The sequence below is a fragment of the Triturus cristatus genome, chromosome 7 (assembly GCF_964204655.1).
Source record: "Triturus cristatus chromosome 7, aTriCri1.1, whole genome shotgun sequence".
Lineage (NCBI taxonomy): Eukaryota > Metazoa > Chordata > Amphibia > Caudata > Salamandridae > Triturus > Triturus cristatus.
In genome coordinates, this window is record NC_140590.1 from 1,215,880,663 (window position 1) to 1,216,102,544 (window position 221,882).

Below are 221,882 nucleotides of genomic sequence, written 5' to 3' on the forward strand. Positions count from 1 at the left end.
GCTCCTGCCGAGCGCTGCAGACGGCCGGAGCGCTCCCCCCATCGACTTGTGGTGACCCCGTCTGGCCCCCCACCCCTTCGCCTCGGACAGCCCGGAGGAAGTCTCGGATCCCTGCTGTGCGGGCCTCTCCCAGGTCCTCTGCACATTTCCGTGCGTGGAGTCTTGTGACGATGAGGCGCGGGGTGGCGGCTTCGGCGGATCTGAATGTCCCGCTGGAGCGGATGGCGATCGCTTGCTGACCTGTGAGTACCGGCGTGGGGGCTATTGGTGGAGCTCTGGTCCCTGTGGAGTACTATTTAGGCCATCTGCCGCCCTGGACCTTCATCTGGGCCGTGATACGACAGTCAAGTGCGTGAGGCGGCTGCCTGACAAGCCCTGGGCGACACAACCGTGTGGTTCCTATCGTGTGGGGCGTCCTAATACCTGTGTCTGTCCCTTGCATGTACGGCGACGAAGTGACCGCGGACTGCGGCGGTGACTGCTCTCTCGCTGTTGCAGAGCGTTGGGGACGGCGGCTGTCCGTTTCGGTGGCCTTGAGGTGCTATCTCCCTGCCGGGCCTTGCCTTAGCTGATCTGGCTGGGCCCTGTAACTGTGCAACAGTCGGCTGCTTATCGTGAGGTGTTTGCTGGCGGACTGTGACTGACCGGTGTCCTCCTTCTACATCGCCCCTGCCCGGAGGACCAGTAATGGGGAAACAGGACAGCAAACAACCTAAGCTCTCATTCGAGGCCCCGGGGGCCAAGAAGGGACTGCGGGGCGCGCCTGACTCTGGGGGCCCGGCCGACCCCCCAGCGACTGCCGCTGGGCCGGGCTCGCCGCCGCTGGACTTGCAGCAGCTGATGCAGGAGATGAGACAGGGCTTCGCTACTGTAGTCGACAAAGTAGATCGCATCTCTTCCCGAATGGATGCTTTTGCACAGAAACTGGACGTTCATGAAGAACGTATCACCGAGGCTGCGAGACGGATCTCCGACAATGATGATGCCGTTGCTTCACATACCTCACAACTCTCAAGAATGGATAATGTATTGAGAGTTATCGCAGCTAAAAACGAGGAGTTGGAGGCTCGCGGCCGACGTAATAACATTCGCGTGGTGGGGGTTCCGGAGTCCACCAACACAGGGCGCATGGAAGATTATGTGGAGAAGATTCTCCTGGCCTCCGTGGGTTCTGAGGCACTCTCCAAGCAGTTCATAGTCGAGAGAGCGCATCGTTCGCTTGGGCCACGTCCCAAACCTGGGGCTCCACCTCGGCCCATCATTGCAAGGCTGCTGAATTATAGGGACCGAGACGCGGCGCTGCGGGCTGCGCGCCAAAATCAGCACCTCACCTGTGATGGTGTCAACTTCACCCTCTATCCGGACTTCACTCCTGTCGTTCAGGAACAGCGGCGCAAGTTCATCGATGTGAAGAAGAAACTTAGGGCCCTTCAAATTGACTATGCGTTGCTGTACCCAGCGAATCTAAGAATCACCCATCAGGCGAAGCAACATTTCTTTACAAGCCCGAAGCAAGTGGACGATTTTCTGAGATCCCTGAAACATGCGCGTAATGGGCAGCGCGGAGAGGATAGTACTGAGCAAGATGACGAACAGTGACTGTCTTTCCCTCTGTCTTCTGGGGCTCGCAGCGGGGCCCAGGGAAGGGCTTTATGACGCTTTTCTGGAGATCCTCCACATATGCCCGCTTGGATGTTATCCTCAAGGTGGCACTGCGCTGTACTGGATGGCTGATGGCTGTCGGTTGGTAAGATATTCCAGGCACCACCCTCCCTCGTTCCTCTGTCTGTGCTGGGGAGCTTGGCGCACAGGGTGGCTACGCGTGGCCTCTGGATGTCCCCCGAAGGGTGTTCCCCTATGGATAAGCTGACTATGTTGCTCCTGTTGAGCTGTGTAGGGGCAATTTGGGGAGGGGGGTGGGATGTACTTTCTGGCAAGTTGGGGCTGCTTCAGTGGGTGGGGGGGGGGGTTACAGGGTATGTACCTGCTTGGATATACAGCGGCTCGTCTCTTTTTCTCACTTCTTCCCGATTCTTATACTATGTACTATCTACGTACATCTCGATAGCTGAGACCATAACTGTGACAGGTTACAGTTCCAAGGCTGGGCTGCGGGTTGGGAGGGGTGTGGGTGTAGTTCTTTTTTGTTATGTTGGTACGTTTTGGTGCGCAGATGATGTCAGGATGTTGCTATTCACGGAATGGTGGTGCTGTTACCTCCGAGGACTGCATTTAGGTGCATTTGTGCGGCATGAGGCATACTCCGCTGCTAGCGGTGCTGTGAGGTGTGAAATTGACATGTGTTCATTGGGTAGATGTCTGGGCTCTGGCTCCTTGGCCACTGCGCCTTGTTCCTTCTCCTCGTCCAACTTCTAATGGGGGACACTGACTTGAACATACTGACTTGGAACGTTAGAGGCTTGGGGGACCCGAGAAAACGTAGACAGATCCTCTCCTACCTAGACCGCCATACCGTCCACATGGCGTTCCTACAGGAGACTCACTTTAGCACCCAGACTGCTCCGACTTTCGCTTGCCGATGGGCTAAGTACGTGGCGTTTTCCTCCTACTCCTCCTACTCACGAGGCGTAGCGATATTAGTGAAAAAAGGTACCCCCTTCGTTCTGGCTGGCTGTAAGAATGACACCCAGGGCAGGTACAGTCTGATGTGGGGTAGGCTTGGCCAGCTGGCGGTGACCCTAGTCTGCTGTTATGGCCCCAATGTAGATGACCCGCAATTCTTCACAGACCTTGAGGCGTCCATAATAGGTGCCGGCCCGCAGCACCTCATATGGGGGGGGGGATTTCAACACCACTCTTGATCCGCAGATGGATAGATCCCACCCTGCTCCCCATCACTTCACCAAATCCCGCAGAGCGCTGCTGGAGATACTTGCAGAACACCACTTGATCGATGCATGGCGGCACCTCCACGCTACTTCACAGGAAGGTACGCACACCACGGCTCAGGCGAAATCGTGGGCGCGGCTCGACTACATCCTCTTGGCGCCGCGTTTTCTGGCAGCACTCGACCGGGCGGCTCACCTCCCTCGCACCTTCTCTGACCACGCGCCGGTCAGAGTCACTCTGCGGGCTCCTGACCTTGGCCCTCCGAAGACGGCCTGGCGTCTACAGCCCACGATGCTGTTGGACGAACCGTTTCAGGAAGAACTGCGCGAAGAATGTCTGGACTTTTTCCGTCGCAATAAAGATTCGGTGGCAGATGTCGCGACCATCTGGGATGCATTTAAGGTAACGCTACGGGGCATGTGCATAGCCAAAGGGTCGGGTGTACTGAAGAGTTTGCTGGCGCGTCTTCGCCTCTTGGAGGCGGACTTGGGGACGCTTGAGACATCGCTGGCTGCCAATCCCGCTGATGCCACGCTTGCCAGCATCCGCGAAAAGATTACTGAGTACACGGAGGAAGCCGCTAGAGAAGTGAAATTCAGAGGCAAGCACTGGGTTGCTCGCCGCTATGGCGAAGGTGAGAGGCCGGGTAAGGCCTTGGCGGCGACAGTGCGCCTGATGCGCCCTGCTAATACCATCGTGGAGCTCTTGGGGGAGGATGGCGTGCTGTACAGAGACACCACACAGATCCTTAATAGGTTCGTCGCGCACTACCACCGGCTTTACTCGTCTGCCCGAGCCGGAGCTCTCCACTTGCAGGACTACTTAGGTGATGTTTTGCTTGGCTGGCTTAGCCCTACGCAACAGGAGTTTCTTAGCACCCCTTTCCAGCTGGACGAGGTGCGGGAGGCTATCATGCACATGCGGTCGGGTAAGACTGCAAGGCTTGACGGTATACCCATTGAATTTTATAAGACCTATATCGACTTTATGGCGCCTGTCCTGAGAGAAGTTTATGAAGATGCTCTGGAGGTCGGCTCCCTGCCCCCATCCATGCGTATGGCCCTCATCACGTCCCTGCTTAAACCAGGTAAAGCAGCTAACGACGTTGATTCTTATCGGCCTCTCTCTCTGCTAAATTGTGATGTGAAAATATTAGCTAAGCTCATAGCAACTCGCATTAATCTCTTGCTCCCCAACTTGATCTTGCCTGACCAAGCTGGTTTTGTGCCCGGCCGGGCGACGTCCCATAACCTGCGCACGTTCTTTTCCATTCTGAACTCGGTGCATGATGACCTTCCTATGGCCGCGGTCTTCCTTGATGCCACCAAGGCCTTCGACTCCCTGGAATGGGATTATACGTTCCAAGTGCTAGAGCGAATGGGGTTCCCCAGTATATTCATTTCCTGGATTAAACTACTATACACTGGCCCTAGAGCCAAAGTGTTGGTGAATGGTCGGCTATCTGCTCCTTTTTCCATAACCAGAGGCACCAGGCAGGGGTGCCCACTATCGCCTCTGCTGTTTGCTCTTGCTATGGAGCCCCTTGCAGCGAGATTGCGGCAACATCATAAAGACAAGGGGTTACGATGCTTTCAGAGACAGATATTGGTGTCTATGTATGCGGACGATATCACCCTCTATATACGGGACCCTGTGGCCAATCTAAATACGATCCTCAGGGAGTTTATCCGTTTTGGTGAGATTTCTGGGGTCAAGATAAATTGGGGCAAGTCTTGTCTGTTCCCTTTAACGCCTTCAACCGAGCGTTTCGAAATGGATTTCCCCCTCACCTGGTGTGAGGGCAACTTTAAATACCTGGGCATACGCGTTGAAAAAAGCAGGGAGGAACTCATGCGGGCTAATTACGGTACGGCGATTATGCGCATTGCGGAGCATGTGACGCGCTGGAACTCCCTTCCTCTTTCTATGGCGGGCAGATCGTCCTTGATCAAAATGGTGATACTGCCACAATTACTGTATCTATTCCTGAATATTCCCTTCCATCCGGGCGCCTTTTTTTTTCGGCAGTTGCGCACTGAGCTTATTAGACTCGTGTGGGGTGGCAGGGCGCCTCGGCTGAGATGGGAGACTCTAATAAAGCCGTACAATCAGGGTGGTTTTGGCATCCCCGACTTTGAACTGTACTATTATGCAGCTCAGGCGCATTTCGCTTTCTTCTGGATAAGACAGCCCAGATATATGCCCCAACTTGCGGCTGAACATTGGCTGGCACATCCGGTCCCCGTAGAGGGCGCATTGTTTATCCCGGTGACAGGTAGAGATAAAACGCCCTCAGCTTTGCTCAGTACGGTGTCCGCGTGGACGCACTTGACTGCTAAGGTGGGCCTGGATTTCCTATACGCGCCACTCTTGCCCCTGGCTTATCACCCCAGTATGCCCTTACTACAGGAGGCGGGGTTCCACAAGTTACTGCACAACATTCACGTCTCGACATGGGGGGAGCTGTTCCATAATGGCACTTTTCGATCGATGGACGATTTGTATGCAGGCATGCAGCCCTCTCCACTCGATGTCTTCCTGTACCTCCGGCTCCGACAAGGGCTGAGGGCGCTTATGCCTGACTTTCCACAGGAACCTTCGCCCATGGAACCGTTGAACCGCATCCTGCGCGACGACGTCCCGACCAAACTCGTTTCTAAAATATACCGTTCGGTGCACTCCTCCATGCCGGCGCCTTCACTGGCAGCGCGTGTTAAATGGGACCAAGAGCTCCCTGTCCCGCTCACGGACAAACAGTGGGAATTCTGTCTGTTGCAGACGGAACGCATCTCCGCTAGCAGTCGATTCAGGATAATACATTACAAGTATGTCCACAGACTGTACTGTACCCCTGCGCGACTTTGCCGCTTTCAGCTTCGGGATAATGACCGATGTGACAGATGCCAGGCCCCCAGGGCGGATTTTTTGCACCTTGCATGGGAATGCGCAGCAGTACACCGTTTCTGGTGTCAAGTATGCGAAGCACTTTCCAAAATGGTCGACTCTGTAGTGGAGCCCTCTCCCGTTCTTGCTCTGCTGGGGTATGTAGAGCCCATACGCGCGGGGTACCGCAAGTTTGTCGCGCTTGCCTTCCTCATCGCTAAAAGACAGGTTGCTTGTCGATGGGGTAGGGGTAGAGCCCCGAAATTCAAGGACTGGATTCGTGACCTTGCCTACTGTCAAGAACAGATTAGCACTTATTCTGAACTGTTGCCAACAACGTCCCGTCCCGCGGACATATGGGCTCCGCTGCGGTGCTACCTAGCGGCTACATCGCCTGATGCCCCTGATGGGGCGCCGGAGTAGGATGGACTGCACGGTGCTGGCCACCGCCCCCCCCCCCCCCTCGCATTTGCCTACGGGGAAGCCCGCCGGGCTGCTGACTGCGGCGGATAGGTGTGTTCCCCCCCCCCCCCTTGCAAAGCGAGTCCTGTATGAATGAGAAAGAGAGTGGGGTGGACGGGCGGATGGAGAGCGAAGTGGTCCCGCTCGACGTGTACTTCCTTGATGCCTCGTTTTTTTTTTGAGCAACTGTTGCTTCACTTCTTTGATTGGTCCCTAATGTTCACGATGTCGGTGACGGCCTACCCATTTGTTTTTCTTTGCTCTTCCCTCCTCAGCTGCACAATGTACGTTGTGATAATGTTCCATTATAATGACCTCGCACACAACTAGGAAATGTAACACATATATACTATGACGCGGCCGGCCCTTTAGGGTTGTTGGCGAACCGCTGTGTATACCTACACTCTTCTGACTAACATACTACGCTGCCGGCCCGACGAGGTTGTAGGCACCAAGCCGTGTACCGACACTATCTGCTGAATAAAGGTTTTTGAAAACTTAAAAAAAAAAAAAAAACCTTTGACTTATTAGTTGGTTTACGTTTTGTGTATAACGAGGTAGTGCGGCTTTTAAATATCCCTTTCTGCCTTTGCTCTTGTTCTCTGTATACAACAATAGAGGCTGTTAAAGGGTTTGCTTTAAATTATTGTCAACGGCATTTCGAGCCTTGTAACAACAAGGGGTCTCATCAGGACATTTTGATGTAGGGACATCTAAAATTGAAAGAAGAAAGGGATAACATAAGTGTGAGAACTGGTACTCGCATGGGACCCAGCTGGGCGTCCAGTGAGGGGAACTGACAGGAGTGGGTCAGTGGTTGTAGTCCTCAGAATGGATGAGTAACTTGAAGGGCACAACAACGTGTGTTGTTGGATCGGAATCGAAATGAAAGCAAATGTTGCTCGTTGCGTCGGTGTCAACCACTCCGACCTGCAGGGGTAGGCATGTGGGTATTGTATATGTGACCAGTACACGTCGATCTGTGTTGACCTGAAAGGCGAGGAGATAGTTTATAAGGATTACACTCTGTTGTGGCGGTAAAGACCTTGTCACTATGAGTTGGAAAAGAAAACGGGAATACATTCCTTACCATATGGTGGAAACGGTGTTCCTGGTAACGGTTGAATGAACGCGTGCGTCCGCTACGCACGAAAAGGTAGAACCACACGAGTCCATCTACCCTGTACAATGATAGGGTGCTGGGGCTTGCTGGGTCCTAATGAGGAGGTTTGCCCGCCCAAACCGGACATCCTGGCTGGCAAAACTAGGGATAGCCACCTGACCGCGCGATCCGGTTTTCTGTATTCTATATACAGACTGGAAATGAAAGAAAGGCACGGTCTGCAGAGCCGGTTTAGAAGGCCTGACTTGTAAATTGAAAAAGAGAGACCTGGATGTATAAATAATTGTGGAGAAATTAGAGCGGGTGACAGAACACTGGAGGGGTAATAGTGTCACTGGGGGGGGGCAACGGAACCATGTACCAGGTAATGCAGGGGGTGCTCGACATTTATAGGCTGGAGGTTGCAACGTCATCTAACTAGAGCAGTGTTACTTAATCTACAATGATTATATTAACACACAATTTCTTGAACCCGTAGGCCATGATTGGTAGAAAATGCGCATAATGGTAATGCAGATGGTGAGATTGTAACAGTCACATTCTTTGGTGAATACAAATTGTAACAACATATATATAAATCATTCTTGGCATTTAACAATGAAATAGTACCAACATGTAAAAGAACACGTAAGGCAGTTTTGATGTACAGTTAGTTACATGATTAGGAGCTCTAGGAAAACGTTTATAAATCATTCTTGGCATTTAAAAATGAAATAGCACCAACATGTCAGAGAACACGTAGATCAATGAAGATGTACAGTTACATTATTTAGGAGCTCTAAGAAAACTCAATGTTGGCATTGGCCTATCAGTTTAATATTGTGGCTAAAAAACCACGCCATTCCTCAGCTGAATTAAAGCCTTGCACAATGGAGTTGGTCCTTTCTAGCCAACAGCACTCTAATCTTTGCAAGATTTGTGTAATATCACTGCCTCTTTCAGGGACGTGGCTTTGTCAATGACCTGCCATTTTATATCATCAACTTCTGTATGGTTTTTTTCAGCAAAATGAGTGACCAGTGGTGCATTGGTGACAGAACACCTAATGCAACTCCGATGCTGACTGATTAGTGCTTTGATTGGTTGCGATGTCTGGCCAACATACGGTAGATTGCAAGGACACCATATACAGTACACTACATTACATGTGTTATAATTAGAGAAAAAGTCTAGTTTCTGTTTCACATTGCCATGCTCAAATTTGTTAGGGTCAAACGTAAATGTACAAGAAACACAATTGCCACATTTAAAATGTCCTTTCAGTTCAGGAAGCCCCCATACTGATTCTAGGGTTCTAGTTTTACGTGCAGTGATATTTTCTGTGGAGGATTGTATCAGATGATCTTTTAACATTTTGCCCCATTTAAATGCAAACATGGGGGTTTCCATTCTGGAATCAATGTTTTTTAAGAGATCCCAGTTTTTTGTGATTAAATTGCGTACCTTATTGGTGTGCACGCCAAAGGTGGTTACACAGATAAGTCTGTCAATAGGACTATTTTCTTTGGTTGTCATTAGTTCCTCTCACGGGCAGAACCAGGCACGTTTGAGAGATTTTCTTATTAGTCTGTTGGGATAACCCCTAGTGAGTAGTTTGGATTTCAGTAACAGGGCCTCTTTCATGTAGTCATCCTTATGTGAACAATTTCTGCATAGCCGCAGAAACTGTCCAAAGGTTAAGACGTCTCTAAGAGCTTGGGGGTGGTGACTTTTGTAGGCCAAGAGCGTGTTCCTCTCTGTGGGTTTTCTATGTAGACTTGTATAAAGGGTGCCATTCTCATAGTTTATGTTTAGGCCTGGGAAGGCTATGGTTGACTTGTGTATAGTGGCTGTGAAAGTAAGATGTTTCTGGATGTTGTTTAGATGTGTTACAAATCATGAAATTCTATTTCTGGCCTGACCAGGTCAAAACAATATCATCAATGTACCGCTTCCAACATTTAATGTTGGAGCAGTACCTGTTTGTCATGTTCAGAGCAAAGGTCTGTTCCACATAGCCCATGAAAATGCTAGCTAAGTTTGGAGCGAAAACAGTTCCCATGCTGGTCCCCGAGTATTGTTGGTAATACACCCCTTCCAAGATAAAATAACTGAATTGCAGAGCAATCCTCAGTAGGGAAATAATGAAACTTGTGGGAACCTGTATTGGCCTTATTCTAGACTCCAGTAAGTTCTCAATTATCAATATACTCTCCTCTTGTGGTATGTTAGTGTATAGAGACAAGATATCTAGAGTTGTCAGCCAGTCTGTTTCAATGTCATAGGGCAGCCCATCTACCAAATTAATCATGTACATACTATCCTTCACGTAGGTTTCTTGTATAGGAACAAAATCTTTAATGAAAAAGTCAATGAACCTTCCAATTGGTTCTAGCACCGAACCACACCCAGATAGAATTGGGCGTCCAGGAGGATTAGAGGTGCTTTTGTGGATCTTTGGAAGGGTATATAGGACAGGGGTCCTTGAGTTTTCCACATTGAGGAACTAAAATTCTTTTTTGCTAATGTATCCCCGTTTTTTACATTATGTGGTGATTTTTAGAATCTCATTTCTAATGTCTGTCATGGGGTTTGTGCCCAGTTTCTTATAGTTTTTTTCTTCATTGATTTGTTTGCAGATTTCTAGATCATAGACTTTGCGATCTTGTTTCACAATCCCACCTCCCTTGTCCGCAGGTTTAAGAATTATTGCCTTATTGTTTTTGAGGGACAGTAAAGCTTGTCCCTCCTGTAGAGTGATATTGTAAGGTATGTAGCATTTGCTGGTTTTTAGGGTATCGAGACCTTCCAGTACACGTTTCTCAAACACTAATAGCTCGGGTGGCATTATAGAATTAGAAGGGTAAAAAGTGGACGGTAGTTTTAAACCTGTTACTGAATCTTGCTGTGGAAGTTCTAGATCACTGAAGAATAGGTGTAGTCGTATCTTAGGAAAAAATTGCAAAATTAAAGAAGTTAGTACATTCAGTAATTACATATGACAGACCTTTGCTTAATAAGGACACTTCAGCTGACGACCATATGTGTTGAGATAGATTTAAAGATTGGTATTATATTGCTCTGTGTTGCCCGGTGCAGCAGGGGTTCGGGTCCAAATGGGTCCCCCACGAGAATATTTAAATCTGCTCCGGGGAATTGGGCAGCACTGCTTAGCATGCTCTTCAAGAACTGCATGAGAGAGAATGCAGTACCAGACAGCTGAAGAGGTGCCATACTAACTCCAATCTACAAAAACGGTGCATGTAATAATCAAGCCAACTTCCGGTTCATTGCCCTCCTCGATGTGTAGGGGAAATGTTTTGCAAAAATCGTAAACAATTAGCTAGATGAATAGTCCAACACTAGGATCCTAATACTCATCACTCAATTGGGTTTCAGACGAGGGCACGGCACTGAAGAAAACCTGATAATTTTCTCCTCTCTGATCAAAACCGCTAACATAAAAAGGGCCCACTTTTTGCAGCATTCATCAATTTTATCACTGTGTTCAATAAAGTGGATAGACAGAGACTTTGGCAGAAGCTGTTCAACTGGGTCATTGTGGAAAACCTATTATGAGCTATCAGAAGCCTATTTACCAGGACTTAGGTAAAGGTAAAAATCACAGCCAATAGAGTCACAACCCATAAAATCTGGACCACCTCAAGTGTAAAACAAGGCTGCATCCTAGCACCTCTGTTGTTCAACCTTTACCTGGAGGACATAAATAAAGCCCTGACCTCTGCCTGCAATTTCCCTCCCAAATTCGTCGGGTCTCACATTCACTGCCTTCAGTATGCTGGCGATACTCTACTATTTGATCACACAGCAGTAGGGCTGCAACGATCCTTGGAGCCCCTCTCACTCTATTGTGCGGAAAACAAACTCGAAGTCAATCATGCCAAAACTAAAATCATGGTATGCGGCACCAGACACATTAGCCTCACTAAATTTAAATTCTCTATGAACAATGTGGTTCTGGAACAAGGGGCAAGCCTTAAATACCAGGGTATTTCCTTCAATCAGCACGGCTCACATGTTACACAATTTTCCAGCCTAAAGGAATCTGCCTTGTCCATGACAATGAGCTGTAAAAAACTGGCATTAAAGATGCATGGTCCAGCCCTCACTGGCATCTGCAAAGTAATTGATGCCACATTTATGCCAACACTCACATAGGGCTCACTTGTTTTTAAAAACTATATTTCCTCTTGGCTGGACAAAGCTCAAACAAGATTTTACAGAGGTCTACTCAATCTCCCTGACGCTGCACCATCCCACAAATATGGCTGGAATTTGGCCTTTATAAACAATCCCATTTGCTGAAAGCCTTATTTTTGGGATATTATGCGAAGCTCATGGATGACCTTCCATCCTTCCAGTGGGAGCCCAACGTGAGGTACGAAATTGAATCCCTTGGCGCACAGAACATCTTCAAACAAAATCTAATTTCGAAGCTCACTTCAAAGTTGTTGGCTAAAACTGCTAAAATTCAATTCTGGAATCAATGATAAACAAGAGCTTTCTCAAAAGGCCCATGCCAATTTATTTGAGACTTAGTACCAAGATCAGGGGAAAGCATTATTTCTTTCCAGCCCAATGAAACTGGCCTTTAAAAAGATCTAATAAGGCTGAGATGCAATTTAATTCCCTTAAAAAGCTACAAATGTGGGCGTTTAAATGGTTCTGCGGAGTAAAGCCTGACCCATGCAGTATGCGTTTGTCCTGCCTTAAAGGGCTTAAGGTGCTATTGGTTGAATTAATTGTTCCACAACCTGGGTAGAACACAATGCAGCATAGTAATTTCTTTATGTCGGACTGGTACGGATGTGCAGCTATTAGTCAGAGGTATGAAATTCTTTAGGGAATTACTCAAGCTACTGAACTTCCCTCCTGCGGGCTGCTAAGAAGGGAATTTCCAGACCCTCCTTCAACTCCAAGTAGCCCAATTCATGTCCATCTGGTGAAGCTGCAACGGGTGTGGTCCAATGTGGCATGACTATTGCAGGCCTACTCTATTCGTGCTTATTTACTACCATCTGTCCCTCATTTCAAAAGAATCAAACTTTTAGAGCAAAGCCAAAATTCACCTGTCTCATGCCATTGCATTTGCACTTTACCTTACCCAAATTGTAGTCTGCACTTTAGTTACTGGTTCCGCTGCGATAAAGCTTGCTGAAATCACTACGCCTGATGTCATTGCACCTTGTGCCAGGGCTTTAAGTGGGCCGAGTCTCACTGGTTCTGAGAACCGGCAGTTTTTAGGTCTCGCTGAGCCCGCGCATGCGCTGCGAGACATTTAGTAGGTGGGTTTCCAAAGTGCTACCCCACGCTTTGGCTGGCCTAGCGCTTGCGTTCACGCGAGCCTGCACGCGCGCAGCCGCCATCTGTCTTTCACGGGTCATTAAGTGCATCGCGATCACTTTCACCTTCGCTCACGTTCATATTAAGTGCTTTCTCTGACAGACTTACTGTGTAGCAATAAACATGCGCGAGTCCCTATTGTCCACTGCTCTAACCAGACTGTAGTTATGTAGCTGTCTGATTACGCACACAGACTACTGCAGTGCATTAACTAATAGAGGTGTCATACTGTGTTTCTTTTTAACTAAAGCGTTAATGCTTGAAAACGTATTTTTTTAACTTCCTGCTTAACCATGGCTCACTCAAGGCCAGGTGGCATCCAACCTCCTTTCCTACAGAACATTCTTGCCATTGGGTGTCTCCAAATGTTGGCAAGCATACTTCAGGTCCGTGCATGCTAGTAACACTCAAACGCAACAGCTGTGTTTCATGGGGAACATGCGGTAACCTACATGCACAAAGGGGGGTTTTCTTTTGGCTGTGTGTAGAATTGGCACGTGCTCACCGCATGTTGTTTATTTTTTTTTTATTTTTTTGAGGTTTTAAGTTCTTTATTAGATCTCTCCAGCAAGTTTCATGATAAAACAGTTATAATATTAACACTGGCACTGTACCATTTCAATCCACAACAAAGTGCATGTATTCAAAAAGACAAAGGGACTGTTTACGAATTGTGTCAGTTTTTAGGAAACGGTTACTAGAATTGTAAAGAGCCAGCATACAGCAGCCATTAATATCCAAGGACAATTCAATAAAAATATGAAACTATGTAAACTGGACATTGTTAGTCGATTATATTCATGTTACACTCCTTCTGGGAGAGGTAGGATGGAAAAACTAGACCCTCGACTTAGCAAAACTTGGGACATACAAATTCTTGTAAAATATAGCAACCAAGTGTTTGAATATCATGAGAACGATGCACAATATTCATATTCAGGTTCTCAGAAGTATTATGAAGCGTGACTTGAATTTCTCCTCACTCCAAACAGTGGTTAGAGTCTGCACACCCCACAATTATTGCCGTTTTGTGGTGTATGTCTCCATAAGTTACATACTGTGGGATTCATACATAAGGAAACACTGAAGAAAACAAATGAACTCCAATGTACCTCTTTAATGCTATGATCTAGAACAGGTCCCAGTCCTCAGTGATACAATCGTTTCATAAATAAAGTCAAGATGGATGAATGTTCCCTGCAGTGCTTCACAGTAGAAAGTAGGTTTCTCTGCCAGATGCTAATGCTTCCTAGCACAATACGTCCAGCCATTTGTACTTGGCCTCAATTACCAGAAACAGCTATGCCATTGGGATATTATAAATTGATTGTATTTGTCACGTATTTGACTTCCACAGCAACTCATTTACTGTAATATTTTAAACATAAAACAGCTATTTTTGCTGCAAACTGACTGGATGGTACCCCAACGTAGATAAACAGTGAACAGTTTTAATTCGTCGGGGGTCGTCTTTACAGCACCTGTGTACATTCGATTGCTTTTAGTTGAGCTATATTGAAAGTCTGGTATTTGTAATATGGTCCTAAAGCCACTCTATGAAAACCCCTATTTAAAAAACGTTTACATACAAACATTTGTTCTGAAGATATTACAAATATGTTGACAACCAGTGTGTTTCTTTGTGGGCATCAGTACAGAGTTATGAATAAATCTTGAAATGAAAGGGATGAAAAGATGAAATGAATTATTGCTGGTATGGGGGTGTAAAGGACTAGAGCTAACACAGTTAGAACGTGTTTATGCGCCGTCAGGAGCTTGGGCACTTGAAACGCCTCAACATTTCTATAACACAAATCTTCGCCGAGGTGGTTCTCGTAAACCGTAATACCCCGATATTCGACATATTTATAACTGTACAGTTCACTGCTTCGGTAAAACTACCTGATCTTTTCAACAGCAACATATTAAACCATGATTAAGTATCCCTACGACGGTGGACGTTATTTCTCTTTCAAACTAAGGAAGACTATAGCAAGTCCATATTTTGTTTGTCAGTCTCCGCCCTCCTTGCTTTAGTTGATATCTACGTTTTCCCTTCACATGTTCTTTTGTAAAATGTCTTCAAGAACGAAGTTGCATCTTCTGTTGTGAATACTGGCCACGGTGAAATGGCTTGTGCAAACGGCAGCTTTTAGCCAAGCAAGGATTCTCGCACTTTGGCCTGCAGGGCATCGCAGGTCTTCTTGGCGTCTCCTAACAACATGGCGGTGTTGGGCTTGTAAAAGATGGGATTGTCCACAGCAGCATAGCCAACGCCCAGCGACCTTTTCATCACGATGACCTGTTTAGATTTCCAGACCTCCAAGACTGGCATTCCAGCAATGATTGAGTTCGGATCTTCTTGAGCTGCTGAATTAACGGTATCATTTGCACCAATTACCAGGACCAAATCAGTTTCTGGGAAATCTTCGTTAATCTCATCCATTTCTAGCACGATGTCGTAGGGCACACCAGCCTCAGCCAAAAGAACATTCAGCTGGCCAGGCATGCGACCCGCGACTGGATGAATCCCAAACCTCACATTTTTGCCATTTTCTCCAAGCATCTTCACCAAGTCTGCAATGGGGTACTGAGCTTTAGCCGCACACAGACCATACCCTGGAGTAATGATAATATCATTGGCCTCCTTTATCATTTCAACAGCATTGTCCAGGTTGATTTCAGTGTGAGTGCCAGTGATCTCCATTGGTTTCCCTCCAGCAGTCGATGTAGTTCCATAGCCTCCTAGGATCACATTGGCAAGTGAACGGTTCATGGCCACACACATGATGTAAGAGAGGATGGCTCCCGATGAACCAATCAAAGCGCCAACAATGGTCAGCAAATTGTTGTTAAGCAGAAAGCCCTCTGCACAAAGAGCCCATCCAGAGTAACTGTTCAATACAGTGATCACTACAGGCATGTCCGCTCCACCGATGGCAGCAGTTAAAGTCACACCCATGACAGCAGAAAGCGCAGACACTGAACCTAGACAGGTGAGACCTGTAGTGTAGCTTGGATCCATCATGTATGGAATCATTCCACCAATACTGGCTGCTAAGAGGCCTGCATTCAGATAATGTCTGCCTGGCAACAGGAGGGCCGCAGAATTCAGTACACCTTGCAATTTTCCATAAGCGACAAGCGAACCACTGAAAGTTACACCACCAATGTAGGTACCCAGATAGGCCACAATTTTAGTAAGATTTGCTGCCGGATCCGTCGCGAAATGTGGGTACTCAATCATGTACTCTGCGACACAGGTGAAGACAGCTGCCAAACCAACCAGGCTGTGGAAAGCAGCTACGAGCTGTGGCAGGTCAGAAATCTGAATGCGCTTAGCAATGGTCAGCCCAATTGTTCCACCAAGTGCCATCGCACCAGACATCTGAGCCAACAGTTCAGGGTTGGGCTTCAGAGCTCCAAATGTGGCTGCAACACCTCCAGCAACACCGATCATACCCAAAACATTACCAAGACGAGCAGTTTTCTGCGTGGATAGGCCAGCCAGGGCACCAACACAACAAAGACCTGAGCCAAGGTACACCATCTGTTCAATATTATAACCACTGGTGAAAGCCGCTCCGTATCCTCCTACAAAGGCGCCAGCAGGAAGAAGGTAGAGGTAGTTATATTCTGGGGGATCAGTGGGACGCTTGAACATGTCAAGCATTCTCTGGGTAACTAGGAAACCTCCTGCAATGTTGATTGAAGACACAAAAGCAGCAAGCACAGCCAGAGATTCAGCTACATTTGAGGGCAAGTAGCCTCCTCCCATCAATGCCAATCCACCAACAGCAGTCAAACCTGATATTGCATTAGTCACAGACATGAGCGGAGAGTGGAGTGCTGGAGTCACTCCCCACACCGTATGGTATCCTACGATCCCAGCTAGACCAAAAGTTGTCACCATCTGTGTGAAGGCAGAATGAGGAGAAGCAATGCCCAGGCCCAACAAGGTGCTCAAACCAGCAGTGTAGGCAGAGGCAGTCGTCATGGTCTTCCGAAATGGGGTCACTACAGCTGCCTTCTCTGCTGCCAGCTCAGCCACGGACTTCGGTTTCACTGGGACACCCTGCGGGATGTTATTTGGCGGCGGTGCTGGAAAAATCACTTTACCATCCTTCATCACCACAGTTCCTCGGACCACATGGTCCATGGTGCCATAATCAAACTGATCCTTCAGGTCCAGGTAAAAGTTGTCTTTATCCGGACTTATGGCCTTCAGAAGTTTGGTAATGTTGTTGGAGTACAATGTACTTGCTTGTGTAGCCATTCTGCTTGGAAGATCCGTATAACCGATATGCGTGATACCCTTATGCACATACAACTCTCCTGGCTTGGTAGTTTCAATGTTTCCTCCAGCTTCAGAAGCAAGATCAACAACAACAGAGCCTTCCTTCATCAATTCAATCATATCTTTACGGAACAAAATGGGGGCCCTCCTGCCAGGAATAAGAGCTGTGGTGATGATAATGTCAACTTCTTTGCACTGTTTAGCGAAGAGCTGCATCTCTGCTTCAATGAATTCCTTGGACATTTCCTTGGCGTACCCTCCTTGTCCTTCCCCAGATTCTTTTAGATCCACCTCCAATGGCTCAGCACCAAGAGACTTGAACTGCTCCAAAGCAGCTGCTCTGGTGTCAAAACCACGCACAACTGCTCCCATCGACCTAGCCGCTCCTGCTGCAGCTAACCCAGCAACTCCACCACCAATGATGAGAACCTTAGCTGGAGGGACCTTGCCAGCAGCTGTGATCTGACCAGTGAAAAATCGACCAAAGTTATTTGCTGCAAGCACCACCGCCTTGTAACCTGAAATGTTGGCCATGGAGCTAAGTGCATCATATCCTTGAGCGATGGTGACCCGGGGTACCTGGTCCATGGCCAGGACAGTGCTTCGATGTTCAGCCAGTTTATTCAGAAGCTCCGGGTTCTGAGCTGGATAGATGAAACTAATAAGCGTAGCTGCAGGTTTCAAAAGGTCTGCCTCATGAGCACCTAGTGCAGGGTTCAATATGGGCGCTCTCACTTTGAGAACGAGGTCTGATGCCAGCACTTCTTTGGTCCCTAGGATCTTTGCACCCGCCTCCTTGTAGTGGTCATCGGAAAATTTTGAGTTTTCACCCGCTCCACTTTCAACCACAACATTAAAGCCCTGTTTAATCAGTGCCTGGACCCCAGCTGGTGACAAAGCCACCCTCTTCTCATTCTGGAAAATTTCTTTTGGAACACCAACAGTCAGTTGTTTATATGGAACACCAGGTTGAATAGTCTGTTGGCACCAAAGCACTTGATGGGTTCGAAGCGCACGCAAACATGGTATTTTTACAGTCTGCAACTTAAGTGAAGTCACACCGCTGAAAAGAAGACTTGAGCAGCTTGTGGCTACTGTGTGCAGAAGGCCTGCCATGGTGGTTACTAGATCTTGCGGAGGTCTGCCACTTCTTGTTCTTCAGTTGTTCACCTCCCGCCACCCGACAGCAGATCTCCCACCTCTGCAGAACTGCCGGCTCTCACCGACTTCCAAGGATGAAGGCGTTGTTTATTTTTTTGACAGCGCTGCTGGACAGGACGCGGTGCAGCCCAGGCTCTCCGGAAGGGGGAGTGGGGAGTAAGGGGCAGGAAAATTTGAAGTACGTCTTGGGAAATACATGACGCACCTACATTTTTTCCCTCTATGCGGACGCCAGGTACATGGAAGGTGCAGTGGGTTCACGTTAGCTTTTTAAATTGACAGTTCTGGCAAATTCGTCAAGGCGCCTATAACATCAGCGGGTAAAATAGTCCACATCAGAGCGACGACAGTATATGAGTTGGGCAGCATGATGGACAGTCAAGAGTGCTTCAGATGGGGCAAGACAGGGAGACATGAGGCAGCAGTAAATTTTAATGGTCCTTTGCATGGTCCATGCCATCGCTGACTGGTTCTGTAGCGGTGTTCCTAACTATTTAGGGCCTCGGAGCAATTCCTTTTATTTTCGTGGGCCCAATATAAACAGCCATTATGAAGCGTGGTCTGCAATTAATTGGGCAGTACATGGTGCTGGTGAGGCCATATGGGGGGGGTGTAAGCAGTGTTTATAAGTATGCATTTTGTAATGCCAAACTTAAAACCGACATGTAGCCATTTCTGTGTGATGCGCCACTCTCGACATGTTATTGCCTAGTGGGAAGATTTGACTATCCGGCCCACCCATGTTTCTCCCACCAGGCTGTCAGCTATGTTTTGTTCCCCCAGAGTTTTATATAGGGTATCGGGTTTCAGAGCGCTTTACATGAGCACCAGTTGTGTTTCATAAGGACACGTTCATATTTTTTAAGCACCGGAAGATTAAGTGATTTGCCCAGAATCACAGGAGTTGAGCGTTGTTGCCGAGACTCAAACCCAGTTCCCGAGATTTGAGGTCGACCACCCTAGCTGTTAGGCCACACCCTCTCCATAGACTCCATGTTTAAATTATGGCGTTTCATCACATATGCTTTTGGTCTTGCTCTTATGTGTGTGGTTTAAAAAAATCAGCGTTGATATTTTTTGTTTTTTTCTACGCCAGGTGAAGTAACTCCTTAATAAAAAATAAAAAAAACATTTTTATCAAAATAATGTGCTCTAAGAGATCTTTCTTTTTTACATAGTTTGACTCCTTTGAAAAAGGGGCTGATTTGCAGGCCTAGAATTAATGTCATGAAGAGTGCACCAGATATTATTTTGCCCCGGTTTGTTTTACAGTGGATTCAAACTCCACTCCCCCAGCTCGAGTGGATTCAAAGACAATTCGTATTTCTCTGTTCAGTCTGTTCCTTAATATAGTCTTTCTGACACGTTTTGTTTCTGAGGCATGATGTATTTTCTTCTGGTAATGAAAGCTTACCACGAGAGCCCTGGAGGCGGTTTTACATTTAATCGTTTCTTAAAATCAGATACAAACAACTATTTGTTAAGCTGGTGGGTCTCAGCTTTGGGACCTGCTGGGTTTACCAGGAGTTTTCCGCAATGCTGTGCAGCAGTCCCGATGCTGTGCAGCACGGCTAAAGAGTAACCAAAACAAGCATTGGCATAGCCAATAGGTCTCGCCTTTGGGACCTTATAAGTGTTTACTTATCCAGCACAACATCCTTGGTGCAACAACATCAACTGTTGCATGGCTAACCACTGATAAGGTCCGAAAGGCAAGACCTATTGGCTATGCCAATGCTTTTTTAAAGGAGGCCTCGAAACGGGTCTGTATCGGGCTCTGTTTTGTGCCCTGGCACACACGTTCCGTTGTTTTCCAGACTGCAGTAAAAGCAGGCACATCGATGTGCGCGTGCTCACACTGCTCACTTCTCACTAGTGGAGAAGTTACGGCATGACGTCATGCCAGGTGAGCGTTGTAGGGGAACGGAAATCCTTTAAAGAGTGTTAATTTCTCTCTGCATTTCCCTTCTCTTTTTGAAACTCAAGAGCAGCGACACTGTCGTAGTGTCATCAGGTCTTTAAGTGGAAGCTTTTTCAATATTATATACAAGCCATAGTTGCTGCTTATTTATCTCATGCAACTAACAACCATTGACAAAGCCAATAGTCCTGATGTGTTGTAGGTATGATGTTACTTGTTCTATCATATATCTGGATTCAATGGCAGAAACAGAAAAATACAAGTTGGTGGGCACACTGTGCTAAGCACAGATTTTTAGCTTATGTGTTTTAAGCCACGCCCTTAAACTCATTGGCTACGCCCCTTTGAGAGACCTCCCAGTTTTTTCATCCCACTTAAAGCCCTGCCTTGCGCCTTATCAAATCCAATCAGAATGCTGCCCACACTTGCTCTACAGGTCGTTCCAGCATAAAATAAACTTGCTGATCAAAGAAGAATCATTTGGGTCTCCGAAGCCTAATAAACTTGTCTTGCACATGATAATCGCTGCCTGCACTTTCTTTACTGGTTATTCCAGCACAACGATCCTTGAGGACAAAATTGGACTCGTCCGTGTTGCCAAAGATCAATATAATTGCTTTGTACAGTGCACTAATTAACCTCACATGATCGGCCAGTCCTGGCTTAGGTCATTGCATCCTCTCGTTACCAGAACCAAATGCAGCACAAACTGAAATCCAGCTCTCGCCAGTCCTGGATTAGACGCACGCTTAAACCATCCCGTTATACAACTTTGCACCATGCACTTTATTGGACCTTGGCTTTTATTCAGTTTACTGGTCTTTTTAGTATAACAGACACCAGATGACCAAATAAGAATAAGCCTGCAGCTGTAAAGCTAAACAAACCAGTTTTGCTCCTGCTGTTTGTGGCTTCACTGCACTTCCTTGCTTCATTATAAAAGATCCTTTTTGACCATCTAGGATTCGGCTATGCTTGTGATACCAAACAAAGGCGCCTTGCATATGGCTCCAGCCGACCCCTCATGAATGCCCGGATCCAGGACTGCAGGGACTGTTGCTCCCTATATCTGACAAGGCACATAAGATGGCAAAAAGCACATTAGGTCAATCAATCCGATTTTATCCTGCATTCTTCTCATCGACCAACATTTTGGGGCGACAAAGCCACAGGAAACGTCTTCTGCAGGGTGGCAAATGGCTCAAGAATAGGCAGCTATTGGCGAGCTTGGATTTGCGCAAGTTAAATTCTACCGGATATTAGACTCTGCAACAGGCACTTAATTGAACTCCCTTTCCTGATTGTAGCCGCTGCCTTACATCAGGGCCTCTGTCCCTAAATGCCTGGAGGGTCTACCATTAGCCTTTGCCCCTGAATGATTCCCATGTCACTCTGGTCACTGGTAATCCTCTTGAATAATTAAGATTTTTCCATTCTATGTATTAGATTTGGACTTTAAAGACTTAAAAGGTGCTGAATGTACAGAAGTAAGCTTTATCTCTTCTTGCTGTTTGTACTGTTTTACTATTGCCGTCTTTTATATTGTGATGGCTCTATATAACTGGAAACAATAAAAATGTGTCTATGTAGCCATGCATTATAGTTTTAGTTGACTTATTTTAAAGATGGCCTGAAGTGAAGTGGGTTAGTGACTTTAGTGCAATGAGTGTCATAAAGTTTCTAGAAGCGAAGTTTGGTAGGGATGCTTTAACCCAACTTAATTTTTACTGATAACGCAGTTTAATTCTGTTCAAATGAGATGCCCATTTTCCGTAAACAGAAAGGAACTAAGCATTCCTGATCTGATTTGTACTATCCAGAAACTAATGGTGTTGTAGAAAGTTTAAAAAGACACTTAAGGAAAGCATTCAGCTGCCTAGGAGAAACTTGTGGCTGTGGAAGTATAACATTACTAAAAGAATTGTGGCTTATAAACTAACCCCTCACCAAGTTACTGGTGAACACCTATTTCAATTGTTCAAGTGCAGGAAACCTTATTCAGAATTAAGTCCTGGTTGGATGATGAAATGGCAGAAAGGATCGGTGAGAGTGAGTGTTGATTTTTCTTTCTTTATTTTTAAATCGGTTTTTGTTATATTTCATTTTTTATTCTTCATGTTAAGGTTTGGTCTATATTTATTCCGTACATTTTCTGTAAGGTTTAATGTTTTGCTTTAGGCGAGGGAGATGTGTGGTATCCTACACAGACAATTGTTGAGCTGGCCCCAGCCAGCACTCCCATTCTTAAACTCACAGCTATGAATATTCCATTCTCCATTCAAGAATGTATTCTCGATTTATCGTAAGCACAAGTCTGTTTGAATTAGAAGTCTGCTGGACTAGCTTTGGCGGAGCTGTTTGTTCAATAAATCATCTTCGTCGTACCACTTGGGTGTGTGGACTGCTTTGGGTTGTATCTCATTTCACACTTACACCCTAGCTAATAGATGAAGGCCGTTTGAGTGAGAGAAAAAAAGGAAAGTGGAAGACACCCCACAAAAATCAGTAAAAATCATTTCACTAAAACAAAAAAGTTAGCTGATATTTGAAAACATCAAGAAAAACAAAGACGTGTGCGTTTGTCAAAATTAACATCTATCATTTAAAAAAAAGGATAAATGTTTTGGGGATCTTCCTCACTTTGTAACTGGCTACCTGTTAGCTATGACAGGAATATGCAGTCTGCAAGATTCGTAAAGGGGAGAGGGACAGTTTTCACCGTTTTATTGTGTTTGTATTAGCACACCATTTCCTGCTTTCTTTTTTCCTTTTAAAATGGTAAACAAAAGTGGCATTTTTAGCCATATGCATTGTTATGTTTAATTTGCTGATTGGTAAAGAAATAAAAACTGCCGGCCATATTTACAACCCAATTGGCTTTGCTCTGCACCATGCAAAGTGGGGAGAGCAGTTGGCCTAACGGCTAGGGCGGTCGACCCCAATCAGGGGAACCGGGTTCGAGTCTCGGCAATGACGCTGAACATCCTGTGATTCTTGGCAAATCACTTAATCTCCCCGGGCCTAACAAAAATGATGAATGTGTCCTCATGTAACGCAACTGGTGCTATGTAAAGTGCTCTGATACCTCGGTAAAGAAAAAAAAAAAGGTGTGACGCAAATTATAAAACAGATTTTTGAAGTCACGCAAAGCCACTCTGCGCGGCTCCATAAATCTGGAGTAAAGCAACGCAGCGCAAATTGCTGGGTTGCGTTACTCTGCCCTGGGAAGGCGTTCCATGGGTGTTGCGTGGGTGTCCCACGCAACTCCTATTATTTTTTAAAGCATTTCCAGATTTTCAAGAACTTGTAAACCTGGGAATGCGCCAAAATCTTACACCTTCCTAGGGGAGGCGTAACGGGTAGAAATATCTCTATCTCTCCTTCTTTCTTCCTCTTTCTATGTGTGCTGCAGAATATGCCTCTCAGGATTGTTTTTGTGCAAGTGTGTGCCATTTCCTACACAAAAACAATTGCGCATGCAATGCAGGCACCCTTGCAGTATGGTGCAAGGGTGCCTGTGTTAGCACTAGGCAGCCAAAAGGGTGCCAGCGCAGGGAAAAGGACAGGACAGTATTCTCTGTCCTTTCCCTGTCACACAGTGCAGCACAGCAAGGTGACTTTCTGCCCTACACTGTGTGCATTGGCCATACATATGGCCCTAAATATGTTGCCTATTTAGGCAAGTTTTCGAATTATGCATGTTACTATTTCAAAAAAAAGTTCCATAATCTCACACATGCAAGTAGATTAGTTTTTATGAATATTATAGATAATTCCATAGTGAGGAGTCTCTGCTGCACCAGAAAAGTGTCAGGATCAGCATTCCCATTGTTGCTGTGTCCCTCAAGGATACAACCAACCCAAAGAATCTGAAGATGCAATGTGGCCTGAGAACTGCTCTAGAAGAAGGTGAGCTCTCCTACCAGGCGTGCATGTATATGAAGAGTCTCCATACTCGAAGGACAAGGTCCATTAGGCTAAAGCCAGTTTAGGCCATTTCTGGATGAAGATAGCGTTACAAGGAGACTGCGGTCCAGCTTACTAGAACTGAGAGACCTCTACATAGCAAGAGGATCCAAGACCTATAAGAGACATTCCTGGTCTGGAAGTGTGGCGAGCCAGCTTCACTTCAGCTTGACCTGTGGCATTCCCAGAGCTTTTGGTCAACTGTATCCTACCATTTCTAGCCATGGTAGTACACCTGTGCTTAGCCCTCTCAAACTAGATCTTAAGACATTGTCACATCAGTAAAAGGGGGGGAGGGAGGCCTTATTTTGGAACCATTGGAATTATCACACTAACTATTGCTCTGAAACAATGAGGTTCAAAAATGGTGGCAGGATACCTAACTACAAATCCTAGTTCTCCTTTTCTGGCTATAAAACAGCACCACCAGTGGGTGTTCGTTCCCCAACCAAAACACTTTACCTGCCTTTTTTGAGGTAAAAGCTTTTAAAGTTTAGAACCCCTGTGACATCTCCTTTGGTCCAGATCACTTCCAAATCCGAATTAGGCACACTGACTCTGAGATCACTTTTAGTCACTAATTGGTCTCTCCTGGACTTCAATAGAGTGAAGAATTCAATACTAAGGACTTATGGGAGTGTGTACCGGTTACCCCAGCCAATTAGCTGTAAGCTCCCATTCAACTGTAGGAGTTGGATCATGGGACGAGGGCGTTTGAATTTTTTTTGCCAAGATACTGTTCAATTTGGTTCAATCCATCTCAATTGCCTGACCTGATCAAAGGGCGCTCAGAAATTATGGTAAAAAAGGGCCACATTGTAGCATCAGAGATATTTTATATTGTTCTGTCCACCCTATTTTGCTGACTGACTCGAGACTGTAATCAAAGCCATTATTTGAAAAACAGACACTTGAAGGTGCCTACGACTTTTCGAAATTCCCAGAGAACCTACAGTGGTGAGCACTCGAGTCATGAGAAAGGCTTCACAATTTTTACTGTTTTGAAGAGTACTCTGAACCGTATAAATGGTCATAGGTATCATTTTCTGAGAATACACAACATGATAACACATTTAGCATATTTTCGGACTATGGTGAAAAACAAATCCTAGGGTATTTAATGCAATCAACAACCTGTAGGGCAAAAGAACGAAAGGTTGGCCCTAGTACATGTTTTAAAGAAAAAACTATGGAGGGTGTAGTACACACCCCAATATAACTCGGCCCCAGGACTGCGGAGTGGAAATCCTTGAACATTAAAGAGATTAAATTAAGTCTTAAGCCAAAACAGCAACAACTGGAATCTGCTGTTTTCGACTAGTGTAAGGTGAAGGAATTCAGACTGCATAAAATCTCGAAACATACAGGCGCGTCGCAAATCTTTGCACTGCGCGGATGTCTCTTGCAATCTGTTTACTTGATTACCTCAGTAACATCTTACTTTTCTCTGGGACATAAATGGTTTGTAAATAGTGGTTCCCAAAAGCTGACAATTGGCAACAGAGACCTTGTGAAATATATGAATTGATAATTTATTTGTAACATTTATATGGGACAACAATGCTACACAATGTCAGAACGCTCAACACATTCAGAGAAATATTAGAATAAATGTCTTCTTAAATTTCATACAAACCCAAAAATGAAAACAACTTCCACAAATCTGTTCTTTTCACGTCCAGCAAAATCATGCATCCTTCTTTCTTTTCGGGATGGTGGCTTTTGAATGATTATGCAATAAAGCAGCAAAGATAAAATACTTAAAATAAATACATTTAGGAAGAAAGCTAGGTAAAAAGAGAATTTTGTGCGTGATTGGGGGATTTAAGGTCAATATCAATGGTCCTAGTCCCGAAAAGTGCGGTTTTCCTCTAGAGTCCTCCTCACATGTATAGGAAGCTACAAAGCGCAAGTCGGCTGGATTTTCCTAGAAATACCTCTTGTGTTGTCTTTGACTCTCACGTCTATCATTCAATAAAGGCAATTGCGGGAATTCTAGTTCCTGTTCCCTCAAGGCTACTCACCAGCCTTCTGTGTGTAGTAGGACTGTCCCTAAACAAAGTTTCCAAATAAACTGAAACACAAGCGGGTATGGCATTAGGCAAGGGTGTTCTCATCTGGAAGTGGGTCTTCCTTTTTGCTTTCATGATGAAAGGTTTTAACTATAACCCCTGCCGAGTCAGATTTTGGTTGTGGCTCAGCCAGAGGCACCATAGGCAGCGACGCTGAAGAAAGGGTAGGAGCCTGGATGGTTTTCTTTGTCGGCTCCTCCGTCGTTGTTTCTGGTGGAGAGGATGCTGGTGGTACCGTAGCTGCAAGAGATGTGAAAATGAATGTTGCTGCTTTCAGAACAACTGGCCGGGAATGGACAACAGGTGCCTTCAATTCTTTATCCATGTTCTTGTTCAGATTATTTTTTGTATGCATTTCAGCATGAATTCGTCCCCAAGGGGGAAGTTTTCTCTTCCTCTGATCCCAGTTGATAGATCTCACCCTCTCTAAAAGATCATAGTCTTCTTCGTTTTCACTGTCGGTTTGTTCATTTTCCGGTAGTAACGGTTTCCTGTACAAGCTTCCTGTGTGGAATCTCCCTCTCTGTGAGTCATTATCTCTGTGCTGGATCTGGCAAAAGTCTTTTCTTTGGTGTTTTATGAGATTAGATAATCGACTGAAGCGTTTTTCACACACTTTGCAAGAGTAGGGTCTGGCTTGAGCTCTCTGGTGCCCTACAAAACCTCTCTGAAAATTATGTATACGGGAAAAGCGCTTCTGTGCTAGAGCTTTCAAGCGCCTCTTGTAGTTTGTATCCCTAAGCTGGGCTTTGTTAGGATGCCTCTCGAGGTTAAAGTCTTCAAATCTCTTAGCATGAATTCTTCTCTGATGCGTTCGAAGATTTCCATTCTGACTGAAACACCTTCCACACTGAGGGCATGAAAATGGCCTCTCTCCAGTGTGCATTCTCCGATGCCGCAACAGAAACGCCATCTGACTGAAAATCTTCCCACACTCAGTGCAGGTAAATGGCGTCTTTTCTCTGTGAATTCTCTGATGGTGTAAAAAACTCACCTTTGTACCAAACCTATTATGATCCATTGTGCTGGACATGGGCTTATCCACCATGTGGATTCTCTCATGTAAAACAAGATGACCCCGATGAGGAAAGCTCTTTCCACACTGTGCACAAGAAAATATTTTCTCTCCTGTGTGGATTTTCTGATGCAACATAAGCTGTGTCTTTAGGGGAAAGCTCATTTCACACTCTGTGCAAGAAAATGATCTAGTAGCAGCATGGAATCTATGATGTACAACAAGATGTGATTTTCGAGAGAAGCTCATTTGACACTCTGTGCAAGAAAATGATCTCTCTCTAAAGTGGGTTCTCTGATGTAGCACAAGTAGTGATTTACGAGGAAAGTTTCTTTCACAATGGGTGCAGGAAAAAGATCTGGCTACATTGTGGATTCTTCGATGTACAACTAGAAGTGCCTTCAGAGGAAAGCTCATTTCACATATTGTGCAAGAATATGATCTCTCTCTAGTGTGGGTTTTTAGATGTAACACAAGTTGTGCCTTGCGTTGGAAGCTCCTTTCACACTGTGTGCAGGTAAATGATATGTCAGCATTGTGGATTCTTTGATGTACCACAAGAAGTCTCTTTCGTGGAAAGGTCATTTCACACTCTGGACAAGAAAATGTTCTCTCTACGGTGTGGACTTTCTGATGTATCATAAGGTGCGACTTTCGGGGAAAGACCATTTCACATTCTGTGCATGGAAATGAGCCTACCACCACATGGGTCCTTTGATGTAGCACAAGATGTCCCTTGTGTGGAAAGCTCTTTTCACACTGTGTGCAGGAAAACAGTTTCTTTTCTGTAAGTGTTGCTGTCGAAACACTATTGTCCTTTGAGGTATTGATTTTCTCACGGTTGGTGCAAGCATCAGCATCAGTCTCCTCCATATTTTAAGTCGTATTCCCCTCCGAAATGAAAAGAAAAACACATCAAAATATTAAATGGTAAGTCAAGGCATAAAACAACTTTTCAGAAGAACATTATGAAGAAAGCATACATTAAACTTTAATTACAGAATAATCCCTGGTACCGGTTTAAGAACATTTCTATGGCTACAGTTAGCTGCATGTAAAAGTTGCAAACCTGATGTCGCATCGGAGCTATTAAGCAAGGCATCAACTGCACCGCACCAACAAGGCAGGAGGAAGGACAGTCGTCATCCACAAAGAGACCATACCTTGTACCATCACCCACAATCCAGCCGAACATCTCAACTTCAAGCTCCATACAGACAAAACAACCATCAGAGGCACTCTTGCATACCAACTTCCAGGCCCACACTCCAGCTTCTGCAACACCATCGCAGACTTTATTGCACCCCTAGCCTTAGACTCCAAGGTCTACATCTTCCTTGGTGACTTAAATTTCCACATCGACGATCCCAATGACAAAAATGCCACACACCTCTTCTACAGTATGAGCAGCCTCAGATTGACCCAGATCGTCCACGGCCCAACACACACTGTAGGACACACACTGGACTCAATTTTCACCTTGAGCAACCACGTCAAATACAGTCATGTCACAACTCACATGGACCGATCATTCCATCGTCCACTTCAGCATTCCCAGCTCCCACACCGCCACCCACAAGATGGCCAACACCCCCATCAGAGGTGGAACAAAATCTCAGAGACCAACTGGGCAAATGCCCTCAACACCTCCAACCCTGCTACAGCCACCAATCGCGAACAGGGAGTGAAAAACTTCAATGCCTGGATCACCAACTGCACAGACAGCATCGTCCCCAGCAAGAGCAACATCCAGAGAAAACCTTCCAAAAAGGCCAGCTAGTACACACAAGAACTCAGAACAGCAAAACGAAACAGCATACAGTTGGAGAGGAGATGGCACACTAGCAAGGACACCTCTGACAGGGCAGCCTTCAAGACCTCCCTCAACCTCTACCACCGCCTGCTGAGGGCAATAAAGAAGACAGCCCTTGTTGCACGCATCGAAACCAGCAGCAACAACACCAAGGAACTTTTCAACATTGTTAAGGGAAGGGGAGGAGCCAAGATGGCGACCGGAGCAGTCGCTTGAGCGCCCGGCTCCGTCGGCCCTTGGCCTCGGACTATCATCCTGATTCCTATCCTTGCCGATTTTCGAGGTGCAACGCGTGCGACGACGCGCTGACTGCGCCGTCGCTTTCCCGAAGTCTTAGCCCGCCCGGATGCCGGAGTTCTTGGTGCCTTTGCTCCCCGCACTGGACCCCTGCTCTACTGTGGCCTCGGCCGGCCCCCTGGAAGCGCCGCAGTCACCGGACCCGCTGGTGCAAATCTGAGCCCCGAGGTCCCGATCCCGCCTCACGCCACGGACTGTCGCCAGAAGAGCCGGGGGAGAGAAGCCCGGACACCTCCTGCACCCTACACCTGACGAGCTGGAGCTAGAGGGTAAGCCCCGGCGTGGCGGGTCTCCTACCCCGTTCTGTGGACCACGCTGTGGAAGGCTGCAGACCCCCTTCTTCTATGGTCTAGTCGGCTGCAAAGAGAGCCCGAGGGAGGGGAAGCGATCGTTGGCTTTCACCTGTTGCGGCGCAGACCTGTTGGGAGTTGCCTCCTTGTCGCGATCCTCCCCCTGGCCACGGTACCGTTCGCAGTAAACCATGGCGCTGGCTGCCTGCACGATGCTGGGGGGTGATGCTCTGGTCTCGCCCACTGCCCGCTTCGCCCTCCCTCTACCAGACTCTAGCTCCCCAGTGCCGTCCCGGATTGCTGCCGCTGTGGGGGCGCAGCCTCCGCTTACATACGGCTCCGTTCTGGCTGCCCTGCGGGACTTACGTCTGCAATTATGTGTCGGCTTGCAAACGCTGAGTGAGCGGTTCGACTCTACACTGTCTGCTGCGGGTCGTGAGCGCCCCGTTTGTGATCAACAAGACGTGAGTCTGCCAGTGCTGTGGTCCTCCTGCGGGGAAGCAACGACTGGGTGTAACGGTGCTACACTGGTGTCTGCATCTGGCTTTCCCGGTGCTCAGGATCAATCGCTCTCCTGCTCAATGGCGGATACTTTGTTTCCCCGGTCATTGCTGCCTGCTTTGTTGTTGCCTGCTTCACCGTGCCCACAGGAGTTTCCAGCTGAACTACACCTGACGACCTCGAGGAACCGTTCACGGTGGCCTACGGCTCCTTTTATGTGGAACTCATGTACTTTACAAGCCAGGTCGAGATTTTATATGGTGTGCAAGGGGACCTCACTAGATGATTGGCGGCCATTTTGTGACTCTACTTCTCCATCTTCTTCCAAGCGGCCATATTATCTTTGTCTGTTCGGGATGCGGGGCATTTACGAGGGGGCGGGTCTAATCGTAAGCCCGCGATCGGGCCAGGGCTAGATTACTTTCTATCATCATGGTTTCACGGACGGGCTGGACTGGGACTGGAATTGTTTGCAGATGTAGTGCGTACTCGTCGCGATCGATCTGCCTTCATTTCCCTGTTGTTATATGCTATCTTCACACGACCGCCTTCGGGTGTAGTGGGGTTTCAGGGTGTGGAGGCTTGGTTGGCCGGTGGTGTCGGGCGCTCCGAGGATACGTGGGCTCCTCCCCGCCTCCATTCTTCTCTCTTCTCTTAGTTTCTTTACTCTCTTCCTACTTTCTCTCTCGTCTATATTTCGGGTTCATTGGGCGACAGGCACTATGCTGGGGGGGGGGCAGGCCATAGCCTCCGCATTGGTGTAGGGTGGGGGGGTAATTTACTGTTTCTTTTTAGTTCTATGGGCCTCTTTCTTTCATGTCTCTGCGCTATACCCTTTTTTCGAATCGGGGTCCGGGTGTGGGGTGGATTGAGTGGGGGCGGCTATTAGGGGGTGCGTATTTACTACTGTGATGATCCTGTTATCCAACTGCTTCGCCTTACTGTATGCGATTTTCTATGGCTGTTCTGATGATGCTGCTGCTCTCCAGTGTATGAAGCCGACTCGCGGACTCGAATCTCCTTGTTTCTATCCTTTACTGACTTCTTTCTCGATGAAAAATTTTTTTGAAAACCTTAAAACTAACCTTCACTTCTCCTTCCCCTGGTGTCAAGGCTCCCTCCAGTGTATGAATCCTGAATCGTTGCTAATCTTGACCTTGACGCACGAGGGATGTACTGTTTGTCTCTGTGCTCAACCGTATTGTGGCCGGCCTGATGGTTGTAGGCCCATATTTGTTCTTTTACCATGCACAAATAAAGGTTTTTAAAAAAAAAAAAAAAAAACATTGTTAAGGGATTTTCCAACCCGGCTGCCACCAAAAACAACATCACACCCTCACAGGAGCTGTGCGACAAACTCGCCCACTTCTTCCACGACAAGTCCGCGCCATATACAGAAACTTCTAACCCCAACCCATACCTAAGGACTTCCTTGACAGATACGCCACAACCATACCTGACACTAACCGCACACTGACCACCTGGAACATCCTCTCCACCCAGGACACCTTCTCCACCATGAAATTCATCCACTTGAGAGCTCCCACAGACCCATGCCTGCACCTCATCTTCAACCTCGAGAGCCAAAGGATCAGTCAGGAACTCCTCACCCTACTCAACACCTCTATCACCACTGCAACAATTCTTAATGCCTGGAAACACAGCAAAGTCAGACCACTACTCAAAAAACCCTCCGCTGACCCTAACAAACTAAAAAACTACCGGCAAATCTCCCTGCTCCCATTTGCAATGAAGGTACTGGAAAAGATCATCAACAATCAACTCATGACACACCTGGAGCAGAAACGGCTACTCAACGCCTCCCAATCCGGCTTCCGCAGCAATCACAGCACCTAAACCGCCCTAATTGCAGCCACCGACGACATCCGAACCCACTTCGACTGAGAAACAGCAGCTTTGATCCTCCTCGACCTCTTGGCAGCCTTCCACACCGTATCCCATCACACACTGATAGAAAGACTCCGCCATATCAGCATCTAAGGGAACGCACTCAAAAGGATCACCTCCTTCCTCACCGGACGAACCCATGGGATCCACCTTCCACCTTTTAACCCAAGGAGATCAACTGCAGTGTCCCACAGGGCTTATTCCTCAGCCCTAGGCTCTTCAACGCATATATGACCCCGCTGGCCAACATCGTCCCACGGTCTCAACATAATAATCTACACAGAGGGCACCCAACTCATCTTCTCACTGGCTGACAATCTCCCAACCACCAGAATCAACTTCCACAGATGCATGACAAACGTCACCGACTGGATGAAGAACAACTGCCTGCAGCTGAACACAGACAAGATGGAAGTACTGATCTTTGGCAACAGCAGCAACACACGGAATGACTCCTGGTGGCCATCAGACCTGGGACCTGTACGCACTCCCTACAACCACGCCAGAAACCCCAGTATCATCCCTGACAACAAGCTCACCATGAAATCACAGATCAACACCGTCTCCTCCGCCTGCTTCCTCACTCTGCACAGGCTACGTAAGATCTTCAAGTGGCTACCCCTACAAATAAGACACAACCTGACACAAGCCTACATCACCAGCTGACTGGACTATAGCAATGCCCTCTACGTAGTAATCACTGCACAGCTTCTACAGAGACTTCAGACCATACAGAACGCTGCAGCCAGACTCATTCTCTGCCTTCCTGATGAATCCACATCACACCCCACCTCAGAAAACTCCACTGGCTCCCCCTACAGAAAATATGCCAATTCAAGCTGCTGACCCACGCACACAAGGCTCCACACAACCAAGGACCCGCCTACACTAACCACTGTGTGAACTTCCACCAACCATTGAGAAGACTACGGTCCACCTCCCTTTCACTTGCCCATTCTCCCGGCATCTACCGAAGCAGAAGTTGAGGACGCTCCTTCTCTCACACCACAACAAAGACCTGGAACAGCCTCCCCACGCACCTCTAGACCATCAACTCACATCTGGAATTATGGACCTCAAGACCTAACTGTTTGAATAATCCTCCAAGGCCTGCAATCGCCTGGATATCCTATCAGGTGATTAGCGTGCTTCATAAATCCTGATTGATTGACAAAGCCAAAGGCTCCAGTATCCAGCTTTACCAAATAAAATATTTTTGCAGTTATTCAAAGTACATTTTCCTCTAGTTGTAACAGGCTTCTATCCTCCTGCACACCACGATACATTTTTCTACCTTTAATAATCTTTGGTGAAAGCAGGGTCAATTTATGAAGAGAAAAAAGCTCCTGCACTTTTTAGTATTTTTGTGGTATCTATCATGTCACAGAATTAAACCCAGAGAACATGTATTCCATTGAAATCCATCTGTACAAAAATATAGAAATTGAGTTAATGTCTATTGGTCCACCATAAGGGCTAAGGTCAGGGCATAGTTATCCACCTACCTGGCTCCCCACTCCCTGTCTCACTTCACCGAACTGTTTAAAGGACTCAGACCAGCTCAGCTGATCTTCTGTTTATAGAGACAAACTGCCAAAAGGGGAGTTTCTTTATTCTATAATAAACAAATGGCCCTGACATGTAGGGAGTTTTCTCCATGAGTGTGGGAGTTTGGCTTTCTGAAAAATAGGAGCAGTTTCACCAATAGGGAAGGTTTCGGTATAAACATTGGAAAGGAGAGGAGTCTGATATCAATTCATAAAAGGTCATGCTGGTTCTTGTTCACTCATCCTGTATTCTGTAGTATAGAGAAGAGGAAATTACTAGATATGGGTGATAGTCAGGAGCTTAGTTTAGGTGAGGTCGGAACCTCTGGTTTAGGGGAGAAAGGAAAGATGAGATAAAGTTTCCGTTCAAGCATGATAAGAAGAGATTTTACTACATAAGGAAAAGACCAGGAGAGACGTGCAAGGGTAGGGAGGTCAGAGAAAGAGTCCAGGATTTAGTAAGAGGTTAATACTGGATGAAAGAGACGTGGGGCGTGAGAGAGTTGGGTACAGAGCTGACGAGTAGAGCAGGAAAGCAATAAAGATAGGACTGGGGTAGATGGGAAGCATGGATAGAATATGAGCAGCAAGAGAGGTAGTAGGAGATTTAGGGTCAGTAACACAAAAAAGGTGTGGTATGAGTCGATGGAGGAAGGTACGTTTGAGGAAACAAATGAGTTACGAGCAAGAATAGAATTAATGCTTGGTGTAACTGTGTAGTGTGAAGAGGACATGCCCATGGGGAAAACATCAACAGTGTATGTCGATCAGTCTCCTCAAATATGTCTAGAAACTCCATTAGTTGGTGCAAATTTAGAAAACACACATAGAAAAAGGAAAACTGCTCACATTTTATCAAGCCACTGAGGCCAGAGAAGTAACCAAAAGATGGAGGGATAGTGTTTTATTATGGCCAGTGTCAGAATATCTGAGGCTAAAAAACTAGGACAGTTGGCATCTTATAACAGTGGCAGTCTATGAACATGCTGCTGCTTCCTTAAACACACAACCTATTTGCACTATCCAGCAAAACCTCAGTGACTTAGAAATTTGCTAAAAAAATCTGCTTAACCTTCCATCCTTCTGAAATCTATAAAAGGAGTTTCCTTCAGTGGTAATAGCAAAACTTTCCTTTCTAGTGCTAAGATACTGCACACTGCAAAATCCATTGCAATATAAAATTAATTACCATATTCTTATACCAGAAGTGCAACCCCAGGTCAACCATGAAGCCATTGTGGTTCTCATAACTGAGTTGATCCATTAATTATATTTTATAGTGGGAATGTAAGTTGCCTTTGCCCTCCTTCAAAGTACACACAATGGCAGGAAAGGCTGCTAGAGAAGATTACCCAACTACCACTGATGTCACCAGGAGGCTGAAAACCGCTGAATGCCGTCACTGCTCGTGTCTGCCCCACTTTTTAGGTCTCGCATTCGCAGCGCGCATGCGCTGCATAGGAGGACCTTTAGCCGTCGCTTTACTCTTTTTGGAAGCACACACTCGCGCTTGTGGCGGCATCCACCTTGCGTGAGCGCGCAGGAGCGTGCCACAAGCACCAGTATGTGCTTCCAAAAAGTGCAAAGTGTGCGCGCACCACTCCCACTGTTGGTGCCCTGCCTGTCTCTAAACCCCTCCCGCTTAACGTGGAATAAAGAAGATACTGATGGTGGGTGTGTGCGCACATTTTCAATACTGTGCGTGCAACTGGCAGCACTTTCTGTGGACGCAGGAATCACCGCGCGATGTATTTATGGCAATTTGCTTTTGAGCAGGACTGTTCCTGTGCTTGTACAATGCGCAAGAATGTATACTCGGTCCAAAGCATATACTCAACACACGACACACAGCACTGAACACTGGAAAGCAAGTCAGCTGTATCACCACATCAGGAATCTATCCAATGATCGTTTCAATTCCTTATCATCAACTCCTCATTCCAGAAAAGTTGTGAAGGTGAGAAAGTTTTGGTTCCACACTCAGTCTCAACCTCAGCTGTTTCTTGCATCAACTCGTGGCGACAGACTTTCTGTCGCTATGTACCTTAGAGACGACCCACAAAGCTTTCAGGGCAGGCAGTAATTTTGGGAGCCATTTTGAATGTTAGGCCGTCTTGTTTTCGACATTTCAGAACTGCACTACAAGTCGTAGTAGCTGACTTTTTCTGTAAACAGACATAAATATGTATTCGAAATAAGCAAACACGTCTCTAATAGTAAGCAAAAAAACTATTTTCCATTAAAAAAAAGAAAACCTGGTCATAAGGCATGGTGCTCTCTGATGTTAATAATTTCTATTTAATGTACTGACATAATATAGTGTTTGTATCTGTGCCGTGCATTCATACTCTCTCCTAATCAGACATTATATTTTCATTTAATAAGGGAAACTGATGGCTGGTACATCTCGTGTACACTTCCTAGTCCTGTTTTTATTTCACGTAGTATGCTGCGCCCACCATTGTCGCGCAGTGACGCTCCACACAAGCCCCGCCCTCGCCGGCCAGTTTTCCCTGTGTAGCTTTTTTCACTGCAAGAAGCTGAGGAGGTGGGAGGTGAGAGGAACAGTGGTAGCATCTTGGTGTTCTAGGAGGTGAGTAGAGCCCACCTCGTAGGTGTTTCAGGGAGGTGGGGTTTGTTTATTTCGATAAATGACTAACGGTCTCTCGCGGTGGTGCGGGGAAGTGGATGGCATTTTCCGAAACTCCTGCTCTACCCATTTAGGACCATCCACTTCAAGACACTTCTCGTATGCGTGTCTCCAACCTATAGCCAGCCTTGTTTAGAATCCCCGCGATATGGTCATATTGTCAGATTGACTCGTGCTTATTTGTGTTCCTGAGAGTAAGTATTTTATCTGGGGGTTCAAATTGCTTCTTTTACGAGGTGCTGAAAATACATATTCACCTTGATTGAGTTTCTAGAAAAATAATTCTCTTTATTTTCCTCAGAGGGCCCCCTAATTGTGTGGGTTCACCACATTCATTTACTATAGAAGTCACTTAAATGTCCACCTTTTTGTAGGTCTCGCCTACGCAGCGTGCATGCGATGCATGGGAGGACCTTTAGCCTTCGCTCTGGTCATTTTCAAGCACACACTCGTGCTTGTGGCTGCATCCACCTTGCGGGAGCAAACAGGGGCGCGCCACAAGCATGAATGCAGTGCTTGAAAATGAGCAGACTGCGCGCACACGCACGCAGCACTCCCGGAGGACCTTTAGCCGTCGCTCTGGTCATTTTCAAGCACACACTCGTGCTTGTGGCGGCATCCACCTTGCGTGAGCGAGCAGGGGTGCGCCACAAGCAGGAGTGCAGTGCTTGCAAATGAGCAGACTGCACGCACATAGCACTCCCGGGCTCTCTCTCTCTCTCGTGCTTTCTCTCTCTCTCTCTCGCTCTCTCTCCTCTCGCTTTCTCTCTCTTTCTCTCTGTGTCTCCCGCTCTCTTATTTCCATCTTAAATGAGAACATGTTATAAAGTCCAAATCTTGGCAGAAAACGCATGCTTCCAAGAGCTCAGAACACGTCTGCCCACACCCTCAAGCTCAACATCTGCAGTTACTAATAGCGCAAGTCCAAAACTTGGTGTGCCTTTTTTTTTTTTACAGTATTATGTATGTGCCCCTTGGTAGACATTTACGCAAACACATTACAAGCCGGCTTTCAGCTAAACTCGGTTATAAATACAAATATAAGTTTGTTCTATTCATTGGCAGCTGCCAGAAAGCGCGTGGACGAATAACTCTGTCCGCTTGACCCGCCTAATTTTAAAAAAGCATCTTCTCGCTACCTCTCTCTACCTCCCTACCTCTCTCTCTACCTCTCTCTAACTACCTCTGTCTACCTCTCTCTACCCCTCTCAACACCTCTCTACCTCTCAACCAGTTGGAAGCCCAAACTATCAGTATTTCAAATCTGCACGTGAAACGTGGGTAGGATGAACCGTGCAGCTAAGAAAGGGATGTTCTTTTCACATAATTTGTATTTAATAGAATTGGGAAGCAGGAGAACAGTCTCACAGTTTAGATAGGGATTCACATACACTAGTGACCACTTTTGAACTGGCTTTAAAACTATTCAAAGATGGCTGCAGCGTCTATGTGGGATGAGGTGGACTAAGTGGCAGCCGGAGCCTGATAGCACTGCTTGTCCTTTAATTTAAAAAAAAAGCATTGGCATAGCCAATAGGTCTCTCCTTTGGAACCTTATAAGTGTTTAGTTATCCAGTACAGTTATCCAGTACAATATCCTTGGTGCAATAACATAAGTGTTGCATGGTTAAACACTTATAAGGTCCCAAAGGCAAGACCTATTGGCTATGCCAATGCTTGTTTCCTTGGCAGCCATGTGAAGGAAAGGCCCCTGGGATAAGCTAGGCCCAAGCATTTCTGCGTCTACCACACCCTCTATTGAAAGGTTTGGAATACACAATCATATAATGAATAATATGACAGCATTCCCTCATCTGAATGTACATCTTTTGATGGCGTGTCAACCTCAGGCAAACATTTAAAGCTCATCATCAGGACTAAAGTTTTGAGAGCACATTTTTGTCTTTTGAAAAAGAATGAATAGAAATGCAATAATTACAATGAGTATTATCACTATTGGCTGTAGGACTGTGGGACACATCTAAAAGTTTACGGCAAAAGAAGTGATGTCAGGCGAAATGCATGCCAGCTCACTGTTTTACTTCTTTGCTGCGATCACCTGTAAGCACATATTCATTGATGATAAGAGATATGTATATGCACATATAATTGTGCATAAAAGTCTTTCAGTTGGGCAATAAGGGCTATGTTGTTCTGTTTTTCATGCTACATTAACTGAGGTTTGGGAAATTGTCTTGACCGTTAAATGCAGATATCAATTTAAATGAGTTTATATTGATGCATTGTACTTGTATATGCTATATTTATACAAAAGTTAATATTTGGCATAATGCGTTGCCCTTGTGTTTCTTTAATTGCTGCATATGTGTCAGACAGGCATGGTAATGCTTGTAGTTCAACACGTAATTAGCAATGCTGGGGCTTGTCTTGTGTCATGTATGTGCGGGCACATGTGAGTATGCGTTTAATGTACACAAACACTGTTCTTGCTTTGCTTGTTCTTTGTGTGTAAGTGTGTGCTTATGCTGCTCCGGTTATGTTTTTATGAGGGAAGTTTGCTCTGCTACTATCCATGATACACCTATACTGTGCGTTTGTGCGTGTAAGTGAAGGTGGTATTTCTCCTGCATGCGTGTCCTACTTCTGCCTATACTACAGAGCCGAGCTGAATGTCAGACAGTTTTTCTCTGGGCTGTCTATGGGCCTACAGTATTTTGGACTGCTGTTGTCCATGCTGGACTTGTCTATGTGTGAGACTGCACAGATGCTGCAATACTGTACATTTTTATGTATGGAAGAATCCCTGGTCACTGCTGCCCCCACTGTACCCGTACGGCGTTTGTGAAGACGCTTGTACTGCTGTCTCTGCCCTTATCAAACCTGTGCTTTGCTCGAGTATCGTGCAATATAATTTGCTTACTTACTAGAGAGCCCCACCTTCCTAAGTCAATTTCATATCATAGAGAGGCCTCGATCTGGTTACATTTTCGTATCTGCATCAAGAGTTGCAAGTGCAAGCATGGCTCTTTATTTGTAAAATGAATAGCATATTTTATCTGTTCTTCTGCACATAATTTGGAAGCACTTCATCATTACTATTTGCTGTGAATATTAAAAAATTTTAGTTCCACCATTGCAGCAATTTGTGGCTGTGCCCAGTCATTCTACCTAAACACAGTTTACTATCCATCCTTAAAGATTTGGTAACATTTCCGCCAAGTGTATTTTAACCTTTACCTGACCTTACCCAAATCCCTCATCTTAGTCTAATAACCAGCTTGTAGGCGTGGCTGAACCACGAATATGGCCTATGTGTTTTCGGGGTGCTCTGATAGGAAGTATAGGAAAGTGCCTCTTTATTTAGGATTCCAACACCCCAAAAATATTTTGGGGACTGATGCTGCTGGGTTTTTTTTTTACTCCGAAATGCACTGGGTCCTGCTGACCGAGCCACGGTGCATGTGCTCTGACCCCTCAAATGTGTATGTGCAACTGGCTAATTCCTGATTGGTATGTTTAACTTACCTATAACTTATCTATATGTCCCTAGTATATGGTACCAAGTGTACCCAGGGCTTGTAAGTTAAATGTCACTAGTGCACTGAAGCACATATTGTGCCACCACTGCAGTGACAAAGTGAAAACATGGTTCTATCAGCCCAGTCGAGTAGTTTTCAATCCGCAATCCCGAAATAGCAAAATAAACCCTTTTGTCAAGTTAAAACATTCCTTTTTATTATTTATAAGTTACCCATTGTATGAAGCTGGCTCTGTATATACTATACCAAAGTAAGGTATAGTGTGCACAGAGTCCAGTAAAACCCCTAAGGTAGGCAGAGGCTAAAGCAGATAATACCTTACTCTCTATTTGTGGTAGTGTGGGCGAGCAGTAAGGCTTTATCAAAGGGTAGTGCTAAGCATTTATTGTACACACTCAGGCAAAAAAATGATGTCAGACACTCAAAGACTGAACTAAGAACAATTTGTATAAAAATATTATTTTGTTATATTTTATCACTAGAACCAAATCATAGGTAGTATCGTACTCTCAAATGCAAGGTATCATAAATATGCATTCAATATTAACTTGGCTTTTGTTACAGATGTGTAAACGTTAATCATAAACAGTTGAACTTACTTTACAGTTACTTTTCTTACTCAGTGAGGTATCTCTAGATACCACGCTGGTACATTTCCTAAAAGGAGTGAAGGAAATGAATGCATTTTGTTATACAATTACAGTTTTGCAGGGTTACTCACAAGACACTCCTAGTCCTGAAAGAACAAGATAATGGAGTTACGGTGCGTATGTAGGACTTGGTCAGATAGACACTCAGTTCGCACTGCCAGCAAATCAGGGGGTGGCCGGGTGAAGAATCTAGGGACCGTACGTTAGACAACAGGCTAAGTAAGGTCAAAGGTTTGGGGATTGCGGACGAACAGTTGAGGGAACAAAAAGCTCCTGGTGTCGAGGTTAGCACTGAAGGGCCCAATGGCTAACACAAGATCTAGACCGCCAGAGGCACAGAGACAGCCGGGTGTAGGATGCGGTCATCGGGCTTCCCAGTGTTTCTCAGTGGAGACCTTCGGTCTTGGTCTAATCATCAGATTCGGTCGGAGATTCCGGGAAGGCGATCAACGATAGGGTCGGCGAATGGGGACTTTGGGAACTGCAACCTTGTGACCGCATGGGCTCACAGATGAAGTCGGTCAGTTGGGCGTGATGGTGCTCTTTGCATCGCTTTGGTAAGAGAGACGGTCGGGTGTCGCCTTCGGTCGCGGTTGGAGGGGACCTCCCTGATAATGGTTTCTGAGCACACAGTACGAGGCTCATAGACTACTGCTACTTGATTTAGGTAGCCTCAAACACCGCCAAGGCTTTCACCGGACTTCTGCATTTCACAAATCCATAGATGTCAATCAAAGCCATTCTCAAGGTGAAGAGGACTCCGCCAACCTCTGAAGAGATGAAGAACCTAAAAGGTTTCTAAGTGCAAACGTAAAAACTTCACCGGAAACAACCCAGCGGTCGCATCAGACCCGACTTCCATTGCGGTCAGCCTAAAACTTTGACCTTGCCCCGGACCCTTGCGTTCAAGGCTCACATACTACCTCTAAGAGTAACCAGACATGGGGCACCTGGGAATTGAATGAATCTAATTCAGTGGGGACAGCAAACAGTTTAACAATGATTTGGCTGTACGTCTTTTTAAATGAGCAGGTTTACGAGATCGCTGCTGCTCCCATCTGACACGTCCGTTGGCACCCGTTAGGCAAAGGGGAAGTTCCATCGAAGCCCCGTCGAGGCCTGCAGAGGACCCTGCGATCTCCGTGGTGTCCGTGGCCCTCGTTGCCACAGGGCTTCCAGCAGCAGCTGCGAGTTAAGAGCAAGGAGGAAGGAGCCGAGGAGCGGGGCTACCTTACCCTACAAACAGCCTGCAGCAAGCTGTGAGCATACCGTGGGTGACAACGCAGAGAGACAACGGGACAACGCCTGTGGGACCACCAGGACGCTGAGGACTCTGAGGGCAGCAGCAGCAGAGGGTAAGCACGAGGGAGCACAACCGCCATTGGCAGAGGTCTTGCCCAGCGGCTTCCAGTGTGCACTGCACCCTGTCCTCCGGTGTGGTCCTTGCGGGCTGAGAACTGCGGATTACATTGGGGACCGTGCCTAAGTGGGCACTTGTGGTGTATCCGGACCACGGAGGCGGGAAGGCACAGTGAGGCTGTCTTCTGTCTGCCTCCCGGACCTCCCGGACCGTGGACGCAGTCGCCGACCCCTGCCGCTCGCCTGGGTTCTTCTGACAGGTGGGGGGCCTAGTGGCAACCTGGAAGCAAGCACTACCAGCAACATCGGCAATCACCTCCCGCGGAGGCAGTGGGGAGAGAGAGTTTCAGCAGTGATAGGGGCAGGTGCCTGGAAGCGCCGATTCTCTTAGTGATCCCCACCGTAGGGAGCAAGGAGTTACGTGGACCGTGAGCGGCGAAGGGTCAAGAGAGCCACCCAGGGATCGTGGTGAGGTTCTGGGGTGCAGCGGTGTAAGCAGTCTGAGCTTTTGAAAACGCCGACCGGGCATTCCAATTTAATTTAATCTTCAATCTCTTGAGGGCCTCGAAGTTGGCTGAGTTCCGAGTTCTGTCCTCTGAGCAGCGAACACCCTGATCCACCATACCTGCCTCTGTGTTACTGGGGTCCCTGTGGCGCTTCTGGCGTGTTTGCCTTGCTGCACTCCACAGCTGTGGGGCGGCCGGTTTACTGCGTTTTCACTGAACCGGTTTCAGAGGCTGGGAGGCGGCAGGCTGCCTTGGATCACTGCGGGATCTACACTAGCCGTCTGTCCACACTGTTTGTCTCTGGCTGATTGTTCTTTGGCCTGCTGCCTGCCGCCGGATTGATGGACGTGATTGACAGACGTGATTCCATCGCGTCCCTCGCCATCTGGATTTCCTTTCCACTTCTTTCGGTAGCAGCTGAGCACCCTCTGCAAGAGCCAGCGAGAGTCAGATAAGTGCTTGGTGCATGGAGCATGGGTTTGGTGTTCCTGATTTTAATTTAAATCACTTTTAATATTCTGATCTGACTCTTGACTCTGACACAGTCAACTTGATTGCTTGAATCAACTTTCAGCTTGAAAATTGTGAAATTATGACTCTTTAGAGTATTCATACACTTCTACTGCTCTGTAAGTGCCTAGCGAATAGCCAGCCAGCCAGCCGAAATGTGAGGAGAGCCGATAATTGTAGCAACACCCGAGCCAGAAAGTAGCCCTAAAGTAAAGGAAGATGGCCCCGAAAAGAAAGCAAAAATTACGCAAGGAAGCTCTTGAAGACAGTCCAGGGAGGAACGAGCTAATGGAGGGATCACGGACATTGGAAGAGAGCCAGGAAAGCCAGGCCTCCCCCGAGGACAATAGTAAGGGACAACAAAAGAAGAGGAAAGTTAAAAGAGCCACCAAACAAGCCCCGCAAGCCAAAAAGGGTTGCACCTTAACATCTATTCCGAAAGATCGTACTGCAGCCTCTAAATCCATAAAGGACTTTGTAGGGAAACACTATAAAATTACAGAGCCGCCTGCAATAAACTTGGAAATTGAGGAGGAGCACCGGACTGAGAACGAAAAAAACTTGGAAACTGATGAGGAGTACAAGACGGAGAAAGGCATGGGAGTGCCCCCAGAAGAAGAAATAGAAGAAGAATTGGGGGATCCCCTGCTAATAAACCTCTCACTCCTGAGCCAAAATCTACAGATAGCAGCACCACGTCTTTCATCATCCCCAAAACTTTTTTCTTTGCAAACTTTGGAGAATGCAGGGCAACTGGGAAATGAAAGTCAGGGCTCAAGTTTTGTTTGGGGGGCTTCACCCAACCAAGTACTGCAATACTTAAATGGGCAAAAAAACATAAACAAGCAGGACGCTTCAAGAACAGGAAGTCAAGCTACCCCCGAGAGAAACAATCCCCAGGACCCGGACCTATCAGTATCACCCACATCCTCCATGATGGACTTTCTATTGATGTTACAGAAAACCCTTCAGGGAATTCTAGAAGTAACAATGTTGAATAATCGAGTTTTAAATTCACAAAAGTCGTTTTTAAAAAAGATTGAAGAGGAGCTGGTAGGAATTAAGGGTCAAATGCCGCACATGTTAAGATCATTAGTTACTCCCCAGCCCACAGAACAAAGTATTACGAGTGAAAAGGCAGATGCATTAGATAACGTATATATATCCAAACGCCCAATGCTGATAAAAAGGCGATGTGAATACGTAAGGGTTCTCACTAAAAGTAGGGCAAGCAAGAAGTGGGCCCCTAAAACAACAATAAAGGGAAAAAGGAAGGAACTGGAGGCTGAGGAACAACTAAGCCTAAATGCCTCCACCCTGACTTACGTACCCACTAGATCCCCGCTATCAGAGAGCAAAAGAAACACCCCAAATGTACAAAGGAAGAACCAGAGTAGTAAGGGTTTACATGAGAAATTATCAAAAATTAAATTTGCAAATCAGAGAGTAAACCCATCCTCAGGGGGACAAACCCAAAACCACCAGAGGTATGGTAACCCAGATGAAACACCACAACTTCAAGATCTAGTAGAAGTGGAAAGTAAAATGAGGCCCCCAGGGTCGGGCAAAGGGTAGACAGCTAAATCCAGAAACCCCCAAGAAAGTATTAGAGGTGGATAATAACAAATGGGTGTACCTTGAACCGGCGCAATCAGGTCAAAGGGGAAAGAAATTGAGGAAAATGAACCCACTAAATAGGGCACAAATTCTGACTTCCTTTTCTAAATGCACAAGTCTGAGTGGGATTGGCTCAAAAGACCTGAGACAGGTGGGCTTCATAGAAAATACAAATGGCAAGGAAATAACTAGAGTATTACTTTACTCGGACCTGGTAAAAATGGCAATTGTAAAAGCAGCCAGTGAGATAATCCATGTGGGAATAAGGTTAATCCCAGAGAGGGAAGTAAAGAGAAAAGTACACTCAGGAAGCAGTTTCCTAAAGTGCCATGCAGGTCTAGGGAGGAGACAGGTGAAGCTACTAAGAGATAATGAAGAAGAGGGTAGCCGCCTGAACATAGTGGTAAATAACATAGTAAAGGAAGACTCATGGGGTAATTGAAGCAAAAGAAGCTACCTGGGAGAACCCTCCGAGAGGTACATGGAGGGAATGGCTGAAGATGGTGGTCTAAGTGAGGTAGAATAGGATGGGGGGGTTGTCGCACAGTCTAAGTCTCTTATCATGGAACGTAAATGGCTTAGGCAATGAGATAAAACAAGAGCATATAAAGAAATTAGTAAATAAAGTGAAAATTGCCTGCCTACAAGAGACTTGGGTATGCGACGAATTCCCTAACATCGAGGGTTACCTTCAACTAAACCGACCAGCCAAGAGAAAAAGATTTGGTCGCCCATCGGGGGGAATCATGACTCTCGTATCAACAAAAGTATTAAGAGACGTAACCCTGTTAAAAGTGACATGTAAATGGCTATTGGCTTGTAGATTAGACCTACTGACCCTGGATAAGAAATACGAAATGGTGACTGTTATAAATGTATATATGCAGTGGGATAACGTGGCAGAGTATGTAATTGTGATGGGGAACTTCAAAGAGGACATAGACTCCTTATTAGAAAAGTATGCTTCAGATGTATTGCTAATTTTGGGGGATTTCAACCATAAGCTGCACCCAAAGAAGACCGACCTCTGGAATAGAGAACTGTTGGATGCTTATGGAATTAACTATGCCAGCTTCCCAGTATGTGATCCCTCGAAACAGGATATGGAATTGGTAAATTATTTAGGGGGAGGGGTCTCTTCTGCCTAAATGGCAGAGTTAAAACAGACTGCCTGGCACAGAAGACCTTCAACATAGGTTCACAAAACGGTCCAATTGATTACGTTTTTATGTTAGCCTGGAACTTCCCTCTAGTGCGGGAATTTAAGTTACACCAAAGCGAAAGCAGCGACCTCAAACCTTTGCAATTAACGATATATGGGGGCAGGATGGAACCCATAGAGATAGTGATCCCACAAGAAGTTGACTACCCCAAACGTGTGACGACAAGATTAACAGAGGAGTATCAGGAAAAATTAAAGTCTTTTCAACTTAAGGTCGAACTAGGAGACCTCGGGAGTAAAAACTTGGGATGGTTTGTGGAGAAGATAGCCCAAGTAGTTCAGTGCCTTAGGATAGAACTAAAAAAGTATAAAAGAAAGGGTACAATAATCCCGGTTAGCCGACTGAAATGGTTCTCCATTGACTGTCAAACCAAAAAAAGGGAGATTAGGACAGTATTAAGAAGCCAAAGGAAAAAGTTCAACCAAGAGAGACAAAAATATCTTAATAAGCTGAAAACTGAGTTTAAAAAGATGGTTACTGATGCAAAAAGGTCGTACAAAGAGAAATGTTGGGTAAATTTGCTAGAATCTATTGAAGCTAAAAACCTAAGACAATTTTGGAAACTGGTAAAAGCAGCATCCGCCCCTACAGACGGAGAAATGAATTGTGTCGTTAGTGAGACAGCCTGGAAGAAGTACTTAAGGGAATTGTATGGGGCTCGAGAACTCCAAGGAGACATAGAGGCCCAACATTGGCAGGAAATATCGGAAGAACTCAAATTAGATTTTAACGAACAGCAAGTAGAAAACATAATAAGGAAGCTGAAGTTAACCCGTGCCGCAGGGCCTGATAACCTCCCTGCAATAATATTAAAGCCACAGATAAAGTGGTGGGCAAGATTCCTCTCCCAGATGATTCAAATAATTCTAGTAGAAGGCATAATGCCATTGAATTGGAAGGGCGCGGCAATCAGGCCAATCCATAAAAAAGGTAGCATGGACGCACCACAAAATTATAGATTGATTAACCTTCTAGATATAGGAGAAAAGGTATTCTCAAAAATTGTGTTAAATAGACTAAATGCTTGGGTCGACGAGTTCTCAATCGTACCCATTGAACAGGGAGGATTCAGAGAGGGGCATTCCACGATAGACCACTGCTTTGCATTATGGGCCATGGCGAGAAAGTCAACGGAACAAAATGGTAAGCTTTGCTGCTGTTTCGCTGACTTTCGAGCAGCGTTCGATTCAGTAGACCGGGACTGCCTCTGGGAAACTCTTATTAAGAAAAATATACCAAAAGACCTGCTGGCTATAATAAAAGAATTACACCAAGGTAATTGGGCACAAATAATTAGGGATACAGAGGGGTCATTAATGCCAAAAATACCTATTGCAAATGGCCTGAGACAGGGCTGCGTTCTGGCCCCACAGTTATTCTCTATATTTCTGTCTGATTTACCCGCCTGTCTAGAGGTTGAGGGTAGTGCAAGCCCAAGATTGGATGGAAAAAAGGTGCCTTGCCTTCTATACGCGGACGATCTGGTAATAGTAGACCAGACTGAATTAGGCCTCCAAAGAAAGTTGAAATCTTTTAGTGAATACTGTGTAAGGAAATTTTTAACAGTCAACTTAGACAAGACAAAAATGTTATGCTTTGGGGAAAAGGCAATTAAGTTTAATTGGTTCTTAGGCGATCTTAAACTGGAATCGGTTAACGAATATCGATACCTAGGGATGTGGTTTGATAAGACACTAAACTGGCATACACACCTGGAAGCCCAAAAAGCGAAAGCACACACATCAATCTCTGGTTTGAAAATGTGTAATCTGGATTACGGGGATATGTCTCACCGTCCATTACTAAAGGCTTTCAGTGCAATGTTACCCCCGCAAGTACTCTATGGCGCAGAAATCCTTTATTTGAGCGGAAGGGAGTCTGGGACCTGGAGGAAGGGAAATGCCTGAAAACCCTTTTGTCCTTGCCCCCATCATTAATGGTCCAAGCAATAAGAACAGAATTAGAAACAACGACCTGGGGGGTACAAGCACAAATAGCAGTAATTAGATTTTGGAAACGCTTGGAAAATGAAAGAGGCCAAAAAGTTGCACAATGGTGTAGAAAAGAGATCCAATTTAGTAACTTAAAATGGGCAAAAACTTGTAGGAAAAAAATGGTGCAGGCCTGTGAGGGTTTAAAGGTGGTCATGTGCCAAGAATCCCAACGAATAGACTGTACTAAAAGTGATCTGAAGTTTAACGGGCAAGAAGTCTCTAGAAGAACCGATATGGAATATCTGGCTAAGAAAAAATCCGTAGAGTTCATGATGAACTCTTGGTCAAAGGAAAACTGGTTCCCATATTTGGATAACTTACCAAATCGTTGGTATAGACAGGAGATACTAAGGATGCGAATTGGGATTAATCCGTGACTGATAAACAAAGAAACTAAATCGAAAATGTTAGATCACAAAGGGTGTTGCAAATGTAGGCTGGGCACAAGAGGGGATCTAGTGCACATCCTGCTGGATTGCTTAACTATATTAAAACAGAGTAAATTATGTCTGCGCCCAATATTTTTAAAATATGATATAAGAACACGGGCACAGGCGGTCAACTTTCTCACGGAAATGCCTTCTATCGAAATTGCAATTGCTCTAGGGAATTATATAAAGGTAGTACAGAGATCCCTAATAAGTTAGGAGTAAAAATTTTAGAAATGTTATAATAAATGTATTATATAGCTTGTCTAAGAGAAAAGGCTGTTTTTAATGTAACAATAATTCTCAAAGGGTAAGGACTATCCTAAGAAAGTGTTTTTATTGGTATCTGCTTTTAAGACATGTATCTGGGTGTGGAAGTTTTATAAATTTGCTGTAGAATATTTTAACCTGTAACTATTTTCTCTGTTTTTCTGTAGAATATTTTAAATCAGTAATTATTCCTTTCTACCTGTTTAAAGATTATGATCTAAATAAACATATTTTTTGACTGACTGACTAAAAAGTAGTGATTTCCAAAACTTTTGAAAACTTTAAAAAACTTTCTAAGAGTGAAAAGCAGTTATTTATTAAAATCTTCCCTTTATCTGAATATTGTAATTTTTGTGTCTATGTAAAGATAAAAATATATATACTATTTTTATGAATTTGAGTGGGATTTTTATTGTGTTGTGTTTCTACTTATTAAGTGTTTGGTACTGATAAATGCTTTACACTTCTTTCATTTTGAGCTAAGCCTGACTACTCTGTGCAACAGCTAATCAGCACTCAGCTAAGATTTGATTTAAATAACTTCAACTGGACCGGACATGGAATAGTGGCATTATTAGTTGGTGAGGCCTCACAGTCACCCTAACTAATAATCCCTTTATATCACAGGAAAACAACCTGACAATTTAATTGCAAGAGAATAGACCATCCTTGTCAGACGACGACTGTAAACACAGTGGTAAGTGAAAAAGGATCGAACCCCCACTGCATACAAGGACTCAGAACAGTCCTTTAGATGCGAGAGAAACCCTGAGTCCCTGATACCCTTCCAATATTCCGAAAGGGAACAGCATGGAGACGATGGTCACCTTTGAGCTTTGAGGAGGGGCTGGCACAACTGCTTCTAAGCTGGGTCCATGGAAGGGGGAGATCGAAAGCTTCAGCTTCCCTGGTCCCATTTGGGGTCCCATTGCTTGCCGGACTGTAACTCAGCAACTGATAACAAGAGTCGTCCGCAGTTGAAACAGGGAAGCAGACAGCCAGGTAGCTCTCACTCCTGGAGGAGGGAACAGACCAGCAGCACCTTAAATTGAAACAATTGGATTTTGGGTGGTAAAGTGTTGTACAGGGAGGAAGAGTGGACATATATCAGACCTGGTGGAGGTCTCTCATTCCATGTTTCTGTGGTAACTTCTACATCAAAAATGCATACCAGTAGCTCCACCCCAAACCCAGGTGCTAGTTTTTAGGTCTCGCCTGACCCAGCGCATGCGCTGGTCTGGCGAGACTTATTGAGAGGGCTCCAAAAAGTGCTACCAGGCCAGCCTGGAGCTACAGTGCATGTGCGCGGGCGCGCGGGCCGCGCTTTACCGTGACTACTCTCACTTTAGCGGCCGCACGGCCGCTTTGATGTTTGATCGTGATCACTTTTACTTTCGCGGCCGCACGGCCACTTTGCATAGCCAATAGGTCTCGCTTTTGGGACCTTATAAGTATTTAGTTATGCAACTGTTGCATGGCTAAACACTTATAAGATCCCAAAGGCGAGACCTATTGGCTATGCCAATGCTTGTTTGGAGTAGTAACACAGCTTTTTCATTGGCTTTGCTGGTCAAGCTTAGAGATTCTGCAATGGCTCCCTTTACTGTTTCTCAAATCCCTTCCATGCCGCCAAGTCTCCAGAAATACATCTACCTCAGCATTTGTAACAATTTTCCATTTTGAAAGCACACGTCCAAAATTGCCTCTCAGAGAAAAGTCAGATACGGACTGGACCGCTGTAGGAGCACCTCCCAGAGAGTGTCTAGGATATATTTGCTCCAAGCAGTAGAAAGAACTGAGAGGTGTCCATTTTCCAACCTCGCAGACCAATAATCCAGGGAGGCCATTCAGGTAATTTCCCTAGTAAGACTGCAGAAACCTAACATAAGCACTCGAGAAAAAATGTCATCTGTTATGTGTTCTGAACGTTTCAGCTCCACTTTTATATGCTGAGCAGTCTAAAGCAAAAAAGTTTCATTAGTGATTTCTGTACAGTTAGTCACAGATAGGTAAGCACAGTCTGTTAAATTATAAAGCTAATGGTTATTATAAATTTTATTATAATGGTTTATAATTGGGTATTTACCTAAAGGATGGGAAGCAATTGAGTACCTTAAAATAGAAAACTGTCAGAGTTAAGGAGGAAAGGGTTTGTCCTGTGTATCTTTAAGTGGTTTCTATATATGGGTGACCATGCTCTAATGCGGAATGTGCGATGAATAAGGGTTCCAGGGCAGCTGCATGTTCTGATGCTGACAGACAGGTCAGTTGATCACAAAGGCTTGGGCATAGGGGTTATCATTGCTGCAATGTATGCCATGTATAGTTGACTATAACGTTAGAGTAATTGTAGTGCAGGAATTAAAATTAAACATGGCCACGCCCAGCCTCTTTTTAAGTGCGCATCTATGACTAGTACAAGAGTATTGCGGCTGTGCCTCCCTTCAAATCTGGCATATGAAATTAGTATTATGCTGTTAGGTTGGAGCCCAATAAAAAAAGGACAGGTTGCCTGTGATGCACAAGTTTGGTGTTGCTCTTTCTAAATGATACTCTGTCTAACCAAAGATTCCTCCCCTAAGATACTCTCCATTCGCCAAGGTAGTAGAACTTCATGAAGGTATGAAATGACACCCATGTCGCAGTCTGACAGATGTCATAGATAGGCATTCCATGACTAACGCAGTAGTAGTAGCCTTAGCACTGGAAGAATGGACTCTCACACCTTCCGGAGCTGCTTCTTGGCCAGTGTGTAACAGATCATGATGCAGATGGCTACCCATCTCAACCAACAGGGTCCTCTTCTCCACATCCTCTGCTTTCTTTGCCCTCACACAACCCCAGAAAAAAAGGATTGTCCATTTAGTGTTCCCTGGTATGGTCAATATAAAAGGTCAAAACCGTTTTGGCATCCAGCCACTGGAGCTTCTCCTCCACCGAAGGGTGAGACAGGAGCAAAAACCGTTGGCAGAGTGATGTACGGACCCACAATCCAATGAGCTGGTGGTGTAGCCATTAGACCGTCCCTTGGGGAGGGGAAAGAGTTGTTTCTATGGGTAGGGAATACACTATTTAATATTAGAACTCTAATGGTTAACCCACACCCTGAGATACTGTAAAAGACGGATGTCTTATGAGTATCACCCTACCTTCTGGAAAAACAAGTACTTTGTTTTGTTAGACTCTCGCCTACTTTATTTGCAGCATGGTTCATCACTGGGTCTCATCCTGGTCCCTAAAAACCAAGATGGGCTTGATCATATTCCAGGGACTACTTTAGATATGATTCGGAGGAAGGCCCTGCCCTGTTGCCATGACACAAGATTCCTGCAGAGTGAAAGCCTGACAGCAGGGCAGATCCTTATGAACAGAGGTTCTGGGTACCAGACTCTCCTGGCCCAAACCTCAGCCACTAGGATGACATTGCCCCAGAGGTCTTCATCTTTTTTAGGTGTAGGACTCGGTGCAGGAAAGATAGGGGTGGAAATGCATACAGAAGTCCCAAGTTACATTCCAGCCCGAATGTATTTCCTAACAAGCGTTCTTGCGGAGATTCCAACATGCAAAACCTTTGGTACTGCACGTTCTCGATGGTGGCAAGAAGATCTAGCCAGGGTTCTCCCCCACCCTTGAAAGACGCCATGTGCCGCCTCAGGATGAATACGTCATTCGTGAACTGTCAGCCACCCTCTGCTCATTTACTCGGACATTCAGGGACCCTACCAGGTGGTTCATACGTAGGGAAATGCCCTGGCGCTCCAACCAACGCTAGAGGTGCAGAGCCTCCTGGCACAGGACCTATGACCCCTCTTCACTCTGTTTGCTGTAATAAGACATAGCAGTGGTATTTTTCTCTGAGAACCTGCACCTGTTTACCATTGATGGAAAGCAGGAAGGTCATCAAAGCCAAATGAATATACCGCAACTCCAACAGAATGCAATGGAGCACGGCTTACATCGGGGACCAGAGTCCTCACATCTCTACCTCCCCCTGTTCACCTCCCCAACCCAGCAGTGAGGCATCTGTTACCACCATCATCTCTGGGTGGGGAAGGATGAGGGGTCTGCTACTGGACCAATTATGGTTAAGCAGCCACCACTGCAGATCGTGTGCAGTTACTGCCAAAACCTGGATGGAATTTGACAAGTTGCCCTAGATTCGGGGCCACTGGGACTTCAAATTCGACTGCAGAGCCAGAATATGCCACTTGCCTTAGTCTACAAGCAGGATGCAGGACGTTAAAAGGCCGAGAAGCCTCAAAGCTGCTCTCGCCAAGATCCACAATCGAGGCTGAAACATCAGGATCATAGGGCAAATGTACTAGACCCATTACCGAGCAGGGAAGGCTCAGAACTGCACTAGATCCAAGATCGCTCCAATGAATTGAAGTCTCCCCGAAGGCGTCAGGTGCAATTTTGGCTTGTGCACCCCCAACAATGTCGTGAGGTTCTCCGTTTTATGGAGGTGGTTTACAAAGGACTGTGGCTTGCCCGCCTTCAACAGTCAGTCACTGGGATAGGGAAAACTGGTATCTCTGACCTTCAAAGGTGGGCAATGACCCCCACCATCCCTTTCGTGAACAATCAAGGCGTAATGGGAGGCTGAAGGGAAGCACAGCAAACTGAAAATGCTCCTAGCATACCTTAAACCACAAATAATGTTTGTGGGGCAGCAGGGCGGGTATGTGATAATACACATGATCTCTGGAGTAGGATGTTTTGCAAGAAAGTCAGGCTTGCCAGAAGTTGACCTGTAATGCTTGTCCACCTGCCTATGTATTGGTGGCCCAGAACTGGGCTTTGACCAAGTCACCATAAAGGTAACAGTGAGGGACTCCTTAAAAGGGATCAAGGGTGCAAAAGTAGCTGACCCAGGCTGCAAACATTTTTTCAGGGTGTTTATTTTGGTTTTGACTGTGAGTAGCTGCAAATCCAGAACCTCAGCTGCCCTGCTGACCGTCACTGCAAAGTAGGCACATTCTTTCACTGGAGGACCAAGTGATGTATTAAACCCTGCCTCAAAAGAGGAGTAAAGACCACTGGTCTCTTGCAAATCGATATTAAAGGCATGATCTGTGTAGTAAGTGGGTGTGAAAGCCATCCACATATCCACCATCATCACCATAATCCACCTCATGGGTTGTCCATTGATCTGAATTGGAGCTAAACAGATAATGGAGCCTCTGTTGTTATTTACACCCTGGTGGAGGCACTGGATCAGAGTCTGGGTGTGTTAAGACGGTTGTGCTATTGTAATCTTGTAGAGCAACATCGGTTTGGATCAAGCGGAAGCCGATTCAGTGTCGGACATCAATATCAGTACTGGATCCTCATCCAGCACTGGTAGTGTTGGCACTAGTGTCAACGTGGAAGGGGCAGGTGCATATCCTGGAGCCAGAGTGGAAGCCTGTACCGATATCAGTACAGGGCCCACAGCGGGCACTGAGGACAGATCTGCAGGCTGCCACTGTGGTTCCTTGAGGCCCAAACAGAACAAGGAGGGCGCCAGAAATGAGTACCAAGGTCTTCTCGAAGGCTTCCATCTGTTGCTGCATCGTTAATAGCCCGGAAAACTAAGGGCACACTAGGATTAGTTGAGGAATAAACTTCACAACCAGAGGCATCAAAAGAGAACTAACATTGTGACACCCTTGTGCCTTCTCTTTGGATTCAGAGTGGCGGAATGGGCTCAAGTCACTTTTTTATGTTTGCTCCTAAACTTATACTTTGATATACTGGAAGACTTCCAATCTGACGTTGACCTCTTGTGGGAAAAACCTTGGAAGCGGGACAGAGTCTGTGCCAGTGACTTGGAACCGGGCATATATGACAGCTGTGTCTTCTTTTTGCGTTTGTGGATGTGCAGCTTCACCTCCCTGGAGCTAGATCACCTTTGGGTACCTGAGGGCACATTTGTTGTACAACTTCGTAGCCCGAGCCCAAACACACTGTGCAGGTCTGTGCAGAAGTATCCATCAGAAGCCTATTTACTATCTTCAGCTGTGCAGTATGGAGGCTTACTTAGGGTAAGCTTTGAACCATTTATGGACATTACTGAGGATCAAAGAAAGTGTTCATTAAAGGAGGAGAAGCATATTCTTCACTTGCAATCAAGCAAAATGATTAGTGCCAAAATGCCTATGTGTTGTGCTAGAATGAGCTTATGTATTTTTGATTTAAGCACTGCTGCTGGAGTTATACATCGCTGGAAATTTGCCCTTTATGCAGGGTCACTACGATTTATTTTGCCTTTTTGCTGAACCCTCTTTTTGTTGGCTCCTCTTTTCAACATGGTAAAATTATTATACTCCTAATTGGCATATTTAACTCACATACAAGTCCATAGTATATGGTACCCACAGTGTACCCTGGGCCTATAAGTTAAACGCCACTAGTGGGCTGCAGCACCCATTGTGCCACCCACTGCAATGATAAAGCAAGCAGGACTGCAGGCCTGCCCCAGTAACCTGGCTCTCCAGGTTTTAACTGCAAATGTGTCTTGTCAAAATAACCTCTTTTGACAGGCCTTAGCCTTCCATTTAAATATGTATAAGTCACCCCTAAGTACGCCTTATCGCCCATACAAGCAGGGTGCTCAGTATTTCAAAGTAGGGTATGTAAATATTTAATGTTAGACATGTCCTTACAGTGAAAATACCCTCAAAGCTATTTTTACTGTTGCAGGTTTGTCTGTTCCACTTGGATCCAATATTAGCCCTGTATCTTGAAATAGGACTAGCTTGAAAAAATGTTTTAAAACAATATTTTAACAGCTGTTAAACATCTATTCCAATGGTGAAGTCTGAATTGTTCTAAATATTACGTAAAAGTTACCTTTCCCATGCTTGAAGCCCCTAGAAGCTAAGTTTGCATTTTGTTCTCCCACTTCTTCCAGTCAGTAATTCACATTCAAATAGACGTGAATGATGTGTGTACTTGCTCGCAGGATCAAATCAGGCGGAGCTGAATGGGCAAAGACGATCCCTCTGACCTGATACAATGTACAAGGGGGCTGGAAAGATCCTTTTTTACATTAAAGTGTCAAATCTTGCTTGATAGGTCTGATGGAGCTTTTCATATGATGCTTGGGGTGCAATTCAAAGAAGCCACCATGGTCAAAAGCAAATGTTAGCTGACACCTGGGCAGGGCCCTTGTGTTGTCTTCCCAGCCAATCAAACCCCAATAACACGGAGTCTCTTTTGACACTACAGTGTCACAGCCTGTTTGACAGGTCTGCTAGGTTTACATATAACATCTAGGGCACACTTCAAAGGAGAAAAACGGAATGCCAAAACCATTGCATGTAGCAACTGTCTGGTTGCTGAAAGCTCCGGTCTGTTATACCAGACTTCTGTCTCTGATGTTGTTGTGGGTGCAGGAACTGTATCAAACTAGATTTTAATGTTAGATGTGGGTAGACATTGGGATTACCATAGTTCACACCCCACACACACCCACAGCTCTCGGAGTCCAAGTTCAGTGTGGTCGAAGGCTTTGGCCATCTTGGAAATGCCCAAAGTGGGAAAGGTTAGCCCCAGGAACCTTTACCTCATTGGTTAGAACATCTTCAAGGGACATTCCCACCCACTAGCTTGTGACAGACATAAATGTGGCACTCCTAGGCATCCACTTCAGAACACTCCTGGACCTTCCAAACATCAGAAGACTGAACCTGCTGTCTGCAACCTGAGAAGAGCCCTGGAGGCCTTTACTTGCACCTAGGACAAAGAAGTGGACTCATAAGGCGGAAGCCTTAAAGCTAAAGCTACAGGGGCACAACAAGGTACAAGAGGCCTTTTCCTGCAACTGCCAAGTTGACCAGTGGCATCTGGACGTGAAATGGACTCTACTGTTGGCCTCTGCTTCCCAACCTCAGAGTCTCTCGGTGCCTCCCCAGAGGTACTTGGTGGGCTTAGGCGTGTACTTATCTGGTGAATTGAGACATTAAGGACTAAAGTCAAAAGGTAAAGTCTTTAACCAGGACAAAAATGGTTAGTGTATCCAACCCGCACTCCAACCCAGTCAGCATCAAATTGTGCCTAGGTCCTGTTCTACGGCAACCACTGACAATGATTGAAAACTTCTTCTTCTTGGTGCTACTTCTACTTCAAAGTATTTTAAAATTCATATCTTCGGTGCCCTTTATTGGATTTTTGTCTTTTTGGTGTCCGTTTATTAGATATTACTTTATTTTTCTAAATTGTTTTGTGAATTCTAGTTTGCATTTAAACTTTATTACTGTTCTAATACTGCTTAAATGCTTTACACATTGTCTCCAAGTTAAGACTGTCTGTTCTGTGCCAAAGCTACCAGGGGATTAAGCTCGGGTTCATTTAGTGACTTTAGTCGTTTACCTTGACAAGGACTGTGATTGTTACTGGTGGTGGATACTTGCCCCCCTCAACTAATAACCCATTTTCTAACATACATGTTGCACATTCTTTGCAGCTTATTTAGGCTTTATGTCCATACTTGTGTCAGTGGCATGAGGTTCCTTTCAGCCCAAGGTGTTTTATGAAGTGGCAAGGGTGTCCGATGACACGCATTAAGCATGGCAGAGTCAACCATATAAGTCTAGGACAGCGGTTCTTCACCTTTTGGCTTCTGTGGACCTCCAATGAATCATTACTGGAATCCTGAGACTCCCCACTAAATCATTGCTGGAATTCATGGACAATGCCCAATTCATTACTGAAAGTAGGGGACTCTGGCTTTAGCAATTTGTATGATTTTAACCTCCAAATGATACACAAATGTACTAAAATAAGTATAAAGCGAACAAACTCACAAATGATGAACTATTTTATTATATTCAAAAAAATAGAAAGATATAAATGTTAATTGGAAGATTTGGTTTTCAATTCTAAAAGATGAAGTGATATGCTGCACTTTAGCATATCACTTTGCCTTTTTTGCTTCTAATGCATGCTCCCTTTTTGTCTGCCCTTCAATTGAGACCATTTATCGTTCATACTATATACTGTTTGCTGTACTTGAGCTGCTCCCTCAAACCAAATTAAGGACACCAACTTAATTTTCAGCCACTAATTTCAAATTCCTGCGAATTTACAAAACATTATTAAAATTTTCAAATTTGCTTCTTTATTTATATATACTTTTATAATCTGCTAATATTATTTAGGATTAAGAACAAGTAGACTAGGACATACTTATGTGAGCTCTTTCAATACTTCGAGCGCAGGCATACAAGCTGCATATTTGTTTAGTCGACCTATGCCTGGGTGATCCATGTTGTTGCATCAGTCTCTGAGGGACACATGTTATCATTTGTAGGAAGAAGGGACACAGTTATAAAAGGACTTTAAATTGATGTGCTCTTTCTTCCAATGCCTCACACACCCATCAAACAAGAGAGATAGTGCGTTCTATGTGGTGTTTTTAAGGTACTCTAGCCAAAATAATGATGTTATGTGAAAGCCCTGCATTTGGGTCCTACTTTTTTCTTCCGACACTTTCTGCTGTGCTCTGAGAAACCACGTGGGAGAAATCAATGAAACTTATTACATCATGTTATTGCTACCGTTGCAGGACCGTTAATATTTACATTGGAGCAAGCACTGTTTTAAGGACGATTGGCCTTTTAAGGTTATGCAGTTCATTCTTAAGTTGGTAGAGGATTCAGTGATTTGTGGCCTCTCAACAGTATTCAATCAGTGTTCAATGTCTTGTAAAGATTGTTAACTACTGATTCGATGAACTACGGTCATCAGCCGATATGCAACTTTGTGCACCTTTCTGGGCTCCAATGACATGTAGGTTTTCGGGGACTTGCAAGGAAAGATTACCAAGAACTGGTCCAATATGCTCCTGGACATGTCCTCAACAATATTGGCAAGAGTGTGGTTATGAGGACCAAACTGGGTGTTGGTATTAAGTTAAAGATTTTTTTCATAACGGTACTGGGTGGTCAGTGCTAACAGCATGATAATATGCATTTATGCGCAATTAAAATGCAGAGGTATTTATCCAAGAGCTTGTATGAAATAGTCCTTTTGAGTTTCAGCATTCCATTGATATGTTGTTGGGGTGAAAGTTGTGTTCTAAGGAATAGTGGTCAGGGCTGTGCTGGGAAAATAATGTTTTGTATGTTGAAGTGTGTAGTGTTTAGCAGTGTGTGTAGAAGTACATGATGAGCACTAGATAAAATGATGCTAAGAGTTATGTATTACAATTTTCCATATATGGTTGGAAGTGCATCAGGGGCTTCAGATCTGTTGCCATGACAGGTTCCTGCTGTAGTGATGCCTTTTAAGCCTATTTAATGTTTAGTTTATTGACACTAGTGTTTACGGCTGCTTTAACATTGGAGAGATACAAGGTGTAGATTTGTAAAGAGTTACCGTTTTGTGACCTACTTTACCCTACTGTTGTTCGAGTTGTTGTTTATGTACATAAAGGGGAAGAAGGTATGAGATTTCACATTTTCTGTGCTATATCCTCTTTATAGAGTTTACAGAGGCCCAGTGGCAATTGCCGAGGAGTGTCGCCCCACTGGCTCAGAACCAGCCGCTGAAAAAGAAAACAATATTTTACTATTGCTTTATTTTTCAGCTGCCGGCTCTGAGCCAGCGTGTGCCGGGAGGGGCGGGTCCGGGCCATGGGAGGGGGGGGGGGGGAAGGAGTGGTAGATGTGCACATCAGTTTGGCAGGCCAAACTGACATGTGCAATAGGTTTCTCCAACTGTATTGCACAGCCGGGTTGGAGAAACAGCATAGACTTCCAGTGCTTGAGCGAATGTTAACCCAGCCCGCACAGGCTAATCCCTGCGCTACTGTCATGCTTGAGAGCAGCGCAGGGAGTCTGTGAGGCCATGAACTGTAAGCAGAGGAGCGCTAGGTGGCTGAGAGCACCAGGTAAGTGTTGTTTTTATTATTAACCACCCCCGCTGCACGCTCCCCTCTGCACGCTTCCGCCGGTATTTATCTGTGTCGGCCGCCACTGCCCAGTGGTGAAATGAATACAAGATGCCTGTATTCTGAATGGGTTACCAAGTGTTGAATAGAATAAATGTCCATGAAGTTGAATGGCACCCAGTTGTTAAATGGAATTCAATGTGCCTAGAACATGACTAGGTCGATGAATGGTTTTAGTTGGCATGCTGTGATCTGCTATTTTGCAATGCGCTAGGTGATAAGTGAAATTTCCACAAAAGGCATATGATTGACAGCCAACAGGTCAGTTATTCCAGAGGGGAATCCTGATGAGGATTGCATAGAGACCAACAACTTTTATTAAGGGAAGCCACTGCTATATGGGGCCTGAACCATAAGCTGACCTTCAGAGGAATGTATGTAGATGATATAAGCAACAATAAACCAAACAATTACAATTTAAGAAAAAAAGACAGAGAGGTCCATACCAAGTTAAATAAAACAAGTACAATATAATCTGAAAAAAAGAGTAAATTAGTGAGAAAGTATTCGAGACATGGATAAATACAGTACTGTATGGCATGTTCACTAATGTACGAAGTGAACTCATGGCAAAACATCAAGTCCAGATTGATCACAATGGTCAAACAGCTGGGCAAAGTCTGCTTTTTTGGGTGCTTCAGGATGCCTCTCAGAGTTAATTTTGCTGGAGTTCAGATCTGCGGAATGGCACTCAAACACACTTTGAAAGATGTTGTTTGGAGCACTCTTTAGTGGACCAGACCACATGGAAAACTTGCCAAGATGATCTGCTCCAACAGATGCAGCCTCAAGAGCGCTCCCAGAAGCACTGCGGGTACCTGGCAGATTGTCAACTGCTTCTAGACCTTCTTAGGATGTTTGCTTCTCCGGTTTCTTCAGTAATCAAGGTTCCCCACCAGACAGCTTCTGTCCCCAGCAGAGATAGGCTGGCTTAAACATTCCCTTCAGGCTTTTCTGAAAGCTGCTTTGCAGCAGTTCTTGGATCCAGTCCTAGAGAGCAGAGATTCAACTCAAAAACTCAGAGGAAGGAACAAATCTTTCAATGTTCCCCTCAGAAGTAGTAGGAAGACTTCTTCCAGTTCCAACATAGGTCCAAGGAACTAGTGGGCTGATTAGAGCTTTTGAGTGTTTACCAGAATACCACTGGTAGCCTTCTTCTAAAAATGTTCAGTGTCTATCCTCCTACTTTCCTTTCTTTGTGGCGAGAGTCTTTTCATGAGTTGGAGGTCATACTATGTACTAGAACCCACAGTAGGAAATGAATGGTGTTGTTTACAATCCTTTTGACGTTTCTGAGCTTGGAAGAGACAGGCAGAGTGGTTATGATAGAAGTGGCCTCTGCTCTTCACCAGCCACTGCGGTCCTCTAAATTTCATAAAGCTGCTTTTGCAGTCTTCCTGTAAGTCAAATTCCATAACTAACAAGTATGAAAAAATTATAATTTAGATTAAATTTACCTGATGAATGTGTCTCAGAGCAAACTACCTTAATGATTTCAGTTTGACCTTGTTAACTGCTACCCAACTCCAATTTTCAATACAGATCTATTTTGAATCTTTCTTACGTGAGCAAGGTCCAACAGACAGGCACAGCTCTCAGAGCATAACTTTTCGCTTTAGAATGTTGAAATAAACATATTTCTTCCACAGCCTCAAGAGGACAGTGGGCCTGCTCACTTACTGCAGCTTTATATTGGACTAGTTATCTCTGGATACTCTTAAATATCAGCGTAGTGTCAAGACACAAGGCAATAACAGGCTGCAGAACGAAAATCCTACTATTTAGACAGAGAGCACAAGTCTGTGAGGTATGGTTAGAAGTCTCAGCCACGTTAGAAAGAAAGAAATCCATGTAGAAGTTGGAATTAAAGAAGCGTAATACTTAAGTTGGATGGAATTCCTACAGAGGCTGTGTAACATTTCAAGAGAACATCTCACTCACATTTCACCAGTTTAGGAGAATTTCCTGGGTTGGACGTTCTGGAGACAAGGTGTTTAAGACAAATCCTTCCAATCTGGTAGCTTTGTCTGACACCACATCGACCCTTCGTGGGATAAAGGATACAAAGTTTACTGGGTGCACAAGCCAGTTCTAGGCCAAGTCCCAGCACTAAATGGCACCACGGACAGAAGTAAAGTGGCACTGATGAGCACAGTTCAATGAACTGCACACATACCAAAACCTTTTCACTAAATATGGGTTTACGACGACCTTGTGACAGTCTTGTCAAGGAGAGGAGTCGGGCTGCCTTTTTCTGGACCAGAGGGACAAAATATGGCCATGAACTTCAAGGACATGCACTCACCATTACTCATCAGGTGTACATAAGGTTCATCTCCCAGTACCACCAATTACATGTGCATGCTAAAATATTTCCTGCTTTTCCATGTACAGAAGGCTGCAGTCGTCTGTCTCACCTCACCTGAAGAAAGGGACGGGTTTAATACAACTGAAAAGCAATTATGTGACAATTATGCAAGAGGAACGACTATGAGCCATACAAAGAACTACAAGTAAGATGTTCATCCTTCAAGCCTTGATCTCAAGATTCCCCTTATGAGCAGGGCCAGTGAAGGGAGTTACTATTTCAGAACCTTTTCATACCATGTTTTTGGGAGGCCACCTACAATGGAGGAAAGACTGCATGAAGATATTCCACCAGGTTGTGTGTCATAAGAAGGGCATACCAAAAGAGCTCTGGCTTAATCTTACTGATTTACTTCAGCTACGACAGGGTTTAAAAAGTGGTCAGCTGGCAAGCACCCCATCAACATTCACATGCTCAAGTGGTGTCACTTTCTAGCTCTGACGAAAGTTCGGATCCTATTCAACAAGCTACTCCCATTGTATAACAGACTCATTTTCAAGGACAGAACCATTTGCAAGGGTGGTGGAATGACACTCATCCACTCAGAGGTCCTCACTTGCATTAATGTACTTGACCGGAGTTATTGCAACTCTACTAGTTCTTTGTTCCTTGTACCGGAGAATCAGAGATAAAATCTTCAAGGAAACAGTTCTATCCATGTCACAAAAGATACAGGTAATAGAAGATTAATACTGTGGGATGGACATACAGCAGAACAAGTAAGCATCATAAGGTGGTGAAAATCTTGAGCAGTTATGGTGCATACCTTGCACCTAGTGTTCATCAATGGCTTTGAAACTTCGTACATTGTCATCCAACTTATATCCTGGTTGGACAGTCTACGACCACGATCTCTGAAGCTAATGACATCACTTCACCTTGCAAAAAGTACCTTGACCTGTGTTTCGCCATCTGTGCATAACTAAACCACAAAGCGTCTTACACCACAGTCCAATCAATTTCACAAATTAAGGTCTTTCTTTAATATTCTTTATTTATGTCTCACCGACTTGCTTGCAGTGGCCACATTGTTGCTGAAGTCAACTTACAAAACATCAAACAAATAATATGCCATAGACCAGTCCTGTTTGAAAAAGCTGAGCTGCAAGTATGATCTGTGCTGGAGAAACACCACAATCTCATCCATTAAAAGCAACTGTGCAAGCGACCTGAGCCCAAAATGACAATTATGTGGAAGGTCATTACAGCAGAAAATCACTGTGGAGAAACCATCATGGAACATTGCCTACAATACTAAACAGCTCTGAGAAACAACTCCAAAGCAGCCTGGAGGTATATATAGACTACATTGCCGAACTATGCTCTTGCATACTTTAATCGTATTTTTGAAGTTTGAATCAATTTCTAAGGAATCCTGAGCTTGTGTTTAAAGAAGTCGTAACGGTCAGTGGAAATGGCCACTACGGATACACAGTGACAGTGAGAGAGGGAAAGCAAAGATTAAGGAGAGCGAGCAGGTAGTGGTACCAGACTAGAAAAAGTTGAGCCGTCCACATCTGATAATCTCCAGTAATAGTACAGATGGCACATTAAACTGAACTGTAAAAGCTTTAGAGATGGTTACAGTTAAAAAGATCGAAAACAGACATTATGTCATCTGGAAAAGTTCTCCTGCGCATTAAACAGCCTGCAATTTCAGATCTTCACAGCAGGGTTTGCTGTATTGTTCAATTTAGTTTTAAAATGGCTTTGATTGTAGAACATAGCTTCTCAGCCTAGCCCCAAGGCTATGGAATGAATTTCGCCCATTAGATTGGAGGTGTCCAAGGCTTTGCTCTCCGCTTATGACCTTGTACTCCGAATGCATTTTGTTCATGGAGGACACTGGCCTCTCAGTGCCAAGAGATCTGTACATGTAGAGGGCTTTTTAAACTTGCTCTACATACTTATTCATATCTTTTCACCATCCTCCTCTGACATACTTTTCTGCCAATGTATCAGTATGGTCAACCTCAGATTAATAAAAACTGGTACTTTTAGGTGGAATACAGAGACTGACTACTTTGTGATCAGGTAGGTTAGCGACTCCTCTGCTCTGGTGGACTCATACTTAATGCAGTAGGATCTATGTTCTGAGATCCTAACACCGGTAGTGGCACAACTTCTAGGTCGAACAAAGCAAACACAAGGAGATGATGGACAAAGTGCTGAAACTTTTCAGACACTCACCCCCAGTCACAGATCTGGGGTGAATCCATCATCATTCTTTAGCTCACTTCGCCACCTTAGTTCAGACTCAGCTATATGCAAATTCGTCTTGACCCTGTGCCTCATGTGAACAGTCCAGCCCGAACTGCCAAGCCAGGTCTTCCCTGAACCGAAAAAAAAGCATCCAGGGACCGGTTTCTGGCTAAACACCCTTCATCAGCCAGGCTAGCTTGAATCCAGTGGCAAAGGAGAGTTGTTGGCCTAACGGCTAGGGAGGTCCACCTCGAGTCTGGGGAACTGGGTTCGAGTCTCGGCAATGACGCGGAACATCCTAGGATTCTGGGCAAATCACTTAATCTAAAAAGAACTATTGATGGACAGAATGCAGAACAAGGTCATACATTCACCCCAGTACAGAGATCTGGGCATAAACCCATCGTTTTATTGCTCACCATGCCATTCCAGTTTGGACCCAGCCATATGCGAATCAGTCTTGACCCTGTGCCCAATGGGAACAGTCCAGCCCAAACTGCCAGGCCAGGTCCTCCCTGGACTGGGAACAAGCATCATAGGACTGGTTTTGGGGTTGCACCCCTCTTCAGCCAGGATAGCTGGGTTCCAGTGGAATGGAGAGCACGGGACTCACATCTTTTTGCAAATCACTTAATCTCCCCGTGCCTAACATAAAAGTAAATGTGTCCTCATGTAATGCAACTGGTGCTATGTAAAGCGCTCTGATACCAGATTCGGGTCAAGTTCGCGCTATATAAAACTATGTATAAAAAAAAGAGACATGGGAATTCACTTGATATGTCCTGGAGTCATTACTCCTTTCCATGTTGAACAGTAGATCACTCTACCAGTGTTCTTTGCTCCCCTTCACATCTCAAAAGGGTAGAGGCTCCATCAGTTGGACCCTAAAAAGAACATTGGGATTAAACATTCTTCGTACCAAGGAACACTGAGTGGACAATCAACTTTTTGCGGCGTTCTTCGGAGCAACGAAAAGGAAGGCTGTGTAGAAAAGGACCCTTTCAGATGGATAGGCATCTGCATTTAGAATCGCACAGTGCTGACAAGAAGCAGAACCCTGCTTCCCCCCCACCCCTGCACTCACTTCCTGCATCTCCACCCCAACCCACCCGGAAGGTCTGAGAGCCCATTCCACCAAGCTCAGGTCAACTAATGTGCTGGTGCACGGGGTACCTATCCTTGATATCTACCAGTCGGTGGTGTAGGCGTCGGTGCATTCCTTCAGCATACCATTGCAATGCACTACTGCCTTGACAGCTAAGACTGATGGAAGCACATTCTGCCCACGCGTTTTGCAAAAACCTTTAGGTCTGAGTCCACTCCAAAGACTGTCCACCTTGGGGTGGTACAGCTTTGGTACCTATTCTAAAGTGACAAATCTCCAGTTAGAAGTATCCATCTTAATGCCACACTCATAAGCCTACCTAAAGCCAGCCTAGCCTCAATGAAAGCGACAATTAATGCAGTTGCAAGGCTTCTAACAGGCATGTGTCGTTTTGATCACATCTCCCCATTTCTCAGAGTTCTCAATTGGCTGCAAGCTGGGATCCAACTGTAGGTAGCATGCCTGATTCACAAAGCCTTACACAATTCTGGTCCCAAATAAATGGCCAATAGAATCAAGCTTTCAGGAGACAGAAGGGATTCTAGAAGTGTGAAATCCTTCACACTTGAACCAACTAGATAAAAAGAAAAAAAAATTCACAGCAGCACTTTCACCAGATCTGCTGCAAAAATATGGAACTCACTACCACGAACAATGATGGCAATCGCCTCATGCAATCTCTTCAAAAAAGAAGTTAAAGCTTTACTAAACAGAAATGTGACATAATAGAATTTACTTTGAAACTCTTCATTCACAACTTTGTATATTGTACCCTACTGTTCTTGGCATCCCACGTTTAGATTCCTATGAACAGCGTTTCATAATGTGATATTGTATCCTACTATTTTTGTAACCTACTTTTTGGCTTCTATCTATAACATTTCTTTAGAGACTTATGCCTTGCTTTATTTCAACCCTCATTCAACTCTCTTTGTACAGGGCTCCTATGCCTCTATAGTCATGTTTGCACTTTATAAAGCACTATAAATAAAATAGGAAAATAAAACCAGTTCCCTCCTATTTCCCTGTTTTGTGGAGTGGCTTCTTTTTTACATTTAAGAAGGTCTCAAGTTAATGATCAGTACACTATTACCAACAAATGTTCACTTTTCACATCTGAGAACGGGAAAATGGAAGAGGCAAACGTTGGTCAGCAATCAGGAAACGCGATTATATGTAGCCGTTCTCTGACACTTCCAGGGCAGTACCCAGTTCAAGCAGAGCACCACGGCTCCACCTAACACCGCTACAAAATCTTCTGGATCCAGTCTTGAACCTGGGGATATTCTAAGTTGAAGAATCTCTGGTTAGAAGTATTCACCAGAATCAGATGCATGGAAGGGGATGAGAAGGGATATCTGGGTATGTTTAACAATTTGTCCCAAGCTGTAATGCACTGATGAATGAATGCATTGGCACAGCTGTGCTGAAATAAACACGAAGACTTATGGCAGACTAAGATACGGTCATGGTGTCAGGATGAAGTAGATGGGAAAAGGTAAAGAGAGAGATGCTGCAGAGGAAGAAAAGTATAACTTTTCAGTCTTCGATGAGCTTGGCATGAGCACCATTCAGTGATGGTTCTCCATTAGGCAGTCAACTATGCATAAATGATGTAGGTATGAGAATTGAGGAACGGTGAAACATGATTTAGAGTTACTGACCAGCATTTGGTTTGAAAAAACTGTTTACCTCGTAGAAGTTTTATTATTTGGATGGAAGCAACTCTGTCTCACTCAGATTTTATAATCCTGTATACTTTTGACTAAATAATTTTTAATTAAGTAGAAAAACTATGAAACAACTCAAACATTCAGTATCTTCAAGCTCAACCTCTGATTCATGTATGCATTGATCATCTGTGTCTAACTCTAAGAATGCAGTCCAAAGTGTCAATATAATATGAAAAACAGTACCCCAAAGCTATGCAATATTATCATCTAGGGTATGCAAAAGCAAACGTTGATGTGAAGGCTGCTATTGTTGCAGCACAAAGGGAGTGGTCTGCAAACACAGTCTTTGGGAATGTACCAACACCAAAAGGTCAATTGGACAGGGACTCCAAGGCACACTACAAAGAGGTAACAAGCATTGGCGTAGCCAATAGGTCTCGCTTTTGGGACCTTATAAGTATTTAGTTATGCAGCACAATATCCTTGGTGCAACAACATCAACTGTTGCCTGGCTAAACACTTTTAACGTCCCAAAGGCGAGACCTATAAAAAGTATGTCTTTAGAATGCTTAACATTTAAATATGCTTATAAAGAAACACCATTATGCTACGTAAGTATGTCTATCTCCAAATGACGTTCACGCACCTCACCTGTCACAATTTTCTTATAATAAAATCTGTTTGTTTGAGCATTTGGTTTTATAAACATATTAACTTCTGGAGCAAGAGCACACTTGCCTGTCTAGCATGGGGGTGATTATTTCGTTGGACTCTAGCAATGTATGATGTACCTGGGCTCTCAGTTGAAGGAGTGGAAGTAAGGAGCATTGGAGGAGCTCTAAACCGACAGAAAGAAGATGGTGCCGGTGGGAAAGCTGTTGTCTTTATTGCATTGGCCCAGGACAGAAAAGAGTATCAGTTAAAGAAGCCAGGTGTCGGACATGATCATTCTATTGATGGGACAGGACTAACTGTCAGGTGGGGCTATGGAAGGTGTGTCCTCGCTCCTCTCTGCGCTTTCTTTTTCAGGAGAATCAAAGCCACCACGGGGAAGGTAACAATAAGTCTGTGCAGCACACGCGGGTGCCGGTAACTGACAAAATACTTAATTGCACAGAAAGGGAGGTTCGCTAGCCCAGTTCCAAGGGTAATAGTGCTCTCCAATAGGGCAGAGAGCCTAAAAGGATTCACATTGTGTATAAACAAAAGACCTCTGCAGGGAGTGAGCATTATTCACTCAGCTTAGCCCTGCTAGGTTCCATGCATATGCGTGATAATGTCTGATCCTTGCGGGGATGCAGATATATCACTGATGTGCGTTACATTAACCCAAGATGCGAAGCACTTGTCAGGCCTGCAGTAGTGGCATGCTCTGCAGTTCGTAAGGATCTGCTTTTCAACATGGAAGAAGTCTGTAAAGCTTTGTATGTGCCGTGTAAATATACAATTCTTGGGGGCTTGGGGGGGTCAATCTGTGCATGACAGCGCCAGAATACCCCCCTGGGTGACAGTGTGCTCTACACATCAGCACAACATGATCTCTTTTAGATGAAGCTTATAGAGAAACATGGGCGGAAACGATTCATTGGCATACACAGATTAGCAATGTCAGTAAATATTATATACCACTGGATCCGTGTCGGGTTGAAACAAGTAACAACATACCTGTTCCAATGCCCGTTAAACTTGCCTTTTCAGCTGAGGCCATGTTACTTGTAGTATTACTTCATCGTGATATCTGGAAGCTTTGCAGCGAGGCTTGAAAAGGAACAAGCGCAAGCGTGCGTCACGTGGCAGCAGGGGGAGGGGAGAGAGGAAGGGGCCTGCGTGATTCCCTTGCGGGAGCGAGCAGCAAGGCGCGATAATTGCTACCATATGGCGTCGCTGCTCGCTCCCGCAAGGGAATCGCCAGATGTGCACACGTTGCCACTGGAAGCAATGCAACGCGTGCACGTTTTTGCCTGCAAAGCTATGCCGATGGCTAAAGGTCTTTCCTATGCAGGGCAGGTGCTCTGCGTAGGCGAGACCTAAAAACGGGGATGTATGAGATAGGGTATACAGCTGGTAAATTGATAATGTCACATAGCCGCTGGATAGTGATATGTTTAATAGAAAATGCAACAAGTGACACAGTTTATAGAGGAGTGAAAATTGTTCAACTGTTTAGAAATAATGACTATAATCATAATAAATCCTAATTTGCAAAGCGCAAACATATCGCCCCTTAAGGTTTCAAGGCGCTGTGGGCCGTCGGGGAGATTAAGTGATGATGACGCATACAGATGGACTCTGAGAGGATGAGAGAACTCACTGTGGAGTCAATTAAACCATACGTCTGGCACAGTTCAGGAAGATGTCTGGCCATAATGGTCTACAGACAGAGCTATTTTAACTTCTCTCATGTTAACTGTGCCCTAAATTTCTACACGTGTTTCACTCGATGAAATTCAAAGTCTGCTTGTTGGCCAAAACAAGTATCCCAGTAATTACCTGAATAGATAAACAAGTTTAATCTTATTCAAAGGTGCCAGTCCTTTCAGTCTTCAAAAGTAACACCACAGATATTACTGGGGTTCTAGCCAATAAACTTCTTCCCTTCGTCACTTTGCTCATCCATCCTGAGCAAGCAACATTTATGCAGATCTAAGCACCTGAATCTCCACCACTTCTAAAACTGTTTGGACAAGACCAACTCAGTGAAGGAACCCTTTGTGGTGTGGATCCCGAATTTTGAGAAAGCATTTGATTCTTTCAAATGGCACTTTCTGTTAAATGCCCTCCAAAACATGGGCTTTCGGGAGGAATATAAGTAACAGCCCCTGCTGTTCAAGGTGCACCTTGCCTTGTGAAAAATCTAAGGTGGGAAAGTGCTTGGACGGGAGGCACTGACTGAAATCCTTTGCAAAAATGCAAAGAAGCAAATTCAGTGGTGGGGGAGGAAAATGAATTTTTATTGTTACCAACAAATTCAGTACAGGTCAAACAGACGGAGGAGGCAAGGGTGCTGATGGAGAAACTGACAGATGGAGAACTGAACAAAATATATATGATACGCTTCTCTCTAACATGGCAGACATCGTGGTAAGTCTGAGGTAAAATTGGCAATTGAGCTGGGCTTAATTAATGATGAGGAAAGAAGGAGGCCCTTTCATACACTAGGAAAGATCCAATTCAAACCTAAGGCATGCACAATTAAAGATCACATATACAGTAAATTTCCACATGTCAAAACTATGCATCATGACTTTCGGCAATTAACTTTGTGGCGTTATAGTGGTACAATACTTTCAGGAAAAAGCGAACAGCAATAGTCTTGGGTACTGATTGATTGATTGATGTACTTATAGAGCGCAGCTATCACCCTACGGGCATCTTGGCGCTTGCATTGGGAACCCGTCCTGGTTTTTCCCTGTAAGATAACCCGTACTGGGCATCCCCAAGGTGAAAGCACTGAGATAACAATGACCTCAAATATGGAGCTGCTGGGAGATTCTGGGGTGTGTTAAAGAGAACAATAGTCCCATGCAAGTTAAATTAGTACAATATCACAATGTTACAATCAAAATTGGGATTACGAGTGTATCAATGGAAAGATAAGGGTTTTATTTACAATTAAGTTAAATGCAAAAATAATATACGAAACAGTGAGTGATCAGGACGAACCAGGGTAATGGGAAAATCAGCCGATTTCCTTACCACAGGCAAGTGACTTAAAAACTGACTTTTCAATTTGTGAAAATGTAGGTAAGCAAGAAGTCACATTCAGAGTTACATCTCATACTTTTGGGATTTCCCATTACCCTGTCATGCCCTGCTCACTCACCGCTTCGCATGTTATTTTGGCGTTGAACTTAATTGTAAATTAAACCCTTATTTTTCCATTGATGCACTCCTAATCCAAAATTGTGGTATTGTACTAATTTAACTTGTATGGGACCATTGTTCTCTTTAGCATATATCCACCCTTGGTCCCTTCAGACTTTTAAGGTCTCCTTGTGCCTTTTCTGGGGTGAGCACAACCGACCCAAAAGAAAACTCATTATCTATGTTCTAGAATTAATGTTAGCTGAAGAGATATAAAGTAAGTGAATAGGAAAATGATAAAACCCTGATCACGGACAAAGTGAGCGGGGACTTGGATTGGTGCATGTTTGCAATGAATCCTTACATCAGGGACGTGTATGCCCTAAGAAATTAGAGATTTGGTTTCCCCTGGACTGGATGAACACATCAATGTGTTTTTTATATGATGGGGAAATCATAGCCAAACACATCTAAGAGATGGCCATTTCTTGAAGGGTTATCTGGTTTTGATGTGCAGTACTTCCCGAAAGATTGTGACATGTATTCACTCAGCTACATTACTCTTATGTTACTCCTCTGGCTGACGTCCATCTGTACAACTGCCGACATCGGTTCATGTTCTTGCTCACTCTTTGCTTCGTGTATAGTGAAAGAAAACATTAAAAATGTTAGAAAAACTTTTTTTAGCTACAATCACTTATTTTTTTCTGTGGTGCATTTTACAATCATATTAATTGCTACCTAGCAGTACTAAAGTTTTTGCAGTTAATGAAAATCAATACATTTTGTATTCTCATCACGGAGTAAGAAAAAAAATTACATAAACTACAAAAATTACACAGATTAAGCCAAAGATTTTTGATAATAGAGATTCATAATGTATAGTCCATAACTTCAACAATTAAAAAAGCTAGCAAACAATAATAATCGTTTTACGCGTCTTAAAATTAAGTAAAAGTAATACAAATAGAGCCTTCCTTAAAGTATGTGTGCATAAAGATTAAAAAGATTAAAATATCTAAGGTGCATAGTGGAATGTATTTAATGAGTAAACAGTAACTCCACAGGCTATTCTTTTAAACGTTTTAACAATAAAACAAATTACTTTTCTCTAGATTAAGAAAAAACAACTGTCAAGTATAATTCTAAGGGCCAGTCATTAATTCTTTCGTGGCGCAGGCTGAACACTCAAGACTTTTAATTGTGAAATACGGCCTTCTACAGACAGGATAAGGGAGAAGAGGCCATCGTTACTTCAATAACAACCTTCAGTCTTATACAGCGATGTTTAATCTCTCACTTCATAGCAGCCTGTCTGCAATGACTGAGTATTTAATAAATATAGCCACGGCCTAAGGATGCTTACCCCACAGGTAAAAGATGATGGTGTCACAACAATAGCGAATAGATACTGGATAAATATTTTGCGTAGTAATTTATTATTAATATGTGTATACAAATGTATACATTTTTTTTAATAACACATTTTATTGAGTTTTGTGGTACATAACGGGCAATGCCCTGTGCGTTTATTTCGGATACAGTATATATGAGATGGTACCAATTATATTCAAACAACAGTATCGCCTGTGAACATACAGGCCAACAAATATCCAAATGAACATATGTAGGTGACAGAAGTGACTCATCGTACAGTAGTATGGTCTACTTTGCTTTTATTGCCTGGTTTAAGGAGGGTCCAAGGCAGGCAGATCTATACCCCGGCATATTGCCCAACAAGACCATATTTTCCTGTGTTTTTGTGGACAGCCACATGCCTGCTACATGACAATCTAGGTCCCATGCATCTGTCCATGTCCTTCTTCCGAGAGTGCCCGAGAATCCGGGATCTGTTAAGAAGAATAACACAGCGTCTGCGTATAGCGCGAACCTATTGGACCTGTCCAATGACCAGTCATACCCTCGTATAAATGGGTGACGCCGCACCCATGTTGCTAAAGGTTCTATCGCGAGCGCGAACAGTAATGGAGACAGGGGGCAGCCCTGTTTTGTACACCGACCTATTGGGAAGTACGTCAACAGGAATCCAGTGACCCTCACCAAGGCAGAGTGTTCCACGTATAACAATTGTATATAAGCCAAGAAACGCGGACCGAAGTTAAGCGATCGAAGGAGCTCAAATAGATAGGTCCAGCTTAGGGAGTCAAATGCCTTATCTGTGTCGGCTAATAGGATGGCTGCGGGTGGCCCAGTTCCGGGGCTTTCGCTATGGCATTATGGACTCGTCTAACATTATACGGGGTAGATCTGTGAGGCATGAAGCCGGCCTGGTCAGGATGAATACGTTTGTGAATACACATGCAGGGGCGGTCAGCAAGGACCTTGCCCACTAATTTAGCTTAAAAATTCAAGAAGAAGATGGAGCGGGAGGAAGAGGTTTCTTCTGGGGGCGTCCAGGTTTAAGGGACACCTCTATCTCGACGTGGCACCAATCTGGAGGTAAGATGCGCTGCTCCAGAGCCTTTTGGAGTGTGTCCAGCAGGTGTGGACCGAGTCATGTGCAATCGTAGGAATTAGCTGGAAAAGCCGTAAGGGCCAGGCCCACGACCGGGCTGTATATTTGATAGGGCAGCACCAAGTTCTTTCACTGTTATTAGAGCATCGAGTTGGTCCTGTATGTGATCTGATATCTTTTGGGGTGGTATATCCTTTAGAAATTCTCCTATCAACGTGATCGATATGGATTCTTTCTGAGCGTATAGGGAGGTGTAGTATGTTGCAAACGCCTGAGCGACCGCGTCGGGGGTAGTGCATAGAATCCCGTCTGCGTTTCGCAGTACCGGCACTGAGGCGGGAGACATTGCAGCCTGACATAAGCAGTGAAGCATTTTGCAAGATTTGTCCCCCCATTAATAAATTCTTTGTTTGGTAGCAAACCAAATCTCATGGGCCTCATTAGTGAGATGCTGATGTAGCAGATCTTGTATTTGAAAGAGGCTGCGATGCGGTATTGGGCCCGAGGCCTCTGTTATCTCGGCTTCGAGAGCACTCTGGTGATTTCCTAGGTCTACTATTTGGGCTAAGCATTTGCGTTTTTCACCCACGCAAAAGCTGATGTCTACCCAATGGAGTGTGAGTTTAAGAGCTTCCCACAGTATTATACCGGAAGGGGCGGTGGCCTCACAATATGGAACATGAAGGAAGCTTTTAAAGAACTTTCACCATTTACAGAAAGAAGGAGCATTTTTGAAGCAACATATGGTTGTGAGGATTTTTGCACAAAAGCACTTTGTAACACATCCCCTTGATTACATTTGAATGAACTTCATCTCCCATAACATGCTGGGAAAACATGGAAGTGATGACATTTCAAAGGCTAATAAACAGTAGTGAGGGAGGGAATGAGTGTAACCAGTGATCAAGTTCAGAGCACCGGACCGAAACGTGTTGGGCGTTGTACCCTAATGCAATAAACAGCAGAGAAAGGCTTCCCGCAAGTGCGTTCTTATTGTTTGCTGCCTCGGTGTCAGAAATATATATATCACCTAGTCAAAGGTGGTTGTTTTTAGGGTAAAATAATCCTGCACAATTTTACCCATCAGAACAACTAACATTCAGGTCTACAGATATAAACGCACTTTGGAGCCTGCTCTGCAACTGAATTTTTGACTATTGCCCAGAGACAATTTGTGTTCTTTGTGCGGAAGCCCAGCCTCTGACAAGGTGTGACCGGTAAGCATGTCCTAGTTGTAAATGGTTTCCTGTCTGGTGCATCTATCTGCTCATTTCTGATCTCCCCGGTATGCCTGTCAATTGGTCTTTTCCAGAAGCCTACTCCATTTTTACATTTGCCCCGTCCCACCTGGACATTTGCTTGCAAAGATCCGAGCTTCGCAGGTCCATCTGCTTGCTGGTTGGAATGGGTATAGGTGGGGGTCTGCTTGTTGTACAGCCCAATGTGGCTCATGACCAGTCAACCAAACCACATCTCCCTGGCACCATGTGTCCCCATTCATCACCCTTTAAGCTATGTGTACTATGTCCCCTGCCATGGTAAGCAATCTGGCAATGTTTGGAAGACACTGGTAGTCTTATTAACAGAAGGATTGGTGGTGCTGAAGACGGGTGGAGTGGAGTGCTTAATGGGACCATCCAGGGTAGAAAAACAAACAGTTATCTTTACCCAGTTCTGAATCACAAGAAATCTGCAACAGATATTCTATAGCGTTGATCCGTTTGATGTCAGCAGCGGTTTTGACATGTACTGTATCATTATTCACTGGATGGATTGTATAAAACAGACATTCCAGGAGCCCCACCCCTTCCCTCAAGGATGTTTTTTCCATCTTTATTTACTAACTGAGCACTATCCTAAATTTATAATATATTCAAGAAGGAATGGTTGACAAGGAAAAGAGAATGTCTACCAAATTTGATGACCTAGGTATGCAAGTAAAATTCATCCAAGGTAAAACTAAGGCGCAGAGTGAACCGGTGAACAAGGCTGGGAGCACTTCCAAAACATAGGCCACTATCAAGTACATTCAAGCAAGAGATGAAGCTCTTGAGGTGAGATCACAATACAATACATTTGCAATACCGTTTTTTCAGAATCTGTTCTGATAAGAACATGAAAAACTTTGTGGAAAAGCTATTATTAAGTTCCTAATTCCCTTGACCCGCCACAATTGTTTGTGGGGCAGATACATTAGTTGGTGGCTCTCATACTTGCATCTGGGGCCTCATTATGGTAAGTGCCCAGAGGTCGAAACAGGAATGTGCGCCTGCTTTGCACGCTCCCGGGCACTTTGGTCTTGGAGAAAGGGCCGCAGATGTTTGTGCAGTCCTCTCTGTAATACAGATAGCGCCAGCGCTATTACTAGAGGGTGTTGCCCATGCACCTGTGCCCTCTTATAGACACGGGGGAGGGTCAAAGAAGCTGCCATGAGGTACACTGACAGTGTGCCACTGATAGCAGCCCTGTGGAGGGTGGAAAGGGGGTCCTATGAACCCCCAGACATCCCCTTGCAGGCCGGTGCAGTCACTCACTGCACCCGCCAGCAAGGTGATCTCTAATCCTCTTGAACGTGCAGGAAGGCTGACGCTTGCACAGTAAAATTAGAAGATGGTGCTTTAATGCCGCTCTGTAATACACTTGAATGTGCTGCCCACAGGCCAGAAGGGCATCGCATTCAATGCAATACGGTGCACTCTTCTTGTTAGCACCGAGCGCATCTTTTGAAAGGTGCCCCCGGGGCCAATAAAGAAAGTGCGCCGCATTGCGTAATAAGGCCCTTGGTCCATGAGCACATCTAATCATTGTAAGTATTATGAACTGCAAAAACTGTAACATTACACTCTGAAACACCAGGGAAAAGGGTGACCTCAGATAGAAGGGAAACCAGGTGGAGATGTTACCAGAGTTCACAGCATTGGTCCAAAATGCAAGGACAGATTTTCCTGATGCTAAAACAGCCAAGTATGATTGCAAAATCCATTGCTCTATGTAATACGAAACCAAGCTCCAATTAGAGTTTGGTGATGAAACTAGTTGTTTAACAACTCCAGGTGGAAAAGTGAACAAAGTGCAAAAAAACCACACAATTGTAGAGACATTTTTCTCTTGATATACAATTTTGAGGGTTTATTTTGCACTATTTCACTTATCACATGCATTGTGCCTTAAACCCAATATGCAGCACTTAGTTATGGGATTATTCCATCATTTCTATATCAATTTCCATGTGGATTGTGGCATAGATTGAACTGTGAAAATAACAGTGGAATAATAGGATCTAATAAAAAAAATAACTTTCGTGATAGATGTGGTTTTTTGATACATAAATACAAAAAATATATATTACAATGTATGGGCGAGGTACTCCTATATTTGTCAAGCGCAAACTGTAACCATGCACGAAATGCAATAGGTTGACCAAAAACGTGACATACACATTAGACAAGAATACCTGAAGGTTCTTCCCCTAAACAAGACAGTAGCTGAAGGGGATTCACCCAAAGCCCATTCTCTGTGTGTATACGCAGCAAAATATATTTGGCTTATGCCATACCAAAAAAGCTATGGAACAAATTAATGGATAATCAGACCATCAATTAGGAGAAAAGTGAGCAGCAACAAACAATGTAATAGCATCCTATTCTTAATCTAAAAGAGTGATGCCATGGTCCTCAGTCCCATTTGACAAATGAATAAGAGTTGCAAACTGGACCACTCACGTTCCATGTTTTTGCATTAACATTTAGCATTTCAGTATTTCTGATGCAGTGCTTCCAAAACATCTGATATAAACATTTCCTAGAAATTTAAGCTAATAGGGTCAGAGTAATAAGGTGTGGCCTACAGTTTCTTTGCACAGTGACAGATGCACAAGCCAGAAATGTCATCATTCCACAGAGGGGATCTATCTGCAGGAGAAAACATCCTCAACCTGAAATGGATATATAAAAAATAAAGAATTGCGTGGTTTACTGTATCCAAATATGAATCTCTACCAACACCCACGAAAGAGGGTAGAGGAAGGGAGAAGGAAAAAGGAGAAAGAAGATGAAGATTAACAAGAAGGGATTGTTAGTTATAGAAGTCAAATAAATAAAATGTAGATGTAAGAAACCAACGGGGAACTGGGTAGGAGAAACACTCGTAGGAAATAGAGAGGAACAAATAAGAGAAAGGTAGAAGTGAGAGGGCAACTGTCAGAGTTATTAGTGAAGGAACGAGAAAGAAAAACAAGATAAAAGCTGAAAGGAGGAGAACTACAGGAGGTAGTGAATAAAAAACATATGGGTGCTGGAGATGTGACAACTAAAACAGATATGAGCAGTGGCATTACAAAATTTGAGCCCCCCCCCCCCCGCAAATATGATGGGGTTCCCCCCACCCCATACTCCGGTCCCAGTCAGAAGCTCGCAGGCGAGGGGTCTATTGTTACGCCACTGGAGATGAGAAACAAAGAAGTGGGAGAGCCCATTAAAGTTAGGCGGTTAAGCTAAATGGTAAGATTTATCTACGGATATTTTAGAAAGCCCAACAACCACCCTAACTAATAGATCTCTTGGTAGAAGGCGCTGAACAGAAAAGGCAGATGGCATGATTGGTGAGTGCTATGAAGAAAATAGCCATATTTCCAGGTACTTCCAAAATCAGAGATGATATGGTTTGCTATGAATTTCTAAATGTGATGATATATGGCTGTAAGAAAATAAGATGCATTAGTGAGAGGAAAACCCATACAACAAAGGAGGGGCGCTGATGGGGATACCAGTTAGAAACGGAGAAAGGGCAAAGTGAAAGTAGAAACAGGCAGGAATGTGTGTGAAAGAAAATTAAGAAAGGAAACCAGGAAAAAAGTTCAGCGAATTAGAGGTAGATGTAGGGTTGGGGACTGGGAGAGATGGATGCAGGATAGATATAATGTAAGAATGAGGTGTCGGTAAGGAAATTGAAGAAAGATGGGTATAGGAGAATGTGAAATGGAGATGAAAAGGAAAGTGTAGAGAATACAGCTGGTAGAACGAATATGCTATTAATTGAGGTGAAAGAAAGAAATACTGCGGAATAAGGAGAAGTACTGATAAAGGTGTAGGGGGGAGAGTGAGACTGTCATACCTATCTCTACACTTCAAAAACAAAACCATACATTTATGAAACAGACATTAGAACAACCCTTAAAACTCTGTTAACTCTTGCCTAACCCCACTGAAGATGTGCTATTAGCAGGAGTAAGGCACAGCAAAGGATTACAAGGTTAGACCACATGACTTCCCCAGTTTGAAAAAACTTCACTAGCTCCCCCTCCCAGTCCGCATCACCTTAAAAGCTTGTTTCATACCCTGCAAGGCAGCAACATCTCATAGGTCACCCAATCTGGAAGAAAAAATAAATATCTCCAGTGGCAATGCAACACAAGCAACCTTGATATCTCCTGACTGGAAACCAAGGAGTGCAATAAGGAGAAGACAATAAAACGTACGCATCTAGAATCTGGAATAACATCCATGCACAGATCTGACTCATACCATCACCTCCTTCTCATCAGAAATGAGAGGAACCCCATCTCTTCAATGACAATTCAGTTCACCTTCAACAGAAAAACCTTAAGCCTGGACAATGGATAATAATTGAAGTGAAACACAACACTGTTGACCAGCTTTCTTCCAATCAATTTACACAGTACTCCACTGCCTTTTATATAGTGTTGCCCCATAGGAGTACCAATTAATGTATTTGCCATTTTTTTAAAGTTTGTTGTGCACAATGTATTAATTCCTGTAGCATTTAGGCCCATCTTACTTACTCCACCAATTTCAGCTAGCTAACCAGAAAGGTTAGTCAGAATCGGCATCAGAGAACAGAATCTCTCTTGACCAGACAGACTTATGGCCCCTGTTACATTTAAGGAGTACTTGCGCCCCATTGACAATTTTGTAAATTATGCCAGGGGATTTTTGACATTAGTTAGAACATTCAAAGGCATTTTATTCAAAGATCTCAAAGGTTGCAGAATCCAGTATTTACGGCTCTAGTTCAGAGTCCATGGATCGAACATATTTCACTAGGTCTGAAGCCAGGTTGTTGGTGGAGCATCCTATTACAGTTAAACTTTGCGTCCAATTCACAAAGCTAATTTCAATCAGGCATAAACCTTCATTTATGGATGAAATTACATATTTCAGGAATCCACAAAGGCTTTTACTAGTGTGATTTTTCGTAGAGTACAGATGGATCCGTAGTAGGCAATTCCACTCAAAGAGTGGAAGTTGGTGTTCTAAGAAGTGATACACCTTGAAGGTTTGATACACTTTCAAACTTACATTTGGAGGTCGGCTCGAGGCAACTGCTGGAGTAACTTCTCCCAGGATGAAAAGGGAATCGGATCACCTCCAAACTTGTTGGAGTGTAAGGAAAAATGTATTCCCTTTGGAGAAAAAAATTGGACTTGCACAGGGGGCTCCATGCCCCTGAGCTAAATTCTCTGCTATGTAACTCTGCGCAGGAAGAATAGGAGCCATTATAAAAAGTCAGACGACATTCCCATAAACACACAAATAAAACTTATACATGGCACACCTTTTCTCCTTCTGGGAATGTTTCTGGACAGAAAAAACTCATAATAGTACACTAAAGTGAGCAAATCTCCGCCAACATTTTTATGAGTTTTTTCGTGACTAGAGCTCTTTGGGTTCTGTTCATCAGGCACCAGAAATGACAGCCCACTACTGCTGCACCATCTGGAATAATTTCCCAACGGAAAATAACGGATAACTTTATTTAAGAAACAATTAAATTCCTAGCACTTCCTTAGCTAAAATCATAATATTCATAATTCAGCACTCAACCTATTAATATATCGTTATGCTGCACAACTCAGCCTCTGAACTGTAGTGCTGAAATAGTAAATGACCATAACATACCACATTTATCTGCTCTAAAGACTCAATCAAACTTTCCAAAATAATCTCACTTAACAAGGCAAAATTGTCTCATATTCCGCAATTGACTTCAACGGAATTGAACACTTGTGTATGTTAAATATTATGTGCTTACCTCAATCCCTGAAATGTCATTCTTGTGGGCTTCGTGGTGTTGAGACCTCAATATGTTTCCCATATAGCTATAATAATATTTCAGTTTAAATCTTAACATGTATTTAAAACCTCCTGGATCTCAAAATCGTATTTGTGTTTTATGAAGCTTACAAATTGTATTGTTGTTGGGATTAGATATTGAGTGGTTTAAAGAGGCTGCTTTTTCTTTCTTTATTAAAATAAAAACCAGTGAAAAGAGCATTTTGGGATGGGGTCATTCCTAACCCCCAAATAGACCACCCCTGGTATCCAGCACGGCAGTACTGCAGAGATTTCTTCTTAATTGTCGGTGATATGCACTGTGACACGGTCGGGTTCGGTGACATGCACTCCTTTTCCTGCAAGGAGAGTACAGCTGAGTAAGATAAGTGGTTCCAGGAGAGTATTTTGGTATTTTTTAAAGGAAAGCTTCACCAAAACTCTACCCTACTATCTGTCCCAAAAAATTGACTTGTTTAGATCTCAGGAAGAAATCCTCCTCAAATGGTACACCAGCAGCACATCTCTATCTAGTAACCCAAAACACGTCAACCGATGTGAAAGTGGTACTATAGAACCTCCTGAAGTGATGTTATCCCCAACACTGTCCTGGCCTTCTGTTGTAGTGACTTTATTCGATATATTAAAAACATATCATAAAAGTTTGGTAGAATAAATATAAAAACAGTTTTAAAAACCCACTACAACTATATGCTTTAAACCTTATACAATTAAAAGCAATAAAAATGGCAATAAATATGCATGTACAGTGTAAACAAAGACCCCCATTTGTCAGTACCTTTGGCAATGATATTCTTTATGGGCAACAGGGATAAGTTTATATCTTAAATTTATTGCACCTTAAGGAGCTTGCGTCTGATCCTCCAGGCCCAGCCCAGGTATTTAGCAGTCCCACAGATGACACTAGGGACTGATGTGTCATAGATCAAGATACGCAATGCCACCCTGGCAGACCTGGTCCCCATATTTTTACAAACCGGTGTCAACCATCTCGCTCTTGGTTGCCGGTATGCTTTGCATGCAAACAGAAAATGACCAATAGACTCCAAGGGCGAGGCACAACCGGGACAGCCTTTCGAACTTACGGGTGCCGTGCTCCATCTAGATTGAACCTCGAAGAGTGGGAGTGTACCATATCTCATCTTGAGATAAAGGGACCTATCTTCAGGAGATTCAATAATGTCCAGAAAGGGTTCCATGCTAGGTGCAGGTTTCACATCCAGGAATTTTAAAGTTAGCTCACCTCCCTGATTTCTTAGGGTATTAATCATAACCCATTCCCAGTAAGCCTTCTTTATCACAGGTTTGGGTGGGGGGAGCTGGGTTACCCAGGCCTCTTCCAGACCTATCTTCTGGAGCTCCTTTTTCAAATTTGATACCCAGGGAAGCTTACGCTCAGCTCCGAGTTTTATTAGCTCGTCGAGGGCAGATGCATAGTGGAGGAGTTCAGGGGTTCTCCGAAGCCTTGCCCAGTATAGTAATGGGCGCAGCCTGGCTACATTGCTAAAGTTTTGTCTGCCAAGATCATAACGGAGAGGAACTAGTGGGGTAGACAGAGGGAGCGACAATATGTCTCTGAAGAACTTATTCTCAGATCTAAGCAGCTCTGTTAGGTTTTCGAACCCCCACAGTTCTGCCCCGTATAGGGCCGCTGGCATTGCCTTCCCCTCATAGACCTTAACTGCCGCGGCAATGGGCCTGGTGTAGGAGAGTCTCTGGTGTTTCGCTATTGCCCCTGAGGCTCTCTTATGGGCAAGAAGCATTTTCGATAGATGGGGAGCCCATTTTAGCTTATTGTTTACCCTGACTCCAAGGTAATCAAAAGCCTCAACTAGCTCAAGAGTAGTGTCATTAAGCTTAATGTTATTCCTAAAATTTCTAGAGGGTGATAGTGCCATTAGCTTGGTTTTAGAAGTGTTTATTTTCAAGCCCCTGGTGTCACAAAAATGGGAGAAGCGGGAGAGCAATCTTTGTAGGCCCATAGGGCTTTTAGATATCAACAGAGTGTCGTCAGCAAAGAGCAGGGTGGGTGTTTTTTCCCCGCACAGGGTTGGTGCATCGACCGTGTCCTCTCTCAAGTGGTCTGCCACCCCATTTATAAAGAGAGAGAACAGGGTCGGGGCTAAAACACAGCCCTGGCGTACTCCTTTCTCGACGGTGATCCTCTCTGTGAGCTGTCCCTGATGCCCCCAACGGACTTTAGCAAAATTCCCTTCGTGAAGGCGTTTGAGGAGGTCCAAGATTAGGGGGGGGATGCCCAAGTCATACAAGACCTGCCACAGCTGTAATCGTGGGACCAGGTCAAAGGCCGTTTTTAAATCAATAAAAGCCAAATACAGGCTGCCTTTTTCGATAATTACAGATTTCCAATGTATGGTACAGAATCTGAAGACCTGGTCAATGGTGCCAACCCCTTCCCTAAAACCGGCTTGGAAATGGCTCAGGATACCCTCCTCATCTATCCAGGTCTTGATTCTAGTGAGGAGGACTCTGCCAACCACTTTTTGTAGGACATCGATTAAACTAATCGGTCTGTAGTTGGCAGGGTCCCCCCTGTCCCCTTTCTTATAAATGGCCACCACCTCCGCCCCCTTCCAAGAATCCGGAACCGGGCATCCCAAAGCTAAGTTATTTAAAATGCGTAGAATAAATTCTGCCCATAGATCTTTGTCATGTAGCAAGAGATCGCCAGGGAGGCCATCAGGTCCTGCTGCTTTTCCTGGGGCAATCATATTAATTGCAGAGAGGACTTCTGATAGGCCAAACGCGGCCTCTATCTCCAGGGGTACCAAGTTCTCAATTACCGGGGACAGATTCTCTGGAGCCATTTTTTCCCCAAAAGAGTAAAGATCAGAGAAGTGCTGGTGCCATTGACTCCCCGTTATATGATTGGGGATTGGGTCAGCTCTTCCCTTGGACCGGACATTAATGAGACTCCAGAAGGGAGTTGAGTCTTTTTGTAAAGCTGCGGCCTTTAAATCCTGCCAATGGCTTTCCTCCCACAGTCTCTTTGCCTTCCTGATAGTTTCGTAATAAGTTTTTCGGGCTTTAACAATGGCCGGTTGAACCTTATGTTTAATGGCTTCGGATAGAATCGGTCTTTTTTCCCTGCAGTCCTGTGAGAACCAAAGGTTTTCTGATTTGGGGGGAGGGCACTTATGGTCCCCCTTTTCCTGTAACACAAAAAAGTTCCCCACCCTTGTCACTGTTTGATGATATACCTCTAAGAAGTGTTGGGGAGAAGGGGCCTGTGAAAGACAGCCTTTGGGCGTATCCAGGGCTATAGAACCTTCTTCCACTATCCTTTTTATTTTTCCCAGGTCCAATTCGCGTTTTACCACCCTTGGCCACTTAAGACGCCTATTACAATTGGTCGGGACAGCCTCTCTTGCCCCAGGCCTCTGTTTGTTGGAATACTCGATGGAAGTAGTAACAGACTCACGCTTGAGCTTCATGAACAGGGGGCTGTGATCGCTCTCACACCTGTTGATTACTTCCATGTCAATAAGATCTGGCCAAAGCTCGATGCCCAACAGAATGTAATCAATGCGCGAGGGAGCTCTAGTCCTTGTGAAAGTAGGGGCTCCCTGGCCATCTGAGCAAGTTCGTCCATTTGTGGCCCTCAGATTGAACTCCAATGTTAGCGCATTAAGTTGCAGAGCCCTCTTAGACCATTTCTTTATTGGCGGAAGAGTAAGTTGGGGTATGCCCTGCTTAGAGTCGGCATCTCCAATGCCCAGGATGTCGTCGCTGCTCAGGGGCTCAAAAGTGCAATTAAAGTCCCCGGCAACGACGACATCCACCTTGAAAGTGAATGCTGTTAATTCGGACTCAAGAGCCGATACAGCAGGGCTTTCCCGTGCTCCAGGGGTCCCCCTAGCATAGATGTTGAATATTTCAAGCGGGGGTTGGTCGTCCACCCCGTTGATGGATAAATGGAGGAGGTCGTGAGATATAATTACGTGCCTCTTGATTGCCCAGTTCAAGTTGATGTTAATCCAAATTAGGAGACCCCCCGATGGACGTCCTCTTATGGATCTAATTGCGGGGACAAAATGAGTGATGAACCCTGATCTATGCAGGGGTACCAAACTCCAGGTTTCCTGGAAGAGGATAACATCAAACTTGTCGATGAAATCGCTCCAAACAGGATCTGCAAGATTCTTCCCGAGCCCCGCAATGTTCCATGATAAAAAATTGATAACGCTCGAGGGAGCAGGAGTTAGGGGGGTCCTCAAGTCCACCACCTGACTATCTTGGCATCCCTCATTGATTACCAGAGTATCAATTGTTTCACCCAAATCGTTTGAGGACAGGTTGGAAATAAGGATAGTGTTCGAATCCAGCCCCCCAATGGAATGAGATGTGGAAATATGTGCAGGGGAAGTCATGTGGAGATTGGTTAGTCAATCCACCTGTCCTAAGCCTGAGTCCTGTCCCCCCCCTCTGTTCAGACCATGCGGGGAGCCTACGAACCTGGATTGAAGAGGGAGCGGGAGGAGATGACCTAAACTCCAGGAGTAATAAATTTTCTGCTAAGACAGGGTCCCCAAACACAATCTCGATACAATCTGAAGAAGCATCCGCCCGTGATAGCCTTTTTGCCCTTATGATGTCCTCTCTAATGATTGATCTACACCCTCGAACATGTCTCAACCAGTGTATGACTTTGTTATGAAGAGATACACTGTTTTCAAAGGTGGACCTTGGTGACAATTTTGGAACATAGGTCATAAAGACAGAGGGGTTGGCGTGCACAGGTAGGAAATTTGCCGAATTGGCTGGGGAATGGAGTGGTTGGTTGTTATTGCCCCGTCTATGAGATGGAAAAAAACGAGGGGGGCGTCTGTTAAAGGTCTTAACATTCGGTGTGCTTGCTGGGTCAGGGCATCTTGTCATGTCCGCATATGAATTAATCTGGCCGTTTATTCTGGATGTAATATCCGCATTATGAGCCCCTTCCTGTACATGACCGGCATTAGTTTTGGCAGGAATTGGCTTTGGGGGAACAGGCTTCATCCTGCAGGGAACTGCCCCGGAAGATGGAAGAGGTAGAGGAGAGATCGTGGGGGTGCTTGACCTAAACTAAGACTCTCGACCCTCTTGGTAAGGGCCCCCACTAACTCCTCTAATTTCTTAATTCTCTCCAAAAGAGTCGCTAAGGAGTAAGCATCAGGTGTAACTGGGGCCTCGGAATCGTCAGCAAGTATTGTGACAGAGCTAGTTACTTGGAATAAATCAGGATCAAGGGGGGCAAACCTGTTAGAACATAAGATGGATTGGGGGGCACAATGAGGAGTGTCTAAGTCTCCTTCTGTGCCATTCATAGTGCCCACGGTCTGTTTAGGTGATATTTGAGGGTCAGAGGTGATTGTATCGGGGGGTGAGATAATACTTTGCTGTTTATTCGAGCACGGAGTATGGAACATAGATGGGATCGTGCGAGTTGAGTTAGAAAGTGTTTTAGTTAACTGATCCTCCACCTGCCCATCAGCTAGCGAATCCTCACAATCATTAACTATCCCCTCAATTCTTGTCAGGACGCAATTCATGGCAGAGTGAATACTTTTCTTCTGTTTTTTACCCTTTTTACTACTGGCCATGGATCCTCCTTCTACAGCTTTCCTTTTACCCATGGTACACGATCCACAGCCGGAGGAGTTACCACAAACACAGAGGAAACACACACTAGTTTATGGAAGTCTTAATAATAATAGAGCGTAAATGTCACAAGCCCCCACCAAAACTGTAAAAAGCCTTTTAACGTAGCACAGTACCTCAGGTCTCAGTCAATACGATATCATCAGTGCACTCGGATTTGGGGGGGTGGACCAACCCGACCTCCAACGTCCTCGGACGGCCTTAGACGGCCCGCCCTTTGCCCGGGCTTAGCCCGGCGCACACCCGCGCGCGTCCCGCGAGGCGGGAGGCGCGAGATGCAGATGAAGGTGCAGGGGTCAAGGGGGCGGGGCCTCCGCTGCTCGCACTGCCGCTGCTACTCCTGGCGTCTCCCGGGCAAAAGCTGAAACTTGCTGCTGCCAGGTATGTGCTCCCCAGGACGAACCGTCTCCCGCGAAGCGGGAGGCGCGAGGTGCAGATGAAGGTGCAGGGGTCAAGGGGGCGGGGCCTCCGCTGCTCGCACTGCCGCTGCTACTCCTGGCGTCTCCCGGGCAAAAGCTGAAACTTGCTGCTGCCAGGTATGTGCTCCCCAGGACGAAGCGTCTCCCGCGAAGCGGGAGGCGCGAGGTGCAGATGAAGGTGCAGGGGTCAAGGGGGCGGGGCCTCTGCTGCTCGCACTGCCGCTGCTACTCCTGGCGTCTCCCGGGCAAAAGCTGAAACTTGCTGCTGCCAGGTATGTGCTCCCCAGGACGAAGCGTCTCCCGCGAAGCGGGAGGCGCGAGGTGCAGATGAAGGTGCAGGGGTCAAGGGGGCGGGGCCTCCGCTGCTCGCACTGCCGCTGCTACTCCTGGCGTCTCCCGGGCAAAAGCTGAAACTTGCTGCTGCCAGGTATGTGCTCCCCAGGACGAAGCGTCTCCCGCGAAGCGGGAGGCGCGAGGTGCAGATGAAGGTGCAGGGGTCAAGGGGGCGGGGCCTCCGCTGCTCGCACTGCCGCTGCTACTCCTGGCGTCTCCCGGGCAAAAGCTGAAACTTGCTGCTGCCAGGTATGTGCTCCCCAGGACGAAGCGTCTCCCGCGAAGCGGGAGGCGCGAGGTGCAGATGAAGGTGCAGGGGTCAAGGGGGCGGGGCCTCCGCTGCTCGCACTGCCGCTGCTACTCCTGGCGTCTCCCGGGCAAAAGCTGAAACTTGCTGCTGCCAGGTATGTGCTCCCCAGGACGAAGCGTCTCCCGCGAAGCGGGAGGCGCGAGGTGCAGATGAAGGTGCAGGGGGCGGGGCCTCCGCTGCTCGCACTACCGCTGCTACTCCTGGCATCTCCCGGGCAAAAGCTGAAACTTGCTGCTGCCAGGTATGTGCTCCCCAGGACGAAGCGTCTCCCGCGAAGCGGGAGGCGCGAGGTGCAGATGAAGGTGCAGGGGTCAAGGGGGCGGGGCCTCCGCTGCTCGCACTGCCGCTGCTACTCCTGGCGTCTCCCGGGCAAAAGCTGAAACTTGCTGCTGCCAGGTATGTGCTCCCCAGGACGAAGCGTCTCCCGCGAAGCGGGAGGCGCGAGGTGCAGATGAAGGTGCAGGGGTCAAGGGGGCGGGGCCTCCGCTGCTCGCACTGCCGCTGCTACTCCTGGCGTCTCCCGGGCAAAAGCTGAAACTTGCTGCTGCCAGGTATGTGCTCCCCAGGACGAAGCGTCTCCCGCGAAGCGGGAGGCGCGAGGTGCAGATGAAGGTGCAGGGGTCAAGGGGGCGGGGCCTCCGCTGCTCGCACTGCCGCTGCTACTCCTGGCGTCTCCCGGGCAAAAGCTGAAACTTGCTGCTGCCAGGTATGTGCTCCCCAGGACGAAGCGTCTCCCCCTGGCCTTCTACAATGGCATAAGTCAGGCACTATAAGACCACCTGCATGGCAGTGCAACTGGACAATATGAGAGGATTTCATGAGAAAATGGCAGTTAGATAAAGCACTTTGCCAACAAATTAAAAATGTCCATAAGAGTGTTTTTTCCCATTTTTTTGTTGTTGTTTACTTTTAAGTCTGAACTTGTTGTCTTAAGTCGTAAAGACTAAGAGGAGCTAATTTCTTTCTTCTCTCACCAAGGACCAAGTGTATATTTGCTGTCCTCGCTCACTGTGGGTTTATCGATACTGGCATTGGATGCAGATCCCTATCATAATTACAGCCGTCAGTATGAAGGTCTGCAGATGTGCAGTGTTACACACTTTATGAGGTTGATCAAGGCCTTGTGCTCTAAAGTGAGTGACAACATACGGACCAGGAACACTTGACTTATGATTGGCCAGGAAATGCTGATGAAATGGATGTGAGTGAAGCTGCAACAGAAAGTCTCCCTTATGTATCGTTGTTGAAAGATTATCTATCAATGGACACATAGCCTTATAGGCTGGCAGAGTGATCGCTAAAATGGCAAGAAGAGTAGCAAATGTCATGGGAGTGAGAAAAAGTCAACTCTGTGTGAGATGACTACATACTGGAATTCTTATAGATGTTAAAATTAGCCCAAAACGGTCTTAAAAATTAAAACCCAATTTCTCCATCTTAAATTTGCTGCAGTGATACACTGTCACAAGTGTGAGCAAAAAATACTTCCTGACAAAGTATGTTCAAGGAGCGATAAATCCACATTAATTCTTACATGGCTATCATAAAATGATGCCATATTTTTGGTACAAAACGTGTTATTAAATGTTATGTTATTACATTTATTATGCGCACAAATCACCCCGGAAGGGGTATCTCAGCATGGAAGCCAGGACACAGCAGAACTAAAGCAGTTAGAATAGATAGGTCTTAAGTAGTTTTCAAAATTGCTGATGATACTCACAAATTTACAGTCGAAGAGGCAGGTTATTCCAATAGGATGGAGCTAAGAAAGAGACCGACCTGCCCCCTGACCGGAATCCTGAGCAGTGCTTTGTCGGAGGATCACAAAAGTCTTGGAGGGAAGTAGCGAGTGAGCTTTGATAAGAGATAGGAGGGTCCATTTCCATATAGAGCATTATGAGTTAAACAGCAAATTTTAAAAACAATTCTGTTTTTATTTGGTAGCCAGAGTAGGGCACGTGCAGAGAACGAAATAAATATTTCCCTGCTTGTTACTCTTATATAAAATGAAAATGTCTCAGTCAATAACATACATTGGATCTGGCAAAGCAGGACCACTGCAATGAGTCATAATGGTTCATTTTTTAGGTCGGGCATTCAAGACCTCTTGTATATACTTGTATGTGAATGTACTTTGTGGGCTCTGGAGATCAGCCATAGGACATGTCTGCTTCCACTTAGAGACTTTTTTCTGTTCAACTGCCTCTATTTAACTGTCTTGATAGAAAACGACCAGTAGAGGTCAGTAAAATACCAGAATTGCTTTCTGCTGAAGGACTTCCTTTTTTTTATTTTTCTGGTAACTGCCTCTATTTAACCTTCTTGATAGAAAACGACCAGCAGAGGTCAGTAAAATACTAGAATCACTTTAGCATTCTCTAGATTCCAGTCCATAGAAATTGTCTTCCACGAACACCCTTAGACAATATTTTTTTCAAATCTTGTATTTTCAGTGATATGACCACCGAAGGCCCTGATTTTATATTATGAACAGAGCTTTGGACTATACCATTTCCCGCTGAAAGGCAATATTTCTCCCCATGTGTTCCCATACCTAGCGTGGCACGCAGTTTGGTGCTTACTTTCCCTCCATGTTAAAGAACCGTAGATGTTTCAGCACCCAGGCTAATGTGCTGCATAGCTAAATACATATAGGGTCCCAAAGGCAAGACCGATTGCATTGCAAATACTTTTGTATGGTACAGTGGAAGTGGCTACATTTGTAGACCTGCTTTACCATACAGGATTCAGTGTACTCTCAATCTACGTGTGTGTATATATATATATATATATTATTTTTTTAATTTTAAACATATATTTGTTTTTGTCAGATTAATATATCATTCTTGGCCACAGATATGCCCTCGCTGAGAACAAAAATGTCCTTACTGTTGCACATGAGTTGCTGTTACAAATATTCCCCATTTCAAGTATATATAAGCTACCATGATTTGTAATTCTACATTTACGCACTGCAAATGCTCTTTTAAACAGCTAAGCCTGACCACTGCACTGCTCACTTCGTCTCCTATGTGATTATTTAGATCCGTGGTACTCATAGTATGACCCGTGGGCCGCTGGCGGCCCGGCAGGCCTTCCTCGGCGGCCCGCGGACCTTTCAGTTAATGTACCCATGGCCCCACAGAGAGAGAGTACAGAGAGAGAGAGTGGAGCGTGAGAGAGAGAGAGAGAGAGAGAGAGAGAGAGAGAGAGAGAGAGAGAGAGAAGAGAGAAATTGGAGAGAGAGAGAAGAGAGAAAGTGGAGAGAGAGAGGAGAGAGAAAGTGGAGAGAGAGAGAGAGCATGGAGGGGGAGAGAGTGACTGACTGAGATACTGACAGAGAGAGAGAGAGAGAGAGAGAGAGAGAGAGAGACTGAGACTGAGACTGAGAGAAACTGGCTGACAGAATGACTGACTGAGGTAGAGAAAGACTGAGAGAGAGAGAGGGAGAGACTGACTGAGAGAGAGAGGGAGAGACTGACTGACAGAGAGAGCGAGCGAGCGAGAGACTGACTGATCGAGAGAGACAGTGATAGAGACTGACAGAGAGACTGACTGACACTGACAGAGAGAGCGAGAGACTGACTGAAAGAGAGAGATTGACAGAGACTGACTGACAGAAAGAGAGACTGACTGTCTGACAGAGGGATTAACAGAGAGAGAGAGAGACTGTGATGGAATTGGGGTCAAAGTGTGTATGAAGCTATGCAATTCCTCTTAAGATTGCTATTGCCTGCTAATAAAAATGTATTATCAAAATGTGCTCTTTGTTGTTTCATCTGCTTTTGAAATACAGCATTGTCTGTTTTGAAACGGTTTGATTTTTTTCAACTTTAGCCTCATGTCGGATTTTGCTCTTAAATTACCCCAGCTACAACCCAGGGGTAAAATGGAGCGCAGAACAAGCACAATACAAACCTTTCAACTTCGAAAATAATGTTCACCATCGGAGCCTACGGGTGAGAGGAGTGGCCTTGGAAGGAGCGGCCTTGGAAGGAGCGGGCCGGGATTAGGCGTGGATTTGAGCCCATCACTGACGGAGCATCCGTGGGAGGGGGCAGGCAGTGTTGCTAGATTGGGCTATTTCTCGCACAATTGGGCGATATTTTGCCTGATTGTGCGAGAAAAATTCGTGTTGGGCGGGCTGCCGAAATTTGGGCTAGAATCCGCCGAGTGTGCGGCGGATTCAAGGCTTTGTGCGGCGCTGCAGCCCATGGATGCCCTGTCACACCCCTTTCCGAACTTTAGGTGTCTGTGCCCTGCGGCCCCTGCCCACAAGTAACACCTGCAGGGCCATAGATCGTTGCGGCTGGAAGCTGCCTCCAATGAGGGCCCTGCAAGACCTGCAGTGGCCTCTGACCTGCCCCCATAATGTGCTGCTGACCTGCCTTGGAGTTAGTTTGACACAATCCTAGTTTGTCAATGGTGGGCGTGTCAGGTACATTACCGCCCGCCCCTTAGCTGTTTGTCCTTTATCATTTGGGGCTCCCCCCCTTCCTCCTTTTGAACTTTCTCTGCTGCGAGTGCGACTACGGACACTCGACCAACCACCTTGATTGAGGCTTCCTGTTGCAAAGTATCGTGCTACTCGGCCTGCGACTTGCAGCTTGCCCTGCAGTCAGCTGTTCCTCCAGGTCCAAGCCCTTTTCCAGCCAGTTAAACGGTGAGTGAAAGGTACAGCGATTAATGCGATGCAGACTTTCCCTCACTAAAACAATATGTTGTGCGCTTTGTCACTCTGTTTTACCCGAGCTGAGGGAGGCGGGAAGCGCTGATATGTATTCACCTCACCCCCCCCCCCCCCCCCCCTCCTTCCTAAATTTGGATACCAAAGCCTTCACTTCACTTTAGTTCCGGGCTTAAGTAACTAACTCCTGCATAGAAACGAAAAGTTTTAGACAGGCTCTAGTCAGCATCCTTCCGGAAGTATTTAAGTGGTGGGCTCAAGTACAATCTCCGGGTCACGGGGTTTGGTCAAAAAGAAGATTCAATGGGTGATCGCTGCGTCTGCCGCGGGGATGTTTGTACAACCTACCGGCCCAAAGTTAAAATCCATAGAGATAACTCGGTGGATTAATGCCGATCGCTGGTCTTCTGTGGGGGATGAATTTGTCCACGCTGTATTGCAGAATGCACTCCGCCCCCACAAAACACAACCGTCCGTTGTTAAGCAGGTAGGGTTCACGCAGACACTTCCAATAAGTGAAGGGACACACTTTCTTACCGCCTTTGCTTCCTTGAAGTTGGGGTACTGGGAGGGGTACGTGCGTATGCTGGAGCAGGGTTTTCTATTTAAACCCAAACATCAGTTTATATTTTTGTATGTTATAATTAAAAATACTAATAATTAATTATTAAGCACTAAGTTTTGTCGATTTTTTTATTTAATCAACCTTACTAATGAAAGAACTATACGTGGGTATGCAATTGCATGGCTAAATTAATAGGTAAACTAAGTTGGTGAGCAAATTAATTAAATAAGTGTGGCTTATGTGATATTTGTTATGTGATTGCGCTTTAAAATAATATGCTTTATTGCTTTTTTATGTCGCAAATGGCTAGATAAATACATACACATAAGGGTATTAGTGGGAATTAACACTGTATAATCAATACAATGTAGTAACGTTGTTTTATGTTTCTTTTTAATTAAGTTGTCCATTTTGGCCTGCTAAGAAAATGGCCGACATCTACAGCCTGCATTTGAGTAGATGAAATATGAAGAGAGGCCTCGCTGATTGTGACCTCGGCCTCTGCCTGAACTAAAGTTATGAAAAAACGACAACTCTGGGATGGTCGCCAATTATCCTTGGTAGAGAACATTTGTCACAAATGAACATTTTTGATAAACTTGTGGTGGCTTCACTGCGAGTGATACAATTCCGGAGAAGAGCATCCATGGATGTTGCAAACTAGTTTTGGACTTCCTATTTCCTTGTTTTGAATTTTGAGATATCCGAGAGCGGAGATTTTTCTAATGTTGCAAGCTAACATCCTTTCCTGCTCAACGGACGTTTTAGAGCTTGTTTGTAACTTTTAGTATGTAAATTTTAGTATAAATATTGCTAGACTAGAGAGGGTCTTAGGCCACTTCTTCCTGAACTTATGCTCAGAAGACCGATGCTGACAGAGGACGGCGACTCGAGAGACTTTGATTCTTTATTGAGAGACCTGTCCTGATTTAGAGTACGACATTTAGCCAGAATAGGTAAATATGAGAATAATGATTTTGCAATTGAATGACTTTCATTTAAACTAATTTAGATAAAATAATTTCTGTTTGAATTAGTGTCGGGTGGTTATTTCTTTGTCATGTTATTGAGATCTCAAATGTGTTAAACTGTTTTAAATCATGACTCAAGGCAATTCAATTTGGTTGCATTGACCTCTAATTAGGTGCAGATTGATTTAGGAATTCTTTCTTATATTCAGTGTGGATAGAGTAATAGAATGAATGTTGGTGTAATGGGCCCACCAGCGTAGGATGAGTGTATGTGCGCATGACTGTGAAATTACTCTGTCCGTGGAAGTAGGGAGAATTTATAAGCTCTGATCTGCAGCACGTACATTCCTTGCTCCTGGGAACATTCCAGGCTGATCAAACCCCTCTTCTCTGGTTGTGGGTGACCTTTCATTCGCATAGGCATCAAACCCCCTGTAATGTCTGGCACAGACCGGATATATTAAGTGGTGACCAAGAAGTAAATGTTTTCCAAACTTCCAGAAGTCTCTCTGTCAGGTATAAAGTTTTGTTTGACTTAATCGTTTCTTCAACGCTTTTAATTTGGTGTGCAGTTTTGGCTAAAAACAACAGAACCCCATTTGAATCCCAACTACAATAATTTATTTTGCGAAAGCGTTACTGAAGTTTAACAATTATATAAACAAATGTATGTTGTGCAAAGAGAATCCCTATTCTTTACAACAATAGTAAGAGAAGCAGTTCTTGGGCAGAAACTCCTACTGCATTATTTTTTCTTTTTCGCCTAGGATTACACCATTCTCCCACTTGTACCAGAGCAGTGCTTGAAATGGAGACATAGAAGTGCAGGTACTCAGTACCAGAATATCTGCTTGTTTCTGAGAAGTGCCGGTACTCTCCCTCTCAAAATAAAGTACCGGACAGTACCGGCCCATTTAAAGCAATGTACCAGAGGAGGGTGCATGGTGCCTGTACCTCTTAGAGCAGTGCTTCCCAAACTTCAAAAACCACAACCCAATTTTTAGAGACCCACCTAGCTTTAGTGGACATGAGGCGCACAATTTTTTAATGTAACTAAAGCATCCTGTGGTAATGCAATGTCATTTACAAACAACTCATTTTCCATTGAAATAGCCACCTAATTTGCACAGACATACAGTATTACTAATAAAAATATATTGCACACAAATGATAATGTGTGGAAATCAGGATCCAGTTAATATTTATTACTTGTGCATCACCAAGTAAAGTGTCTTAATTTCTTTCCTATTTAATTCTTTGTTTCCATCACATTCCATAATTGCCAAAAAAATGTGCTGCATTTTTGCTTTCTTAGTTGCTGAATGTGTGCAGTTCATGTATAGGTATTTTCCTTTTGTTGTGTCTAAATAAAAAGTTGACATCCTACAACCTCTCCTTTCATATGCTCTGTACCCCAGCAATATAGTCACATAATTCTCTTTCCTTTTCTGACTGCAAAGTGAGAGGAGTTTGTAAACACCAATCCTCATTTTAAAAAAGCACCAATTTGTCAGAAAACATAGCCTGACAAATCCTTTAAAGCACAGCAAATGTGACAAGAAAAATGCAAAATTTAAAGGCATCTTAATTTATTGCTTGGACTTTGACGACCACACAAAAATTGTCTCCCCACCCACCAGTGGGTTGACGCACAGTTTTGGGAACACTGTCTTAGAGCACACCAGGGCCCAATGCGAGTTGGCAGGGCTGGCAATAAGAAATACCAAAATCTTCGCTGAAATTATTCGAGCAAAAATAGTGGTTAAGGGACAGCGACACGGCGATTTACAACCAATTTATCCCAAAAACGGTTAAATGGTGTTCCGCGTACACAGGGCTATCTGGAAACCCTAGATCTGAATAAAGAAACCGATAAAAATAAAAATAAACCGACTGTGACTCAAGATCCACGCACCTTGCGCAGCACTGATCACCAGAAGGACATATATGAAGCATATGGAACAGTCTCCCTGCGCCGTACTCCGTCTCTTCTCCTCCTATGGCATCGCAGATGACATTGGCCCCGTCTGTTCCATCTTTTAAGTATTAATGAGTGTAACCTATGCTGTGCATATTTATGGCAGAAATTGTATCGATGTCAACCAATCCAAACCAGTGCCTCTGATATAGGATGTTCCGGCTCAGAAGGCAGACATGGTTTCCCCCTATTCATGTATATGTGCCTTGCGCCTACAGCTCTGACCTACCTGTTCTGTTCACACCTCTGCGGTTTGGAGCGAACCCTGCAGCCCAGAACCTGGAACCCCTGCAAACACCAACTATCGACCGGCTGGCTGTCTGGAATCTGCGGCTGTCAACAGCAGTCTAGCAATCTGCCAAAAGAAACCCGATGCTGGAGACCCTGGTGCCCAGGGAGCCTTGATTAAAGCCAGACGGCTGAACTCCGGAGTCCGAGCGGGCTGGAGCTCGGCCATCTTGCAGTGGTCCTCATTCCTTGTGTTTTGGACGGCGTTCATGTAAATTTAATTATTTCACTGTTTTCGAAGAATATACTGCAATTGTTGATCCAATATAATCATTTTAACATCTATGCGGTGACTATCTTAGCAAAAAATAAAATCTTCGTAGCGCAAATAAACACAACTAGGTTTGCAGACCTGTGGGTGTTTTCCCAACTGGAGCCTTTCGAGGCTTTGTGTTACAAGTCGTTAGTGTAATTTGGAACAGCCTTGGCCCTTCTTGTTCCTCCGACACCACTGAATATTGTTTTTCATGCGTTGAGCTTCAGAGCTAGTCTATTCCTGCGCTTGATTTAGTGGTATACGGCTTCAAGCGAAAGGAAACATGCTTAAATGTACAGTTCAAAACACGAGACAAGAAAAAAACTAATCTGCGGCTCGGAATCAAAAGACAACCAATCTTGAAAAGAGATACACCTTATTGTAAAGTTCACACCGGTAGTTGGACGAAACTTGGCTTCTATGTAGCACTTCCGAAATGGCCGCTCTCTTCCCATTGCTTTGCCCATACTTGCTCCTCTCCGACGTCAGTGCAGGAGTCAAATTCGAGTCTCAGTATCCGCAGATTCCAGGCGGCAACTCGCTACTTTCTTATTGTTAGGATCAGATTCCGCGCTCTCGCTTTCTTTCTTGTGCTCTCCTGGATAAACTCCGTGTTAAGCGGTGTTCGGGCTCAGGTTTGTCATACTATTTAACGCAGTCTTGTGTGTTCCCAAATGTTGCAGTGTATGTTAACGGATTCTTAGGATGGAGCATAACCGGTTTCAGCTCTTTGTCAGGGCTCCAGCCCAAGAAGCCGACCGAGGGGCGTGTTTAGAAACAGAACCTTGCAAACGCTGATACCTGGAGCAGCTTCGCAGACAGGCCAGCGAGCATCCTACACCATGGCTACATTTGTGAGTTACTACACACAAGTAGGATGGTTTTTGAGCGATCTCCTCCCCTGATGTTTAGGAGCATATGCATCTTATTAAGTTGGCCCTGCTTTAGCAGGCAGGCTTGGCGAACTCTCTTATCCGATAGCCTAGCAGAGATTTCACGTTTCCAAAATCTACGTTTGTGGAAATTGTAGTCCTGTTTATTCGACTTACAAAAACATGATTATAACTCAAATACCAGAATGCAAACAGGAAAACTGGACTAGGTGAACTATTCATGCCTGAACCTGGATTCTTTGAGAGTTCTAGCCCAGCCAAATAGGTAACTTTTATGTTTTTGTTTACTATTGCTTAGCGTAAAATATTTTTGTTATTTCTTTCACAAAATTGTATGACTTTCTTGTTTTCTGCCTACATAAGTCTTATAATGAGAGAATTGTTTCTGCTCTTTCAAGCCGTTCCCTCTGCCATATATTCCCCGCCCCGCCCTGTGCTTTGCACTGTCTGGATGCAAAATGTCTATTGTATGCTTACCAATAACTTATAGGGTCTTACAGCCCGCCCACTACTTACCATTGGTTGGCTTTATTGTCACTCATTTGCTTTCTTCTTCAGTGGTTTTCGTTGTCCATCTTGTTTATCCCACCCCTGGAGTATTTCCTTGTTACCATTTCCCTGATTGGCTGGTTTCTAGCCTTTCACTGCTCACTTTTAAGGACCTACTTTTTTCTTACGCGCTCCATTAGAAAGCATGTCCTTTCCAACTTTCTTTCTTTTGTGCTTTCTTCTCACTCACCCGGGCATCCTGTTACTTCTCCCTCATGTTGCAGTCTCTCCTGTGTACTTCTTCCCTATTGTCAAACCCTCTTTCTTGCATGTATTGGTGCTTTTTCACTCGTGTGCTTCTCCACCTGTCTGTGTTGGCCTCTCTTGTCTGTTGCTTCTCCACAGTCCACTGTCGTTTGTGTTTTTGGGGGTGGACGGAGGGCGCAGGGCACCCAATGCCTAAAAACCCTTTCTGCAACTTTTTTCTTTTTTATGGTAAATAAAAAAGGGGCGTCTGCGCAGCACACCCACATTAGGCACTTACAAAATGACGCAGGTGCCCCAGTGCTGCCTTTTTTTTGGGGGGGGGACATGCCGCACAGCATCTTGCCAGTGCTGTACATCGTGATCAGAAGGCATTGGTAAAGTCAATCCCAAAGGCTGAGACTGGTTGGCTTTGTCAATGCTAGTTTAAACTCATCTTTCTGTGATGCGAGCCTTAGAGACATAGGAGAGCTTGGCATGTGATAGATTGACTGGTCTCGTTCCAGTGCAGTTTAATGAAAATGCACCTACTATGAGCTACATTTGATTTGGCTGATTAGAACCCGAGACACGCAAATTGTGTACTTTCCAAAAAGGAACACTAACTCTCTCTTGTGTGCCATATGCTTGTAAAGGAGACCATCCCTTTCTGTTCGTGCAATGGCCTCTAACTAGCCTAATACGAGTAGTGATGACAATAGTGATGTGAAGAACGGAAAGTGCGCATTTAAAACAGAAATTTTAGGGGAGAGGGTGAGGCGTAACACCATAGCTGCCGATGTAGCACTGGGAGACTAGATTCGAGTCTCGGCATCAGCTCCGCACCCTGTGATTCTGGGCATATCACTTAATCTCCTTCTCCTGTGCCTACCAAAAATGAACGTGCCTAATGTAACTGGTGCTTATGTACAGCACCCCAATACTTTCGTCGACTTTAATATTTAAACTGCAATAAAGTCACGTTGCATTATGTCACACCTACTTACGAGAAAAATGCTCCAGGATGCCCATGCAATGGGAAGCCACCCAATATAAATGTGTACAGCCCCCGCCTTCACACACTTGCACCTTGATAACCCCACAGGTAAAGGCCTTCGTTTAAAGTCGCCCCAACCCTACCTCCCCCAGAGTGGGGATTAGCAATATACAACCCCGTGATGCACGCCACTGACCCCTGCCCACATAGCCACCTCACTCACCCCCAGTAGGAGTCTGCTCGGCATCAGCAGCATGTGCGGAAAGTTCCGGGGTAGGCTCTGCATGGGGTCTGATTGGGGCACAAGCAAATTCAAACACACTTAAGGAAACTAAAGACAAGCCCTTTCTCGAAAGCGAAAGAGGATCGCGCCAGAGCTTGTCTTTATGGGGCCATGTGTTTGAAACACATGGCCCCATAAAGATAAGAAACCTTTTGCGACGGGAGGAAAGCAGGCGAGCCCGTCCAAGTGGGCCGTCTGAAAAAGCCAAAGGGAGGCAACATGGAACGCTCTTTTCCAATGGCTGGCCACCGTTTAGCATAAACGGTGACGCCAGCCAATGGAAAAGAGGGGCGGGGCTTAAAGCCCTTTACTGAAAGTCCTCAAAAACATTAAATCTCGCCAAGCGTGTTGCGCATGTGCGCAGCCACGCAGGCCGAGGCCTAAAAACTGGAGGTGGGTCTGGGCAGGCAATTATTCTCCATCCTTTACACATGACTGTACCTTCCAAGAACTGCTTTCTCTAGGAGAGTCTGAGGAATTCTGCCTTTAGTTGGCTGATCAAGGCTTAGTCCATAGTGCCCATCCACTCTGTTTCCCAAGCACTCACAGCTAGGCAAGTAGACAGCCATTCTACTCACCCATCCATGAAACCATTACCTCACCAGTTCTTGCAACACTCTTCCTTCCTTCCTGGAGGAGATAGTGTTTGCTTCATTCAAGACCTCCAAAGTGGTTGATCTGCAACATTCTTCCTTCCTTCCTGGAGGAGATAGTGTTCGATTCTTCCTTCCTTCCTGGAGGAGATAGTGTTCGCTTCATTCAAGATCTACAAAGTGGTTGATCTACTGCTCAGCAAACAGTGAGCATCAGACTTACATATGCACATTCCCACATCTGAAGAGAAGGTGGACCTTCAGTACTAAATCCAAAACTGTTGGCTTTGTTAATGCTTGTCTGCTTTTTTCTGTAGTATTGAGATGGCTGAATGACTGAGCACCAGCATGCTGGTTTTGAACTTCCTTTAGAACAACTCAGTTATGCGCTACTAAGGAATTTAGTTGTTTTCCAAACCAGTATCCAGTTTAAAAACAACTCTATTTTGTGTTATCTGTTATGAACTTAAGGTTTTTACCCAGATCCAAAGGGAACGCTCCTGTTCACTATGGTACAGATTTAACTCTTTGCAAGCCAACTACCAGAAATCAGCTTTTATTATATGCATTACATAGTCTAGCTGCTGCAATTTGCATACTACTCTGTTTTTTGTTTTCTTTACCATTAAGTGCTACCATTTTATACGCCCTTTAACCATTGCAATATCATTATATATATATCTGCACTTGCTTTCATTTCTTTGCACACTGCTTCAAACCTTGTTTCGGGATACTCCATTGCTGTTTCTTTCCCCTCTCTTTCCTTCCTCCTTCAAAACAGAATGGTAATCCAAGCCTCCAAAAATGTACTCGCCTGCTTGCTATTGCGTGCTAGTTTTTCAGGGCGAGCTACATTTCAGGCCCCCAGGTTATGTCTCCCGAGGGAGACCAAGTTTGAATTACTGCGCTGATTATAGCCATCCTTCAAAGAATTAATCAAAGAGAGGGAGTGAAGAGGTTCTGGGATAGAACCTACCTCCTATCTGATATGTAATAAAAGTGATTCTACCCTATCAATAAGTGAAAAAAAGTGATTATTAAGTATTAATTTTTAATTTATAATTTATAATTTACGTAATAGTAAGTAAGGTGAATTAGAGTGATCCATGAGATGTCACGGAAAGCACTATGTGTTTTTAAAATACCCCTCACACACTATGAATCCCATAGTGTCATGCTTCATCATGGGGGTCTTCCCGTCCCTCTACGGGGCGGGGCGTGCTACTACCTACGACTACGTGGGAGCACTGTTGTTATGATGATTAGGCTTATGTGTAGTGCAAGGGATGTGAGTGTTTAGAATTATGTGTGAAATATAAAGATTAAAAGGACCCTGGCTAGTAGAAAAAACAATTTTATTCTGTTCTCTAGCTGGGAGCATTAAAAATGGGGAAGAAAGTAGGAGATATCACAAGTTAGTGGCTACCTACTGGGTCAACATGTTTCGTAAGCAGTCCCCACTGCTTTACTCATCAGGACCAATAATAATCCCTTAAACACTGAAGGGAGTTAATATCCAGGTTTATATGCCTATTGTTCTGTTTTGACAGACTTTTTTATAAAATCTGCGCCCAAGGGTACACTGACCCCAGTGAAAATAAGACCAATTTGGTATCTGTAAAAAAGGAGAACTACCTTTTTCTTTCGTTTTTCTAAAAAACTTGGGTGATGAGTAAAATTTACCTTACCCACTCTGATATAGAATGAAAAATATATATTTAGAAAAATATATCACGAAACCAATACCAATTGAATTCTCATCCAGATGAACTTGAAGTATGGTGATGTGTTTATACCCTACAACGATGTAACAGCCTTGTATTATTGGTGTTTTTCTCCTCCTTTTTTACAGATACCAAATTGGTCTTATTTTCACTGGGGTCAGTGTACCCTTGGGCGCAGATGTTATAAAAGTTGGAAATGTTAGTAAACCTCTTATATTCTCACCATATTTGGTTTAAAAAACCTACGTTATTTAAATCAAGTATCTTTAAAGTAGACACTGTCGATAAGACCTTTTAAAGGCTTAGTGACATAGCCTGTGCCTTGATAGCCAGGAAAAGAATTACCAAATGGCCCGTTTTCCCTTCCTGTGACTGCAGACAATGTGAAAACAAGCACTGGCAAATCTAATATGTCTCACTATACAAGAGCTTTCGGATTTGCCAATGTGTTTTAGACATGATGTGCAGCAGCGCAGAGGAGAGTGGCATAGAGTGGAGTGGAGTGGGATAGAATGTGGTTGGTGTACAGTGGAGTAGTGTGGCTTAGGTTGACATGGCATTGAGTGATTTTAGAAGTAAAGAGATCTATTTTCACACTCGATAGAGCGAATCCTACTGGAATTTGCTAACGTTTCAGGACTCTGTGTATCCTGGGACAAATCATGCCTGTACCCTTTCTCAGAGACTACGCAGAACCCCCGATTGTCCTCACTAACAAGCTAATCCTTTGGCAGGAGTCGGCATACCGATATCTGGGAATACTCATCTATTGAGAGCCTGCTGACCTTGAAGGTAATCTGATACGAGCCATCACTACGTTGCGTGCGCAGATGACTTTCTGGGGTACTCTCCCTCTGACGGTCATGGGGAGGATAGCGCTACTCAAGATGGTGGTACTCTCGTGGCTGCTGTACCACTTCGTAAATGTGCCCCTATGCCTCAAGCCAGCGCTGTTCAAAAGCTTAGAGCTGGATGTTCGAAGATTCATCTGGGGCAGATCTCGTAGCTGGGTGGCGCTAATTAAAATGTACCCTTCGACGGCCGGCGTGGGCCTTTTGCTAATCCACATGGAGCAGTACTATCTTGCAGCGCATCTCCAGTGGGTGGCGAGATGGCTTGACGCATGCCATCTGGAGGATTCAGCGACTTCAGCCCCGGGACTCAACCACCCACAGATTATGGCGCTGTTCCACCCTAACAGACAGGGTAGTCTGCCTGGCCAACTGCAAGTGGAGGTGGTCCACTACTGCTTTCTTCGCAGTCTGTGAGACACGCGTCATGTGACCCCGTATGCGCCGTTTCTCCCCATTCTTAGCAAGCCTAGGGGGCACCGACCAGTTACCAGTGCGGAGCTATCTCAATGGGAGGAAACGGGTATTCTAACATTGGGGAACTTGTATAGCGACGGGCAACTCCTGCTGTATGTTACCCTTGCAGAGGACACAGGCCTTCCCCGAGGTCAGTTCTTGTTACACGTGTCAGTGGTGCAAGCGCTGCGGGAGGCATGGGGAGAGGTTGCGCAGGAGCCGGCAAGCACCTTACTGTGCAATATATGCATCAACTGGGTGCGGGCTGCCGCTTAGTCAGAAGGTTCGCGGAATCCTTAAGGCTACACACCGTGCCACGACTGGAATCCCTTCGAGCCCACTGGGATGCAGACTTGCAAAGCCCCTGAACCGACCGCAAATGGAAGGATATTCTCAGGGGTCCCACCCGTATCCCCCGCAACACCAGTTTCCAGGTTATACAATACTACATAGTCCAATGGGCATATTTGACCCCAGCCAAAATAAACAAATACTTCAATCGCACCGATGCCGGTTGCCCTCGTTGTGGTGAGCCAGGCGGGGACTACATGTACTATGGCCCTGCACATCCATACAGTCATTTTGGGAAGCGGTCACCAGAAGTTAGGCACAGTGCACAGGGCGCACGCTTACCTGGTCGTGGGAGGTGTGTATCTTGGGGTTATACAAGGGGTCTAATAAACACAAAGTGACATTCGCTAAATAGACCTAGGGATAATAGTAGCCAAGCGCCTACTTAAGAGGCAGTGGAAATCCTCGGAGCCCCCCCAAGCAAAATCCTGGCACAAATCCCTACTAAGCTGGGCAAAGGCAGAGAGCATAGCGTTGCGTCGAGAGGACAATATAGGCATCAGGAAGCAGCCGATAGCGGCGGGGTGGGACACAATCCTGATGGACTTTCACGCCCTATGGCAGAGTCCCTCTGAGGACCCAGATACTATGAGTAAACAACTGGCTAACACCTGGAGCCTCGGCCGAAGAGCGCATGGCGATCTAGTGCATAAGGCATAGGCTCAGCGCTGCGTGACAGGTCTGTGTGCCCCCTGCTGACATACATCCAGGTCCATCAACATGACGCACAACAACCATCTATCAGGTAGTGAGTAGTTTGGCAGAGGCATGTACCCGGCCATCAGTACTGCTATGTCCAATACACATGCGCGTAGACCAACAACAAGGAAGTCAAAGTAGCGTAGTTCGGAACGATGCCCCACCATTAACCCGTTTACCGCGGCAAACATTCCGCCGCGGTGCGAGTGTTCTCAAGGGAGGGCGGGGCTGCGTCAGCCAACGGTCGTGTGCAGCACTTGGAAGGTAGTGCTTGCGTCGGCCGTTGGCCAACGCGAGCGCGGAACGGGTTAATACCTTAAGTTCCTTATATAAGAGATGATAAATGTGTTATTCACCCTGTTACATCAATATTATGTTGCAAGCTGTTTTAAAAAAAAAAAGAATTTTGTTTTCATGGAAACATACTGTTATGTACGACCGCTCAGACTACCTATTGATGTAGAAAGGAAAAACAAAAAGAGAGTTATGAAACCCTTGCATTGTTATGTAACTACTGAACAGATGCATACTATAAAATGAGAAAAAGCAATGAACAAATTTAAACAAAAAAAGAGATAAAATGTCACACAATAATGTCCCCCATCTTTATAGATATTTCTACCCTCAATGAGGTAATAGGCTTCACACAACAGAAATCAGATGTTATTGAAGGTACATTAGTCACTATCTGTGTTTTTTCTGCATTTAACCTAGAGCCAGTTACCATGCCAAAGTGTCTCTCCGATATTAGATTACTGCTGAAGAGCTTGATGGAGAAGAAGACAAAATAGCAATATTGCCAGCATAAGCTAATACTCTCACTTCTAGCTTGTGTAATTTTAATGAGGGAAGAGTAGTCAATGTTTTTGAGCCATGAACATATGGATCTAAAACGGAGCAAGACGCTGTGGGGACAACAGACAGACTTGCCTTGTTCCTCAGTTATTCAAGATGGTGTCTGATAGCCTACCCGCAGATAATATGAAATGTGAGTGAGATACATTCAACTTTAACTTGGCCTAAAAAGTCAGTACTGAAGCCCTTATACATCTTAACATAACCTCAAGAACTGTCACAGATGCTGTCAAATGCCTTTCCATCATCAAACAGGATCATCTTGGCTGGCCTTCCCAGCACCTCTGTGACAGTTATTGCCGTATCTACATGCAAGATCGTCTCCCTCGAGTAAATCCATGCTGCATTAGTTCTAGTTGGTTATAACTGCTATTAGGTAACAAGACAGTATTCTGGTGTAAATTGTTGAATCTGCATTTCTCATTGAAATCTGCTGATAATATCCATAGTTATAAGGTTCCTTCTATCTTTAAGAAATATAGAAATGTATGTTTCAAGATGTTACTGAATTAAGAAAAACTGGTGAATTAAAAAGTCCATACAGCAGGGAGATCAGGACATTAGAGAAGATTTTATAAAACTTCATAGGTGTCTTGTCAGACGCCATCTGAGAAATTGCCTTATCTATACCTGCAGAAATGAAATTGTATAAGATTCAAATATTTCTCATTGTGCAGCTGAGAATTTGTGTAATTGGAACATTTTTAAAGTATTCTTCAATCTGCTTTGGGGAGACCCTACATTCTTCCATATACAAATTTGAATAGAATTTATGAAGTACTCCTCTTATCTCAGATATACCACCGACCTCATCCCCTGCCAGGTTCTTAATTTTAAGGATAAAGTTCCTGCTTCTTCTGTCCTTGATCTGAAGCACAAGTAGGCATCCCATTTCCCCACTGCTCTCAAAGCGAGAATCTGATAAGCATGCAGCTTTCTATTAGCCTTATCCCAGACCCTCTTTTTCAAAGTAATTTGATGGATAGTCAGTTGTTTAACGATTGCTGATAAGTTATTTAATTTATATTGTCCAATTTATATTGTCCAGAAATACTGGAAGTGTACTCTATTTCTAGTTGTCAAAGCGCAGGTCATAAGCAAACCTCAGAAGCCCTATCGGGCTGCTCTTGCTGGCTAGAAAAACTCAATGTCGAGCCTCCTATAAAAACCTTCAAAACATCCCATATTATTGTAATCTCTGTCGACCGTAGATTATTTTCTTTACATTCTCTAAGTAGGCCTTCCATAATCTTGATAAACTTTCTATGGAGGAGCAGTTTGTGATTAAATGTCCAGCGGGAAGGGATACTGCCAATTGTAAGTGACCAAACTTAATATAAAGAGCGAGAGCATTGTGGTCCAAGACGCTTTTAGGGATCAATTTGTATCTAAATATTGAATGATTTCATGTTTGCCAAAAAAACATAACACTGCAAAGTGAGTTGTGGGGCACAGAATAAAATGAATACCCATGTTCAAGTGGTCAGCAGTTTTGACATACATCAGTTAGTACATTTGATGTTATGATTTCTTTCAGAAGGTTTCTTGATTTTTCTCATGTGTCTAATCCCTATGCAAGAGCTATTGGATTTGAGAATATGTTTTAGCCATGTTGTACACCAACGTGACTGATGTTCAGCAAGGCTAAAAGTTAGTGGGGTAAAGAAGAGTTGAGTGTCATAAAGTGGACTAGAGTGGAGTGTTATGGAGTGGCGTAGAGAGTCGTGGAGTGGCATAGAGTGGACTAGTGTAGAGTGTCGTGGTGAGAGTAGAGTGTTGTAGAGTGGAAGGGCATCGAGTGGAATAGAGTTGAGTGGCGTAAAGTGTTGTGGAGTGGTGTAGAGCAGGGTGGAGGGGCATAGGGGGTGTTGCATCGATTGGAGTAGAGTGACGTAGAGCAGAGTAGATTGTCGTAGAGTGGAGTGGCATAGAGTGGAGTACTGTAGGAGAGTGGAATGGCATGTGTGGAGTAGAGTGTTGTAGACACAAGTGGCATAGAGTAGAGTGTCAGAGTAGAGTGGAGTGGCGTAGAGTGGAGCAGTGAAGTAGTCTTTCGTAGAATAGAGTCGAGTAAAGTGGCATGGAGTGGTATAGAGAGGGTTGCGTAGAGCGTCCTCGAGTGGGGTAGTGTCGTAGAGTGGAGTGTCATAGAGTGCAGAAGAAATTAATGGAGTAGAGCATTATAAAGTGGAGTCTCATGGAGAGTAGTGTTGTAGAGTAGGGTGTTGTGAAGTAGAGTAGACTAGAGTGAAGTGGTGTAAAGTACAGTGCTGGAGAGTAGATTGGCGTAAAGTGCATTAGTTTTTAGTAAAGTGGAGTAGAGTCCATTGGCGTAGAGTGCAGTGACGTAGAGTATTGCAGAGTAGATTTCAGTGGTGTAGAGTACGGTAGCATTAAGTGGAGTGGGGCAGAGTAGAGTACACTGCTTCAGAGTACAGTGAAGTGGTGTAGAGTGGAGTCCTGCAGGGTAGAGTGCAGTGACTTAGAGTGTGGTGCAGAATAGATTAGAGTGGCGTAGAGTGGAGTGATGCAGAGTAGAGTGGTGTACAGCCATAGAGTACATTGACATAGAGTGCAGTAGAGTGGCATAAGGTTGAGGAGTGCAGTGGCATAGAGTAGAACGGCTTTGAGCTCAGTCTTGCAGAGTAGAATGGCGGAGAGTGCAGTGGGTTAGAGTGCATTGGCATATAGTAGAGTGTTGCACAGGCAAAGAGTTCAGTGGTGCATAGTAGGGTAGGGTAGAGTGCAGTGGCATAGAGTAGACTGGTGCAGAGTAGAGAGGTGTAGAGTGCAGTGTCATCGAGTGCAGTGCTGCACATTAGATTAGAGTGGCATAGAGTGCATCAGCGTAAAGTAGTGCACAGTAGAGCAGCACAGAGTTCAGTGGGAGATAGTGCAGTGTTGCAGAGTAGAGTGTCGTAGAATGCAGTGGTGTAGAGAGGCGTAATATGCATTGGTGAAGAGTGATTTTGCATAGAGTGGTACAGAGTAAAGTGATGTAGGGTGCAAAAGCGTGGACTGTTGCAAAGTAGAAAGAAGTGTCGTAGAATGCAGTGGTACAGTGTGGAGTGGCATAGTGAAAAAGTGTGCGGTTAAGGGCATTGGCGTAGATTAGAGTGGTGTGGAGCATAGTGAAATGCAGTGGCGCAGTGTGGAGTGGCGTAGTGTCAAGTGGTGCAGAATATGGTGCAGTTACGCTGTGTGGAGTGGTGTGGTGCAGAGGATAGTGGAGTGGGGTAAATTTATGTATGGTGTAGTAGTACACTGTTGTTACAGGCAACATATCTTCAGTTGAAATGACCAATACATTTGCACAGATATACAGTTTTACTGATTAAAAACATTCAGTGCACAAACAATAATGTTTCCATCACCATTTAGAATTACCCAAAAATGTGATTGTGATTGTGCTTTCCATATTCTGAAATATCTGCACAATTCATTAACAGACATTTAAATTTTGTTTTGTGCTAGGAAAAAAATAAAATTGTACAGCACAGCCCAAGTAGCCAGCATGATTGTCACATAACTCCTCTCACTTTAAAGTCAGAGAAAGAAAAGTAAACACACATCTCCCTGGAAGACAGAGCCTGACATTTGATCTTTCTTTGAATGCACAGCAGATGTGACAAGATGAGAACAAGATTTAAATACCAGTTTACAGAAATTCAGTACTGGTGGAAGAATACAGTAAATAGGGTTTGGGAAGGGACGAACTCAAGCTGGACAACATATAAAGACAGCAAATAGAAGGCAAGCAGATGTGAGTTACAGACTACAAAGCCAATGGTATGCAGTGGGGATCAGGAAAGCTTTCCTAATGTCCCCAAGATGTTTTTAGCAAACCAGATAGCTGTTGTGTCCGGTAGGCTTCTACCTAAAAACGACAAAATCAGGCCATAGATGTAACTCGCCCAGCAAAAAATTTAAAACTAAAGGATCATCCATATTTGGGATATAAACATTGCAACTAGTAAATTGAACTTCGCCCTTCTTAATCTGACTGTTAGAATGGGGAACCTCTGGTTGGCACAGGTAGGTACTTGTGACAAGCAGTGGTCCCTTCCTCTATTCAGGGCGAGAGAGTTACCCCTTCAGAACAACCCCTGCTCACCCTATAGGTAGGGTGGCGCGAGCAGTCAGGGCTAAACTTCAGGGCGCTAGTCGGTTAAGCATTTATGATCACACACAGTAAACCACAATGATCCCCCACAAACGGACACCAGGCGTAAGTTGTATCAAAAATACGGATGCTTTATATAAAAGATTCTTTGTTACGCAGGCATGTACAAGACCATAAATAACGGTTGCGGAATGGAAGCCACAAGATGATAATTAGGCACTGTTCTTGTCTTTGGTAACTTATTCGATCACGAGCGCTTCACAGGGCTCGGTTGAGTCGGTCCAGTCACGATGATGCGCAGTGCACCCAGGGTACAGTGATAAGGGGAAATCAGAACGTTGCGGACCCCGAGTCCGATAGAGAGTTCACTGTACCTGGGAACGTGCGGTGTGCTTGGACGAGTCTTCAGGAGAGATGCAGGTTCTGCACCTCGTGGGTCTTCCGGATCTAGAATTCAGCGGGCGGCTCTCAGTAGACAGGTGCGGCCCAGGGCCTCCGACACGGACTGTGCGGGAGGTCACTGCGGAGGGCGGCACGGTCAGACTCAGGCTGGGAGGTGAAGCGGGGCGGCCGGGTACGTTACGACGTACGGGCGGCCGTCCGAGGCTGGGTTTCACTTCCCCACTGGGAATCCGGCGGGAGGGCGGAAGGGCACCAAGCGCGCTCCAGTAGCAGGCAGGTGACAGGGAAGCGGGACGGCCAGACTCGATGGGTCCAGAGCGACTCAGGTAGAGCGGGGCTCTCGGCGAGTGGAGGCGGCCAGGCTTCTGGGTGTCACGGCCCTAGGAGGGATGCGAAGGTGCGCAGGGCACTCCGGCGGGAGAAAGCACACGGCTCGAATTCTCAGACGAGCGGAGACACGGTGAACCCACTGGTCCTGGGGTTCAGTTCAGGGGGCAAGCTCTTCTTTCAAGCCCTTGGAGATAGTTGAAAACAAAGTGCAAAGTCTCTTTCAGTCTTTTCCTCTCCTTCCTCAGCAAGGCACCTACTGCAGGCCAGTCCCTTAGGTCAGGGAAAGTTACTCCTCCTTCAGCTTCTTCCAGGTCCTTCTAGTCGGGCAGAGTTCCTTTGTGGTTCAATCTGGATCTAATTTCTTAGGAGCCAGGCTCCTACTTTTATACAGGGATTCTTTTGTTCTTTAGCGCCAGGGGGCCTGGGCCTGGCTCAGTCCAGTTTTGGAGCACTCTGTTGTGGTGGCCCGGCTTGTTCTTTTCAGCAGCAGGGCAGAGACATCAGCCGCTCCGCAGGGGGCGGCGCCGGCTTTGTGGTGGCAGAGCACAGGTCTATTCAAGAGTCAGGGTGCACTCCTCCCACCCATCCTGGTGTAATCTTTCTACCCACCACCTGGCAGCCAACCTGTCTCCTGGGATCCCCCAGCCCTGCTCCTGTACTGTTGCTAGGCAGAACACACACACACAGCAGAGGCAGACTGAGATGGTTAGGCACGCAAAGGCTAACTTTCTAAAAGTAGCATTTGCAAACCCAGGACATTAAAATAACCTTTACTAAAAGATGTACTTTATTATCCCGAGTTTAGGCATACTAAACATGACTTTCTACCATGCTCTCTGAGTCCACTGGAGTCACAGCGTGTAGCGATCCCAGCAGCCCATTCTGGCCTATGGAGAGCAGGTAGCCTTCAATAGTGAAAAACGAAAATGGCTGTAATTCACTACTAAGACATGCCACACACATCAGGGCATGTCCTACCTTATACCTACAATGCACCCTGCGCTTAGGCCTACCAGAGGGGTGACTAACATGTAGTTAAGGGAAGGTTTAGAGACTGGTAAGTGGGGACACTTGCTCAGTCAGCGCGACGGTACCAGACCGCGCGCAGGTTCTGCAGTGGCAGATCCTAGACACATTTTACCCCGCTGCTTCTGTGGGTGGCACAACCAGTGCTGCAAGCCCACTAGCAGCATTTGGATATACAAGCCCTGGGCACCCCTGGTGCACTCTACTAGGGACTGATAGTAAACCAAATAAACCAAACGTGGATGTCAATTCACATAATACATTTTATCATAGGGAGCACTTGCACTGTGGCACTGGATGGCAGTGGCACAGTGCCCTGAGCAGCTAACACCAACACAAAAACACATTGAGGCACAGACAAAAATGGAAGGGTGACCCACGCCAATGGTGCCAGGTCTAACACGTGTCCCCTCCAGCTGAAAAGTGGGGAGAACTACCCTACCCCAGGGAGTTCTGCATCACTAAGGCGGAAAAACCTGGACAGACCGTCAGCATTGGCGTGATCTGTGCCAGGGCGATGCTCCACCGTAAAGTCCATACCCTGTAGGGAGATGGACCACCTCAACAGTTTTGGGTTCTCACCCCTCATTTGCATCAACCATCTGAGGGGCCTGTGGTCGGTCTGAACCCGGAAGTGAGACCCAAACAAGTAGGGTCTTAGCTTCTTCAGCGCCCAGACCACAGCAAATGCTTCTCGTTCTATCGCACTCCACCTTTGTTCCCGGGGAAGTAGCCTCCTACTAATAAAGGCTACGGGTTGGTCAAATCCCTCCTCAGTGATCTGTGAGAGAACAGCCCCTACACCATGCTCTGATGCATCCGTCTGCACCAGGAACTCTTTGGAGAAGTCAGGAGCCAAGAGCACGGGCGCCGTGCACATGGCAGTTTTCAGGGTGTCGAAGGCTTTCTGACAGGTGTCAGTCCATATCACTTTTCTGGGCTGCTTCTTCGAAGTCAGCTCTGTCAAGGGGGCAACGATGCTGCCATACCCCTTGACAAACCTCCTGTAGTACCCGGTGAGTCCTAAAAAGGCCCTCACCTCCGTCTGGGTCTTTGGGGGCTCCCAAGCCAGGATGGTTTCAACTTTGGGTTGGAGGGGCGCCACCTGGCCGCTCCCCACTTGGTGTCCCAAGTACACCACTGAACCCTGCCCGATCTGACACTTGCTTGCCTTGATCGTGAGGCCTGCCTTGCGCAGCGCCATCAACACTTCCCAGAGATGTTGCAGGTGTTCTTCCCATGTGCCGCTGAACACTGCGATGTCATCCAGGTAGGCGGCGCTGAACTCGGTCAGCCCAGCCAACACCTGGTTGACCAACCTCTGGAAGGTGGCAGGGGCATTCTTCATCCCAAAGGGCATCACCCGGAACTGGTAATGCCCATCTGGCGTAGAGAATGCGGACCTCTCTTTGGCCCCATCGGTCAAGGCGATCTGCCAGTACCCAGACGTTAAGTCAAACGTGCTGAGGTACCGTGCAGCCCCTAACCGATCGATGAGCTCATCAGCTCTGGGGATGGGGTGCGCGTCAGTCTTCGTGACTGAGTTGAGTCCTCGGTAGTCCACACAGAACCGGAGTTCGGGCGTGGCACCCGGCGTTGCAGCCTTTGGGACCAAGACCACTGGGCTGGCCCAAGGACTGCTGGAGGACTCAACCACCCCTAGAGCAAGCATCTTCGAGACCTCCTCTTTGATGCAGGCTCTGACCCTGTCAGTTACCCGGTAGGCCTTGTGCTTCACAGGTAAGCTGTCTCCCGTATCCACATCATGGACGCACCAATTCGTGATACCGGGAACCAGGGAGAACAGGTCAGGAAACTGCCCCAGCAGCTGGCGGCAGTCACTCTGTTGCTCAGGGGTCAGGGTGGGTGAGAGGTTTACTCCATCCACTGACCCGTCTCGCTCTGAGGCTACCAAGAGGTCAGGAAGAGGCTCGGACTCCTCTTCCGTCCCATCATCGGTGGCCAAGAGCATGCCCACTTCGGACCTCTCCAAGTGGGGCTTCAGTCGATTGACATGTAGGACCCTTAAGGGGTTCCTAGGAGACCGCAAGTCTACCAAGTAGGTGACAGAACTCTTGCGCTCCACAATCTCAAAGGGTCCTGTCCACTTGTCCTGGAGTGCACAAGGCTCCACAGGGGCCAGGACCCACACTTTTTGGCCAGGTTGAAGCTCAACCAGAGTGGCATTCTGGTCGTACCACCGCCTCATTTCCTCCTGGCTGGCTTCCAGGTTTGCCTCAGCAAGTTGCCTGAATCGCCTAGTCTGGTTCCGGAAGGCCAGCATGTAACTGTATACATTCTGGGGAGGTTTCCTGGGAGATTGCTCCCAGCCTTCCTTGACCAGACTAAGAGGTCCTCGTACTGGGTGGCCGTACAACAGCTCAAAGGGACTGAACCCTAGAGACTTTTGTGGCACCTCGCGGTACGCAAAGAGAAGGCATGGTAAGAGGACGTCCCACTTACGCCTCATGGGTTCCTCGAGACCCATAATCATGCCCTTCAGGGTTCGGTTGAAGCGCTCAACCAACCCGTTTCCTTGGGGATGGTAAGGTGTGGTGAACTTGTAGGTTACACCACACTCTTGCCAAAGGGACTTCATATATTTCGATATGAAGTTGGTCCCCCTGTCAGACACCACCTCTAGAGGGAATCCTACTCGTGAGAAAATTCCCATCAGTGCTCGTCCCACCACGGGGGCCGTCACTGTCCTCAGAGGGATGGCTTCAGGGTACCGGGTGGCATGGTCCACCAAGACCAGGATAAACCTGTTGCCCATGGCTGTCTTGGGGTCCAGTGGCCCCACAATGTCAATCCCCACCCGCTGGAATGGGGTACTGACCACAGGGAAAGGTTGGAGTGGAGCTCTCAGCTTCCTTCCACTCTTGCCACTTGCCTGGCAAGTCTGGCATGTCCTGCAGTGAGTGTCAGAACTCCTGCGCATTTGGGGCCAATAAAAGTGGGTGACAAGCCTTTCAAAGGTCTTGTCCTGCCCCAAATGTCCTGCTAACGGTACGTCGTGAGCCAGCCCCAGTAGGAAGGCTCTGAACTTCTGGGGTACCACCAGCGCACGGGCTGACCCAGGTTCAGCAACCTTAGGCTCGGAGTATAGGAGGTCGTTCTCCCAGTAGATCAAGTGAGTTCCGGACTGATCACCATTGGCCTGGGCTGCAGCCTGCTGCCGCATACCCTCTAGAGAGGGGCACTCTTTCTGCTCCCTGCAGAACTCCTCCCTGGTGGGGCCTCCTTCTTGCTGCCAATGGGTCAGCTCAGGCAGGTCCCCCAGTTCGGCTATCTGTTCCCCGGTAGGCTCCAGGGCATCCCCCTCAAGGTCTGCTTCCTCCTGGGCCGTGGGAACTTCAGGAGCCGGATTCCCGTGCCTCCCTCGCCCTCTCTCTAAGGCCGGTTCCTGGGCCTCTCCCTCAGGCTCCAGGGTTCCTTCAACACCCCTACTGGCTGCCATCGACCGGGTGGTCACGCACGCCCAATCAGGCAAGCCCACCATCCGCAGGTGAGTTGTCTTCTCCACCTTTTCCCAAGGGGAGCTCTCCAAATCGTTACCTAGGAGACAATCAACAGGCATGGCCTCTCTCACAGCCACTTGCAGAGTACCAGAGACCCCCCCCCACTCAAAGGGAACCTGAGCCATCGGACACTGACTCTCTGTGTTGTCAGCGTTGACAACACGGCAGAATGCGTGCGGGACAACCTGCTCTTGAGATACCAGGTGCTGCTTGACAGCAGTCACACTGGCTCCTGTATCTCTAAGAGCCCCCACCCTCTTGCCATTTATGGTCACCCACTGCCCGTACTTTTGAGTATTGGGGGGCAGCTGGGCCTCAGCGACCATCTCACTGTCTCCTAATGAGACTAGGGTCATCTGTACGGGATCCCCCGCCCCTTGGACATCTGTCTCCCTCCCCAGGGCTACACTATTCACCTGCTTGGGGGGTGGAGCACCAGAGGGTGCTGGTTTACCATACAGGGGGCACTTGGGATCCACGGAAATGTGTCCCAGGTTGTTACACTTGTAACATCGGAGGGGCCCTCTTTGAACAGGGTTACCTGTCGGGGCCCCGGTCTGCTTCGGGGGTGACTGAGAACCTTTCCCTTGGTTCCCTTGGGGATTACTTTGGGGCCCTCGGTAGAACTCCCGCTGTTTACCCTTGTCCCCCCCACTCTTCTGCTGGGGACCCTGAACACCTTTGGCGGGGCCTCCCACGGGACCCTTGTGGACCCTGGTGCTGATCCAGCGGTCCGCCTCCTCAGCAAGCTTCCTCGGGTTGGACAGCTTGCTATCGATCAGGTGTTGGCGTAGCTCAGGAAAACAATTATCCGACAAGTGCTCCCATGCAATCAAATCAAACAGCCCTTGGTAATCATTCACTTTGCTACCCTTCACCCAACCATCCAGCGCTCTGCAAAAAAAGGTCACATATTCTACATAAGTGGTACCAGGTTTCTTGGTGCAATCCCTAAATCTCTGTCTGTACAATTCAGGAGTTAACCCATACCTTGTCATAAGAGCCTCCTTCATGTGTGGATAGGATGTGTGGACATCAGAGGGGAGGTCTAGCAGTGTGTCCCGCCCCTCACTGAGGAACCTTCCCCACAACCCCGCTCCCCAATCCTTCTCAGGGACCCGGTGGGAGGACATGGCTACCTCATAGGCCCTAAACCACTGCCCAATATCATCCTGCTTATAATATTCTTTGACTACATCTTTAGGAATGTGCACCCTTGACTCGGTTGAATTGCTGCCACCAGAGGGTGAGTTGTCTAAGCTCCTGGCCTTGAGATCCAACTCCCTCATTTTTACCTCGTGCTCCATGGCCAGTTTTTGCCTTTCCATTTCCATTCGCAGTTTTGCCATCTCCACCTCGTGTGCTCGGGCAGCACTCCTGTCGGCCATCTCCTCGGGCGACAGGCCTCTGCTAGGCTCAAAAACACCTTCTGGGGGGATCTCCTCCGGTGCATTCTCTGGGAACTTTGACTCGTACCAGGCCCTCAGCGCCTTTACGTACTGATCCTTGTTTGTGAGCCCGCTTTGCTTGATTCTGAACTTGGAGAGATATCCTTTCAGGACCTCCCTGGAGCACGTCATCAGTGCCTCGGGCTCCCAATCGATGTCCTCCACTCCAGAGAACACAGAGGACGCTCCGCCTCCGTTGACTGAGCTAGGCATGGTTTCTTACGGTGGAGATTCTTCTTTAGCAACAACTGTCAATCAATCTGTGGCTGCGTTATAGGTCTGCTCTACGTGGTGATCAATAATTCACTGTATGTAAATCATAAATGCAAATTCGAAATCCCACACCGCTGCCACCAATGTTAGAATGGGGAACCTCTGGTTGGCACAGGTAGGTACTTGTGACAAGCAGTGGTCCCTTCCTCTATTCAGGGCGAGAGAGTTACCCCTTCAGAACAACCCCTGCTCACCCTATAGGTAGTGTGGCGCGAGCAGTCAGGGCTAAACTTCAGGGCGCTAGTCGGTTAAGCATTTATGATCACACACAGTAAACCACAATGATCCCCCACAAACGGACACCAGGCGTAAGTTGTATCAAAAATACGGATGCTTTATATAAAAGATTCTTTGTTACGCAGGCATGTACAAGACCATAAATAACGGTTGCGGAATGGAAGCCACAAGATGATAATTAGGCACTGTTCTTGTCTTTGGTAACTTATTCGATCACGAGCGCTTCACAGGGCTCGGTTGAGTCGGTCCAGTCACGATGATGCGCAGTGCACCCAGGGTACAGTGATAAGGGGAAATCAGAACGTTGCGGACCCCGAGTCCGATAGAGAGTTCACTGTACCTGGGAACGTGCGGTGTGCTTGGACGAGTCTTCAGGAGAGATGCAGGTTCTGCACCTCGTGGGTCTTCCGGATCTAGAATTCAGCGGGCGGCTCTCAGTAGACAGGTGCGGCCCAGGGCCTCCGACACGGACTGTGCGGGAGGTCACTGCGGAGGGCGGCACGGTCAGACTCAGGCTGGGAGGTGAAGCGGGGCGGCCGGGTACGTTACGACGTACGGGCGGCCGTCCGAGGCTGGGTTTCACTTCCCCACTGGGAATCCGGCGGGAGGGCGGAAGGGCACCAAGCGCGCTCCAGTAGCAGGCAGGTGACAGGGAAGCGGGACGGCCAGACTCGATGGGTCCAGAGCGACTCAGGTAGAGCGGGGCTCTCGGCGAGTGGAGGCGGCCAGGCTTCTGGGTGTCACGGCCCTAGGAGGGATGCGAAGGTGCGCAGGGCACTCCGGCGGGAGAAAGCACACGGCTCGAATTCTCAGACGAGCGGAGACACGGTGAACCCACTGGTCCTGGGGTTCAGTTCAGGGGGCAAGCTCTTCTTTCAAGCCCTTGGAGATAGTTGAAAACAAAGTGCAAAGTCTCTTTCAGTCTTTTCCTCTCCTTCCTCAGCAAGGCACCTACTGCAGGCCAGTCCCTTAGGTCAGGGAAAGTTACTCCTCCTTCAGCTTCTTCCAGGTCCTTCTAGTCGGGCAGAGTTCCTTTGTGGTTCAATCTGGATCTAATTTCTTAGGAGCCAGGCTCCTACTTTTATACAGGGATTCTTTTGTTCTTTAGCGCCAGGGGGCCTGGGCCTGGCTCAGTCCAGTTTTGGAGCACTCTGTTGTGGTGGCCCGGCTTGTTCTTTTCAGCAGCAGGGCAGAGACATCAGCCGCTCCGCAGGGGGCGGCGCCGGCTTTGTGGTGGCAGAGCACAGGTCTATTCAAGAGTCAGGGTGCACTCCTCCCACCCATCCTGGTGTAATCTTTCTACCCACCACCTGGCAGCCAACCTGTCTCCTGGGATCCCCCAGCCCTGCTCCTGTACTGTTGCTAGGCAGAACACACACACACAGCAGAGGCAGACTGAGATGGTTAGGCACGCAAAGGCTAACTTTCTAAAAGTAGCATTTGCAAACCCAGGACATTAAAATAACCTTTACTAAAAGATGTACTTTATTATCCCGAGTTTAGGCATACTAAACATGACTTTCTACCATGCTCTCTGAGTCCACTGGAGTCACAGCGTGTAGCGATCCCAGCAGCCCATTCTGGCCTATGGAGAGCAGGTAGCCTTCAATAGTGAAAAACGAAAATGGCTGTAATTCACTACTAAGACATGCCACACACATCAGGGCATGTCCTACCTTATACCTACAATGCACCCTGCGCTTAGGCCTACCAGAGGGGTGACTAACATGTAGTTAAGGGAAGGTTTAGAGACTGGTAAGTGGGGACACTTGCTCAGTCAGCGCGACGGTACCAGACCGCGCGCAGGTTCTGCAGTGGCAGATCCTAGACACATTTTACCCCGCTGCTTCTGTGGGTGGCACAACCAGTGCTGCAAGCCCACTAGCAGCATTTGGATATACAAGCCCTGGGCACCCCTGGTGCACTCTACTAGGGACTGATAGTAAACCAAATAAACCAAACGTGGATGTCAATTCACATAATACATTTTATCATAGGGAGCACTTGCACTGTGGCACTGGATGGCAGTGGCACAGTGCCCTGAGCAGCTAACACCAACACAAAAACACATTGAGGCACAGACAAAAATGGAAGGGTGACCCACGCCAATGGTGCCAGGTCTAACACTGACCAGTTAACAAGCAACTTTAGCTATCAATCTTTCCATCAGTACCTACTGATTCTTGCTTTTGCAAGTAGGGTTATGCCATACTGTAGAATCCCTTCACCGGAAGTGGAAGAGATTTCATAGCCTAAATTATGAAGTTTGTGGGACTCGTGGATAGAAAGATGTCTCTTGTAGACAAACAAATTGTGGTTTGAGGATATAGCACTACTCCATTAAAAGCTTCATTTTGGTAGGTATTCTCATACCATTAATATTGCAGCAAAATATGTACACATCTTCATTACTACTGTGTATTATTTAACTCATTAGAATTAAAATCTCTCATGAGTATGACGCCGTTTGTAGCTAAAGGACTTGTAACTTCTTGTTTTTTGCTTTTCATGCCCCCAAGTTGGAACCCCTTCTGCTCTACCATAAAATCTTATCATTGCATACTCAACCATGTGCCTACCATCCCCTGCAATGTCACTTTCACACCAAGAACCACCCTCGAGAAACCCTCCCAAACCCCTCCACCGATCCAACCGACCTCACCATCATTGCTGTTGAAACTTACAGGAGTACGACCTAAGTGAAAGAACAGAGGGAGAAGGAAAGGCAAGCATTGGCAAATCCAATAGGTCTTGCCTATGGGTGATCTATTGGCATTCCCAATCTGCTGGGGCTGGAGAACGGGAGGGCAAATGGAAGGAGGAGTGGAGTGGTAAAAAAAAAAGCACTCTGAAGCAGCCGCATTGTTGAACTTTTTTTTTCTTATGGGGAGGGGAATAAGCAGGAGGGACGGGGAGGGCAACAGGGGTGTGGAATTTAATAAAATATCTACTTGTCCATGGGGCAGGTTAGTTCATAAATCTACTTGTCCTGTAACAAAATCCACTTGTCTCTTTTGTGCCATGTAATGTAAAATTACGGCAGCAATCTCATTAAGCAAGAGTTCTGATAAAGCCTCTCTAATTATGCCAGGGCTTGTACCATAGCAGGGTTTGAATACTAGCAATTCCCTTATGTTGCTATGTTTCTGCAGCTCTACATACTGGGGCTGAAGGTAGTGGTAAGCAATAGTTCAAGGGTTGGAATGCCCTTTTGAGTCTGTGCAAACCTACTAACTTGCATGTTTTAAGGGTTTTCACCAACTTTTCTAATCTTTTCCCATACTGAAAATGGTTGGAAATTTACTCCTGGCAGTGGTAGACGTAAAACTTCTTCAGGGTTGGGAAAAAAGTGGTTGGAGGAAAAGTAAACTTGAGACATTCAGATTTTCACATGAGCAAATCTACACAAGCACATTTGCTCATGTTAAAATGCAGTTCTCAAATATTTTCTAAGAGACTATTTCTTGGCCTACTTCTGTAAATGCTTGTGAATTCACGGAGACTGTATATATGCACGTAACGCATGGATATATACCATGGATGCACTTTTGAGACGTTCTTTAATAATTGGGCCTCTAATTAGGCCTGGGGTTAACCATGACCTTTTGTGTTTAGTAAAATTATGTCTCTCTCTCTCTATCATCTGGCTTCAGTGTGAGTGACCGTATTCTGCTCTATTACAAGGAGCATATTGGCACACAAAGTAGTTTTGTTCAGTGCCTGGAACTGCTGTGGCAATGTGTGCTTTTTGAGACCAAAAACTGTTTTTTTTCTTTTGCCAATGCTTGTTAGAATGGCAAGGGCCCTGCAACTCCCACACAGATAAGGTTTTACAAAAACCATGCCTAAACAAGTCACGCATTGACAAAACCAAAAGCCTGACCACCAATTTCAGACCTACTGACTTTGCCAATGCTTGTTTATTTTTGTTTTCCACAATCTTATTTTAACTGGTTACACTGATTTTCCATTATGAACATTTTTGGGAAATAGAAGCATACATCAACATGTTACTAAATGATGCTGCAAAGATATGGTACCTAAAATCTTACAGTAGTTTAGCAAAATATTTTTTTCCTACTTGTATTTTTTTGTGAACATTTTATTTTGAAAGCAAATAATCATCACTGTTGCTTTCAAGCTTCTGCAAATATTTGCCTATAATCAGAGAGCATTCTGGGAGCATTATACATAGCCTAATATCACTAAACTTTGAACATGTGTGTACAGGTTTATACTGGAACCACCGTCCGTAGTGTAGGCAGAGCAGACAACATTTACTTTTAGTGCTCACCCTAATAATAAAGGCTTTGCATTAATGAACCATAAATACAAGTTTGAACAGTGTTAGCACATCGACACACATATTACCTTAACTGTAGACAATGCCCTTCCTTGATCCATAATGTGGTATTGTAAACTGGCAGCTAAAGGGTTTGTGCTGTAGGGGGTTGGGCCTACTTGTCCCAAGGACAAAATAGACATTGTTGCCCTTGACCTCAAACAATATGTCCTGGGCGTTGGGCTATAGGAATTCCACATCCCTGGGGCAATAAGCAAGAGGGACAACGAGGGGTGGGAGGGAATAAGCAATGTGGCAGGGAATTAAGCAGTACTGTCGGGTGAAGTGGATGAAGCAACACGGACGGTGTGGGAGGCGAAGATGCAGGATGGACAGGGGTATGGAAGAGGAAGAAGCAACACGGAGTAGGTGGGTGGTAAAGAAAAAACAACACAGACTGGGGGCGTGGGAGGGAAAGTGGATGTGGGTGAGAGAAAAAGAAGCTACACGAATGTGGAGTGGGAGGCGAAGAAGAAACTGGTAGAAAGGAGAGATCAAAGTAAATTGCGTTCCTACCAAAATAATGAACGCAATCAGTTGTTGAAATGAACCCCCTAACAGATTTGTTTCGAAGATGCTTTGGGGCGACTGAACTGGCAGAGCACAATGATTACTGATTTCCACCCATAGTACACTGAGCACTGCAACATGTAAATACTATGTAAAACATACTGCAGCATCTGAAAAGGAACCCTGAGGCCAAATTGTCGTGCAATGTAACAAGAATAATCTATCAAGATATCCTGTCAGAAAAGTATTTCAACAGGAATACTTCACACTTGAAAGACGTGGTCAGCAGAAATACTCTTAATGGCCCCGTAAATGAAAGTTGAATGTTTCAAAATCACTTCTTCTAAAACAAAGTCACAGCAGGAACATGATCGTTCTTTTATGCTGCTGCAAGTAGGCCTCTGCTAATCTGTGCCCCAGAGTGAGAGACGAGATCATACCCACATACTGAATCTCCCCTTATTTGTGAGATCACTGCAGTACTTTGCAATCGAACCAGCATGTAAGCATAGAAAGGACTTAAGTGAGAGCAGAGCTGGGCACCCATTCTCCCTGCCGAAATAAAGTCTGAGATTTTACTTAATCCTGAAACCACAATTTGGCATTCAAGAACATCGCTTTCTGCATTTGCAAAGCCTGTTTCCTCCAGGCACATAATTGACTATCTATCATCACCAAACGAAGCAATGCGAAGTAAACCAGCAAACCGGACACATTGGGACAATTTTACCATCACAAAAAAAATGTAATATGAAATAGCCACAAAGTACACAAACAAATCTCAGTGGAAGGCAGAAACACAACCCAATAATATTATGAACACTACTGCCTACCCTTTAGCACACATTCTGCCAAAAAATGGAAGCGAATAGTAGTAATACATTAGCGCATTGACACCCTCTATATTCCTGCAATGTATGAAGATGTTATTTGTGCAAAGACACATGATTATGTTTGTTGGCAACCTGTGGTTGACACCATTTGCACAAATCTTAGAAAATGTTTCACAATGATGTCCTGCCCAGCAGGTTTTTGTTGCCTGCAAATCCCTTATAAATGCCTTTGTTTCTTGCCCCGGGTCGGAGAACGGCTCCCCTCAGATTCTGGAAAAATTATTTTGGCCCTGGGGAAGTGGTGGTAACCAGGGGGTCTGTGCGGCCCCCCATGTAAAAATTAAACAGCCCCGAGGCAGGGTGGGTGTGTATACCATAAGCCACCCCCCATTTCACATTATTTAGCCCCGGGGAGGTGACAGTCCCTGGGGAGATGGCAGTCCCCGAGGCTGCGAGGAGGCCGAATGGGCCCCCCTCGCATCATTTTAATAGTGTTTGCCCCAGGGAGGTGGTAGTCCCTAAGGCGCAGGGGCACCTTGCACAGTTAAAATACTCAGCCCCCAGGATTTGGCCCACCCGGGGACTTACTATAAAAGATGCTCGGGAGACCGTGTGTCTTTTTTTTTTCTTTCAATTTTGCCTCGGGTCCGTCAGTGAATTTGTATCAAAATTGAATAAGAATGCGTTTAAACCCCAGCTGGGTACCACATCTGGGAGGGTGGGAGGGTGGGGGGTCGTTTAGGGTACTCCTACCCTGCCACCTTTTCTTTATTTTTTACAATTTTTTGTGGGACTATGCTTCAAGCCATGTCCCAAGATGGCTGCCAGCACTGGTCGAAGTGTTTGCAGCCAATCACATTTCAGTAGCCTCCGCGAGTCCACTGCAAGGATTCGCGTCCCCAGATATCTCTATTTTTTAAACTAAAATATCTTTCCACAGCATATCATAAAAAGCACACTTTCGGGCCCAATGAGCGCGGGGATGCCCTTGGGTCACCAGGCGCTTTACAAATCGCTAAATAAATAAATAAAATAAAATAAACGTCTAGGTTTCTGCCAAATTTGATGTAATTTCATTCAGCGGTTCGGGCTGTAGTCGGACCTGTTCAGCGGCAGAATTGGGCACTACCCTGGGTAGCGCAGGCAGGGAATCTAGGCAGATGCAGAGTTCTAAAGACTAGAGCATTCCGAGGTGGACTGTGGATTTCGCAACCAAAACCCACAGAATTGTCTGTGTTCTCCTAAAAGACTTTTGGGCTAACATTGACTAGTTGTTCGAGGAGAATCTCCGGTGCGTCACTAATAATTGTGCAGCAGGTGCAGTGCAACTAGGCCCAGGCGTGAGAAGGTTCTACTGAACATCAGTGAGAATCAGTGTTTCCTTGAAGGTACGAGCCTGGGCGCCCGCGCACCTCAGTGCCCCGAGCGCCCACTGCTGTGTGTGTGGCGTGCACACACATCCCAGAGAGCATTCGGGCATTTCTAACTTGCTGAGGAGAGGCATTTAGCAAGTGCTAAGGTGGGAGCACTTGCTAAATTTCTTTGGTTTTCTAGAGTGCGGCTGTGGGGCTCATTGTGTCCTTTTGTTTAAGTATTCGTGTTAATTGCAGAGAGTGACGAGCTGCAATTTACATGAATGTTTTAAACAAAAGCACACGATATGCCACACAGTCACACTCTAGAAAACACAAGAAATGCAGCACCAAACACAGCGTGTACTTTTAGAATCACCTAAAAGCACATGCTGTGTTTGCAGACTTGCTGCATTTCTTCTCGTAATAGAGCTGTGCTGCCTGGTGATTGTGTGCCTTTGTTAAAGTTTTCATGTTAATTGCAGCTCCAGACGGGCCTGCCATTAACATAAAAATGTTAACAAAGGTGCACAATCACCCCGCAGCAGCACTCTATTAAGATAAGAAATGCAGGAAGCCTACAAACGCGGCATTTGCTTTCAGGTGCATATGCAGAAGCGCAAACCACATAGCTGTCCATGTTTCAGATTGACATGTGTGACATTTTCATAATTTCAGAGTAATTATGAGTGACATTTTAACGAGTATGAGTGATACTTTCTTACGAGCAAAATCAAGCTATGAAGATGAGGGAAACATAAATATGAAAAATTACACTCATTTAAAGATTGGAAAACTCTGAATTAACTGGTGCACATCGTTAGAAATAATTGTTAAATGACTTCCATTTTTCAGAGTCATGTATAAGTCATATACTTAGAATAATACAAATATCAGAGAGCTCCTTTGCAATATATTAAATTAAGGCGTTTCACACATGCTCAGGAGCTGTTTTTTTCGGTTGTGTGTTTTGAGGGTTGTGCTTCCAGCCATTGCCAAACAGAGATTGTCAGCCTTTGTGGAGGGTCCCTCAAATGTTACTAAAAATCTGACTTGTGTTTCTGCAAAGTGGACGACCCTTTGCAAAGGTTGACTGATCACCTTTGTCACTGCTGGATTTGTATGTTACACTGGTACTAATAAGGGAACATTTTTTCAGAGACTGTTAACGTCTGTATAAATGTAAAAATAATAAAGTGTTAGAAAATCTACTGCATTACATTGCAGCCTCTTTTGTGCTGCATAATTTAGTCAACACTGCGGCATAATTTTGTCCTCCATTGGTGCATAATTCCAGTGGCCCCAAAGCAGGCAGATCATGTTAAAAGTGCTTGTGCAAGAAGCAGAGAGACTGTGAAGATTGTGAACTTAGTTTGGTGCGCTTGCAAATCATGCATTGCCGACCCCTGGTGAGTTACAGCTACTACTGCTGAAACAAGGCCAACGGAGGGAGCAATGGGTGAGGCGGCCTCAGTGCTTAATTTGTAAAATATTAAGTGCAGGTGCTCCAATTTTTTCCTGGAGGCCACACCCACTTCTCTAGCTCTGCCCATTTCTTCCAGAGGCCCCACCCACTTCCTTTATTGGTTCCACCCACATGCCTCAAATCATCATAGCCACTCCTCACATCTTGAGTTCCGCAAGAAGCTGAAGACCTGGGTCTTCACATAGCACCTCGGGGGCCTCACGCCTACACAGCTGCCCAAGTGCCTGGATACCCTCTCGGGTGATTAGTATTTCTACAAATCAATATAACTTAACATAATGTAACATATGGGAAGCCTATGACAAACACTTAAAAGTGAACTCAAATTGGAAAATGTGAAAAAAATGCAGCTTCAGAAAAGGTCGTTAGAGGATTTGAGGCAGGTTTGGAAATGAAAGAGAATGTGCTTGTACTGTGCTGTTTAAAAGAAAGGAAGGGGTGAAGGAAGGAATACATTAAAGAAGGCAGCAACAAATGCAGGCAAGACGGGGAGTACTGGAGTGAGGATATATATGAGCAGTGGATGAAAGAAGGAGGGAATAAGAAAATGTGAAAGGAAGAAATGAGGGAATAGAGGGAGAAAGGAAGTGAATGATGTGTGATGAATAGAAAGAAGAAAGGAAAGGAGCAAGATAAGCATAAGGAATGGTTGATAAGAAAGGAAGAAATTAAAGAAGAGGTGAAGGAAGGAGCAGGAAAACAAAGTAAGGAAAGAATGGAGGAAGAAGGATTAAATGCACCTAGGGAGGAAGTATGGGGAATGAATGAGGTTGTAAGGAAGAAAGAATGGAATGAGGGTGTAAGCAGACAAGAATGGAATGCGGGTGTAAGGAAGCAAGAAGCAAGAGGGAAGGGAGGCATGGCTGGAGGTGCTGAGGAAGAGAAAAAGGGAAAAGAAAAAGATGGGACGAAGGAAAGAAAGGAGGTCAGGGGAATGAATACGAGTATTAAAGGTACTGGGTCAAGGAGGGACCGAGAGAATAATGACAGTTTAATATTGCATAGAAATTAAAAAACAAAAGATTGAAATACATTTGTTTCCTTAACATACCATGTATGTTTGTAAAGCACATATTCACCAAAGGGGGCATTGACACTGAATTAAAAATGTTGTTAACCAGCTCAATGGCACATATTTTATCGACCTCAGAAATATGAAAGTCTGAGTTGCCGCATCATGATTTAAATTTATGACCCTGAGAACAAACACAGATTCCTGTAGTGGATATGAAGACATGCAAAAGAAGGAAAAACACAAAAGTGAGAGTGAGGAAGGAGGAGAGGTCTGAAGGCAAAGATAGATACGGTAGACAAAGAATGTGCAGAGAAGTGAGGAAAGCAGAGATAGGGAGTGCAAGACAGGAGTGGAACATTATGGGAATGAAAAAAGGAAAGAGGAAAAAGGGAAGAAGAGCAGACAGCTGTGTGTGTGTGTGTGAAAAGAAAGTGGAAGGGAAAGATGAGAATGTGGAAAATGAAAAGCAATCAATGAGGGGAGGTGGATATTAAGGGGAAACGTGGCCGTAGTGCAGAAAGTGAAAGAAGGGAAGGAGTAAGGTGTGAAGGGGAGGAAGAAAAGCAGATACTGAGGAGGAGCAAGAAAAGAGTACACCGCTGCTTTATTAAATATAAAATAATCAATTATGTAAAGGTGAGGGGTGACAAGGCTGTATCATTCTAGGCCTGTCTCATCATTGCACAGCTGTGCTGTTCAAGACGCACAACAGTGATTTAGAACATCATATCACTGAGTGGCAAGCTTGAGGGCCTGCCATTTGTGCATGCACTGTGAAAGCACGTGCCATTGTTAGTTCTAAGGCCTAGTTCTTTTACAGCGTATATGAACATGGTGCTCCCTCCCACATCCTCGAGCTTGGTGCATGCGCCGCCAAAAGAAATTTTTGCATCGGGTGCAAGGAGCGCTAAAGCCGGTGCTGCCAACACGTTCACTTACAAACTCGTTAATTCAACCACTCACATTGACTTGAGTATAGAAAAATACATCACAGATTAACTAACTCCATGTGAAGATAGAAACAATCTCAAGAGCGGTAAAAATTTGGATTTACAAGTATTCCTGATAGAACTCATGCAATTTACCCTACATCAATTATTTTACCTGCCAAGAGAAATTCTATATCCAACTATCCGGAGTAGCTATGGGCAACTGTGCTGCCCCAGCGAATGCAAACTTGTTTATGCATAAATTTGAATTAGACCACATCTTATCCAACCCACAGTGGCAAAACAACCTCATTGTATATTATAGATACATCAACGACATCTTTCTAATCTGGAAAGGACTGGAAATCCAATTACTCACGGCGATCAGGGATCTAAACCAGGTAAATGAGAGAATCCAATTTACCCACAATATAAGTCAGACTCAAATAGCATTTCTGGATGTCAACATAAAAATCGCAAACAATGTTCTAGTGACCTCGGTTTGCACTAAACCGACAGACCGAAACAACTACTTGCACTTTCATAGTTCCCACCAAATGAGTTAAAAAAAAACACTTGCCTTACTCACAGTTACTAAGAGTTAAACACATTGCATCTTCCAACATGGAGTATGAAGCAGACAGTCAGAAAATTAAAACCAAATTTCTACAAAGAGGCTATCCTCTTTCCATCATAGAATCCGCAGAAAATCGAGTGAAAACCAAAGACCGATCTTAATTACTCATTGCTAAACCTCCATTGAATACCAAAGCGGAACGAATGGTGTTCGTGTTTAAATAGTCTACCCAAAGTACTAAAATCAAAAACACCATTTGCAAACGCTGGCAACTACTTTAAACAGAACATGATTTTAACAATATCTTTCAGGATTACCCCATATTTGCGTATCAACAAACCAAGAATCTTAAACAACTCCTTAACAAAACTATACAATCTTCTGACACTGTCTTTAAAGGAACACTCCCATGCTACAATTGTGGAATCTGCAACAGCATTATCAAAGGTAACATTGTAACTCATCCTACTCAAGGCACCCCTATTAAATTAAAAGTAAATGCTACATGTGATTCCACCCACGTTGTCTACCTATTGAAATGCCCAGGTGGATTACCATATGTGGGTAAAACGGAAAGAAAGATTAAAACCAGATTAACTGAACACAGAAGCAACATACGAACTAAAAAAATTGAATTCATGTGTAGCAGCTTATTTTTCCGAAATGAATCACAATGTTAGCCAAATTCGATTCATGGTACTCGAAATCATCAAGAATATTGAAGGGAGAGACAACAAGAAATTTTTATTACAGCGTGAACTTTATTAGATGCATAGATTGAATGCTGTGCATCCTTAAGGGCTCAACGAAAGACTGGAATTCAGCTGTCATTTATAACGTATACATGTCATAACCTTTTCGGTGCTCATGGCGGAACGGTTCCGTCATGAGCGTCGGTTGAGCTGTGCTCATGACGGAACCGTTCTGTCATGACCACGCCCGCGCAAGAAACGGTCAGCGCTGAGCGGGAATCGGCGCCGCATCGAAGAGGTTAATGTATCTAACGTTTTTTTTCTCTTTGTTTGTAAATAATGCTGTTGCCTAGCACCCAGGTACTCTTATTTCTGTAGATTTTATCACAACTTTTCCTTAAATTTCTTTCAATTTATTATCGTTCCTTATTTATATCGACCTGTACACAATTTTTACAGTTCCTTCCCTCTTTGCTTTTCACGCCTTACACCCACACAGCCATCAGTTCTTATCACTCATTCACTTTCTAGTTTACTTTCACATTAGTGTACGTTTCCAGTGCTGTGCCTGATTATTCATTATTTTTTCCATTTCATTTACTTTTCATTTATTTCCATTCTTTACTCGTTTTATTTTTGTACACTTCATCCCTTTTTTACACATTTTCCACTTTCGTCCGTAGTATGTCTTTTCTGTTTATTATTTTCACATCCCGGGTAGCACTTCCGGGTCCACGTTGTACTTCTTCCTACTGCCGGCATTTTTGCCCGCCATGCTTCAGACGGCGTTAACCTACACCAGCATGCATTTAGATATTACGTGTCTTCATTACACAGGTATACTTCCTTCACATGTATTTTACTTGCACTTTGTCAACTAATTTGGGTTATTTCTTCACTAGTTCACATCGGCACCTTCCATCTGATATTAATTTTCGTTCTAGTCGTTTATCTCGTTTTTCACTGGTGTGGCACCTGCCAGTATGTCATAGACAATCGTACTTTCACTCTTTCACGACGTTTACTTTGTTCAATATATCGACCAGTCACCTGCACTTTTCTTCATTCTGGTTACTATATTTCAGTATGCACTTACTGCTTTGAGGTTCTTTCAAATCACCAGCTTGAGTATTTACGCGCTGGGCTATTTGACTAACTTCTGGTTATACCTGTTTAATCCAGAACCTGTGCAACCCTTCCCGCTTGCACATTGTATTTTGCTGTGTTCTTGGATTCCCAAATACACCCTCCTTTTCATTTCCTTATTTTACAGAAAATTTCCCCTGAGGAAGAGCTTCGCTCGAAATGCATCGGGGATACTTTTATTAATGATTGACCCCTTTAAATCTTCTAGACGTTCACCAAGTTGCTGTTACCAACTTTGGATTGTTCTAATTGTGCACGAATAACCAACTATGATAAATTCATATGACTTAATATGAATGAAATTATATTGGAATAAATATTACAGTTTTGAAAACTTTACTGTTTTCAGTGGAATTTACGTAAACGATTTTCATCGCTTTGGAGTGCTTCAGATTGACCCTTCCCGGCGAAGGGTATTCCTTTTGCTTTGAAGATAGAAACAATGTCATATCTTTTAAATTGCGCTTCATTTTACAATTTTTCACTTCAGGCATGTTTGCACAGGTCTGCCTGTATAGTGTATCCTAAACATTTTACATTTTAACAAGTGTGCACCGAATCCTTTGAACAACATGAATGACTCTTTAGTCCTCAAGAGGCAACAGGAGTGGAAGAATGAAAAAGTCATGTATGAATGACTCTTTCAATTTAACTCCTAAATGATAATTCTTTTTTTTTTCAAAACTGTGAACCCTTTCCATCCTATAATAAGACAATTACATACAGTGTAGTGGGCCAGGGTTGGCATTTTACCATAAGTGGATTTAATTAAGGAGACCGACAATGGTTTCCGCAGTATACTATTGCGCATTTTGCGTTTGGACACTTTAATCAACAGGCATGTATGTTTGCATCAATCAGTTTCACCTGTTGTGTTCTTTCATCCAGTAATTGAATTTAGGGGAAATTAAATGAAAGGACACACTTGCAGAGACAATGGTCACACAATGTTTACGTGCCAAGATATCACATATGCCAGTGTTAGCCCTATAGCGATCTAAACAGCTATGCTAATGTGCTCTTTTATAGCGTAGCTATCTCCTGTCCCAGCAAAAGGAGAAAAGTATCCAACATTCTCCCGGTTGTGCAGAATCATAGTTGCATCCTTAATGTATTAAAAAATAAGAAAAGATGAAAAGTGAGCCCATTGCTATATGCTTATGTGTCAAACATAGCCTAAATCAACAAAACTAGAACGTGATTACGCTCCTATGCCAGACGCACAGCGTAATTCGTTAATGTTGACAAACATACCATAGGCTTGTTAATTTTTAACAGTTTCATTCCATTTGATCTAGTGTTTTTTTTCATTCATTGCTCACTCCATTCACATGTAAGGTTATATATGTTTTCCATTTCTTCTCGTGCAACAGCTCTACCTATCCAGGCCTTTCTTTAGGGCACGCAGAAATACATAGTTCATCCTTGGCAGTATTATCATGTTCTACCCAATGGATTTCGGGCTCCAATAGCCCTTCTTCAGGGGTAACTATAAATTAAAAAAATTACCATTTGTTTTTTGTTCAGACCAATATGCGTCGAAATTAGTTTTAAACTCATTACGCTATGTGTAAACTCCTACCGTATTTTAGACAACACCCTTTCATTGATCTACATTGTCCCCCTCAAGCACATGTTTAAACTCATGCAAAGTGTGCCCATAAAAACATATTTAGAAACTCTCCCAAAGCGTACCCTCCTTCTATCTTCTACATCCGTGTTCACATGCAACCTGACTGAGTGCTTCGCTCGTGAGATCACACCCATTGTGTTCACAATCAACTGATTAAAAACTGACTTTAGAGTAATAAGACATAGTCACAACCAAAATGAACTGAGCTTTCTTGTGTATCTGCATTATCCATCTCACAGTGTATTAACTCTAACCGCTTTCCACAACTTCTGCGTGAAAGTGCTCAATTCGCATCTACCACGGGATCCTCCCCTTTGTAGCTCATGCAGCATGACCACACACTACTATTACCCTACCGATTAACCAAATGTTTCTACCTGCCCGTTCAGGTCCACGTGCTCTCAAGAAAAATACAAGTCCCATAAATCCTACCACTCTATGAACCTACCCAAACCTACTAATTAACCCCTGGCTTCTAACACATTCAAGAATACATGTATTCAAAAATACCAATCCCATTAAATCACATGGCCTACCCTCCCAACAACTTGCTAATAGTTATGATTTCCACATTTTTGGTTATACAACATAACATATTTTTTCAATTTAGGTGTTCTACATAGCATTGATAATTTGTTGATGAAAAAACATTTTTATGCATGCAATGATGATAAGCAATGACAGTCTGCTAGTCCATAACTCCAAATGTGAATTACCACTTGTGGACGTGATGTTACCAAATCCCCTTACATGTGCCATCATATTGTTTATTCTGCTTAAACTTTCCTGGGTGCAAACGATCGATGAGGCAGTTATAATTACACTAGCCAAACATTGCAGTTTTGTTGATTTTATACAAGTGTGTTACAGGGGCAGAGCACGCAAGCACAGGCTGCATGCAAATGTCAAATTAGTTTCAAGCAAAGTAGAATACATTAATTAGAATGGTGTGCATTCGATCACCTTTGTTTGGATAAATACAGCGTAAAGGCATAGAAATAAGCTTTCAAAGTTTTTAAGCCACCAAAAGAAACATTTTAGGCGCCAACCAACACAAATTGACTTAGACTAATGAGGGCAGAGCAGCAAGTGCACACCGTAGTTAGTGGTGCGCCATGAGCACTTCAAATGCAGAATTAGAGACAGATCCAAGTCAGTGCTTATAAAAATGCATGCTACGCACTCGTTTTCAATTTCAGAGAGGCAGGAAAAAAAGAAAATCTACGAAGGATTTCCTTTTCATAGCATGCTGCTAGATGCTAGCAAACCAAAACTATGAGACTCGAGAAAAGCAGCCTCTCGCAACCTTCCTACAGATTTTACAAGGCAATCAATCTGAAGCCAGGCCCTCAGTCAGCACGGGAGACAGCCAGGTGATAATAGAACGTGCGTCAATGCCGGGTATTTATTTTTGGAACATCTCTTGATGCTTTAATGAAGAAAGTAAAATCTATCTATGAAAATGATACCTGCATTGATAGGCACTCGTACATATTCACTTCTGCTGGACTTGGGATACTGTAAAACGTTCATTGGCAGTCCTGCACACTTCAAGCCTGCCTTGCCCCAGCTCAGCAAAAGCCCGCCCTCAGGCTCAGCCATTCTCCAACGTCAGAAATAAAGAAATGTTCAGTGAAGGCAGGCGCGACGTACATCACTAACGTGATGACAACGCTCCTTCAATATGCCTGGACTGGGGAGGGACTGCCGAGGACATACCAGGCAGCCACAGAAGGAGGGCAGGAATTTATTTTTAATAATTACCGGGCCAGGAGAAAAATTGTATAGACCCGGCCCGGTAAAATAAGTGCCGGTATTGAGCACTGGAAAGCACCGGCACAAATTAAGCACTGGGCGGCCTGGCCTGACTCCCTCCGCCACTGATTCCTTTACTACCACCCTTTAACAGTGCCCCTCAAGTCTCCATAACCGTACTCTTGCTCAGATGAATTTAACTTGATTTACAGTGCCACTCATACCAGTGTAGGGTGGCAGAGCACTTTACATCACACTCATTACACAGAGACAATTAATTATATGTTTGTAAATCTCTGTATCGGAAATGTTACATAAGACAAAGGACTACAAGGTGTAGGAGTCACATGACATCCATACTTGTACGCAGAATAGTTTAATAGTGATTGGTGGTTATCTTTAATAACCTGAATAGATTTCTTTTCAAATAAACCCTTTTTGCAACATTAGGATAATCAGACTGGGGAAAAACATGCAGCTCTTAGATGAAAGTTAATAGCTCACTGGTTTACTTTAAGATTTTGACTTATAAACTGGATCTCACTGACAAAAGCAGTAACCCACTGACCCATTTACATTATGTGCACTTTGTGATCTGGATGGTTCATGTTCTTTGCAGCAGGCAAATTAGCCCTCTGCTCTACCTTTCCATGAGTCAAAACTTCCACTTGACAAAACTCCATCTCTCTCTAAGAAAAACATTAATCACTGGAGTTATCATGACATTTTTATTGTTGCGTAAAATTGCTAGAGGCCAGGAAGGAGGCAGCAAGTGCTTTTGGAAACATAATATACTTGCAAGCATGACACCCCGCCCAAAGTCAGCACCCAGTGCAATCGCACCGCCCTAGAGCCAACCTGCTCAAGGGTCCTGTTACCTCAGTGACTGTCACGCTAGGGTGTGATGCTTCATAGGCCTGCCGCAAGACTGGAGGTGAACTTCAGTATGGATTGTGGTGGACAAGCCTTTAAGGTTAACCCACAATTGCCATGGCTAGGGTCCACATGCTGGTGCCAAGACACCAGGGCTTCTAAGGTCTAGCAAGGGAATGTGCTTCCTCAGGAGAGTGGTCTGGTGGACTGGTCATGAAGGCTGAACCTGGTTCCCCAGTTCCAAATTCAGCAGGTCTGTCCATAGTGCCACATCCTCTCCTCCACTGAACACCATACTTCCCAATTGAGAGAAACTTGGTCTGCCTTCAGCTACAACCCAATTGTGCCCTGCTATAAACTCCTGTATGCAACACAATTCAAATTATGCATTCGACAAGAGTAATATGCTGCCTAAAAAAAAAAGTAACAGCATCCTGGAAAACCCAAACACTCATAGGGAATGCAAGTTTAAGTAAAGCACGTGAAATGTAAGCAGGAACAACATGGTTACCTTAACGCTTTTACATTCATTATTCAGAAATCAGTGAGTGCTTTTGCCAGCTGCAGAGCAGAAGTGAACACTGTTCTTGTCTTCTCTGGAAGAAAGAGACAGTCTTTTTCCTTCTCTACCCGCCCTGCCACGAATGCCGAGCCTTATCTCTGGGCCTTGGCTATTTCTGCAATCCTGGTACGCATGTTTGAAATAAAAAAGCAGGGAAATGGAATCTATTAAATTAATGAAGTAGGGGCATGCCTTGCCCTGCCGATCCCGCCCACTTCAGCCACTGCATGTGTGGTGCTTTTAGGAAGCAAGCAGACTACTTTGAGAGTTAATGATCGTCTTGCTGAGCTAGAGTGCATGAGGTGAATCAACATGATTGGACAGAGTCACTACGAAAAAATGTTTGTGCTTGGAGTCGGAAAAGAAAGGGATTCTGATGGACATAGTTTGTTTGGCAGTGAGGGGAGGATCCCCGGCAGAGCTGCATTTTCATTCTATTGCTGAAAGATGTTTAATTCCCTTCTCTGTGCAGCCTGCAGAGTATTCTACTGAAAGCTCTGCTTTTTACTCTTGGGTTCCTGAATCACATACACTTGGGATTACCAATCCCATTCCCTTTCCCTAAAAACCTAATTCTTGACCCCTGAAATGATGTGCCCTCAGCAGCAGCTACCGCGTGACAAAGTAGTAAGACTGCGGCGCTCCATCCTTGTGGAGAAGGTAGTAGCTAAGGTATGGGTTGGGTAATGACCTGAATCTCTCGAAGTCCATTTTCCAAGAATAAAAAATTGTCTTTTTGAGAGGTAAAGCAAGGTTCATTGACGGTGAGACTAGTTAAACGACAATGATTCGACAAGTGTAGCAAAGCAGATTATTTCCAAAACAAAGTGCTTTGAAGTATATAAGCGATTATTGCTTTAATCCCAGATCATACAAGCAGAATGTCTGAAAATATGGATTAAAAGCTTGTGTTTAAAAACGCCTCCTATGTCTGCTGGTCTCACTTGTGTGCCGCTCTGATGACAATCAAGTACCGGGATCAAGTGACAAGACCAATACTGTGCCTCATGTTCACGAAAGTACACATATTCAGAGGGCACGGCAGGGACTGAGAAGTTGACTGTTTTGTTAACAATCTCTGTCCAGGCTGATGTGGGTGCTTAGGAGGGAATGGGCCCAGCAGGCTGTAAAACTATAACCTCCTGCGCAAGAGGCTCAGGTAATGTGACTTCTCTGATGGGGGGGGCGGGGGGGGGGGGTGCAGGAAGGAAAACCAAGATACCATCCGCCGGTGTGTCCAATCTTCGAAGCACGTGTGTGCTTCTGGTCACCAAAAGGGTGGTGTGATTGTGGGAAAACAGCAGGCAAAACCCGCACCCTGGATCACCCACATGATGGCTGGTACCCCCAGACTAGACTCACAGGAAGGCTGGTTAGGGCACAGCTAATTGATCTGTTAAATTCTGGCCTGCCTCCTCAGCGCTGTTCATGAATATTCTATCTCTGACGCATAGCAGTTTAAATTTGAAGGCGCAGTTGCATGCTCATATATGTTAGACAATTTTAGCGTGCTGGTGCTGCCTCATTGGCAGTGTACCCCAATTGCAGTATTGTCAGAGGGGCGCTAGAATACGGGACTAATGCATTTTAATGCGGTGATGCGGACCCTAGCATTAAAATGCGTTCGTCGAAAGCCTGATGCGGCCCTACCCTAACACAGCCCTGAAACTGCAAAAAGTAAAATTATAATAGCGTTATTATAATTTTATTTTTCCTGCTCACAGAGAGCATTTGTTAAAGTTTTCATGTTAATCGCAGCGCCCATCATGAGCTGAAATTAACATGAAAACTTGAACAAATGCACACTATCAACCCACAGCCCAGCTCTATTAATAAAAGAAATGCAGCAACATGGCTGCCAAGGTTTCAAATTGACATGTGGGGCGGTTTCAAACCTGCCTTAACAATGTTCACTTGGATCTGTTCGTGAGAAAATGCACCGTCTTTTCACTTTTTTAAGCAAAAGTTTGGAGTGATATTTGGCGCTGCACCCACACGCGCGGTCTGGTTACTGGCGCACATAGCCTTGGTTGCAGCGCACATAGACTTTACACTGCTGCACACAGAGGAAAAATATTAGAGGGAACATTGGTGACAATGCCGTTTCTGTTACTACCCTAGCAGAAGAAACTGGAACATTTAACCTGTCTGCACTTGGGCCTATAGTTACCTTGATACACTGCTTCTACTGTGAGTTTAAGTTGGGTTTTGGTACATAAATTAATATCTCTTTTCTGGACATAATTGATGTAATGTTTGTCCTTGGGTATCTGGTGCGCTTAAGCTACAGTATTTCTCAATTTTGGTCCATGTGGGTAGACTTCAGGTTAAAGCCAATAACAAATAGTAGCTTGTTCCTATATAGCTCGTAACACGACATATTTCCATTTTCCAAGTGCCCTAAATAACAAGTGATACCCATTTAATGGTAATCTGTTTATCGACCACTGAAGGATGAGAGACTTTGTTGACTCTGCTCCAATTCCAAGTCATCAGCTGCACTAATATCAAATGTCAGCAGTGAGTGCTTAACTCCGTTGTCTTTGAAATAGATTTCGAAGGAAATCTGATGCAAGTATCTTAAGGTACTAATCTGCCTCCGTCTTCAGGCCTAGATTGGTTAAAGCTCGAATCGGTCCTGAACAACGGCCCTGCCACCTTTCCTCTTGCTATCCATCACTTTGGGGAACTTGCTCTGCTAAAACTCCTGCAGGTAGACTTGTGGTGAGTTAGATGGAGCCTATATAATTAAGCATTCACCCTGGATTTAACGTTTTGGGTAAACGATGATGCGGGCATCTAGGAGCCAGTGTATTTTTGTGTCCATCAAACTCTGCATTCGTTATGCATAGTAAAGGTGGTTTGTCCCTACACTTTTGTGATCTGTAAAGCGAGGCATGCTGCTTGTATGGATTTTCATGTTGTCATACATTCTAACATTATTAGATGTACTCCCTAGAAACGTCTGGAGCTGTTTCATCTCCCACTCCCACTGTTACATCTCCCACTGCGGAAGGTGTACATTAAGGGAACCTTTGTGAATGGACGGCAGCGGGGGAGCATGTCCCAAAAACATTCTTTCGCAGGGAAGCTGTCTCCGCCTTAACTGAGGTGTCGAAAACTTCGATTTTGTCCAGCATGTGTATCTTAATATTTGATTTTTACAAAGCTGTTCTGTATGGAGGAGAGGCTGTTACTAACGCATAGTACAGCAGCGTGTTGTGTATGCGGAATCTATACTGGGATTTGAGGTAACAGGTTTGGTTAAAGGCATTTTAAAGGATAGACTACTTTCATATATAACAGATGCTGCTAAACATATTGCACTGGTTATTTCATATCTATTCACATATATGAAAATATAATAAATGTGAAGGTCACTGCTAATGGCAATGTATGTTGGCATCCTAGATATTTACATTTCCGTTTTAGCCCCTCCCACCAAGTTTATCCTTTAAATTCCTGCCAAAGTCAGTGGCTGAAGGTGCTTATTATCTGGTGGTAGGCGATGAATTTAAAGAAAACGCAGAGGTAAATACAATGATTTCGTTTTTCTGAACCAAAAATAACTGGCTATAATAACATAGCGTGACATCACCTAACCTAACATGAGGTTTTAGCATGAAATAAATAACACAACACCATACCACTACACGCAACATGATTCAACTCCACATATTTACACTCTACTCAATACCGCATAAATACACCACACACAAAACCACTGTTGTATAGCAACAATCCACATAGATACTCCAGACATGCCACATAATTCTTTTTTTTTTTTTTTTTTTTTTTTTTGAAACCGTTTATTGCAGTTTATAAAAGTTACAGGTATGGGCCTACAACCACACGGCCGGCCGCTAGAGCATCAAAAGCATATTACATCCATACAGTAGAAAGTCTCTCAGCGGTGCACAGTAGGAAAACAGGAGTAATCAATGGTGCAGGCCTCACAGCTCCATGCCCACAGTACGGTTCCATTTTCTTAAAGCAAAACAACATCAAAAAACCACACCCGCAAGGCAACCCATGATCCAAAATGACAACACGTGCTCCATAAGTGGGGGATCCAAACCAGCAGCAAAACACTGAAGAGGGGAATGGGAATAGATCCGGGACTGGGGGACCGCGCGCCCGCGGCCGAGGGAGGGGGGCCATCTAGGGAGACGGAGCAGGCGAGGCAGCCGGTAGTAGGGGCGGCTCACAAATACCCCCGCGGTAGGCGTTCCAGGGGCCCCAGAGTCTCATCCACGCCCCAGGCTTACCCCTCGCCACATACACCACCTTTTCGCGAAACATACACCAATCCATATGCTCCTTCCAGGCCGACACCGCAGGGGGCCTCTGGGATCCCCACAATTGAGCAATATCACGCTTAGCTATCATGTATCCCAGAGTCACCCACCGCGTCTGCGGGACCGAATAGTCATTTGGTTCCCATACATTCAGCAAGCATCTCCTCGCTTCAGGCAGCAGCGCGACACGCGTAACCACACGCAGGACCTCATGCACACCACGCCAGAATCGCTCCACCCTCGGGCACTCCCACAGTATATGCATGAAAGTCGCCAACGCACCACAGCCACGCTTACACATTCCGTCACCAGCAAAACCCATACGTAGAAGCCTTGGCCCCGTCACATAAACCCGGTGAAGGATCTTGAGCTGGACGAAACGAAGGCGAGCCGGGATGGCCACCTCTTTCGGAGAGGCCACCGCGGAAATCCAATCCTCGTCGTCCAGCTCCAGCCCGTCGGCAACCCAAGCCTCGCGAAGACTAGTCAGCAGGCACGATCTATCGTTAATCAGTTTTTTGTATATGAGGGAGATCGTGCTGTCCGGGACATGGCCATCCAGCACTCTGTCCTCCAGGGGGGAAGACTCCGGAATGGATGCGACATCCGGGAAGACGGAGCCCAGCGCATGGCGGACCTGTAGGTACCGAAAGTACTCACTGCCCTGCAGCTGAAACTCCGCCTGCAGTGTCTCAAAAGTTTTGAATCCCCCCCTCGTCCAGAGATCTCCCACCGTGCTGATTCCGATCGTGTCCCACTTCTCGAAGCCCTTCGACGTCCACAGGGAGCCCAACCTCTCGGATGCATACAGCGGAGACGCCCGGGTCAAACTGTCCTTCCACCCCATAGCTGCATTGGCCGCGTGCCAGACACGCACCATGACACGCGTCGGTCCCGTCAGACGGGAGTCGGGCGCGCCAGAGTAGAGCGCTCGATTGTAATCGCCACCGGGCAGGAGCATTTTGTCCATCTCAAATGCCGGGTTCAAGGCGGGCCCGTAAAGGCCATGATTAATTGCAGCTAGTTGGGAGGCCCAGTAATACCGTTTAATGTCCGGGAGGGCGACCCCTCCATCGTACCACGGGAGCGTCAATTTAGCCAGAGCAATACGCGGCCTCCCGTCCCAGAACAGGCGCCGCTGGAGGCCCTCCACCTCACGAAAGTAGCGTGCCGGGACCAAGTCCATGGTATTCTGGAGGGCGTAGAGGAAGCGCGGCAGGGACATCATTTTAAACAAGGCCGTTCGGCCGAGCGGCGAGAGCGGCAGACGCCGCCAGCGCACCACGTCCTCCTTCAAACGCTGGAGGGGGGGCAGCAAATTCCGCTCATAGCGGGCCTCCGGGTCAAGAGTGATATATATACCCAGGTACCGGAAACCCTGGGAGGCAATCTGGATCGGACAGTCCCGTGGTAGGACCGGAGCCTCCCCGGATAGCACATAGACACAGGATTTCGCCCAGTTGATGACCAGGCCTGAGTTGCGACCGAAGGAGCGCAAAACATCAACCAGGACGATCAGTGACTTGCGCGGGGAGGCGAGATACAAAAGGATATCGTCAGCATAGAGGGACACACGGTCCTCATGCTCGGGGGTCCAGCGGAGACCACGGATAGAAGGGTGCCACCGCAGCCACTCCGCCAGGGGCTCCAGGGCCAGGGCGAACAGGAGAGGCGACAGGGGGCAACCCTGTCGCGTGCCCCGCCCCAGCGCGAATGGGGCCGATACTCGCCCATTCACCACCACCTGCGCCAGCGGGCCCGAATATAGCAATTTGACCCAGCTGATGAAACCCGGGCCAAACCCAAACTTAGCCAGCATCGCCCAGATATATGGCCATTCAAGCGTATCAAACGCCATGGTGGCGTCCAAGGACGCCAAGATGGCCGGCTCCCGCACAAATGGGACACGCGCGAGCACTCCGTGTAAGCGCCGCAGATTAAGCGCCGTGTTGCGGTGTGGTATAAAGCCCGATTGGTCTTGGTGGACCAAATCGCCCACCACGCCAACCAACCGGTTGGCCAACACCTTGGCGAGGATTTTGGGCTCCGCGTTCAAGAGCGAAATCGGCCTATAGGATGTGACCCGTTCACGGGGCTTCCCCTCCTTGTGGATCACCACAATCGTGGCCAGACGCTGGTCCGGCGGGAGGGAGCCCCGCGAGTGGGCCGCAAGGAACATCGCGCGCAGGTGGGGCGCCAACACATCCGGGCGTAGCTTGTATAGCTCAATGGGAATACCATTGGGGCCCATGGCCTTGCCGGATGCAACCGAGCGAATAGCCGAGGCAATTTCGTCCGAGGTGGGAGGGGCGTCCAGCGAATCCCTGTCCTCCACCGTAAGGGAGGGCAGTGCGATGTCCCGAAGCAAGGCATGGGAATCTTCCTCCGAGCAGGGAGAAACAGGGGAGTAGACTTCGCGGAAATAATCCGCAAAGCAGGAGACAATGGCTTCCGGCTCAGTGACACACGCACCATCCACACTCTCAATCAAAGGCACCACGCGGCTCGCTCTCTCCCTCTTATCCAACCACGCAATCAATTTGCCAGCCTTGTCACCCACATCATACAATCGCCCCTGCTGCTCTCTACTGAGGCCCCTGGCCGCCTCCGTGACGAGGGCCCGGTAGGCCGCCTGCTTCAAATGCAAAACATGCAACTTGGCGTCTGTTACCCCGCTCCCCAGGTCACCCTCCAGTTCTGCAATCTCGGCCTCAACCCGGGTCACCTCCTCCCGCTCGCGCCGCCGGGCATTGGAAATAAAGGAGAGGGCCTCCCCTCTAAGAACCACCTTGAAAGCCTCCCACAGGGAGATGGCAGACGGGACCGACCCCACATTCTCATCGAAATAGCGCTGTAAGGATTTGATCAAGTCGGCTCGAATGGTGGGGTCGCGCAAATACCATGCATTGATCGGGGCCACCCTGCCATCCCCCCTCGGGAAGACATCGAAATGCAACAACAATGGGGAGTGGTCTGAGATACCCCGTGCCAAATGGCGCACCTCCCCCACCCTCCCTGCATGGGCCGCCGGGACAAGGATGTAATCAAGCCGCGAGAGGCTACCATGGGCCCCCGAGTGGAAGGTGTACTGTTGCAATACGGGATGCTTTAAGCGCCAACAATCCACCAGGCCCAGCGTGTCTAAAAGGCCGGGCAGCCACGCCTGTGCTCGGGGGAGGTCCCTAGGGGGATGGCGATCCATAGACCCAGAGGCAACCGCATTAAAGTCCCCTCCAACCACCAACAGGCCACTCGGAAGGTCCAGGAGGAGGCGCCCCAGGTCCGCAAATGTAGTGGCTTGTAACCCAGGCGGGACGTACACTGATATAAAAATAAACACTCTACCCTCCATTCGTCCCACCAGAACAGTGTAGCGTCCCCTCTCATCATGACGCACCTCGTCAATCTCCAACGGGAGTGAGTTCTTGACCATAATACCCACCCCCCGCGAGCCCGAAGTGAAGCCGGAGTGGGCCGCCAAACGATATCCCCGCCGATTCAGTGCATGAAAAGTGTTACCTATAAGGTGCGTCTCCTGCAGAAAGACAACATCTGGTGAAATACGTTTTAAATACTGCAGGACCACACCACGCTTAATCCTATCCCCCAGGCCGTTAACATTCCATGACAACACAGTCAAATCCCTACCCCCCATCATACGTCGAAACAATCGGTCGTCCCCCACCGAGCATCTTAAAGACAACAAAACAGTTGCGGGTTTGCCTTGCGGAGCTAACAACCAACACACCCCCCCCACCCCCCGGTCCCAACAGAACTCCCCCCTCCCTGCACCCCTGCATGAGCCCAGACAGCCCCCCCAAAGTGCAGTGTGCCTGTCGCCCCATAGCTAAGTACTAACTAGTCCCCCAGAGGAGGAGGGAAGCCCCCAGCAGACCCCACACGACCTCCATGGGAGGGGAACATACGCAAGCAATATATGGTAAAGGAACAACATCCAGAGCAAGGCCTATACAGTCACCCCTCAATTCTGATCCGGCGGGCCCTCCTCGCCAGCCGCGCCCCCCCCCGCCCCCCCGGCCCCGATCTCCAGGCAAAGTGTCCAACCAGTCCCCAGCCGCCTCGGGCCGGTCGAAGAAGTGCGTACGACCATCCACCTCCACCCTCAGCTTGGCCGGAAAGAGCATAGAGTACTTGAGGTTGAGGTCCCGTAGGCGACGTTTAATACCAAGAAAGCTCTGTCGCTGCTTCTGGACCGCCGGAGTAAAGTCTGGGTAGAAGTGTACATCCATGTTGTCCAACTTGACCGGTCCCTGTTGCCTGGAGGATGGCATCTCGGTCCCGGAAATTAAAAATCCGGGCAATAAGAGGCCGCGGCGGGGCACCGGTCTTAGGGCGGCCCCCGGGGACCCGGTGGGCACGCTCCACCGCAAAAAGCTTACTCAGCCCCCGGGGCTGGAGATGGGTCAGGATCAATTCTTCCACGAAGAGATCCGCCGCCTCCGCCTCTCGTCCCTCCGGCACACCAATAATACGGACATTATTCCTCCGGGCGCGACCCTCGGAATCCTCCAGTCGCCGGTCCATCAGGGCGCTCGCCTGGCCAAGCCGGCGCACCTCCTTCTGGAGGGCCACCACGTCCGTCGTGAGGCTCGTTGTGGTGTGGGCCAGGGAGTCGACTCGGTCGTTTGTTTTTGATAAGTCTGCCCTCACAAGGCCCACATCCACCAGGACCGAGTCAATTTTTTGCGCCAAGGTGTCGAAACGCTGGTCCACTGAGGCCTTCATCTCTGCGATGGCGCCCATGACGTCCCGGAGGGTCAGATCCACCGGATGGGCAGATGCCTCCGTCGGGCCCACCGGGGATGACCGCGATGTCTCCGGAGAACTCTTCTGGAGCGTGTAGCGGTCCATACTATTGGCCTGGTGCGCCGTGCCACGGCGGGTCGTCTTCACCTTCGCCCGGTCGCCATCTTGTTTGGTGGACATGCTGGCCCTTCCACCGTCGTGCCAAGATCTCCAAACGGGCCGCCACACCAAATCACGGGTGTCAGGGGGGGGGCGGGGGCGACCACCGAGCCGCGGGTCAACCCACCGCCGGCGGGTCGGTCGGGCACCTGGACAAGGCCACACCACTGCACCCCGCTCCGCAGCCCGACCCCGCTTGAGAGCAAGGAGGGCGCAAAAGCGAAAGTGAAAGTGCGGGGGTACGCGAGTCGCCCAGCCCCGCTCGCCGCTGTTATTCACTTTGTCCCCGGATCGCCCCACTACTCCAATCCGGGGGGCCGGCGAGGAGAAGGCCGCAACCTTCAATCAATGCTCCCACCGGTGTTCGGGGTCCGATTCGAGCCCAAAAAACGGGTGGCGCCTCAGCTCGGGTTCCCCGACACAGTCCCCTCAACAAGGACAGGATATCGCCAGGATTAATTCAGGAGGTCGCGGAGGTCCTCGGGAGCCTCGCACCTACGCGGCCATCTTGGTTGCGCGCTAGCCACACCATGCCACATAATTCTAATCAGCATAATTCCACTCAACGCCACACACTTTCATGCCACACAATTCAACTCCACACATTTCCATTCCACACCACATAATTCAACACCAATTATCATTAAACTCAACGCACCACATACATCCAATCATTACCACAGAATTCCACATCATGCCACAAAATTCAACAATACAACACATAATTAAACTCCACTGCATACCACTCCACAACACAAAATACCATTCCATGTAATTACACTAAATGCCACGCAGTCCCACTGCACATAATTCCACTGCACACCATACCACATAATTCCACTACACAAATCCACTCCACACAATTCCACAACTAACAAAACCAATTCAACCCACATAATTCCACTCCACACTACATACATCCACTCCACTCCAAAACACATGGGTAAAAACATTGTCATTTACAACACCAATAGCTCTAACTCTCACAAATGCGAGACCTATTGCATTGCAAATGCTTGTTAGATAAAGTACAGAACAATCAACATCATTAACTACAGTACAATGCACAACACATCAGTGAAGCATCTTAAATGAGGAATACAGTTGTTCGAGCAGTAGTGTACTGTAGGAAAGTGAACAACAGACTTGTTGTATCAGTCCTGAAGTGCGCGTAACACTTTACACCGATGCATTGCAGGATCTGAGCTTTGTCCATTTGTGGTTTCATTAGGTAGATGGGCTGATGCCATAAGGCAAGAGAATTTGATTCCGGCTATTCCGTTTGTAGGTATGTATTTGAGTTGCGGGGTGTCCCACCTCATTTAAGTGATCTGAATGGCTATTCCCTTGAGATGCAGACGCATGCGGCTGAAAAGTGGGAGAGTAGGACAGGTCATGTGTGATCAGGTATGACCGTAGCGGGTCCCATAAGTCGAAGGACTATTGGCCAGTTGGATAGTGGTATAGTATGTGTTAAGGTGCTCATTATAGAACACAATAATTCAATACATTGGATAGATAATGTACTAGACACACCATCTGAATGCGTTGTGGTAAATCTTTTATTAGCATCTAGATTCATCTTGAAAACATCTTAATTTTCAGATGTCTGATATATTTATGCAGATCAATTTTGTGTTTAGACACGTCCCCTCTACTTGTGGGGCAAAACACATACCTTTTTATAAGAGTGAAATAATTTCTTGGCTCAAAGTAAATTGTGAGAGATTAATCACTGATAATGCCTCATTTTGATCCTACTCTAGATTTTCCTGTTCCAGGATATTGTTCTCCTGCCCTTTCTCTCTTCCTGATTTCCCCTTTTCTTTTCCCCTTCCTGGTTTTCTTATAGTTTCCCATCGTATTGTTTGTTCCAGATTGCCCTTTCGATTCTCTGTATCTCTTGTAAAAAAGAGGAATTGCCTGCACTATTCTGGCCTCGTGTGCCCTCCCATCCACCGACCTCACTGTCACTGTTAAGTATCTCTGCCAGCATGGGGTTTTATTTGGTTAGATTGTTTTACTGGTGATGCATGAACTGGGTCACAAGGTTGTGTTCTGGGTGCCACGCTTCTTATTTTCTCATTAATCGGCATGCATTTTCTTTTTGAGTCCTTTTTTGTCTCAACGAATTAGCAATAATTATTCCCATATGTCCTACATCAGCCACCAGCACATGCACTAGAACAATTATGAGTTGTTTTGCATGGGTGTCCACAAATATTTACAGGTGTTACCTTATGGTCTTTTTAATTGTTTACAATGATTTATGGGTTCACTACAAACTGGACATAAACAATTTGAAAAAAGTATTAATTGAATATGCATATCGTGATTGGGGAAAAAAATTATTATTGTCTTGTAGCCCTGAAGAAGTCATGAGGTATTCCCTCGCTGACGAAACATGTATTGGCTGACTGTAAAAACAAGAGAAGAGACCAATGGCCTGAAAATTAAGGAGAGAGGATGTAGTCTTACGGCTAGAACGGTCAACTTCGAAGCTGGGGAACAGGGTTCGAGTCTCGATATCGATGCTCAACATCCTGTGATTATGGGCAAATCACTTAATCTTCCCGTGCCTAACAGAAAGGAATGTGACCATCTGTAACAAAACTGGTGCTCATGTAAAGCGCTTTGATACCTGATACCTTCGGGTCAAATTCGTGCTATATAAAACTCAAACAATTTTTTAAAAAAAGAAATACGTGAATCGCTGCAAAAAGAATTTATTTAATTTTTACCACTGTACTGCCAATTTAGTTTTTGAATTTACTGAATTATTGTGTAGAGTTTGTGCAAGCCTATTGTCCGGTCTTGTCGATCTGGTTTTTCGGAAGTAGAGGGAATAACTCCTCTTTTAGCACCACATGGGGATAAATACATAATCCTAATATACAAAGCGCGGCTAGTCCTTAAGCGCCATATACCCAGAGAAGCACCCATTAGTATTCTCATTATAGAACAATGTGTCTCGCAGCCATACTCCAAGTACTGGGGCTAAATTACCACCCCTTATGCAGGCAACTCCGCTCTTGGTGAGGAGCAAACCTATAGAGCTCCAACGTCTGGCCAATCATGTCGGAGATGAGTTGGGACATCCTATGTCAGTAGCGGGCTATTCTTGGGCCATGCACCATGGAGAAAGTCTATGTCCAGGGCACAGCACCAGGTGTATCTGGAGTCGGTGTGTAGTCCCCATTTATGAAGTTTGACTGGAGCGCAGTGTAGAAATTTCAGATGTATAAGCCAGACACGACCATTAGAGCATATTTCACCCATCTGAGTGCAACACTATGCCCATTCCTTAGCGGCCACTGTGCCTCCCAAAAGCTCCTCCCACTGTGCCTTGCTTTGGGTATGGTTGAGGGGAACACTCTGCAATTCTAGGTAGAGTTTTATCATGAGCCGTTTGTTGGATTGGGCAGTAACAAATAGGTTTAGTGTGGTGCATATGGTCAGGCTTTGAGGGAAGGGAGGGTAATGAGCTTTGCATAAGGCTCTCGGTTGAAGGAAAATTAGTGAGTCTAGTGCTGTGGTATCCCCCCTATTCATGACCGTTGTGGTCTCTAGAAAATGGTTATATGGGGAATGGTGTCCTACAATTTTGACACCCCAAGCGAACAGTCATGGCAGGACATTTTAATTGTGGGAGGTGCTTGAGAGGTTTATACCTTGAGTAAAGTATCGGGCTCCCTCATCTTTTAGGAAGTCCCTCCCAAGTTAGTTGTGTGCATACTGGAGTGTTGATTTCCAACCGGTAGTGTGGGAGGGATCACCTATCGCGGGGGGTGGGGGGCGAGATGAACTAGTTCATGTTCAGTGGCAAGATGATTCATGTATGGGGGATGCAACTAGCAGTATGCAAAGTGAGACAGAGTGCTGTAGTAGTACTGTTCAAAGTCTGGTGCAGTTAGTACCCCTTATCCATATGGCAATTTCAACGTTTCCGCACCCAATCCAGGGTAACCATTAGGGATTTAGGTGTTCTGAAAAAGTGCTGGGGCATAGGGATTGCTATGTGATAAAAAAGATATAATAGTTTGGGCAAAGTAGTCATTTTCATAAGGGCAACCCTGCCATGTAATAGGAAGTCTGCACCATTCGCACACTTGGTCTTCGGTTTTGACAATGGTAGTCCCACGATTTTTTGTGATGACTGTTCTCGACTGATTCATATACTTGACGGAGGTTGACTCCACTCAGGGAAAATGCATGTGGCTGAAATTGTGTGGCTGGCATTAAAGGATGTATTTGAGTTCATTGTTATGCCGAAGTATGCTTTAAAGCATGGGTACTCACAAACATTTTCCCAGGTGTCTCAAAATATGGTCTGTGGTCCGCCCGAGGGCTGCATTAAGTTCAGCAGGATGGGATTGGGGCTGTGCGGGCTGGGGGTAAGGTGGGCATTGGGAAAGCGAAGTATGGACATAGTGTGATCAGTGAGTCATGGAGTAATTTTGAGGGTTTCAGTCCATACTGTCCTCTAAATTAATCCCCTAGTCTCTAGAAGAGTCTTAGATTTGACAATACTGTGCTAAGAAGTATCTGAATCGCTATTCCTTTACCAGTGTTCTCTACTTGGAATGAAATAAAAGTGCACAATGTGAAATCAAAAAACCTACGATCAATCCCTGTTTGCCCATTTGACCAAATTGTGTGATCCTAGGCAATTGTTTTATTTAATTTCCCTCGTTTTTCTTCATTTCACATGTAGGAACACCTTGAAATATCTGTGTTCAGAATATGCACTGTACAAAGCATTCTAATGTTTTCGATTTAATAAACTATAATTTTATCCATGTATAGTAAGAACCCTAGCCACCCAGAGGGTTCGACAGGACAACTGACATGCCTCTTAGTTCACTATTGGAATTGTTGTCAGGGTGGGAGGAGGCATGAATGTTTCTATGTTCATTTTTAAAAACTATCACTATTAAAAAATACTTTTAAATGCACTGATACAATCTTATATACTAAGGTGCAATTATTCTGCATGTTAATAAGAAGACTTTTTGAATTTTGAAGACATATTGTCATTTTTAAACACATTTGTTTCAAGATGTCTTAAAAATGAATGTTCCGAAAGTTGTGATGCAGAATACTTTTTTTTAACTTCTGTTGTCTTGTAAATAAATGTTTGCCTGCTTATTTACCATCTTTCTGAAAGTTAATGCTCTTTTAAGTAAGCAGCAACCCAGTTCTGCTGTTCACCAAGGGGGCCGCATGTGAAAGTCAGAAGGGCCGCAAACGGGCCACGGTCCGTACTTTGAGTATCACTTCTTTAAAGAGTGTAAACGCTCAGTTAACTGGTCCTAGATTTTTGGCCAGGCCACACAGATATTGTTATATCATCCAGGTAGAGTGACACAGTTATGTTACGGGGGGGAAAAAGTCAGGTCGTGATGGCCATGTAGTTGACGAATACCAGAGGCTCAGAAACCAAGGCAGATAATATAGGGGACAACGGGCAACACTGACAAGTGGCACGTGGTGAACGGGTCAGAGATCAGTCCAAAGAGATGCATTTTGGCTCTGGGGCCAGTGTATATCAAAATAAGAAATCTGGGAACGAATCCATTACGGGCTAATACCGCAAACAAATAATCCCATTCCAATGAGTCGCAATCTTTGGTGGCATCAATGAGGCCTGCTGCCGCCTTCTGTTCTGGTTCCAGCTGGTATATCATGCCAATAATGTTCTCAGTTTGTGCGCCGATGATCTCCTGGGTACAAATCCTGCCTAATCAGGGAGAACTAGGGCCGGGAGGAGTCTATATGCAATGATCCTGGCGAATATTTTAGCATTAGTGTTAATGAACAAAATTGGCCTGTACGATTCGGGAGACGTAACAGTTTGCTAGGTTTTAAAAGTATAATGATTGTCTCTTGAAAGCATTGCGGAAAGAGCCTTATTGTGTCGCCTCCTTAAAGACCTTTTGTAGGTGGGGGATCAGTAGTGGGGCATAGGCTTTTAAATATTCCCCAGGGAACCCATTGTTCCTCAGGGTCTTAGCAGTGGGAAATTCAAAGACTGCTGCTGCAATGTCATCTGTTGTAATAGGGTCCCCTAAGAACTGTTACTGTGGTCCCGCAATTCATGGCTTTGCTATACAGTCTAGGTGTGCTGTGTAGTTGTCTTCTGTATGCAGGTTGTATACAATGGAGAGTAACATTTGACAAATTCTGTCAGGATTGAGTCTGAATCGTGTAGCCTATGGCCATCATCATTGTCTAGTTGCAGTTTAGTTGAGGCAGGGAACATCAGTAGTGCAAGAGCCCTACTTGGCCTATCCGCTTCCCCATATTGTCTGGCAATACATTGTGTGCTGATGCTTACTTCTTGGCCCTAATTTCCGTCAGCGTTTGTGCAGTAGGGCTTGTCTCGGAGTTCTGCTCCAATGCTTGGAGTTCCTGTTCTAGATTGTCTAGTCCGTCTCAGAGGGACCTTCTTATGCCATATTGCTTTGCAATGCAGACACCACACATATATTCCTTGAAGAAGTACCACAGTACACCCAATGAGGACACAGAGTTATCATTTATTTGAAAGTAGGTCAGTATTCCAGACTTGATCTCCTCTCGCACAGCTTTGTCTACAAGCTCCAACAGGGAAAGGTGCCATGAGAACACCTGGTGTTAGGATCCTGTGTGTCTATCGAATAATCTAACCTTACTCCTGAATCGTGTGCAGTGGGGATGCGTGTTCCTTCTTTCATGTTGGGGAACCTATGACTCCAAATCTCCACTAGGTTATGTGCTTCAATTATGTCTATGAAAGCCGTCACGGCAACATTGTGTGTACACCACTCTGCCCATAAACAGTTAATATGCCTTGCTTAGGACAAAGTTAAAATTCCTGCCCCAAATCACTGTACGTGGTGTGGCAACTGTACATTTCAACCATAACTGATTGAAAAAGCAGGGATCGTCAGCATGGACGCGTATACATGTAGAAATGTAATGCAGTATCCAGCCAAGCAGGCTTGTAGCAAATTGTGTCTGCCCTGCAAATTGTTTTCTTCATGTAAATGGAGGAACGGAGCCCATTGCGCAACAGTATGGCTTCAAATTACTGACAAATTCGGCAATGTGCATGCTGTACAGTTTTTTTTTTTTTTTTTTTATTCCTCTACACAAATCTTTTTAGGGACTGCTTGATGCTTACTTAGTCTAAGGTGTCTGATGCAACCTACAGCTGGACAGTTAGTGATCTGTACCCATAATATTGCTTGTTACTGGTCCATCTTCATGTTTCCTGTCATTGAACTCGCTCACCGCTTGGTTTTACAGGGCTGTTTTCGTAGTCCACTTTAGCAGAACTTCCAAAGCTTACACATCAAATGTGTTATGTTTTTCATAGTAATACTTAACATGCTTGTTATGAGAGTTGTGATTCTTACCTTGCGCTTAGTTGTCAAAATGTTTCTGTTGTCGATATGGGAATAATTAATGAGTCTTACTAACTTGCCATTTTCTCATTGTTTGACTGTCACTCTATCTATAGCTGCATTTATGGTGTTATACTAGTTCAACGCAAAGCTTATTTTTCTACATCTATAATTACTGTAGCCCTCATTCGGAAAACGAATGCTGCATCCCTGCACCTGAAATTACCAAAATTGTGGTTGTTGGTATTTCTTAGACAAAGGAATACCCACGTCTAGCGATTTGCACTATGAGCAGCCCTAAAAATAGGAAATTACCTAAGCAATTTGTATTGCCGCTTCTTATCCTCATAGTAATTCCCCACTTATGGCCAGTGTCCAACCTGGAGACATCAGAAGGTTTTAGCTGGTAAAATGTATCTGTTGGGTGGGGCGTGACGTTGACCCCACAAACCTGTTTATGACCAATGTCATCAATTACGAGCCACATCCGATTTTCCCCATATTTCAAAATAGAGGCCTTTGCATAATAAGTTCCTACTACAAATTGTTATTTTCTGGCAGTAAAACACCAGATAATTGTTTTTTTTAATTTTTTTTTTACTTTGCAGTGATCTGGCGACAGACTTGGAAAAATGAAGGAGAGTGGTGCTCGTCTATGCATAGATGGTGAAAAGAAGGTTTCTCAATTGAGAAATGGTACCTTAAACCAGAAAAACGACACTCTAGAGAGATTATTTTCCTGCACAAAGTGTGCAAAAACCTTTAATTTCAAGGCCATGCTTGTAAATCACCTAAGGATTCATAAAAAGGAGATGCCATTTTCCTGTAGTGAGTGTGGAAAGGGCTTCATGGTGAAGTCAGGGCTTGAAAAGCACCAGAAAGACCATGCACAAAAGCACACCTTTTTCTGCACTGAATGTGAGAAGGAATTTGGTCATCAAAACCATTTAAAAATTCACCAGAGAGTCCATACTGGAGAACAGCCCTTCCTTTGCTCTGTGTGTGGAAAGTGCTTTAGCCAAAACGGCAATCTAAAGCGACATCTCAAAAGCCATCCAGAAAGCTCCAAAAGAGAAAGAATATTTCCCTGTACGCAATGTGATGAGAAGTTTACCCTGAAAGCAAACTTAGTACTTCACCAGCGAGTACACAAAAACAATACCACCCAGAACAACTTAAATTTACAAATCTCTCTGCCATTTTCCTGCACAAAGTGTGATAAGAGTTTTAGTATAAAGGAACATTTTGTACTTCACCAGAGAATCCACAGAAACACTAATACACAAATAAACCTGAATTCACAAATATCAAGGTCATTATCCTGCACAAAATGCAATAAGAGTTTTACTTTAAAGCAAAACTTAGTACGTCACGAGAGAAACCACAGAGTAACGAACACCCAGAAAAACCTTAGTTCGCAAACCTCAAGATCATTTTCCTGCACTCACTGTGATAAGAGCTTCACTATGAAAGCAAAGTTTTTAAGTCATCAGAGAATCCATAGAAACACTAACATTAAGAGTGAAGAGAAAAAACAAATCTTGAGACCTTTTCCTTGTCCGGAGTGTGGGAAGAAATATACTCGAAGGTCAACTGTTATACGGCATCAGAGAATCCACAGAAGAAATGATCCTGAGGCCGAGCTGAAGATAAACAAAAAACCACATACCTGCAAAATTTGTGGCAAGAGCTTTAGTAAAAAGAAAGTTTTGCAAGTGCACAGTAATGTCCACACTAGGCCTTTTCCATGCACTGGCTGTGGAAAGAGGTTTAGCCAGAAATCACAACTTCGAACACACCATGGTAACCAGAGATGTACTGCCCGGCTTGGAGACAAGCCAGAGAAGAAAAAAAGTTACCACAGGAAGTCTCTGCCAGCTACTAAGGAAAAGATTGCAAGATTAAGTAAAAAAGAAAGAGCACGAGCTAGTAACTGGGAGAAGGGAAAGAGTCAGTTATTTGCATCTGATAATGTCTATGGTGAAATTAAAAGAGAAAATGATGATCTTGACACATATATAGAGGAAAGGATATTGGAAGTTCCTACTTTTATTTCTCGTCCAGTGGTTCTTAAGGCTGCAACATTCATCTTCAAGTCACTTACAACTGGTCCTCCGACATTTCCTTCACTAGTAGTTAAGGAAGACACTGCCAAGTCCCCTCACCCAGACCCTCCAGCAGCAACAGTAGAAGGTACTATTAAATCACCAGTCCCAGATCAATCTACTAAGGCCACTATCCTAACCCCTTCATTACTTCCAACATCATCAGCAGTGCCTTTTGTTCCAGCTGAGACAAAATCAGATGCATGAATGTGCGTGGTACAAGTTTTCTAACAGATAAGCAAAAGGGGAGGCTAGTTTTCTTTTGCCGTCATACGAACTCTCATCCTTTGTGTTCTGCTTCGTTCATTTGCTATTGTCCTTATTAGGACTGGTCCTGCATTTTTCCTCATTATGGAAGTTGCCTTTTTCCACTCTCACTGGAATTGCAAGAATCACAGTTTCTCACAACTGACAACATGGTTTGGGCAGTTCCTCAGGCATCATACGACATTCCTTGAAGTTCTGTCTTTCCTACCCAGAGGTTCATAAGACATTGTGCTTGCTACAGTTGATGTGAATGAGTCTTAAATGCTGGAAAGACGATCCCAAAAAAGATGGGAATAATTGAGGTTGGTGAGCTAACTTCTTTGTGGCCTTCAGGCATATGGATTTTACAGCTAGGCTCATTCCAGAGAATCAGTATAAAAAAGTAAATAATGTAAGTGGTTAGGAATGCACTGCTTATGGTATTACCACATATATTTGAATTTGGCCTCACACTATAGATTCTTCAGATCCTGAAGCAGCTACAAAATGGCACTACCCTATATCATGTGGATTGTTAGGTGAACATCGATTGCCGAGCCCCTATTCATCTGGGTTGTCTGGTCAGTATTTCTCTAGTCATTGAGTCACTCCACTGGTTGCCTTTCAAAGACAGAGTGACATTCAAAGTAATGTGGATAAGACATTGTTCAATCTGTAAGTTGAATCTGTTTTTTATAAAAACATTTGACTAGGACAAGCCACCTAGAACTCGACAACCTTATCTTGGTTTATAGTCCCTAATTTCAAGACTTGCACTGGATTTTAAGTTCAGACAACGCTGTTTTTAAACACATTGTTAACATTAAACTGATTACGACTACAGGTATTTGTTGCACACTTAAAATGTACCCTTTTCCTACTCGGAGGAACAGCGTCAGGAAAGTCTTAATTGAAGACTTTGTTCTACAGCGTTGAGGGCTTCTGTGGTGGAGGAAGATAGGGCTTAACAAATTTCATGACATGCACTGGTCTCATTATCAACTGATATGGTTTGCAAATCATGGTCAAAAGCATGTTAATCCATGCTGTTTACTTCTTTTTTTTTTTAGTCATGTGGATGCCTCAGTGATGACTGGGGGCAGCTGGGGATAGTCCTTGAAGCTAATTCTGACCTCCAACCTAAGTTGTCTGCCTTTGTCCCCACCTTCCTTGGGAAGCCCAAGATCTACTAGTCATAGCCCTGTCTCTCCTGATAAAGATCACCCCCTTATTTGGTTATCTTTTTAGTTCTAGATCCTCTTGAGGTCAGCAACTAAAGGTCTATATTACAGCTTCCCCTCACATACAAATTGATGGCAAGCACATTTCAAAACTGCAAAACGTTCTTTAAACCAAAGACATGTTAAGTTCTCATCATTCTGAATTTTGACATCTGTGCAGCATAAATCTGAATTGGTGTCTTTGATAGATGACTCATGCAGAGCATCCCTAGGGTGACAGTATCTATTACCTCATGTTTTCACTACTGCAGTACAGTGTACCTTGATCTTCTGAGCTACCTGTTTTGCAAACCGCAGCTGCTAGGATCATCATATGTCAAAGAAATTTGAAATTACTGCCCCCCATATATATGCTCTCCCTACACTGGTTGGCAGTAGTCAAGAGTATACGTTTTAATGACCTCTGCCTTACCCACTCCACCTTATGTCTTTCTAAACAAGGCATACTACATTGCTTCTAAGTTCCTTAATCATATCATGAAAAGTGAATGTGTTGTGCATATTTCATACCTAAGAAGGTGATGTTCTCTAGTAGTTTCTTGCGTTAATGGTAATAGACTGATCAAGGAGTGACTTTTCCTGAATTGTAAATTACTACGTAGAAACAAGCAATGCTTAGAGCTATTTATAGAAAATCAGTAGGTTGTCTGGGATGTAGAGGGTGAGAGGCAGGTTTTCCAGAGAGTAGTTTCCAGAACTGACAACGAGCATTGTCTCCAAATCTGCTGGACACTAAACGTTACACATGTAACTGTACGTGAAGAGTGAACCTGTTAGTCAAAAATGGCATGCGCAAGACAAATGGTGTGATGAATCAGACATTGCCTTTATACAAACTCTGTTAAGTATTGGGAACCAATACAATGACCAAAGCAAGGGAAAAGCTCACTCCGATTTACTGGTGCTACCAAAAAGTGTGATCTTCCATTCTAGATATGATGGAGATCAAATACAAGGGCATTTCTGGAATCTGAGAAAAATCCTTATGCTGGGCAAAGGGGGACTGCATGGTGTTCTTCCCCACCCTCCACAGGAGGAGATGCCTTAGGTCACCCCTCTGGTGTGAGGTGCAGCCTTCTAGATTCTTTATTCACACACCAGTGATACCTGCAGGGATAGCTCGAAGCTACCCTTCCACAACGGCATCCAAAGACTAATTTGGTATTTAATATCAACAGTAGGAGGCAGACCTTTATGCATGGGTATTTGAAACCCATTGGCAACCCCACCTGATGCTGGGAGGTACAGCTCACCTGTTGATTTAATAAGGGTCCTATATTTTAGGTCCACTAAACACATTCAGTCAGGAAAGCCATGTACCTTTACTTAAAATAAATATGAATAATGGATCAGACACATATGCTATACTATGTTGATGTTATTAATAGAGGGAAAACTTGGAGAGCGTTGCAAAATATACAACCTCTCTAGCTTGCCCTTCATCTCTAGAAGAGGCATGGCAGAAAAGCCCTCGAGGCCTATGGAAGCTACTATTCCAGACACTTTCTCACCGTCTTTTTTTAATGTTGCTCACTCTGCCAGTCTCACATGGTTTTATTTGAAACTTGTGCTAAACGGCTTTTGTATTTAGAATGTCCAAGTAGTGCATGTATTTGTGCAATAATGGCTGGAAAACTAGGTGCTCTGTACAGTATAAATGTTTTTCTAAATAGTTGAATAAAGTCCATATTGCAAAAATGTTTGGGAATCTGACCATTGTATTGAAATTGTGTGAGTTTACCTGTACATAAAACATACACTTTTATAATGGAAAAAAAAAGACAAATTGACTGTTGATTATTTGTTCTTCATATTTCTCTGCTTCACGTTGCCCAAGCTTGGACGCCAGCTGACAAAGACACTATAACTGGATCAATCTCATTACCTCAGGAAAAAAACTATTAACATTACCCTGAACTGCTGTCAGGGAATGGATGACATTTTGTTTCCATTTCAGTTTGCAACACAGTTTGATGTATATATAATCTTAAAACACTGTTCTCTGAGTACACCACAAGTCATGTTGGGTTTTATGGCTGATTCATGGCCATTCAAAATCACTTAGATGTTTATATTATATACTGTCCCAGGTAAAAGCCTAGGGCACAAGTTATCTGTTTAAAGGGCACATTCTCCGGTTTTATTGAATGCATACTGTAACCTCTCTATTTTAGGTCTGTTATGCTATTTAACATTGCACTATGGGCATAGTATTCACTACATGAAAGGAATTGTTCTATATGTACAGATAAATTGTTCACACCTTTTCTTTTTACTTTAGCAAAACCTCTTGTTTGATATTTTTAAACACTTAAATATTACACTCAAATATTTCTGCAAGATTTCGGAACAAATTTTAATTGATGTAAAGTATTATTTTTGAAAATGATCTTATATCGAAAGTCTTTGTAGAATATATATTATCTGGCTTTTATAAAGATGAAGCCAAATAAAGCTAAATCTTAGTACTATTCTAAACTTAACTGAAAGACCCACTTAATACTTCCCCCATATAATGATTTACTTATTTTAGGAATTTAAGTGCTTCACTGTTCCAGAATGTATGTCCGTTTCTGACAAATGCTTCGAATCGCAGCTTCATGACCTTCAGAATATCCCGAGGTGCCAGCCCGGATACAGAGAATTTGACAACAATGCTCTCGCAGGCCAGTAGGTTGCGCTATATGGCTCTGCAGTGATTCTGTACCACCAGGAAGTAGTGAAACAGAGTCACATATATGTGCCATCCTTTCTTTCCACACCCTGTGACACAGATCCCGAACTCCGCACCTACCTTAATCCAACTTCATATGACTTTAATTTGACCTTCGACAGTGAGCCAGGTTTAATAACTTCTGCTATGACTCTATACCACCTATGAAGTGACAGAGTAGATTCATATATAAACGTGTCTTTTCTACGACCTTTTATACACATTCTAAGCTCTACTCCCACCTTTGTCTATCATCAGGCAACTTTAAATTTACCTCAGACAGTGAGCGTGGTACGATGCCTCCTCTGAAAACAACAGGATTCAAGCTGTGCCGTTACTGCAGGAAAGCAGATGTCTGTTACGGACCCACACAACGAATGTCTTTGGTGCTTGGACTCTGGTCACGACTCCGAGTCATGTAATAAATGTGTCTTCATGCACCTGGAGGTATTCTGGGTACAGGAGGCAAATCTCTAGGTTGCAGAACATAACATGTCTCACTCACAGTCCCTTTCCTACTCACAGTCTTCTGGTAAGTCGAATACACGAAAAAAGCCAAGCTCGATCCCACTTGCCACTACAAATCAGTGAAGAAGGTGTAAGGGTGTCAGACAATACATTAGACCCCCTAAAGCGCTTTCTGACTTTGAGCTGGTGCTGGCGAACCTCTATTTGCCAGTGTGTTTTCGCCTCAGCAGCAAATAGCGACTTTCAAGGAGGCCATGCTGCAGCTATTTCAGATGCTTCAGTCTTTCTCTGGCCCACCTTGGGATCCCAAAGAGCCGTACGTGCTTCCAGTTGAACTTATTCCTGCAGGCACTTCCTCGGCACCAATTGAATCCATGGGATCTGTTCCTTGGTCCATTCTGATGCAGGTTACACCTCTGTCTTGGCCCCTGGGTCCACACCTTCCTTTCCATGCAAGCGCAAATGCCCCAACTCAAGTGCTGGTGTTCCTTCTGTGAGCCGTTGTTGGCCCACTCCAGACCTCTGTTGCACTGTGAGATTACAAAAGCGAAACCAGTCAGTGTGTAACCAGGCTCTAACCCATGGTCTTTGCCTCAACATGGGATTACTATTCCCTCATGTACTGAAATGAACTGAGGCTCAAGCTTTTACTGAACTCCACCCCCAGACTGCCTTTCTCCAGAAAAAGTATCAGAATTCTCACACTGTCTCAGATTCTTTCTGCTCTGGACCCAGGAGAGTGGCTGGTGTCCCTGGACTTGCAGGACACACATTTTGTTCGTTTTGCTTTTGTCGCCCTCAGTGGGAAGGGTATGCCCAGAAGTGGGTCCCATGCTCACTGCGCCACTGGATTCATGCTAGCCTGGCTGATATGGGGTGATGCCCTGAAACCGGTCCCAGGATGCTTGTGTCCGGTCCAGGGAGGACCTGGCTTGGCAGTTCGGGCTGGACTGTTCCAATGATACACAGGGTCAAGAATGATTTGCATATGGCCAGGTCCAAACTGGGGTGGCGTGGTGAGCAAAAGAACGATGGATTAAACCTAGATCTTTGTGACTAGGGTAGAATGTTTGCATTGTTCAACATTCCGTCCATCATTTGTTCCTTTTGCTTTTGTCGACCCTAAGTGGGAAGGGTACGCCCAGACGTGGGTCACGTGCTCACTGCGCAACTGGATTCAAGCTAACCTGGTTGATGAGGGGTGATGCCCTGTAACTGGTCCCAGGATGCTTGTTTCCGGTCCAGGGAGGACCTGGCTTGGCAGTTCGGGCTGGACTGTTCCCATGAGGCACAGGGTCAAGACAGATTTGCATGTGGCCAGGTCCAAACTGGGGTGGCATGGTGAGCAAAAGGGACGGCTCCTGCATCTAGATCTCCACAACATACACCTCTATGCATGGAGATTGTACAGCAAAAGTTAAATGCTTTTGATCTGCTGGCCAAGGTTTTCTGTCATCCTTATAGCCCAACACCCTTCAAAACAGTCTATCTATGGTGGTCACTGGGGGAAATGAGTTACCTAGTGTGGCGCTAGTCACACCAGCCCTTTGCAGGCCAGAGTTTGATGCATTATTGTTTGTTCTATCATTGGCCCTGCAGGGGTAACCGGTAAGGGTTATTTTGTGACTTTTTTTCATGTCTTCCAGTCTTTCTCTCTGCCAGTGTTTTTTGCACTGCCTCACAAAGGAGGAGGAGAAACTTAATCGACTTGATACCAAAAGGACTTTACGTTTTTACATTGACTACACAAAAGCACATCAGGTGGATGATCAGCTCTTTGTGGCATTATCGGGAGCAAAGAAAGGAAAGGGGGTACAGAAAAGGGTCTTCTCAAAAAGGATAGGTCACAACATGAGAATCTGCTAGGCACAAGCAAAGAAGCAACTCCCTGAAGGCCTGCTGGTGCATGTTACCTTGGTCAATGCCGCTTAAGATGATATTGGCAAGCCCGGTGTTGATCCTGACTTCCGCTAGGCTGCGACGTGGGCGTCCGTGCACATGCTTATGAAAAACTATTTGACAGTTGGGTCCAACGAGAGAGTCATTTTGCCCACTTGGTCATGTGAGACTTTCTGGTCTGGTTGCACTCCCCACACCCTCCAACTGTGGGAGTTACTGCACTGATATCTGTTTGAAGGGTGAAAAATCTTCGGTTAGAAGTATCCGTCAGAAGAACACATTTATTTTCTTCAGTAACGCTTTTTCTGCTGGATACTCTTTCTAACCGCATATTCTTCCATTCTGTGGAGTGGGCTTCTGAACATCTTATTAAAGTTCACTGCCCTTCCACAAGGCCAAAGCCGGAGGTGGGAGTGGGAAAATCTATCCTCGGGCTCTAGCTCATATTCTGCATGTCTTCATGATGTCAAAGAAATTGATAAGGAAGAAGATGAGAGCACAAAGCAACCCTAATCTCGCCCCACACTGAAGCCTCATTTTTCCGACCAGTTGGAGGAATGATCCTCCCTCTCCAGTGGGTGGCACTATGACAGAGGAACCTAGTGTTTAATGGCAATGCATTGTACAGCCGTGTAGTGGATCACTGTTCCCCGCTTCTATGAGGTAGCTGGCACAACATGACTGCTGGGTGAGGGGTGACAGCTGAAGGGCTCAATAGTCTAGCTAGGAATATAATTACTGTGCCCCGGAGACCATATTCTTTACAGTGGGCCATTCTACAGACTAGGAGAGGAAGGCATGTGCACATTACATGCTATGGCTGATAAAATGCTGGTTTCATCCGCGTGGGAGTGCGGGCCGGATAAACAGACGCGGAGGCTGATGTACTTTCTAAAGCTAGGTGGTTTATTGACAGGGTGTGGGGTTTTTGACACAGTGGCAGGTGTTCCTCCTCCTTCTTCTTCTCTCGTCTCCGTCCTCGTGATCTTCTGGCGGGGTTGGGATGGCGCTAGGCCTGGCTCGGTCTCGCTGGGGTTTCCACGGAAGCTCATAAGAGAGGAGAAAAAGGAGGCTGTCCGCAATCTTGTGACTCGAGGGTTGGGGAAATTAGTGGATACCCATCACCGCACCGGAAGGGTCGAAGACAAGACAGGGTGAGGAATTTAAAGAGTAGTTGGTGAGGGGGTCTATATTCCGCCAGTGTCTATAGAGGTGCCGAAGGTATGTACAAGGAAAAACCAAAAGATAAGAATGGTGGGGGAGAATAAGGAGGGTTTCTCGGGTCGATTTGTGACCCAAACATGCAGTCAGTGCTGGTCGGTGTTTTAGCCTTGTTAACCCGTGTCCCCAATCTCCGCTATCCTCCCTCCTCCCAAATACCCTCCCTCGTTTTCCCCGAGCTATGGTCACTCACCGGCTCCGCCGCAGCTCTCCTGAGTTGCGGCTGCTCTCCTGCCTCCTCCGGTGGACACCACCACTCCTCGCTCCACCGCTCGTCTGTCTTCTCGACAATCGCTCCGCTATGGTCTTTGTCTTCGCTCTCCCGACTCTCCGCGTTCCGCTTAGCATACACCTCCGCTCCTTCCTGGGTCGTCGGCCCTCCCTCCTGATCCATTCTTATTGGCTGGGGGAAACTGCTTTCGGGGTCAGCTTCTCCTGCTTCCGGTTCCCAGCCTCGCTCTCGCTGTAGGGAAACACGACAGGTGGGTGTGGCTATTTTCCCGGACTGGACTTTCCGAAAACCGAGCCTTGGAGTCCGCTCCATACTCGAGAAAGAGGGATGATCGACAGCGGTCTACTAAGGCAGGTAAGAATGGCACCCCTGTGCTTTGTTCCTGGGGATATCTTGACAGATTTTCCACATTTCCGTGCTCTGTTCCCTTTCGGTGTTTCGTGTGGAACCGATGAGAAAGGGAGATCTTTGATCAGAGCCCCAAGGGCGTGGTCACTGCCCCTCAAGAATGCAAAATACCTCCCGTGGGTGATCACAGGCACCAGCTCGACAGTTACTGAAATGAGGAACAAATAAGTGAGATGACGCAGTGGCATTTATTTTGGAGTGGCACCTTTTATTTAATTAACTCAAGCATGCTAAATATGTGAAAGAGGATTCACGTTACACAGGCTAAAAACTTCAGCAAAAAGCCTGGCTTCACTCTGCCAGGGAAAGCATTTAAATATCATAAGCACATACTCTTAAGCAATATACTGACTAAAGATAGATGATAAGATGGATCGGTTGGAGATCCCTTAATGATATGGCGTATTTAAACCCTCAGCAAGTTTAGATGCTCCTGAAATGCATTCTTTTTGCAGATAATCGTTTGAAATAAAGCTATGTCTGTGAACAAAGATCTAGGTAGCTAAAACATTTCAAAGTGGCTACATGTGCTACGGCTAAGACTTTAAGAATACGTTTGAGACAACTTAGATGGAAGCAGAAGCTATTCTAGGAAAGCATAGTGCCCAGAGGCAACCTTAATTTAAGACAAATAATCCTCTAAAACCTAGTTACTAAAAGCTGAAATGCAAGGGAATGGGTGTGGATCAAAAATACAGAGCTAAGAAGGATATCTTTAAGAGATAAAGGAAAAATCCCCAAATGGGGGATGTACCACCTGAAATAGGCTGTAAGGTCCCAAATCAGATAGGCAGCCGGCTGGAGAACAGGCCTGTGGACAGCACAGAAAAGTTCTACCTTCCAATTGTCGTGTTGGATCTTAAATACCTCGATATGGGGAACTAGTGGTGGACCTGACGTACTTTCTGACGCATTTGCCAACAGGTGGCTTGACCGCATGTGTTCCAGGATACAGGAAAGGGTCAACCGCATGTGTTCTAAGACCGTGGGTGGGGTAAGGTGGCCAGGTGGCACAACGGTTGGTAGGTCATGCCTGACCGCAACGTATAAACAAAGAAAGTGTTGTGACCACGTACATTTCCTACAGAATGCATGTGACCAATGCCCACAAGGCAGGTGCAGTTTTCATCAGACATTGTGGTTTATCTTTGAGCAAGCTAACTTTCAAAAATAGGGTTTCAGTGATGATAAACAATGTGTCAACTTGTACCAGCTGGTTTTCTGTCTACGTGTGGGTGTGCAATGGCCTTGTAACGGTGGAAAGTTACTGTGTTTTTCTAATGGCTTGAGCTTTCTCGTGTTTTCTGGTGCAACTGAAATGTAAGCTCTGGCAATCCTGGGCCTAGTAGCTTCTGAAGGTTACATATTGATGTCGCGGGGCGGTGGGCTTTTGGCCTTGGGCCTCCTATTTGGGCTTATGTCTGTTGGGTTTACCGGTTCTATGGGCTTCTATGTGTATGTACTATGCTCAGTGGACATATGGTAATTCTAGCATGTTTTCAGGTTTTGTGTCAGGGAGCAGGGGCCTGACATCAACACTTCATCTTGTCAGGGTAGGTTAGGGAATGGTATTTAAGTTATTAAATGGTGGCTCGAGACCCTCCATCACCTGTAAGGTTGTAATGATAGGAACCACCTTAACACCCTTTCATTGTTGTCTTCGTTCCGTGGTAGCCACTGCAAGGGGGCATGGTCCGTGTATAAGGTGAATTCCCTCCCCTCAAGATAATACCGTAGGGTGTCTACTGCCCACTTGATTGCAAGGGCTTCCTTCTCTAGAACAGCATAGTTCCGCTCTCCAGGGAACAATTTCCGTCTGATATATAATATGGGCTTCTCCTCTCCCTGATCTGTTATCTGAGACAATATGGCCCCTAGCCCCCGTTCTAATGCATCGGTCTGGAGAACGAATGGAAGGAAGTAATCAGGACTGGCCAAAACAGTATCAGAAGTGAGGGACGATTTTAGGGTTTCAAAGGCCTGTACGATGTCGGGAGAAGGGTCTTTTAACAAGGCCTCGGTGTGTACCGTTTTCTGTAGCAGATTTGTAAGGGCGGCCGCCAGGTGGGAAAAGTTGGGAATGAATCAGCGGTAATACCCGAGCAAACCTAGAAAAGCCCGGAGGTCTTTCTTTGTTCTTGGTAGCGGGATTTGGGTGATGGCTGTGAGTTTGGTGTTTTGGGGTCTAATAACCCCCTCGCCCAACAAGTATCCCAGATACCGCGCTGTCTGAGCTGCCAGATGGCTTTTGGCGGGGTTTATTTTAAGACCATGTTGCCCTAAAGCCTGTATCACCTGGGACAGGTGAGACATGTGTTGTTCCGAGGTGTTGCTGTAGATAATGATGTCGTCGATATATGCTCCGGCAGAGTCTTCATGGGGCCGCAGAATCTGGTTCATGGCCCTTTGAAATGTAGCAGGGGCTCCGTGCAACCCAAAGGGTAGCACTTTGAATTGATACAACCCATCAGGGGTGAAAAATGTGGTCTTTTCCTTGTCCTGTTCTCGTAAGGGGATTTGCCAGTAGCCTTTCCAGAGGTCAAGGGTACTGATATACTTGGCTCTGCCTATTCTCTCGACCATGTCATCTACCCTGGGGAGGGGATATGTGTCGAATTCAGATATTTTGTTTACTTCTCTAAAATCGATACAGAAACATACCGAGCCGTCAGGCTTCGGCATGAGAACGATTGGCAAATTCCATTCGCTTATGGACGATTCGATGATATCCATCCGTAACATCTGCTGTACCTCCTCTCTTATGGTGAGTCGGCGTGCCTCGGGTATATGATATGGTCTGAGACGCACACGTTTCCCGGGAGGGGTTTTTATGGCATGTTCCAAAAGGGAGGTTCTACCTGGAGATAAGGAGAAGTTGTCCTGTAGGGGAACAAGGACCTCCGTCAGTTCTTGCCTCAAATTAGAAGGGAGAATGGGGCCCACACACTGATAAAATAAAGGGGTTTGTGCTTGCGCCCTGCTCCCGAGTGCCGGCAAGGGCCTCTCCCATTTCTTCAACAGATTGATGCGATAGACCTGGGAGGTACCCCTAGCCGCATCCGATTCGATGCGGTAGGTCAAGGGTGTCACTTTTTCGATCACTGTGTAGGGCCCCTGCTGTTGTCCCAATAATTTGTGGCCAGAGGAAGCCATCATTAGCAACACTGGATCACCTATACTGAAGGACCTTTCTCTCGATCTTTTTTCATACTGCTCCTTTTGGACCGGTTGTGCTGCTTCTAGGTTGTTACGGACTATGGTTCTGATTTGTCCTAAGTGTGTTTTCAAGTCGGACACATAATCCACCAGGGGTTTTGAGTCGTCTGGTTCGCTTTCCCATTTCTCTTGAGCCATCTCAAGTAACGTGCGTGGCTGATGGCCGTATAGTAATTTTCAAGGGGAATAACCGGTGCTTTTTTGTACTTTACTTCGAATAGCGAATAAAGCCAGGGGTAACATGTCCTCCCATTTTATGGTTTCTAAGGCCAGGAGTTTCTTGAGGGTGTTTTTAAGGGTGGCATTGTATCGCTTGACCAGTCCTTCCGTCTGAGGATGGTAGGCCGCGGTCCGTATCTGTTGGTGAATTTGAGCGCGAGAGGCAGGCTCCTTACCTGGTTATCGTAGTGGAGCTCGAGGGCTCAGACGCTCTCTTCCTTGTGCTGGGGCGGCTGATGTTTGTTTTCTCGACCGACGCTGCCACTGTTGGTTTGCTGCTACACGTTGGGAGCACAGGACTACGGCTCCCAGGTTTCCTGGAGACTCCGCCCCCACCCGCAGGCACTTCCGCGCCCGGAGGCGCTAAAATCGAACGGCTCCCTAGGTGGAGCGGAAGCCCTTGGTGAATTTGAGCGCAAAGATGCAGGCTCCTTACCTGGTCATCGTAGTGGAGCTCGAGGGCTCAGACGCTCTCTTCCTTGTGCTGGGGCGGCTGATGTTTGTTTTCTCGACCGACGCTGCCACTGTTGGTTTGCTGCTACACGTTGGGAGCACAGGACTACGGCTCCCAGGTTTCCTGGAGACTCCGCCCCCACCAGCAGGCACTTCCGCGCCCGGAGGCGCTAAAATCGAACGGCTCCTTCCGCGTCGCGGGACGCGTGCGGGCGGCGCCGGGCTAAGCCCGGGCAAAGGGCGGGCCGTCTGAGGCCGGGCTGGGCCACCCCCCTTGGCTGTATTCTGCAAAGCCTCTGAGGAGTGGCTCTCCAACTTAAGGTGCTTTGATATCTTGTGTGGTGCTTGCTTGCTGTTGTGCCCCTTTGACATTTCCAACGTTGCTGCCACTGCTTCCCGAATGGGCAAGAGAAAGCTAGCCGAGAGCTATGGGGGAACAGGGGGTAATAGTTCTTTGCCTAAAGTCCGGAAAATCAGGAAGCCGCGACGTGCTGGCAAACAGCCCGATCCGGAGGGGACTTTGTCACGTATTGGTGTCCTAGTGGGGGAGTGTGAGGCCATTTTGGGATCCGACCAGTCACCGGCGGACGATAGCCTGGTCACTGTTCCATCTTCTGCTGACTCTGGACATGTTAACTCTCTGCCAGCACTTATTGTGCCGGAAATGTTTCGTTGTAAGCCCACTGCAAGAGTTGCCAAGGGGGTTAGTAAAGTGGATGTGCCCGAGGGTTCGATTGTTGGGGATAGCTCTTCATTGTTTGCTCCAGCTGATACTCAGAGCAGTGCTCCTGCTGTTCCTTGCTTTAACAGGTTTTCTCCTTTGATGAATGAGCAGGTTGTTACCAATGGGGTTCCATCTGAACCTTTGTCGCATTCCCCCACAATCCCCTTAGGTAATTCTATCGACTTATCTGTTAATCCCTTATTAGATCTTATAAAAACGGTTAACTTGTTGAGAGATGAAGTCAGCGCACTGAAATTAGTGATAGAGTCTTTGACTAGCAAAGCAGGGTTGTGTTCTGTTGTCCCACGCCCCGCCTCTGGCATTATTATACCTAACCCCTCTCCAGCTCCAGAAAAACCCTTAGGAACGCAGGCTGACAGGCCAGGACTTTTTAATCCTCGCTCTAAAGGTTATGTTACCTATAGTAATGCAGTTCAGGCCGACACGAATCACATTTTGGTTCGCTCAACAGTCAATACCAAATGTACTTTGCAGGACAGAACAAGTCGTACAAAGAGGCTGGGCGTGGGAAGTGACCCTGACACTTTAGAACAGGGGTCCCTGGTAGGCCGGGGTGATCGTAATGTCCCACCCAAGGGCTACGCCGTTGATTGTTCCAACAAAATTTATATGACCAATGTTCCCAAACTGCCATCTAACGGCGGCACCGAGTCTCCCGAGTCGCTGACTAACAAGGCGATCCACTGGTTGAAACATGTGAGGGGCTGTCGTTCAGTCATTAGGGAGGATATCTCCAGAGCTATTAGACTTTCTTCATCCAGGGTCTCTGTTGATTGCATCGAACTAACTCTTAAAAGCAATTACCTCGCCGAAAATCTTCTTTCTTTTGAGTTTAGAACTTGTCCCCCAGAAGGTTCCTCCATCCAACTGCGAAGCTACCCCTCGCATGATCTAGGGGGGTCGAAGCGTGGCCAATGCAGCGATAGGGACGTAGTTGGTTCATCCCTGGATATCAATGACTGACTATACAATGAGGGGGGTGCTGGTTTTTGGGATAGGGGTGAGAGGGTGAGGGACACTGAGAACCAGGAGTCCACTATGGCTGACCCTTGTATTGACCCCTATTCTATACCTATCCACCAAGTGGCTATAGCCTTGAGTAGCAGTCATTCTGTCTCTGCCCCGGAATCCTGTCAGGGGCTTGATCCATCCGCCATTAGCCCTTTAGCAGATTCGCAACTTACCATCCCTGATACTGCCGGTTTTCCTCTGGCTGGTGGCTCTCTTTGTTCTTGGAATATTGCTGGTTTAAATTCCAAGCTAGCTATTTCTGATTGGGTAGTTTTTATTAACTCAATGGACATTTGTATATTCCAGGAGACTTGGCTTCTCGAACCACGTTTTTGTATGGGCTACCTAAATTTTCACATCCCGGCAACCAAGGGATCCCATGGGCGTCCATCAGGGGGTTTAACTATCTGGTTAAGAAGCGAATTGTGTTTGACCACCAAGCTTTTCCACACGGGAAGTAGAAACATTCAACTGTTGAGGTTAGATCTTGGTTCACTAGGTATAATCGACATATATAATGTGTATGTAAGGGGCTCCAGAGGTGTAAAATCTTTGGCCATTGATGACCTACTTCGCCTGTTTGATCTTTATTCAGCTGACACCTTCATCATCGTTGCAGGTGACTTTAACATATCATTTGAACCTCTTGTCGATAATAAGTGGGACCCACAGGATAGTGAAGAGTTATGTTGGGGTATCCCTCCCCTGGAGTTGTCCCCTATATCAAGATGGCCAGAAGTTGCCATTCAGATTAATTCCCTTTGTATGGAAAGGGGCCTGAGGGCTCTGAATGGTAGGATGCCAAGCGATCGTGAGGGTGCCTGCACATTTAACAACGGGCTGAGTAGGAGTCGAATTGATTATATTTTGGCTGATATGAAATTATGGCACTCCCTTGTTGATATGGAAATAGTGTCCCTTCCAGAGAGCGATCACAACCCTCTCTGTTTATTACATAAATGGTGGAAGGTAGACTGTGGTCCTGTTGAGGCCAGGGAGTGGCGGTGGTGTCATCTAACGACATGCGCCGTTTGAGTTGGTCCGGACTTATGGGGAACCCTACCACCTTATCAAAAATTATAGAGGAGGTGGATGGTTCCATCATTGCTATTGAGCCAGTTTTTGCCTCTGAGGGGAACTTGAGGGATGTAACATCAGCGCACGATAGTTTATTTGCAAGTCTGAAATCCTATTTCCTCACAAAAGCGAGACCAGGACCAAGAGGCGTTAACCAACAAGCCTCTTGGTATAATAAAGAATGCAGGGAGGCAAGGCTATCGCTTGGGTCTGCCCTGAAGGGTGGCGATGTAAGCCTGGTTCGTCACAGAAGAATCATCTACAAGAGCTGTGTCGCTAAGGCTAAACGCCAATGGGATGGTAAAAAGTGGGAGGACCTCCTCGAAGCAAGTCTTCGGAATGATAGTAAATTATTCTGGAGCATTGTAAAGTGGGGTTCTGGTGCGCAGCCTGAGTGTCCCCAAAATAATGTCTCGCAAGAGAAGTGGGTGGAGTATTTTAAACCGCAGTATGCTTCCCCTACTGATCTTTCTGATAGTTATGGGTCCCCCCAGTTGTTTAATCCAGAAGATCATTTTTCTATCTCTGAGGTGGATCTAGCATTGGTAGGGGTGGCGTCTGGCAAGGCTCCTGGCCCGGACGGTGTTCCTGCGGATGTCTTCCTGTATGACAAGCTAAAATGGGGGAGATATATACAGCTAATTGCTAATGCGATGGCACATGGTGCCCCTATTCCAAGCTCATGGAAAGCGGCGGAAATAATTCCGGTGTACTAAAAGGGAGACCGCTCGCTTCCTGAGAATTATCGGCCTATCAGCTTGATTGACGCTATCCAGAAGATTACTAGTAGACTGATTTTAAATCGTGTCCATCTCTGGATTGCGTCAAATATTATTTTATCCCCATTTCAAGCAGGATTCCGCCAGCACATTAGCACTGTTGACCAAGTCTTCCGTTTTATCCTCCTTTATTGGAAGACTGTGGTCTTGGGTAAGGGAAATTTGTATGCAGTGTTTGTGGACCTAAGGGCCGCCTTTGACTTAGTCCCTCGTTCGAAACTATGGCAGACTCTAAAAGATCTGGGGCTTCATGGTGGATTGTTGTCCTTAATCCAGAGGCTTCACGCAGATAATTCGGCTAGAATCAGATGGGGTGGCCAGGGCACGTTGACTGAGGATTTTCCGGTCCAGAGAGGTGTCAGGCAAGGTTGTGCAATGGCCCCCACTTTATTTTCCCTATATATCAACGACATAGCGGATCGTCTTTTGAAAGCTCACGTTGATGCTCCCATTCTTGGCAACACAAAGGTCCCTATTCTAATGTTCACTGACGACACGCTTCTAATTGCTAAAACACCTGGCGGACTTCAGCGTTCATTAAATATTTTTGAGTCCTTTTGTGTTGATCGTGGCCTGGAGGTCAATATTAAAAAAACTAAGCTTATGGTATTCAGGCCACATAAATCTTTTAGAAATCAATTTGTTTTGTTCAATAATCCACTAGAACAAGTACAGGCTTTTAATTTTGCATGGAAGCTACAGAGAAATCTGACTACTCTAAAACATAGGCAGCTTGTTGGAGTATTAGCCGCTGAATTTAAAAAGTCTCCTTCGAAGCCTATTAGACCTGTGTTACAGGTCCATAGTGCTAAAGCAGTGAGCTCGGCTCTTTATGGCTGCGGAACTGTGGGGGAACTGTGGGGGTACGAGAACTTGTCTTCCTTAACCATCTCGGAAAACAAGTTCCTGCGTAGTATCACTTCTCTCCCGCAGAGCACATCTATAGTTCCCTTAAGGTACGACCTTGGGAAGAACTCTATAGCTGATGTAGCCAGGATTCGACCTATCCTTTATTGGCGTCGCCTATGGACCACTCCGGCGTTGGCACAGTATGCAGAGGGTTTTCTTGATATAATGTCGCTGGTGGGCTCCCGGAAGATTGCTTGGCTTAATGAAACTAGAATATCCCTTGAGGCTCTGGGGTTGAGCGATCTTTGGGAGAACCCTACGGTAGCTACTTTCCCATCTAAAGCTCTCTTGAAGGAGAAATATTGGGAGTTGATCAACACAAAGGAATTTCTTGTGACTAAACCCCTTCCGCTTTCTGACGAATTCATGAATATCAAATCTGTCCCTAGGCTAGAACATTTTTGGGATCTTGTAACCAAAGTTTTAGATAGGAAATTATTTTTCCAGATGCGGGTGGGAGCGTTGCCCTTAAATTCATTTGTAGCCCGGTGGGAACCTAAGAAAAGTAATTTATGCTCCTTCTGCAAATCCCAGGTGGAAACATTAGCGCATATGTTTTTTGTATGCCCTGCCTATTTGGCCCCGAGGCGTGTATGGTTGAAACCCGTTTGCCAACTATTGGGTATTAGACAGAGTGCTGAAGCAGGAAGACTTCTTCGCACCTGCACTGACCCGGTAATTGTTGTGGCTGTTGCTAAATTCCTGGGGTGGGCATGGATTATAAGAACCAAGTGTAACAGTTAGTAAAGTCAGATGTCCGGTATGTTACACCCAATGATTTTTTTATCATATGCATTTTTAAAACTTGTAAATATTTTAAACAGTATCGTTTTTATACTGTCTTTCTGCTAAATTTATTTGTGTATTCTGTACCTGTACTTGTTTTGTCCTGCTTTTATGACTTTTGTCGAATAAAGCTGTTTGGATTGGATTGGATTGGATACCTAACTGGGCACACACCTGTTTCATTACTTTGGACACAAACGGGGTCCCTTGATCTGTCAAAATCTGGTTTGGTAATCCTACCCGTGAAAACACCGTCATCATGGCTTTTGCGATGTTTGTGGCATCCGGACGGCGTAAGGCCATAGCTTCCGAAAAGCGGGTGGCTCAATCGACAATGACAAGAATGTAATTACTCCCACTTCGGGAAGGCAACAAAGGTCCTATAATATCCATCCGTACTCTGCTGAAGGGTTCGCTAATAATGGGGAGAGGATGAAGGGTTGCACGGGGAGGCCGGTACCGACTGTTGTTCTGGCACACGGGACATTCCCGACAGTACCTTTTTACTTGTTGATATATACCAGGCCAGTAAAACCGTTCTGTAATCTGTTTTTCTGTTTTCTCACTCCCGAAATGTCCCCCTAACAGGTGACTGTGAGCCAGAAATAAGACCTTTTCTCAGAACGGCCCCGGGATCAGTAATTTGGGATTGTGGGTGGGACTTCCTTTTCTATACAGCAGCCCCTTTTTAGGTCTCGCCTGACCCAGCGCATACGCTGGTCTGGCGAGACTTATTGAGAGGGCTCCAAAAAGTGCTACCAGGTCAGCCTAGATCTACAGTCCATGTGCGCGGGCATGTGCGCCGCGCTTTACCGCGATTACTTTCATTTTCGCGGCCGCACGGCTGCTTTGCATAGCCAATAGGTCTCGCTTTTGGGACCTTATAAGTATTTAGTTATGCAACTGTTGCATGGCTAAACACTTGTAAGGTCAAGGGAGTACAGCTGACAGATGCAAACGTAAGTTTAGTGCAGAAAAATACCTTTTCAAACAAGTCTTAATTCCATTGAAAGCGGCCTTGCCACAGCTAAAGACCAGCTAGAACAAATTACCAGAACACCAGAATGGGGCTAAGAGCTTTAGATGTCACATAAAAGAAACCGTAGATGTGGAATACAGAATTTGCAGGACACTATCAGAAAATCAGGAATTCCGGAAAATGAACAGTGAGATAACGTGCTATCGTTCTTGGGCCGGGTCCTTGCAGACCTTTTAGCCGTAGCCTTCTGACCGCCTCTAGAATTCCAATGGGTGCTTAGAGTATGCTCGAAGCATGCACCCAGAACACAGTCGAAGACCTGCTTTGGCCTGCCTACTTCGTGGCCAACAAATAAGGCAGATATTCCAGGTCGCCCAGAAGAAAAATGACCCTTTCCTCATTAAAGACTACAAAATAATCTCCTCTGAAAGCTCCCATGATATGAATCTAAAGAGTAAGAAATTGTTGGCTCTCTGCCCACAGACAGATAAATCCAGGTCCCCACTGAAGTCCTGACCCTCACATTTGGTTCCTATGGCCAGTCATCCAATGGAGCCGGCTGGCTATGAATATCTTAACACATTCTGCTACTGGGGCCTTTTCGGCTCTCTACATGGTACTGTCTTCGTACATCGCGGAGATGCACCCTCTGATGGGGACTGTTGAGTTCTCAGAACTGGAACAGTAATCTTCTCTATTTACCAACAACATACAGAATGACTCAAACCCTTGCTATCAACTTACAGGCGAGATTCTAGTGGACCTCAACCCGTCCCCATCTCTTGTCTAATAATAATAATAATCTTCACTACATCTTCCCCTTCTTGCGTATGAATAGTAAGGTACCTGGATATAAGTATTTAGCCCGCTGGTCTAAAGTTAGGGATTAGAGCTATAGTTGAAGTTATATAGGTAGCCTACTTAGTGAGCTGTGGGCACCTTGTTTTATGAGTGTTATTATATCACCAACTTTCTTTTTTGTTTTTTTGAAACTTTTTTAATTATGAAACAAGGTATGCTACAATTACGATGCAGCATTTTCAGGCAGTCAGTAGTAACCATTCAAATAATATGTCCACATGATTGTAAACACAATAACGTAGGGTTGGCAACATTAGTCTTATACATTCAAGTCTCAGCATCAATATCTCCCCAGACCATTTTTTCGGACACCCTCTGGATTCATAAATGGATTTCTCCGTTACCATACACCAGTCCATATCATTAGCCCAATCAACAATCCTCGGTTGGCTCTGAGCCCTCCACAATCGTGCAATATTTTGTTTGGCAACCATGAAACCTAGAGTTACCCAAATTCTCTCCTTGGCGTTCAGGTCAGTAGGATCCCAGATGTACAACAAAACCAGTTTGATGTTACATTGTATCTGTTGCCCCAATACCTCCTCCATCATGAGTACCACCCTTTCCCAGTATTTCTGAGACCAACTTTCATTACATCTCTGACACCATTCTCGTTTCCCCTTCATAGCAGTGTACCCCCTTGTCACTCATTGCCATGTACTTCATTTATATGATATTAATTGGATATAACTGTCATGGGTTCTCTCCTATCATCCACAACACAAACTGCCTCCTACGCTGCTGCCCTAACCTATTGTGTCGCCCTGATTTGCCTCAAAAAGACCTGCTCAGTTTTTCACCATATCAAGTAGATTTACTCTGTCACTCGTAACACCATTCTTGATACTCCTGTGTTACCTACCTTGAGCATTACTCTTTTTTCAGTTTAATTTCTGTAAACAAGGGAGATTTTTGCTGTGCTGGGGACTACAAGCCTCATTGACCACCACACCAGGAGCACTGATCCTACGTTGGGGGGGGGGGGGGGGGGGGCTAGACCCCATAGCACTAACGCTGTGCTTGCTGCATGGAGAGACTCTTGCTGTGCGGGGACTCTATGCCCCATTGACCACTGTTTCAGTAGCAGGGCCTGACACAAAGGAGGAGGTAGACACCCACCCCACCATAGTGCCATATAGCGCAATGCTTTGCGGGGAGACTCTTGCTGTGCGGAGACTTCAAGCCACATTGACCTAAGGGAAGTTAAATTAGCTGTTTTAAAACTAAAGTCTAGGCTCACCGAAATATTGGATGGAGTCAACTAGGAAATCAGCAGAACTTCCCTGCTTCAAACAGGAGAAAGCCTCTAGTGAAGCTCTCTTCCAACAATCCCAGGAAATAGATTGCTCACAAACACTTACATGGCCACGAATCCTGGGCCAGCCCAAGGGCCTTTGATTGATCTTATCAATACTGTGGAATTGGTCGCTAGTAACGGGAAAATCACAGGCTCCAAGCATGCAAGTAGGAACCATAATCTTGCTGCTCCACACCAGACTACATATATTGAATCTCTACTCAAGCAGAAGCATGGGCTGTATGACTGACCCGCACTTGGGGAAATCAGGAGACATGAGACAAAAAAAAACAACCCCTGGCTGAAATGTCGTGCTCTGTGAACACCCTTAAGCCAGGCCATTATGATAGTTTTTATGACAAACATACCCAAGTTGAAACCCATGCAAAGGGAAGACATGAGTGTTTTGATAAACAAGGTCAGTCAATGGACTTGCTCTTCCCGTCACTGTTATTCACTTATGCATTCTGATATAATACAAGCACAAAATGTGTCTCTACATCAAGTTGGTCTTTAAATGCCCAGACTTTGTGGATGGATAATTGATACTGTATGCCCGAGCCATAATCAAGGGCTCGAGCATACAGTTTAAAATAAATTTAAGATTTCCAGCACACAAACTTTCAAACAGGTTGAACACTTGTCCACCCTGTCAAAGCCAGCAGGGAGTATCCACTAAGACCATTCTAGGGTCATGTAACAACAGGAAGCAGGGGATGCATCTCCCAAAAAGCCCACTCACTCGATCTCTAGTAGAAGTAGATTGACTGACCAATCTTTACCTTGCAGGCAGATATAGAGCATTGCTTGCCCGGTTAGAATGCCCCTATTTGTAGATCCAGCCTCACCTCTTAACTCTGTGTCTGAGACTCCAATTCTGATAATGCCAACTGTCCAGAAGAAAGTAACTCCTATTGGAAGACTCCCCTCCCCCATAGAAAAGGGTACATAACCCATGTAACCTTAATCCAAGTAATAGGGTTCCAGAGACCAATGGTAGCTGGGATTTTACAACCCTACAATTGTCATGGAACATGGCTGGTTTACACAATAAAATTAATGCTTCCTCTTGGGGACTACTTTATAGACTAATTTGACATAAAACCTGGCCTCAAGAACTGTTATTTAGATCCCGTTATACAAATACAGAGCATCACCATCTAGAGCAGGTCGCCCTTCAGGCAGAATTTAAATTTGGGTTAAATATCCCTAAACTTAGTAATTTAAAATTGGTGATGGCTAGCCCTGGCGTTATAGGCTTGGCAGCCCAATGGTTTAGTGGTGAATCTGAACATCCATAATGGCTCTATGCAAAAAATAGGGAGTTTTGAGTGCTTTCTTTACTCGATCCTCATCTATTTAGTGTTGGAGTTATATCGCCTTTTGTTAGCAGGAGACTTTAATGTTACATACGAGCCATTAGAATTTATGGAAACCCCTATTGGTCCCAGGGATGAAGAAAGAGGCATACAAAAGCTAGAGGCTGACCCAATTGAATCATGGATGGCAGCCATCCAGCTAGTGACCATAACTCTTGCATGGTCTTTGTGCATGCAGTAAGCACTGTCTAAGTCCGACGCTTGTAGATTATACACCTTTTCTAGAGGTGGGGGGGATAATGGCAGAATAGTTTGTCATCCAAGACACCGGATTATGGCCTACCATGTTAGATTTTGGCGTGATGCTAAAACCAGATAGCGATCATCACAAGCTGGAATTATCACTGTGAGGTAACCTATTTTCTTATTTCTAAGTATTCCAGGATATGTGTAACCCTTGGGAATAATAGAAAATCTTTCAAATGGCAAACTTTGGTAATCAAAAGGGACATTCTAACTCAAATCTATGATCTATTTAGCACCCTCTTAGGCATCTTTGTTTAACACCGTGGCAGTAAGATCCCATTCATACAGCGCCACAATATTTTGTTTAAGGCTCTAAAAACACGTGTGCACACGGGGGTTTTACCACCTAAATCCCAACTATCTAAGAACAACCCTTGGTTCTCCTGTGAATGTGGAAAGGCAAAGTCTTTATTAATCATGAAAATCATGCAACCCAGATGGGATCAGAGAGGCTAGATCTAGATGCAAGCAAACAGTGTCCACTTCAAGGCAAAACAAAATCCATCAAAATTGGTTTGAGCACTTGGTAAATTAGCCACATGTATAGGAAAAAGATTTAGCTGATTTATGTTTTGACCATGATATGGTCACCGGTGTACCACCAGTGGCTGCACCACAAATGTAGAAGATGCATTTGCAAATGGAAAATCAGCCTGCAGATACTGACATCCCTGTGTTTTTGTCTGTGAAAGAGAGGGTGAGAGCCATTGAATTTATAAAACCTGAGAAAGCGCTCAGGCCAGATAAGGTTTCTGGGGTTCTGTACCACTCTGAGATTATAGTATGGGCCCCATATATTATTATTCTGTCCAACAGGATTATGTCCGAGGATAGCCTTTCTGAGCTTTGACGTGCATTGGAAATTGTTCCTATTTTTAAGAAGAGTGATCGGAGTTTGCCAGGGAACTATCGTCCCATCAGTCTGATTGACAATCTGCAGAAAGTATTCTGTCCTCATAAACTTGATAAACTACTGGATTGGATGGCCGAATCCCAGATACTCTTTCCGATGTAAGCATGCTTCCATTCTAAAATTACTACAATAGACCAGATATTCTGTATCGCCCTAATCATGTGGAAATACCTGAGGCTTCCAAAGGATCATTTGTATGTGGCGTTTTTTAACCTGAGAGCGGCATTCAATCTGGTTTCTGGGTAATTCCTGTGGTCCAACCTCAGGTCATTGGGAATTGCTTCACATGTGCTTAATATCCTAATAAGACTCCACGAAGATAATTATGCACAAGTGCTTTGGGGTGGGCAAGGAGAGGTCATGGATTGCATTCCAGTTCGGAGAGGTAGGACAGGGGTGTGTTCTTCCCCCTACTTTCTTTTCCTTATATGTACATGATGTTATTAGCTACCTCATTAGATGTACACATTACTCCCCTAAGATAAAAGGCACATCAGTTCCAGCTCTTTTTTCGCAGACAGTACTCTTCTGATTTTGCGATCCTCAGTTGCATTACAGGATCTGTTAAATAAATTCACTGAATTCCTCAACCTTCACGATCTGAAGATGAATATGTCCAAAACCAAGTATATGATTTTCAACCCCCCAAACGCCATGGACATGGGTTTGTGATGCAGAATGCTTGTCTCCAAAAGGTAGATAGTTCTGAATACTATAATAAAGGTTGATAACACGCATATCTGGAAATCATACATCCAAAACAGTGGGATAACATTTTTTACATAGATCTTCAGCAGTTGTCAAGAAGTGCAAACCCGCAGTACCAAGATCTGTGTCACCGGTATTTGAGGCCTATCGTGCCAAGGCGCAAAGTGCATCACACTCTGGGGCAGAAATTTGTTGGAAAAGAAACTTCAAAGAAGTGGCATGTAACAAGAATGGCTTCCTTAGATCTCTTTATAATTTGCCCCAAAGCACTCCCATCATACCTTTGATTCTTTGATATAGGGCTGAAGATGATTTAGCTTTCCTGAAACCCCTTCTTTTTTCGGATCAGGCTGTGAACAACACTGAGCTGATGTCATAGAAAAAGCCTTGAAGACATCTTGAATATCGATTAGGGGCACTGAATACCTTGGAATCACTATATAGAATCTTGGTATCAGCCCTTCAGGCTGAATACATTTTGGAATAACCCATAAGGATAAAAAGGGGACCCAGGGCATTGTAAAAATAAATTTTTTGGAGCCATTTGATAGAACAATAGCATAGAAAGGTAAAAAACAACAGCTTGACGGGTAGTTTCGTGAATCATAAACCTGTGCTTGCTATCAAACCCTCTATGGATGATGACATTCTATTTTAAGCTAGAACTTTGTACATCAAATACAGACTGGGTATAGTAGAAACCAGCAGGTTTATTTGTGTTCTTTTTGAACATTTGTTTATTGGGATTTTCATAATGATCATGTCAGTACCTTGTACAGTGTTGATACATATGCTAATAAACAGAAGGAAGGAATCCACAGAACCAAAGGAACAAAAGGAGGCAGCATTTGCATCATGAGTGGATAAAGTCTACCAGCATACTTCTACATCCAAACAGCGGAAGTCAATAATAACTATCAATCCTGCCATGCTTCCAATACCTGTCCTTACACGGACACAACACCCCAATGCCTTCTCGTTGTCCCTCCTCTCTGGCATGAACGAGGACTGCAACTGCATTGACTGTGAGTAAGGTGAGTATACCCCTCATACCCGTCTCGGTTACCCCGACATGCATCTGAGCCTTGTGAATGATTATTCAGGGCATGAGCCAAGGGAGCGGGAAGAGCAGAAGCCCGTAATAGGTGGAGGATTCAAGGCTCTTGAATGCTCAGAAAGCAGGTTTGCTTAGGTGAGAAATGCACTAATGAGCAAGGCATTTGCCCATTCTAAAAGACATAATCAAGGACAGATCATCTACTGTCCTTCTGTGCATTGTATAAAAGGGCCAGAAGGAAGTGGCTTAGACTTTTATGTCTGAATTTGGGCATCAGACACTATCATACTCCTTCCAGGATGTTTCAAACTGACACAAGTTCACTTGTTATCACCATGAGCACATTCCTACATGCTGTTTGGCTCATAAGGAAGCAGGTGGGGCTTTTACTTTGACACATGGCTATTCAATAAGGAAGTTATCGTTTCTTCCATCTTAGCTCTGTTTAGGCCCATATTCGACCTTTGATTCCATCTAAACTTTCTAATTTGTATAGACACTTGGCCAGAAAGGCCTGGTTGTATTTTGGATGGGGCCCAACACTAGAGCTGTGGTGTGTACGATTGAATTGTAATAAGAGTCAAAACTTTACTCCTGTTTGGGCAGACTGCTAACAGTACATAGATTTGTATATGCACAAATTGTACTTTACATTTTGAGCTTATATCAATTCTGTACTATTTATTGTTTTTATGCGGCTGAAATAAACTAATGATGATGCATTTCTGTAAACCTCAATGGGCTCACTCACTTAATGAAAAGGAAAAAGAGGGCACTAGGTAAAGAGATTGCCCTAACGCCACACTTAGAGCTCCTTAATATATGGGGGCTACAGACCTAACGGAGGTGGAGCAAAAAATGACCACACTGGATTACACACTAGTGAAACGAGCAATTGCTATGAAGTGGGGGGTGGGTGAGGAGCCATCACTAAAAAATTGGGCACAGGAATTAGATAAATGTATGGTAGCAGAAAAAGAGGTGTTCGAGACTAGAGGATGTCCTAAGACATGGGACAAAAAATGGGGCAAATGGAATACGTACCGAGGGGAATTATGTATCTTGCCTACCAAAGAAATGGAAATGAGAAAGAATACTGGAAATGATGTAGGGGCTAAGGGCTGATTTACTGACGATTGGTTCCTTTAAATGTTGTAAATGTGCTGCGATATATGCAGTCAAACGATTTGTGATTTGTATGTTTTTCAGACCAATAAAAATATCTTTAAAAAAAAAAAAAGGAAATTCTAACTTTGAATGTAGAAAGCAAGTGCCACCCTACCCACCCAGTATTTCTACAGTATTACAACCGTAGATGAGGATTAAGGGTCTCCTGGAGTAGTACAAAGTTAGGAGATTTTTGGAAGAGATAAGACATTTTATTTTCCTTTTTTTTTTCTTTAAAGATATTTTTATTGGTTTGAAAAACATATAAATATTGGGTGATCACCTGTTTAGGTTGGCCCGCCAAAATAAATGATATATCCTACGGCAGGGGTGGGAATCGGACCTGGGGTGCATTGACAATGAGGACTGGCGTTATTTACTGGCTTCTCCTATAGAAGTGGCTATCCCAATGAGACTGTGACTAGTCCAATTGAAAATTCTTCATTGTGTATACTTTGATGCAACGCTTCTGTTTAAGTTGGGTAGGCGGCCTGACTCCTTATGTATACGTAATTGTAATCAGACGGGTACTTTTTTTCATATCCTATGGGAATGTCCACTAGTCTGGCAATATTGGCATGGGGTTACAAAGCAGATGGAGAGGGCTTGCGGCAAGACTTTGCAGGCCTCCCCCAACTGTGTCTCCTTCCTTAATGTGTGGGAGGCCACAGACCTCACACAGATCGAGCAGACATGGGCCTCTTTGGGGTGGGCCATGGCAAAATGCAACATTGCGCAGAAGTGGGGGTGGGCATGGCCCCGTGCTTGTGAAATTGGGCTATTGACATGAACAGGGCAATGATTACCGAAAAGGATGTGTTCAAGCACAGGGGGTGCCCCAAGAAATGGGACCATAAGTGGGGGCGGTGGAACAAATACAGAAGCGATATATGCTTGTCTCCTTCAGTTGAACTGCGACGAGAAAGACATCTATTGTTGGATGAACCTGGAAATGACGAGAGGATATGGCCCTCAGCAAGGTAACTACCTCTCTGGCAGTGAGTTCCCTCATGATTTGTACGTTGGTGGTGCTCCCTTGTACCTACATCCTAGATGTTCACTGTTCAGGCTCGAACTGTCACCCTGGCTTATCTTTGGGAGGTGTATGGTGCCTATCGATTGATTTCTGTATTGCAGCATGTTACGTATTATTGTGGATCCGATTATTGCCTTATCATTGCCTTGTACCTTATTTTTCTTTTCCTAATAAAATTGCTTACACAAAAAAAAATGATATCTAGGTATCCTAGTTAAACAAGACTTAGAAACATTATACAACGACAACATCCAACAGCTGCTACAGAAATCATCCACTGACTTCACACGCTGTTCAAGCTTGCAACTATCATTATTGGGCAAGGCCCAAAAGAACAGAGCTCGAGTTTTAATTCTGTCTTTGCAGTGCACCGCCTGTGGTACAAAATACCTTTTTTACAGAAATTGACTACAGGGTTAAAAAAAAGGGTAATTTGAGGCTTGGACAGAATTGGCCTCACACTCTCCAAATTACATGTTCTAACTGTGTGGAGTCCTAAAAGTATCTTGCATGAAGTCTTACTACCTGGCACTCCAACTGGAATACAGAGAGGTGTGGCGCAGTGGCGAAAGCGGCTGACTCCGAAGCCTAGGGCTCACAGTTCGATCCCTGCCTCCGGCGGAAGCTCAGCTCAGCATCATGTAACTCTGGGCAATATTTGATGACTATCCATTACTTGTTTAAGGATGGCATAATTCTTCTCTTTAAGATCTTTTTCTTCCATCTCACTTATTTGTTTTTCAATGGTCTCTATCTCCTCTTGAAGCTTCTCCCCTTTCTCCATCGCATGTCTCACCAAAATCTTCATCATTGTATGAGACGCTCCCTCCAAATTGTTTTCCCATTCCTTAAGTAAGGCATCACTAAGGTCCTCAAAGGTAGGGAAGATAAGGATACGTAAACCCCTGGGAACTTAACCATTCTCCATATATTGTTTAAGGGTTACCCCATCCCACCACCGACTGAGTTCCTGTTTCTTTAAACGTTCTAATCTCAAAAATAATGTTTTTAGACTAGTCTTTTGTGGTGTCTCCTGAGTTGTAGTTTCTCTTGGGGTCCCTGTACCAAAGAGATTATGTGCCATCTATTCACGACCATCATTGAATTTAGGCATGTTACAATATATTGCTATGGGATGAGTGCATAAACAGTCAACAATTGTATGTAGCAAACTCAGCGGCTGACCCTTGGTTCAGCACATAAATCCCTGTTCAATAAGTATAAATTTCAGGTGCATTACACTTCTGGAGTCTGCCGCAGTTGGGCTCCACTGGAATCCAGACAAAGTTTACGAGAAATGGAAGGTGCACCAGGAAAAAGGAGTCCAAACGTAAATAAGGAAGTCCTTTGGATTATATTAAATGTTTCATTTTCACAAATAGACAGTAAAATTGTATATTTTGGACATCAGCAATTGTGTGTGTACCTGTCTCCCTATGCATAGAAGGCCCCCCTGGTTCCAAAGGTCAATTTGAGAAATAATCTCGAAGCTTCAGAATCCTTGTAAACTTAAAGAGATCTATGTGGATGTTGGCAAAGTCACCACTTTGGGTAGGGCAAAAATTAAGACCCTTACCTAGGAGTCAGATTTCATCATTGTCAAGTGTTTTATTAGAAAGATTAATTATTTTCAAATCACAATTGTGTGGGCGTGGGGACAGAAGGCTCTCGAGACAAGGTCTTTGTAAAGCGGGTTTTATTTTATATGATCGTCTTCTCCTGAGAGAAGCCAGTGTTAGGACACTTGACAATCCGTCCATGTAGAACATAAAGCACTGATTTTGCCCAGTTGATCGAATAACCGGAGACCCTGCCTTAGGATTCGCAAATGTCAAGTAGGCAGTCGATGGACCGCCCCGGTCGAGTCATGTATAATAATATATCGTCTGCGTACAGAGAGATACGGTCGTCCCATCCCTCTGTCCACTTGAGTCCTTTTATCACGGGGTCTTTCCGTATCCACACCGCCCAAGGTTCCAATACTAGGGCGAATAGGAGTGGGGAGAGAGGGCAACCCTGTCTAGTCCCCCGTCCCAGCGCAAAGTCCCCAGACAGTCTCCCATTGACCACCACCTGTGCCAGAGGCCGTGTATAGAGCAGCTGCACCCAGGCACAGAATTTGGGCCCAAAACCAAAATGCATGAGCACTGCAAAAAGAAATGGCCACTCCACTCGGTCAAAGGCCATACTAGCATCCAGGGAGAGGACGACTGCATCCTCGTGGATATAAGGCCTACTAGCCAGTATGGCATGCAATCATGTAAGATTCATCGCCGTGTTCCTACCGGGCATAAAGCCCGATTGGTCTGGGTGAATGAATGTCGCCAAGTGGGGCTGTAGTCGTGCTGCTAGAACCTTCGCCAATATTTTGGCTTCCGCATTCAGGAGAGAATTTGGTCGGTAGGGGGCACACTCCTGGGGGGGTTTTCCCGGCTTGAGTATCGTTATTAATGTCGCCACCCTTTGGTCACGCGGCAATATTCCCTCTTGCAAACTGGCTTGATAAATTAGGTGCGGGACCACCGTATCTGCCTCTCGTTTGAACAGCTCCACTGGGATCCCATTTGGCCCTACTGCCGTCCCTGACTGGAGGCCCTTAACGGCTATAGCAACCTCCTCTGCTGTGAGGTCAGCCTCCAGTTGTTGTGTGTCTTGTGGAGTCAGTCTTGGAAGATGTAGGTCTTTTAGGAATGCTAAGTTCTCAATGGTTGTCGTTGCTACGGCAGTGTACACTTTTTCATAATAATTCGCAAAGGCCGTCACTATATCGTCGGGGTCCGTTACCATCTCCCCAGTGGGCAATCTCAGCCGTGCCACCCAGCGGCAAGCTCTCTCTTTTTTGTCTAGCCATGCTAGCAATTTGCCAGCTTTGTCCCCCACTTCATAAATCGTATGCGTGCCCTGGCCGCCTCCCACACGTGGTCTCTATAGGCTTGTTTAGCTAGGTGGAGTGCGTGGGTGTTTGTGTCGTTGGAGTCTCTGGCGTGTGTGCCCTCTGCCTGGGCAACCGCTTCTTCTAGTGCTGATACCTGTCGTGTCGTGTCACGTTTGTGGGCTGTGATCACTGCGATGGCCTGTCCGCGCATAACCGTTTTGTAGGCTTCCCAGAGGACAATTGGAGAGGTCACCGACTGCATGTTTTCTTGAAAGTAGTCTTCCGAGGTTTTATGCAGGGCTTTCCATACACTAGGGACCTTCAGATACCCCGGGTGGATGGGGAAAATATGACTCCTTCCCGTGAGGTATGAGGTGTATGTTAACAATAGTGGCGAGTGATCAGATATACCCCTGGGAAGGTGTTTGACCTCCTGTATTCTATCAATACCTGTAGGGGAGGTGAGGAAGTAATCCATACGAGAGAGACTATTATGCGCGCCGGAGTGATGTGTATACTGATGTTTTGTGGGGTTTCGCATGCGCCAAATATCCAGCAGCCCCAGCGTGTCTGTAAAGTCTCACAGAGGCGATGAAACCGATCCCTCTCCTCTCGGGGGATGCCTATCCCACTCGCAGTCCATTGTGGTGTTAAAATCTCCCCCAATTATGAGTTCCCTGGGGGTAAGCCTAACCAAAACCCACCCAAAGCCGGGAAGACAAGTGAGTGTAGTGCTGGGGGGATGTATACCGTGACAAAATTGAAAGTGCGCCCCTCCCACTGACCAGAGACGGCTGCAAAGCGTACCTGGTCATCTGTCCACGTCCCGGTCACCACCAAGGGGTAGCTTTTCCGATTATGATCCCGACCCTTCTGGAACCAGATGTGAATTCGGACTGTGCTATCATTTTGAAACCCCATCTGTCAAGCGCCCTGATGAGTTTCTTGTAGAAGAATGACTGACGGGGCGTGTCTCTTGAGGTGTTGTAACACTAAACCTCTCTTTATCTTGTTACCCAGGCCATTCACATTCAAGCTCCAACACTGGATCCACCTCCCTTTGTACTGCTTCTCTTTTGGCTGTGGGGATCCTATAAGGCTTTTGTTTTATGTCTTTCCCAGGGTCTGTCTCTATGGTGTGTTCGGTCAATGGAGTTTTCCCTGGTATGTCTGAAAAAATGGGTGAAAAGGGTTTCAGGATCTCCTCAAGGGTATCCCTCTGTTCCTTGGCTAGGTCTGTATTCACCACTAATTGTTCCAGAGTACTTCCTACCTGATGAGGGTAAGGTATTGCCAAATGGGCTGAGGTTGGTAAGGGGCCCAACCATTTTGTTTAGCTTATTGATGTGAAAAGTCTGTATCTTGGACGGTTTTATTTGGACTTTATAGCTGGTTTTCCCAATGGTATTGATGGAGCGGGTAGTTCAAAATGTTGCATACCTCCCCCATTCTGCATGAAAATACTAATCCTAATTTTATTAAATGAGTTTGCATGAATATTAAACCAACATTACTAATATCCAAATTACTCATGGGATTGCATATTGCATGGCTAAATAACCTTTATTGACTAAAATCCGTACGCATACTAACAGTAGTATATGTAATACATAGAATATTGCATGATATATGTTGCTTTGTGGTGTCTTTGTAATGTTGCCCGAGAGGAGGACCAAAAGGGTGAATATAAATGCTTTAAATGTTGCTATACGCTAGATAAAAACAAGCACATAGAGGGTTTAGTAAGGGGTTAACATTAGATTTATTATTTCTATGCATTAATTACTCTTTTGTGTTTGTTTCGCTTAAGTTGGCGTTTGGGCCTAAATCTCAAAATGGCCGCCGACTTGACACGACGAAGTGGCCACTGTCCCACGAGGCACGGAATGAAGTGCGCAGAAGCAACAAAGCCTTCCAGACCTCATCGTGAACCCTGATCCTAGTGTTCCAAAACAAGGTCACTGTGGGATGACGGCCAAGACGAAGGACAATAGACGTCCACAGTAAACCAGAATGGACCGACATTAAATGACCGCGTGACATCACCCTTTGAACTGTACCAATATCCCAAAAAGTTCCTGTCGGACGATCTCAACCAACCAATCACGACTGTATTAAAATAACTAAAAGTATCTTCTTGCTTTGATTTTATTATAAAAATACGCAGTAGAATAGAGAGGGACACATGCTTCAGATAGCCAGATTAGGTAAATACGATGTTCTGCGATTTACTTGAAATTTGATATAAACTTTCAAAATGCAAATCTATCTTTTCAAGAAATTTTAGATAAACAGATATTAATTAACAAGAATTGAGTTTGTGGTTTATTAAGCAGGATAAGATCTAAATCTTGAAATGTGTTTTAGCTGGTTCTAGATCACCATCAACCAATCCAACTATTTGGTCCATTGACCACGTGGGAGGAGTGCCTTGATGATCAGGATTGAGATCTGTAGGTGTAAGGGGTATTGATGTATAATTTGTAAATTAATTTTTCTTTCCCTATAGGTTATAAGGTGTTCCCCCACATGTCGAGTGCTCGAACCGCTCATCCCTCCAACTGCGTGCAGATCGGTGAATGGTTAGTGTGAGTGTTGGTGTTATGGGCCCCACCAATGAATGCATGTGTGAATGAGTTAGTGTGACGTTGGGTTTGCGACGCAGGCGAGGATACCGGTACGGGTTTTGTTTTCCCCGTTACCAGGGTTTCAGCGCTGCATCAGTATTTCTGGTAGCAAGATGATGGTTATATTGTTTTGGTTTGGTGATTATTGCTTGTAAATTGATTATTGATTAGTATTGGTTTATGTATTAACACAATGTAGAGTCGCATCGAGTTTTATGTTGTTTGACGGCTTCTGGGATGTAGGAAGTCGGAAGTTTGTAACGGTTCCGTAGTAGAGCAGAGGTAAGCGCTGCTCTCGGGAAAGACGGAATTGTTGTTGCCCTGTAGGAACACAGGGAAAACGTGTGACGATTGGAGTTGCACGACGCATTGTCTGGGTTCGATCTGGTAACATCGTCGTGTGTTGCCATTGGAGACATTTTCTGTATGAGAGAAGTGTGTGGTAGCGAAGGCCACCTATGAAATTTTGGTCTTAAGTACCAGGAGTCCAAAAGGAGCTCTGATAACACTTATCACTGGAAAGGTAATAGGTGTTCCCTAAGCTTGTTAGAAGGATAAAGTAGAGGGAAGTGCTACTTTATTAACAAATGTCATAATTCTGTAGTAGGACAGACTGTTTGCTGTTCTCAGGAAAGACAGAATTCTGTGTGAATGTACTACATTTTCTGTGTGAAAGTGCGTGAATGAAAAGGCATTCAGGTTAATTGTGAAACTCTGGTTTTATTTCTCAGGAGCATTACGTCTCCAACTAGGTGTCTTAATTCTGGAGAAACGGTTAGCTAATGCTTGTTAGAAGGGTAAGGTAGAGGGATGTGCTACTTTATCAACGGAAGTTACGATTCCGTAGTAGGGCAGAGGTAAGCGCTGCTCTCGGGAAAGACGGAATTCTTGTGAAAAAGGTAATTGACTGTTCTTTGGTTAGCGAAGCGGACAATGGTGGTGTTTTTATGTTGTTACTAACAGATTTTGAGTAAAAGAGAACGTAAAGAAAAGTTACCGATAAAATTTGTAAAGGAGGGGTCAGCAGGAGCTGTGACAGCGAGAAAAGCTGACGTCAGAAAGACCGCGCTGAGATTGGCTAGTCAGTAAGAAAACTAGACGCTCCTGATTGGTGCGTTAGTGTATGCCGCGCTAGGAGTGGAGAATTACAGGGTGACGTAGACGCTGCTGATTGGTGCGTAAGTGTGAGACGCGCTGGGATTGGAGAAATTGCAGAAGTAATACAGACGCTCAGGATTGGTGCGTAAGCGTGAGTCGCGCTACGATTGGCTAAAACAACAGAATAGTCGTAGGTAGAATCTAGCGATATACGGAAGACAAAATGATGTATTACGATCCACCAGAAAAAGAGAAAAAGTCCTGGTTTGGGAAAATTAAGAGTTCATTTTAAAAGGACAAACCGATTAAGACTAGAGAGGGACAGTTGCTTCCTCCACCGAAATCGCCTGCATCCTTTATGGTTGCGAAATATGGATATCATACATGTATTTGGTTGGACAATTGGGCGAAGTACACGAAAGTTGATGGAGTTTTAGCATTTCCAGAGCATGGTTCATTTAATTTAGCGGTTTTGAGAAACTTGAGAGAGAGAGAATGATGAATCTAGAACCGCGACCTAGACCGACACAGTTTGAAGCATTGACGGAATGGGAAGATGAGATGTATGACAGAGAAAGACAGAGGAGTGGCGGAAGGTATAGGTACATGTTTGGTAGATCACATGGACAGGAGAATCATGACAGAATGAGAAAATGGCGAAGTGCAAGTATGGCTGATGGTTTGTTTCCTGTGAGACATATTGAAGATGTCAGTGGTAGAAAATGTACGGAAAAGAGACATAATATAGAGTCAGGAGGGTATGGAGTGAATGGATCCACCCCAGTATCAACCAGATTCTGACATGTTGACACCAAGTGCCCCAATGAGAGAGCATTTGCGAAGCATTAAGACTAAACCAGTACCCCAAGAGTTAGGGAGAAATAATTATTTCAGAGAAGTAGAGAGAAAACAGGATAGTAAGGTAAGTAGTGAAAATTCAGCAGAATTAGCAAAAACAACTTTAGAGTTAACTGAAAAGATTAGGGAATTGACTAAAAACTTAGAAGCCGTAACTGTTCCCGTAACCATAGGCCCAGTAATGGCTATTTTTGATAAACAAAAAGATCATGAACATTGTTTAACGGTTCCTTATAACAGTAATAAACAGACAGAGAGGCCAAGGATAAATTCAGAAGAGAACATATGGAGACAGACAGTAAGTGCAACAGAACAGAGTATGCCTAAAAATTTGACAGCAAATCCAGGTTTAGTTGATAGACTGATAACGACTACAGATTTCATATCAGAAATCCCAAAAGATTCAGAACGAAGCAATGAGGAAAAACCAGTAGGTCCTACTTCAGAAGAATTAAGTGAATGGTTCAGAAGCTTACAGAGAAAATATCGAGAATCTCAATCTATAGATGTGGCCAAATTAAGGATGGTTTTGGAAGAATTAATAGTAGGGACTATCCCTACAGAAAAATTAAAATCCTATCCGGATGAAGAATTACTTTTCTTGTGCAAAACTTGGAGAGCAAAGAATCTACATGAGAGACTAGAGGAAGTAGCAAATTAAATGGGCATAGACATTGAAAAGGTAAAGGCTTTGCAAAAACCATATTGAGTAGATTTTACTGAGAAAGAAATAGAAAATTTGAACACCAAAGGACGGATAATCCAGAATAAAAACATAATCATTTTGTTGAGGAAATGGGGAGATGTGGATAAATGGAGAAGTAGGTGGTTTAGAAAATGAGATGATGCCTCAGAGAAGACGTTTGCAGCTTTCCCCGTGAGAGAAAAAGACAAAATAGTGACAGAATGCCCCATGAGTGAAATTCCAGGAGGAGGATATGTACATGTTCCTTGGACTAGGCAGGATATTTTGTCATTTATAAATGATTTCCCTTGACTACGCGAGAAGCCAGTCGAGTGGTATAGACAAGTGTACAGATTTGTAAAATTATCAAAAGCTTTGTGGATTGATTTGAATAGCCTATTTGACATAATTGTACCAGCAGATTTATGGACAGAGTGCAAAATTGTAATAGACTGGCCTACAAAAGAATACCCTAGAGATCCAAAGACAGGTGCCCCTGATCCAGAGGTGATGAAAAAATATGAACAAGTAATTACCTTTTTGAAAAACAAAGTACCTCCCAAAGAGACCGATTGGGTAAAAATAGACCGAACTCATCAAGAAACTAAGGAGTCAGTGCATGCATATTACGAAAGGTTAATTCTTGCCTTTAAGCAATTTGGTGGTGACGAAAATTTGAGTGAAAAGGATTTAAGTAATTTTGTATACAGATTTGTATATGGACTACGTCCCGAAATTAGTGAAATGATTAAACAGCATACAGTGGATTGGCAGAACAAGAAAATAGAAGAAGTACTGAGACATGCAAAGTATTTTAGTGATGAAATTGAGGCCAAGCATTGTAAATTAAAAGAAAAGGCTATGTGCGCACAAGTAAAAATGGCAGAAAGACAGGAAGCACAATTGATTGAACAAGCAAATAATGCAGGACCAAAATCTAGATTTAATACTGGAAAGAGAAAGGGACAATTCAATATTGAAGAAGCCAAAAAGAAATGGCCATGTCATAATTGCGGAAGAATAAGGCACTGGAAATCCGAGTGTAAATTTCCCCTGAATACTAATGGTGATAATGCATCATTGAATCCGCAGGTGCAGAAAGAGGTGAGTGGTCAACCGCAGCGACAGCAGCAGGTTGTTACCCAACAGAATCCGATGCAAAAACCGCCTATTCCACAGAGCGTAAATTCACAGAAATACAGTAATGAGACAGGATTCTACAACGAAGAACAGGTAACTAAGCTGCCGCGCGCTATCGCTGTTTCGCAGTATTGGCTACAACGCGATGAGTGAGTCAGAAGACGGTTATTGACGGTGCCGAAGGGAGGAAGAAGAGTGCGTACTTGGCGCAACTCTAGAAGTAGACCAGACAGGCCCTTTTGTGGACGGAAAGGTAAATGATGAAAATATTACTTTCCTAGTAGATACTGGTGCTACTCGATCAACTGTTAGGTCAGTTGATGTTAAGAATCTTCCTCTCTCGGATGAAACAATCCAAGTGGTTGGAGTATCCAACAGACAGATCAAAACATATCTCACAGAACCAGTAAAAGTCAATATAGGGAAATGTTCCAAAATGCACCGCTTTGTTGTGTGCGATTCCAGTCCCGTAAACCTATTAGGACGAGACCTGTTGTGCAAAATGAATTGCACCATATTTTGTACCCCTGATGGTATAGCATTTGAGACCCCGGATGAAGAAGTACTGTATAAAATGACTATGGCTAATATGCAAACTGAGATTACTGAAGCCTATGCTGTATTCAACCCTGACGAATTACCAAAAGAATTGAAACAAACAGTAAAAGCAGAGGTTTGGGATTTTACTGGAGAAGATGTAGACTTAATGAAAAATGTGGATCCCGTTAAAGTAACAGTGAAGGAAGGAATAAGTTACCCAAATGTTTCTCACTATAAATTGACACCTGAAATAATTGAAGGAGCTACCCCTATAATTGAGAAAATGATTAAACAAGGAATTTTGAGAGAAATAATGAGTAGTCCATGTAATTCACCAATTATGGGACTGAAAAAGCCTAATGGAAAATTCAGGATAGTGCAGGATTTGCGAAAGATAAACAAAATTGTTGTGTCGTGCTGTCCTATAGTACCAAATCCATCAGTAATTTTGTATCAGATTCCTCATGATGCAGAATGGTACACAGTAATTGACTTATGTCATGCTTTCTTTTCCATCCCGTTGCACCATGATAGCCAGCAAATTTTTGTGTTCCGTTTTGGCGAACGTATTTTGTCTTGGTGCCGAATCCCACAGGGGTATACAGAAAGCCCCTCGATATTTAATCAGATATTTAAAAAGTCTTTGGAAGGTTTAGAAATGCCCGAGAATTCAGTGCTAGTTCAATATATCGATGACCTGCTTGTGGCGTCAAACTCGAGAAGCCTGTGTAATGGACACCATAGCATTGTTAAATCATTTGGCAGATGGAGGGCTTAAGGTATCCCCATCGAAATTAATTTTGTCAGAAAGAAGTTCAGTATTTAGGACATAAAATTGAAAAAGGACTAAGGAAAATAACTACAGACAGGATCAAAATAATATAAGGAATGAGAGCTCCAATGACGCAAAGAGAAGTGAGAATGTTTCTTGGAATGGTTGGATATTGTCGTCAGTTGATAAGTAACTTTTCCCTGATCGCACAACCTTTGGTACTGACGAGAAGTGATGTGAGAGATCCCATTGACTTAGATAGGGAAGAACTAGCAGCATTTAAGAAATTGAGAGACAGCTTGTGTGAAGCGCCAGCGTTAGGAATGCCTGACTATGATAAGGAGTTTGAGTTGTGCTGCAGTGAGAGGAATGGATGTGCACTTTCTATATTAGTACAGAAACATGTAAAATTGAGAAGACTAATTTTTCAGCTATGCTAGACCCTGTAGCTGTAAACCAACACAGGGCTTTGGCTCAAAAAACCAGCAGGACTGAGCCCGAAATACTAAAGAACAAAACACATAGTCCTATCTGGATTTGATTAGGATAACACACTGTTTTGAAAAAACTTTCATGAATTGAAACACAAAAGATAGGGCTTTAGGAATTGCCTATTCTTCAAAAAGTTTTTTATTTGTTTGTTTTAAGCATTATTTAATTGTGTGATAAAGACAAACATTCCTAGTGCAAACATATATATACACAATATGAATAACAATCCAATACATTAACCGCACCCTAGACAATTTAAACACTCAATCTTCTACCATACTTGGCCAATCCATTCATACCCGAAACAACTGACTCATACTTGACTAAACTGAAAGGTCCTTAAACAACTACTCCTTATTGAACACAGATGGTTTATCCGTGTTAGGCTTTTTAAGACATAGACACTTTAGACCCAAAGAAAACTTCAAGGGCAGGACTTTTTATATGGAGTGTGTAAAGGACCGACTGGTCGACTGGTCTACGCGTTTCAAACCTCTGACATTATGAGGTTCTCATCAGGACCAATGTAATCTGGAAAGGAAATCAAAAAAAGTTTGAATTACTACTCTAATCGGTAAAAACAGAACTTGAGCCGGCCTCCATTCTCGACCTGGCATATCCACCGGAAAAATATATGGTCTCAGCCTGCTTTAAATCCAAAGAATGTTTCAATCAGCTGGTGCCTGGAGCTGAAAATAACCAAATGTGACAGTGAACCTACTCGTCGGATTAATTCGTATCTAAACAGGACAGACACACAAGGACAGGACAGCATACAGGAAGGTTGCTCACCCTGCGATTTTGGCTGGTCAACGAGTATGGCGGGCATATGTTCCCTTTGATTTTTTCGTGGTCGGGCTGTAAATGCTTCTACCAACAGAGGCTGTAACGACAAAGCGAAGTCGGTGTCGGTTGCGCTTGGCTAATACTCTATAGCGCTGAGACGTAATTTTAAGCTTCCCCCTCACAGGGAACCGATGGTTCGTCGCCTACCTGGTAACGATTTCTTTGCGTCGTTCCCACCGTCCAACGAAGCCATACACAGGAACCGGGGGTTGATTCCGTAACCAGGAAGTGAATTTTGGATCTTTTGAAGAAAGGTAAAGCGCATGCCCAGGAATCATGGGATTTGTAGTTCTTTGCATGGTGACGATGGGAAATGTAGTTTAACATTGAGTTGATGATAGCAAGCCCTTTGGACAAAAACTTGGTTCATGGTTATATACTGTACTCGTCACGAGAGGTATAAAAAATTCTGAATAGACCATTATAGAACCAACTTTGTGGACTGCTTGTTTGTGGAAAAGATCTTTTATTAAAGGAAATGCCCAAGAAGACGAATAACTTTAAAGGAATTTAGCGACCCGATTAGACGAACTGTCAAAAGTATATAGGTAACACTCACGTCGTGAGTGGTCTATATATCTCGGCTATTTCGTTAAGGCCGTTGGTCGTGGTGTTAAATTTCATGATTAGGAATGACTCCCTTTGGCTCAGGCGGCTGTCTAAGTCCCCCCCTCGTGGATCTAGCTCGATTTTGGACAAAACTGTCCACTTTAGGTCTTCCTCGCGGTGTTTCAGTATGGTCCAATGACTCACCAATGGAGCGTTTTCAACTTTACGTCGGATCCTTGATTTGTGTTGAATGATGCGTTGTCGTACTTCCTGGGTGGTCTTACCTATGTACAATTTGGGACATGGGCATGTGACTGCATAAATCACATTTTTCGTTCTACAATTGGTGAAAGCCTCATGTTTCCAATAGATGTTACTGAAGGTGAACGTATCACCTTCCACAGTTTGATCACAACAGATGCAGGACCCGCATCTGTGATGCCCGACGATTGGAGGCAGGGCTAGTAGCCCTCTCAATGTCGGGGGCTGTTGTTTGGGCAAAGCTGCTCTTACAATGAAGTTGGCTATACTTTTTTCTTTTTTGAATGCAAATAGGGGTGGTGTAGAAAAATCATTATGTAGACCGTCGATCAGGTGCCAATTCGACAAGACTAGTTTGCGAATTTGGTGTGAATTGGGGCAGAATGTGGTTACACAAACAGGTCTGTTGGCCGTATTCCTCTTTTTACTCACCAATAAAGTTTCCCTTGGTGTCCACCAAGACCCTGTAGCTGTAGCCTTGCCAGGTTGTTTGAAAGCAGTAGCTGCTACTTGTAAGAGTCTGGAACAGAGTGAGGGAATTGTGATGGGATATCCTTTGCGAGTGTATGTGCCTCATGATGTGGCAATCCTTTTAACAAGGAGTCGCACTCAATTCATGACGCGTAGTCGGCTGACTAAGTATGAGAAAATCATATTAGGTGCAATGAATGTGAGCCTTGCAAGATGCTTAAATGTGAATCCTTCAACACTATTGCCTGATGCTGAGAATGTTGAAGTCCGGGACGAAGTGGATCATGATTGTTTGGATGTATTGGATTTCTGTATCAAACCACGTCCTGATATAAAGGATGTACCCTTGTCTGAGAGTGACTTTGTGATGTTTGTAGATGGGTCATGTTTGAGAACAGAAGAAGGAAATCTGAGTGCAGAATATGCAGTGTGCACAGTTGCAGCAGTAATGGAGGCATCCTACCTGAAGGGAGTGAAGGGAGTAAAATCAGCTCAGGTTGCTGAACTGATAGCTTTAACTAGAGCATGCAAGATTGGAAAGAATGTGAGAGTGACTGTGATAACTGATAGTCAGTATGGTTTGGGTGATTGTGCATGATTTTGGCCAGATATGGCTACAGAGAGGATTTCTGACTTTAAGTGGAACTCCTATAAAGAATTCTGAAGTGGTTGGGAAGTTGCTTGAGGCGATACAGCTGCCAAAGCAATTGGCTGTTGTGAAGTGTGCTGCTCATGTACAAACCACTGATTATATCGTGTTTGGAAATAAATATGCCAACGATATGGCCCAATATTGTGCTCGAAATCAGAGCTCAGTCAACAGGGCTAAAGAGAGGGAAATGAATTCTTACCCCCTACTGTTTACTAACACTGTGGGTACCAGGGAAGAAGTGAGGCAATTGCAGGAAGAAGCAGGAGATGAGGAAATGAGACAATGGGTAAAAGCAGGATGTGCACCAAGAGAAACAGATCATGTGCGGGTTTATCGAGATGGAAGACCAGTCATGCCTGATAGCATGGTGTCTGCCATGGCACGTATGTATCATGGACAGTGACACATAGGGAGGGACGCGATGGTTCGGTCCTTCAAACAAATGTGGTACAATGCAAAATTTAGACTGGTAGCTGAGAGTCTTTGTCAAAGATGCCTTATATGTCAACAGTTCAATCCTGGAAGAAAAACAGTGGTAAGTCTAGGAACGATTGGTCGAGAAGGAGGACCTTTCACCAGAATGCAGATTGATTTCATTGAAATGCCGTCCTGTAATAGGTTGAGGTATGTTCTAGTAATGGTCTGCTTGTTTTCTAGATGGGTAGAAGCATATCCCACAAGAAGGAGTGATGGAATTACTGTAGCAAAACTACTTTTAAGGAAATTCATCCCTAGATTCGGGTTACCAGTTACAATTGAATCAGATAGAGGAAAGCATTTCCATAATGAGATCATGAAATTGATTTGTGAAGCATTGAATGTATAACAGAAACTACATTGTGCCTATCGCCCAGAGGCTTCTGGTGTGGTGGAAGAAATGAATGACACTATAAAAAATTGTTTGGGAAAAATGTGTGCAGAGATCGCCCACGTTGACACTCAAGGCGCCATGAGCGGCAGGGGCCTAAGATCGGTGCAGAGCAACCGCATCGACAAGTACGCCACCGCCAAAGATCGACATGGAGTGTCGGAGGCGACGCCGAGAGTCCTACTAACCCACCTGTGGAAGAACAAAAAGAAATCACGCTCCATGATGTTATGGCCACCCTGCAGGTGATGCAGGCCTCCATAGGTACCATTTCTTGCGATGTGACGCTGCTGAGGGCCGACATTTCGAAAATGGGAATGAGGATGGCGGAAGTTGAGGCCACAACGGCGGTCCTCTCAGTTGATACGCAGACTCTCCAGCGGCAGGTACTCCAGCTTGAATTAGCTAACAAACAGATGGCGGAAAAGCTCGACGACCAAGAAGGGCGCGCTAGACGGAATAACGTGCGCTTGGTGGGGGTGCCAGAGAGTGTTACAGGCCCGGCGCTGGATCTATTTGTAAAGGAGCTGATCCAGGATCAGCTGAAGCCCCGCAGACTCTCCAAATTCTTCTCGGTGGAGGGAGCTCATCATGTGCCGGGTGGTCGGCCCAGGCCGGGCGCTCCTCCGAGGCCTATCCTGGCAAGGATATTCAACTTCAGAGATAGAAACGCAATCTTACAAGCAGCCCGAGTGGGACCGCCGATTCGGGTTGACAACAGTATGGTAACCCTCTACCCGGACTATACAGACGCCGTCACAAAGAAGCGGCGCACCATTCACACAGGTCAAGTGTGAACTTCGCAACAGAGAAATAAAATACTCAATGCTCTACCCGGCGAAGTTACGAGTGGAAGCGGAGGGTGAAAGTTGGTTCTTTATCACCCCGGAGGAGGCGCAGGACTGGCTGGAGGGCTGGCGCCCAGCTAGAGGCATGGGCGTACGGGAGACTAAAGGACAGCGGCAGCCCCAACAGCTGGCCCAGCATAAAGAACGAGAAGAAGCGGTAGGACCGACTGCCGGGGAGAGGACTGGAAGCGACGTGGAGTGAAAATTTGAAGTGCAACCTCCAGACCCAGGGACATGGTCGAAGTATTATAAACTTGTGGAGCCTGACAGCAGTTCTGCGTGGAGGCCAAGGAGTCGACCTACAGAGATGGTGCGAAGTAGCGGACTGTGAACTGTGCCTGCAGATCCCGGAGCAGGGGGCGCGGACCCCGACCAGTGGTGATGTATAATTTATAGGACCCTATGGGTGAATGACACTGGACACAGACTGTACACCACAGACTCATAAAACTCTTTGTAAGGGGTGCTTGGTGGGCCGAGGGGGACTTTTCCCCCCTGCACGTAGGTCCATGGGTAGGGGATTTAAGCACTCTGCTATGTTGGGGAGGCGGGTAGTTCCACATCCGCTAGGCAGGGAGGCAGGGAGGAGTTCAGGGGGGCGGGATCAGTTTACGTTGAGTGAGTTTTTAGGTTTAGTGATGACACTTTTTTGCAAAGCTGCGATGAAGAAGGTGATGGACTGTAGAGTGACAGGCAAGCCGGAAATAGCAAAAGGCACAGTACTCGTTCAACATCAAGATGGCAGGCATAAAACAAAATGACGGCAGCAGCACCCCAGGCGCGCAAGACAATCAAACAAGAGGGCCCCCATTTACTGTGATGTCATGGAACGTAAATGGGTTGGGAGATAAAATCAAACGAGGAATGGTGTTGCAATTCCGTAGGCGGAAGAACCCGGCGGTGGCACTCCTTCAGGAGTCGCATCTACAGGGCACGACAGTCCAAGCACTAGATCGCTGGGGTTTCAGAATGGCGAATTCACCTCGGGGTCTCGTGGGGTAGGTATCCTCCTCAATAAACGCTTCCCTCTGACAGTAACTGCAACACATAGAGATGATCATGGTAGGTTTGCGGCCATCACGGGCCAATGGGATGGTAGAATATACAACATAGTGTCAGGATACATACCCCCGACGCTGCACCAGCCTGCATTCACAGATCTCGGGAACTTCCTACTGGCCCTTCCGGGTGGGGAATTGATACTTGGTGGTGATTTCAATGCCGTCATGGACACAGCTATAGACCGGCACCCCCCCAGAGACCCCAGTAGCCCAACCCATAGATTACAGGAATTTGTTGAAGCGCTTGGGCTGCTTGATCCGTGGAGGGCTAGACACCCAAGCGAAAGGCAATACACCTTCCACTCGGGAGTACACCGTAGTCTCTCTAGATTAGACTACATCTTCACATTAGCGACAGGGATGCTGGGTATGGCAGACATTAGACACCTACCTAGAGGTATCTCAGACCACTCCCCGATTCTCATCACGTATGCTCCATTCGCCCCGCGGACCCATAGACTGTTCCCCATCAGGCCAGGACACCTCCAGAACCGTACAATACAAAAGGGCCTCCTTAGGACGACAAAATGCTATTTTGAGGCAAACTCAGGCTCGGTCACCTCATCGATAACGTTGTGGGAGGCATATAAGACAGTGCTCCGCGGGCAGGCCATGTCACTGATAGTAGGACAGCAGAGAGACCACCAGAAGCACATTGATGGCCTAGAGGCAGAACTTTCAAGGGCGGAGGCGGCTCTAGTGGCAGATATCACTGAGGACACGACACATAATCTACATTTGGCGCAGCAGGAATATAGGGCATACACACGAGAAGAAGCAATAGATAGACTGACAAAGACGCAACATGTAATTTATGAGCAGGGGGATAAGGCGGGACGACTCCTGGCCTGGTTGGGAAAGCGGGAAATAGCGGGCAACTGGATAACCCAGATAGAAGCTGGGGATGGGGCGTTAGAGACGGCACCACAGCAAATCACGGCGGCGCTGGCGCAACATTACGAGGCAATCTATACACCGGTGGCCACAGCGACAGAGGAAGAGCACTTAGCGTTCCTGCGAGATATCCGTATGCCATCGCTGGACGGAGCCGCCATAACTGCCCTCGAGGCGGATATTACGCCAGAGGAACTTACCCAAGCCATTATGGCACTGCATACGGGAAAGGCGCTAGGGCCCAATGGAATTCCAGTAGAATTTTTTTCATTAGCAAGCCCACAGCTGGTGTCCCACCTCCTCGCCATGTACACTGAAAGCTTAGATAAAGGAATATTGCCCAAAGATCAACGACTGGCCACTATAGTGGCTATACATAAGCCCGGAAAACCGGCGCACGAATGCGGATCTTATAGACCGATTTCCCTCCTTAATGCGGAGGCAAAAATACTTGCGAAGACACTAGCATCAAGGTTACAGCCGCATCTCTCAGATATAATCCATCCAGACCAATCTGGATTTATGCTCCACCGCCACACAGCGCTAAATATGAGAAGGCTACATGGAGTAATAGAGCGTAAATCAACTATAGATGAAGACGCAGCCATACTATCGTTAGATGCAAGGACGGCTTTTGACCTAGTGGAATGGCCCTTTCTATTTGCAGTCCTTAAGCATATGGGGTTTGGGTCAAAATTCTGCGCATGGATCCGTCTGTTATATACGCAGCCGGTGGCACAAGTTGTAGTCAATGGCCATGTATCTGACGAATTCCCATTAGGTAGAGGGACTAGACAGGGCTGCCCACTGTCACCACTCCTATTTGCGGTGGTCCTGGAGCCCCTGGCGGCTTGGATTAGGCAGGACCTCACAATACAGGGACTGCGGTGGGCTAACGGGTGGGAAGATCGCATTTCGCTATATGCGGATGATATTTTATTGTACCGAACGTCCCCTGCATGATCCATCAACTGTCTTCTAGATATCTGTGCCGCGTACGGGCGGATGTCAGGATATACCATCAACTGGGGAAAGTCACTGATTTATCCTACACGGCCCCCCGCCGCGGCTCCCAAGAGGATGCCCACTGCAAATAGTCACGGATGGATTTAAATATTTAGGAATATTTGTGACACATGATCATGCGCTGTTCACGGAAAAAAACCTGACCCAGCCCCTGGCGCGATTTAAAAGAGATGTTAAGCATTGGCGTACACTACCCTTAACACTCCTAGGGCGGGCAGCCCTGTTTAAAATGATGGCGCTCCCCCGGTTTTTATATGCACTACAGAATACGCCATTCCGTGTCCCAGATGCGCACTTCACAGCAGTAAATGCGGAAGTGACGTTGTTGCTCTGGGATGGAAAAACGCCCCGAATAGCTCTACAGAAACTCACCAGCAGCTGGTATGATGGCGGAATAGCCCTTCCGGATCTAAAGATCTATTACTGGGCTTCCCAATTAGTCGCAATCAATCAGTGGCTCCATGTCCCTCATGACGACCCCGCATACAGGTTAGATAGACACCTCCATGTCCCTCATGACGACCCCGCATACAGGTTAGATAGACACCTCCTAGAGCCATCAGGGATAATAGGTGCTCTATACAATAAGAGGAAGCAGCGCAGCATTACGGGGCCTACACGACACACACTACAAATATGGTATGCGGCGCAACACACACTAGGATGGGACGGTGTTGTCACACTGACGATGCCATTATGGGAGACAAAGCGGCTAGGAATGTTGGGAAAGACTAAGGGATTTCGTGGCTGGGATCAACTAGGCATTTCCAAAGTGGGGGACGTGTGGCAGCGAGGTGAGGTGGTTACCTTTGTGCATCTTCGGGCCACTTATGACATGGCCCAGACAGAATTTTTCCGATACCTGCAGGTCAGAAATGCGCTGCAGTCCCTAATACCACCAGGTACGAGGCCTGAAGAGGCTTCTCCACTGGAGGATCGACTCCTGACGGACCACCTCCGTAAAAGAGCAATCTCATTGACATACAAGAAAATAGTCAATAACCGGAAGGACCCTATGGTAGCGCCTAAGGTTAAGTGGGAACACGAACTTGGAGAGATTGATGAGGCGGACTGGCGGGAGGCACTAGCCTCCCCCAGAGAAGCTGCAATCCCATCAAGACTGAGACTAGTCCAATTAAAAATCCTGCACCGCACATACTACACTAGGCAACTCCTACATAAAATACATCGGGCAGACACACTGCTCTGTCTCCGACAGTGCGGGGAGGAGGGCACATTTTACCACACCATCTGGCTATGCCCTAAAATAACACAGTACTGGACGGCGGTAATGCGAACGCTGTCCCAGGTCACGCAGATCGGAACACTCCCAAGCCCGAGATGTTGTCTGCTCAATATCTGGGAGCCTACAGATTTAAATGGGGTGGCTCAAGACTGGGTAACTTTGGGCATGACGATAGCCAAGCGTAACATTGCCCAGCGCTGGGGATCCAGAAACTGCCCCACACTTGATCAATGGTGCAAAGACATGGATACAGCAATGGTGGCGGAAAGGTCAGTCTATATCCACCGGAGGTGTCCCAAAAAGTGGGAAAAGGTTTGGGGTGGATGGAACAAATGTCGTGGGAATATCTGTGAGCCCCCCCCTGCCCGATGAATCGGACTCAGATGCCAGTGGCTCAGATGATTAGGAGTGACGCACAGATAGGGGGCGTGGATGATGAGACCGTAAGGATGCCAAAGATGGAACGAAAAAGAGAGCAATATGAGATGTACTGTAATGCTAATGTTGATGCCGAAGCACTTCAGTTCATATGCCACACGGAAGTAAGATTGATGTCATGCTTTGCAAGATGTTTAATAAAAAGATTATACAAAAAAAAAGTCGAAAGATGAGAAAATAGTTACAGCAGAGGAAAACAAAAGAACGAGAAAACCTAACCAGAAGTATAAGTCGCCAGAAGGGTCGTATGTGGCCCTGCCTGAAATAAAAGAAGAGGCAGATAGCCAAGAAAATCCAGAGGTGACTGTACCGGAAGTGGTTGAGGAAGACGAAGAATCGGAAATCTTAAGAGTTATCTTGTCCAATATTGGAGAAGAGACGGATGTTCAGGAAGTTCTGTATCAAGATTACGAGAGAAAAGTAAAAGACGATCAAATGCCAAACTGAATACGACAAAAAATGCTCCTAATGGAAAGAAAATAGAATACTGGAAAAGACATAACCAATAGAACCAAGTAGGTGCTTAGAGCCTTGGGTTAGACAAAACTAGTTGTGAAGTAGAAAGAGGCTAAGTCAAAAGACACTGATCATTTTGAGAAAATGGCAAACACAGAAAGTGGAAAAGCTAAATGAGTGTTCTTAAAACAGTGGTTTAAAATGTGTTGTTGTTGTACAGGATTACTAATGCTTCTATGGAGTATATTAGCTTTGATGATTTCATTTAAGGTTACAATAGTCAAAATAGAAGGACATAGTGAAAATAAGACTAATATAGAAAAGATTCAGAAAGTATATCTGACTAAAATGGATAGAAATTACTTACATAAAGACAGGTCTATAAATGATTTCTCTAACAATGTGTTTTCAAAACTTTTGTATGAATATGTAAAGACAATGGATGTGAGGGATTGCTACGTTTGTATGCAGTTACCTGCATCTGTATCGGAGGGAGTGACCTACCATCACCTCCCAGTAACATATGGAATAACCTGTAGTGTAATAGCTAGTCTGTTCTATCAAATAGGGAAATTAGAATACTATGTTTCAGACGTGGATAACATATTTTCACAAGTACCTGCAAATAACAAGTTGAATAAAGTAAAGCCTGCTTAAGTGTTAGGTGAATTTTTCTTAGAAACTAAGGAACTAACATTAGAATACATATATAGGAATAATCTAACTTGTAGTTTAAAGAAAGAAGAAAAGATGTTTTTGGATACGGTTGAAGAAAGGAGATTAAAAATGCAAAAGAAAGCATCTGAGAGAAAAGAGGAGAAGACAGTCTGGGATGTTGAAATGGAAAAACACTTGAAGGGAGAAGCTAGTCCAACTATGGCTTTAGATTGGCCCCAGAAAGGGAAGTTGTGTATTACAAGGAATCAAACTGCATATGATAATTACTTTGTAGGTAACAGTGAGTGCCATGATACATACCGAATCATGGGTGGATCATGGTTGGATGGAGATTTAAAGGAGGAAATGATGCAGTTTTTCCTTGGATATATTTTATCTGCGGGAACAAGGCATATTATTGTTTGCCAGACCATTGGTATGGCACATGTTATGTAGGTTTGGTCTTTCCAAAGATATTCCACATGGGAAGAGGAGAAGATGGTGTACATAAGTTAGGTAGTCTATTAGCTTGTAGAAAGAGAGAATCTTGGTCAGAAATTGTAGGAGAAATTTTTGGAGCATTGATACCAGCAGTGGGAATATCTCTAAATGCACACAAAATTAGAAAACTATCAACAGTAGTGGATCGCTGGTCAACAAGCACCGCTGGAGGATTTTTATTGGTAAATACTGAAATGGTTGCTATGCGTGCTATGGTAATGCAAAATCCACTTGCCCTTGATATATTATTGGCAAAAGAGGGTGGAGTCTGTGGAATGCTGAAAGTTCAACATTGTTGTACTTACATTCCAGACGAAAGTAAAGATCTGAAAATTTACATCAAAAATATAACTGAATTGCATGAGGAAATTACACCACTGGAGGTTGAAAGTGTTTGGGAAAAGATTGAGAAGAAACTCTCCTCTATTAAAGATTTCCTGGTAAACTTAGGTAGTACCTTTATAGGTAGGATCTTATTTCCATTAACATGTGTGCTTTTTATAGTATTAATTCTAAGATTAGTTTGTTTGTGTCATAAAAGAAAGAAAATACAGAAAAACTTAAAAAGAGAAAATTTGAAAAGAAGGCAGAATAAGAGACAAGAGAGGGAATTAGAAGAAGTAGAATTAGAAGAGATGAAAGAAAGTATGTATAAAACAGCTAGAAGAGAAGAAATTGGGAAAACAGAAATGTAAATTAACTAAAAGAATTCATTTCACTTTCTTGACAGTTTGACATAAAATTTTAATGTTGTGGTGATAAAATCACCAAAGGGGGGATTGATGGAGCGGGTAGTACAACATTTTGTTTACCTCCCCCATTCTGCATGAAAATACTAATCATAATATTATTAAATGAGTTTGCATGAATATTAAACCAACATTACTAATATCCAAATTACATGTGGGATTGCATATTGCATGGCTAAATAACCTTTATTGACTAAAATCCGTACGCATACTAACAGTAGTATATGTAATACATAGAATATTGCATGAGATATGTTACTTTGTGGTGTCTTTGTAATGTTGCCCGAGAGGAGGACTAAAAGGGGGAATTTAAATGCTTTAAATGTTGCTATACGCTAGATAAATATAAGCACATAGAGGGATTAGTAAGGGGTTAACATTAGATTTATTATTTCTATGCATTAATTACTCTTTTGTGTTTGTTTCGCTTAAGTTGGCGTTTGGGCCTAAATCTCCAAATGGCCGCCGACGTGACACGACGAAGTGGCCACTGTCCCACGAGGCACGGAATGAAGTGCGCAGAAGCGATAAAGCCTTCCAGACCTCATCGTGAACCCTGATCCTAGTGTTCCAAAACAAGGTCACTGTGGGATGACGGCCAAGACAAAAGACAATAGACGTCCACAGTAAACCAGAATGGACCGACATTAAATGACCGTGTGACATCACCCTTTGAACTGTACCAATATCCCAAAAAGTTCCTGTCGGACGATCTCAACCAATCAGTCACGACTGTATTAAAATAACTAAATGTATCTTCTTGCTTTGATTTTATTATAAAAATACGCAGTAGAATAGAGAGGGACTCTTGCTATGCGATCGCTCTTTCCGATGACAACGACGACGACGGTGACGCTACGCAAACTCTTCTACTTAGGGTGACTGCTTTGTTCCCTGAATCCTAGATGATCCGGATGCTGCCCAATTATTTGATGACTGCGAACGTTTCCTAATTCTATGGGCACCGACAGATGCTTGCACGTCTCTGGTCTTTGCTGATCTATTGAGACTAGCGTGCTGAGCAAAGAACTTTGAACTTTGACAACTGACTGCCATATGACCGATGACTTAGAGGACTTCAGATAGCCAGATTAGGTAAATATGATGTTCTGCGATTTACTTGAAATTTGATATAAACTTTCAAAATGCAAATCTATCTTTTCAAGAAATTTTAAGATAAACAGATATTGATTAACAAGAATTGAGTTTGTGGTTTATTAAGAAGGATAAGATCTAAATCTTGAAATGTGTTTTAGCTGGTTCTAGATCACCATCAACCAATCCAACTATTTGGTCCATTGACCACGTGGGAGGAGTGCCTTGATGATCAGGATTGTGATCTGTAGGTGGAAGGGGTATAGATGTATAATTTGTAAATTAATTTTTCTTTTCCTATAGGTTATAAGGTGTTCCCCCACATGTCGAGTGCTCGAACCACTCATCCCCCCAACTGCGTGCAGATCGGTGAATGGTTAGTGTGAGTGTTGGTGTTATGGGCCCCACCAATGACGGCATGTGTGAATGAGTTAGTGTGATGTTGGTTCTGCGACGCAGGGGAGGATAACGGTACGAGTTTTGTTTTCCCCGTTACCAGGGTTTCGGCGCTGCATCAGTATCAATGACCTTATAGGGCCCGAGCCACTCGGACCTAAACTTACAGGTCGAGGAAGGCAAAATTACCAGAACCCAGTCACCAACACTGAACCTCCTCCATTTCTTCCCCTTGTCATACAGCGCTTTTTTGTTTCTCCTGCTTCTTTTCTAGCCGGGAGTATGCTAGGTCCCTGAGCTTCCCAATTTTGTTTTTCAGACTCTGCATGTATTCAAGAAACCCACAAGAGTCCTCTGGCTCTTTCCTTTCCCAAGCCTCTTTGGTGATTTCTAGGAGGGACCTGGGTTGTTCTCAAATGAAGAGCACCCTAGAGAGTTCTGTACCTGGCTTCGAATGACGTACAGGGCAAGCGGGAGCAGCTGGTCCCACTCTTTCCCATCTGTCAGGAGCATTTTACGCAAGACCGCCTTCAATGTCCTGTTGTACCGCTCCACTTACCCATCGGTTTGTGGGTGGTACACTGATGTCTTCAGGTGCCGGATGTTGAGGGTCTTGCATACCTCTTTCATAAGGCGTGATATGAAACGGGTTCCTTGATCCGTTAGGATCTCTTTGGGGAACCCTACTCGCAAAAGCAATTCTACCAGATGCTCTGCTATACTGGATGAGGTGGGGGCTTTCAGGGGGAAGGCCTCGGGATATCTGGTGGCGTAGTCAACCAGGACCAATGCATATTGGTACCCTCGTTTGGTCTTTGGAAGGGGTCCTATGAGGTCCATTCCCACCCTTTCGAATGGGGACCCTATGATTGGGAGTGGTTGTCAGGGCACTGGAGGGGGGCGATGGGTATTTCTCCTCTGGCAGATCTCGTACTCCTGACAGTATTTCTTTACTTCCCTGTAAACCCCAGGCCCAAAACAATATCTAAGCACATTCTGGGACGTTTCTTCTGCTTCCACATGTCCGGCCGTAAGGTGGGAGTGGGAATAAAAAAGGACCTGTTCTCTAAAGACCATGAGGACAAGAAGCTGGGCCTTATCTCTTGGAGAACCTATCCTATATAACAGATCTTTCCGGATCGTGAAGTGAGGAAAGTTAGGAGGTATGTTGGGGTTTTGATTGCGCGCACACTGCCATGCGTTCTGCAAGGTGGGATCGTTCAGCTGGGCAAACCGAAAACTTTTATCCATGACCCACGGGTCAGGAGACACCAAGGTGGGTTTCGTTTCCCCTATTTCCCTAACCCCCTTTGGTGTTTGAATAGATTGAAGGAACAGTGTCAAAAACCCCGGATTATCTGTACCGATTATGAGGTCGTCTGGCAAAGTCTCTAGCACCCCAAACCTCACCGTGTACATGTCCCCCCTTCTGGTCATAGTTTAAGATCCGCTACCGGATATGGTCTGACATCACCGTGTACACATCTGATGTGTACCACGGCTTCAGGAAGGTACTGTGTGGTGTTTACTAGGGTGCTCAGAATTACTGATTGCCTACAACCAGAATCAAGTAGGGCTTTTACGGTTCTCCCATTTACCAACACACTTACATAAAAGGCACTCCCCAACTCCGCACTGTAGAGGACGGACCTCGGGATGTACCCCACTTCCATCGGTTCTTCAGACGATCTTTTGTGGGGGCAGGCCCTGGCAATGTGGTCTCACTCTCCACATTCGAAGCACTGGGGACCTCTAGGAGGGGGACCTTCTGGTTTCGAGGGCCTGACTCTGGTCATGTCCGGAGGAGGAGGTCGGTATTTTCTTCGCTCTGTTCTCGGGGGAGGGGGCTTGTGTGCTTTATCTAATTCCATAAACGCGGGTCTAGGTTGGGCTCGCACAAAGGTAGTGGCCATGTCAACCGCTTGTTCCGTTATCAGCTTGGTGTGTTGCCGCAGCCATTTCTGTGTATTATAGGGCAGGGCCTCCAGGTACTGCTCTAAATAAATTTTGTCCACTATCTCTTCTTTCGTGCTGTCTTGCGGCTTCAACCATTTATCAGCCACTGATTTTAGTTGTAAAAACAGGGTCTTGGGGTTTTCCCCTGCAGCTCCCCTTTCTCTTCTGTACCGCAACCTGAACGCCTCCTCCTCCAACCCCAAGTGGTCCAGTATTATCGCTTTGATGTCTGGGTAGGCTGTGTTCCCATCAGCGTTTGCCACCTGGTGGGCAGCCTGCACCTCACCGGTCAGTAAGGGCGCAAGAAAGAATGGCCACTTCTCTACTGGCCATCCGCAGGCTCAGGCTGCCCTCTCAAAATTCAATAGAAACGCGTCGGGGTCCTCCCCTGATTGGTATTTTTGGAGGGAGACCCCAGAGGGTCCCGGTGTATGCCCAGAGGACGCAAGGCTTTCTGTCATTAGTTTGTGCAGGTTCTCCATTTGTGAGGACATTGACTCTGTGAAGACATTGCGGTCGGCTTGCGCCGAGGACATCTGTTGCTCGACAGCCCATCCCAGCTTCTCTTGTCCTTGTATCAACTGATGGATTAAATTCTCCATTATATATGTGTCGATGGAGGGGTTGCCCTCATTCTCCACCAGTTGTGGGCGTGGGGCCAGAAGGCTCTTGAGACAAGGTCTTTGTAAAGCGGGTTTTATTTTATATGATCGTCTTCTCCTGAGAGAAGCCAGTGTTAGGACACTTGACAATCTGTCTTGTCCGGGTCCACTGCATTCTTTGGGACGTCTCGGGCTCAGGTCGGGGTCTTGGTTCGAAGGCCTCAGGTACATGAAAAGAGTAGAATATGTGGGTCAATGTCCTGGACGGAAGACAATATGGGGAAAGGGAGTGAGGGACTCACGCTTGCTTGGTGCCATACAGTGGCGGTGCGCGTGCACAAGGAAGGAGCGGGTGGAGCGGAGAGGGATGACAGAGTGAATTGAAGACACCTCTCTACGGGTCTTTTCTCTCCCATGTTCCAACCCACCCCGCAACCTGGCTCCGTACCTTTGTGAGCCACGCTTCTCCTGAAGCATGGCGGGGCGCAGCGTGGATACGGTGGCCTCCTGGCGTCTGCAGCTTGTCAGTTCCTCCTGTGGTTCCTGGTATCGCCTCAGCTACCTCCAATGTTGTTCCTCGGTCTCCCGTTCTCTCGCCACTCGGTTCTTCTGTCTCCTTCACTCCGGAAGCGTACTTCACTCTGGTGTCGGCTTCCTCGCTCCTTATTGGCCCAGAAGTACTGACGTCATGAGTAGGAGTGGCTGGAGCTGGATTCGTGGTTGTTTTAAAGGGTCCGTGTCCCCAATCCGATGCATCTGATACAGCCACGGAAAAGCTGTCTCCACTCCAATCCGTCTGTTGGGAGACAAGAGGCATGATAACGGTGGGCGCAGACCACCATCCGGTAGCACCCTGGTACACACAAGGCACATTGTGACAAATTGTTATCAACATCCATACATGAATTAACCTCATCTTGAACTAGGTTATGTTCCTCTTCTGGGGCCTGGTTGAAGTATCCGCCTTCCCTGTCGTCCCATCAGGATTTCCCTTTTGACCTCCTCCCTCCCCTCCTGGTTTTCACTGTTCTCTTTTTTGTTGTAATCGGTTGGAGATACGTAAGTCTTACTACCTGGCAGTCCAACTGGAATACAGAGAGGTGTGGCGCAGTGGCCAAAGTGGCTGACTCCGAAACCTAGGGCTCACAGTTCGATCCCTGGCTCCGGCGGCAGCTCAGCTCAGCATCATGCAACTCTGGGCAATAGCTCACTTCTCAATCTCTCTAAAGCCCCCCCAGCACCTGGATACTCTTAAGGGTGATACAATTGAGTTTACAAATGTGGAATTATTATCTACTGCCCACTTGTCTAAAAAAAAAAAAAGAAAAACAGCTGGTTCTTAGTTGTTTAAGTGATTACTGTCTTTGAAGGAGACCTACACCTGGTGCACAAGGGAAAAACCGGACCAAAGAGGAACATATTCCTGTTATGCATACAACTGGTTTTGCCTGGGATAATGTTCACAAGCTCCTTGTGGAGTGCACATCCATCTTGATATTTCTTATCTGGTAATGCATGCTTTTAAAATTTGTAGCCGAGAGCCTGGATGGAGAGAGTGATCTTGAGCCAGCCTCCCCACTATCAATAATTTACTGTGAAGTGGAAAATGGAAGCCTTTCCTAAGGATCTATGCAGAATTTGGAGTATATTCCTCTCAAATATGGAGATACAACCAACTCTCCCACTGTGTCTGTCACAAAGTTGTATATTTGCTCGAAAACATCTTCAGTCCCAGCACACTGGAACTGGCTCAAATAAATAATGACTTATGGCCAGGGATAAGCGCATTATATGAAAACTCAACGGCTACTCTAAAGTCTTTGATATACTATGGGGCCACTTTGGGATATCTTTACATCATAGATTTTGTCAAGATATATGCATAGTGGTTTGAAAGTTCTACCAGAATCTTTATCACGAAGCAATTGCTCAGAATGAACAGGTTGTAAACGGCTGGCCATACCCTCTTTAGCTGCCTTCTCTTGATACAGAGAACCAAAACAAAAAGTTTTCGTACAAGAAATTACAGATGAAGAAATATATTCTGCCCTAACAAATAAAAAGAGGATGCTGCAGGGCTAGATGCTAATCTGGGGGAAACATACAAGTGTTTCACCAAAGAAATATGCCTGGCTTGGAGATCATTGTTTAACAATATTTTACACTCAGGTCAAATCCCCTGCCTCAAATGTGTGGAGAAGCCATCATTGTAGTCATTCTCAAGTCTAATAAGAAACCCAGAAACTGTGAATTGTACCACCCAATTTTCCAATGGAATGCATACTGTAAGATCTTTGCAGCGATATTAGTAAAAACACTGTCTGCTGTTGTGGGAACATTGGTCAGTAAAGATCAGCAGGGATTCGTCCCCGAAAGACAATTACACAAACTGGTACATCACTTGATTAGCACTACAGATTTGGCATTAATATTTAAGTCCCATCTTTGTTGTAACGTTTGATGCAGCTAAAGCAATCGATCAATTTGCAATCTTTATGGGCTTGTTTACTAAAGTTTGGGATACCCACATCTTTTATTAATGCTGTTAAACTCTTATATGCAAATCCTTCTGTCCAGAGGTGCCCGTTATCTCCCATTCTATTTAATTAGTATATTGAACCCATACCACAACAAGTCAATGATGTAAATGGCAGAATATGCCCTTTTGAGTCTCAAGTGTATAGAAAAAAGATAGCGCTTTAAGCCGACAATTTAGTAATTCTTTAAGCATCTCATCCAGCTGAAGTTATACAGATGTTTGAGCAATTGTCTATGGGTTTTGCAGCCCTGTCAGGGTACATTGTGAACAAGATAAGACTGATACATTGACATGGACTCTAGATAATAACAGCAGCTTGGTGAAAAAAGAGTTAAGATCCCTAGGTGTTGAGATAGTCCATAACATATACTCAATTGCTAAGACATATCTAGTAAGGTTAACGTGAGAGAGAAACAAATCACTCAAGAAATGGCAGAATCTCCCTTTATTTAGTCTATGGTAGGGTCAAGTCAACCTAATCAAAATGTGTATTCTCTCTGAGCTTACCTTCCTCTATTTAACTGTATAGGTCTTTCTTTTGACAAACACAGCTGACGCAAGGTCCAAAGCAAGATGTACAGTTTTATTTAGGCATCTACAGGAGACAGGATAGCAAGGGAAAAGTTAAGAAGCAAACTAAAAAAAAAAAGGGAGGCCTGCAACACCTGGACATACAATTTTATTGTTCAATCAATCAATTAGGATTTGTATAATGCAGCAGCATCACCTGTGAGGGTCAATAGGCGCAGGGAGATCATGCTGCCTGTTCTATTGATGGAACATCCAGGTCTTGAGGCCCTTCCTGAACTGTTGGAGCGATGGTGCGGCTCTGAGCCACAGGAGAAGGTTGTTCCAGGTCTTGGCCACCAGGTGGGAGAAGGAGCGGTCTCCACTTTTCATCTTTCGGATGTGTTGGGTGGCTGCTAGGGAGATGGAATCGTAGCAGATTTTCCAAGTAAGTTGGTGGAAATGTACTCGATTGTTGAGGTACGCCAGTCCTTCGTTGTGTAGTGCCTTGTAAGCGTGGGTGAGCAGCTTGAACTGGCTTCTCTTCACGACTGGTAACCAGGGGAGTTTCCTAAGGTGAGGGGTGAAGGGATATTGTTGGCCTTTCCAATTCAAATCCTTCAGAATGCTCTTAGGATCCCCGGAACTGTCAGTCACATGGTTAATATTCTAGGCAGTGCTAAGAATTTATAACTAGCAGTATTTGTTGTAATTTTTCAAAAAAGTTAGACAAGGTTTTAAAAACTGGTGCAATTGGTATAACGTCAGGTGCAGATGGACAATCCCTTTTTACAGCAAATGTGTACCTGTATGGGTCTTCACAGCAAATGTGTACCTGTATGGGTCTTCACAGCTACTATAGAGTGCCCTAAAAATGTTTTGAATCTCCCTGTTAAGGAGGTAGGGTTAACATCCTGGGGTGATCTTATGGCTGACGACAGCCTGAAAGAACAGGACTACCTCTGCACGGATACAAACATGAAACACCCTTTCAAGCTTCTACAATTATCACCATGGACTGCAGCACAAAAATGGAAAGAGAACCTTGCATCAGAGTTGGAAAAAGAACTTCAAGTCATGAGGGGATCAAAAAAGAACTCACAAAATGGTATGAATTCCTCTGTGAAGCTGAGCATCTAGCGAGATCTCAGTGCATGGAACATGGCATGGGTACTAGCTGAACCAGCAAATTAGAAAAGGTATAACACATATCTTTTAGCATTCTTTATTCCTTTGCCAAACCTGATACCCTAAATAGGAATCGTCTGTTTACTTTGCACAGGGTGTACTGTACTCCACATAAGATCTCTAAACATGAAACTAGGGGTTCCCCCATGTAACCCTTGCTAAATGCTTTTAGTCTACTTACCTAAGTGGGATAGCAACTGCAAACATAGGAGCTTACTATAGAGCATCACACCTACTGCTCGTTAATGAATGGTGGAGTGACACTCGTGATGACCCAGCATATAGGGCTCGAAAAATCATTAAAATCTGTAGGTCTAGTAACTTGAATACACTACTCAACCTAACTGTAATTTACTTGACGGTTGTATGATAGAAGCACAAATGGTTTTACCATGCGTGCCTCTACCACGAAGCCCAACCACGAATGCGTTTTAACCATCCGTTCCTTCACCACAAAAGATTGTGGGATAGGTATGAATGGTAAAGGAGTATGTGTGGCTAAGGTCGCTACGACCCTGCCTACCCCGACCACCTCCGCCCCTGGGCTGTCCCTTTAACTACCCCAACCTCCCCTCTGCCCTAAAACCTACCCCAATCCCACCAACACTTAAAACTACCCATTCCCCTCTCACTGCCCTAAGGCCTAAAACCCTACACAACACTACCTCGACCCCCCATTCCCCGCAGTCCGTTAAATTACTCCAACCCCTTCCATTGCCATAAAACCTTCTCCGTCCCCCTGCCCTAGAAACGAATCCAACTACCCATTCCCCTCCTACTTCCCTAAGGCCTAAAACCCTGCACCCTAACTTACACTACCACACCCCCCTGCGCTGTCCCTAAAACCTACCCCAACCACTTCTCAGCCATAAAAATGACCCATTCCCCTCCCACTGCCCTAAGGCCTAAAACCCTACACTACCCCACCCCCACGCTGTCCCTTAAACAACCCCAACCCCTTCCACTGCCCTAGAACTAACCCAACTACTCAATCTCCTCCCACTGCTCTAATGCCTAAAACCCTGCATCTTAATCTGCACTACCCCGACCCCATGCACTGTCCCATAAATTACCCCAAACCATTCAACTGCCCTAATACTTACCCAACAGCCCTCCCTACCCTGAAAACTACTCCAACTACCTATTCCTCTCACACTGCCATAAGGCCTAAAACCCTACACTACCTGGCCCCCTGCCCGTGCTGTCCCTTTAACTACCCCGACCCCTTCCACTGCCCTAAAACCTGCCTGATCCCCCTGCCCTAAAAACTAACCCAACTACCCATTCCCTTCTCACTGCCCTAAGGCCTAAAACCCTGCACCTAACTTACACTACACTGCCCCACACTGCTCTGTCCCTTAAACTACCCCAACCCCTTCCACTGCCTTAAAATCTGGCCCAACCCCCTCCCAGCCCTTTAAAAAAAAAATACAGCTACACTTACTTCACCGCATTGTCTTCCTGAAGCTAGACCGCGCACTGTCTTAACCACGCGTATGTGTGATTAAGGCATGCGTGGTATAGCTTGCGCAGTCGGAACATGTGTGGTTCAGACTGCGGTGTTCCGACTGTTTCCTGTACTTGATCCGTGAACTGGTCTCATCCCGATTGTCACACCGTTCACTTTACAAAATCCTCTAACTTCAGTCACAGAAAGAAAAGTAAATATAGTAAGACAAGCTGACTTTTGACCTCTGTCTCTGAAACGCAGAAATGTGACAAGATAACAAGATTTAAAGGCATCCTTATTGCTCATTCACTTCGTGAGCAAGCAGAACACCTGTTGTCCGCTCACCAGAACGGGTGAATAGGCCCTAAAAATAGCTATTGCGCGTGGTTTTTTCAAGCACTGATACAGTTTAGAGAAGCAGACCCTTAGAGGTATCCCATTTCATTTCCACCTATATGGAGGTGGGCGACTGCAATGGTGGTAAAGATTTGGAAGTCTACCCTGGCACAAATGGAGTAGGGAGGTAAACTCATGGAAGAGACGCCATTGTGGGGAGGGGCCTGGCAGCGACAGGTGGCAGAGCTGAATGATTCAGACAATAGGATCTTATAGGGATCACAACATTGGGAGATCTCATGGAAGGCACTACTCTGAAAACTCGATGAGGGGAGAGTCACAATGACCCAACCTGGAAGGAATCATTCAAACGCGATAAGATTGCTTGAGAAGGTAGAGGGGAATCGGAAAAGTTGGAAGAGCTATGTCTGACTATTGCTTATTGTTATATTTGTTATGCAATGTAATGAAAACATTTATAATGATGACAGAAAGCGATACCATGGCTCCTTTTTAGTAAATAAACTGTTTTTTCAAAAAAAGATCTCTAACCTGCAGGAGGACAAAAAGTTTTACGCAAAAAGGGTGGAAGCTATAATGTAGATTCTGTCCATATGCTTGTGAATTGTCCAGCTTTGAATCTGTTCTGGGAGATGTAAGTAAGGTAATATCTGAAGCCATAGGACAGGAATTTGAGTTAAGCCCATCTTTTAAATCATATTTAGTATCCAACAAAATGAGTAGCATAAGCACGGGCAGAAGGAGAACAAACTAGTTTTGGATTTGATGTTGATTGCTAGGCGTAATTTACAAAGGGTGACTAAATCCTCATCTTCTGCAGGTTAAGGATTAGAGTAATGAAATGGAAAGAGTCTGTAATCAAGATAGAGTTAGTACAAATAAGAAGGTGGTTAGGTATTGGCTCCAGATGTCTGCCTGCTTGAATTCAAACATGTAAATTCTGATAGATACAGCCGATTCCTCACCTTTTGAGTATTCCCCGGGTGTCAGATTGGAGCTGGAAATGTTTGAGCAGCACCTCTGGGTGCAGGCAGGTGGTGCCATATGTCTCCGCACTGACAACGTTCTGCTCCTCAAATGAGATGTGGAACCCATATAGGTGCCACTCCAACGCTGATGTAGATTTTTTCTTCCCATGCAACCAGGCTCGGATCTGGAGCCATCTCTCGTACCTTCTAAGACTGTCTTCTAAACATTACTAAATCCAGTGTGCAAGGGAAATGTCACTTCTTAAAATGACAGGGTTCAAACCCTGGTAGGACTTTTACAATTGTATGCCTCACAGATCTTCACCAAGCTTGCCTGTAGTGTCAGGAGATCAGCCGTGACTCCAAAGCTTGCAGTAACTGAGCATCAATGAGCCCGAAGACCTAACAGGACAGCGAGGTGAAGCTCTACATCACCAAACATTGGAAAGACACCACATTATGACCAGTCCAAATCCAAGGGTTGGTCGTGGTCTTGTCCCTGGTCCAGGAGCCAATCCTGAAGTCAATCATCTTTTCACTCCAAATCTTCAAGTCAAAGAAGAAGCAGAAAAAATCTGAAAGGGATGCGGCCCCTTCTTGCCACTTTTGAACTCCTGGGAGGGTGTGCAACCAATGCCTTTTGATCTCGCTCGTGAAGTCAGTTGGCATCCAAGGTTACTCCTCATCTTGTACCCACACAACCAGGGTTTTCTAGGCTGTCTGTGAAGCAGATGCAAGAGTTCTGCAAGGCCTTGCTCTGACTCCTTGGATTCCTTCCTACTCTGGGGCTCCTTTGGGCCCCATAGAGCCTCAAGGCCCTCCATTTGTGATACAGCTGGCAGGTTCGCTCTCAAAGCCAGTTGGACTCTGCTTACTGACTTCGACTCTGGCTCCACACCCCATGCCAGTTGCCAGATCGCTGATGCAGACTCCATCGATGCCGGAGGAGGAGGTGCTCATTGTGCTCTCCAATTCAGAGTCATAGCCGCTACGACTGAGGTCGTGTTCAGTTTCCATTGAACCACAACCTGCACTTCATGTCCCACCCCCGTAAGGAAGATCCTACATGTTACATTCTTTGTTTGGCAAAGATTCTAGCAATGATTATGATGCTGGTGCCGAAAATGGTGAACCCTATCATGAGGAGAAATGTTATGATTACCTCCAGCTTGCCAGTGGCCTCAATACCTCTCCTAATTCTGGCCTTCACACATCCCCAGGTCCTGCTAATGAAGGGAATGCTTCTTTCGCTGTGGTCATATGGAGGGCGGCTGAAGTCCACAACTTCCAGCTCTTTCCCTTAGAGTTCAAAACCAGTGTCATGACTGATGTTCTCCACCCGGGCCAAACTTACTCTTAACGAGGTGCTCACTGATAATCTTTTATCAGACTGGACTAAACCTTGTTATGGCCCTTCTGGGAAACTTCCAAATTGCACAATGCCATCGACCTGGTCCGGGCGATCCTGCGTTCCTGTCGATCTCAGCACCCCTCTCCAGAGAGCACAGTGGTGAATGCCTCTACTGGGTAGAATTACCCAAACACTTTCCCAACTACTCCTCTCCCGACTCATAGGGAGTCCAAAAGAGTAAAAACCTTTGGGAAGAGGGTATTTTCTTCCACCAGTTTGGCCCTCAGGTCTGTGAATGGCAACTGCCTAGTGGGCCGCTAGTCCCACACTTTTTGGGACTCAGTGGCTCAAGTCCCCCCAGGTTTCCCAGAAGACAGTCAACCTGTCCTAACCCAAGTCATACAGGATGGTCTTGATGCAGTCAGGTTCATGGGACTTGGACACCACCGATTCCATCGGACAAGCCATTAGCACCCGCATCACCATTCGCCGCACGCCTGGCTGTAGTCAACCGTTTTTTCAGGCAATGCCCATTTGTCCCTGATGTACATGTCCTTTGACAGCACTCACCTGTTCGGAGACATGGCAGATTCCGCTATAGAGCCGTTTAAAGAGAGCATTGCCACAGCATGTTCCCTGGACTTATCTGACTCGCCTTATTAGCTGGATCAGCCCTACCGTTCCTTTCACTGCCTCGGCAGAGGTACCCCATAACCGCAAGCCAATTAAACCTCAGCAAGGTGCCCAGCAGTTTAGCAGCTGATGCCGCGGCGACTATCACCCCTGCAGTCAGAACCAGCTAGCCACCCAGTCCACTGTTACAACCCTCCCTCCTCCGAGCCCCACCTGCCACACCCCTTTAGCATGCCCTTAGTGGAGCATAGCTACTCTGTTGGAGGCAGGATCCAAGTATTCATCCACTGGACTGGTGGGTCCTGTCCCATTTTAGACTGGTGCCCTCTCAACAATTCCCTACGGAAGGTAACATTCAAGATACTCACCCTGGTCTGGGTCTTTGCTGCCCTAGACCTTGGGGACTGGATGTTGGGGTTAGACCTGCCGGATGCATATTTCCAAATACCCATCTTGCAGACCCATTAGCACTACATGGTGGGACAGGTGCATTTTCAGTTTCTTGTGCTCCCTTTAGTTCTCTCCAGCGCCCCTTGTGTATTTACAAAAGTGGTGGCGGTAGCAGCACAACTTCGGAGGTCGGGAGTTGGGGTCTTCCACTACTTCGATGACTGCCGGCTGAAGGCGGGCTCGCACCAGGCAGGCAACCACCTCCAAACTCCAGAAAACCTTCTCGTACACCCCTTTATTGGAGCTATTCTGATCAGAAGTTCTGTTTGGTGCCTTTCCCTCCGGAAAGGAGAGTCCAGGACATTCAGGCTATGATTCCGATCTTTTAGTCTTACTTTTGCATATTAGTAAAGTCATCTCTAGGGCTACTGGGACTGATGTCCTCCTGTATTCTGCTGGTCAAGCATGTCCAGATTTTGTTAGAGACTGTGAAAGATCAGCAGTAGTGGTTACTAGACTGCGATTGGTTCGGCTGCAGACCCCTCTCCCTACCCCACCCAGAGTTGAAAGTGGTGACTGATGCGTCGCTTCTGTGTTGGGGCTGCCATCTGGGAGAGGTGGGGATCAGAAGCCTCTGGTCTCAGGCAGAGGAGCAGCTCTATATCAAAATCCTGGAGCTAAGGGCTATCCGTATGTCATAAAAAGCCTTCCTTCCCTCCATCCATCAAAGGGAGGCCAGTGCAGGTGCTTATGGAGAACTTCACCGCCATGTGATTTTGCAACAAGCAGGGTGGTGTGTGGTCCTGGACCCTGTGCCAGAAGGCACTACGGCTCTGGCTATGCCCTCAAGGGATTTTTATGGTGTGAACTACTTGGCAGGATCACTGAATGCCTGGGCGGATTCGCTCAGCCATTTATGCCTAGCAGATCATGAATGGTAGTTACACCCCCGGGGCGGCACAAGGTGTCTTCCACAAATGGGTAGAACCTTGTCTTAATCTGTACACACTGCCAAAAATGGTCAATGGCAGCAGTTCTGCACATTGGACTTACCAGAAGTCTCTCGCTAGGAGACGCAATCCGCCTGGAGTGTGACTCTGGGACTCCTGTATGCCTTCTCATCTATACCTCTTCTGCTCTGACTTTTGAAGCAGATTAAGAACAACAGGGACCAAGTCATCTTAATGGCCCTGGATTTATTACGTAGAGTATGGTATCCAGAGCTCTTGGTCTTGAGCATCAGTCCTTTGGTCAGGTTACTCCTCCAGGAAGGCATGCAGTCACAGCAACGGGGCAGGGTTCTGCACCCGGGCCTTTGCAATCCCCACTTATATGCATGGAGCTATGACAACTAAACACCTGTGACCGGAGGTGGTTGATGTCATATTGGCAGTCCGGCGAACCTTGACAAATTTGTGGTTTTGTGTGGCACATGCCAGATTGACCCACTCCAGGCCATGTTATCTGACATTATGTTGTTTTGTTTGTCTCTTTCCCTGCACAGCTTTGCTTTGTGCATGGTTAAGGGATATCTTCCAGCCTTTTTGCGGTTGCCTCTACTTTCATCATGTCACAGTGGGACCTTAACTTGGTCCTCACATACTTGATGTGTACTCCCTTCGAGCCTCTTCACTGTAGTCCTTTGCGGCGTCTTACCCTCAAGACAGTGTTCCTCATTGCCATAACATCGGCACAAGTGAGTGAGCTGCAAATTCTCTGCGTCAATCTGCCGTACACTATCTTCTTCCCAGATAAACCTTTTCTGTGAATCGAGAATCTTAAAATTGTGATCCTTTCCACATCAGCCAAATCATCACCCAACCGGTATTCTTTGTTCCACGTAACCCTTCATAGAGGAGGAGAGACTCCATCGCTGGGACCCCCAAAGAGTTCTGAGCTTTCAAATTGATTGTACCAAAGAACACTGGGTGGTGGACGATCAACTCTTTGTGGGGTTCACATGACTGAACTATGGCAAGGCTGTGCAGAAGAGAACCATCTCCCGTTGGATAGCACTCTGCATCAAGATGTGCTATGAATTGTCCAAAAAGCAGTCTCCAGAAGGACAATGAGAAGATTCCACCTGAGCCTAGGCTGCAGCCACTGCATTGGCACATGGAGTTTCTTTCCTGTATATCTGCCAGCCGGCTACATGGCGTCACTTCCGACATTCACAAAGCACTACTGTCTGGACAGCCAAGTTTGTCAAGAAGGGCATTTCACCCTCTTGGTCCGACAAGACTTTTGGGTTTGGACCAATTAACAGTCCCTCATCATAATAGGTAGTGCTTTGGTGTCTATTCAAAAGGTAAGAAATATGCAACTGAAAGTCTCATTCAGAGAACAAGTTACTTTTGGTAATGCTCTTTCTGGTATAGACTCTAACTGCAGGTTCCTCATCGACCCTCCCATTCTCTTTGTCGTGTGAATTTGACTCTGCCCTTTAATAAGATCACAAGTCTAGGAATCTGCACACTGGTTAAAGCCCATTTGGTGTTGGGACTCAGCGTCGGGGGACACGGACTGACTTCAAAGCAACTGACAGTGTACGGGAGTGGTGCCTATATTGGCCCTGCAAGTCGCTGTGTGAGTTTGAAGACAAATGGGGCCAACTATTGGTGCACAGAGAAATTGCTCCAAAATTTCCGGATCCAGTCTGAGGCCTTAGGAATACACAAAAGGTGAGGAATCTGTGGTTACATAAAATCTCAAACAGAAAGAGCATTACCGAAGGTAAGTAACTTGTTTGTTTGGTCCAATGATTACACCTGCGCCAATTACGGTACATGTGGAATAGGGAGCAGGCAGCTTCTTTCTTTTTATATTTATCTGCCCTTCATGAAAATGACGCAGAATTTCAATAATTTTTACCATGTTTGGGTGAGAAATGACCACCGGACACTGACACAGCTAATTATTTTGGGTACTGAAAACACACATACAGACACACACACACACACACACACCACACACACCAGACACACACTCTCTCCAAATACCCTATACGAAGTCTAGCCACACCGCCTGCTACATCCACTGTGACCTCAACCCGAATTGTTTCCCAGCCACTAACACACACTGTAGCATGATAACATGGTGTCCCATTTCCCATTGTCTTTGAGGCTCCCTGGAACACTGTAGGCCCTCCACTTCATGGGTGGCATTGTGATTGATGGGATTTAAGCGTATACTGCTGATTTTACAAGTGAGCTCTGACAGGTCATGCAGGTTACAACTGCCACTCTCACCCTATCCTGCTTGACATCATGACCCGCCATGCTGATGTGCTAAAGGCAGTGATCTCTCGAATGGACACACTCCTCGCCTCCCTTGTTACAGGTGCCATGTTTTCTCAACCACATTTTCTATGACCAGTTTCTGACATGTCAAACTAATGTTCTCCATCAACCCTTGCCTTCATTACCGTTGTACCAAGTGCTTCTCTTTCTTTTCAGTGGCGTAACATAGGCTCGTGTGGGGTGGGGGGGGGGGTGTCCCAAGCTACAGGGGACTTCCTAAGCACAGTTCCCCTACCTGAGAGCTCCTGAGTCCTGAGGGGGCCTCTCCTTTTGCAGGGGGGGGCCCAACTTTTGTTACACTAGTGTTTCTTATAATCATGGCGTGTTGTGATGCTGCAGACAGTTATATGTTACCATGTAATGTCCGTGGTCTGCGAACCAGGGTACGAGTCGGGGGAACACATGGGTACACAGCGTCCACCCACCATTTTCACAGGATGGACGCAGTCCACCCTGCTAAGAAGTGGGGCCCCACAGAAATATGTTGAACTTGTCCCAGTGTCATTTTGACACACTGGGACACGTTCAGCTTTCTGCTTTCCATTCCCAACAGCAACGTGGAGGCAGCGAGGGGGCTTTTTTTCCACCTCCCGCTGGGCAACGATAAAGACAGAAGTTTAGGTGCCATCATACCTCTTTTTGATCGAGTATCGGACTGGAGGCTTCCTGAAACCTCACAAATGCAAATGCACCGGCGAGGAAACAAAAGCACATAGCTTGTTATCTTTTCACAGGTACTTAGGAGAAAAAGAAGCATGCTTTTTACTTTGTTGTATATAGGTATCTGCACTGTAAGAATGTCGGGTGGGTTGGTCTGTCTCAGTATGTACACAAATAATTTAAATAGCACTATTTTATTTCTTTGATAGCGCTACTCATCCCAATGCAGAGTGTTAGAGCGCTTTACATATAATTCACATTATCCATTCCAAATAAATCATGTAAGTGTGTAAATCAATGTACAAGATGTGTTACATCAGACAAAGTTACAAGGTGTTGGAGTCAAATACCCTTCTTAGCTCACTGTGGTCTACTAGAAGGATTACAATTTATTAACTGTAAGTAACAAAAGGATCTCTATGTTCAAAGCAGTAATCTACTTACCTATCTACATAAAATAAAAATCTGTGATCTGCCTGTTGCATATGCTTTGCAGGAGACAACTTAAAAAAAACAAAATGTTATTGCCGTTTCAGTTAGGCATATGTTTTAACATACACATATCAGAGCATCAGTTCTAATAAGGTGACTTCCTGTGATGCCACGTTGAATGTCAGGCGTCATGACGTCATGTGCTTTGATAGCACGGGTAATGCTGTCACTTGCATACTGCCTAACTTGCTCAGTCCCCCCTCTTTTTTTTTTTAGGTCTCGCCTACCGTGGCTGCGCACATGCGCAGCTCGCTCGGCGAGACTTAATGTTTTTGAGTAGCTTCAGTAAAGGGCTTTAAGCCCCGCCCCTCTTTTCCATTGGCTGGCGTCACCGTTTATGCTAAACGGTGGCCAGCCATTGGAAAAGAGCTTTCCATGTTGTCTCCCTTTGTCTTTTTCAGCCGGCCCACTTGGACGGGTTCACCTGCTTTCCGTGCGTCGTGAAAGGTTTCTAATCTTTATGGGGCCATGTGTTTAAACACATGGCCCCATAAAGACAAGAGATCGAGGCTTGTTTTGTTTTCCCTCTCGTGTCTTTTCCCAACTCCTCAACCCCACTCTCTCTGCAGTCCCTCCCCCCCTCCCTTCCAATTAATCATGGGGCTCCTTAATCTGCAGACTGCTCGAAGGCCTCCGACCCTGAGCTTGTTCTCTAGTCCATTTTTAATGTCAAATTTGTCTCCCTCTTTCCCGCGTATTCCCTGGTTTTTGTTTCTCCTCTTTACTCTTGTTCTTTCCTTTCACTTCTCCCTTTTTTCGGATATCCCATCATCTTTCGTTCTTTCTCGTGTCGTTTCCTTTCTCCTCTTCCCTCCTGGGAGCCTGCTTCTCTGCATCTTCCCTGCCGGGTTGGTTTCTTCCTCACATCGTGCCCAGCTCTTTCTCCTCACCTCACCTCCCGAGGGCTCGGCCTCTGACATGCCACGGGGGCAGTGTTGGCATCTGTTTCTATTCCATTCTCTGCCTTTAATCTCTGATTGACACGCATACTTTGCTTTCTTTCTATTACTTTTAGTTTTTTTGTCTTCTTTTCACTTCTTTTTTCCTTGCCATTCCTGTTTCTCCCTCGCTCTTTTTTGCCTGTATTCCGCTCATTTCTTCATTCCCTCCCCCCTTGTATGCGTCACATTTGCCTCCACCCCCTCAGTCTCTCGTTCTCCTCTGAAGTGCAGGGTGACTGGAGGAGGGAGGAGGGGTGAGGTGTGAGGCAGGGGGGCCTGCCGGGTCTCTCGAGCTCGCAGACGCAGCCTCAGGCTAGATGGGGAAGGGGGCCAAGTTCACGGTCACCGCCAGCCTGGCCACTTGCTCTCTCCGGATAGCAGGGTTTCTTGTCTGCCTCTGGTGGGGGTGGGGTAAGTCTTTGCCTCCACCCTCCTCCCCCAAGAAGACTGACTTTCTGATGAGAACCGCGAGGGGAAGGGGCTTGGAAGAGTAGGGGGTTGGATATCAGATACGGGCATGGCAGTAGTGTGCGAGGGTGGGAAAGGGTGCATAAAAGGGTTGGAGTAAGGGGGGCTTGTGGGGGCTTGCGGAGCGGGGATGACCCAGAAGTATAGACCCATCACAAGTGGGTAGGAATAAAGGATTTGCGCCCCCTCCCCCCCCCCCCCCCAAAAAATGTGACCTAATATGGCCTTGGCAGAGGTCAGCAGCGTGGTGTATTGGAATGCACTCATCTCATTAAGATTGGCGGTAGTGGTGCACATGGGGTTCTCTTGGAGACCGTCTATCTCGTCTCCCAGACTGTCTCGTTTAATGTGCTTATCCTATGCCCATCCCTGGGGCTGTTCCTGTTCAAACATAAACGCCAACCCCACGCCTCTGGTGAAATCTGTGTGTGCCCCTGCCTGTCTCTCGTGGAGTGAGTGTCCAACTAGTCTCTTGTGAGATCCCTGCCTCCACCTGACTGTCTAATCTTGACTCGGGTGTCTGCACCTTCCCTCTCTTCACTACCCACTACCGGCCTGTCGCTGGTGGAGTCGGTGTCCATCTTGTGAGATCACTACCATCCACCCGATGGTCTAAACGTGACTCTGCTGTCTGCAGCCTCTCTCTCCTCACACCACTATCCGCTCCCTGCCTGTCTCTTGTGAGATCACTGCCCGCCATCTGACTGTCCCGTGACTCAGGTGTCCACATCCTGTCTCTCTATTCACATCACTATTCTCTCCCTGCTTGTCTCTCGTGAAAACAGTGTCCATTTTTTCTCTTGTGAGATCACTGTCACCCCGTGACTGTCTAATCGGATTCGTGACTCAGGGTAGCCGCAGCCTACCTCTCTCCTCCCTTCGCTATCCGCTCCCCCCCTCTCTCCTCACAACACTAACCGCTCTCTACCTCTCTTCTCACATCACTACCCGCTCCCTGCCTGTCTCTTGCGGAGTCAGTGTCCATCTTGTCTCTTGTGAGATCACTGCCCCCACTGGCTGTCTAACCATGACACGGGTGTCCACACCTTGTCTCTCTCCTCACATCCTATCCGCTCCCTGCCCGTCTCTGCTATGACAGCACCCATGGCTGGTATAAAACATACAACTTCACAGCGTTCGCTGATTTTGGTAGAAGGAGCTCTTCAAGCCTTGCCATAAGCACAGTGTCAGCATTTGATGTGTCGTGGCAGTGAGC

The 221,882-nt window shown here is 45.4% G+C and overlaps 2 protein-coding genes and 1 pseudogene across 4 annotated transcripts; 1 reads left to right on the forward strand and 2 right to left on the reverse strand.

Moving 5' to 3' along the window:
* Window positions 1-14,586: 14,586 nt before the first annotated feature.
* LOC146811644 (NAD(P) transhydrogenase, mitochondrial pseudogene) lies at window positions 14,587-18,194 on the reverse strand (annotated as a pseudogene).
* Window positions 18,195-25,514: 7,320 nt separating this feature from the next.
* LOC146811645 (uncharacterized) lies at window positions 25,515-95,603 on the reverse strand. 2 transcript variants are annotated; one of them, XM_085618612.1, is made up of 2 exons: window positions 94,968-95,603; window positions 25,515-27,984 (listed from the first exon to the last, which is right to left on the reverse strand). In XM_085618612.1, exon 2 carries the CDS (start codon window positions 27,964-27,966, stop codon window positions 26,104-26,106), a length of 1,863 nt encoding a protein of 620 aa, XP_085474738.1. In that variant the 5' UTR covers window positions 27,967-27,984; window positions 94,968-95,603; the 3' UTR covers window positions 25,515-26,103. The 2 variants fall into 2 exon arrangements, with proteins under 2 accessions (XP_085474738.1, XP_085474739.1); XM_085618613.1 differs by having other exon boundaries at window positions 25,515-27,991.
* A 190-nt stretch (window positions 95,604-95,793) lies between these two features.
* On the forward strand, window positions 95,794-154,733 carry LOC146811646 (uncharacterized). Of its 2 annotated transcripts, none has more exons than XM_085618614.1 (2): window positions 95,794-95,917; window positions 150,002-154,733. In XM_085618614.1, the coding sequence occupies exon 2, from the start codon at window positions 150,026-150,028 to the stop codon at window positions 151,703-151,705; it is 1,680 nt and encodes a 559-aa protein (XP_085474740.1). In that variant the 5' UTR covers window positions 95,794-95,917; window positions 150,002-150,025; the 3' UTR covers window positions 151,706-154,733. The 2 variants fall into 2 exon arrangements, with proteins under 2 accessions (XP_085474740.1, XP_085474741.1); XM_085618615.1 differs by having other exon boundaries at window positions 95,830-96,440.
* The last annotated feature ends 67,149 nt before the right edge of the window (window positions 154,734-221,882 follow it).

Coding starts and splice junctions, on each gene's coding strand:
- LOC146811645 (XM_085618612.1), bottom strand. CDS start 27,966: ATGGAGGAGACTGATGCTGATGCTTGCACCAACCGTGAGAAAATCAAT.
- LOC146811646 (XM_085618614.1), top strand. CDS start 150,026: ATGAAGGAGAGTGGTGCTCGTCTATGCATAGATGGTGAAAAGAAGGTT.